The sequence below is a fragment of the Poeciliopsis prolifica genome, unplaced genomic scaffold (assembly GCF_027474105.1).
Source record: "Poeciliopsis prolifica strain line A6 unplaced genomic scaffold, Auburn_PproV2 SCAFFOLD011, whole genome shotgun sequence".
NCBI lineage: Eukaryota > Metazoa > Chordata > Actinopteri > Cyprinodontiformes > Poeciliidae > Poeciliopsis > Poeciliopsis prolifica.
This window is the reverse complement of record NW_026562386.1, coordinates 947,025-1,154,291: the sequence shown is the minus strand read 5'-3', so window position 1 is coordinate 1,154,291 and position 207,267 is coordinate 947,025. Positions and strand designations below refer to the sequence as shown.

The 207,267-nt window shown below is 38.3% G+C and overlaps 8 protein-coding genes and 1 long non-coding RNA gene across 14 annotated transcripts in view; 4 read left to right on the top strand and 5 right to left on the bottom strand.

The window, feature by feature from the left end:
- Window positions 1–32,155: 32,155 nt before the first annotated feature.
- On the bottom strand, window positions 32,156–37,687 carry LOC129364209 (uncharacterized). The gene is made up of 3 exons (XR_008606417.1): window positions 37,446–37,687; window positions 33,421–33,480; window positions 32,156–32,612 (listed from the first exon to the last, which is right to left on the bottom strand). It is a non-coding gene; the product is annotated as an uncharacterized LOC129364209 (long non-coding RNA).
- A 471-nt stretch (window positions 37,688–38,158) lies between these two features.
- On the top strand, window positions 38,159–43,554 carry eif4g2a (eukaryotic translation initiation factor 4, gamma 2a). Its single transcript, XM_055036914.1, has 21 exons — window positions 38,159–38,215; window positions 38,406–38,464; window positions 38,591–38,647; window positions 38,929–39,054; window positions 39,154–39,256; window positions 39,343–39,474; window positions 39,559–39,625; window positions 39,715–39,866; window positions 39,952–40,062; window positions 40,147–40,329; window positions 40,459–40,597; window positions 40,693–40,856; window positions 40,945–41,052; window positions 41,134–41,238; window positions 41,328–41,423; window positions 41,505–41,720; window positions 41,805–42,063; window positions 42,157–42,361; window positions 42,438–42,646; window positions 42,735–42,856; window positions 42,949–43,554. The coding sequence occupies exons 1-21, from the start codon at window positions 38,159–38,161 to the stop codon at window positions 43,012–43,014; spliced, it is 2,736 nt and encodes a 911-aa protein (XP_054892889.1). The 3' UTR covers window positions 43,015–43,554.
- A 305-nt stretch (window positions 43,555–43,859) lies between these two features.
- Window positions 43,860–52,962, bottom strand: ctr9 (CTR9 homolog, Paf1/RNA polymerase II complex component). The gene is made up of 23 exons (XM_055036707.1): window positions 52,813–52,962; window positions 51,432–51,530; window positions 51,057–51,296; window positions 50,856–50,973; window positions 50,683–50,772; window positions 49,789–50,045; window positions 49,603–49,710; window positions 49,276–49,512; window positions 48,968–49,186; window positions 48,685–48,868; window positions 48,506–48,594; window positions 48,233–48,418; window positions 47,492–47,579; window positions 47,263–47,411; window positions 47,068–47,184; window positions 46,824–46,969; window positions 46,650–46,721; window positions 45,668–45,803; window positions 45,436–45,585; window positions 45,212–45,357; window positions 45,035–45,131; window positions 44,753–44,865; window positions 43,860–44,680 (listed from the first exon to the last, which is right to left on the bottom strand). The coding sequence occupies exons 1-23, from the start codon at window positions 52,855–52,857 to the stop codon at window positions 44,305–44,307; spliced, it is 3,462 nt and encodes a 1,153-aa protein (XP_054892682.1). The 5' UTR covers window positions 52,858–52,962; the 3' UTR covers window positions 43,860–44,304.
- Window positions 52,963–59,476: 6,514 nt separating this feature from the next.
- mrvi1 (murine retrovirus integration site 1 homolog) lies at window positions 59,477–80,956 on the top strand. Of its 3 annotated transcripts, XM_055036618.1 has the most exons (23): window positions 59,477–59,687; window positions 59,909–60,059; window positions 62,415–62,443; window positions 68,639–68,836; window positions 70,502–70,608; window positions 70,695–70,756; window positions 71,315–71,488; window positions 71,661–71,738; window positions 72,080–72,129; window positions 72,282–72,338; window positions 72,817–73,263; window positions 73,376–73,454; window positions 73,841–73,961; window positions 74,046–74,076; window positions 76,283–76,423; window positions 76,547–76,678; window positions 77,263–77,416; window positions 77,605–77,654; window positions 77,751–77,885; window positions 78,154–78,215; window positions 78,774–78,884; window positions 79,823–79,951; window positions 80,136–80,956. In XM_055036618.1, the coding sequence occupies exons 1-23, from the start codon at window positions 59,520–59,522 to the stop codon at window positions 80,296–80,298; spliced, it is 2,829 nt and encodes a 942-aa protein (XP_054892593.1). In that variant the 5' UTR covers window positions 59,477–59,519; the 3' UTR covers window positions 80,299–80,956. The 3 variants fall into 3 exon arrangements, with proteins under 3 accessions (XP_054892593.1, XP_054892594.1, XP_054892592.1); XM_055036619.1 differs by lacking the exons at window positions 59,477–59,687; window positions 59,909–60,059 and adding an exon at window positions 62,152–62,173; XM_055036617.1 differs by lacking the exons at window positions 59,477–59,687; window positions 59,909–60,059; window positions 62,415–62,443 and adding an exon at window positions 63,623–64,077.
- Window positions 80,957–83,655: 2,699 nt separating this feature from the next.
- On the top strand, window positions 83,656–85,850 carry lyve1a (lymphatic vessel endothelial hyaluronic receptor 1a). Its single transcript, XM_055036621.1, has 6 exons — window positions 83,656–83,812; window positions 83,890–84,073; window positions 84,156–84,295; window positions 85,061–85,264; window positions 85,356–85,428; window positions 85,520–85,850. The coding sequence occupies exons 1-6, from the start codon at window positions 83,668–83,670 to the stop codon at window positions 85,674–85,676; spliced, it is 903 nt and encodes a 300-aa protein (XP_054892596.1). The 5' UTR covers window positions 83,656–83,667; the 3' UTR covers window positions 85,677–85,850.
- Window positions 85,851–86,202: 352 nt separating this feature from the next.
- Window positions 86,203–92,932, bottom strand: ampd3a (adenosine monophosphate deaminase 3a). Of its 2 annotated transcripts, none has more exons than XM_055036620.1 (15): window positions 92,726–92,884; window positions 91,308–91,530; window positions 91,035–91,215; window positions 90,769–90,934; window positions 90,472–90,691; window positions 90,244–90,373; window positions 89,424–89,618; window positions 89,095–89,226; window positions 88,852–89,015; window positions 88,640–88,766; window positions 88,163–88,326; window positions 87,815–87,935; window positions 87,132–87,305; window positions 86,921–87,031; window positions 86,203–86,827 (listed from the first exon to the last, which is right to left on the bottom strand). In XM_055036620.1, the coding sequence occupies exons 2-15, from the start codon at window positions 91,526–91,528 to the stop codon at window positions 86,657–86,659; spliced, it is 2,277 nt and encodes a 758-aa protein (XP_054892595.1). In that variant the 5' UTR covers window positions 91,529–91,530; window positions 92,726–92,884; the 3' UTR covers window positions 86,203–86,656. The 2 variants fall into 2 exon arrangements, 1 of the variants encoding a protein (XP_054892595.1); XR_008606410.1 differs by having other exon boundaries at window positions 86,721–86,827; window positions 87,185–87,305; window positions 92,726–92,932.
- A 4,776-nt stretch (window positions 92,933–97,708) lies between these two features.
- On the bottom strand, window positions 97,709–100,088 carry adma (adrenomedullin a). The gene is made up of 4 exons (XM_055036495.1): window positions 99,977–100,088; window positions 99,293–99,395; window positions 99,040–99,165; window positions 97,709–98,924 (listed from the first exon to the last, which is right to left on the bottom strand). The coding sequence occupies exons 2-4, from the start codon at window positions 99,385–99,387 to the stop codon at window positions 98,648–98,650; spliced, it is 498 nt and encodes a 165-aa protein (XP_054892470.1). The 5' UTR covers window positions 99,388–99,395; window positions 99,977–100,088; the 3' UTR covers window positions 97,709–98,647.
- sbf2 (SET binding factor 2) lies at window positions 99,336–196,553 on the top strand. 3 transcript variants are annotated; one of them, XM_055036494.1, is made up of 42 exons: window positions 99,336–99,428; window positions 115,707–115,792; window positions 136,934–137,071; window positions 140,713–140,847; window positions 141,209–141,319; window positions 142,946–143,051; window positions 145,889–146,021; window positions 148,147–148,255; window positions 149,331–149,444; window positions 149,575–149,652; window positions 149,942–150,055; window positions 150,871–150,999; window positions 151,365–151,463; window positions 151,765–151,969; window positions 152,404–152,513; window positions 153,340–153,489; window positions 159,723–159,791; window positions 169,192–169,362; window positions 169,527–169,798; window positions 171,313–171,485; window positions 171,700–171,773; window positions 175,630–175,825; window positions 175,998–176,125; window positions 177,900–178,075; window positions 178,171–178,304; window positions 178,412–178,613; window positions 178,703–178,899; window positions 179,081–179,221; window positions 181,429–181,512; window positions 183,413–183,487; window positions 184,532–184,710; window positions 185,298–185,474; window positions 185,808–185,909; window positions 188,748–188,933; window positions 189,998–190,124; window positions 191,488–191,615; window positions 192,379–192,603; window positions 192,685–192,792; window positions 192,892–193,082; window positions 193,625–193,712; window positions 193,789–193,920; window positions 195,343–196,553. In XM_055036494.1, the coding sequence occupies exons 2-42, from the start codon at window positions 115,790–115,792 to the stop codon at window positions 195,439–195,441; spliced, it is 5,568 nt and encodes a 1,855-aa protein (XP_054892469.1). In that variant the 5' UTR covers window positions 99,336–99,428; window positions 115,707–115,789; the 3' UTR covers window positions 195,442–196,553. The 3 variants fall into 3 exon arrangements, with proteins under 3 accessions (XP_054892469.1, XP_054892467.1, XP_054892468.1); XM_055036492.1 differs by lacking the exon at window positions 99,336–99,428 and adding an exon at window positions 103,582–103,717; XM_055036493.1 differs by lacking the exons at window positions 99,336–99,428; window positions 183,413–183,487 and adding an exon at window positions 103,582–103,717.
- A 5,499-nt stretch (window positions 196,554–202,052) lies between these two features.
- swap70a (switching B cell complex subunit SWAP70a) overlaps window positions 202,053–207,267 on the bottom strand; it is an 8,323-nt gene continuing 3,108 nt past the window's right edge. Inside the window, exons 4-12 of the mRNA XM_055036987.1 lie at window positions 207,091–207,267; window positions 206,863–207,009; window positions 206,648–206,756; window positions 206,370–206,551; window positions 205,677–205,784; window positions 204,365–204,531; window positions 203,542–203,740; window positions 202,734–202,830; window positions 202,053–202,598 (exon numbers count right to left, since the gene is read on the bottom strand). The exon at window positions 207,091–207,267 is cut by the window's right edge and continues 48 nt beyond it. Coding sequence (XP_054892962.1) covers window positions 202,480–202,598; window positions 202,734–202,830; window positions 203,542–203,740; window positions 204,365–204,531; window positions 205,677–205,784; window positions 206,370–206,551; window positions 206,648–206,756; window positions 206,863–207,009; window positions 207,091–207,267 — 1,305 coding nt within the window. The 3' untranslated portion in view covers window positions 202,053–202,479. The remainder of the gene's footprint in view (window positions 202,599–202,733; window positions 202,831–203,541; window positions 203,741–204,364; window positions 204,532–205,676; window positions 205,785–206,369; window positions 206,552–206,647; window positions 206,757–206,862; window positions 207,010–207,090) is intronic.

Below are 207,267 nucleotides of genomic sequence, written 5' to 3'. Positions count from 1 at the left end.
TTTGATTTTTTTTTAACATACCCACAAGCTACTTTTTCAGGTAAGTCTTGGTGGTAGCGAGTTGGGTCCATTTTTGCCTTCAGACATGCCTTCATTCCTCACCGTTTTAGATTCAGCAAGCTGTGGTAAACATCCTTCCTCAGAGATTTTGGTTTTTATTGACAGTTGCTGCAGATTTGTCAGCTGCACTTGAGGAGAATCCCCTATTAGATTGAGATCTGGTGATGGCAGAAGCCCCTGGAGTACAATGAACTCATTGCCAGTTTAAGATGTTTTGAGCTTTGTGACACGATGCATTATCTTGCTGGATGCATCCGTCAGTTTCTGGGCATACTGTGGTCCTAAAGGGACAGAGATGTTCAATAACAATCTTCAGGTTGCCTCTGGCTTCTTAACAGTGCTCAATCTTTCTCAGTTTGAACCTCAGCATGTTGTGTTTACCATGCAAATGCAATGAGTTTTATTCGTTATTTGCTGAATTGTGTTTACAGGGTATACCAAAAACACTGACTAGTGAGTGTATGCAAGAAATTATTAATGGTTTTGTGGTACTGGTGGATGTTATTCATTAGTAGATTGACATGAAGAAGGGCAGAGAGAGGAGAAGGCATGCAGCAAATAGATCCTGGGTCGGGAATCGGACTTGTTATTAGTGCTTAATAATATAGTTTCAGCTTATGGTGCACCTGCTCTAGCACTGACTGACATGGCCTCCAATGTTTATTTTTTATTAGATAAACTATTCTGATGAGCATCACTCATCTAACAGGTTAAAATGAGGCATGTTTGCGATCCAATAGTGTCTGAGCGGGACATGCACCTGCTTTCTGTTACGCTATACAGAGCCAAAGGCGAATGGATGGAACAAATGGAAAGTCCATTTAAACTGGGTTTTATTTTTGCCCTCCTCCAAGTTTCCACTTCGTCTAAAACACCAACATATTGTCAGCATAATCTGTTTTTGCAGCCTTGGCGCCGTCATCTTTCAGCACTATTCTTTATGGCTGTCAGCTGAAGGCGAGGTCCTTGTTTCAAATCTCACAAAGCTCTAGCTTTTCTGTGTACTCTGTGTGTTCTTTCTGTCCATGCCCAGGCTTGTTAGAAGTACTTTAATTACCTCCTTCAGCCTAGAAACATACATATTATGTTCAGGAGTAATTGTGAGACTTGAAAATAGTTGCGTTGTCTCATATCTTTGCTTGTCTCACTTGTCGCACACTTCTTTGAAGGATCTCCCTGTGCTTATCCAAGAAACAGAAAACAATTGAAGTTGTCTTAAGAGCTTGACATTTCATGATGAGACTTTCTAATTCTTCAGTTAATTTGAAAAACGTTAATATTTTGTCACTTATAAGTTGTTTCACAGTCATCTCTGCATGTCCTTCAATACTTCTTTTATTCCAATTATGTTGAATTTGAACATTTCTTTAGACTGTAATTTTCTTTTTGCTTAACAAATCAAACATATACAGACTACTAAGTTGTGCACATTCAGAGGCAGCCTTCGGAGGGAGTCATGAAGATGATGTCTCTTTTTAATGACAAACGCAAAGGAGAGAAGCTGAGAACTGGGACAGAGTTCTGCTGTGACTGCTGGTGCACCTGGCGTGGAGATGAGTAGCACAGCATGTTTTCAACATGCCCGTCCTAATTACTTTCCACATTGAAGTAGAGCTTGGCAAACCATAGTATTAAATTTACATGGAAACCCACTTTCATCAAAAGGACCACCCTGCTAATGCGTTCTAATGTATGCAATAAGAGCAGCTCTGCATGTGCAAATTTGTGAGCGACAGAAAAGCGTACGCCCATGCACTTTACTGACATCTTCATGTAGCTGATCGCTCGCCTGCTGGTGTGCTTTCCAAACAGTATTTTTAGCTTTGAACTACACTACACAGGGAATACGTGCAGCTTATATTGTCATTATAAAATGCATATTTTTCACCCTACCTGCTTCAGCACATTATCTTGCACTAAAAATGATAAATGCTGAGGCTGGATCTAAAAACATGTTTTTTCTTTACTGATTGTCTACCACCAAAGAGAATGCAGCACCTAGAAATGTGAAGAAATCGCTGCGCCTGCCTGGCTCATGCTGCTAAGGAGCTGTGGAGATGTCTGTGGATGTCCATGAGTCACATGTAATATCTCAGAAAAGTGCTGGCCCAATTTTGATCAAGACGGGGTTATGATATCTCTCTCTTACCCTAATAACTATTTTTTGCCAAATTTCTGTCTTTGGCCTGTCTCTGTGGAGAAGTACTGACGTTTAGCTTATCTAAATTGGAATTAAAATCTGTTTTGTTTTTTGCAGAAATATACTTTGTTAAAAATATTGCAAAACTAATAGCATGAACCAAAGGAGCACTGAGTGCTCTTAGAATAACATATAAACATTTTAAATTTAAGATAAGGGTTGTCCTGACACTTTTGCTCACTCTGTAACTGAGAAAAAGTAGTAGATGTCACAAAAGAGCAACCGAGAAAGCCGTGAAGCCATTGTCTAAATAAAATTAGAATTAACTAATAGTACAGGATTACATCTGATGCTGTCCCAAATTCAATCTCCCATTAAATTCACAGTGTAACTTCTACACAACATAATGCAGAAGGGATGTGGGAAACTTTTCTTTGGCCTCCAAAATCAATAGATGAATATAAAATCAATAGATGAATATAAAAAAAAAAAACACACATATATTGTGTTCAAGACTTGTGGTGCTTATTACACACCAGTTAAAATGATATTAGCTCTGTGGTAATTTTCAAACTTTTTCCGTAACACTGGCATGACATTTATTTTAGTTTTTTTAAGACAACTTTATTTCCCAATATGTGACACTGTTCCCTTTTCTCTTAAAAATAAAACACAAGTCGTCTCCCATATCTTATTGTGTTCCATTTATAATTCATCTTTAAGCCTCTTTAGGGAGCAGACTCTGAAAGGCGGCCTACCACGACTCGTCATTATTTTCTGCACGAGACGCAGAGACATAAAACATGAAGGAATACGTTGGCAGAAGTCGTGATGTGATCAGGGGAATCATCCGAGTTTTAAATAGTACATGGAACAGGGTAGTGGCCTGTCAGAAATGAGAGTATCTGTTTCCCTCCTAGGATGCAGGAAGGAAATTTCCTCTGCTGTCTCTCATGAAGGAGAGCCACAGACAGCTGAGGGGAAGCTGTCAGTACTGCAGGGCATGTGGGACATCAAAAACAGATGCAGAAACTGGGAATTGTTTTAGCTAGCGCTTTTCTATTGAAAATAAACACAAAGCCTTGAAAAGATGAGATGACTTGTCATTTAAAATCTATAGCAGAGAAAAGCAGATTTCCCAGAACAGTGGGTGTTATATTTGTCCCTGAAAGGAGATATATGGGTATACATATATACTTGTTCATCTTTTTTTGGAAAGACAAATTAAAGTTTTAGTTGTCAGCATGGCTCATATGAGCAAAATATTTTTTGGGGAATACCAGCAGGCCTCAAAGTATGGCTGAACAAATCAGCTGAAAAGATGTGAAAGGAAGTAATTGCTTCACATGCAGTTTAATCTTTGCCCTTTACTTTTAACACTGAAGTGCTTTGAACTGATAAAATGAATGAGTTGACCTATCTGTTTATTTCTATGCATTTCGGTCTGTATTTTAAGTGGAGGAACATTATGGGATTTGCGGCAATGAAAATGAAAATCCCCAAAAATAAGGAAAAAACAACCTCTGTTTCTGTTATTGCAGATATTCCCAGTACTTTTCATGAAAACATATCCATGGACTGGTTACTAACAGTGCACAGTTGGGCTACATCTGGCTTTAATGGTCTAATTTAATCTTCCATTAAATTCACAATGTAACTTACAAGATCCACAAATATTACTAGATTTGTGGAAATATATTCAGTCCTATTACAACAGAGCTTCAAATGCAAGCTCACATATCTTTTATCATAGCTGCACTTGCAGTTCTCGGTCAACTCTTAGCTTGAGGTTGAAAACAGTATTGGATAAAGAACCTTAGTGGTGTTTGTATTTGAATCTTATGACCAAAACAAACATAAACTCCTCCAAGAAGTGCCGACATCCTCATTTTTCTCCAACATTTCAACAAACCCACAATATATGTGATAAATATTTGTAATGTTTAATGACTTTTTATATAATTGATCGATAACAGGTTTTTTTTCGAAGTAGGTAACCTCATGGGGTTCCACTCAAAACAACCTTTTATTCCACCCAACATCTCAAACTATGACGACCATTAAACCTCCTCAGTTGCAATGTTGCTGCTGTCTGAATGTGTGGAACAGATGTCACTAACTCCTTGCATGCGTCTGTAACGTTAGTCATTAAGACTTCAAAACATATTGCTGAGACTCTAAGGATTGTGGAAAAACTCCTTCTTTTTATGTTTTTGCAATTTGCTTGATTGCCCCGAAATATATGATAGCAGCAGAAAATATCAATGAATTCCTCTGGAAATAAATGTTAAAACTGCATGGCTCTCTGATGTTGTTAGAAAATTGTTACAGCTTTATAAGGCCAGTTAACCTCATGTTGGTGCATAAAAGGCTGCTCAGCAGAAATTCCTCTGGGGATAAAATATCAATCACTCTCAAAAAACAAACAATCCAGCAAAGCAAAAAACGTGTAACAGTGATGAACTCAAAGTTTGCAGGTGTTTCAAAAGATTCATATTGTTCTTTTACGAAACAGAAGTATAAAAAAACAGTTTGAGCTAATAGACCCTTATAAAATGCATTCACATGAAAAAAATATATAATTTAATTGTCATATATTTGGATTGTTTCTCTTCTAAACTATTTTACATGTTGCCCTTCTGACCAGATACTCTTTATGTCTTTATAATATGTTTACATTAAAAAAAAAAAACATGGAATTCAGGAAAATAAAAGTGGGGAAAAAATCCACAAACACTTACAAAATGTAGATATAAAAAAAACATTGAGATATACTTATGAATTACCTTTTTGACCCGATTCTGGTGACATTTTAAATAAATTGAGCAAAACAAACTCAGCAGAAAAATTCAGTAATAAACACTAATCTGAAATGAGAACAATTATTTTTCTGATCATAAAGATGACTGTATATAGTCTCCAAAAATAATTATTGAAAGAATTCACACAAAATGAAGAAACACAAAACCAGATGTTAGTTAAACTTTCAGTACTCTCTTCTCCTCATATGTTGCCCAAATAGCAAAGAGTTGTAATAAGAAACTTCTCACCATTTAGTTCTCACTTTAAACAATGCAAAAATAATCTTCACAACCTTGTTTTTCATTTTAAATTATGCAGTTTGGGAGAGATATATATGTGAAGGTCATTCTTCCGTCTCGTTCCAGAGGTAATATCTCCTGTAATTTCCCCAGGTCCGTCAATGTCTCTTTTCTTGTTTGGTGCCAAACTGCAGCCTCACAGCACACAGAGCAGCTCCTTGTTACTGCAGAAAACTAAATACTGGACTCTGCACAGCAGAAGTGTACAACAGATGCAACGGCTTCCTAAGGGTTCAACACATCTTAAGACATGCAGTGTTTTAATTTTCCCTTCAAGTAGACACGTGAAGGCTAAAAAAGTTTTCTTGTACATTTGATGAAGTGAGTTCAATTGAGCATCACCGTACCATTTTCAACTTCGTCTTTCCCTCTCAAAAGAGGGACGAGCACAGATTTTAAAGAAGATTAATTGCCTGTACAGCCTGAATCACTCCCTACATTACTTTTATTACTGCTGTTATATCCAGTCAGTGAGAGGATGTAGGCTGTGACATTTTATCGATTCGATCTTGCATTTGACGGTGATGGATGTCAGATTAAACAGTGAAAATCAGTATTGACTTTGGGATCTGCAGCCTGTTTGCTTTTGCATTTTAGTAGCTTCATCATGACGCTAATCCGACATCTTTGGAAAATCTGAGTTTCGTTCCATATTTGAATCAGCAATCAATAATGTCTTAATTATCTATTTTCTTTCAAATTTATACCTTCATTTGGTTATGCTTTGTCAATGTAAGCTGTCCCAAACCTTTTAAAAGGAAAACTACATTCCTGTACATTTAAAAATCATGTTTGTTAAAGCTGATGTTTTGTAGTAGCAATTTTGAAGTTGTTCTGTGAATGTTTTGGTGAAAGTTGTTTGCAAAAATTTGTCCTAAAAAAGGTTACTCTCAGTCCGTCCATCTGAGAACTGCTGAAGCTGTTTTTGAAAATATGAAGTCTCCATTTCCTCCATTATGATGTTTGCATTGGATCCAAGCCAAGCATGAAATGAAATTTGATCAGCTCTAGTAGATGAGCCATTTTCTCAACTAGTTATCAATATATATTATTATCCAACGATAAAGGTATAATGTTATGAAGCTTTCTTGTTCTAACAATATTTCCATGTTTTATAACATGTCACATAATGTAGGAATCTGAGAAGTTTTGTAATGTGAAAGTGTATTGTGCAAACATGGGAAGCATGTTGCCAGAATGTGAAAAATATCATGCTGTAATGTGAAACAGTTTAATATTTTATTTTCTTTTTTCATTTTTTGCCTGGGTGGAAACTCCTGCTTCAACTCTTAACTATAAAGTGAAGGATATAACTCCATAAACATCACTGCACTATCTGTGAGTGCCAAGCTCTGTAGCTACTTTGCTGCCCGTGAAAAGGATTGATATAACAATGTAGCTCTAACACACATTGTCACTTGTCGTGGAGAAAATAAACCGTTAATCTAAAATATTTTTCCAACGTCCTGACCTTTATCGTCTATTTAATCCATGCATGCATTTTACTAGAAGGCATTTAGCAAACTGCATTGTTTCTGCTGTTTTATACACTAATTTATTATTTCACCATTCAAACAATTTTTAAAAGAGAAACAGACATTTTGAACAAGCAGGACGTAACTACTTCATCATGAACAACTTATTATGGCAAGGCTAGGAATATTTTAACATGTCCATATTATGAATATATGTGTTTTCATATTGTAAGGTTTTATACAGGGATTATTATAAGTGTAAATGTGAAGTAAGGTAATGGTGACGGTTAGTTTTTATACCCACAAAGCATTTAAGAGCATTGAATAAAATGTTTTCCAAATCTATTTAACCATGTCTGCACAGATACTGCACAGATAAAAATTTAACTTTTTTTCACCTTCTAAGAGTCAGATAGCTGTGGTCAAAGCTCCTATTAAATGCCTGGGAGCTATATGCTGATGCATGGAACCCTTTGACCCTGAATTAAATCTTATGAAACCCATGAGTAGTTTAACTGAGCATCAGTAATTCTTGTTTCTTTTGTCAAAGGCTCCCACTGTACAGCCAGTCTTCTGCAGCAAAAGAACAGCAAACAGACAATAATTGAACGGCCTTCAAAAATGCGCAGTTCGAAAATCCGTCAGAGTGAGAAAATGCCTTCTGCAGACAGAGGTTGTGATATTTTGTCTCGGTGAAAGATTGCATGTCAGACCTCACAGAAACAAGGTGAGCCAAAGACAGCATGGGTTAATCAAAATTTAATCACACTTCAAGGACTGACTCAGTCTGTGTCTGTCACACCTTCCACATATCGGGTTCAAGCAGACACATGCAGTATCTGCTGTTTCACCAAACTCACAGAGAATAACTGAACCCTGACACGCCTGGCCTGAGACAACGGCAATAGTTGAAAGGAGAAGACCTTGCTTCCTCCTAACAATGGCCTATCACCTCAATCTGGATTTAAAGTCTGCCCTCATACCGCTGCAGCCGTGTCAAGAAAGACGTCATGTGGGTATTAGAGAAAAACTTTATTTCCATTCTGGTCCTACCTCACTGAGGGCTATGCTCGACACAGGATCCAGCAAACAGAATGACAAAGGTTATGCGGGTGGTGTTCATCCACTGCATTTCAAATACGGTCTGATGCACATTTGAAACGCACGGCATTAAAGGGTCAAAGCGAGATTCAACAGCTCTTCTCTGAATACAGATTATTGAAAAAAAAGAGTTGGTCATTTGTGGAATCTCTTCCTGTTCAAAACATTAAAAATCTTAGTTTTCTTTAAAAAGAAAACCACACCTTTGTAATCTTTTGGGTTGTTCTTCGTGAATGAAGGCCAGTTATTTCTTTTGTGAAAACCTTAGAAACAATAGCAGTGTTCTTTCTGTTCAATCTGAGCTGAAAGAACCAAGGAATGTGCACCACGAGTATTAAAAAGCCAAAGAGAAGGCTTGTGTTTGATCTGTAATATATCAGCATTAGATTAAAAGGAATTCTTTACAGTTCCTTCATCTGAGCCCCTTTTGAATATAATGTTCATGATTAGTGTGTTTGCCTTTCAAAGCACAGAATAAACGTTCTGACCCAGCTGCAAAATTAATCACTGCTGGCAAACAGCATCTGCCAGAGCAGATGGAGAGCACTGATGTGGTCCGAGCTCTAACTGGAGAGAAGATCATTTTTATGGCCACCTGACTCTGGACTTATCAAAGCTGCTCACTGCACAATAACCCATAATCCTCAATAGACTGCTGGACAAAAACCTATCAATAAGCTATTTCTGAAATGTCTTCACAGAACTCAATTACAGCTGCCTCAGCAAACAATCAAAAACAAGTCAGTTTTTCCTGTTTAACTTTTTTTTTTCTCACAAACAAGTCATCACCGCTGTCTGATGAAAAGCAAAATCCACATTGAGTCTCAGAAAGTTACACTACAATGGAAAGCATGTAAACAAAGCAGATTTTTGTTAAATAACCTCTCAGTTATTCAATCAGCAAGGTAGACTCTAATCTCAAACCTTTCTGTTTTCACCCTATCGTAATGGCTTCCTCGTGTTGACTTGAGATTTTCTTATGGAAGTGTGTCTCTGTTTTCTGTTCGGTGGTGTGTCACTGTAAACCAATATTGTTCCTATTTGTCTTCCATCAGTCGCAGCAGATGAGCGCTCACTCTGACACTGGTTCCACTGATTTGTATTACTGTTAAACAAGAGTTGTTCTTCTCCACTGTAGCCCTGTGCTTGCTTAGGATGGGGAATTTCACTGATGTGAAAGTGTGATTCTAAGTGTGTCTCAATTTCATTCAGACAAAATTTTATATTTGGAAATTGATTTCTTTCTAAGCTCTTGTACTATACTGGAATGAACTTAGGCACATCTAAAATATTAAAATATTGCTCAGAATGCTTCTTTGATAGAAATGATCCATCAGCTAATTTAAAAACACAAACCTTATATGCATCAGAATAATTTTTGTGAAGTGACAAAAACATAAAATAACTTTAGAGTTTATAGGAGGGCAAATATCGATAGTATTGGTGAAGAGAATTGGAAAGAAAACTGACTCAGATTAGTGCATGTTTCCTGACCAAAGGTTTAAAAATACATTAGGAGCACAATGTTAGCACAAAGAATGTGTTTCTCATTTCATTTGAGTCCATTAAGTTAGTTAGCAACACATTATTTAATCACACATAATGAAGTAAGCAGTTTTACATTTTCTGACTTTTTCACAAATTTTGCGTATTCAAGCAAACAAGCTGGGTATTCTTTTGAAAACATCATTGAGGTTGACAAAAACTTTACAAGAAAACATGAAAACTGGGTTGTTGGATTAATTGTGAAAGACAGGCATGAAGACATGGTGTTCAGGCATGAAGCCCCATGAAGAAGTGGTGTAACATTCTGTAAATAAACAGCTCAACTCTTGACAGAAAGATGTGTTGTGATATCAAATTTTTTAAAAGATGTAACAACCAAAGTGAAACATGTTAAAAGCTAAATATGGTCTAGTCCTTTTATGGTAATGTATTTATGTTTCATAGTGAAAAAAAATTCTGGATAGTATTTTTTTAACCAGTTTTTACAGAAAAATGCTGACTGCAAGTGTCTTTGTGTTGCAGCTTTCCAGAGGATAAACCCAGGCACTAACTACATAATTAGTCTTTGCTTTGTGGGGCAGATTCAACATAAATGCAAAAGCAGCCAGAAACCTTACAAGAGGCTTTCATGTATCAAAATTCAGCCTTCAGACCTTTTTTTTTTCCCACTAGTTTTTCAGCTACTTTTGCAGCTTTTTAACTCTTAAGGTTTCTGAAGCGGTGCAGCAACAAAAACATGAGTGAATTCATGACTCCAGCTGAAAACTTTATTACTTTGTTTTATTATAAAGGTCCCTATAAATTGTATCACATTATAATCCATGTCTTCATCTACACAAAACTGGGAATTTTCTCAAGAGAGAAGGTTTGCAAAATATGTAAAAGGTGTTTGGTCCAAGAAGCAAATTTGCCTCATGTGAATAACTCTGGAGTCATTTCTAAACAAGGCCAGACTGTTGATGGAGAGATGACTGACCTCCAAAACCGGAGGGCAACATTATAACGCTCACTTCTTTAATATGCTGCTCACAATGTCGACTTCAATAAAAACAAATGACCTGTGGAAATGAAGGCCGGGGTAAGCAACTCTGATCCCGTTTTTCCAAATAAGAAGATGTGTCAGATTTTTAAATGCTTGAAATGCTAATGAACCTAAAAAGTCAAGTGTATCTACAAAGGTTTTTGAGGAAAGTAAACTCTTTTCATAAATAGGCACGATGCTGCCAGGGAAAATGCTCACTCTTGGTTATTGGTCTATGTTGCTTTGATTTGTTCTACAGAACAAATTATAAATTATGCAATTCAGCTCTATTGGTATTGGCTTACTGGTCAGAAGGCTACACTTGTAGCCTTTGGCACAGATAAAAGCGTATATGAGGAGAAATAATAATAACATTGTGATTGACAGGTGTGTGACTGATGAAAGAGTTTTGCATCTCATACCTCCACCACCTCTCTTTCTGACCTTGATGATGAGAAAGACTGAAGCTACAAATCAAAGCTTCTCATTTTAGGGCCTGATTCATCATCTTGGCCATCACCTCGGCAAGGACGTCAAATAAGGCATCCGCGCCTCTGACCTTGTTACACCGTGAGTGGCAGCATGAAGAATGTGGTCTACAAGAGGACTTTGGCATCCAGCCAATGGCCATTCACAACAGCTGATCCCCACTTATGTCTTTGAGTCAGAATGAAAGCTTTGCTAAGTTTGGAACATACCAATCCATCAGGATCTGAACCAGGTAGGTTTCTGTATTATCTATTTTATATAAAATTTGGCTACAAAGGTGACCACTTTGCTAAAATAGCAGACCACCAAAAAATATCCAGTCGTCTTTTTTTTTTTCTTTTGAGTTTCCAACCTCAATGTTCAATTTGTCATAAAATCTATTGAAAAGCTACATCTTTGCAGTTTGAACCCAGGTTAGCCATTCTTATCTTTGTCTTACACTGAAAACACGTAAAGGAAAGTTGTGCTCCCTCTTGCTATTATTTTATCTCAGTGCAAAAGTACAATTCTATTTTACTGCATCGAACCATGCAGACTGATGCAGTGCAATGTCCCTTTGCTCCTAAAATGAATAATAAATAACACCAGGAATGCTCATTAAATTAAACTGCATGATTTCAATAAAATTGATGAAGTACCATTGCAACACATATGACAACATGCAGCATACGCAAACATTAATCCTCTTTAAGCATATACTGTCACCTATATTATGATTTTTGCAACAAAATAACTTTGGTTTCTCTACAGATTTAGACAAAGAAACAAAGTATTATTTTTTCTTCCAGCTGAACAATTTAGACAATTTAGATAAGTAAAATCATCACTTATGACAAGTTGAAGCTTAAATTACATGGTCACTTATGATGATGCTCTGTTTAATGAAGTGATTCTGAACTGAAAGATTATTTCATCTTTTCATGTGTAGATAATTCTTTACCAAGATACTCACTGTTATTGTTGATGGTCAAAGGGATTTATTTCCTGATTCTGTATGAATTTTTTGGTATGAATAGATCCATCACTCCATCCTGTATTTGGTGAATTCTGGCTGCCTTGTTGCTGAACCGTGCCGTACAAATAAACATGATTGATGAATAGTAATTCATAACCAAATCAAACCTGATGCTGCAAGCAAACTCCAGATAGTTTTAGGTAAAACTTTTTTTTTTTATCTTTCATTATGTTTTCAGATGATGAACATGACATGGAGAGTCAAGTGGAAGTGCCATATACATATTTAACAACTCAAACCACTTTAACCTCTGATTCCCATGATCCAACTCAACCGGTGCCATCCAAAGCAGTTGGGTCTTGCATTGTGTTTGCATATCATCCGTCCCGCCAGCCGTCCTGCAGCAGCTGTGCAACACAGAACTGCTGCCTATGTTTAACCCAAATGAAAAATGAAGTTGGAAAACGTGATTTAAATCAATCCTGCACTCAGTGTCATGCTGAGCATATTAGTGCCGCAGTCATTCCTACCAATGGGTAAACATAAATGTATGGTTTGGTTTAACTTTATGATAGAAGAACATTACAATGTAAATTTTAAATTTGAAGCAATAAACATTAAGTTTTATGTTAATGGCTGCTTGTTTAAAACAATGACAAGTTCACAAAATCCATGGTGCAGTTTGTTTCATTACAGACTGTATGAAATCAGCCCAGTTAAACAAGAATTAATTTTATTTTTCATTGCATATTTCTGTGTGATTGAAAAAAGGGAATGAGAAGGATATTTTTCAGCATAACTCTTAACAAAAAGACTGTGTTATGTAGAAAAAAGCTTCTTCATCATATCTGGGAAACCATAAAGGTGGAAGCAGCTTCAGCATTGACTAGATTAAAAGATGTTTTAGTACTAGAATTGAAAGCAAAACCAAAGCTGAGAACAAATCAATAAATTAGAAGAGTAAGTCACAAACTTGTGAATATGTCTTTTTAAAGACAAACATGGTCATTCGTCCTTTAAAGGAACTTAAAAATTTTTTATTACAGTACAGTATTATTTTTTTCTCCACACCTTTGCATTAATGGAAACATTAAATAAAATGATTAATTCGCTTTTTTCCATTGAGTGTAATACAGACAAACATCAGCTTTTGACAGTCGTGTCGGATTCCTAATTCATGCTGAAAAGCTTAATTAAAAATGTAATGGGGCTCAACACACTCAGGGAGCCAACAAGCCTCCTGTCGGGGAAAACCGATTCAGTCAGAGTAAAAAAAAAAAAAATGGGTGGAAAGCACTGGAGAAAATTGAGATGAAATCACACGTTTTGACAAAACTATAGAAAACAAGATTGCTCATTGCAGTGAAGAATTTTATTAAAACTTGGACAAAAAATACTTTTAAGTCTTAAGACATAAGTGGAACAACTCCTCTCAAGGTTTTGTCCAAACGCTTTCGATTTCTCAGCTTTAGTGAATCTTTTTTTTTTTCTCTTTCCCCAAAAGAAGTCCTTGTTGCTCTATTGGATAGTGTTACAAAGACTTTTCCATGTAAAATATGACTTAACTGCATCAAAACAAAAAATTTAAACATTTTTATAGTCAATTCAAGCCAAAGAAACCTTATTTGTATAGTGCATTTCTGCAACAAGATAAAACAAAATGGTTGAAAACAAAAACAAGGAAGAAACATTACAGTACATAAAACCCAGAATGATATAGTTATGGGTGAAAGTGGCCAAAGAACTCAAAAACAAAATAAATAAATTAATTAATTAATTAAAAAGTTGCAGATATAAGGAGCAAGAAGATTTTACTTTTAGAGAAACAACCAAATCAAAAGGCCAAAATAAGAACAACGAAAAAAGAACTGGAAATGTGAAAGTGAAACAAATCGCAGTATTTTTTGAATGGCACAAGTCTTTATCAAATTATTGTGGTCCTGGTCTGATCCCAAATATAGGTTTGAGGTGCAATTCAAAATATGTTTGCATCAGAGAGAGGAATCCTGAAATCTTGAGGATTACTAACCCCTGGTCTATGATTTTACATACAGTTATGATGGAACATGCTAACTTTTGTTCCCTGCAGTTAGTTGCTAATTTGAAACAGAAAATGATGGCCTTACCAACTTTAAGCCACTAAGAGTTACAGAATAAATAGCTAAATGTATCAGTCTGGTTGACAAACTGATGGAGCCACATCTTCACCTCTCAACTCGGCATTACCTGAGCTACATTTAAAAAGCCATTCTTGCCTACAAGGTATTGGATCTGATGTTTATGCCGCTGGCTTTAGCACTTGGAGGAAAGAATTTTCCCTGATGTCACCGTTTAGTTTCACTGCTTAGTGTATAGATTTCTCATTAATCAAAACTGAACTATGCTGCATTTCCAGCATTTTTGTGGAAACAGATGGAAATGTATGCATGGAAAATGTGATAATGCATGAAAAGCAAAAAAAAAAAAAAAAAAAAAAGTGATTGCGGATTTAAGATTGTAAACATTTGTCACTCAGTTTGATTGTGCAAGAGAGTTTCAGCAGCACAGAAACTAATATATTGGGAGGTATTTGGTGATTTTAACAGCTTGGACTGCTACTGAAGGGTTAATCATGTGCAATCAATTTAATTCAAATTGATTGTATTAATCTCAGAGGGAAATTAAATTAACTTAACCCTAATGTACATATACTTCATTATAATAATTTTATTGTTCTGATAGTCCAATTTATAAAGGATTCACTGAGACAAAACTCTTTATTGGCAAATAACACACAGACTGGAATTAATGACAAAAAATTATCCTGATCAGCACATAAAATAACTAAAGACTAAATTCAATATATTTATTGATATTTTTAGATGAGGACAGAATAAATGTGAAATTTACTCACATCCGGTTGGAGAACATAACGTACATCAGACATAATGGTGAACATCGTTTCATACAAGAAAATGTTCGATAATCATCAGCCACGTAATAGTAATGATAAAAGTAAGAGCGCAAAATCATCTATGTGTTTCAGCATTGGGGAAGAGAAAATACTGACATTGATGCAACTATTTGAACATTTAGAGGTCTCAGACTGGAGGAATATCAATGTGTTATTTGGCAATGAATGAATAAAACAGACTGTGCCCGTTTGTAGAGTTATCTTAATAGTTCTTTAAACACATTTAGAAGATGAACTCATTAGCTAAAAATACCTGAAAAGTGATACAAATTCGAACGCGACATGAAGAGAAAATCACATGCAGAGAGTGGTTGAAAGAAACAACTAAATGGAGCAGAGCAGCTTCACACACACAAATTATATTTAGCTGAGACAAAGAGAGGAAAATGTCTTAGCTAAGACAAAGAAGGCATTTGGTCACACGGTCTCTCTCCTGGAGATGTAGGTGTGGCATCCTAGTGCGAGGCATTCATCACACACTGAGCAAATCCAAGCAAATGTTTCTCTCATCATTTTCACTGTGCTTTAAAAAAAAAGGGGGTTTGATTATCCATGAGCCGAAACGTCCTTGTAGATTTACCCCCCTCCTGATAAACAGGCTTCCAATCCAGCAGAGGAAGGCGGATTCAGGCAGACAGGTTTATTTTTGAACTCACGCATAACAAGAACACTTGGTTCCTCAACAGCAACACACATTTATGTCAGTCCTGTGCAAGTTCTCCTAAAAAAACAAAAATCTACTGAACAGATTCAAACTGCTTCTTTTTTCTTCTTTTTTTTTTTTGACAATCCAAGAATTATCATTAAAATGAAACCAATTATAGTAAATTAATTAATTGGACATTCCAAAGCCCCCCGGAGGGCCTTGAATGGGTGTCACTTAGGACCCAGTTACAAATGGACTTTTTTATAGTACCAAACTCAGAGTTTCTTTAAGGCATCTAGAAGAAGGGGGATAGACAATGACTTTAATCACAGCTATGCAAGTTAGGGAAATACTACAGCAATTGTTGGTAGGGTCAAACAAGAACACCATGCAACAGGTAGAAAAAACAGCTTATTATTGTCTAGAAGTCACTGCAACGGTGAGAATGTTAATTTTGGCAAAATAAAAAGGATCCAGAGTCTGTCAATAAAAGTTTAAAGGTGTGTCAATAAATGGTGTTGAGAGTTTTGTTTAATAAATTGCTGCTCAACAGTGACTCTGTAAACAACTGAAACCAAATATCTACATACTGTGTATGAAGACTTGTTTGATCTCTGTCTGATATAAAATCAGAATAGACCTTTTCAGTTTCTGGTCAGTTAGGATAAACAAAATTCTTACTTTTATTTTCTAAATACCAGAATGAGAAGGGAAAGTGTTCAATGATTTTCTTTAAATTTACATAGAACACACTAAAATTAGTGAGCTTGTAAGTCATTTTGGAAAGCCATGATAATGATGTAATGGCTTTGATTCTGTAACATCTGAGATCAAGATTCACCTGTGGATGTACTTTTAGGCAACATCTCACACACACAGCTTCCTCGTGTGGTATCATTGAAATGGCAAAAGAAATGGGTCATATTTGAAATAAATATCATGACAACAATATGACCCATTTTTGTCATCAGGTGTTTTTTTAAAGTAGGACCCAAATGCAAGAGCAGCAGAAGCAGAAAGTGGATGATGAAAGCTTAATATGAAAATTGACAAACAAAGCTTACGTAAATCACAGAGAGCCAGGGTAGAAACAAAAACTAATCCTCAACAAAAAAGACAACAGGAGACACAGGAATACATGGAAAAAGAAGAGCCAGCCAGGAGTGACTGAGAAAGAGGTGCTTTAGTAGTGGGAGGTTGAACGCTGAAACGATGGACCTGGACTGATTAGCTAATGGGTTGCAGGTGTGAGACAGCAGAGGAGAGAGAGGAGAGATAGAAAGAGAGATAGGAAGAAAGAAAGACACAGAGAGAGAGAAAAAGAGAGGGAGAAAGTCAAAAAGGGACACAGGGGTCATGAAAATAAATCTAACACTATTGAACTAGAATCACTGAGAAAGGACTGAACAAAAGAAAAACAGGAACAAGACCGATCTGACGAAAATATGAAACTAACACAAAAATAGTAATGAAACTATAATCAAATCGAACTACAAAAGGCCCAAAGTTCCTAACAATTTTAGGGATTAATGTTTTTTGTCAGACAGTGAGAATATTGCTATGCCTCTTTTTGGAGTGCATAAAGTTGCAGTGACTTCTAGACAATAATAAGCTGTTTTTTCTATTTATTATAGTACTCAGTTCTATAATAAATAAATAGAAATCCTTGTAAACAAAAGTAACAAACTGTAAATGTTATTACTCAAACAAATGTGCAATGTTGCTCATTCTGACATTTAAACGGTAACAAATACAGGGATTCTCAGGGATGTGGGGCAGATCAGGCAGATTGCTTATGTCTGAGCAGCAACATGATGGTTCATTGAGAGCAAGAGGTTGGGATTAAGTTGTCTAATATACTGAATTCTGTAGATTGGGTAATGGTGTGTGCTGATCATTCAACATTAAATTTATTTGGGTCAACACTTCCCATCATATTCTTAAATGCTGCCAGCAAATCTACCCACTCCGACTGTAAGACAAATCATTTGTTTCAGTGCTTTTCTTCAGGATTTTTTTATTTTTTATCTGGAAGTACTGAATATCCACAGATTCAGAACCCAAGTATTGTGACAAGCCAGTGCCACTACACACTAACGCCACAACAGAGCGCCTCAAAATGACCTCACATGCTGTCAAGCTTTGAGCTTAACACAAACAGGCACTTGCTGCAGCTGGAGTGTTTGCTTGATGCCTATTAAAAGAGACATAAAATTTTGCTGCTTTTACAGTGTCATTGTAAATCCAAAGCTCACAAGAAACAGCTCTGATCTAAATGATCCACTGAGATGCTTGGCAGCACCACAGTTTCACTCAATCTCGGATGGAGATGTGAGGTCAAATAACATGCCAGCTGCTTATTATGTGCACAAAGTTTCAGCTGCTCAGAAAATAACATATTTTTCCTGTGCATTAGTAATAAGTCAGCAGCATTAATAACCTGAAAAACAATATTAAATATGTTTTTCTTATTCTTTATTTCCTCATTTGACATTGTGGCTGAGTAGACGTGTTTTCCATGCATTTATATAGTAGAAATATGAATTGTTTTAGCTTGTTATGTTTGATACATCACACTTGTAACTATCACTATTCCAATGCATTTACCTGAGTTGTGGTTTGTGGTTCTCCTTTTTTGTGAATTAACATAATTCAAGTAGATTTTTAAACAAATCTGAGTCTCTTGTTGAAATATGAATGAGGCAATGGCAGCAGGATACTAATATTTTGCTTGAAAATCAATGCACTGCTATTTCTTTCACTCTCCTAGATCCATTTCAGTTGAACAACTTTAATTTTAATTAAAATAACAAAAACAGAATCTAATGTTGTGTTTTTTAGTCATACAAACAAGCTGCAGTAGGGTTTTAATTTTCACCATTAATTACATCGCCTTTTCTCAGATTTTTCTTGACTTAATTATGTTTTCTCTTTGAAGTATTTGTGTAACAACTGAAGCAAGCCGTTTTTAAATTTTGCAGAACTTTGTTGACCCAAGTTTACAGGTTCAATTTACGTTTCAAAAAGCAAAACATCTACCTTCTCCTGAGGATCTCAATAAAATAGTTCTGCTCATCAGATCAAGAATTGATTGGCAGAGTCTGACCGAGTCTCCTTCGTTTTTTCTTTGAATGCCAATCTATCATGCTCGGCCTTGATCATATTTTTAGTGGGGGCAGGAAAATCATTTCATTTGAAGCTGGAAGGTAGAAGTGTTGTAGTTTTACGTGTCATACCCTGATGAATATGCTGAGACTTCTTCCACACTAAGAGCTATGAAACGATCAAACCAAAGAGACAGGAACTTCATAAACAAGCACAATCAATTACTTCTGGAAAGAGATGAACCTCAGTAAATTCAGCTGTATGAAAAGTCACTGCAAGAGTCACAGGTGCATTCTTGCAAGTTAAACAATGATTAGTTTAATTTATATAACATCACAGATGGGGCAGATGAAAGTCTATGTGCAACCTGGCAACCCGGTAGACAAAAAAAAAAGGATAATCATAAATCTTCTAAAACTGCAAAATACTGTATTGTTGGATGCATCCTTGTGTTGTTGATACTATCACAATAAACTGTGATAAATCACTGAGGCAGCAGTTAAATTTCAGGCTTGACCGCAATGACTCTAATCTGTGCTGACAAACTGAAACCTCAGACAAAACTTCTGATAGCAGATATCCAGGAAGACAGGCCTCCCTGCGCTGAAGGGACGCTCTCAGACCCGGTCAAATCACCTCAGTCTGAACGTAGTTTAGCTTCCAGCCAATCAGCTGAAGCATCACCCCATCAATCTTCTCTCCTGGCATCTATCGCTGTCGGAGTCTATGCTGGGAGACATCTGTCAACATGTGTAACAAAAGTACAAAACTAAAGTATGCACCATGTGGGAGAGAGCTATCAGAGCCAATACATCTCAAACTGCATGGAGAAAAAAATAAAGCCTAACAGGGATATAAAGTGAGGGACTATGAATTAAAAAAAAAAAAACATATTCATGGACAAGAACTAAATGCGTTATTATATATATTATATTATAAAAACCATAAAAGTATGTTTTAATGTTATTAAGATTCATCTACCCATATGTATGTTCAATATATCCAGAGTGAGCAAACCTCCTCTGTTTTCTGCTGTTTCTTGAAATTATATTCATCTTATTCTCTTTGTGCCCTGTAGTCAAAACTAGAGAAAAACATATTAGTCATTAATACCACTGCCATCTAACCTTGTTGACAACAGCAAAACACTGAAACAGTCTTGCCTTTTTTTATTTACCAGAGAAAATAGAACTCACTCAAGTTTTTTGAGTTATCTGATTTAATATGCTATTCTTTTTCATCTTAATTATAAAGACAGCTGACTTTTTCTTATTTCTTAATATTTCAATGAAAATATCTGGCAAAGTGAATTGATGGCAAACAGGCTTGCCTTGAACACTGCGCAGCACCGGCACTTCTCTCTTTGGCATGTCAGTGGTGAGAGGTGCAATGCTCTCATCTATTTTACTGTGCTCTGCTTTGCTAGGTAATGTATTTGACTCCAAGCATTATTGTGTGGTTCATAATCCTGTCAACTAATAAAATTAATTTGATTTGTCAGAAAGAAAATTAAAAAATTACCCCCAAATTGTAACTATATAATTCAGATTCTGTGAATTATGAAGCAATTTCTGGACACTATTTCTGTGGTCTGTATGATTTTAATGACTTCAATGTGTAATTGTTAATTAGTGCTCTGAATTCTGCAAAGAGCAGTGAGTAAATTAAAGATGGTCTAAGAATCCCATCAATGAGAGCCCTCTGCACTCACAAAAAATCTATAAAGATTTAAAATGACCTGTGCTGAGTGGTGTCTGATGTCCGAGCAAGGCAGAATAAATACCATTACAGCTAATCGATACTTTGTGATTAAGCAGTTACTGTGGCCAATAACACAGCTCCTCTTTGTGCTGCAGAAAACACACGAAGCAGAAAGCAGCATCTCAGAAGTTTTTTTTTTCTCTTTTGTAAGTTTTTCCAAGTCTCATAGACTTTCTAATGATTCTTTTTATTTGAGATGTATTTCTTAAAAGTTGTAGATAAGCAGAATGAGCAAAGACACCAGTCTCACAAGCAGCAAAAAATGACATTTACTCATAAAAAGAGGCTTGGAGTAATATATAAATTAAGTGTTCTTTGTTAATTATTTGGTCTTGGTATGTATATGGGTTAAAAGATGCAAGCGAGGACGTCAAGACAGCATTTCTTTTTCTTGTCATTCATTTTTACAACATTCGTTTGTTTTCAAGGCCCTGTGGCCTTCACACCTTACAATTAGTATTTTACATGTTTGATGCTGTGCTGCAGCTCCATACTCTGAGTAATATTTTTCTGGCATTTTGTTTATTGTAGAGAGGGTGTAGAAATGTAACATCCAGAACCCCGTGGAAGCGCTCAGTTGAAATGTTTATGAGAAAAACATTGTAAAGTGTTCAGAATAGTAAATAGTAAATGAGGATAAAAAAGAAACTGCACTCGAGAAGATCATTGAACAATTTGTTTTTATATAAAATAAGTGCTGACGAACAGCTGCAACAAAATTCACCCCAAAATTTCACAATATAATTTGGATTCATCATTTAAAATTATTTAAGGTTAGAGCATAAAGACTTGGAGGTTATCTATAGATACTTGCACTAATAGATACCATGTATAGTATGGAAAAGGTATTAAATACAAAACTGACAAATTACTTTTAATGATTGTGACTTTTCTAATGTGTAACTCCCCGTTCTATGAACTTCCACTGCATAAAACTGAATAGTAAAGACAACAAAGTGAGCGTTGTATGAACCATTATTTGTCATTACTTAAAGACACAAACCCCGTTATTTTCTGTGAATTTAAGAAAGAAAGAAGCAGCCAAGTGCTGCTACTTAAATAAACTTGATTAACTGAGAATGACCAACTGTGACCATATCTGTGAAAGAGAAGCTTGAAGGTTTTCTTTTGGTTTGTGTTAATATAATCCCAAATCCAAAATACTTAAGATAGCTAGCCAGTCTCTCAAGGAGTTGCCACCTTGGCATTTTCAACAAACAAGTCAAACAACAAGAAAGCACTTTAGAGTTCATGTGCAGAATTTCAATTGAAATATTTGACAAGCAGAACTTGCTTGTTGCTAGAAAATTCCTCTGAATGATCCACAACATTTCTGATACAACGAAACTTTTAGGCAAGTAAGCACCAAAAGGGGCATTGGCCATAAGGCACCCCTAATCTCCACAAACATCTCTTAACAAATATCAGGCTTGGAGGAGGAAGAACAATGGTATGGGCTGGTTTCACACCTGAAAAATCCAGACATCTTGCACTCATGAAGCATATGTACAGATGTATTCTGAAATCAAATGTGAGAGGAGAATAATTAATACATTATTCTCTGTAGATGCTCTCTGGTTGTAAAGTATTTGCATCTCAGCGATGATCCCAATGTGCATCATTGTGTGACTTTTTCAAGGGATTGAAAGAGAGCAGAAATAAACCTTCATGAATGAAATAATAAAGGGTTATTGGTTCCCTTTTGCTGGGCCTTAGATTAGACCACTGAGTGTGAGCATTGTCATCGCAGTCTGATTTTGATAAATGACTTTATTACTTGCTTAGATGTCGAGGGAAGATGTTTTTCTGCCGTATGTTAGATTTCTTCACATAATAATGCCAACAAACATCACCCAAGGCAGACAGTATATTAAACTGACTAAATTTATACTTGAGATGGAGCAGCTCTTCTACTTTTCTGCGCTCAAGAAAATTGTCTGTCCCTCAGTGATGTCTTGGGGCACTGTATAGTGTATTGTCATCTGGATTTAGTGGGGTATGCTATTTTTGGAAAAGCAATTGGCTTGATTGTGTAGGGACAATGTTGCACACACATTAAACATAAGTGACAGCAGGTGTCCATCCTCCTTTGTATGTCCTGGATGCTGAAGACTTCTCACATAGACTCTGAAGAATTAGTTATGCTGCACAAGAAACTTCCAAGTACAGAGAGTTTTAAGCTGTGATAGAATGGATTTAAGATGCAGCTCATGAATTCACTTTAAGTGCGGTCAGGAACCTTTGTTAAATGTCACATGGATGTTTCTGACATTAATATCTTGTCTACCTCATCCCGTTTCCTCCGCCAAGCACTTAGACTAAATCACTAGTCAACATTAACAGAAAAGAACCTAAAGACATCTTCCTGGGGTCTGACAAGTGGGATTTTTTCTAAAAAAACAAAAATCAAACATTACTTCATGTTCACTTTTGCTTCACCTTAGCAACATTTTGCGTTTTTCAGCCTGATTCACACAGAGTTTCAGAAAAGCAGAGATCTTAGTGATAGGAGATGATAGAGATGTTTATTTCTGCTTATGAATCAAAGTTTGGACAAGGACCATTTCTGTAGGCATTACATAAAAACTTTCTCAGTTTGCTATGACTTTGTGAATATCGTAACTGTAAATGAATTTCCAATCACTTCTTTAGCCACAGGTGTATGAACTCTTGCACCAAGGCATGCAGACTCCTTTTAAAACCATTTGTGAAAGAGTGGAGCTCAGTACATGTCAGCCTGGTACCACATATAAGATGCCGCTTATGCAATAAATTCAATAGTTCTTCCTTACCAAGTCAACTTATTATAAGCAACTTTGGGCTTGTTTTTTCTCTGAAGTCGTTTGCAAAATCAATGGTTTCAGTTTTTGACAGTGAAGTTGCCTGTTTGCGCTTGACTTTCTGTCTGAAAGTCCAATCTCCCCACAATTAAGCAAAACACTGATGGTAAGAAGTTTTCAGTGATGTAGTGACTGAAAACTTCACTAAAGTTTTCAGTCACTAAAGCTTATACAGAGGTATAAGCTTTAAAAATACTTTAAAATCTTGTGAATTTACATGACTGGTTGCTTGTTTATCTCGCAATACCTGGCATAGCTGTTTTTCACCACTAAATTTTCAAAATCGATATCAACATCTTGTTAAATCATTTACCATAAGATGAGATGTCATTCAAGATGTTCATGAATGTAATTGGCCAGTTGACTGTAGTTGCAGTGTGACATTCATTCACTTTTCTGTTAAATAAATAGTCAAAAATAAAATTGGTAAGCAACACTTTGTTGAGATTTGTAGTACTTAAAAAGGGCATCTTGTCAACAAAAGAAATCCCCCGGCTCAAGAATGAAGCAACTTCAATTTAATGTTAAACCAGACAATCACTATCAGCAATCATCCATTTAAAACTTCCACTATGTCATCGGTTTTACACTGTAAATACTACAACTCCAATGACAAAGTCTGGAATAATTGAAACAACCAAAAGTTTGTGTATGAAACTATACTAGGAACCTATAATTATGCAATATGTCATCTCTTCTATTTATACGTCTAACAAACTCCAGTGACAGACTATTATTTTCAAACCAGTTTAAGCTCAAGGCCCACAAGTAGTCCATCCATCATCCAAACTACTAGTAAGACAGGCGATGCAATTAAAGAAAAATTACCAGTGTTACATCATAAAATGTAAAGATTTTATAGAGTGCCTTTGCAGTATACTGACCCCTCAAAGTGCTTTACAGGTCAGACATATTCACCCATTCGCACTCACATACCCTCACACTTTTATAAAAGCACAAACAAATCGGTAAGAAACTCAGGGTGACACCCATGCCCACCGCCAGGCGGTACATTGACATCAAGCTGAAATCAAACTTTCATCCTTCCTATCACAAAACAAATATTCTGCAACTGAGCCGAAGTCTCCACAACTAAATAAGATGGGATAAAAAGCATTTCATTTTAAATTAGTAGTGTAGTGATTAACGAGAAAATTCCTGAAGAAATTTAACCGGGGCCTGCCGAAGTGTGCCTGTCGGTTTGGACCCAGCGTTCTCATGCTAAAAATTAGCATCAATGCTAAGCTTGGCTGAAAAATTACACAGTATCATGTGGAGAATCACAAGAATGTTCACTAACATGGATTTGCACCAGTCTGTAAAATGAGTGTATGAGCTAAAATTAGCCAAAATGCTAATGTTAGCGTGAATACTTGCAGTAGAATGTGGGGCATCGCTAGCATGTTGTCTGTAATTGACTTACTCCATTCAGTATACTAAAAATTGCTAACAAGTAGGAAAAATAGCTAAAAGCTTATTTAAGGTCAAAGGCTAATGCCCTAACCTGAGAGAAAATTATAATGCAGGCTAATCTTATTGCACGGCAGTGCACAAGTGGGGGGCAGTGAAATGCTAATGTTTGGGCTAATGTTAATGCTTATGCATTGCTATGGGCAGGCCCCAATTATATATAGATATTCTAGTGTGTGTAGAACAAAAGGTGCCTGCCATTCTATGCATGGAAGCAGTGACTCACTTGCTTTGCAAGTGCAGTGACTTTGCAAGTCAGTCACTGGTCTCTTTATGCATTGCTACGGGCAGGCCCCAATAAACATCTAAAAAAAGATGAGAGAGGCTGTTCTTTAAACATATTTGTGTGATATCTTATGACAGACAAGTTAGTCAAGTAAATACCTTTGAGTTTTAAAACACAAAGCCTTTTTTTAAAACAAGCTTTTAGAAAGCATGTTTAAAATCAATGCATCAATAGACAGAGGCAGGGATCCAAGCAGATTATGTCACATCAAGGAAAGTCCAGCAAAAAGAGATATACCTGCTGGGTTTGATTTAGTGTCACAGATCATCCCCACCTGATACAGAAACATGTGGGTATAACACAAGAACGATCACTTTCATACCATAATCCTCTTCTTATGAATAACAAGAGACAGAACTCTGCAGAGATAAAGCTAATACTACTTTCTTTTTTATGAGATAATAGTTATGATGATATCTTATGAGCTTCAGTTAATTGTTTTAAAATTAACATTTGCTGATACAGTCTTTATTAGCTCCTGCGCACATCATGGCTGTGAACAAGTGATTGCCCTGGTCATAGTTTTATCATTCTTTGTAGCAACAAGTGTTTGCAATACCTGGCAAAGAGAGTTTTGTTTCACTGTAGAGAAATCCTGGCACAAGCTTTTTTACAGAGTTGTTGTAAAATAGCCACGTTAAAGGACTTGGGGCGGGAAATATCTATTTAGGCTACCTCACAGCATCTTAGTTGGATTTAAGTACGGGCTTTAAGTAAACCAATCCAAAATCTTAATTTTTATTTTTTGGGGAGGTATTTTGAGTCATAAGGTCAAAAGCTTAATGAGGATAAACAGCAGAATTTGTGGTTCAATCAGACATGGTTTTTTTTCATCTTTTCTTCTTCTGATTATCACTTTTTTATTTCAGAGCCATGCCTTTAACTATTGTCCAGTGAATGTTTCCTTCTCGACAAAGCTCCTGATAACACCACTGGCCTGGTGGAATGCAGGCCTGAATGTAATTGGAGCTGGAAACCGACCAGGGGATTGTCACTGATGGCTCACACAGTCCCTTACGACCAGCACATTTTGGCTCCGGAGAGCCACCACAGCTTCACTTCTGCAAAATCTGAGAATACAAAGCACTCATTCGGGTTGAACACGTTCCAGTCGCTGTATGTGTTAGTTTCCATTGCTACACACCGTCTCTGCTCTGTACAGGCCACTCCATTGGTTATAAATAAGAGCCAATTAGATGACAAGCAAGGAGAGCCTAATGTCATAAAATGTGAGACAAGCCAGGATGAATGAAAACAGTGACAAATTAAAAAAAACAGCTTGGGATAGTAGAGATAGAGGTTACTACAATATATGCTGTGCCGTATGGTGGCAGGTGGGGGGGATCATGGGAAAGGGGATTCAATAGGCCAGTACACATGAATAATTCAGACAGGACGTAGTTGTTATTAATGTGATTCATGTTCAGTATGCTGAGAGTTGAGTCAATTAATTTTGCATTCCACAGAGGATTTTTACCCTGCTGTCCTGATTCCTTAATGTATGACTTCTAAACTTGTAGATCCTTTTAGCTTTGTAAGTACAGAGCCGCAATAAGTGTTTCTCTTCAGGATGTGCTCATCTAAATCTGCCCATTATGTGAGGTTAAGAGTGAATATTAAAACAGGTAAAAAATGTAGGAAAATGTGTCCCCTTGCACTTAGATGAGTTTTTTTTTTCTGTCATTCTACCTCACATCTACAGCATCAAAGGCAAAATAAATGAAAATAATCCATTTTGAGAATAACCTAAACTTTAGCTGTTGTGCTACTTGTAATTCAAATAATAAATATTTTAACTTTGTGTAAAAAAGCAACACATACTATACTGTGCACACAGCTTGATTCATTCCTCAATTATTTATAATTTACTTTCAGGGAGCGGACTTTCTTACAATCTTTTAAAGTGATTTGGATCGAGGGTTCTTCAGATTTTTTGAAGGGCTTTTTAATCTTATCTTTGGACTTCAGCTGCTTTTTCAAGTATCTCTGCTTAGTCCTTATATCTGGCCATTACAGCATGTTGTGCAGCTCATCCTTTTTTTAAAAAGCAAAAAGATAAATTTGCTAAGCTGAAGACTAAACAGAACATATCAGAACCTGTAATCAGTAATTCAGTTCAAAGAAAAAAACAGTACAGCCTGTTATAGGACCCGAGAGATGAGTCTTTCTCATCTGGAGAGTTTTCACACAACAGTTTTTTTTTTAAATGACGCGTTTGGTGCTAATATGCCACATTATTCTTTATTGAACTGATCGTGATTCAACCAAACACGCAACAGAAAGTGAGTGTATTTAGCCATCTGGACGTGAAGAAGAAGAGTTGCTGAATTTCAAAGTAACTTCACAGTGGATAAAAAAAAAAGGGATCTTTATGCCGGTGTAAAAAGGCAGATGTCAATATTTCAGAAACTGATGATCAACTTGGATTTTCACACATAAAAACATTATAAGGTGTGCAAAAAGGAGCAAATATGTATTATGCAGCAGTGATGATTGTCGATTGTGAGATTAAAAGAAATTGTACTGATTAGATTGTAGAAACACATAAGTAGCTCAAATATTTACTTGTTGCAACAAGATTTTGTCCAACCCTTTCTCTGAATGCACAATACATCAAGTCATGATACAGATAGTCTACAGCAGTACGAGACCAAACTGGATTCAACTCCATCCAAATAAGAACAGAAAACTGAGGCTATGATTTGCAAAGGTTCAACCAAATTCGACTATAACAGTCAGAAAAAATAAACAGATATGTACTTGTCTGAAAATGGCTGGGAAATGGAGTAAAATTTAATAAGATAGCAGCCAAAGTTAAAGGAAAACGCTGCAAAACTATTTTCAAAGACTAATATAAAAGATTACTAGAACATCTGGCTCCTTGAAAGCAAGACATAAAGAAATGAAGGGTGACTTTTGCAAAGTACGACACCATCTGTTGAATCAATTTATAGTTTGCAGACAAAAATCAATCCTCACTAACACCTTCCGTTTGCAATTAGGTGTTAGGCATGTTCATTAGGCCCTTATGTGAGCGATGGAAGAACCAGTTTGACAAAATTATGAGGCTGATACAAGATTAAGGTCTGAAGTTAGACCAGAATTAAAAGCAGTGCTTTCACATGTTCTCATTTAATCGAACACTATGCTTTACTCAACTTCACCTCTCAAGAAATGTTTGAGCGCTTGGTCTTTAGTTATTTATATGGAATCAATATGAGCTGCAGCACAGAACGCCATACATGCTTCTAAATTGAAAAGAGGTAAGATGACGACCCAACAGCAAACACAAACATAACCGAGCGCATAAAAAAGCCCTGCTGGTGACCTTTTCCAGAGCCAACATTTTGACTTGATGTGGCATGAAAAAGTGCAGCTGAAGTATATTTTGTTAATGACGTCTCAGCTGCAGACCCTCAGAGCATTGACAGTGAGTAAGACTGCATAGTAGGAAAAAAAAGTCTCACTAGCTCACTCACATGGGATGCTGACATTTTTATCATTATTAATTACACCTCTGCTGTGCCTCTACTGCCATGACAAGCTACAAAATGTCAGCTATGAAAAATTGGAGAACAGAAAGCATGAAAGAAATTAATTACACCTCTCTGCGGCTTAGCTGGCTGTATGTAGAATGTTTTTACAGATCTGTATTTGTGAGTTAAATGTAACTGATGTCATGAGAACCACTGTCTCTCAGAAGATGGTTTGAAAAACAAAGGACTAAACAGGAGCTTGTGTATTTGAGCATAATAGACAAAACAATGAGTTCAAGGTGCCTCACATGATCAACAATAGTGTTTTATGATTGTTTTCCGCTGTGCAGTTTGAAGAGATTCTAAAAATACAAAGGGAACAACTTTGTTTCTTTTTATGGACTTGTCATATCAGAGCCACAAAATTCCCTGTGCACAGCTGTCAAAATAAAAGAAGCATTCAGTTTATCGCTCTGTAATTACCTTTTTAATGCAACAGATCAGCAAGGCAAATAAAAGTACCATGATAGGACTCTAGCGCCACCTGCTGGGAAAAACATTATTATTATTATTTAAATTCAATTTCCTTCATGTAGATCAGATTTGTTTTATTTCTCAGCTTAGCTGTAAAAAATTATAAATATTAGCTACTGTGTGAAATCAGGATACCATATGTCTTTATATTTTGCTCCCTGGAAGCAGACTTACTCTGAGGGTTTCTGGAGGTTGAATGTTTTTCTGATATTTTCATTGTCCTTCCTGACCATTATCAGATGAATATGTATTCAGTAAAAAGGCTTCTTAGGTACTGAAAAATGCCTAAAAATACATCACATTATTTCAAAATAACAAATTGGGGCAGAAGAAATAAATTTGTAGATCTGAGTTTTTCTAAACAGAAAACTTTTGAAACCAATACTTACAGTAGCAGTTTTTTTGTTTTGTTTTTTTCAAACGGCTACTCAAATAAATGTAGCATATTAAATATAACTTGTTACGGTCCACCTCTGATTGCAAACAGTTTGTTTCAATTTCTATGACAAATCCCAAAGATAACACAATCAGACACATAAAACAGCATCGCAGCAGCAACAACAAAGAGCTAATGGCTGAAAACTTGGCAAATAGTTGATCATCACCTGATTGATGATTGATCTCCTTGGTCACGTAGTAGATTTTTCCTGGGCTGTTTTCCTATTTCATACATAGCTCATGTGATGTACATTGTTTTTTTAGACCTGACACACAACATATATTGTCCTCTGTTTGTTCACTTCCCTTTATTGTTTAAGAGTAAAAACACACTTTCCTGGTTAGACACAAGCACTCGAGGGGCAATGAGTTGAAGCACACAAAAAAATTGACAGACCTTTGGAAAACCTCAGAAATTATTGAGGAAGATTTTTTCAAGAGGTTGGTTTTAGTTTGACTAACTTTATTTACTTGGCATATTTGACTTTTGTCTGAATAAGCTTAGATTAAATAGACATGCATCACCCTGTATTTGGGTTAGCTGTCTTAAATGTAGCCCAAGGAGAGAAAGCGCAAGACTCCTGCAATGTATGGAAGTAAATCTGGTTGGAGCTCTGACTTGCCCCCAGCTTGTGAATGAAGCACTTTGTCTTTCACAAGAGTTATTTTCATCTTCATTCCATCAAAGCTCATTGCCTTTTTGGAAAAAAACAGCTGACTCGTTCTCCAGCTCTTCCTCCCTCAGGCCGATTTAAAACATGTTTCATCACTTTTTGAAACTACTGGTATCCCTCTAGAAACAAGCATGGCAATTTATATATCTGCCTTAGCTTTTCATTTGTCTCCTGGTTGCCATATCAAACTAAGAATTTGGGGTTGTTTCAAAATCTGTCATTTCTCAGTTTTCCAGCCTGTAGTGCTCATTATGTTCTGCTCTAATGACTCAAATGGATCACCCATTTCTGACATCGGTTTAGCAGTTGTAATGACACAATGGGGACATGTCTGCTTTAAACATGCTCAGAGAAATTACCAAGTTTCCCTAGAGTTAAAAGCATAAATCACTCTAAGGAATTTGGCGACATTCCACACATCACTACAGATTAGCTGCATATTCTGTAGTCTGGATGTTTGGTTTAGGTCCTGCTTCCCTAACAGAAACATCATCAGAAATTGTTGCTAAAAAAGATTTAACAGTCATATCCCATTAAAAGCATTATAGGGAACTGTCTAAATTACTTTAGACAAAGTTCTTAAACTGAACTGTCTTTGAGTGTTCTTGAAGGCTGTATAGACAGATTAGAGTCAACGCTGAAAGTTAGCCTAGAATTGTAAAAAAAAAAAAAAAAAAAGCTTCTTGATTTTTTTAAAGACAATGTAAAAAATTCTTGTGTTTTTATCAGCTGGTTTGGTTTGTCTGGCTCAGACTCACTGGCCCAGAACAAACTGTTCAGAATGCCGCAGCTCAGTTTTGAACTTGCACAAAAGCATAGAGCACATAGAGTCCTGTAAAAACAATTAACCATTACACACCCTCTTCATTTTTGTCACATTTGTATGTTTCATGCCATTACTTATTAGACAATAATAATAGTCTAATAAATAATTTCTTGCCCCAGGTGAAAAAGTATTAGACCCTTAAACCTTATGCAACAACTGACAATGAGGTTTTCTTTTTTGAGGAGTGAGGAGTTTTGGTCAACTCTTCTTTTCAAAAGTATTTGTGGACATATTGGAGGATTTCTCGTGATTATCAGACTGTATCTCAGTAGGATTTCAATGTTGTTGAAATCCTACTGAGATACTCAATAGGAAATGGCCTGATTTTAACCAGGCCGCTTCCGAAACTTGCATTTTGTGTTTATTTAGCCATTCAGAGTTAAAATAGAGTAAACTGCTCCCTGATGTTGAAGAGACGAACATTGTTTGACTCCATGATGTAACAGGATTCACACCTTCTAAAAAAATTCTGCTCTTGTCTTATCAGCCCATAACAACCTTTTCCAACAATCTTGCAGATTTTATTTTAGCAAATATAAGATGGGTCTTCATGTAATTCTTGGTCATTGGTGGTTTTGTCCTTGAATTTTGTTGAACCTCTTTTTTTATTATTGAATCATGAACTTTGACTAAGTGAAGAATCCCGTGCTTCTATTGTGGCACTGATTCACTCTTGAATATTGGTAACACTGGTACACCAGCTATTTCGGTAAAGGTTCTCTAATATTTTCTATATTTGTGTATAATGATACTTACTTGGGTTTGGTGAAGTCCCACAGCTTGAAGAAATGGCCTCTTAACTGATCCCAGTGACTTTATTTCTCAACTATTGTATTTCTTACAATCAGTGCCTGATTTGTTGATGTGTAGAAAGGCAGTAATCAGCCTGGGTATGGCTGGGAAAAATTAGCTCAGAGAGTAATAGTTAATCGATTATTAACCAAGGAGACAATTGCTTTTTACATAATGTGGATTTAAACAGCTTTTTCCTCTTTGAAAAAAATTAAACCATCATTTGAAAACTATTGATTTTATTTACATGTGATATTTGTTGATCGTCATCATCTAAGTCATGTAAAAAGTAATCATAAAATCTGTAAAAATCAAGGCTACATGAAAATAAGACTTTTACTGTAAAACATTGGCACATACAAACAAGTTGCTTGAGGCACATTTCATTTAGAAATTGTGATTTTCACCAATTTGAGAAGGGTTTTTTCATTACAGTAAATTATAATATAATTCATCATACCAGTGCAAGGTATGATAAAAAAATTTGCACAGACCTTTCAGAAAAAAATTGTGTTCTACAATATGATATTAAAATTTTGTACAGTAATTTTACTTAACTGTACATTTGCAGTATTTTGCAGCCAATTATGGGTGTCAAAATTTCAAGACAAAACTATTGTCTAACATAGAAAGCATTAGTTAGCATTGGAATTATAGATATAGTCTGTTTCTTTGATGTTTAATTTAGCAAAACATCAGAACATTATGTTCAAATAAAAACATACATTTCTTAGAAGTACAAATTTAATATTTCCTTGAAGTGAATCCAACATTAATTATGAATGATAGTTCAAGATGTAAAAAATCTGGAACTTGTGTGTTGAGCTAAGAGCAAAAAATGTTGAGTCTAGACTTGTGAGAAGGAAACAAAGAAAACATCCTGCATGGGCTTCAAAGAGCTGGAACAAGTTTCATCTCGTCCTTCAGGGTTTCATCGCACACTGGTAGGATGTTCTTCACAGCCTGACAGCAGAAAAAGGTTAGATTCATATAGTGAATGATGGAAGACGCTGGAAAATGACATTTCACACTGTTACTAACTAATTTTCTTTTTTGGCTTTTGACTGGAGTTGAAGAAAATTATTGTTACTGTTTTGTTTTTGTTTTGTTTTTTTGCTCATATGCTTCTATTTGTTGTATTTTAAGTTTTAAACTTTTACATTATATTTATTTTTACTGTTTTGCAAACCATGAAGAAACTTGAATTTCTTTTTGTATTTTAAATGTGCAGAAGTTAAATTAGTATATAATTGAATCATGTAATGTAATCTTTATTTAAGTTTTATTTTAATTTAGGTTTTCTTGTGCAGTAGGTTTGTATATGCAGAATTAGTTTTAACTTCTCTGGATTTGTCCAAATCAAAAACACAACATGAGATTCATTTGTCATATGATATTCATATGTTTTATGAGGTACATCTCATGTATATCTAATGTAGATGACAATGTAAAAGATAAACATTCAAATTTATAACTTTTTTAAGTAAAGAGATTACTTACTTACTTTTCTAGTTTGTTGCATGTAGATACAATATCAGTTCAGTTAATGATGCACTTCAAATTGTGAATTATAAAGTTTGAATTCAGCCTCTGTTTACATTTGATCAAAAGTTCAAACAAGATTTAACCTACATCAGTACAAAAGTGAAGTTCCGATCAAAGAGAATCAATCTAAACCAGTAATATGTTAGTAAGATGCTCTGACAGGAACAGGAGTTTTTTACAGAAAAACTATGTTGTTATCTTTTACTGGCACATTGGGCTTAATTACCTTGGACTGTTTACTGTGAGACAACTGGCTTCATTTGGCTTTTGATGAATGATTGAAGCTCTGCAGGGGTGAAAAAAATCAAACAGAGAATGTGAAGACAGACGTTGAATGAATTGTTGGCTGTTGGAGGAAAATGATCAAATAAACACGCTGAGACATGCGTCTCTGTGAGTGATGCAGTCCATAATGAGCGAGCGTCACTGTGAATACCTGAAAAAAGACAGGTATTCACAGTGGTACCTTTCTCAGAAAGTACAGCTAGGTACAACACAGATGACTGAATAAATAAATCTCAAACAGGCTTTTTAATCACTCCCTGTCAGCTGGATTTTATTAGTGTGTTAATAACACACTTATAGGCGACTCTATGAAAGCAGAAATACTAAAACCTTTACATAGACGTCCACCCATAAACAGAAATATGAGACAACAGGGAACAAAAAAGACGACTTCAAAGTGTGACAAAGTAAACAGGTTTGAAAGCAATGGTTTAACCATGAAAAAACATAATTCCAGTTCTGTATGTGCTTGAAACATGTGGGTATTATGCATAAAAAACACACTGTTAATGCAAACCTCGCAGACAGACTAGACATCCAGGTCAACCCACATTGTGAGTCAAAGCACCAGCTCACCCAGATGGCTGATTATTGTCTAAAAGTATACAGCCAACAAAAAAATAAATATTATTTAACATTAATATATTAGTTATTTGTTAACTGTGTTTTTTGTCATAGTAGCAGCAAAAATTAACATGCTCTTATAGCAGAGAGTAACCTGAGCCAGTCTAATCTCGCCTCATTGGCAAGAAGTGACTCGTCCTGCCAGATTTATGTGAACAGGAAGACACTATCATTCAACCAATAAAACACGCAATATACTGGAGGTATTATGAATCAGACTACTTGTCCATAGAGAAACATATCTAACAAATAAGACAGATAACTGGCAAGACAGTTTTAACCTGATTGGGTGTGAAGCTTTTATAGAAAGCTCTGCGGAAGGAAAAGGAGTCTCGGATTATATTCTTATCGACCAAATTTATTCTATAGGACACATAAAAATCCTTAACAAATAACCAAGTTTGTATATTCTGTTTCAAACATAGTTTATAAAGCCTGTGACTATAAAGCTTTCAAAGGGATGGTGTGCCAAATTAAAGGAACAGAATTTCAGTGTTTTAATGTGATTGTGGGGAAGATGATCTAAAGTAAGACACTTTAAAAAACATAAACTAAATATAGGTATAATTTTTTTAATTCCATAAAAATAACTTTTGCAACTAGTGAAGCTAATTTTCCTATGTGTTTAGTTCATGTTGTAAAAACAACATTTTACAACAGTTTGTGCAGTCATGCCTCTCCAACCGTAGAACCAAACCCATATGTCTAGTTTTCAATTTTTATCCGGTGCAACTGAATAAAAATATTTATCCAGCTAATAAACTAATAAAAATATTTAGTTCTTAAATGATAAGAACTAATGCATGAAGGAGGCAACAAAACAGTAGTTAATGAGAACTGAAAATGCTGAGGTAAGAACAGACATCTGGAAATCCTTTTAAGTGACGCTACAAATATAACACAGTAAATACCATAAATTATTTTTGGCAAGTAAAATCACATTGTCAGTTCTTTTTTATTAAAGGTATTAAAAACATTTAGAAGAAAATAAATTAGTGCAGAACATATTCCTTGTGATTTGTTTTTAAAGTAAAATGTTAAATCTGCACAAGTAGTGAAATCTTGTGATTGACTTTATTTGGACTGTTAACATTTTTTGAAATAAAATAAGAAACTACTTATGCATTTGACAGAAAATCAGTTATTGTATTTATCTGACTTACATTGTGTGATGTTTAAATATGAGAACCATATACAAAATCCAAAACAGGCCAAAAACATTCAATCAAATTGTTTTCCATTCAATGAAATTCAGTATTGTTCCGTCAAGAACAGATTCAAATACACTTCCAAACCGGTTCCACTCGTCATATTACAATGCAGGACAGTGACATTAGGTCGGATAAAGGAAATTGATTCAAAGAGGCCAGCATATTGCATTCAGTCTTCTCACAGCTGTCTGGCATACTGAACAAGCCTGGGGCAAAAAGAGAGATGAAATAGGAAAAAGGATCAGCAAGAACATAGTCAAGGATGAGCAGCCATGTGATTTGGCTGGGTGTGTGTTGTGAGCATAATAGGGTGTATAGTCTACAAGAAAATAAAGAATGAGAAGAAACTTCGTAAATAGCAAAACTTAAATAATATATAAACAGAGAGCAAAGAAAATGGCAGATAGAGCTATTGAAAGATGTCTGCGCACTTCTGAAGACTAAAAACATCACTATAGAAAAAGTTAAAGCAGTTTTATCTATGAACTTTATCAAAAGGAACATTTACTGCCAGTAAACTGTCTGCCTCAAGAAGAAACAGTAAGCAGCCAAGGTGCCTAAAACCTAAGGCTATCTATTTTTAGAAATTCCAAGAAACACAAGTACTAACATAGCCTATCAGGAAAACACAGAACTATGAGTTTTTTAATTGAATGTCTTTAAAAGTTTCATGTTACAAAAAGTAACAACATTAGTTTTTAGTTGATTATTTCTTTAAAGTAAAAAAAATATATACAGAAGTCTTCTAACAATGGAAAGTTGGTTTAGTTCCCCTTAAATGCTGCCACAGTTGTATAGAAAAGGCACCTATTTGAAGGACAGGAAGCTAAAACTGTAGGTTGTATTCTTAAAAATATTTGCTAAAGTTGACTGAAGATGGGTGGAACAGAGGATGTCATCCCACAGCAGTGTGTGATCAAGCTTGAGACCAGGCTGAGGAGGAGGTAAGTGGTTGTGTATGGTTCTCCTATGCAACACTGAGGCCTGTGTTTGTCATATAAGTAAATTGTTAAATTCGCACAAAGGGTTGTTTCTTCAGCTTCAAACATTAATTACAATAAATAATGATTTATTCACAATTGGCAGGGGATCTGGCAATTTTTTTCATGGGCTAAACTCACATGTTCAGCTCTGCAACCCAACCAACTATGGGCTTTTTCTTGCAATTTTGAAATTGTATAAATTGTTATACACAAACTACGACAATTTGAAAAAGACCTCATCACTGCAGAATGATGTATTAATTGGTTTTATTTTCTAACCAAGTTGCTTATTTTCTAACCTTGGCAGAAGTATTGCAGACTTCTGCCAAGGTCCCTCTTGAAAATTAGATCCAGATGTCAACGGGGTTTACCTGGTTAAATAAAGAAAATTTAAAAAATAAAATACAATAAAATAAAAAATAGTAATGGCCGAAACAAAGATTTTCTTGCTTGTTCTTCTGAGTTTAGATAAATATGATCTTTCCTCGCTTCTGCAGCATTTGGAATCAGCTGAACGCTTCACCTGTGTCGTGCTTATTTTTGTACATCCTGTCACGCCTATGCCCACATATACACACATAGACTATGCACCTATAGAAATTGGAACAGTAAGAACGCCGATATTGTTGCTATTTTTGCATTGTTCACCAGAAATGATTGCTTCATTCCAATATCTGGGGTGGAAATCCGAAGACTGATAAGACAAAACCTGAAGGAGGAACGTGTTGCGAAATGTTCAGGACATTACTGAACGTGACGACGCTCGGGACGATGACGTTTCAGGTAGCGTACAAAAAGCATCCTCCGCGTGACGTACGGGAGCAGTCAGCGGTTCATCCCTTCCCCCGTAGTCTCGTCTGAGCTTGTTGGTTTCCCGATTGTTACACTTACGAAACCGACCGGCCAAACGATCTTTTTTTTTTTTTTTTTGAGTACTTGCTTTTAATTTGTCTTTATTTTCTATCTTTTGGTCAACCAGACAACACTTACGCTGACGTTCCTTTAGTAAAGGTAAGTTCCGTCTCTGTTTTCCTTGCTCGGCTTTACGTTAGCTAACCGACGCCTCCAGAAGGAAGTTAGTCGAGGTTATGTAGTTCACGGAAGAGTGAGAAAACTTCACCGTGTCTTCTTATTTAGTTAGAACTTACATGTATAACGAGATAATGTTCGTTTAATCCGAAATACATAGTTGATACCGGAGGATGGTTGTTGGCCTGTTAGCCGTTAGCTGTGCTGTAGCTTCGAGAATCTCCCCACCTCATCCCTCCTCAAAATGTCGCTGTCTGGACTTCCGGTGTTAGAACAAAGACCTCATAAAACCAGCTGATGGGGAATTTTCCCCTTTCCCTTTTGGGCTAATTCTTGTTCAGAAATATGTTTATGACTTACAACAAAGCAAATAGTTGTGAAATTAAGGGTTTAGGTATGTTGGCAAACTCCCCAAATAGGGTTTGTGAAAAATAAAAACGTTTAATTTTGAAAGCGCTAAAACCCGAGTCGTCCAATGATATCTGGATAATCGCGTGTTGTTTAAAGAACAAAAGGAGGTCAAACTACTCGTTTTCGGAGCGTGTCATTTCCAGCACTCGGCGGTGACACGAGTTACCGTAAATTTTGTTAATCATTCCTCCAGTTATATTAAGATTCTGTGGAAGTTGCTGAAAGCGTTTCCTGCTTTGGTTAAAGTGAACTGGTCTGCGTGGATCGAGTAAAAATGTTTTTTTGTTTTTTTTAATCAACGTATGCCAGTATTGCTAAGTATTTAGGGCTTGGCTAACGATGACGTGATCTTTATGCCGAGAAGAAATAGGATGACATTACGCCATGGTCTTGTTTTGTTCCACTTTCGTGCTAAGTTAGCATGCTAGCCTCCCTACAGCCTCCTACACGTGTTGACGTTCACATGCTCCACTTCTCGGTTAGAATCGGTTTAAATTGCTGGTAAGAAGGAACAGATTTCTGTTGTTGGTTGTAACAAACAAAATGATTCCGTGTGTGATCGCTTATCTTATCTTTCTGGCTCTTTGTTAAGCTGTTTGTGTTTCTTTTCTGTCTGCCTCCAGGTCGTTTTTCCAGCCCTACTCTTTGCTTAATTCTTTACTAAAATTCTTTGCCAAGCCGCCAAAGTGGAGAGTGTCGTCGCACCAGGGGGACCTTCTCGTTTCAGGTACTCGGCATTAATATGACATCACACTTGTTTGTCCTGATTCTCTGCTGCTCAAACCGCCAAGGATGTAAAACCATCCTTTTCTGTGATGTTAAAGTGGATTTTTTTCCCCTTTTGTTTTTACAGTGTAGAGGGAGGAGGTGGGGGTGCACCTCAGCACTATCCCAAGACTGTCTGCAACGGGTAACTTTTCTGCTTACTTAATACTCATGAGTTATTTTGTTTAGATTCAAATAAAAATTAAAAATAGTATTGAAACATGTACATGTTTTTTTTTTCTTTTTCACTTAAGGAGTCTTCCTTTCATATTATGCCAGGAAATGGGAATGTTTCTCTGAAATCTGTTACTAACATTAGATATGTGGACATGAGTTTCAGGCTGTGCATCAAAAGTAAAATAGTTAGACATTGTTGTATTTGCGTTGTTACACTCACTGTTTTTTTTGTTGTTTTTTTTGTAACAGCGAGTTCCTGGGGAAAACCCCAGGTCCTGGCGTTCAGAGATGGATTCCTTCACGAAGCACTAGACGAGATGCCAATTCCTCCAGCGAGAAAGGACAAAATGATGCAATCTTCAGGAAAGTAAGAGGGTAAGTTAACACTTGTACTTTCAATGTTGTTTTAATCTATCTGTCTAAAGTATATCTTCATGTTTTTGCTTTTTTTAATGAATATATTTTGTTCCTCAGCATACTTAATAAGCTGACCCCTGAAAAGTTTGACAAACTGTGCCTGGAGCTCCTCAATGTGGGTTTGGATTCAAAACTTGTCCTAAAAGGAGTCGTCTTGTTGGTGAGGATCCTTTATCCTTGTACATATTTTTATTTGTGGACACACTGAACCAATGATGTGTAATATATTGTATTTATGTTCTTAAGATTGTCGACAAGGCCCTTGAAGAACCCAAGTACAGCCAGCTTTATGCACAACTATGTCTTCGCCTGGCAGAGGATGCACCAAACTTTGAAGGCCCATCAGCAGAAAGTCAAGCAACTCAAAAGCAAAATACTGTAGGTTTTAAGCAATATTCATATTTGTAGTCTCTTAGATGTGTTGGAGTCAGCTTATATTTTTCTTTTCTTGTTTGTTTGCAGACCTTTAGAAGGCTTCTGATCTCTAAACTTCAAGATGAATTCGAAAACCGTGCCAAGAATGTTGATGGTGAGTAAATCATACTGTATTTAAAAAATATATATCTATATTAAAAACTCATTCTTTCCATCTAAATATCTATCCTTTTTTTTATGTAGTCTTTGACAAACATGACAACCCGCTCACCTCTGAAGAGGAGGAACAGCGTGCTATTGCAAAGATCAAGATGCTGGGTAACATCAAATTCATCGGTGAACTTGGCAAACTCAATCTTATCCACGAATCCATTCTTCACAGATGTATTAAAACAGTAAGTTTTAATATGATACATGTTTTTTGTAACAATGAGATTGATGTGTAAGGAATCTAACTTGTGCTCTTCAAAATGTTTTAAGCTTTTGGAGAAGAAGAAGAGAGTCCAACTTAAGGATATGGGTGAAGATTTGGAATGCCTCTGTCAAATAATGAAAACTGTGGGACCTAAAATTGATCATGCAAAAGCTAGGGTGTGTAAACTTAAATGGGTCGAACAATAACTACTGTTGTCTGGTCCGATGTTATATTGAAAACTCTTCAATTTCTCTCTGCAGTCCCTGATTGATCAGTACTTTGGACGCATGCAATCCTTAATGAACAACAAGGAATTGCCAGCCAGGATTCGCTTCCTGTTGCAGAACATGGTGGAGCTGCGAAAAAACAACTGGGTTCCTCGCAAAGCTTATGTGGACAACGCGCCAAAAACCATTCACCAAGTCCGCCAGGACGCCGTAAAGGTTAGACAGTGCTTCAGTGATTAGCTTGGCGCCTTTTTTAAAATTATTTTAGTTTTTTTTTTTTTTTTTTTTTTTTTTTTTTTTTTTTTTTTTTTTTTTTTAACTAACAAGATATTTTTTGCTTTTTAGGATTTGGGTGTATTCATTCCACCATCCAACGATGTGATGAGGAATGACTTCTTCACAGACCATAACTCCTTCCTGCCATCAAGGAGAGTTGAAAGAGAGCCTCTAGGTGGGCTTGCTGACATGTTTGGACAACTGCCTGGTATGTTGGCCGTTTTTACCCTGATAGAAGTTTTACTACTTTCTGGAGTCGTTAAAACATCTGAAGGCAAAATTGAATGTCTGTCTTTTGAACAGGGATTGGCATTGGAACTGGTCCAGGAGTGATTCAAGACCACTACTCCCCCACCATGAGTCGTCATCGTGCAAGCCCACTATTCAATGGCCATATGGGAAATGGCAATGCTTCACACCAGCCTCAGTTTGAACCAGGAAGCAAGCCATTCATAAAGCCAAATCAGGTAAGACTCATAGCTTTCCTTGTTTAATTCTCACTTATAGTGTTTAGTACTTAAACTAAAACTATTTTCTTTTTTTTTTTCTTTAAAGGGGCAGAATTCACCAGTTTTCAGCCATAAACAGAATCACTCGGCACAAGTACAGTCAAAGGATGTGGGTCCAAGGTTCAGCAAGAAAGGAAAACTCAATGCTGATGAGGTAGTAACTCTTTTGATGGCAAGAAAATCTAAACATTTCAGCTCTGAGTTAAGTTTATACCACTTTGTGTTTGTCTTATAGATCAGTCTGAGGCCGGCTCAGTCCTTCATCATGAATAAAAACCAAGTGCCAAAGCTGCAGCCACAAATGACTTTGATGCCTCAAACTGGTTCTCCAATCGGACAGGTAACCTCCCTTTGTTTAAATAAAGCTTCTATGGTGTTTAAAGTGTTGCAAGGTGCACTTTAAATTTACTTATTTATTTATTTTTACAGCTTGGCCTCAAAAATAATCCTCCTCCAATCCAGGAAAAGCCAGCAAAGTCCATCAAAAAGGCTCCACCGACTAAGGAAGAGTTGCACAAAATGACGGTGAGTTTCTCATGGTTTAAGCTCGACTTCCTTCCTGTAAGGTGTTGCATCATTCGATAAAACTTGCCTTTGTCTTTTTAGGATACACTTATGACAAACTATCTGAATGGGAAAGACATCGAGGAGGCTGTAAATGCTGCGAAGGAGATGAAAGCGCCCAATTACTTCTTATCTGAGATGCTGAACAAGATGATCGTGTTCACACTCGAACGGTCCGACGAAGACAAGGAAAACGCGAGCAAACTGATCCATGCCCTCTCCACAGAGGGAGTCGTCAGCCGTGAAAGCCTTCTGCCAGTGAGTGTCCTCTGATAAACGGAAAATTCTCGATCGTTCAGCTGAGTGTCAATTAACCCAAACTTTTTTTGGATATCTTTGCAGGCCTTCTTGCGTGTTCTGGACCAGAGCCCTAAGATCGAGGAAGAAATCCCTCTGGTGAAATCCTACCTGGCCCAGTTTGCTGCTCGAGCTGTAATCGCCGATCTGGTCAGCATTGACGACTTGGCTCATCAGCTGGAGAATGGTACCCACTTCCCCCTCTTCCTGCTGTGCCTGCAGCAGACAGTCAAGCTGAAGGACAAAGACTGGCTGGGCGACCTGTTCCAGCAGAGCAAGGTCAACATGCAAAAGATGCTACCTGGTACGCTTGTTCTGTTTACGCTCATTCTGTTTACATGTACAGTTGAAGTAATTTGGTTCTAGCTGACATTTTATTTAAATTTTTTTTTATCAGAAATTGACCAGAACAAGGATAGGATGTTGGAGATTTTAGAGGGCAAAGGCCTTGGCTTTCTGTTCCCACTGATGAAACTGGAGAAGGAGCTGCTGAAGCAGATTAAAGTGGATCCGTCACCACAGTCCATCTACAAGTGGATCAAAGACAACATCTCGCCCAAACTTCACACCGATAAGGGCTTTGTCAACATCCTTGTGACCAGGTAAGGGACAAAGCTTCTGCAGATAAAATAGCAGTCCTTAAAAGCTCGAGTTGAGGGATTTTGCCGTGTCTGCCAGTCTTCTGCAGTACATTGCTTATGAGATCAACCCAGACGACGACGAGGAGCAGCTCGCAGCCCCCAGCAAGGAGCAGCTGGATGAGGAGAAGCAACTGTTGCTCTCCTTCAAGCCAGTCCTGCAGAAGTTCCTCCATGATCACATTAACCTGCAAGTCAGTGCGCTGTATGCCCTGCAAGTCCACTGTAACACCAAGAGTTTCCCCAAAGGTGTGTGTTTGATTTTGGTTTTCTCCAAAGTGATTTAGTGTTGCTTTTTTTGAGGCTTTTTCTGTAATCCTTTGTCGTCGTGCTTCAGGCATGTTACTGCGCTACTTCGTGAACCTTTACGACATGGAAATAGTGGAAGAAGAAGCCTTCCTCTCATGGAAAGAAGACATCACAGAGGAGTATCCTGGAAAGGGGAAAGCTTTATTTCAGGTAAATTAAACCAGAACTTGTCACCTGATTCATTTAGATCTTTTTTTAAATTCTTTTTAAACTAATGATTGATGTTTTCCTTTTTGACACAGGTGAACCAATGGCTGACCTGGCTGGAGACGGCTGAAGAGGAAGAGTCGGAGGATGAAGATTACTGAGGGAGATCAGCCAAAGCCGTGTTATTAGAAAGCAATGAGTTAATTTTTTTTTTCCTTTTCCTTGTCCTTTTTTTGTTTAGTTGCAATTGTTACAACTCATTCACAAAATGCTTCGCCAAATCCGACTGGCTTCATCTTGCTGTATGTACTTCTTAGAGCTTTCATCTTGTCTCGCAGCAAGTGTTGGTGCATTTCAGTCATCCTGGGATCAGGAGTAGGCAGTGTATTAAGGAAAACGTATCGTTTGACCTGCTATGTTACCGTTTTGTTTCTAGTCAGAGTAACGAGTGCAACTTCCTTAAACTGTTTACAGAGACCAAGATTCTTTTCTTGTTTTATCTGCATTTGTAATTCAGAGTTTTGATGCACTTTGCTTAACATCATGAGTTGTTGCAATGGTAATTCTTGATTATTTGCTTCAGTTTAATAATTAAGGGCCTTATTTAGCTTAAATTTTCTAAAGAAAATCTTAATCTGTAATGAACAGTTGTGGTCAAGCTTACTTGCACATTATGATCTCTTCACATTTAACTGAATAAATCAAGATCTTTTTAATGTATGAAACGTTTCTTTCCTAGAATGAATCGGTGTGGCCTTTTTAATTTATCAGTTTTTAATTTATCAGTTCGTATAGATATACCTCTAAAGTGTCTGACTATACTTGAATGTCCTGATTTGACATTTGTACAGCGAGAGCAGACGTAACTTTGCTGCAGCTGTTAACCACTTGTAAAATTGACATCTGTTTGCAATATTTTTAAAGGGTCTTTTTATCATGAAATTGAGACTGTGCTGTATGTGTACACCTGCGCCTTTAAATGTAATAAGTGCTCGAAGTTCAGTGTACAACTAAAGATCGATCTTGAATAAAGTTGGACTGTTTAATTCTTTGCCTCAATTTTTCACTCTGGTAATCAGAACAAAGAAGCATGCGGTTTCAAGATACTCGTTTTAATGTTTTGTAGGTTTTATTTACAATTTGACCCTAAAGGTCAAATTTTGGAGCAGTTTCTCACTGCACAGCAAGAAAAGGTAAGTGGCAAGTCATCCTACTTTCCGATTAACGCCAAGTTTGGTTTTCAGAGTGGGGAAAAAGTTGACTTTAATTTCATTGGAGCAACTTCCCACTTGGGTTAAAATATCATTTCAACTTCAGTTTTGATCTCAATTTTTAACAAAAAATCTTTAAAGAAAAAGTTTGTAGGAAGCAAGACTTTGAAAACGCACCGAAAGCTAAATAAACTGAATCCATGTTTAACAAAAATGTTCCTCGGCATTTTATAAAATGACCTAATCGCTGTCATCGTTATTTGAGGCCTCCTGTTCTGAACCGTTGTCGGAGCGCCGAGGCGACCCTTCGTTGTCTGATCCTGCCTCGGAGCCCCTGTCCGACCCGGCCGCAGGCGAGGCGGCTCTCGATTCGTCGTCCGATCCCGACTGGCTCCTCTTGCTCTCATTGTCCGATTGCTCAGAGTCGGACTGCCGCTGCACCCTCCTCTTCTTCACTGGTCGGTCGCTGCCAGACTCGTCGTCTGAGCCGACGGAGCGGCGAGGGCTTCCTGCCTCGCTACCGGAGTGATTCCTCCCGCCGTCTGATTCGCTGTCGGATGCTATGCGCTTCCTGTGACCGCCTTCGTCCTCAGACGCCGAGCCGCTGTCCCGGGCTCTGTTGGATCGAGATGCACTTGTGAACATTTAATTGACTCATCTTTCCATTTCTTTCACTGCAGGTCCTCACCTGTCTTCAGCTATTTTCAGTCCATCCTCATCTGATGAGGATTCAGAGGAAGAGATGATGGCCTTGGACTTGATCTTCCCTTTAAGAGATGGTGGCATTCGCTCAGGCTGGGACTGAAATGACAACAATCTCAACATCAAACTCTCTTACAGAGTTCTCAGTAACTTAGGGTATAAAGCATATATGAAATACAATTAAATATGAATTCATGGCTGGTTTTTCTACGTTAACCAGGCTTTCCTTAAAAAAAGCCATTATAACGGCGATGAAAAACAAAAGCACCTTCTCAATCTTCTTGCGTCCTTCTTTGGGTCTGCGCTGCTTTTTGGACCGAGATGCTCCTTCCTCATCATCGCTGCCGTCTCCTCCTTTTGCAGGTCTGAAAGGCAAGAATAAAGTTTATTCCACTTGTCCATTTTAACATGCAACAGTAAATATAGCGACACAAAGCAGATCTACCTTCTCCTTTTCTTTTTCTTTTTCTCTCCATCCTCTCCATCCTCTTGCTCGCTCCCGCTGCTCTTTCTCCTCTTCTTTTTTTTCACTGGAAGGTCCTCATCCGAATCATCATTGACAAAGTCGTCCGCATCGCCTCCTTTCTTACGCTGACGAGTTCAAAACCCCCAGTCACAACAAGTGGCGATATTTTAATATGTTGTTCGTGTGCTGAGAGAAACACTTACACGCCCTCCGCCTCCTCCCTTCTTCTTTTCTTTGGTCACTTCTTTTGGTCCTTCCACAAATGTGAGCAAGTTTCTGGTCTTCTCCACAAACAAAGCTCTCTGCTCCAGGAGCTTCTTCTGCTCCTCTGCCTCTCTTTTTTGCCGTTCTTCCTAAACGTTAGTCAGAGCAAACAAGATAATCAGTCACTGAAATACAAAGAAAATGAAAGCAACATGTGTTTTCAGACTGTACCTGTTCTTTTAACATCTGCTGGCGCAGCAGGTCCCTCTCTTGTTCCTGTTTGGCCCGAAGTTCCTTCTCCTCTTCGTCCTGCTTTCTGGCTCTGGCCACGTGGTACTGAGCCTGACTCAGCAGGTCGGAGCACTGCCTGCAATCCCACAACACAACAGTATTCAGAATGAGACCCAGACATTTAATAAAAGGAAACATAATTATCACAATATGCTGATGTCAGGACTGGAGCTGTAAAATGTAAGCCTTGGGATCACTGACAGAGGAAACAAGTTAGGAAGAAAGTCATCAGGGTCCAGAAATGATTATTTTATTAAAGTATGTGTTTTTACTACTAAACTAATGACACCCTGCTAATAAACTAGCAGGCTGTCTGCTAGTTTACTAAATTTTTTAAAAGGTAATTTAAGTCTTATGTGAAATATTAAATGATTTACCCAAGTGTACTTAACTACCATAATCTGTACTAAGCATATGTAATTACTGTACATAAATTAGTGAAAATGTGGGTGCTAGCTTCTGCATGCAATTGAATTGTTTAGCACCACAGTCACCAAAACCTTGTGCCTTTTACACAAGAGGTACCAATAGTAGCATTGAAATCTGCTTCTTTCCAAATCCTGTCATATAAAAAAGCAATACCTTCAACTTTATATTCAGGTGAAAGTTGGGAATTTTACAGGATAAAAATCCTCATCGTCAGTATCTTGCCGTTACAACAAGCTCTGAAGTAACTAATTATTTTATTTACATATATTGTCCTTCAATGCTAACTATTTGCAAAGTTACACTAGTTTCATAAATACACTTATGTGAATTTGAGCCTAAGGTAATATAGTTTAGGTGTGAAACTTCTGATGGTCTGTTGTTCAGGTGAGAGCCCGCTGTCAGGTGACTTCCAAACAGAGCACATGACTGAGATCCGATAACGCAGGGCGGATGCTAGCTCCAGGTCTGAACTGGGTCGTAGAGTCGGTCTTACCTGGCCTCGGACGCAGCAAGAGCGAGGTCAAACCTCATCTTGTCTCCAGCTTTGCTCAGGTAGCTGAAATATCTGTGTGAGGAGAAGGAGACGGAAGAAGATGAAACTCAATTTCTCTTGCCGAGCCTCCTGAGAAACAGTCTAAGGGATGGAGAAAAGAAATGGCGAAAGTACCTGTGAGCCAGTTCCAGCTCTTTCACAGCACTGAGCACAGCCTTCAAATTGCTCTTCTCGTCTTTCAGCACTAGAGTTGCGAGTCTCTGAAGCACCAGAGCCACGTTGAACATCAGCACCGTGTCACTGGGCGCCACATGCCGAGCCTTTTGGGCCGCAGATCACAGTCAGGTTATGCTTACCCGATGCTTTCAGGTAAAAAAAAAAAAAAAACAAAAAAAAAAGAGCAACTCATCTACGTTACCTTCAGCAGCATCTGCTTACACTCCTGAAGTTTCCCACATTTGAAGAGAGCTCTTGCAAGATATAGCAGCACCTCTGTGTTCTGGTATTTGTAAAATTTCTTCAAGCAGTTTTCATACTGTGAGGCAGAAAGGAGGACAAACTGAGTTATACCTGAATGAAGAAATAAAACGGTAAGGCTCAGGAAGCCTCTTACCATCTGCACGGCACTGATGTACTGCTTCTGCTCCACGTAGATGTGAGCCAGATTCAGCCACACGTCACTGATTTCTGCTGTGGCCTCTCTCACCTGGGCAAACACGTCACGCGCCTCTCGGAAATAACCTTTGTGAGCGAGGACAGCCCCTGTAGAGACAGCTTCGTGGTTAGAAGCACAGGGGAAGAAATGCTAAATCACTACCAAAAGGACAAAAGGATGAAATTACCGATGCCGTTAGCAGCATAGAGATTTTTGGCGTCATTTCGCAGGACTTGTTTGTAGATTGCCAAAGCTCGATCCTGGTGTCTCTTTTCCTGTGAAGATAAAATGTGAATGTCATTTGCTGCAAATAAAAAAAATCAGTGGGATTATATGTTAGTATGGGACCTTCTGGTCACCAGTCACAAAAAATATTATTTGGCTTTGATACCAGAAGAAACAGATTCAAATTTGTAATAATGCAAGTCATTTAAAAAATTACAGCAAATGCTAAACATACGAATGTTTTTGTCCATCACAAGACTTTTTCTCAATTAAAGCACATTTATTTTATTTGCCCTTTTTTATTCAGATTGTCTTAAGATTCAGGATCTCATTTACAAGGGGGACTTATGTTGACAAAAACAAAAAAAAATCACAAACCCAGTAAGAATACAAGTAATTAATACATTTGACTCAATTAAATAAGCAAATTAAATAGGAGCTAAAAGCAAGTTCCATAAGATATGTCTTTTTGTTTTAAGAGAAATTTGAATTTTCTCAAAGGAATATAAGTGTATAGTGGATTAATGGCATATTTTTTCATCTCTGTCCACTTTAAGAAGAGGGGAAAAAACTCCTTAGTCAGAATAATAGTAGGCTGTCAAGAAACAAAGATAAAACCTTCTAGTTAAAGGATAACACTTTGCAACTCCTCTACACCCTTTCATTCATTTGTTTATTAGACAAACATAAACTCTGTTGGCACCTTTTCTCTGTCTCTGGTGGGCTGATGCAGAGTCTGCAGCCACACGTTCCCCAGAGCCAGCATGGAGTACGTGTCATTCTGAGTAGACGGCTGTTTCAGAATACGCTCAAACTTCTTCTGACCCGGCCCCCATTCCTGCTTGGCTAAGTGAAGATTTCCAATGAGTGACCAGGCATCTGGGTGATCCTGCACCAAATAGAAACCTCATCAGATCAGGCCAGGCCAGGGTTTTCACAAAAGAAGGTTTCACAGCCACACACCAACAGTTTGTACCTGATTAATCTGCAGAGCTTCTTTAAACCAGTCGGACGCTTCGTAGAAGTTCCCTTTGTCACGAGCCATCGCTCCGAGACGTAAATAACCTGCAGGTTGATAAATGAACAAAGTGCACTTTTACAGTTCACTGTCCTTGTTTGTATGAAATCCTTTATGACATGAAGTTGAACTCTTACAGTCCACGTAGTTCGGATGCTCCCTGAGGATGTTTTTATAGAGTTTCTCAGCTTCGTGGAACTCACACATGGCCTCGTACAAACGGGCCAGGTTGTAGGAGGTGGTGACAGAAATGGCGTTGTAGTAATGCTCGTCGTGCTCGCCCTCTGCTTTAGCTCGGTCCAGGGATGCTAGAAAATATTTCTGTTTGGGATAGGGGAGAAATACAAGAGGTCTGGATGCCACAGAGGTTTGATATAAATTTGTCTTTTTGCTGGGTTAAGAGCAACAGCAGTCAGCCACCTTAGCTTCCCCGAGGTTGCCAAGCCTGAAGTGCAGAGCCCCCAGGTTGTTGAGGATCTCGGGGGGAACATCGGCCTGCACCTTCTCCTGGAGGATGCGAGTGGCCGTGCCGTAAGCCGACAATGCGCCCTGGATGTCGGTCTGCTCCAAGATCTGCGCCAGCTCTATCCAAGCCTCCACATCATCTGGGTACTGCTCCGTCACTTTCTTCAAGTGGCCCTAACAAACAAAAGCGAACCGCTTTAAATAACTGGCTCCCATCATTTTTAACCAGGGAAGAGAAAAACCAGGTTGTGATGAAGACCTACTTTTGCAATGTCTCTCTTTTCCTGATCGTCAGACGTAGCGTAGAGGGATCCCAGGATTTTCATTGTTTCGTAGTTGTTGGGGTAGGCCTTCAAAACCTTTTCAAAGCACTGAGCAGCATTTTCCTTGTCTCTACGATACACGTACATCTGTCCCAAACCAAAGAAAGGCAGTACGAAGGTGGAAGAGGCGAACTGAGTAGCCTGGTAGTAATACTGAAACGCCTGGTCATAGTCCTCCTAAAGGAAAGTAAAAACAGAGACAGACACTTAAACACTGAAGACTGAGAACAAGTCAAATCTGTAAGATGTTTGAGATGGCAGCCTTACCTGCACATGAAATGAACGCGCCAACTGATAGCAGCTCTCAGCCTGCATGGCCTCGACTTCTGTGTTGTGGAAAGCATGCAGGGCGAGATGCTGGACCTTACTGTAGTCCTGCAGACAGAGAAGCACGACAATCAGCTGAACAATGCAGACTGAGGTTTGTGAAGAAAAGCCCAGCAACAAAAATACCTTTTTGAAAAAGAAGTGGTTGGCGAGGTGGTTGAGCACCATGGGGTTGCTGGGGTCGATGGTGTAAGCTCGCGACAGGAGTTGCACTCCGTTCTTAATAGAATCTGAATCTTTGTTGTTGAGCTCTAAAACGGCCAAACCAACCAGAGCTCCCACACACTTAGAATTCAGCTCCAGGGCTCGACCGAACGCCAAACGGGCCTTTTCCAGTTTATTGAGCTTGACGAAGCAGTGACCCATCCCCAGTCTTACTTCAGCTAAACAGAGAGAGGAAACTCAAAACTCAGGAAACATTTAGAAACATGTAGACTTGATCGAAAGACATAAGCTCAAATTATTAATACTAAAACAATTAGTCCTAATAAAGGGGGTTTTATTAGGACAAATAAATTAAGCCAAATTACATGAGATTTGTTGTTTTGCAGAGATTATGTTTAGAAAAATCAATTTACCTTCGTACAGATTTTGTTCAACTCTCGAGGTTTAATGCATAATGTTTCAAATGTCAGTGCTCAATCAACTAAAAAGATCCAGTGTTTTAGAACAGCCATGTTGATCTTTTATACACATTAGATATGCCTGAATTAATTACAACTGATAATTAATAAGTTATAGTTCTACATCTTAAACACAGATGCTACATAAAACATCTAATACTATATGTTTTTAATTTTATATTTGATTTATAAATTGCCTTATAAAACACAAGATACCAAAGAGAAATTATATTATAGGTAATACATAAGAGCCGACCTTGTTAATGCATTAAAAGACAAAGTTTCCTATTTTAGTACAAACAAATCCAGACTGAGGAAGCTGCAACAACAGCAGCAGACGTTCTATATTCTGAAATGTAATGTTTCTGTGGGAGGAATGATGATGCAACTTGTTTACCTGGGCAGCCAGGGTTTGTTCGTAAAGCCTTTTTATAGTACGCCAGCGCTCCCTTGTAGTCCTTCTTATTGAATGAGATGCAGGCCTTACCTATTGAATAAGTTCAGTGTTCATATTTTTTATTCATTACTCACAGAAGTCGTGATCAATTTCCACATTGCCACATAACTTACCAAGCAAAGCAGGGATGTTATTGGTGGACTGGTTGAGCACAAAGTGGAACTGAGCATCAGCCTGGTCCATCTTGTCTCCTTCCAGCAGGCAGAAACAGGCTCGACCCAACAAATGGTTCTGATTGAGATAACAACGCGTTATATTACCTCCAAACATAAAGGTACCAGCGCTACAGCAGCTCCGTGATTAATCTCTCCTACCTGATCGTACATAATGATCTTATCTGCCATGGTGTACAGCAGAGTAGCCTGCGTGATGAGCTCCTTCTTGGCATCTTTGTTTTTCTCTTTACGAGCCTGCTGGACATAATAAGCTGCTAACGTGTCCAAGCAGGTCATCTGGTCTTTCTCATGGTCTCTATAGTCCAGGTTTCCATCGATACGGGCTGCCTCTAAAAGCTTGACAAAGTCCTCTGTTTTGCCTTGCTTGTAGTACTCCAACTAAAAAAAACACACAAAAACAATATCCAATTTCATGCTGCTTCACCTATCTTATTCTCATCGATGTAAATATTTACATTCCCCACATGATATGTGGAAATAAAGTAATAATTTAAGGTTACAGAAATCACTTACCGCCAAAGCGATCCAGATGTGCAGCTGTGTGTGTTCCTGCTTCAAGATGCTGATGACCTCATCTCCCTCTGGCAGCTGGTCAAAGTCGAGCTCAATAACCTGCACAACACAGTTTAAGTTGTGATGGTGTTCCTCTGAGTTTCGCATTAAAGACAATGATCAATATAATGATTACGAGGTTTCTAATCAACTCTGATTAATTAAGGCAATTTTTGCTACTTAGGTATATTGATTTACTAGCAACTAATTTGACAACTAAATCTTTAACAAGCAACAAACATTACATTTTTCTTTCAAATCAAAACCATAAATGAATCAGTTAATAAGTTTATGTGGGTTTGGTGATGTTAAATGAGCATACATTTTAACTAAAGCTTTTTACAAACTTCCCTAAGTAGCCTGGGACTTATATGTATTTATTAAGTCTTATTTATCATTTTTTGTTGTGTTAAGACACATACACCTAGCACATTGGAAACTCAGTGGTCAAAACAGCCGAGTCTTTCACAGTGCTGTAAGTCTCTACAACTCGACTGAGTCAGGGGTCACTGGTAAGGACTAACTTTATATTAATGCATTCAATTATTGTGTGCCGTAAGGTAATGTAGAATTTGCACAATATTGGTAATATATCACCAATATTGTAATATATATAACACAGACAAAATTGGCTGTTTGACATATTTACAGCCATGGAAAATGGACAAGCATGTTGTGGAACCTAAAGCAATCACTCCAGAAATAGTGCTTCGTTTTGTCTAGCAGAGTCTCCAGGCTTGCTGCAACAGCAGATGCCCCAACATTAATGCAGTATTTGGAAAATATGCATCATGCATAAAAAGAATCTTTAGTGTATTTAGCCTGGTGGTGGGATAGAGGAAATTCCATATTCATAAGTTTCTTCGAGCTGGGTCTTCTGTTTTGGCATTTCAAAAAAACATATCCGTGGTTTTAAATGATTTAATTTCAATATTTAAATTAAATCTACAAATATTTAAGATTTATTTCCATATTAATCGCAGCAGCTATAGACTTAAATATACTAGATAGTAAATCACACACACACAAAAAAATAACTTTTAGCGCATTGACATGCAACACCACAATAATTGAGACATAGGCTGGTAAAACAAACAAAATGGACATCAATTTGTCCATCTGATCATCTTTCCTAATACTAGCTGTACATAACTGTAAATTGTTTAAATTCAGATTATGTCACAAATATCAACATTGAACATAAACACGTCACATTATTTAAAGCCGAGCCTCGGGGAAAGCCGAGTTCAATGTAGCTTCAGTTAGCATCAACTGCTAACATCACAGCAAGGTTCACCTAGAAACATCTGCAACAAAACACACATAAGAAATTTATATTTACCTCATCGGTGTCCCGTAAAGGGATCTCAATGGAACCCCGAGACATTTTGAATTCAGAAGATAACTTTCTCTCAAGTTAGTTTTGATTGATTAAAAAAAAAACAACAACAACGAGCAGAAAACATCCACTCCGTTGTTTGCTAGTAGCTAGTTTGCGGATGGTGTCACCTGAATTATGTCCGACTGGATTAAACGCGAACCAAAATGTAAGGTTCCCCCTCAGAAGCGCTGACACACAAATAATATTAAAACGGGCAACACGCTATAATTAAAGCACTTTTAATTATGTACAATTATGAACAAATTAAGGCGCTTTTTAATTCTTTTGTATTAATGGAACTTGGTGTCATCTGCGCCATGTGTCCACCGGCGAAGCCAAGCGGGGCATCATGAAGGCGGAGTATAAAAACCATTCCTCCGTCATCAGCCGCCACGTAACAGGTGCTACTAATTGTCTCAAAAACCAAAATCTTGAAAACCTTCAGGATGTAAACAGCATGATAGTACGTAGGGCAACTTTCCTAGGCAAAAAATGATCTGGCATGTTATTTATTCCCATAAATGAATATAAAAAATACGCATGAGAGAATAAGTGTCATGAATAACACGTGTAAAACGAACAGGTGTGAAGCACTGGGTTTCACTTCTCAATTAATAAAATAACCTTGGCTCGCCCTTCCCAGTGCGCTCTGGTTTCCCTCTTCTCTCTGACAGGACGCTCATCCCTCTCCTCTCACCTCACGGGTCAAACTCCAGGTTACTTTTGTAAGACGGCACAGAAAATGTCCAAATTTACTATAGTTATTTTTGCACCATATGTTTGATAAAAACGAAAATTTGACTGCATTTGTGTTAAACTCGTACATTTTAATTAAAAAAAAATCAACTTGCCCTGTCTTTTCACAGATTGCAGCCTTTTTTCCAAGAGGAGGGCCCAGGATGTCATCTGTTCATGACATGAAGTAAGAGAAAAGCACGTTTATGGCTTATGGAGCAGCACAGAAAATGAGATAAACATTAGATTGATAAGAAAAAAGAGTTTCAATATAATTTAGTTCCTAATTATTTGTTTAGATGTACATAAAATTGAATTTTTATTATTTCAGCTTGGACTGGACTGGAAAGTAAGAATCTAACTTTTTATTTGTTGTTTGTTCTCTAGATCTCTAGTTTGAATTAATCCAGAGTTGGATTTTTATATAATGAATTTTCTTATTTGTGATTTTTTTGTTGTTCTCATTTTAAACCTTTTATTATGTAACCTGCAGTTGCCCTATTCATACACAAAAGTTTATCTTCAGTATTATAAAATGAAATTGTATCTTGGTATTTAGATATTTCAATATTTATACAATATTTTATTTTTAAAATTTTATATTTATAAGGTGCCGGAAAATCCTTTATCAGAGGGAGAGAAAAATACAAAGTCTGACCGCTGTGACAGTAGGTGCTGCAGTACTGAATTTCATTTTTCTTTATGCAAAACGTACAATAATGTTTCATCATTTTAAGTTCAAGCATCATACTGCTGTGGGACACATACACGAGATGCTTCAAGACAGTAATGACACAAATGAATTTTCTGAAAATGAGCTCCTTGACATCATGTACAACAAATGTGATAAAAGCAACACAGGTAATGGGGCTGCTCATATTTTCATTTGAACCTTGTCATATAAGGATGCGATTGTCTGTGACCTTTGATAATTTATTTTTAATGTTTTCATCTCAGCCTCAGGGGAAGCGTTGGCCTCCAGCATCATGCAGTACCTGCAAACGCTCACAGCTCAGAGCGGAGAAGAGGACAAACTGGCTTCCCTGCGACAGATCCTGGACCCTGACCTTCAGGACCCTCACGTGAGCAGGGAGACGTTCCAATCCGCGATGCAAACATGGATTTCTCTGTGCAGGGAAGACAGGTGAGAGCGAGCTGTGAAGGTGGAATCTATAAAATAAGGTTTCATGTTAAATATTTTTCTTAGGTTTCATACCAAATGAAATTATTTCATTCTTCAGCTCAGATGTCATTTCTTTGTCTCAGTCAGACTACTCTGAAGTGTCTATAAATGGTAAGATCAAATCGATTTCAATATCGTAATGAAATTAATAGGAAAATACTTACATTGACTGGATTTGCCTTTTATAAGCCACCGCAGCTTCCACAGAGGGCCATTATTGTTTCTGGTTAGTAGTTTCCTCCTTCCTTCAGAAACTAAATGTGTTTATCTTGAGCATTCAGTCTTTTTAAGCACTGTTGTTTAATTGGGTTTAGTGAAAAAAAGGACCTGTCTGATGTAGTGGCTGATCTGAAGCAAGCTCGTCACCAGAACAGCAGCCTGCTGAGGATGCTGGCTCAGTGTGAGGACGAAAACCTGCAGCTCAGCCTGGAGATCACAGAGCTGCAGACCAAGCTGCTCAGGTGAGGAAGAACATGCATTACTCTCCTATGTTGCAGAACAAATGTATCTAGTTTCAAACATTATCACTTAAAGTAATTGGATCATGATATTTAACATGTAACATGTTGTAAAAATTGTAGAACGACAAACATGTATATATCAATTATGTATTTCTGTCATATACAGTTCAAACTTACACACAGTGTATAAAAATACCCATGGCTATGGGTATTTTTTATTATTTCATCCTTGGGTATGCTTTTCATACACCTGAAGGTTTCATGTGCTTTGGTCAAAACAATTATATGCAAGTATAAACACCACGAATGTCCCGCCATCATATTTTCTTTGAAAGGAGACCCTGACTTCTGACAGGTCATTCTGAGAGTATTCCCAGTGAAATGAGCCCTTTACTAAGTTGTGCTGAAAGGGATGAAGAATTCATTCACCTAAAAGCACCATGAAAAACCAGAATGCAGCTTGCAGATGCGCACAGAGGCAAATATGTTAAATTTCAGAGACACAGCCTGTAAAAAGCACATTTAATATATTTATCAAAACTGCACATCTGTGGAACTGAACTGAAATGGAGTTTAGAAAAACAACAAAAGGGCATCCATCATCCACATATCCCTGCATACAAACACACACACATAATTACAAATTTAAAAATTTGTAAAAATGTTTTTAGAAGAATGTATTGTAGAAGACTTACCTATAGCATCATTTCTCTTTTTATGTTTTTCTGCCCGCCTCAATGTAAATACAGGAGTTTGCATTGTGAAGCTGCTTTAAACTTCCTGTTTTATTTGTGTTGTTTGTTTTCTGTATACAGTTCTCAAAGATCAGCCATCAAAGCCCAGTCTGTGACAGAAAAGCTGGAAGAGACTCGTCAGATGCTGAAGGAGGTTCAGGAAACAGCCAGTTATACCCAAACAAGCTTCACCCAACTGGTACGTCCAACATAGAGCACTCTGCAATTGTTGCATATACTGGGCATCATTTTTACACTAGCAAATCCTTTTTCAGACCAATGAGACTGACCGTTTGAGGTTTCACATTAGAGTGCTTGAAGACGAGGTAAAGTAGATTTTAACTTTAAGCTTTTGGTGAATTCGGATGAATACGAATGTTGATTTCCTTTACACAGAATGAAAGACTATCCTCTGAAAGGGCATACGCTGAAGAGCATGTCAACAAATTGAAGAGGGCTAACACCGAATTAAATGTAAGATCAGATCTGTGTGTTTTTTTTCTCAAGGATTTGAGTTTTAAATAACTTGATGTGTGTATGATTACAGGTTGAACATGTGGAGACTCTGGCTTTGGTGATGCTGAAACACAAAGAAATAACAAGGGTTAGGCTGTTGCGTAAATTTTAGGGGGATTATAAATTGAGTTTTATTATGTGTGTGTGTGTGTTTTTTTTTTAATTCTATGTTTAAATTTCACTGTTTAGAAAAACATCCTACTGGACAAGATGAGGAACTTTCATGTGGAAAATCACATAATGATTGAGGTTTGTTGCTCAAGACAACGTGAGAAAAGACAAAACTCAGATCGTGGAGTAAGCCGGGTTCTGGCCGTGAGTATTAGGTGTTGCATGTTTACTGGTTTGTGATGTTTCAGGGTCTGGTGTCAGAGCTGCAGAGGTTACAGGAACATTCACATCAGCAACTTCTGAGGTAATAAATGTCACAGCTGGTAATTACTAATAATACTTACCAAAAGTCACAAAGTTGAAAGATGCATTACAGCTACATGATGAAACTGTGGGATGTTTAAAAAGGAAAACCAGAACCAGATCAGAAGAATTTCTGACTGCAGAACCGGATCCTAATAAATATAAACTTCCATTCTGTCTTTTTTTTTCCATCTGCCTGGCTTCATTCTTTGAGGTTTTCATAAATTTTGCTTTATTGTTGTTAAGATCCTGTCTTTTATGTATTTTCTTTTCATTGGATGAATATTACTTTTCTCCTGCTTTCAAAGTAAAACTCTGCTTCTAATGTCTTTTATTTATTAGACTGTATATTTTAAATATTTGCCTTAGTCAGTGTTGTAATCACTATGACTGTGTGCTATCACCATGTTTTGCTTCATTTGTCTTCCTGTTTTCATTAGCTCTGTGGATGCAGCCGTGTCTCTGTTTCTGTGCTTTATTGGCCTGTCTGCTTTCTCTGTCCTGCTGCCAGCTCACCAGAACCAGCCGCTCTGCAAGCCTCTGGTTCTTGGAGCTTCAGTTTTCTGTCCTTGTATTCTAGCCTTGGCCACAGATCAGTATTTAATTACGCCTAACTTTTGCCTTTTTATGAATAGAGGAGTCTGCACTTTGAAGCATTCCCACATTCAGAAACACATTCACTCACAATAACATTTTTCATGCGTCTGATATTTTTGTATTAAAGTTGTATTCAGTTAATCTGAGTTTTTATGTGGAGAAAGATTTAAAAGAAGGAAAAAAAAGTCCTGAGATGCAAGCAAACCTTGACCAAAAAAAGTCTCCCGTCAAATTAAGTGAATTTGTTTCTTATCAGTTGTGCGTGAGCTTGCATGAAGGGAGACGCTTTGAAGCAGGATATCTCTTAAAACGGGGATTATGAAGGATTTGAATATCAATTATCTTTCTGCCAGTTTATTTTAGATGAGTTAATTAAAAAGATATTTTAAAATTCAATTTTGGTTGTGTTTGTCTCTTACGCCGTTGTGATCCAAAAATAAGCTTCAGTTTTTGTGTAATAGATGAATATTTCAGCTGTTAAAATCTGTACAAAAGGAAAACATTTGAATGCATCTTTTGGTTGATTTTTTGAAGAATTGCAATCAACCTATGGTTTTTTTATCCAGCAAAGTGCAGAATGAGGAAATTCTATGTTGACACAGTTGACAACAAAAGATTGGTCATCAATAAAAGTGACACAAAGAAGTAATTGTTAGTGATATGACTGTGTCATTCAATGTCAAGCTCAGACTTAGCTGCATCACAGAGCCTTTTAAAAACACATTATCACATTTGTTGTCCTCAACAGAGACCACATAATGTATAGAAGTTTGTTTACTTGTTTATGAACATCAGAAATACAGAAGGAGCGGAGAGGTTTAATGAAATGTGCTAAATTCTGACAGGTTTGACCGACGTTGCGTCACTCCTCTGAGCTCCCACGGTTTAAGCCGTCCAAACCAGCGCTCTTTGCAGAGTGAGATGCAGGACATGCAGCAGGTTGGCATCACCACAGCAAAGATGCTCTCGTTCATGTAGATCCATCTGTTTCATATCTTTGTCTGCAACAGTTTCACAGAGTTCAAGGTAGCAACAGTGTTCCAGTTGCCAACTCACATAGAGAAGATATTCAGGATGTCCTTCACAAGACCAGAAGTGATGAAATAGCTCATCATTTGCACAGGAAGGTGAGGAAAGGGTTTGGGGGTAGAGAGGTGTCGATCTGATGTTTGGAGCTAAATGCAGCAACAGTTTTACACCTAGTATCCTCTCTTGTGCAGGACAGGCCTTTTCCCTTCCGGCAGCAGCAAGAGGCAGCTTTGAGACAGATGCTTCATAAAGTGTATGTGAGATTTTACCGCTTTCTCCTGTTATGGTAACAGAAAGGAGACAGCACATCTTAGTCTCAAGGCCCAGCTTATAAAAATGGTGTCTGGTTTTGACAGCGTATTTATGAGTATCTCCATTATACAACCCACAAGAGTTACTGTCTAGCATAAGTGCAGTTTTAATGCCACAAGTTAACAAGATAACAGTGTGTAAAATGGATGTTTATAGAGCTGTGGTGGTGGTTTCAGGCACCGAGATCCTGAGCTGCACAGATCTGTGTGGGAGGAGAAAGGGGAGAAAGACCAGAAGAAGCAGAAAGCCTGGGAGAAGGAGCATAAGCACAGCCAGCCTGAAAATCAGAGTCAGGAGGCCAAGAAGGTAGTTCAGGTGAAATTGGAAGAAGAGGTTACGATTTGCAGAGAGCAAGCTACGGTGTCACTGGAACGCCCTGAGACACATACAAAGCTCCTGCTACCGGAGCATGACATTAGTGACATGAAAAAGCAGGTCTGTCACCTGCAGACCTTTCTGAAATCTGGACGGGGCTGTGCTGAACTCACAAGTCAAGTTCCCCACATTCACAAAGGAGATGACACAGAGGGTCAAGAAGAAGGCACAACTGTGGACAAGGTGCTGAGGGACCAGGGGGATTCAGCCGTAGTGCTCAAGCCTGAGGAGATCTCAGCCTCAGAGTCAAAGCAACCTGAGCCACAGGTGGACAGAAGTGGTCTCCTGCTGACCGTCGGGAGGATCGAAGCGATGGTCAGCAGCGCCCTCGGGACGGCCGAGTTGGTGAGGCAGAGCGAGCGGAGGGTGAGCCAAGTGAGAGAAAAGATGGAGAGTATCACTCAGAAGATGGAACAGGCTTTAGACCCATCAGCAGACACTGTTGAGCCAATCCAGGTTATGGAGAAACGTCCATCACAGGTTCGTCATTCTGAGAAATTTGTTTATATTTTATGGATGCTAAGGTAAAAGCAAACATTACAATTCAGCATCAACATTAACCTTGAAAATGTTTTATTCAAACATCTACTTATTTTCTCAGAAAGATTCACTTTGATGATCATCTTTAGATGAGGATGTTTCTGAACCTTTACTGCAATCTTAGTAATACAGTATCACACCTAATATCTGTTCTCCTGAAGTGCTCAGGTCTCACGCTGCCAGCGAATTGTGAAACAGGCACAATAAACTTCATAGACGATGTTGGACCTGAACAGAAAGACATTACACAGATTCTTTCTTCATCTCCTACTTTCCCAGAAGTCCCAGAGCCTCCACAGCTGCCCATGAATGGTATGGTGACTGCAACACAGAAATACGTTGATGGTGTTATCATGGTAATGGGGTACACAGTGAGACAGAGATGTATTAAAGCTACTTCCTTTTCTAGCGGTAATCCCAGGGGATTTCTGAAAATAGACTGTGCCGATATTTACATTTCACTCAACAGCTGGTACAGAGGAAGGGGAGGGTGTGCTTTCTGGGGCCACTGGGAATACTGGGAGGGATCCAAATGAGTTTTCTATGTTGATTTGGAGAGACATTATGGAGGTGCGGGGGGGGTTCCAACTGTGTAAAATGAATACATTTTCAATTCATATGTAGAGTGCAAATATAAAAAGTTCAATGTAAAAAAAATACTTCCAACTATTTAAAAAAATAAAAAGTAAACTTTAAAATGGGTCAGTTTGACCCACAACATACAGTTCATAAGTGTCAACTGGTTTATTAGTGGATAAAAATATAAAGTAGGATTGGACAAAGAACAGGAAATAAAATTAGGCATAATTCAGCCTGCTTTTGAAAGTGAACTGGAATTGTTCAAAACACAAAGAAATGAATCTCAGTGAGAGGAATGTAAAGTGGATAAGACTGATGCTGCTTTATGTTTCTTTATGAAGAGAATCTCCAGCTAGTCTGAAGGAAATGTTTACAGTAAACTTTCACTATTTTACCGTCTCCAAGTTTAGTTATGACAGTTCTCAAAACTCTGAACACAATCTAGATTGTATTTACACAGTTTTTGAGTGATTTTAGCCATCATTATGCCATGTATTGTATAAATATAATCATGTTGACATCTCTTACTGCTTCTCCCCTCAGTAATTAGGAAGCAATAGCTATATCTAAAAATAGTCATTTTCTTTGCATCTCTTCAAAATGTCAAGCTTCATATATCATCTTGTCTAAAACAGTAATAGCTAACATGGCTACGCACCATATTGAAGGTAAACCTGAACTTACTGTAACAGGCTGTATAGTTGCCTCAGTGTCTGGTATTTATAATTATTTTACAACTGCATATCTAAAGGTAACATTGTGTTGTGCCACGATAGTGGTAGCTTGCTTTTGGTTAGCAAATGAATTTGCATTAATAGAAACAGCAGCAGGAGGAGGAACAGTAAAGACTTTGTTCCCTCATTCTGACAATAAGTTAAATTGTAGAGCTTTATGAATTATCTCTTAACAGAGTTAAGAGAGAGTCATTATATTGAAGCAAGTGCTGTACCAACATGTGCTGAAAGGCCACTCAGAAAGGAAGAAGCCATAGTTCCTAAGACACCATAAAAAAAAAACAGGTTTATACTTTGCAAGTGCTCTAGGGGACAAAGACTTCAGTTTTTGTTGGCATGTCTTTTGGTCTGAAACAGTAACTGTTGCTGCATTTATAAGAAAAAAGTGAAACGTTTAGAAGTCTTATCACTTCTTAGGGTTTTGTCTTCATTTGGTATATTTAATAAAGGTATTTTAAAAAAAGGGTCAGACAAACCAGTTAGTAAACTGTCCGAGATTCAAATTTAGGGCTAATTTGCTTTTCACCAGATTTTTCTTTAGGATCTTAAATGATAACCTTAATAATCTAGAAGTATCTCAAATCCAAATGGATCTCAAATATTTGCAAACCTGCCAGTTCTTTGGTGTTTTGGAAATAAGATGGAACTGTTCAAAATTAATTTATTGACCTCAAAGGGAAAATTAATTATGTTTTAACTCATATCAATTCAAAATTCTTCAAAGAGGTATTGTAGATGACTTTTAGATTTAAAAAAATTAAGAACTGTTGTTTTATTAACCTAAACTGTGCTAGTAGAACTCTACAGAGTAACACTAATTGGCTTTAAGGTCACTGTTGTTAAAAATAAGATCAAATTTGATTCATAAAGTTATACAGTAGAACAAATTCTTAACTTTTCACCAATTCCCAATGAAAGAAATGCTTGAAGTGAGAAAACACTCAGCAGCTCTTGGTTCCTCACTTGTTACCGCATCACAAGGCTCCTCCTGAAGCAGACAGCGGGAGCTCTTAGCCCGTGGCTCAAGCACCTGATGCGCTTCAGATGGTTGCCAGGTTATTGTTGCCCTTAGCTATAGAGGTGGGCTGGGTGGCATACTTCTTGAAGCAAGAGGTACAGTAGTTTTGATAACCAGAAAGAACATCATGCTGAGGATCAGTCCCAATTGGAAAACAACTAAATTTATTTCTGCCATCTTTTTTTTTTTTTTTTTTTTTTTTTGCAGTGTCATATCCTTTCTTTCTTCTCCACTCCTTTTTTTTTACTGTTCCCTCTGACATTTGCATTGCACATGCCTGGCTGTTAAATGCAAATCGACTGTTTTCACGGTCTGTCTGTGCTTTGGCTCTAACAGGTGCTGCAGGACGAGGCAGCAGCTGGGAGGTAAGACCCACTCCTCTGAAAAATGCTGTGTTATTTCTTTACGTAGCGTTTGCATGCATACTGTTCTGTGTTACTGTGTTTTCACTGTTGTTTTACGCAAAAATATACATTTGCAGGAAGTATACTGTACACACAATAATATGATTGTGTACAAAGACTTTCATCCACTTTAGGCCAACTTCAGTATCCTTGTTAACCCTCAAGGGACACTTTCTGTCCAAAGGGAAACAGTTTCACAAGTAAACTTTTAAAATATTACAAAGGACATAAAATGTTAAGACTTTATTTAGATGAATAAATACAGAGAAGAGAAACTGTATGTTCAAACACTGTTAAGCTGGGAACTGTTCGTCTTTGTCTTTAAATGTACAAGTTTAGATCTCACAAGTGCATTTTTATGTTTTGATCATGACAAATGGCTTTATTTACGTGTCATAGAGAAAGGCGGCTTCATAAATTTGCATATTTCACTTCATTTTGGTTAATTTTGAACCTTGTATTCTGCTAGAATAATAAGCTCTACGACCCATTTGCTCTTTACTCTGCTGGATGGTGCAAATATTGTATGACATAAAAATCTACTTTAATTCTGCATTTGTTTTTAATCCGTAAATATTTAAAAAGTTCAGACTCAGACAGTAATAATTTGATCATAAGGTAATTTCTATTTTCTGACTAATTATTATGTATTTTTAAACAATGGCTAGATTTTCATCAAATATATGTTTTTTTAGCTTTTAACACAGATATTATGTTCATCAATGGTGTCTTGTTTTGGATAAAATCATCAGGGTGAAATGTCATCATTTACACAAAGGCATGATGACAAACGACGACAAATCTATGTAAATGATGACACAGATACCAGTTATCTATGTTAGAAGTAGAAAATTAGAATAAGACAAAAGGACTGTAAACTTGGCAGCAACTTAAGTTATTGCAATAGTCCACTGAAGTTAGGTGAGTAAGAATAAGTGACTTTCTGGCTCAAACTGCTTCTCTTGCAGTAGCTGAAATGATCATGTGACCTTAAAGCTGTTTTACCCCAATCAGTGTGTTTGCTGTGTTCTTGTTTTCTCTGAGTGGTCAGCAAACTTAAATCATAAACACCAAAGCAGTAAGAAAGAGCAGCAATGATACAAGGTATTGGCAGAGCTGATTAGCAAACAGCTATGGAGCTTAAGAGCTCGGAAGTGGATTCCTCATAGTCAAAAGAGTAAACACAGATCAGCCGGGCGCAGTCTCTCACAGAAAAGCACACAAAAAGTTTCTTACACCTTTATTAAAAAATAAGTGTTTTCAAAAGAGAAATGTTTCATCTTCTCCTGGTCTTATTTAGGGAAAATTGTAGGATCAGATGCCTGAGATCACATAATCACACGTACGCGTACACTTCACAGCAGCTTAAAGAGGCGCACTGAGTCCTTCTCCTTAAATGGTAAAAGCTCCCAGGAGTGAAAGAGAGGCTGTTGCTGCTGAAAAAAGCCAGGGAAGAGAAGGGACGGGAGAAGGAAGAAGAAGCCCTGAGGACTGAGAGTTTTCTGGGGAAAACTGTGACAGTGACAGCTTGATTATCGGAAGTGTCTGAGTTGGGGGGATCAGCTGGAGTCGCAGCAGTGTAGCGGTGGACTCAGGTAACGTGCACACTCTCTGTGGACAGGTTCAGATGTTCAGCTGTTTGTTCCTGTGGAGTTTCAGTGGATTATTGGACACATGCAGCTTCGGCTGTTGTTTTTTTTTTTTATCTCTTCAGCTGCTTGAACCATCTGCATGAAGGTTTGTGGACTGCTCTGTTTGACTGCAGTGACTTTATGTAAAACTGCTTGCATAACTAATGTGTGGCTTGCCACTTTGGAAGTCTGTTCAGTCAACTCTCCTCCCTCTGCCTGACTTTACATCACAGAGACCGTTGCAACTTTTATTTTCTTACACTTCCTCTGCCATGTTATCTCAGATTGTGCCTGTGTCCAAACCACTTCCTCTACTGGCTCTGCACTCTGTGCTTCACACAACCAAATTTTAAACAAATCTGGAATGAAGGAGTTGGATTATGTAACCGATAAAGGAAGGAAGGCGCTGCTCCCTTTACTTCGCTCCCTCTCATTCTTGAACAATTTTGGTAGAAAATCAAGGCATCTGTCTGGTTTGTTTGAAGATGAAGGGCAAGAGTTGGTTACAAGAGGATATCTGAGCTCAGGATTGCATGTTCTGTTCTTTTCTCCCACAGGAAATCACCTGAGTGATTCAATTACTCTGCAATATTTATCTCAGTGTCATGGTCTGTGAGAGCAGCACTCTGCACTGCAGCCTCCTGCAGAGCAGCTTGGCACCTTTGTTTAGGTTCAGTCCTTTTCAAGCTGTGCAACATTTCTTCAGCGTGTTTGACAGTGTTTGGTCGGGGCAGGATTCTTGATTCGAGAACTTTTCCAGAGCGTTTCATTAAGTATTCTCCACTAAACATTAAAAGAAACTAGATTTCTGTATATTTCTCAGAAGCAGAATTTGTTCAGAATCAACTCTACCATTAAAACCTCAACTGAAGATGAAAACAGAGCTAATAATTAGCATATTATTGTCACTGCACAAACAAATATAAAGGCTAAATAATACAAACCACGCTAATTATTTTTTTTAACATTGTTATTTGAAAATATTTGTCTAAGAATTGGTCATTCAAAGTTTCTTCTAAATGGATTGAAACTAGGTTTTCCAATAGCAGTTTCTAAGAAGTAAAAACTAAATGATTCATCCTGCATCCTTACAGAAAAACTAGCTGAACATAACATGGTGTAAAATGTTTACTTCAACCAGATCTCAAAAGGTTGAATAGTCCTCCTTTTGAGGACGAATCATCAGGAGGCGTTGATCAGGAAATCAGAAGCTTACTTATCTCAAAGCTACATGCTGTTTCTTTATTTAAAGAGATACCTTAGACTTCAGAATATCGCTCTGAAAATGTAAACAATCTATATTTCTAGCCAATATAGGAATCTCGTAAGTGATGGTTTTTCCATGTTCAGCCATTTTGAACTTACATTGGATTAACAACCAAAGCTAAAGTGTTATGATTAATGACTGATTATTCCAAAGCTTTCTAAATCGGAAAAAATACATAATTTAAGAATAAATTTGGCATGTATTTATAGGCCTTCAGACAAAACCTTTTGAGTATAATTACTGAGGTCATATGTTTCTCAGATCTGTGAAAATAATATATTGTTTTGTCGAGATTTGGTTCTATTAGTACATTTTGCAGAGACCTGCAGAATATCAGTTCTTGTAATCCAGCGATGGCAACTAGTGCTACTTGAACTAGGTTTCACATGAAGGTTGTTTAGGAAGGTATGTGTTAATCTTTAAAAAATAAAATAAAATTTAATGGGACATGTCATAAATACATAAATAGTTAATAGTTCATTAGTTGTACAAGACAGAGATTTAGATAATCTCTAGTTATATAGTTTAATTTAGTTCGGAAGACAGAATCTAATTAATGTCAATACAAAGCAATCATAAAGACAGGCTTATAAAAAGAAACAATGAGTAATCTAAACCAATTATAATGCAATGACATAAATGACCGTCTTTTAAGGAAACTCAGCCATCGGGCTTTGACACTTTGTTTAGAATATAACAGAAGAATTTTGAAAACATCTCTAATCCTTCATGAACGTAAACAACCTACAAGACTGAATGCTTCTGCAAAGTGAGAATGAAAAGGAATTTGTATTCCTGCCTGAGAGTGTCTTTATGTAGTCAGGAAATATCCCAGCAGCTCACTGGGAAACAGTTAAACAATCCATTTCCTCCCCAGTGACTCACAACCTCGCTGCCGCTTTATGTTCCCAGGAACTTGTCATGTTCGTGATGATATTGAGCAGCGTTGTATAATCTAGACTTCACCGAATCTGAAGATTTATTACACTTTCATGTCTCACCTGTGAAACAGTAATTCATCTCTGACACCTGTTATGCTCATGAATATGGAGCTCTTGCTGTTTGTGATGAATAAAAACTGCCATGAATCCCATTAGCATCAGACCTCATTGACCCCTGACACTGGTTTGTGCCAGTACCCGAGGCGCTGCTTTCCTTCAAAGGGTTAAAATGGTTCTGCATTTGGATTTGCATAAATGTGCTGCTAAAAATAGAACAGTGTGAGTTTAAACAAGGTTAACATAATGGCTGCACACATTTTTTTCACATGAAGGTTTGCTTTCAGTTCAGTGAACCATGCAAAAAGAACAGGAACATCTATTAGTCAGGAAATGTTTATTAGTTTCACTGAATTCTTGAATGTCACAAACTCCATACCCGTTATGAACATGTTTAATGCCTCCAGCACTAATATATTAGCAGATTTATGCTTTCTTTCTGTAATTAGATATTGCATGTTTGTTCTTATTTCACTTTCCACTGTCAATCTTTTGTTAGTTTGTTGTCTTTTAACATTTGACCCCTTAATCACAACTCCAACATTAACAATTTTGACAGTCAGTGTTGATCAGCGTGAGCTCCACAGTGATGACTAACCCTCTCAATAATCTTCCGCATGGCTTGCACTCGTGTTTTTATATAATCTTTCTACAAATCCTTCTGTTTGTTTTACTCCGTCCCGGAGGAGCTCATTGCACCAGTCAGCCTGTGAGAGTCGAGTGCAGCTCAGTGTGTTATAACAACCAAGTGCATCCCTGCGAGTGTTTGTAATCAGCACTGTGACTGCCCGGAGAAAACTGCAGTGTGGGAATAAAAACAGATGAAAATAATGTATTTATTTATTAGAGGTTTCAATCACCTATGCTGCAGTAGTTTCTGGCTTTGCTCAGCTTCAGATGTAAATGATCTAATGGTTTTAGCTGAACTCATGATTTCTTCTTTATAATCACAAAGTGACATTTGTGTTTTTAATCTGTGTTGGTTTGCCTTGTATATTTTAGTCGATTTCTCAGAGGTGGTAGTGATGGAGTTACATGAACACCCTGCACATGGGTAACGTGACACACACTCCCAGAATTTGCTTGCATTCTCCTGCATGTGGACTTTGGAGCACAATTTTAAAGTTACTATATCAAACTTAAGTTTGATTTAGTGCGTCACCTATAGAACTGCTTGCTGTCTTCCTGTTTTGTTGTGAATTGTTATTCAATCAAAAAAAATAAATAAATAAGACTGCCCTATCCAAAATAAAAACTTTTTGACATGGCACCATCACATACCTCATGTGAATATCACTTGAGGTAACTCCACTCAGATGTTTCTTGCTTTTCTGCTTCATTTCTTCAACAGTGTTTACTCATTTTCAGCATGACTGGAGCAAACAATAATTTTGAGTAAAAATTATTGTTTGCTTTTCTTGATAATTTTCAAACCTCAGAATTTGAAATGACGTAGAGTGAGCCCAGTCCTACCAGTTATTCCCCACACAGCCCCCACACAACCAGTTAACAAGTTATGATGGCGGTCAATGTGATCGTCACTGTTTTTGCTTCAGCATCATCGTTCATGTCAGTGTCTGCCAGGAAGCCAAACTCTAAAACTCAATCATGGACATTAAGGTTAAATCAGATGCAACTCACATTTTTCAAACTCCAAACATGCCAAAGCTCCCCTCCCTTATTGCCATCTGATTGGTCATTCTTGTGCCTCTAGTGATGTCATCAGCCTAAATACACACAAACTGTAGTTGGAAGAGTTTCCTTCAGAGTGCCAATAAATAACTGAGATTTGTTAATCCTTGTAATGAAAATCCAGACTTTGTTACCCAGCTGCTTTTATTAAAAGTGCACACTTGTTTAAAGAACTGTTGAGCCCCAGCACTGCACATGCTATAGGATGATATTATTACATCTTCATTAAATAAATAGTATCTAGGTTTCAAGATGTAAATTAAATGTTTCAGGATGGTTTCTGTTTTTAGATTTCAGAGGAAAAATGACTTGCAGAGTTTGTATATTAGTTTATACTCCAGAGTTGGTTTCTGTCTCTTTTTTTTTTTTTCAAGCCTGTGGAGTTATTCTGAGATTTGTTTAGGGCGTGATAGTGTGGTTGACTCTCTTAGCAGTAGTGCTTTTCATCTCTAATGCTGTTATCCTCTAACAAGTATAGAAAAGAAGAGCGCTTCCCCGACTCCACTTGTGTTTCAGCTCAGACTAAAACGACAGACTTTTGTGTCTTTATGTGTTGATGATCTTGCAGCTCCAGCAAGAGAAGAGACTCTTCCTGCCTGAGTTTTCTTTTAAAAAAGGCGACGGTAACTTGAGGGCTTCGTCCAGTCCTTTGACCTTCCCGTTCACGCACTCTCGCCCCTTTCTGCCCCCCGTCATGCCCACCCTGCCTGAAGAAGAAGAGGACTCTCCTGAAGAACTGGACAGTTCATCTAGCTCGCCTAGAACAGTGAGTACAAACTCTGCCCCCGTCTGAAGCGCACACTCACAAATAACTCAAAGGTAGAGTGAGGAAATTCCATCAATGCTTCTGCATTAATCTGACTTTGAAATTAGCAACTTTTCCTCCATCGTGCTGCTTTTAGTTTGCCAGGAAGAGCACATTAATCAAAACATTCCTCTGTTTAATATGCTCCCCGCTGTTCAAACAGAGCTACCAAAGCTACAATATGAATTATTGCTATCTTAATATTAATCTTTAAAAGTCCACTGACATCAAAGTGTTAAACTGAGCCTGGTCTCCCTCTGAAATGGCTCATAAACACCAAAGCTGGTTGGGACATCTCAGAATCTAATGAAGCAAATGTCAACATAATAAAACTACCCATCTTTATTGGATGAGTGCTGCTTTGAATCTGCAATCTGTCTACAGTGTTACATCATGGTTTCCTTATTTTAGTTGTGTCCTGGCACCATTAGCTTTTAGTGAAGTTTATTAGCATCGCTGTTGGTAATCACACAGGAATTTATGGCTGTAAAATTAATGACTTAAAAACTTTGGAGTTCAGTCTTGTCATTTAAACAAGTCAGTTTGGATGGTTATACTGTATGTGACTTAAAAACCAACCATGAAAACTAAAAACAATTTCCAGGGTTATTCAATCTATAGTTAGGATCTAGCTCAACCCAAACCTGAACCGGGTTTAATGAGACCGCAGTACATACAACACAGAGAAAACCATAAAAGAATGCACAATAAAATTCTTCTAATCTAGTCAAAGCTGATTAGTTAGTTCAGATCGGGCTGGGAAACAATGCCTCTGTGGGATCATCAAGATGTTTTTACAAATGTGAGATGGACCTTTCTGCTCTTTCCTTTCTTTTTGAGATATTTCACAGAACGTTTTGTCAGACGGCTTCTGTTTAAAGGTTAGTTTCCTGTTTCATAACAGTGAACAAACTGAGTTGTCAGATGTCATATTTATGAAAATGTGTGTCAGTATACAGTAATTTAACCCTGAATGCAAATATTTTACACTGATCTGTTGGCCATTATGAATCTTTGGACTAATTTTATCTGTGACAGCTTGTTTGTAGCACCACATGCAGTAAAGTATATCTCAATTGAAATCTTTGTCACAAGGCATAGGGCAGTATGAAGATCTGACAGCATGATATATATGAGCAGAAGTCCTTCAGTTGTGTGAAACAGTATAGCGTGATATAATTGTTGCATATATGATTATGATATTGTCCTTTCCACCAATAGGATCACAAGTTTGTGATTCTTTGTGCTGAAGCTTTTCATTGTTTTTGTTGTTTAATTTGTTGTGAATGTTAGGAAAAGTACACACAGCCTGAACACTGACAGCTTTCAACAACAGCTGGAAAAAAAAAAGATTCATGTCTTTGGTCTCTTATTAGAAGGAGTTTATTTTGCTGAACTGCTTGAGTCCAGAAATCAGCCCAGTACACGTTTATCATTATTTACTGCAGATCAGCCTGCCCCTCTCTGTCCTGATTAAAGTCTCCAACACAAAGCAGGAACTGCTTAAACTGGGCGAAGAACTGGGGTGTCATACACCTTCCAGCTCACTTTCCAGCAATGAGTCCAGTGTTTTATTACTGTGTTCCTACTATGACTGGGCTCTTCTTTCATTGTGTTGGACTGCAGTCTACAGCAGGTGAAAGTCAAGCCGTTATTATGACCGCCCCCACCATCGTCTACCCACAGAAGGCCATCATTGTCCAACAAGATGGACGACCCTTCGAGCATGCTAGGTAATTGCCCATCCACTGCATCCAACCCTGAAATAGATTTCCCGCTTCCACTTCACTGTTATTGACTTGTTGCTGTCCTCTCTCAGGCCGCACAGTCCCAGAGCTCGCCAGGCCAGAAACTCCTCTGGAGGACCCATCACCACAGTTGGTGGGTAAACCCCACAAAGGCTCACATGCTGCAGCTGGAATCTAAAAATAAACACTATGAGAATTATTTAGTTTGTGGTTTGGATTCATCAGTTTTATCCTGGAAATATTTTTCCATTAACTAACTGTTTTAGCATGTTTCGTCTTCAGCAGATGTGCTCCAGGTTTGTAGTGTCGTCTCCAGGTTTACAGATAAATCTCCTGACGTGTCCTCCCTAATGTCTGAAAAGCTTTTGAAGCTTTGATTCCTTTTAGTCCTTTATGAGTCAACGGTGAATCATATCAACAGGCAATAACAAACATCATTCTTTTGTCTGGTGATTTGTTTTCTGGCATTTGCAACTGACTTATTCCTGGAAGTTTTTAGACTTATCAGAGAAGAAGTGTAAATTGATACGGCTTACTCCAAATGAAGATAGTTGGGAGTAAAATCATTTAAAATATGCAAAGGTATTTTAAAACCCTGAATTAAATTATGCAGTCATGGAAACAGCATAAAAGAGTATAACTCTTCTACATTATCTAAGTCATGCATCACTTTTTTTATTGTTTCTCTCAGACAGCACCGGTAATGTGATTGACCTGGTAAAAGACCAACTTCCAGAGCTTCAACTTTCTGAAGAGGATCGGCAGAAAAACCTGGAGCTTCTCGAACAGGCCAAGATGGTCAGCGACCGTTTCCTGACCCGCCGGGGACGCCGATCCACCAGCAGCCTCACCGACTCGCCCACAGGTGGTGCACATCCCATGTGCACACTAACATTAAAACAGTGTTTTTCATCAGGCTGAGGTTGACAGAGGAGAGGATGCAGCTTGTCATATTCTGTTAAATACAAAAAAAAAATCCTATTGTATCCTTTATTGCATGCATCATTGTTTTAACGACAGAAATTTTTCTTCCTCAGCTCTCTCTCCGTCTCCAACGCCGTCTTCCTCCCCACGTTCGTCAAGAAGCAGCTCTTTCATTGGTCTGCCTCAGTCTGGTTTGTACTGCACTTTGTCTGTGCTCATCTAAATATCTGCCAGAAATAATTTATAATACTTCACTTCTTCTGTTGTGGTCGGTCTTGCTGTGGTCATTGCAAACTCTTTTGCCCTTTAGAACTCATAGCAAACCAATGTCAATGTTTTAATTTGGAAAGCATGCTGCTCAAATTCAATTTGCCAGAGTTTAAATTTGATTGACCTGACCAGTCTAAATCAGTAATTTAGCAAACTCCATATTTAAGGTTGTTGGCAACATTTAGAACACCCAAAATAAGACGTGTTTTGGTTGTTGACAGAAAATTGAGCCTGTTTTCTTAGTGGCTTTCTTCCCTTCCAGCTGCAGGTGCCTCTGAGGCCACACATGGCTGTCCACAGTCAGTGAGTCAGGTACAGAAACTGCTCTTGCAATGGCACCTAAAATGACCCATATATATCTTTAAGTATACCCAAACCCTTGTTTGTTTGTTTTTTACATCAATATGTCTGGAGTACAAAGTTTTCCTGAATCAGAAGTATCATTTAGTCATTTTCTGTCCTAGCATTTAGAGGTGCCAACAGGGAGAGAGCAGCTGGATTTCAAGAACAAGGATCAGGAGGTGAGAGTTACAGATCCACTAATTCATTTCTTATGTAACCACACATGGGGAAATAAAAATTTCACTTTCATACTTGCTGCAAGTGAGCCTTAGTTAGACCGTCCAAATTGTATATTGTAGTGTCTCTAAACTTAGCTAATGTTACCAGATATAATGAGTTGTATTTTTAAGGATTAAACTGTAATATTAGTACCTTTTCTTTTGAAAATCCTCCATTTCTTCAGATATTTTAAAATTTGTCCCTTTATGCCACCAACTATGTAAAAGATTCCTAAATTATAAAAGAATTTATTTAATTAAATTTTACATTTCGAATATATTGGACATTGGCTCAACTGTTAGCGGGTATTAAAAACTAAAATTTCCATCTTCGTGAATGCTGAAGATGGAAAAATAAAGCACTTTTGAATTTGAATTGATTACACTTAGCTAAACACAACAAAGGTGATAAATGTTTTATTAATCTTGCTAATCCCAGGATGAGCCTTCGGTGGATTATAAGCCGGTTGAGAAGAGAAAAGTGTCGTCTGGGACGCTAACACCTCGCTTTGCCGTTCAGAAGGACAGCCGTGACCTCCCCGGGCCTCGGAGTCCGCAGGCCGGCAGTAAAGCAGATGAGGTTTCAGGTCGAAACCCAAACCTGACCCCAGCCACGGGGGTGGCCAAGCCCGTACCCAGACCCCCTACTCAGCAGGCCCCCTGCACAGCGGAAATCAAAACAATCGGTGCCTTCCCTCCGCTGATGAGGGCGGTCTCCTGGGATTCCGTCGGCAGCATTAACTCAAGAACTGGAGCCTCTGGTTTCCCACCAGCAGTTGACGAGGTTTTCTCAGATAAACCCCGAGACGGTGTGTTCAAGTCCTCATTGTACAAGGACCTGCAAGCCCAACCAGGCAGCATACAGAAATTGTCCAAATTTAGAGAGGTAAAACATCCACTCTGCAGACTGAACTTCACTATCATTATGTAGTTTTTCTACATTTAGCTCCGTCTTCTTTGGATGATTTAAGAAGTGACGTGTGTGGGCCTTTTCCCAGGAGCACAAGCTGATGCGTAACCAGAGTATAGTTAGCTCCAAGTTACCAGAGCTGAGTGAAGCGGCTGAGCAGGAAAAAGGTACCAGCACTTACACACACACTGTCTTATGTAGAACAGAAAGTGCTTTCTCTCAGCCGCGCATTCAGTCCTATCAGTGAGGGTGTAAACTTCCTGAATCAGAGAGAAGTGTTCCTGCTCAAAAATGATGATGACTCGTTTCTTTTTTCTGCACCACCCATTTACATGAAGAACGACATTTTTATTTCTTATCAGCAGATGGCATGATTGCTAAATTATGTGAGGTGAAGAACACTTTTTATGGAACTAGGAAATTATTCTGTGTATTTATGTACTTCAGAGGGAGATTGAGCCATAAACTTTGTACTATAAAAAAGAGTAAACACCAAGCTGCTGTATATATTTTTTAACAGAACATTATTAGAATACTCTTTTCATTTGTGCAGGACCTCCATCGTCTGCAAAGACCACAAGCAGCGAGGAGATGAAGGAAAAATCTGACGCCATGCCAAACATTTCAGATGTAATGCTGAGAAAACTGAAACTTCACCGAGGTCTGCCAGGCTGGTGTGTATCTTCTGACGTTTTCAGACTTTTGCTGAAAAAGTATATTTCTTTATTTGCTAAAAGGTTTCCCTAATTTCTTTTCAGTGCCCCTCCGCTCTCTGAGAAAGAAGTTGAGGTTGGTGTTCATGCTCTCCTCCTTGTAGAGTTTGTTGTATACATTTAGTCACAACCGTAAAAAGGTAGAAACAAATCTCGTTTTCATTGAGTCGCTAAAGTTGCTGAAATATAAGGTCTCAACACAAACAGGGTGAAGTAGCCTGCAGAAAGCAGCACTTTTGAAGCTGCTCAGTGGTAACGTTTAGTAGCCTGCTTGTTTTGAAGGAGAGTCAATAAGATTATCTTTTTTATTTATATTTGCAAACGAAGTAGTTGCAGCCAAATATTTAATCAAATCTACATTTCTTTCACAAGAAAATAAGCTGAAAACAATGCTCCGTATATTTGAGCTTTCGGGTTTATTATTGGTCGTTACATTAATTATTGTCCTTGTTTAACTGAAGCTAATGATGCAGATGGTCACTTGGTTGCAGCTGTTGGAGCGTTTGACATTTTGTGAAAGAAATAAGATGATAGCAGTTTTTCTGCTTCCAGGTAAAATTGAAACATGGAGTTATTTTTCAACAGGAATGTTATTAATTGATTATTAAAGATTAGCATAGATTTGATTTAATCATTCGCATTTGTAATAAGTAAGTAAACACTTCTTTCTGCAAACAAAATCTGCAGAAAGAAGAAATGAAAAAAAATGTTTATGACTCTGTTTTGATACTGGAGTTAATAAGTGATTGAAGAACATAAAGTTGTGCTTTGTCTTGGTTTTTACTATAAAAAAAAACAAGACAGAAGCCTAGACATGTGTTGAACATGTCTAGTGTAAAAAAAAATGAAGTTTTTCAACTGTCTTTGATAACCAGGCAATATTTTCTCATTACAGTATAACTTATTTGTGTGAAGTAGAACATTGTGTAGTTGTTATCGACAGTCAATGTAATATCTGCATTAATTGGTTGTCTGACAATTCTCAGTTTGTAGAAATTCAAATTCCTTCTAACCAGAGCATCAAACTAACAGCTCAAGTCAGTTCCAGGGAAATGTTTTTGCCTACATAAAATCATCTCAAAATGCAAATGAGATAAACTTACCTGGAACTCATTAAATGACAATAATATTCCCGGTGAAAAAAATGCAAAACCAAATCTGGGAGGCATACTCAATGTCTAATGGAGAAACAGGCCAGCGTTTTTGATTGATAGTGTTTGATTTAGCCACAGCTGCCGTGACATGGTTGATATGTCACCTGCCTTTAGAAAGTCATCTGCCACATTTTATGTGGAAGAAACGTTTTTACGTAAAACTTGCTTGTAACCACTAATGATCAGCTTTGTTCTTCACATGAATAGAGTTTGTTTTAAATGTTCATGTCTAAAGTGGACACTGGTTGATCAACATGCTAATGTTGATCAATGAAACTTTCTGTGACTGGAGTTGGAGATGGTAGAGATCTGCTCTGAATAACTGTCTCTCAACATGCCGGTGAGAAACTTAAACAGCTGGTGCAGGTCAAATACTGAAAGCCAAATAACTTATGAGACCATTAAAATTAAACACTTTAAGAAACATAACAATATATAACAATATATTTTGTTTTCATTTCAGAAGAAAGCATAAAAAATTAATTTCAAACTCTGGCCATTGTAAGTCCTAAAGGGACAAGTCATAAAAATGAAATGCCCTCAATGATTTGTGAGCTTGAAACAATATTGTTGTTGTCCAGCGGTGGAAACAGATGGACTCGCTGAACCTTTTCTGTGTATTTGTAGGTAATATCCTGGTCTGCTGCCAACCTGCTTAATTACGCAGTTGACACAAAATTTGTCCGGCGTGGAGCAGGCGCTATTCTGTCAACAGGAAAGTGTTTTTCTTTTCCTGATCAGGCCGAAGAGACTTGCAGCGATTTCCTGTGGAGAAAATGCTAACATTTGTGACGCTGTTGTGCTCCGGCTGTAGCTCCTCTCGCTGCTCCCCGGGGATGTGTCTGGATCAGGACAGTCAGAGGTCATATATTTCCTCTCAACAGTGGCCCCTGTGTAGGAAAATTGGCTTTGATCAACAAAGCAAAACAGCAGGAGGTCAAATGTCAGACTCGCAGCTTGTTCCCCACGCTCAGGGTCGCTGGATTCTGCCTCACATTCTGCATACTACTAATACTTCTCATTTAGCTGAGTATTTGCTTTGGGTCTGAAGCCTTTTAAGCGATTACATCTTCTACAGTTTAAGAAAGTCTTTAATGTGTGATATAAAGTATAAATACCTCCCTGCAGAACGCCTTCGTCCAGCTGTCGCTCGCATTTCGTAATGACAACTATACTCTGGAGACGCGACTGAAACAAGCAGAGAGGGAGAGGAACCTGACAGAGGAAGACACCGAGAAAGAGCTAGAGGAGTTCAAAGGAGCGCTGAAGGTTGGCCCTTAAAAACAAAAGCTTTGTTTCGATGTTTCCCTTCCTACATAGACTGCGAGTGAGAGACGTGCTGGTTAATGGGGACTGATGTAATTTGTGGTGATGTTGTGTTTTTCCTTGCAGATGACTGCGCCACAGTGGCAGAACATGGAGCAACGGGAAGCTTACCAACGCCTTATAGAGACACTGGCAGTGCTGTACCGACTGACCACACGACTCTCCAGCAGGGCAGAAATAGTTGGAGCGGTTCGGCAGGTGCAGAAACACAAACACATACAGAAATGTGAAAAAGTCTCGAGTTGTCGTTTGTGTTTTTGTTCCAGGCTTTACTGTAATCTGATGTTTCTCTTGAAAGGCTCTTCAGTTTCTTTAGATTTGCCTGCTGTTTCTCTCATTTTTAGACCAGTGCCTTAGTTTTTGTTTTTATTTAACGCATGTTTATTGAATGATATTATGAATTGTTCAATTAAGTTTAGCTTATTAACAACACGTGTCCGCTCAAGGCACTTTGCAAGACAGACAAACCAGATTTATATATAGAAATGTAAATCCAGAAGTATTTTCCAGAAAGCCGATTTTGTTACTTTCCATCAGCAAACAATAACTACTAGAAAAACTGCCTGTGACGTTTCATGTTGTTGGTTTTAAAAAAATAAACAAATAAATAAATAAAACTATACCTAATGTTGAATTTAATATATTGGAAAACAAAAGTCTGGCAAGTAACTTTACAGCTTAATGTCAGCACATAGTTCACAGCTTGTTTGACTCTTTGTTGAGAGTGAATGCTCAGCTCTTGTCCCTGAGGCCTGATGGACGGGGCTTTTATTGTCAAACAGGAGAAACGTATGAACAAAGCCACTGAGGTTATGATGCAATATGTGGAAAATCTGAAGAGGACATATGAGAAGGACCATGCAGAGCTGATGGAGTTTAAGAAGCTGGCCAACCAGAACTCAAACCGCTGTTATGGAGCATCCGTAGACACTGGAGGTAAGAAGATGAACATGCAACAAAGCGATAAAAACACGCAACTTTTGCTCTCCTGCTTCACTGTTTAAGCATTTTATAACCAGAAAACATTTCATGTTCAGCGCAAAATAACCTTCATGCAGCTGATGCTGTCGATGCGGAGCTCTGTTTCAATTAATAATTCCTTCAAATGTTTTTTTCAAATCAAGATGATGGGGTTGCACGGCCATCAAGATCAATGTCCCTCACGCTTGGGAAGGTAATCAGTGATGTTTTTCAGTTTCCAAATTAAGTCTTCATGTCAAAACCCAGCAGAAAGGCCCCATCTCGCTTTTTGTCATTGTGTCCCTTGCAGGCTTTACCCAGGCGGAGGGTGAGCGTGGCAGTGGTGCCTAAGTTTAACCTCCTCAACATCCCGGGTCAGAGCCCAGGCGCGTCGGGCCCGGGCCCAAACGTGGGGCTCGCGGCAGGTGCTGCTCTTCCTGTCCTGGTAGGTTTTTCCTGTCCTGTTGGGAAATGATGGGAAATGAGGTATGAAGCATCTCTTGCAGTGACACCCACACAGCCAGACTCGCTTTTGAATGAAAGGTCATGAGCTGGTCAAAAAAAACAATTTAGCTCTTTTACAACTGAGATGAAATCATTTATTTGAAAAACAGCTTTGTATTGCGGTTTCAGAGCCAGTATTTTTGCTTAAAACAGACCTGACTCCTAGTTTTGTTTCTAAAGAATATAAATTGTATCACTTTTCTCTTTAGTGTGAAGCTAATGACGTGAAAAGCAGCTCTCCCACCGAAGCAGTTCAACCAACACCAGAGTGGTATGCTTGCTTAAACACACAACATGCATGTTTGATCTCTCAGGGCCATTCCTGCAGAGTTGGACGCAATGTTCCCGGAGAAATCCTGAACTTCTAATCATTTCTTATCCAAGCTTTTTCTGCTGTGTTAGGAATTTCGGGTTGTTTGCGTGACCTGCAGGATGTGCTTTACAGTGCAGAGAAAAGCCCGAGCGAGCTAAAACTAATACTAGAGGCTTAAGAAAATAATATTTAATCTAAACATTTGGGAAAGACGCTGACAAAGTCCAGGCACATGACTCCAGTCATATTGTGGTCATAAAGTAAGCTTCAGTCCAGCTCTCATATGCCTGAGCCAGATGTTCTCTGTGAGGAGAATAACAAACGTGCCAGCTCCGCTTGTTCTGTTTGTGTTCAGTGCTGTTAACGCACTAATCCAGAGCTGTGGCGCTTACATTAATAAGACATGCCACCTTTGTTTTGATGGAGCCTAACTCTAAAGTGTTTTATAATGTCTGCTGTGATAATGGTGCCGTCCAAGGCTGACAGCTCTGTTCTTTCCTATCTGAAACAATGCAGTGGAAAGAGTGGGATGGAGCCGGAAAGCGAGCCACCCAAACCTCCAGTAAACTTGGAGGAGCTCAGAGCCGAGATCAAGGCAAAGATCGAGGAGGAAGCGTACAATAAAGGGTGAGGCCTTCTCCTCTGTTATGTTGAGACATTTTTATTGACTATAAAACATTGGTTGTGTAATCACGGAGAAAATGAAAGTTTCTAGTTCCAAAAAAGTGGTTTATTGAAACAACTGAAACTCAAACTTTTTATGTGTTTACTGATTTTACTTTCCAAACTTGTAAAAGTCCATTAATGTCTGTGCTACAGAAAATAGCTTCCTAAAAGCTTCTTTAAATCGGGAGTTACTGATACTAAAAGAAAGAAAGGGAAAGGGAGTCCTATGGAAACATAGAAACATCATTTTGACCAACAGAATTGCCCATTTGTATACCACTTAGTTATTCTAAACTGTTTGGCTGGAGGAAAATCCCAGAAAAATATATTAGCTTTGGAGAAACACTTGAATTGAATCTCATGAGGTCTATGTACTTCTAAAATGCCAGATTTCTGTCATGTACAAATCACAGATTCATTTAAACTACATGTAGCACGCTGTGGTTTTTGAAGTATGTAACTACTTTGCTAACTTTGTTGAAGCAGTTTTGAATTCAGTTTCAGTATTTGATATTCCTGATTTTACTTAGTGAATGTGATTCAAATGAAATACAGTTCAGCTGTCAAAGCCACATATCCCCAACATTCATTTTATTTCTGTTAAAGTCTTCAGAGAGGTTGCAAAAAGTCAATAAGTTCTCATTTCACAAAGGTGTCAATGAGATTTGTGCAAAAAAAAAATCCAAAGCTTTCTATGGATTCTGAAGAACAAAGAATACAGTTAATAATTTAAGAAAATACAAGACAACAGGGACAGCTTTTCTAAAAATGTTGGATGTTTATCCAAAACTCATGTCTGTATGACCGTGTGCAGTTTATGGAGAGGAAAACGCCTCACTATTTCAGTAAAGTTGGGTGCAGAATTAGAGTAGCCGAAATATTCTCCCTGTCACCTGCAGCTTCCAAGAGGGACTGAAACACACCAAAGCTCTCCTGGAAGAGAAACATGCAGAGGAAATGGAAGCAGAAAAACTGCTGGAGCTGAAACACAAGGATGAAGAAAGCGGAAAGAGGTATAAAAGCAGCAGGTAAACTAAATCTGCTTCTCTTTTTTTTTCTCAAGAAATAAATATTTAGGATAAATGCCAGTGGAGGTCTGGAGTTTAAGTACTTTGAAATCACATTATCTATTTCTACATCATAGCATGTCATTCAAAGAACATTATAAATTTATTTTCTCAGAATGGAAATGTTTGTCTATTTTCTCCACAGGAGGATGGAGGAGATGCTGGTTGTCCTCAGTCGGTTTTGTCCCTCGATTTCTGTCAGCAGGCGCCTTCTCTGGATCGTCCTTGTGCTGTTTGTGGTGATGTGCGTGCTCGTCAGTATTTTCACTTTCTTCAGTGACTATTACAACCGACGTGAGGACACATAAGAAACGCTTTTGGAGACACAACAGAGATGGCTGGACTGAGCAGAACCAAAGAAGTCTGTACCAGAGGAGTTGGAAGACATGTTTTTACCTTTCTAGCAGATCATTGCAGACGGACACACTTGAATGGACAGACTGATCGAAGCAACTGGTCCAGAACCTGGTTTGAAGGATTTATAGAGGATGTCTTTTTTTTCCTACGCTAATTTGTAATTTTATTTAGAATGGAAAGTTTGCTGTCTGTTTATTGTTGGTAAGATTAGGGACCAAATATACAGTGTGATTAATCTTATTTAATTCATAGGTGCACATGTAATTATACATTCTAGCTTTGGTACTTTGAAATATGGCACCTTCCTTAAAATGCCACAGTGAAAAAATGTGCATCTATCAGAAATTTCAACACAACAGATTTTTTATTTATATTTAAAAAATGTTTTTTTGCAGTTGGTTAATTTTGTGAAGGGCATTTAAGGTTTAGAAATAAGCACATAGAAACAAGGCTTTTAGTGCAATATTTGGAGACTGAGTGATTTGAGATGTGGGTCACTGACAGATTTTCTTTGTTTATGAGAGCACTTTCTGGACTACCATCCCGAGTGCCTGGGTTGAGAACTGTTTTGCTAATTTACCTTTTAAATAAAAGGTGTCTAAGAATGAAGCTATGCTTTAATAACTTTCATTAATCCATCCATGCATCTAGAGTCTCTGTCCATCAATGGGTGATAGCAGGAGGACACGCTGGGCTGGAATATTACAGGTTGTGACAACATCCACACAAAATAATACTAAGTCGAACGGTGTAACAATTTTTTATATCATGACAACTGATTGATGTGACACTACTATAGAGCGAATTGTTGTACATAACCTAAAGAAAGGATCAACAGAACATATTTTGTGAAAACTCATACTACAAAATATTTTATACTTTAGTGTAATTATAATTTGTTTCAACCAGCAACCCACCAGTTGCGGCATAATCGAACCCTTCCCCCTGAGCTACCATCAAAGGCATGCAGAAAATCTATACAAATTCAAATGTCTATCAGTTTCCTCTATGTACACAGACTGATGAGCTGGATGAGCTACAGCTCAACTGAGCAGTTATTAGGGGAGGAGATGAGGTAATCTGTTGACTTCTAACTGATCCATCTCAGGGCTTAGAGAGTTACACCAAAATAAAATTCAAAGAGGACCTCACACACATATTGTTGCACTGTGGGACAAAACCAGATCACATGGAGAAAATCAATATATTTACAGGAAAAACATGCAAACTCCAGACTGAAAGACCCCTACCAACATTAAAGCCAGAACTTATGCCACCATGCAATCCAATAATAATTTGCATAACAAAACATTACAAAAGTTAAAAGTTAAACCATTTTGCTACAAGTTGGATTTTTGATTAATAGCTTTAAAGTGGCTGTAAACAACCCACTCACAGGAGCTCATTACTTATATTACTACTAACCCACAGGTAGCACAGAACATATAAAAAAAAAAAAAACTTTTCTGCGTAATTTATACCATGATTAAGCATAATCTGCAGTAATTTTGTCATTAACCACAAGGTGGAGCAGTGCGTGGCACTGTCACCTTGAAAGAATGAGGTTCTGGGTTCAAATCCCTGGCTGGACTCTTTCTGCATGAAGTGTCCTCCCTGTGCATGTGTGGATTCTCCCTGGGTACTCCACCTTCATCCCACAATCCAAAAACCTAAACACTGTTAGGTTAATTGGTTCCACTAAATCGAGCTTCGGTCAGGGTTTGTGTGTGGTGCAGTTGTGTTTTCTCCTTCTCTGTGTTGCCCAGTGATTGCTTGGGTCCAGTGTGCACCCTGCCTCTTGCCCAGTGACCACTAGAGATAGTCAGCAAATATGCGACCCTGTAGGGACAAACACTCATATGGATGGATGATCTGGATGGATGATCTGGTCATTTCAAAGCTTCTTGCAGCTATTTCTTCAACGCTGTTTCAATCTCACAAAAAGAGGTAGTCTTTGCATTAATGCAAGTTTCTGACTGAAATCCCCTGACTGTGGTATGGCATGAAAGAGCCATCGATAATTGTACGACCACACAATTCGACCCATCCATCCATTTTCGCTCACACTTATCCCTTGTGGGGTTGCCAGGGATGCTGGTGCCTGTCTCCAGTGGTCAACGGGTGAGAGGAGGGGTACACCCTGGATAGGTCGCCCGTCCATCTCAGGATTACCACACAATTGTTTTGATTTGAAATATTTATCAGGAAAAGGATCCATTTTCTTGCTTCTCCAAACTGTAAGAAAGTCTGCTTGTCATTTTAGTGTTTCAGTGTTCGTAAGAAGCCATTTGGTGTGGTAGATCAAGTTTATAAGGTCAGAAAAACCCAAAGTCTTTTCGGACTTCTGTTGCTTCAGGCCGTCATTTATCATCCTCACTCATCTTCCTGACATTTCACCACAAACCCTCCAAGTCTCCCATCAGCATCCTTTGCGTCATTTCCTGGTGCACAGGCCTTGTGCAGATGTTTCGGATGTCGTTGTGTGCCAAAGGCTCAGAGGATACTAGCGATAACAGGAGCATTTGTGGTTGAGTAACACCTCAAGGGAGGAAATCCTGAGCAGAGAGTACAAGCTCAGATGTTGGAAATGATGAAAATTTCAAACACATGGCTGATAAATTCATAAGCCTGCTTTCAATCTTCTCAGTATTTTTTTTACCTTCAATCTAAGAAGACTCACACATAGAAAAAAATATGAAGATGAGAGAAATTGTAGTACTTTGCAGATGAAAATACATTTTTAGGTACTTTTGGTAGTGAAAATTAACATGCATTTTTGCAAAAGTGCTGCATGAAAATTACATATGTACATGTGTTCTAGACATTATAATTATCACCCAAAAATTTGAGCCACATTTTATGTACTTAAAAAAAAACTGGTATAGTGAATCATAAAGATCTTGCTCTTCAAGGATTTCCAAGTTGTGGTATTTTATGATGCTGTGGGATGAACTTATTTGAAAATTGCCAAGCTTGGATAAAAAAAGACTGAAGAAAAATTTACATTTGTAATTTTTTTTTTGTTTGAAATTGGAAATCGAATATTGTAATATTACAACACTGAGTTATACAAGGTTAAATATTGCCATTATAGATAAAATCTTGCTTACTTTCCAGTAAATTTCTCCAAAGTCCCTCTCAATTGAGGTTTTAAGCTACATCTTTTTCTCTCCTGGGTCCTACTCTTGTGGCATAAGATGACTCTTAGTCTGACCTGAACTCTGTACTTCCTTCTTCCCTTTCCTTTACTCTCTGACAATGACAGAGTCAGCACACCCCTGAGAACAGATTCACCTCTATTTAACCGAGTGAGTTGGCTGATGAACACAAACTCTGTGAGACTGCCTTCTCCCCAGCACGTTTCATCTTTTCTCTCACCAGCCATGAATATTATCTGGGTCTGCATCTCTTCACTTCTGGCTTTTTCTTCTGTTTTCTCTGATCAAAACACAAGTAACATAAGAGGTGAGCGATCTATTTTTGTTTCATATATAAAAAAACAGCATCATTTATTAATTGACATGACTTTTTGCTGCTTTCAGTTTTCCCTGCAGCTAATCAGAGTATAGCTGGTGTAGTCCAGGTGAGGTACCAAAACAACCAAAACCAGCTTCAGTACGCCTTCAATGCCTCTGAAGCCCGGAAGATCTGTCAGTCCCTCGGACTCAGCATCGCTTCAAAGGCTCAGGTGAAGGAAGCTCTCAGCAGAGGTCTGGAAACATGCAGGTGAGACCACAGCAGTGTTTTCCATTGACTCCTCAGCATAATTTAAAATAAATCCCTGACATAATACTTTGGAGTAATTCAGGTTTGGGTGGACTGATGAGCAAATTGCAGTCATTCCTCGAATCCATGCATTGGCTAATTGCGGCCAAAATCAAACTGGACTGGTGCTGTGGCGCGCCTCCGTAACAAACCGGTTTGATGTATTCTGCTTTAACAAATCAGGTATGACTTACTTTGTTTTTCCACTCATTTGCAAATGAAGAGGCACATATTATATCTTATAATTGTAATGTCCTTCATATCCATCTACATTCTTTATGGCTTAAGCAACAAAACAAAGCAAAACATATGGTCAGTGGTTCCCAACCCAACTTGTTCAACATAAAAGTTAATTTTAGATACCTTAAAGATGACCCCAAGTTTGAATACTGCCATAATAATTGGTGAGGTTTGTATTTTTATGCTCTAATTTATTCCACAAGTTTGAGATGATGTGATTATAGCCTTGATTTAAACAATCTTGTCAATTTTGTGAAAACACAAAATATGCATTGTTTTCCCAAAATAGGTTGCAAAGTGAGGTATTTGGCAGGAGATTATTACAGCTTTGACTAGGAGTATAATTAAGATGAACATTGATTTTGATAAAAAAAAAAAAAAAATCCCCCAAGAAACTTATACTGTTATTTGCTCTTACTTTCCAATTTGTTTTTAAATGAAAATATCTGGAAAATGCATGTGGAGCCTCAAGGTGCCTCGAAAGATAAGTGGGTTATTGTGAGAGTTATTTTACGGCTCAGAAGCAAAAAAAAAAAAAAGGCTTGGAAATATCTGCGTAGTTAAAGAAAGTCACTGATCAACTAAGCTTTGATTAATGTCATTTGTATGGTTTTATACAAATCTACACAAAATGCTCTTCAGTCCAATAATTGGCCAGTGCCTTTCCTAATCTGATTCCTAATCCTAATCCTTCATGTTCATCCACAGATGCATTAATACAATTGAAGGACACAGTGACTGATAACCCTCTGAGCAGCTCTGAGCATGCAAACTCAGTAGACTCCAACCTCACAACCCAGTCTACGTCCTCATCCTCCACCTATCCTCCGTCCTTTACATCAACTGATGAAACCATGAGCAATGAGGCGGAGCCAGCCCGATTTGTTGGCAGTCCTCAAACCTTTGCTGGATGTAAGCGGTTGAGCAGTGAAGGAAATTTTATACCAGTAGAGGGGGAGTTTTCATACTCATGAGTTGTTTTTTTTCTTTTCCTTTCTTTCAGCAAAAGCTGTGCTCATCTCCTGCATCTGTGGCCTGCTCTTTACCATAATATCTTTTGTTGCATACTTAAAACTGTGAGTGATTTTAATGATAAAACATTTAGTACATTTGAAGAAAAAAAAACTGCTTTATCTAATTTTTTCCTGTTTCAATCTTTGTGAAAAGAGGAAGGCACTGTCATTCACGCTCTGACGAGAAGCAGCAGCAGCAGCAGCAAGATCACACCCTGACAGAAGAGTGGATATCTGTGAAGACTATTGCAGAAACCACTAAAGACATTCAGGAGGATCAGAGGATAGAAGTGGACGATGGGGAAGAATAAACTTTTTTTTAACTATGTTTGGAGGGGAATGCATATGTACATATTTAATATTTTGTTTAATCTGTCAGTCAGTGATGTACAGTAGTTTAGCCACTAGAGGGACATGTTTACAAACATTTTGATTAGGAACTTTTTATTGTTATGATCACGCTTGAATAAAGTACTGAAATCTCAGAGTCAAGTAAAGGTATAGGTACCTCTCCAAAATATGACTTTGGTAAAAGTCCAAGATGCATCCTATTGGTGGTGATGAACAAGCCCAGGCAAGTCGGCTGCCGACTTTGTTGCAGTCAATCAGTAGGTTGGGGTCAAAACACTTGCGTTTCTCTCTCTCGCTTTTTTGTAACGAGTGACTAAACCACACATTGAAAATGTATCGGAGTAAAAGTATGCAATTAAGTTCGGAAATATAGTGAAGTAAAAGTGAAAGTTATCAAAAATGTTCTTACTCGAGGAAAGTATGAAGAACTCCAAAATATACTTAAGTAGTGAAGTGTTTTTACTTCGTTACTATACAACACTGGTTATGATTCTGTTTGTACATTAAACCAAAAAGGGGCAGTTCTCTTGCACATTTTTATTTCATGAGATATTTTTCTAACAAAACAATTCAGAAAACACATTAAAGAAGACAAAGGAAATGTCACTAATCCATATTTGTTTTTAAACATTTTGTCTCACCTCTGGCATTCAATGTATACTGTTGGTAACTGTTTTAAATTTTTTATAGTATACACTTTTCAGAAAATATGTTGTGAAGTATGATAGTTCACACATTTAGGCATTACATAACAGACAACAGCAAGTATAAATCAACTTCACATGTCTGTCCCGGTCTTAGCTGTAATCACTTTTTTTGCACTTGAAGAAGTGATCTTTACATTAACTATCAGAGCCATTAGGTTATTTTAAAACAAAGCAAACCAATGGTAACAGAGAAGAGAGAGAGTTGTTCTTTTGTTTGAAGTTTCCTTTCAGTCCTAAAGGAAATTCATAGCTTCAGTCTTCACTGCATCAGCTATAAAGCTGAGCTCGTTGCACAGCGTCTCGTGTCTGTAGGCCATGCGGATCTGTGCAACGTTTGTCCGACGGATGTCATTCCCTTCATGTCCGTCCTTCAGGTAGTTCGCTCCCAAGAAGTGCTTCTTTTCCTTAAAGGTGTTACATCTAGTTAGTAAACTTTGGACCAAATTTGGTGATGCCTGGATATGGTCAGAAATCTTTTTAAAAGTGTCTCAAATTACCTCGTGACTTAGCCCACTTTGCAGCACACTGTTCCTGGCAATCTCACAGACATCACAGGTGCTGAGCTTCCACAGCTGAGCTGCTATAGCATACTCTTCCATCAGAGGTTCCTATGACAGGTTAAGTTGTGTAACAAGAACTATTTACATAAGTCTAAATTTGTGTCCTTGAGTCTTAAGCAACAGAAGTTGTGTCCCTACATGTTTTTACCTTGGTGTAGTGGAACTGCATGGGATCATCTGTGGACAGTGACACACACAAACCTTTGTGTAGAAACTCTCTGAGAGGGTTTTTGGAGTATTCCAGGAACAGGCTATTGTTGCTGAGCGGAGACATGGCAATAGGTATTTGGGCCAGGTAGTACAGATACTGCAGCACAGGACTCTGTACAAAAATATAAATATTACTCTTGAAATCAATGGTCCACAGAGAGAACTCTTGGTCTGATTCTGTCTTTTGTGCGTCTCTAAATGTTTCAGCTCCCATTTTTAATCTGAAATAGTAAATAATGTTACACTAAAGAAACTCATTTCAGTGTGAGGAATATAAAGTGTTTGTAAGAACATTTTAGATTTCAGAAATGTCCTGCTGCCTCATGGATTGTCACTGATTTAAATAAATTTCTTAGTGCATTACTTCCTTTCTCTTCCCCATACAATTACCCTGTTCTTATTTTCAGAACAGGAACAGGTCTTGAGCCTTTTTTGTTAAGGCTCAAGACCTTAACAAACAATGAAAAACTCTGGTATCCACACACACATTTCTTCATAAAGAAGAAAAACAAATCTCCACTGTGAGCTACTTCCTCCCTGTGCTCTGGTTACTCTTTGGTTTGATAATCTCTATTTTAGAAATGAGAGCTCAGAGTTGAGGCTCTCTAAATATTAAGGTACCTTTTTCAGGTTGAGCCCATGTGAGATGTTGTCCGCAGTTAGAAAAGCAGAGACCAGATGAGTGATCGATCCTGCTTCTCCACAATGGGGCCGAAACTGGAAAGTGTTCAGTCCACGCTCTCTATGGAAATATGACATCCATCAAATTAAACTTATTTATTACCGTACTAAGATAAGTATCCTTTCTTGCTTTCCTATGATTGTTTCTATACAAAATGATCAATCTTCTGATGGCAGAATAAACACTGATAAGCTTTCTAATCAGGTAGAAAATACACTTTCCTCCATGTGATCTCTTCTTTTAAAAGGTAATTGTATGTATGCGAGGAAACCATCATTCAGTCTTACTTCCTCAGGTTGTTGAGCACCATGATGTTGCCATACATGTAGAAGATGTAGTAGCTGTATGGAGGGTTGTCATGTGTGGTCCACTGTTCTGGCTTTGGACTCCTATAAGAGAACATGTGGTTGCTGTGTTTGGTTTCATCATCTACGCTGTCAAAGCCTGAAATCTGAAAATAAACAAACCAGTCAATGCCACATCATCATTTTCGTAACATTTCTGTAACAAACTGGTTTCAATAAGTGGATAAATAATACTTAATAGGTTCAATGAATTTTCTAGTCCTACTTTTAAATTAATGACCATGGATTTTTTTAAGCTCTTTAAAATGCTGTTCTTCTATGTGAGGACCTTTTTTTTTTAATGAACACCTGACTCATATTTATGCTCACACCAAAATGCATTACTGCATCTAAATGACAGCATTTACAGCTTAAACTTCTTTTCAGAATGCATTTCGAAATTATCAACAAATTACATACATATTTGAGGAAAACATGGAGTTCTTTGTAGGTTTGTGGATTCACAGTTGCCTTGAAGAGAGGAAGGAAGATGTTCTCCAGAATCTTGGCAAAATTGGTTACGAGATTCTTTGACTTGAAAATATCACTTAAAAGAATATAAAAACACTGTCAATACTTATTGAAATTATCTGAGCTCAGACGCTGTCATGTTTTAAGCGAAACGTACTCACTATATTCTAGGAACCTGAATCATCCACCTCATGTTTGGTGAGTGAAGTTTTTGCTGAATGAACCACTTTGCTAGACTCTCCCACTCGTCAGTAGAGCGTCCATAGATGGACAAGCGTGGCTCAGCGTACTGATATTTACTCTCTTCCAAATCGCTGGCCACCTCCTGTGGATGCAAGGAAGGGTGCATGAAACCCGTTCTACTCCAGCTCTTATTGAAAACACATGGCTACTGGATGAGGTACCTTTATAATCCGAGCAAAGTACTCTCCATTAATGTAGTTGTCTGTTTTGAGGAAGATCTCCCGGAGTTCACTGGCACCCATGGGGTTATACTTTGAATTGAACTTGTCAAACCGGTGAAAGGTTTGCCTGCCCTGCAAATTTCCATTCGCCAGAAAGAGAGATTATGAAGTTAGCATGATGATCATTTGTCACTTAACTGGTAGTAAAATGAAATTACCTGAATTACAAGCAGAAATAGAAGGAGCTTGTAGGGAATAAGCTTTGTAATTTTTACTAAATTCAGCAGGTAAAAATAAGACACTTTGAAAATGTTTGTTCATTTCCTTACAGCATGTACATCGAGAGAATCCACAGTGAGGTCGTAAGCATCCATGCTGAGACCGTGGAAAACCTCCTGAAGGGTCATCTCTTGGCCATCTTTTTCCAAGACTACACGGTCTTTATCGGTTTTGTATCTTTCCTGAATGAATGTGAGTAGGTGTTTCTGAGGCATGCATGCGGCTGCATGAATGTGTGTATCCACCTGGAAAAAAGAAACAATTCTGTGTGCTGAGAAAAATATACAGTTAAGCTAATATAGGTCTATTCCAACACTTAATAACCTAGTCCTAACCCCCTAATCCTAACATTTCACAGAAAACAATGTTGTTTTCAAACAGCATTGAAAAGAATGAGAAAATGTGATTTAGACAGATGCAGTGTTTTTAATCAAACTGAAAAAGAGGTAATTACAAAATAATCCCAGTTTATGTACCAACATCACTACTCCACAATGGATTAGATTTTTACTAAAGTCGAAACAAAGCTCATTACAGAACATGCTGGCTTATCTGTGCATTTACTCCTAGAAACATTCCAAACATTAAATGCAATCTAGGGAAAAAAATCAACAAATACATTTAAATTTAAATCACAAGTATGATTGAAGGAAAAATTGCCAGTTTTGATCACTGGCAATTTTTCACCAACAATGGTTCTTTGGTGTCACTGACTGAAAGGAATCATATCTATTACTAAATAATATTAGTAAGAGAACTAAATGTTATCTTCTGCTTATACTAAATCAAACACTCAAAAGAAAACTCACACCCCCCAAAAAATCCTTACTAACAATATTTTTTTTTATACCTTGTAGACAAAGTAGTTACCTTCCTAACATTGTAAAAGTCTCTATGAGGAATACTTTTCAGCTCCTTAAGCTCAGCCATCTCGTTGAGTATCTCATGGAGGTAGAACTTTGAACTTAAGAAGTTAAGTCTTCTGTGACAGTAGGTTTTGCTGAAAATTAGATTAGAACTTTGTTTACATGCTATGCAAGTGCTCACAACTGGTTTTTCAACCAGCATGACTGAAGTCTATTTATTTTTGTAACTTACGTCGGTCCATCTGTAATCATTGCCAGTAGATCACTGAGATCTATGGCATAGGTCTCCAAATCTGGGTAAGGTAGATCAGTGGGCTGATCATTTCTTAGTGCCTCTCCACATTCATACACACACACAATCCCATTCTTCATCTTCAGTTCATAGTTGAGATTCTCAGGGATGTTGTCCATGTTGTAGGGATCCTCACCTTCTGCGGGACATGGGGACATGTCTGAAGGGCATAGCATTGTTCAGTTATGGTCACATAAAGAAATATAATCATGGTTTAGAATGTCAGACACTTTATACCAGGCAGAACTTCATCTTCTATGTCCCACATCAAGTTCTCAGCACTGCGCATGAACTGGCTTGTAGTCCTACAGAATCTGTGATAAGCTAGCTTTGAATACTTCTCTCTAAGCATCAGCGCTTTGAACAGACTTCTGACAGCCTGCTCGTAATCTTCCAATGTGATCTGAGTGGGAGAAGGACATTACATGTTTTTTGGTGTTCAAAATATGCAGATGTACAAAATACAAAGCTTCTGAAAACTTCTTGGAGGTTAACACACATACTCCTGCACAGTAATCTCCACTGATAGTGACTCTCTGGAAATCAGGACAGTTTTCTGCTACAGAAGAGAAGCTGGAGGTCGTGGACCCTGTCGGTGTAACTGTGTTGGAATCTGGGTGATCTGAAGCCCCTGGGAGCTGGTGGGACAGTTTCTTGGAGCGGATCAGCAGAAAACTTTGTCTCCTGAAAAAATGTATAACATAATTCTGAATTATTACATTCTAACATGATTTGATCACTCTGCTCTTCAGGTCTATTGAAACGGTAGGGCATACCTCAAGATACTCTCCTCTGACTGTTGCTCTGCCAGCTCCTTCAGCAGCTCATGTTCTTGGGATTGCTGTAGGCCTATTGGGCAGTCCTCAGACACACTGAACATTGACACAGCGTCATTGTTGTCTTCTTCTTTTAGCGCTGAAGCATAAACTTTCTCTACCAGTAGTTGCTTCTTTTCCTCTTCCTCACTAAGGGTTACTTTTGGGAATTGACGAGGCATGTCTACAAGAAGGCAGAGGCTACATTAAATGGCAGGCAATAGTAATCTCTATCACACAAGGTCTTGCTGAGATTAGTTTCTGCTTGGTAAACAAAATGATGTTCCTGTATAACGGTTTTAGTGCAGGGCAATCAAGAACAAACCTCTGCCATGTGACGCCACCTACTGAACTGTTTCTGTACCACTGCTGCTTGCAAATTTTTAGAATTTGCAGGCAGGCCATACTAACAAGAAATTTACGTTTTTCCAGTTTTTTTATGGATTCACCCTGAAGCGAAACATCTTTCACTTGTAGTGTTTGAATAACCTCATTTAAAAATATGTTATTCCAACAAATACAATATAGTAATACAATATTATTTTTTTACTAGAATGACAAAAGTTTCCAAATATTTACCATTACCTTTTCACATAATGCAATGTAAAAACATATCTGTTACATTGTCTTCATAGGTACACACTTAAAAAACTAAATAAATCTTTGACAAAAGTCACAATGGGACGCTTATAAAAATTTCTCCCATTCAAAGTATATGCCCAACGTTCTGGTTCAGAAACATTGTCCTGAAAAACTACAATATTTTGATAACTAGAAGTTGCAGGATTGAAATGGATAGTTTTAGAAGATTAGAAGGAAAATCCCACCCACGGGTTACAAATATACCAAGCAGACAGTAAATGCAAAATCTATAAAAATATAAAGAGCCCATATATTTGAGCCCAGAAAGAAAAAAAAAACTCTTCCTATCAGAATTTAGTTTTTAATTTCCCCGCAAACGTAAAACGTTCAGTGTCTCCTAGCAACAAAGGGTGAGAGAACATTTAACTGATTTACTCTTCTTACATTTCCAGGCAAATTCAATTGTAGAAACACACTTTCTATAAATCAGAGGACGTGTTCGGAAGGTTCTAGATTCAAGGAGGAAAATCTGTGTTTAATGTGACCGAGCAACTGCGCGAAACACTGACACTCAGAAACGAGCCCTAATATGAAAGACACAGCAGACTGAGGTCACGTCGAGAAACAACCAATTGAAACCCATCTGCGTGAGCGAGCGAGTGGATGACGCGTTCGGATACGCTTTAAACCGAGACTTACCTTACGAAACTTTAACATATACGCTTAAAAAAGGAAGGTGGTGGCCGAGAATTTGTTTTTTGTTGTTGTTGTTGCTATCATAGTTTTTATACTTTTACCTTTTCTCTTGCAGTCCTGACAAGTTGGATTCTTCTTCTTGTGCCTTTTGTTCTTCTTCTTCTTCTTCGTCTTCTTCTTCTTCTTCTTCTTTGTCACAATAAACTGGGAGTTCTGCTTATAGTTCTGTTTGCAGACGTTTAGCTGAACAACGTCCGGTTTTCGACCATGGTTACCGACAGCAAACGGCACGTGAACGTTTGAAAGTTTCCAACATCATCAGCAATGGTATATATTTAAGACATCCATCACAAGTTTATTTAAAACATTCGTCTTTATGAGCCTTTTATGGAAACCCGTTTCCGCCACTCTCTATTAAAGAAATAAAATAAATAATCTCATGATCATGAGATATTATCTCATGTATCTCATGATCCATGATCATGATACTATCTCATGATGATCTCATGATCATGAGACTTAAACCAAAACTTATTTTACGAGCTGTAAAATCATGATACTATGATCATAATAGTTATGATCATAGTATCTTATGATCATGAGATAGTATCATGAGATACTCATGAGATACTATCATGAGATAGATTCATATTTACTCTTCAGATCTTCATATGAAATGTGAAATACTGGTGCTGAGTTCTTTGTATGAACTTTTGGTTTGATGTAATTCGTCCTTTTGTCCTGGTGGTGTGACATCATTCCACCTCCAAATATCTTGTTTATGTTACATTCAAAATAGTCCATGATTCTCTTGTTTTATCCCATATATCAGGGACATTAAACTAATTTCCATTTGAGTCCAGATCAAAAATTGTAATGTTCTTGGCACAGTGTACCTAATGCCAAACTGACTCATTCTTTTACACAGCATCTCCTAGAGACTGTTATTTTAAAAACAATAAATAATGGATAGTTTATTATTATTGTATTAAATTTCTGGGATTTTATACAAAACATAAAAGTAAAAAACACTATTGTGGATGGAAATTACTTAGCTGTTTAAACAGATTACTCTGGCACCTTCAGGTACCTGTGAATTGTACCCAGGGATGAATCTGACTTTCAGAGGTCCACAAATCCCTTCCTGACATTGGTTGATTGTTATTATTTATTTTTTCATAATGTCACACAAGGAAGTACGATGCCTTTAAAGTTATGAATTAACCAGTTGGAACCTTACAAAGTCATGGCACCATCAGCTGAATTTTAGGTATTTTCAGATTTTAGTTTATTTTGAGATTCACATCTTCAACTATTATTATTTTGCATTGCTTATTTTTTTTATCATTAGATACATATATTAAGTGTATTATTATTTAACTTTAATGTACAGAATTTCTTAATTTTGCTAGTGTGACTAAGCTATTTTAACTTGGACCTTAGGGTCGATGAGTCTTGCTGAAAGTTTTTTTAAAGTGGAAATATGGAGCTGATCATACATCATATCCATGTTTCCTTTGGAGAATAAAGACCATTGGTCATTATCCTGTTAGAGGCTAGAGGAGGCCATTACTGGCCAACTCAGTCAGATCTCTGACACATATTGCTTTCATCTTGATGTCTTTATCTTGTCTTACAGCATTTATTGTCAAAATCATATCTGATAGAGATCAAAGCTACTGGAGAAAAAGCTTCTTACCACATTACAGAGAAAGTGAGGAGAGAATGGAAGAAGCTCTCTTGATCCCAGAAAGGCACTTGACTCCTTTGTAAGAGGTGTGTCTCCTTGTCTCATATTTTCCTCAGTAGCCAGGTCCTAAGGAAGAAGAAAGACACAAAGTGCTGGAAAATGCTTTCACCAAAGACAATATTTCTGAAAGACACTGAAAAAAATAATTTATAGTTTCTATTTAGTCACCCAAAACATACCCTTCTTTGTTAATTGGCATAAATAAGATACAAATTACTGGACAAAGTTCAAGTCTTGCTATTGTTTTGAGTGGAATGTTTGAGTCCATCAAACACATAAACATGCTTTGGTCTAAACTATTCCATTGTAGCTTTGACTCAAGTCTTGTGCCACCCTCAGTACGTTTTCTTCCAGGAGTCAATTGCTCCATCCATCTTTCCATTACCATTATCCGGCTTGTTCTTGCTGCAGATATGTTTCATCAGGGTCCAGAGAAATGTTGACCAGAGAACCTTCTTCCGCTTTGTTCCCTTCTTGTTCAAACTGGTGACTGGGGTTCTTTTGCTTTCTCTTAATTTTTTCAAGCTAATTTTTTTCAGCCATCTTGGTATCAGCCATCTTTGTTGGGGTAGCTGCTTATTTACAACCCTGTCCTAGGATGTCTCCTTGGCCCAATGCAAATGGTTGGAGACTGAAGGAATCTGATAATAATATCACTTTTAGACCTCATCTACCACCCTATGAAGCTGCTGCTTGAGCGCTCCTTCAGTAAAGGCCTTCTGCGTTCTTGGTGCACATTTATGTGAGATGTTCAAAGCTTGATATATTGTTTTGTGACCTTACTCTGTTTCAACTTCTCCACAACTTTATCCCTGAGCCATCTGCTGTGCTTCTTGGTCTTCAAGATGATAACTAATGCAGTAAGCCTTTAAGGCTTTCAGAGAACAACTTATAAAATTGGGTATTAATACTTATTAGGTGATATCTCAAGATAATTGCTCTAGATTTTTTTAGGAAGAGATTCTGCATACAAATTATAATCTTTTCATTAATTTGTAAAACACTGCAAATAGTGTATTCTTTTACTTCCTTCACTTAAAGGCCTAAGGAAACACATCCAACTTTGCAACAGTAATATATAAAATGTTTAAGAAGAAGTTTTGCAAGACTCTCCATCGTAAGCCTTAGCAGAGAAAATTAGACAGACTTGCTCTGCAGTATGAGTGCAGCGCCACATGTCTCCTCAGTGGACTCACATAATAGTGAGGTCATAAGCAGCTGTCCCTGATTTAGCCTCAGACGTTGTTGAGATTATCAGGCTAATCCTCTCATCTGAGGTTATCACCGCACCTTAAGAGTTAGTCAGGGTCTTAGTCCTTGGCCTGTATACCTTTTATGACAACCTTATTGTCACATTTGTAATTAATCTCCTTTCCTCTGCTGTCCTTTCCTTTTTTATTCTTCATCTTCTCATTAGATTCAACAAACACCCTGCATGGAAGAGCAGATGTGTATTCCAGAGATATTTTAAAGCACTTTTGTTTCTGTATATTTTTTTTTTTTGTTACTTTGGCACATATGTTTTGTTTTCTTATCAAGCCAATATCCAACTAGGAAAATTAGGCAATTGGAAATAGTCCTTTTAATATGCAATGTAGAATGAAAAACCATCAGTTTACCATGTAATAAGAGCTTTAATTAAGGTATTATTTTTTTACCTCTTGACCCAGACTGCTCAGTTTGTTGATGCCATCAGTGCATCAATGGCGTCACAAGCTGATTGGCTTACTGAAGAAGTGACACCTTCACATAGCTGGACAGTACACATAGTACATCCATTCATTCTATTCTTAGAGAGGTTTAATTTTGATGGTAATTTAAATTTTTTTTTTTTTTTTTTTACTTTCTGCTGTGTTTTTGCTCATTAGGGTATTTGTCATTCGAGATAAATAAATTGCAAACAAAGTAGCTGACCACTAGATGGCGCAATTGTTTTATTCCTTTATCTTATTTTGTTCTACTTGGAGCAGTCATTCTCCAAATATGCCGCATTTGATTTGTGTGGCAGATTAAATAATTTTGTCATAAAAAACAATGAGCCTTTAAAACCTTTTATTCATATTTATTTTTTTTTTTTGGTCTTGTGCTTCATGAGTTAAAACTTGAAAGTGGTATTGAGTATTTTTCCTATAATGTCAATAAAAATCATAGCATTTCGACAACCTGAATACCACTTTTTTATTCTATATAAAGAATTTGATGTTTATATACTGCCTTTTCTGTATGACTTAATTTTGTAATGTTTTCAGGGATTGATAGTAGGGATGGGCTTCAATTTGAATTTTTTAGTGTATGGACCAGATTTATCCCTATATGGAACAAAGATGCATGCAGTGAACCCAATGTTGCACACTTTTTACTTTTATTTATAAATTTTTTTAGAAAAAGAATCATATATAATTCTCAAGATGAGAAAACTAGATCTGATTTAAGATGAACTTGCATGATCAATGATGCAATGCATTTAGATATTATTCAATTTATGTTGAATTGCAAACTTCGTGCAAATCAGAAAGAAGACTCAAATATTGATTCTCATCTTTCTGTCCCTCAGTTAAGTTCAATGGAGGTACTTTCTGATCTGGTAACTCTAGAGGGCGACAGGGATTGCATTTACATCATAGAGCAGGACTTATGAGTGAAACTGTCCTCACTGGACATTTCTCTTAACTAATGATCTGTCTCCTGATATTTAAGCTATCTGGGTTTTATAGAGAAAATCTTATTCAGTAATATTGGCATCGTTCTTTTTCTGCATAGAAAGCCATCGAGGTTTAATTTAAGAAGAAAGACTACCTGATGCCTCTTGTCCTGCATGCAGCAGAGTCTGCAAGTTATGTCATACGGTAATTAGTGGTCAGTAAATTTAAACTTTAATATATGATATAGGTTGTACTTTTTTTCGCTTCTACAATAGGGCGAGGTGATCTATGGCAAAAGTGAGTTTCACCATCTCTGTGATGCTCTCGCAGGAATGTTAGACCGGAACCCCCCATGTGAGGCTTCTTGTGTCCAAAACCATGCACCATTGAATGCAGATGGATCTAAATCTTCAGCCTCCCCTTGATGGCTTTAAGGCTGCTCTGTGGTGTGGGGCGAGCCAACAAAATTGAGTGAAACTTATCCGGAATGTGCCCGGCACCCTGTCTGCCCTTCTTTTAGTGCCGATATGAGGAGACTGCGGGGGTCAGAAATGGGGGAATGTTGTGAGAGGAAGAGTTTAAGGGTGGGGGCACGCTAATGAGAACCTGTAAGACCTTAAGAGATACCAGGTGTTCTGTGTTTTCCTCAAGACAATAGAATGCCCTAAAGCATAAAGGATGCCACAACAAGGTTTTAGATTTTGTGTGCAACAGTTTTATTGAATGACACAAATAAAATAAAATACATTTACAAATATAAAATAACATACATATAAAACACATCGATTTAGCACAGTTTGCAAAGGAATAATGACAAATAGCTAAAATGCCCATATATATCTCTCTTTCTGTACAAAAATAGCTTTATATGCATAAGTACTTTAATGTAACTTTTATATAATATTTAAATAAAGAAATTCATATATATACACAAATATCTGCACTAAAAAAATAAGATTGCACATGTTTTTTTTTCTTTGTTTTTTTAACAGACAAAAACATTTTCAAGTATAGTTAAATCCAGTATGGATTGGCACATAGCTCAAAGAATCTAAGGCATTTTCCCTTGTACAGTGTCCAAAACTTGATATAAACGGAGAGCATTAAAGCTCTGTAGGCATATTGATAATGATATCTTTTCTTTATGATTCATTCTGCTTTAGTTCAAAAGGAAAAGTGCAAGCCATTATTAGCAGTCTTATAGAACATGATGTAGTCCTTCGGGAATAGCACTTTTTAAAGTCTAGGCCATGAGGAATACGTGTGTAAAGTTCTAAAATGTTAATAGAGGTTTCCCTCTTTCAGGATGTGCCCACATGTATTTCCACTCATCCTTTTCCTCTGCCAGGCAGAGAACAGCACCTGCAGTTTGCTCCACACTGTGCCATCCAGTTTCTTTAAGCCAGCTGTTTGCAAACTCTAGTCCACTGAGCCGCAAGGCTCAAGTATCCTGGAGCCACGACTGCATCCAGAATCACTCTGACTCAGTCCCTGTCTGGAACAAATGCGCTGGAGTATACTAGGCAAGAGTCTGAGGCATTTGGAGAATTTCAAAGCCAAGCAAAAGGGGACACAAGCTGGAGAGTCCAGCTCCCTTGATTTTGCTCCCAAGTCCTCTTTCAAAGTCCTCCTCATGTCCTTCTGAGTAGAGCTTCAAACTTGTGAACTTGTGAATTGTTCAGACTCCACACGGGTCTCAACCTGCCCTCCTCCATCCTCAGGGAGATTTGCCTCTCTGGAACAGATCTGCGCCTCCGGCCATATCCGTGAGCGCTCATTTTGCTAATAGGGACGCTGATCTTCAGCTTGTTGTCTTTGAACTGTTGTACACGATGTGCCAGGATGTGCACCGAGCAGGTACCCAGGTTACAACCTGCGGATCTCTTGGTTCGAATCTTTATGTCAGTGCTAGAGAAAGAAGGGAGACAGGACATTAATCCATGCTGTTACTTTATAACTTTTGAAGAAGAACCTGATCAGATTAAGTAGTTGAACTTTTAGGATTGGATGATTAATTTTTTACCTGGAATGTGGCAGCAAGGTATCCCTGATGTCCTCTGGCCTGACAAAGTTTTCAGACCCTGCTGTTTTCTGTACTGCGACGGTTTCAAGATCCCGTCTCAATCTGCTCCCAAGCCATATGCTTAGTCTGCAAGAGAAGAGGGGGGGGGGAAACTCCATTAGTCTTGGAATTACTTATTCTAGGACTGCCAAAGACTTAACAGAGTTGAATCATTATTATTATAACTGCATGAATTGATTTTATGTTAACTCACCTTTTTTTCAACTCGGGATTCACCTCAAGTTCCACACAGTGTGCTACTGAAGCCAGCAGGCAGCAATAGAGGAAGGAGTGGAAGATCGTTTTCATTTTGGCTCCTGTGGCAAGAGAGGGAGAGAGAAAAACATTTGGTAAGTTAAACAGTTATGGTTGAATATAATATTTAGATGCTCACAAATTTCCATTCTGTCCCTTTCTGCATGCATAACTACCACATTAAGAATTCCACCAAGAACCACTATTTTGTTTTCTTACACAAGAGTCCAAAAGCCAAGTTATTTGCATATATCATTCATTTATTAAGAAAGTTAAACCAGGGTCAGAATTTGCTGGGTTAAGCAAACTTGTAACCACGTTTTGGGACCCTGGCCAGTAATTTGGAGGACACGGTCTAAAATAGACTCAGCAGGAGTCCAGAAAAACTTGCAAATCATAACAATTTCACTTGTCATGTCAAAAAAAAAAAGAATAAGTAATGTACTAATACTGTTGGATGCTTGACAGCCTGCTGGCAATTCCTACACACACATTAGGAGCTGAACTGCTTATATAACCAGGCAGATAACCTGTTCTTCTCTACACTTGTGCCTTGACCTCAAAAAGGAGCAAGGATAAAGCCATCAGCTGGCAGCTCAACAAACCACAGCAATATGAGTTCTTTTAAGCAAAGTGCACATACCTGTAGTTCAATTCAGATAGGAGAGAAAGTTCTTCTTCCAAAGTCAGCAGTGAAAGAATACTCCACAGGTATTCTCCAGGTTGCTTTTGCTTCTGTAAGGCAGCTGTGTCACTCTGCTATTAGCCTCTATGCACCAGACCAGCAGCATTTATAGCGGTCGGTCTGCAGGTGGGAGGGGCTCGCTGAACCCCCACCCCACTCAAAGCACTTTACTGCTCTGCTGTTGTTCATGTTCAGCAACAAGGGGTGGGGAATAAGTGAAGGAATGACAATTAAAATCGTATGTCTAACAAAACTTTAAAGAAAATATGTGAAGAAATCTCATGCTGCTATTTTACCCTGTTTTCATTATTTTACTTAGTCATAACCCAATTTTCTATCCACGCTTATATAATGATAATAAAAAAAAATGAGTCAAACACAACACTCAGATAAGAATGCAAAATATTTGTCCCAGTTTTTTTTTTCTGTGCATTACAACTAATAATGGGCAAAATATTAAAACTTTTACATTGTTATTTTTGAACTCTAAGGTCAGATATGCCCATTCTCTATGTTTATCCTTTTCTCAGTCTCTCTGGCAACAAAGAAAATAACTTTAAGGAATGTTCCCATCCCCGGCTTTTCAAGGCACTCCCCGACACTGTGAAGTTCCATGTGAGCCTGGAAACCCAGACGACAATGAATCCGAGACTAACATTAAGTTACTGATTAAATATAATAAGCATGTCCAGCTGTAAATACAATAAACTCTATATTTGTTTGGACAAGGCAAACATTGACTTTGGACCCATTTAGAAGGTTTAAAAAAAATTTAATGGAATTTTATCATCATAAATCTGAGATTGAATGACAGCCTGTGACGTTATATATATATATATATATATATATATTATATATATATATATATATATATATATAATATATATATATATATATATATATATATAACACATAATACACATAATATATGTGTGTATATATTCTGTGTATTATGAAGTTAGAACAAATAAAATACACTTTTTCATAAACGGAGAAATAAAGCCTAGATGGTGATGACTGAAAATAAATCCGATCAGTATTTCTGACTTTTGTTTTTTTTTTTTTTTACTCCATTACATGACCAAACTTAAAACATGTGTTTTATACTAAAGATATATATCTGAAAGCACAGAACATAGGAAACTACAAATTGGAGCCCATAAATGTGAATTTACAGTGATTTTTGCTATGAAGAAAACTCTAAACCCACATAGTTTCGGAAATGCTGTAAAAACCAGAGGAAAAAACATTTGGTTTGAACAGTACAGAAATTCCAGTGTAGAAATGTCCTCAAGGCACAGTGCAGATACATCTTTAACTTTTGATTTTGCTTTCACTTTCTTTAACTGTGAACAAATGTACATGAAACAAGGTTTGCTTCACAGTTGACATTCCTCTGTTGCGCATCAAGACCCCTCACTCACTTCCTAGTATGATAATGAAATCCTTATGAGTTTATTTATATTCTCATGCGACCCCATTCCGGTGGTGGTGTCATATTTTTAAACTCCAGAAAAATACATAAATGGCAAACACGTGTTTTCAAAAAAGAAAATGTTTTGTAAGCACTTTGTAATGCTAACTGGTTCCAGCAGATCAGTAATCCCCTTACCAGAGTTTATGACAAGAGATGGTGCAATCATTACAGCAAAATTCTTCTGTTGCCTTTTGGCTCCTTATATAGCAATCTTTCCCCTTCATTGGTGAAGTTTGAGTTTGACAGTTTTTGTATCACCTTTTAGTTTGCAAGAAAAAGAGGCTGATTCATGATTATTGTAAACCTGTCATCTAATTTTTCAAGATAAACCCAATTACATTCTGTGTTTTTCCATGTTTTCCTGTGAATTCAAATTCTATACTGCTCATATTCTTTTTTAGCAAACAAAGTAATGTGCAGGAATTTAGAAAGCCACTAAAACACAGACGGCGAGTGAGGGAAATTGCTTGCTGGGTTCCTGCTATTGTTGCTGGTTTGTCTATTTGTCTCAAACACACGAAGTAGTCCCCACGTGCTATATACCCTGTGACAGGTTGTCCTGTTTTCATTCCTCTCCATTATTTTGTTCTAGCTCTAGAGTTTACTCTCCTTCCTGAATGTTCCACAAAGGAATCATTAGTTTTTGTAGAACTTGCAATAAATTGAAATGATTTGGTTCAGAAAAAAAGTGTTGGAGAACAGTGATGTTTGAACACGTTGCTTCATGATATAGTTAATGTGGATTGATTGCTGTTAGCAATATTTTTTTTAAATGATTTTAATAAAATTAGAGATACTGAAAGATACCTTTAGTTTTTTAAAATCGGTCAGACCTACAAATCAAATATGCTTAAGTAGATGACTAAAACATCATGCAATATTGACCTAAGTAAAAGCTTGTGCATGAGATTACTTCTGTACAGACTGATTTGCTTTGTTTAAGTAAGGTTTGGAATTGCACTTAGCGTTCCAACATAGTTTGAAAAGATGTGACATGTGATTGAAGTATTTTTCTGGTGTGGATAAATAAGGAAATGGCTAATTATTATGGAAAAATATTTGCCTTTGCAAGAAATCTTCCGTCCTTCTGTTCGGCTTTCTCTGTCAGATTTGCAAATTAAATGTACATATTTGAAGTACCCAAAGAAAAGAAATGAGTCATCTGACAATTTCATCAAAAACACATTAATCAACGATGTCTTGGTGATAGTCACGTACTGCCAACAAATAGATAAATATGGCAATGTTACACATTGTGAAAAAATTCTTATCCTTTAGCTGTTGCCAATTCTTCTGTACACTTTAAGCAGAAACCCAGTGATTGGTTTGCCATATCATTGTGGAAGTATTAATCGTGTCAATGGTTCATTGAAATGTGAAGAATCTTAGTTTTGATTTGTACAGTTTCTTGTAGGTTTCATTTACAGCAAAACATAAAAAGCCTATGATAGATGAATATGATTCCTCCCTCCCCACCCCCAACTTAAAAATATGACAGTGCATTTGTTTATGATTTGACCATTTTCTGCTTTCTGTAGACATAAACAAGTCTATTGTGTAAATGTTTTTATTAATAAATAATAAATATTTGAGACAATATGCTGTAAAGGATTGATAACTTATTTATATTGCTCAAATTACAGTCTTAACAAATAGTCTTTTAATACTTATTTGTGTCAAAACTGAATTTTTAATAGATTATTTATACAGAACTTGATTTCTGTATTTCCCCTCTTATTATTAAAACACGGTATCTTGGAACTGGTCCTTCCATTAGCTCTTGAAAATCCCTCAAAGCCACCAGCAAATTCTAGATTGTTTTCAGGCAGGAAATGAAATCCCACTGCTCTCTACCATTAGAATAACAATTCCCGTGTGGCTGCTGCACATTTGGTTCTATTGGACGTTAGTCACGTCGTTTCCTAAAGGATTGTATTTTTATATATACATTATTATTTGAAATAAATAAATAAATAAATAAATAACAAATAAAAACAGTCAGTTTTGGGATAGTGATGTGTTTGTAAACTGAAAGGGCCCACGCCCATGGATGTGTCCCCACTCCCGCACGCAAGCGCAGTGACACTCCTTCTGTCAAACATGGCTGTTCTTTGGAAGGAGGAAAAATGCTGAATTGTGTTGGTATTTCTCTGGAAAAGCGGCAGACATGGCGAGGTTGGCTGACTATTTCACCGTCGTTGGATACGACCAGGAGAAAGCCGGTGAGTTGTGTGCGGTCGCGGACTGAGCGGAGCTCCGCTGGTCCAGGCCTTGTGTCTGTGTGTGTGATGATGTTGATGCTACATAGCGTTAGCCACACGGCTAAGGCGAGACTGGGAAACACTTTCTTTTTCTCCCACGAACAGGCCAGATGTCAGAAACCACACGGAGGGGCGTGGGTTCACACGTCGCGTTAAATCAGTGCGGGCTGCTTTAGCGAAGAACGTGATATGTGACTCGGATCAAGTGAAACTTTTTCTATGGGTTTAAAATCTGTCGCATCCTGTCCTGTTGATTCAGGGATTCCAGCGCCCGTTAACGGGAAAGCTGTCTGTCCGCAGCTCCGATCTGGACATATAAGTTCAAGTCTGGCTCCTCCCTTATCCATTTGTTCAGTGAAGTTAAGCCAGGGGGTGATTATTGATAACCCGTTTGTAGTTTTCTACCGTCTGCTACGCTGGATCTATTTTTATCAGTCATTTATTGTATATCATTTTTCAGTGGCGACACAAATGGGGGTGTAGGAGGGCAATGAACCCTTTAGGTTTTGCTGCCCTCTCTTCTCCTCTCCAAGGCTGCCTTGAAAGGATAATGTGATTTTAATATTAATTTAAGAAACAACAGAACGCATGGAGGCACATTAATAGAACATCCAAAATACTTGTGGCTCATGGCAAATGTCATCAGGCGCATTGATTAAATGTCTGACTTAAATTTCATTGGGACCTGCTGTAAGTTTTGCCCCAACACCACAAAAACATTCAACACTGTTTTGATGTCGTCATGAATTGTTCAGCAGAAAGTAATTGAGTTTACCAAACATTCTCTGCTCTTTGAGAAGTTAAAATAAAAGCCTCATAATTGACTTTTTTAGTAGAAAATGTTATGATAAGGCATACTTATCACAGTAGAATATATGGAGATAACATTTTGCTTTGAAACAAAAATACATTTTGTCATTATTTTTCTTTGAGACACAAAAATTAGGATTTAAATTATTTCCATGTATGGCATCTGGATATTTTGGGAGCTAATAAGCTCATATGCATCAAAAAGGTAATTTTTGTTTTATCGAAATCTTAAATTAATTCACAGGTACTTCAGTTGATCGATCTCTATAGAACATAGTTTTGTTGAACTAAAAGTAATGGAAAAAAATAGGCAACGATTAATATCAGTATTCTTACTTTACGTTAGTGTTGGATTTGCTGATATTAACATTCCCACTGCTAGTCCTAAATTAGTCAGTCTTAAATAAATAAAAAAAAGTTATACATTATTTTTATTTGTAGGCTTCTTCCACCATTTTCTACATCAGTTTGGGGAATTTGTGTATTCCAGGTTTTTTAGCATCTTTTGCATACACACAGAGACTGAGTTCGCTAAATATATTTTCTTGTATACTACTGTTGTTCTTAGGGTCAGACAATGGTTGCTGATATGACAGTAAACAATCTAACCAGGGCCATAACTGGTCAGCCCATTAAAGACTTTTTGGACTCTCCTTTGATTATTGATTTATTTCTGTTTGTGTGAACAGAAATAAATTGACACTGGCTGCAGTGTTGCACTGCTGCAACAAAAAGCAGTTCTAGAACTAAAGTTTTACTCTCTTTGCTGGAGATTGGCAGGGGGACAAGAAGCCCCTCATGCTTACACTTGCATGTTATTTTTCAAATCCACGCTCGCATTCCTTTCATCGAAAGAGAGGAAGCAGCTTTGCTCACATTGAAGCATTCACAGATAAATAGATTAAAACTTTTCTTTTGGCACGGTTCTCAAGTCAGGGTTGCTCATTTAGTAAATTGCCTGTTTGTAAAACATCTTAAAGCTTTGCTATTTATTGCCAAAATGTTGTCTGCAGAAAGTAAAGACATTGGGTTAATTTGCTTAGCTTCTTACAGTGGCACCTGTTCAGCTTCATGTCTGCTCAGCTTTGTTGAAATGCACAGTCACCTCGCTATGCTCCACACGTTAGGTAAACATTACCTTTCATTGGCTGTGTGCATCCCAGCATCCACTTAGATATAAGCATGTGCTCAAGACACAGATTGTTCCCTTTGTTACTAGAAAAATGTAACTAGATTAAAATTTAGACAATTTGAAGAAGAGATGGGGATGTGGATTTCCGTCTTCTCTACACTCTCAACCAAAGATTAACTTAGTGAAGTTTTGTTACCACAGATCGAAGTTGATAAGGGATCTGAATCTCCTCCTGAAGAATAATAGCATTCCCTGGATCTTTACTGGATATGTCTGTTTGCTGTTATGCATTTTCTCAGAGTAGTTGCTGTTTTGGCTCAAAGTTGCAAAGATGCTTTGCCTGTTATGAAAAAAATCAAATAAGTTTAAAAATGTCTCAAATGCAGGCCTCATTGAAGCCATGCACGTTTCAGTGATGCAGAGTTGTTCGTCTAGACAACAGACTTCTCTTTCATCTGTCCCAACTTGCTCGTTAACTTAAAGCAGCAGTGGCTCATAACTGAGCCTGCCCTGCCATCCTGACTTCTGTTCCACTGGCCTGACCTAGTTCTCACATTTGGATTGCTCTGAATAAGGCTTAAGGTTGCAATCTGTTCACAGCCAGAGGAAACGGTTCACACCTTTTGTGGTGATGAAGATTCTTGCCACCTGTCACAAGATGTTGTGGGAGTAAAAATAAAGGCACACACAGAAGAGATGGTGTAAAAGTCTAGAAACAAGTGTGCTTGTAATAGAAAAGAAGTATAGACCCGTTTTGATATTTCTATTATTCTCCTCCTTGTCTCTTTGCAATGAACATAAATCCACAGCGTACATCTCCAGAAATATTTCTGTGGCCCATAAATAAATGATTGAATGAATAATATGTGAAACAAAATGCTGCGTTGATCATAATAAAGAGGAATATGATCAGTGAGGTGGGTTCACTGTGAAATCGGCGTAATGTCCTTCCTACTTGGAATAGTTTCCACAAGAAATGTGGAACCCACACTGTACTCTGTTTTTTCCCCTTTTTTCCCTTTTGCAATGGGGAGCTGTTTTTCTGTTTTGGCGTAACTTTTTATATAATCTGGCAAACTGTTTGCTGAAAATTGCAATTTCCCCAGCAAAAAAAGTCAGACCGGCTTATTTTCTCGCAGTTTATTTGGAGGAAATCAGCTCTGTTTTATTGACTCAAACTGCTCATTAAATGCACTTTACAGATGCTGTGGACAGTGTCAGCTTTGTGGAACTTCAATGTTGGGATCTTTTGGTCTTCTGGATTTACTTATGTAATGCAGCATAATTTTGCAAAAAAAAAGATATTATGAAATTCAAATTTCAAATAAGCAAAAAAACAAACAAACATCCATCAGCAGCAGCTGTCGGATGTGGTGTTGCTTTCCAGTGTGTTTGCATATCAGTAAGTGTCTTTCAGAGCATTATTGTAATAGTCGTACCAACAGTGAGTTCATGCAAGGTCTTGCCCTTCAGAACTGTGAGGAATGAATTGACTGTCTGTTCAAACTTCTCAAAGAGAGTTAGTGTTTTTTTTCTAGCTTGCTAATTTTGCTCACCCACATGGGAAGTGCTTTTGCTTAAAAAGAATCGTTTACATAAACTCAAAGTTCATGTTTTGATCTGCCACTTCTGCTCACTTGTTTCATATTGATGTCATTAATAAATCTTTCGGACACATCATAATTATATTATTGCTTTTGTGGCTTGTTATGATGTCTGGCTCTGCAGACTTGTTTGCAGTACAAGCTCCCGTTGATCTGCTCTGGTGGGGCGTCCATAGTTTTATGACCCGTATCTTTTGTATTAGCTTAAATCATGTATGACTCTCAGTCTGTTGGCTTCATTCTGACATAATAAATAGTCTGTTTAGTTCTGCTGCCTGCTCAGATTATCTGCATCGCATAGACCGGATGAAATAATTAGATATTTATTGCATGATCCTTTGCTGATTGCTTCAAGAAATATTGTTTCGACATCAAGACAAGCTAATACTTTTGGGTTTGAGAAAATATGCATTTTAATCACTATGGCTTAAAGCTATGTTATTGTGCTGAGGGGGCCAAAAATCATACATTAAATAGCAAAGTTTCAAACTCTGTTAAACGAGCTCTTAAAGTAAACATTGCTCGGGTACTGTTAGCTCTTCTAACAGCTGGAGACTTTATTATTCCGACATTGGATCATCAAGTGCTGCCATGTGTTATTGTTGGCTGTCTGAACTATCCTTCCGTCCGTCCGTCCCTTTATATTGTGAACATAAATGAAGTTATGTGTAGTAAAATAAAATGGGAGAGGGAAAGGTATTGAACATGTGAAGTAAAGAAGGTGCAAAAAGTCATGTAAAATTATGACAGCATCTGAAATCATTCAGGAATTAGAATACAATACTGCCACTTTGCGCAAATTAATATCAGCAGGTTCTGTCCAGTGTCAGTGTTTCCCAACTCTGTTCCTCAAGGCACAATGAATGTGTTTTACCAGGCCTGATTCAGATCATTGCACTTAAGCAAAATCTTGTTAATCAGCCATCAATTGAAATCAGGTGGGTTGAAGCAAGGACACACCTAAAGCTTCCTGGGAAGTGTGACTCGAGGACTGGGGTTGAGAAACACTGGTCTGTAAAATGGTGTCTCATTACAAAGGTGTTGCATGAAAAACATCTCATAATTGGCTAATCCAATCAGCATTCTCAAAACTTTCGTAACCTTGTTGTGCAAAACACTGGTTGCATTGGTTACCAAGGAAGGTTTCAGTGAAAACAGTTGGGGGCATAATCTGAAAGTGGAAAGAAAACCATGACACCATATCCTGACCATGACCAACAACTCCCTACACGGTTTCAGACAGAGGATTGAAAATCAGAAGAGTTGCCAAAGACCACTGAAGTAGAGCTTTGGAGAGACTTGGATTTAGCGAGTAAATCCTTCTGACCTCTATACTTAGAGGTCAGAAGGCACTGCATATATGCTCATGAACACCATACCAAAATGTTTGAAAATGTGAACATCATGGAGTTTAACTTTCTTCACAATAAGACACTTGCAAACTTCATAAAATGAAAATAAAGTACACAGGATAAATGTACGGACAATTCTTGATTAAAATCTACTTCTGTTAACCAGTGTAATAAAGATAAATGAAGAGTTTACCTTTCAGCAAGTGATGATCACACACACGAAGCTGGGAAAACTCAAATGGTGACAGAAAAAAAAGGTAGAGAGACGTGACTAAAATGGTTCAGCCAGTCACCTGACCTAAATCCATTGGTCAATTATAGAAAGAACTAAAGCTCAGATTTAAAAGAAAGGGTTGAAAAGACCTTGCAATTTGAAAAGTGTTGATGTGAAAGAAAAGGCCAGATTCACTCATGGACAATGCAGGCCACTAGGTTCTCCATACATGAAGTATCTTGAAGTTGTCATCTCCAAGAAAGGCTCATCTACTAAATAATTCATTTTCAGTTAGTGTGTTCAATACTTTGTCTTTCTCTGTGCATGTGTCGTCACCAGGCTTTGGTGAGAATTTGTCATTTGCCCCTTAAGAAAAATATTTACTTAGTAAATTGGTTATATGTTTAATACATATTACCAATTTATATGTATTAAATACTGATTTTACCTTCTCTATTTCAAGCATTTAAATAGCATTGATGCATCTTAGTTATTGCCTTTATTCGCTGTATTTTGTAGTTTGGATTCAGGCTTTTTGGTGAGAAACAGAGTACAGTGGAGCAGTTTCTTCCTCTTTGTTAAGGCCAAATTTATACAAAGGGGAAGTCCACTGACTCCTTTTACTTTAACCATAGCTGTTGATAAGGTTCAGTACAACCAGAACATGATGGTGTTTGTGGTAATGCAAATTAATCCAAAGTTCATTGCAGGAAACATTTCAGTCCTAATAATTTTAAAAGTGAAATATGACATTTGGGATGCTGAAAGAAGCATTTTGCAAGGTTTTGCATCATTTGTTCAACCAGTCACGCTGACCTTTTTATTGTTCCAATGGGTTTTCTGTGCAACAATATCCAGATCTTGATAAGTATTCCAGAATGAAATCTGAGTAGACTCACCCTGATGTGTTTTGGTTTTCCTCATGCGTTTGACCGTGGCATGACTTCATGGTTCTGTCATGGTTTTTTACATATTTGACCTGCAGTTGTAATTCGAAGCCTTGAAGCTTCCTGATATTTATGATGTCATCACTTAGTTAATCTCCAGTACCATTTTCCATGCAAACTGTGCTCTGTTTCATCCTTTGCATGTCATTTAATGGACAATCAGTTTGGTTTTCTGATTATCATTGCAAGTGAGTCCAGATGGGTTTCCCCACATCGAATCAGATGCTTGTGATTGCTCTTTATAGTAAATTGAAGAATTTACCCACTTCAGTTTTTCTTGCGTTCATGTCAACCCACGTTTTTTTTTCAGAACCAGAAAGTCCAACAGAACAAGTTGCTAAATCAGTATCAGAAATAAATTTACACAGATTCATTTTAGATGGATTTTCTCTCTATGTTCAATCGATCTTAATATTCTGGGATCTAAAAAATGTGGAGAGGCAATAACTGTCAATTTGTTCCAACATAGTCCACCTGTGTGCATAACCGGGCCAAAATCAGGTTAGGGGCTGACGTCTGCATTACGTAAACTGGCAGAGTCCACTGGGGGCCTGACCATATATGGTGAAGAGACGATGTTGGCTGATTTAATCAACCACAGCAGCTGTTAGATAAATCAGGAAGATAAACTGATTTTTTCTTCCTTTTACTGCTAAAATCAAGAAAGATGAAGAACTTTTCCTCTGTGGGCTTTTCACTTGCGCTTGAAAATATGCAACATCACGCAATTCAGAAATAAATTATTAGTTTTATTCAACCTGAGTCAAATATGTGTGTGTTGACTTGTTCTGTCAGAAGAGCTATTCTTCAACTTTGTCCAAGACAAGAAAATAAGAAGGGCAATCGATAGCACCTGTTGAAGATGTCTTCATATAAATGCTAAGACTCTCAAACAAGAATTGGATTGTTATTTAATTTTATGATATTAACTGTAAGGCTAAAAACTTTGTCAGGAACATTTATGTGGTTTTCTTTTCTTCTAATTTGCACTGCTTAACTGTACCAAGCCCTTCTATATCCTATCAAACTGTTTTTTTTTCCTTTTAAACATTTGTCATGGCCTTCAACAAGTTCTGCTCTTATCGTTTCTGTATCTTCTGCCCATTAGAGGAATAAATAAACAGTATTATTTTCTTGCACTTCATTCCCCTTTGTTTCTTGCTGGCGGATGTGCAAATTAGCATGCTTCTTTTTCAAGTCTGGATTCCATTATCCTCACTTATGGGGGTTCTTTATAGTTATCATGGGGGTAGAGTTTGAAAGCGGGGCTTGTTTTAATACACGAGTGCAGGCTTGTGGAATGTGAGGAATTTTGTCATTTAGTTTAAAACTCTGTGGTTGAAAATTAGAACAAGGAGCACACAGTCCATATGTTTTTAATTAGAGGAACTGTAAAGAGCCAAAACAACGCAATGGTAAGACAGAGTGGTGTCCTGCTATCACCGTGTCTTATTTGAGCATGCTTCACCTGACTAATCTGAGGAGCAAAACTAGACCAACAGTGCCATTAATAGCAATTTTCAGATTTCTGCTTTTTTGTTGTTTTTTTTTTGTCATTGTAATAATTTTTCAGATAATTAAACACAATTTAATGCCACACAAAAATGACCAGAGTATATGCAGAATGAGGTTTTCAGTTCAAATAGTTAAAATGATCACAGCACGTACACAAGATTTGCTAATGGAGGAAAAAGTATTTGCTATTACAGGAAATCTATTTATCCGCCGTCATTGGTGGCTATGCTAATTATCTTGAGGATTCACGACAGGCTTCGTTGTGGGAATGGAGTTACAGTGCAGCAGAGCAAATGGCAGGGTGTGAGCAGTGCATACATGAGCTTAATTGACAGCACTAAGATTGGTTATTTCAGACTGGGCGTCGTGTATTTCTGCAGGTCGACAGGGAGAAAGCAGAGGAGCTAGATTTATTTTTCTTCCACAGATTAACTTTTATTTTACTGTCATGACATGATGACAGTTTTAACAAATATGTAAGTAGATAACTTTAACAAATTATGAAGGGTTAAATAATAAAGGTTATGATTAAAATCTTTCTGAATTTTCTAGGAAGGTTTAATTTTTTCATTTAAAAAAATACTTTGAATTGGAATTTTTTGCAAATATTCGGAAACCAGGATTCGGATTAGTAATCCTGGATTAACTACAACTGTTCTTTGCATCCCCGTTGCTGAATTTTCTTCAGTTCATGCCACCCTGTGTTAAGGCGTTCTTGGAGCTTTGTTGTCTAGGTTTTGCCAGTAAGAAGAAGTTGAGCCTCTTACTAAAATTAAATGTTTTTTGTTTGCAGGTTTATGTTTCAGTGTGAATCAAAATATTTGAGTTGACTGACAGCATGAGCGCAGGAATGTATGTTCACTATTAAACCAAGGGGATCACAAACCTTAGGCCTTCACAGTGATTGATGACTCGCCCTCCCATGTGGAGTTCGAGGTTTCAAGGACCTGTTGACAGCAGGCCTGAGGTCTCGGATAGCTGTTGATGTGTAGCTGCTCAATTTCCGGTTGTTGTGGCAACTCTGCCTCCCGACTGTGTTGTATCTAATCTCTGTTCATACTGTAACACGTGGACTTCATAAGGAATCTGCTGGGCGATTGCTGCATCATGACTTGAGTTATGAGAGCTAAAACGTTCTCAGCGGCCAAGCATCCAACGCCAACAGCAGATATGTAACACTTACCATGGTGTCCTGATTTATGTCTAAAAAGCCTTGACCAGTGCTAACGCCTGGCAAGGTTGCACATGGACGTTTACTTAGTAGGCTGATGTTGCAAAAATTACCTGATGGGTAGATTTTTCAAGCAAGAATTTGTACAAAACTTGCCAACACATTAACTTTTTTAATAATAGGCAACCTGCAATTGTTTATCTTGCAATGACATAAATTATTAGATTTTCCAACTGGCCAATGATATTATTGATATTCATAAGCTTAATGCCCATTACTTGATAAATGATATTATCCAAAATAGTCCAAGGACTAAGCAATATCCAACCATTAATCTTGCAATAATGATTATTTGATATATTGTGAGGCTCAAATAGACCAATCTGAATATATATAGATACATTTACATATCTATATATATATATTTACACATCTATATATATATATTTAAATTCCCTCCTCTGGTAGCAGAACAGCAGCTTTCTGTTGTGTCTTTTTGTTGTCATTGCGGTTCCTCCAAACATTTCCAGCAAAACAAAAAAGTAACTGAAATGTATGGATTTTTTTTTATTTCAATCACCATACACAACTGACTGATTAGGAGATGGCTTTCTTTTTTCCCTTTGGGCAATGTGTGTTTTTTCAATTGTTATTTGATCGATGTAATTTTTTTTAAACCTCAGATCAGATCATTGTCAATTGCTTTCAGTGAGCAGAAAGGAACTGCCTGAAGTTGAGACATTCCAGGTGACTGGATGCTTCATCTTCATGTTCTGGGTTGCGCAGCAGTACGAAGGACAGAGACTCCCTTGTACAAACGATAACATTAGCACCCTTTTCCTCACAACACACGGATTGTTCTCTCACTTGTAGTCCTTTAAGGTCTGTCTATAGTTTTTTTGACTGGCACAAGGCCCTGGTGCTGGTTGCAGACGCACATCCCTGGTCATCAGCTCAGTATGATTAAATAATGACCAATACCATTTAACTTTGGTGAATTTTCTGGGAGGAGAACATCTAATACCCAAAGCATCTACAAATAGGAACACAGTATTAACACAAGAGGCTCACTGCAAATAGTTCAGTGCCAGACTGCTCATGTTATTTTTCTTGACAGTTTTTCTCTCTTTTCATGATATAAACTGTTGTTACATCACAGTACAAATCTGGTTGACTTTTTTATTTAGTTCTAATAAAAAGGCTTTAGACTACAAATTTTCATTGAATGTGGTATTCTCCATTTTTATTTGACTGTTTTATATTCTGGGGATTCTGATTTCCTGGGTTGATTAAATGGAATTTATAGTTTGCCTAAGCAACAATGCATTTACAGATCAAGTCATCTGAGTTAAATAAATTATTTTATCGGCCACATGTATGCAGTTTCTGTCTGCAAGTGTCTCTTTGGGAGAACATTTGTTTTGCAGTGAACAAAAATTGCTTCCAAACTGACAAAGTGAGGAGAAGTTTAAGATAACATCAAAATGAAGTCATTGGATTTTTTTTCTCCTAATTAGATTAATATCCTTTCAAATTGGCCTTCAAGATTGCTAAATAAGAATGCTTCGGTAATAAATCAACCTCTAAATAGATATGTTGACATGAATTATGTATTTGTAATTCAGATGTAGGAGTTTGCAAGATGTGCATTGGGAATCGATTACGGAGTTAATTTGGAGGAAAATATTTCAGGGTTCAAACCTCTAAATCTGAGATGCTAAATGTGAAGCTTATTACACAAGCAGAGGATCACTGCCCACGTCTTTGTCTCAGCACTGTTCTTGTGAATAAATTGAAGTACTTTACTTCTTGTACTCTCCAGGGCTAATATAATGCTGTTCATGAAGAAAAAAATAGAAAAACTTATAATGTATCTGTTTTGGTTGCTAGTTTAGTTAGCAACTAAACTTTTTAAAAAAAGTTTTTGTTACCTAGATCTGAGCAGAGATCTAGGTAACTGAGCAGATAAACTCATTATTTCTAATATTTTTTTTTCAATGCTAGCTAACGTAACAAGGTGTAGAAATTGAAATAAAGACCAATGTTCAATTTGTGATTTTAAGGCTTTGGAATGAAGAAGTTGGTTTCTTTTTCCTTTCTGCTTTGGTTTTGCAACTCACGATCTGCTTTGTATTAGTTCCAAGTCTTGGTCTTTTGACCACATTCCTTATGAAACATCTTGATATGCTCAGTCACACCCACAAGTCATGTTCTCAACAACTTGACAAAAATATAATTCAATGTATTCGATTATATTATTACTCTAAGTAATAATATAATTTAGTTATTACACACCAATAGTTTTACATTGGTTGCTAAAGTTATTTTATTGAATTTCACCACCACAACCATATTCCTCTGTTTCAGGTGAGTTTCTTTTCATCGTGAAAACAAATCTGTATCGTATGCATTGTGTTCCATCCCTATAATTAGTCTTTTTGCTTTAAAACACATATCAGTTTCACATTCTCATTTAAATAAAAAAAAAAACATGTTAAAGTTCCTTCCCTTTGTAGCTTTCCATAGTTCCTCTTTACAGCTTAAAATAATTGAAAAGAAACTTCCTTGAAAGTGTGAAGTGAAATAAAATGTATAAGTAACTTAGTTAATCATAGAAAGCAATGAACAACTTCTATAAAAAGAGTTATCTGACAAACTTCTAAGCTTTGCAAAATATAAAGGAATAAATCAAAAGTTCTGCTTACTTTCATTTAAACTGACTCTTATTGTTTGTGTTTTTATTAATGCAAATTATTTATATTGTAGGAATTTGTAGTCTAAATTTATAATTCAATGAGAAATATGATGTGGGGAGACTTTTTAATGGGAGGAAAGAGACTCAAATGACTTTCTACTACCATAGAAATTCTCACCACACCACTTATAAATTACAATTAAATATTAGTCACAATGTTGAATAAAAAATAAAATCATTTGCATTTCTGTTTATTCTGTCATCAGTACTTTTGTTTTTTACATTAACTTCATTTTTAAGTCAAAATCGCTACCTGTGCTCAAGTCTTAAGTACATGAACAAAGACGAGTAAATTTTAAAAATCAAAAGATGAACATCATTAATGTGACAAATGTTTACAAAAGCATCTGTTCAGTGACATCTTTTCTCCCCGTGAATAAAGATGTCTTCTACAGTAACTGGGTAGTTTTAATCTACAGCTGTTTGACAGATATTTGTCCCTTCCTGCAGGATCAGGAGAAGGATGTGGGAAGATCATTCAGCGGTTTCCAAAGAAAGACTGGGAAGGAACTGCTTTTCCTCAGGGGGTGGAGATGGTGAGTGTGAACAACTCTAATAATTACTCAAAATCACTGAAAAAGTGACTAAAAAGTGTGTTTGGCATTAAAAACATCATTAATTGTTCTTTTGGAAAGGTTCAATATTAAATCGTTGGCCATGAAATGCTAAGAATACACCATAGTCCTACATCCTCTGTGTTTCCAAACAAAGTAAAAGAAATTTGGCGGTTGAGCTGTAGACTTTGGCATTTGAATTTCTTCTGTCCTCATGCTCATTAATTAATCAAGGACAGTTTACTCACATTCATGTTTCACTTTATACCCAACTTATCTGGTATTTCTTCGCTATCCTCTTTAGTGACACAGTGAACAGAATTACTTGGCTCTTTTAGTTTGGCCCCTCGTCGTCTAACTGGAGACTCCGTGGGGTCTTTGACAGGAGGTCTGTTAGTCTGTTATCCTTACACGGACAATCCAATAGATATAGAAAATATTTTCTTATTGGGGATGGGAAAAACTGTCAGTCCCAGGAGAAGCATTCTCAGTTGACAGGATCACGCTGCTCAGGACATTAGCGCCTTTCTTATATCTGTTTTTGTTTGTTTAAACATAGCACTCCTGATAAGCTCTTAATGACTAAGCAAGCTGGTTTGGGACTCGGTGAGGAAAATGGTATCTGTGGAAAAAGATATTTTACATTCCAATATTGATCATCCATACAGTTTAAATTTTTGCACACTCTGTACAACTTGGCCAGTGAATGAATATTATTTTTCTTGAGCTTTTTTTGGTTGTTTAAAAGCCTATTATTGCTTTAAAATGATTCAGTATTCAAGTTTCACTTTTTTAAGGTCTGACAGCAATGTGTAACATATGTGTGAATTTGTTTGTAGTGGAATGATCAAATTTAAAGTATGATAAGGACAATGTATGATGGATCATGCTAGCTCGCTACACCAAAAGCTAGTAAACCATAACAGCTAAATTTAAAGACATGAAAGGCATGAAGACTGGCAACGCCTGTCTTTCTGCTCGACAGCAATCTACTCATAAATCTTCATAGTAGCAAGGAAAAACACACAAAATAAGTAGATGTGATGGGAGGTAACCATTGAAGATGTGTTAAGTTTTACCATGTAACTTTAGCTAATTTTTCATATTCTATGGTTGTTCATTGTTATAAACAGCTTTCATCTCAATTTGTCATAATTTTTTTGGGTTTTTTTATATTGTTTTGCTTCAAGTTGAAGAGATGGTGCAGTAATATCAAGTCGTCCTTTCCCAACATTAGAGATTTATGTCATGTTTGGCTCAACCATTTATTCAAATCCCCACTATTCACACTTCCACTATTTCCATAATTTATGGAAACTCTGGTATCCATGGTTTTGCAACAACCGCCTCTTGCCCCCACCCACTTCAGCTTCCCCCCAAAAAAAAACAAAATAGATGTTTGCTAGTATTTTTAGCACATAAAAGGAAAAACACAGCAGGAGGTTCTTATGGCTTTGCAGAATTTCACAGCTGTGTCTGGAAAAAAGGAAACTCTTGTTAGATGTGTGGCTTATTGTCGTGATTTGGAGAGCATACCGTTCATGTTTAGATCATGTTGACACAGTTGTAGCATTAGCTACATTATAGATTGTTTCACTTTAGGCATGGGGGAAAAAAAAGAAAAACCCTAATATATTGTTTATACAGTGGTATTTATGAGACAGTTCAAAACAAATGAGGCTGTTATTCTGCCACAAATATTCACTTAGTGACTTGGGTTTGAGTGTCACGCAGGCATATTCCAGTACAAGCCACTTCAGTCTGTTGGTGGCCATTAGGAATGCGTCTTGTTTTGTGCTGCTGCTTAGAGATGGACTGTAATGTATTGCACCACAATCAAAGCAGATATACATGAAGTGTGACAAGGACGGTTTAAAATTTGGAAGTGAAAAGAATGCTCTCTGCTGTTATATTGGGCACTGGATGTCTTTGCAATGTGGTAGGAACTCATTTGTTTTCTTCAATGAATTTGAGGGATGAATCAGGATGGCGCCACTCACTCAGCATCATCCCTCAAGTATCTTGTCATGGTTTTCCTCTAAATATAGAAACCCTGCAACAAGTTTAACTGAATCTATTAGTCTAGTGTTTCCAGATGTCATCCGGCGCTGTTGCATTCCTTTGGAAATTGGTGTGATGCTAAATTGAGAATAGTTCCCCTCAATGCAGGGCTGATCTTTTTAGATCTTTTTAGATCAACCCTGCATTGAGCAGCATTTTTCATTAAATATCATTTGCTTCTGATATGCATTATGTTTTTAAGAATATTTTAGGTTTTTGCAAAACATGCTAGTGATTGTTTTGTGGGGAAAGTTATAGACTTGGAGAAAATAAAACAAAAAGGACTTGAAGGAGAAGGCTTTTCCAGAAATGTCCTTTCCGGCTACGTGTTTTGTGACAAAATTTGGTTTAAAGCCAAATGACTGAAATTCCTTCTTTGAAGCTTTAATGATGATACACCATGGTGTTTAACAGACCCACTTAGCAATTAGCATTTTGGCTCTGTTTTGAGCTGGTATGTAAGCCATTATTATTTGCAGATTTTCTCCACTCCATGAAAAAGAAAATTACTTTTTTTTTTTTTTTTTACAAACACATCTGTAGACAACAGCGGATCAAGCTGAGCACGAAAAGCATTTTGTGGTCACAACAGGCCCCCAGCAAACTAAATAGCCACAGATGAGGAATGCACCAAGAAAAAGCGTTTACAACTTGTGCTCGGAAAAATGTGTTTCTAATCTATACAGGCAAGTGATGGTGATAGGAACCAGCTCAAATCCTCATCTGTTGTGGATGAGCCAGGTCTGTGGACGGAGGTCAGAGCTATGTGCACCTAGTAAATTTCCATCACTTCACCCTCTAGCGTCGATGCAGGGGTGCTATATTTACTGTAAATGGTCAAGGGTTCACAGGAAGGTACCACTGTGGGGTCTTGGGGTGAGGTTTTTAATGTGTAAATTCCACTGAAATAAATGATAATGGCTTAATGAGATGTATTAGTGGTTGCCAGCTGCTATTTTGCAATTCATTTTTATTTCTAAAACATTTTCATGAGTTTTAGGCATCATTATGTGGCAGAAAAAGCAGCCGAACAAGCTTTTCCGATATAATTAAGACTATTAAAATTAAATATGAATGAGCAATTTTGGCTTACGATATAATTTTTTTCTATTTCTTTGAACTTTGATACTTAGATAATTTCTCTTTTGATCCATTTTAAAAAAATCCAGTTTTAGACCATTAAAGGTCTAAAACCTTTAGTGGTGAAAACAAACGATGTTGATTGAAGATGACTTTGTTGCGCCACTGCAGTCTGACTTTCTTCATGTTTTTAGCTGTAGTTCAACATGTGCCATGCTTCAGGAGTAATTTATTCTTAGTGGTGATAAGTAAGAGCTCTTCCTACCAGAAAACATGGTAGATTTTGATATGGAAGAAATGGCTTGTGAAACCTCTGTTTCTCTTTATAAAAATCTCTGAGTATTTACATTGTTTTTTGTTTAACCTCAAGATAAGCATAAAAACATCAACATGTGTACTTTTCAAACCTATGCAAAATAATTTATCACTGACTCAGTTATTCTTTAAAATTCTCTATGGATTTCTGAAACCTATTTGTGGGGAAAAGAAGACATGCGCTTTAAATATATATTTAGCTAACCACTGTTTTAGTCTCCTCTCATTCTGGAAAACCGAAGGAACAGACATCCCCGTGACACCCACCACTAGAGCCACCATTGAGAAGAAAGACCAGTAGCTTACGTAGGTCTTGTTTTTTTTATTTTATTTCAACCATTATTAATGCCACAGGGTACTGTTACATAACAAAGCAAAGGTCATATTTGTTGGTTTTACATGGAGCAGTTTTCTTGGAAATAAACAATGTGTGCATGCTAAGAAAATCATCCTCATTTAATTATGTGGAAAGTTTTAAATGTCTTGGTTAAAATGTTAAGCATTATATTCTGCTTTTTCATTGGTTCAGTATCTTGCAAATGTTCACACTTGGTCAGACTTGGTGTCTTTAGTTTGCTGTTTGGGTTTACCACCAGATGGCTTTGAGCAAATGAAGCAAATACACAAATTACATTTGCCACATATTCAGCAAAGAATCCCTGGAATTACTTTTAATTACTCTGTTTATGTGCTCTGTTTGCTTGTTTAATTACGGGCACTATTTGTTTAATGGATGACGTATGTGAATGTTTACAACATTGGTTTCCTGTCGACAACATATTTGTATTGTATTTATAACCATGCTAATTTTGTTGTGGTGTTTTGGATCGTTGTCCTGTTGATGACCCAGTTTCAAACAAGATTCAGCTGTGGGACAGCTGGCCACATTTGTCTCACAAATACTTCGGTATGCGGAGAATATTATGAGTTCAGTCAATGACAGCAAGGTACTTTTCTTTCTGTAGCAAGCCAAAATCATCAGTCCTCCACCACCATGCTCGCTCCAAGCATGAGGCTGTGCAGCAAGGCCAAACATCTTCTCCATCCTCTTAAGAAAGTTGAGGCTTACTCCTGGCATCACATCTAAAATCCTTCTTGTTCTAACTGAACTGTCATAAGTTGTTTGGTAGCGAAAATATGACCAGTCGTCTCAAAATCTGAACTGGATTTTTTCTATATTAGCTCAAAAACCAAGTAAAGTTTAAGGAAACAGCCTTTAATGAATCAAGAATAACATTGTAATTCCTTTATTTTTCCTGATGGATTAAAAAGATAATACATTTAACTTTTTCAATGGGCTGTGGCCCTAAGGAGGGAACAAAATAACAGTCTTCAGACCAGCAAACTGCAAACTTGCAGGTGGTCAGATATAACAAGGTTGTAGTTTTTTTCCACAACTTTACAGACAGTCTTGGAAACCTCCTTATTGCTGTGACTTTATGAGTTCCTGTAAGACAGTCAATCTGTAATCTGACAGTCGCTACCTTTGTAGTTACTTCATTTGTGAGGCAAATCCACCAACATCTAGAAATGTTTTTGAGTCACTGAAGTAAAAAGCATCTGATTTGTCAGGTTTGCTTTGGCAAGGCCTTGGCCTGACCTGCAAATTCAGTTGTTACAACTTTCCTGGCAACTTCACCTATATCAAATTTGACTGTGCTTGCAAAATCGTAAAAGCACAAATATAATATCTGATGGAAACTGTGATTTATTTTTTTTCTTTTTCTGTATGTGTGTGTGAGGTTCACTGCCCCACATGTTCTAAGTGTTTTCTTGCTTCATCATTTCAACTGATGGAGGATTAACAGGCTTAATCTGCCTGCAGTCATCTGAATCAGGGATGTTAAAGCAGGGAAGCATCAAAGAGATGCAGGGCAGTGTGCCTTGAAAAACCAGGTTGGAAAAAGCTGAAATAGCACACTGTACACTAAAAGTACAGTGTGCTTTTAATGTATACAGGTTTGAAGATATACTGAAGTCTCATGTCTGAAAGGTGCATTTTCTCAGTTTCTGTGATCATTATGTCAAATTTCTCTGTTGTTTAGTAAAGCTTCTAAGCTTTTTACAGGTTTTCTAGATGAGCTAAATTCTTTTGGTACCTAAACTAAGGATCCTCATCTGCTATTTTTTTCGTTATTCCCAGCTGACAGCTGCATGTTGAGGTCACAGTGAATACTTTGAAGCACAAATTAAGCTGATATACGTTTACCTCCATCTGAGCTGTGCAGTTAGGTAACATGCATGATATGACTGTTTGGATTTTTCAACACAGAATAAACAGTTCCTTACTTTTTTTTAGGTGACTATTGTTAATTAAGTACTACATTTACTGATTTATTGCTAATATAATTTGAACAAAACACAACTATTGAACATTGAAGGTATTACTCCCTAAAATGTATCAGCTTTGTGGAACATATTTAAAACTGAGTGAAATTAGAAAGAATCAAAAGCAATTACGTGCTTCCAGCATGATTATCTAAGACCACATAAGCAGAATGTAATTTTAATGTATTTTCCCAACATCACATTTTTGTATCTTTGATTGAAATCCATAGAGAATGCTTCTGCACACAAATCAGCTGGAAAACCAAGCTTTAATAGAGGAAACCATTTCTCCTTGGATCAGCCTCATGCTGACCGCATGGCATGACCACAGAACGACATTTTAGTTCAGGAAGATCATTAAGGAGAAAGTCTATCTCAAGGCCTGTAATTGAAATGAGCATCGGCATACGTTGAAAATGATAGGTTTGTGTGAAACGTTGGCTTACCATTGGATTGTGGATTTGGGTGAAGACAGATGCCTTGAAAGCTACGCCCGAGAGGTCAGACACATTCCTAAGTGCTGCAGAGTTCAGTGTTAAACATGAAGGTCAGCCAATTACATGTACCCTGCAGACAACGTTCAGTCAACAGACTTATTCCTGCTGTCTCCTCTCAAGTCGTAATTCCCGGCAGAAAAACAAAATGTCTCCAGAGATACATGCTCGTATCGGTCCCGTTTGATCACATGTCAAAGACTGAGGCAGCCTGTCAGGAAATAAGATCCCTGCCTCCACTGGAAGTTCAAGAGGAAAACGTTATTTTTTTCAGCACCTCAAAGACAAGCAGGGAAAGTATTTTAAAAGTACTGGAAGGAGGTGAAGGTGACATCCAGTCAATCTCAATATAGTCTATGCCAAGTTATAAGACGATTAATTCTTACCTTTTAGCAATTTTCTGTTGATTGATGTTGCAGTTTATTCCTTCGCTAAAATTTTGAATATTTGATTTTTCTTTTTTGAAAAAATTGATTTCCTCTTGACCTCTTAGTGGAGTTTTTTAGTATAGCTCTTAATATGCTTAGTGTCTCATGATGGTCTTGTCTGCGTGTGTGCTCACTGCATACAAATGAGGTAAACACAGAGGTCAAATTCCTGTGTGCCTAAAGAGACACTCAAATGAATGATTGCTTTTTTGTGTATCAAGGCAACAATCTGTTATAGTGTGAGCGTCTTGACCTACTTACAGGTTATGTCCACATTTTATGATTACCAAAAATCCCTGGGGGGATCAAATATTTTCTAAAATCACCAAGGTTGACAGTTTTAAACTAAGATGGTCATGGTATTGCGTGTTAACCTTGATTGAAAACCCATATTATAGTGATTATATTGACAAAATGGAGGAACATGGACATCTGTCAAACAGAGGTACCACTCTAAACACTAATTAAAGACAGGCAATAAAACGCAGTACTAAAATAAAACGTAAACTGTTGTACTAACACACCTCTTAATGTTTGGTCTGATGAATGGTGCAGACTAAAAAATAATTTAAAATGATTAATACAATCCACATCCTTTATACCTTTAAAAATGTGGTTCCTTAAAGGAATTACTTCATATTGACAACAAGAGGCCTTTCAGTTTTCAGGCACTAGAAAATTACTTGAAAAAGTAGAAGAAAATCTCTTGGAAATACAAGCTTTTTTCATGTAAGGACATTAATCATAATATAAACCCAGGAGACTGTAATACATATTTGGTTAATATTATGGTTGATTCCTATAAATCTAAAATTAACAGAAGATTGATTGTGATATTATATTCTTCCTTGAAAGAATCTAATGGCATTTGTACTCTACATTAAATAAAAATGAAAAGAAGCAGAAAATATCATTCTTACAAAAGATAAATGGTTTAGTATATTCAGGACAGGATCAAACTTATGGAAATGGAGGGAATTTACATTTAAAAACATTATTTGGTTCTTAAAGGAATTAAGACCATCACCTGGTACCAGCCCATCACCTGATACCAGCCCATCACCTGGTACCAGCCCATCACCTGATACCAGCCCATCACCTGGTACCATCCCATCGCCTGGTACCAGCCCATCGCCTGGTATCAGCCCATCGCCTGGTATCAGCCCATCACCTGGTACCAGCCCATCACCTGGTACCAGCCCATCACCTGGTACCAGCCCATCCCCGGGTATCAGCCCATCACCTGGTACCAGCCCATCACCTGATACCAGCCCATCGCCTGGTACCATCCCATCGCCTGGTATCAGCCCATCGCCTGGTACCAGCCCATCGCCTGGTACCAGCCCATCGCCTGGTACCAGCCCATCGCCTGGTACCAGCCCATCACCTGGTACCAGCCCATCACCTGGTACCAGCCCATCGCCTGGTACCATCCCATCGCCTGGTATCAGCCCATCGCCTGGTACCAGCCCATCGCCTGGTACCAGCCCATCGCCTGGTACCAGCCCATCACCTGGTACCAGCCCATCGCCTGGTACCAGCCCATCACCTGGTACCAGCCCATCACCTGGTACCAGCCCATCACCTGGTACCAGCCCATCCCCTGGTATCAGCCCATCACCTGGTACCAGCCCATCACCTGATACCAGCCCATCACCTGGTACCATCCCATCGCCTGGTATCAGCCCATCGCCTGGTACCAGCCCATCGCCTGGTACCAGCCATCGCCTGGTACCAGCATCGCCTGGTACCAGCCCATCACCTGGTACCAGCCCATCACCTGATACCAGCCCATCGCCTGGTACCATCCCATCGCCTGGTATCAGCCCATCGCCTGGTACCAGCCCATCGCCTGGTACCAGCCCATCGCCTGGTACCAGCCCATCACCTGGTACCAGCCCATCCCCTGGTACCAGCCCATCACCTGGTACCAGCCCATCACCTGGTACCAGCCCATCACCTGGTACCAGCCCATCACCTGGTATCAGCCCATCACCTGGTACCAGCCCATCCCCTGGTACCAGCCCATCACCTGGTACCAGCCCATCACCTGGTACCAGCCCATCCCCTGGTATCAGCCCATCACCTGGTACCAGCCCATCCCCTGGTATCAGCCCATCACCTGGTACCAGCCCATCCCCTGGTACCAGCCCATCACCTGGTACCAGCCCATCACCTGGTATCAGCCCATCACCTGGTACCAGCCCATCACCTGGTACCAGCCCATCGGTCATCTGGTTTTAATATTGTACAATGGCTGCTGGAAAAGACGATTGTGTTATTGCTGACTACTATCCAAAAACCTCTTGGTTGTGGGGGAGTCTCTTCTTCTGCTTTTAAGAGATGTAGAGTTGTATAATTGTACATCTGCAGACAGATGCGCAATAGTTATCTTTTAATATCCTCCCCAACCACTTTCCTGATGTACTCCTGATAGTCATGAGTATTAACGCATGCTTGTGCATTGATTTATAGTAGTTAGTTTGTTATATTTTGATGTTTTGAATATGTCAGAATTAATAAAGGGATAAAAATAAAGGATAGGTATTTTGTAACAAACTATGCGATGACCTTCATGGCGGTGCATTCAATAGGACTGTTGCCTTGCAGCATAAAGCTCCTTCACCCACCCCTGGGGACTTTCTGCAAGGTCTTTGCATATTCTCTTTATACGTGTATGGGTTCTCTTTTCTGACTGCCTCCCACAGACCAAAATGAGCATTAATTAGGAGTCAATATGTGCATGGATAGTTCTTGTCCTGCAATAGGATTGTGGCCTACTAGGAGCATACCGCGCCAGTCTTCCACAGACCTCCTCTGTGGAAGACTAAGTGGGAGTAGATGGTTGTTGAATAGATTCCAATCCTTGTCATAAGATGCAATGAAAATGGGGGGAAAACATGTTTTTCAAGATACTTATCTGTGACTGTGGAGTTATTTTAGCTGTAGAAGTTCAGTTTTTTTCTTTCCTTTTCCAGCTTTCACCTCCTTTTTCCACAAACCCAAAGATTGTTTGTGATAATGAAGAGGAGTGACATTTCTTATGCATTGTGTTCATCAGATTTAATGTTGCTTAAAATGCTAGAGACTTAATAAGCTTCATGCTTACTTTCCAGGCATTCTAAAACAAAATTTTATATTAGTCAAATGATAATAATTTGTCAATTTACTATAACCTCTGCTGCTTGTCTTGAGAACTTCATAAACAAAATAAGACACAATAAAAAGCACAGTTTGAATTGCTGTAAAATCTGTTTACAACACAACAGTTGTAACATTAACGTTAAAAACGCTGTAAACACACCTTGTGTGTTCAGTCGTAAGCTTTTGCAGAGTTGAGTTTGAGCTCCAGGTTGGTCTGGTGTAGGAACGTGACCTGATTTGACCAACTTGTAAATATTTGTGTCGTCTCGCGTTTGTGACATCTCTCCTGCCGAGAATGTTGACTTCTTGAACTTTTTGCTGCTTCCACAAATCCCCGCTGTAATGAGGACTGTTGCTCCCACTTCCAGGAAGGATGGTAGAGCTATTTAGAAAATTTGTGACCTGCTGGTTTATTGTGTAGATAAGTGCTTAAGTAGCAATTTAAGGAATTAATACTGTGAAAAATACTCGAGGATCTTACTCCAGAACTTGGAGTTTTATGTTTGACTCACAGGGACTGAAAGAACACGAGCATTAATGCTGCAAAGAGTCGCTTTTCTGGCTTTGTTCTCGTAGTAATTTAAATTAGCGAATCATGACCAAGCTTTAATGGATCATTCATAATCAGCAGCCGGAGTTAATCAGGCTTTAGGCTCTGTGCCAAGCCACAGGCTGGTGAAAGAATGCAGTTTAATTGTTTCTCTTTATAGACCGGCTCAACTGACCATAAGTCGACATGTCACAGAACACGTCGATCCCACTGTGTTTGCGAAACCGAAGAAAAACCCCTAAATATTACATTCCACAAAGAAGGAAACCATTCCACACAAGGAGAGAATGGGATGATGTGTTTGACAGGAAGATCCACAGATGAGTAATCAAGAGTTTATGTGCCAGCAGAGCTAAATACATCAGGGAACAAAGCGGGAGCTGTCGAACCAGGCAGGAATTTCCAGGCTGAAAAGCGCTGCTCCTGCTCAGGAAATGGGGAATACACAGGATGAGATTTTGCTGGGGAACTTTATACAACGAACACAACCGAATGTCTTTTCAGTCATGGACTGGTTTCCATTAATCAGACAACACTTTGATAAGTCGGTGTGGTGTCCAGAGGGGGTCCTTTTTGGAAAAATATTCTGACTCTGTTTGAGCGAGTAATGATAGATGGCATTCAGTATGACAGATGTAAGCTGAAGCAGCCACAATAATGAAAAAATGTTTAGTTATATTTTAGGGGCGTTAAGCAGATTGCACACAAACGTTTTATTTCATTTATTTATGTTGTTTTATTTCGATTTCAATGAAATATATAAGCACATTTACCATATGCAATCTGCTTCAGCTAGCATTGTGTTTAATCCTGCACTGGAAATGGAGAACTCCTACATAGACTTGTTAACTCCTTTATTTTCATGTCTTATTTTATCACATAAAATGAGTTGGAGACCTGTTTGGCCTAATGTTTTCTGTGTGTCTAGCCTCTCCTCATCTGCTTTACATCCTTCGCTGACTGAAATCTCCAGATCTGCAGGGTATGTCAGAATGCTTTTGATCAGATGAGCAAGTCCAGTTAGCAGAGCATTGGACAAACATCAAAACTCACATCTGTATTGAAGCCTCGTTATGGTCCCATTATATTAAATGCTTGTAGGTGGTGGCCACCTGTTTGTACAGCTCAGATACTGCTGTGTCAGATAGCTTCTCTTTTATTCTTGTTTTTATTCTCCTGCAGAAGCTTCTCTCGATGCCAGAGGGTTTTTTCTGAGCTCTGTGCTTTGATTTTAATTCATAGTTTCTGATTCTGATTTTTAGGGGATGCTGTATAGTTAGAAAACCAACATCAGTCTGGTGCTGTGATTAAAGCTTAAATTCAGCTTACAAAGTGAACAAGTGTTTAGTGAAGTTCTGTCGCAATGAAATGCTTTAATTACAATGCACTTTTTGAAAAATTACATTTCATGGCACTGCTGTGCTGTTCAAAAGTATTACAGTATGGCTAAACATCATTTACAGTGCTTTTGTCTCAAGAATCATTTTAATCACTATTTTACATCATTTAATAAATACACATCAAGACTAAAACATTTTTGCATGCCCTGTGCCCAACTTATAATGTTAGCTGCAACACCTCGTCATTTTTAAATCCTCTGAGGCAAATAATGAAGAGGTTATATAATGTGACCCTAGAACTATTTTTTTCACTGATTGAACTTATTTTAAGCTGGTGTGTGCTGGGTTTGTTATTGGAAATGTCAAATGGAAAAATACTGAGATGTTGGGCATTTGCAGGTGCTAACAGAAAAATCAGTCGCAGTAAAATATTAAGCTGGTGTTATTCATTCATATTTGAGTCCTGCTAGTGAGGACTTTGAAGCACATTTGAAGGGTGCTTCAAAGTCTTCATCACCCTTCATTTGAGTTTTAAGGCAGAATAAAGCATTGCGAATCTTCTTCTTGCTGTATTTTTTACAGTGCTTTAGGAGTACAGCTCATTTACTTTTTAGCTGCTCCTGTTATTCTGTAGTAACTATTAAAACTGAAGCTAGATAGAGATGTCAGATGGTAAACAAAGACATTTAGGCTGATGAAAATGATTTCTCATGAATGTATTTATTACCAAGTCAAAGTAGAGTTTATATATTTCACCATAATCATTTTAAACTCAAACTTCAGGATAGTGGGTGTGTAGCCATCAGCCAATTGTATCTCAAGGGCGTGAAGAAGACGAAAAGTGGTGATTCGTTCCGATTGCCTACTCCTCTCTTGCCCCCTTTCTCCGTGAAATCACACGCACTCACACACATAGAAACTTTGATCCATCTGTCTGAAAAGGGAGTTAAACAAAACCAGTACCTGGGTAGAACTTTAACAAGAATACATTTTAATTAGTAAGCTTATTCTTTTTTTTTTCAGTCAACACCTTTACTTGTATAAAACATATTAATTTGCAAGAAAGCATTGTACCTGGATTTCCATGTACAATTATATATATATATATATATATATATATATATATATATATATATATATATATATATATATATATATATATATATATAATAGTATACATTTCAATCATTTCAATCACATGGTCTTTTAAAGAAATGTCCATTATAAATTGGAATTAGAACTATTATTTGGGGAAAAAAATGTAAAATGTGGCAAACTGTAAATATATTGTCTATAAGACGTGTGAAAGCTCATTTGTGTTTGTTCATATTCTTTTCAGATTCACATTTACTTCTCGCACTCCATTATCGAGTTTCCAGAAAAGGAACAAAACCTGTAGTGGTTTGAGCTGGGTTTATCGAAAGCAGAACTGAGAACAGGAGTCGTAGTGAGCTTTGTAACTTGGCCTGAGTCCCCAGAAGGTGGTGGAGGAAGCACCTGTTCTGCAGCCATTATCTTACCGCGCTCTGAAGGACTCAGCAGCCTGACACATGACAGCCATTGTACTGATATACAAGCTCAGGATAAAGCTGTTTACCCGGCTCTTTCATGCATCACTCCGTGTGCTCGGAAATGTGGTTTGATGTTTTGTGTTTGCTCTTTGTAGACAAAACAAAACAACAGCAACTATTTGGGGATTGGGAAGAATGTCTGTTTATTTATTAGTTATGTTAAATCAGAGAATTAATATGAATGTCAAAAACACTGTCGTCTGGAAAGAAAACAAAATCCTAAACATAACCCGTGTTGATCCTGTCTGGAAAAAACATTAATAAACACCCCCAGCTGGCTGGCCACAGATGTTGACCTGAGGCCATGCTGGGTTTTAAAGCAGAATAAGGCATTGAGGTTCTTCTTCTTGCTGTAATTTTTATGGTGCTTTAGGAGTACAGCTCATTTACTTGTTATGGTATCTTCAGTAAGACCAAGTGCACATCTGTAGGTTGTTGAGGTGTGAAAGCCAGATGTGACCCTGCAGAGGTTTTGTGGGAAGTGTCGCATTTACTGTTAGTGAATGAAATCTAACGGAAACAAACTCTGTGTAAATAAGATGTCTATTTTTTGGTTTCTCCTCTTTGATGGGGAAAAAAGACCAGGTACACATCCTTCTCTTTAAAATATTTGTTGAAACCATGTACCACAGAAATGATATCATCTTTCAGCACAGCTCTCAGAAATGTGAGAGAAGGAAAAAGTTATTATGGTCTGATAATGTTTGCTTGTGTTTACCACTTTCACAGTTGTGCTAAAGTGGAAGTACAATTGTTCAATATTGCAATAACTGCCTCAAAGAATGATGTGGTCATCACTGAGAAGAAAATTTGCAAAAACCGTATTTACTGGTCATTACCTTTAAAATGTTTTAATGATATATTTACATTTTTAGCCAGTATGCTGTTTGATATGTATTAAATCTGAAGTAAGGGGCTTGGAAACATGTGATCTGCAAATGGCTGAAGGTTTTGTAGCAGTAAAGTACAAAACTTTATATTCTACCTGCGACTTCATACAAATGAGACTCGGAAAGCGTCCAGTTCAATATGATAGCTGTTCACAAGAGTACTATCTTCTAACGGTATATTTGAGCAGATTATTAGAAACTTATCAAAGCAGGTATGAAATGTCCTTCTAATGAGTACAAATTGATGCATGATTTCTAAGAAACAACCCATGGAGGATGGCTCATACTGACCATGCTTCCACTTCAGGTAGAAAAAGATAAAAATCCCAAATGCACAATAATGAGCAGCACCCAAAGCAGGATCTATATGATGTTGACAGTGTCTGATTTTAATTAATGTTGTAATAAAAAAGGTCTCTGACTCCACATCTCACCCTGTTACACCTTTTTATTTGAATGGGCGAGCTTACATCTGTTCTGTTGCATTGGTGTTGGAAGTCATCCTAGCATTAGTAGAGTTTATTATACAGTAATAAATGTAATATGTTCAACTGATCTTGATATCAAACCTTCCCTTCATATCCATAAATAATCAATTTGGAAAAAATTCCCGTACTTTTCTTGGATTACTAAAGGGAATTTTCTGCTCTTGTTTGTATTTCACAAAAGTTTTTTTCCCCCAAAAACTATCATTCAACTCATTAAGGTTTGGATGACGTGCTGTTGTGCTAACCTACTTTAAAAAAAAAAAAGTGCTGAAATACTTTGCTGCGTTTAAGGGTTGGGACCCCTGGATGGTTTTTAGATAGAATGGATCGGTTTAACTGTGATTTATTTCAGCAGAGGAATGCCGAATCCCCTGAAGGATTCAGTTTATTTCCCTTTGTCTCGAAGTTTCATGTGGTAAAGTTGCTGCATGTTTTTAATTTATGCTTTTTATTTTGGATAAAGTATTTGCCCTGAAGTGCGCAAACTCTGTTTTAAGATATGTTTGTGAGCAGCAGGGCTAAAGGGAGTTAAAGCAAACTTTTCCAGATGAGTTTATTGGTGGACTGTATCACTAAGAAATTAGCCACTTATGTAGCTGATTCTTTTTCTGGTGTTGCATTTCCTACACATATGGTACTTATGGCACTGAAAATGTTCCATATGGCTTTATAGTGCTGGACTAGATTACTGTATTTTTTACATTGATTGTCCTTGATCGCAGTCATCTAAAAATAACCATAAAATGAACCTTATGTGCTGAGAGTTGCATAACATAGCTACAAAAATCCTCAAACGTATTGGTGACAGTCATGAAGAAGAGCTTTGGAACCAGCAACCCAGAGCTTTATGTAATAAATCCAAAGCTGTGGCCCAGCGGGTGAAACCTCTGCAGCCACTGAATAGTATTTGAATAGCAGTGTTATTATGGTCATGTTGTTGACAGTTTGGTTTCTTGTATTCATTGTGCTGGCCTTGACCGAAGAAGCCAAGTTTGAGGGAAACAAGCGTACTTGCTTGTGCGCCAAGTCGCCCTGCTGAAGTAGAAAGCTTACTTGTTTTGTCCGCTGCTCATCCTGCAGAGCAGATAAAGCCGGAGCACTGGCCAGGCAGCACGCCATTGACCTTTTCACCCCCTCCCCGTCCCTCTCGCACCCGACACCTTGGATCGCACTTTCCGTCATTGTGTTGTCTTCCTGCCATGAGCCTTTTCAATATGAATGAGGAAAGAATGAAGTAGAGGGAGGATGATCATGGAAGGGCATGTTGTTGCATCTGCTACGTTTTCCTCAAGACATTGTCCTGAAAGTCGATCTAAATTTAGGCTCTGTCACAGTGTTATTCTCAAACTTTATCACACTTTATGCTTTGTTGTAAAAACATAAATAAAAACTTGTGATTGCTGTTGTGCTTTTATGTTTGTAATGTTTAAGTGTTTTTTTTGTACTTTATGGATTGGCCATTTGCAGGTATCAACATATATTATGGTTGTAAAAAGATTACACTTTCAAGCACAATTTGCTGTCATTCCGCTTTAAAGTCAATATGACTGGGAGATAAGGAAAAGGTCCAGTGATCAGGATTTCCTCCAGGTGTACGCTCCCCCCTCCTTTACCTGTTTCTTGCTGCTGTTGCTTTTTCTTAGACAAAAAATATATTTATATTTTATGCAATAAAACATATTTACTTCAGAACTGCTAGTGAAATTAGTGGTGGTAAGTCATCTGGGGCGGTGTTGTGTAATTAAACATTTTTCAGTCGTGTAAGTACTGACAACATTGAGTTTGTAGCAAAGATTGCTACAAACTGAAAAGGACTCAAGTTAGCCATTTTAATTCTTAGGTGCTATAGAGAGAGCTATGAATGACAGAGAATGTATTTTCTACATGTCGTGTCAGCGGTTCATTCAGGTTGCAAGAGTGATTTTAGGTCAATAACTTGCTGGGTTTTATCGATCTGAACTTTTACATTTTGTCTATTATGGAACATTATGAGTTAGTAATATTGGCAAATTTCAGAGGTAGAAATTTATATTATCAATAAACAAGAGAGGACATTAGGATTTCAGTATTGGAGTTCTGCTAATCCCTAAAAAATTTTAAACTTTATATTACTATTGTTTTAAAACCTTATTTCTCGGTGGTATTTCTCTGCTCTTTCACATGCAGCATCAGGTCCCCTTTGCTTCTGATATAAATAATTATTGGCCACTCACAGCAGGAAGACTGGGAAATCAGCTGTTCTTATGATATAATGTTTCCTAAAGAGAAATTGCAATTGAATTTTAAACTTTGACTTTAGCCAAACATTTTGGGTTTATTTTTATGAGATTCTCATTATAGTTTGCTAGAATTTTGTCCCATTCCTCCTGACAGAACCAGTTTAACTGGGTAAGGTTTTTAGGTTGCCTTCATCACACTCACCTGTTCAGATATGCCCACAAATTCTCTATATGATTGAGGTTGACTTTAATTTCTCATGTCTTTAGATGTTGCTTCAATATTTCCACATAATGTTTGCTCCTAATGATGCCATCTATTTTTTGAAGTGCTCAAAACATAGTGACTTTTGTTGATTCTCTCCCTCCAATTTGTAACTAAACTGACAATCTTGCTTGAAGGATTTATGAGTTTGAGCTAATTTGTAGTAACAGGAACCCTTGAGAGGGTTTCCGATCCTCCAAAGTCTGTTTGTATTTCCACAATAACACAACGTTGGTTTGTAGACAGATTGCTCATATGTGTCGTAACAAAGTGCAAAGAAGGCGATGCCAAAGATGTGAGAAGCCGTTGCCTCTCTGCCTTTTGTCCTAAGTCATCTTTAGCTGTAGCTCCTGCTCCAGTAACCACCAGTCTACACCGGCTTGAGCAGGCTTTAATGTCCAGTCATAGCATAAGAATGTCATCTTTTCCTGCTCAGGCAACAGCTCCCTGTTGCCTTGTCTATTATTGCTGCTCATTGTTATGTTTAGCAAGTCTATCTCCATATGGAGTGCTTATTGCTTGCTGAGTTGTGTGGTTGCAAATCTTTCAAGTTGAGCTGCAGCACATGATGCAGAGAGTTTAGCTGGAGGGTAGCGGTTAGGTCTGCTTTGACATCAGCAAGTGTGTCCCAGAGTTCCTATGTCATTTGATTAGGGTCTAATTTGGGAACAAGAGATGCCCTTTATCTTCACCATGTGGGGGTTTCTACGTGTGGGCATGCAAAGTTTAAAGGTCAGTTTTCCTATGCATTGACCTTTGCATTCACTCCACTGCAGTGGATGACTTTGCAGTGCTATAGATAAATATACAACATTTATCTATAGTTGTTCCACTGGCTCTGTATAGTGTCCGTGACAGAGTTTTCTCTAACTCTGTCACTTAAAGGGCAAGGCTCGTACAAGTGTTTTTCCAGTTCTCCAGTCTCTCAAATGTCTTTGATTAATTTCCACTTGTAAAATTTCTCAGTTTTGCTCACCTACAAATTAATATATTGTATGTATAAAATGTAAAAGAAAAATAACATTTCTCAAGTCAGATATTTTTTGGGGGGGCTGCAACATATGTTCCTGTGTGTATATCCACTGGTGAGCATTTATTCTTAAAATAACATGACAGAAGTTCAGGTTCATCTAAATGCCAGCATTTCTGCGTATTAGATGGAGCGAGTGTAGCTCAGTGGATATCGTCTTGAAAGCTTGTCAGATGTCAGATTCTTCAAATATATCAAAAGTTGGAAAATATTTTTGCTTACTTTTAATGCTAGTTTTTAACCCTCCCATGGTCTTAAGAGATGGGGTCATTTAGACCTCACGGTGCATTTACTCTGTGCTGGCGGGGCTGTGCTGACCCAACGTGCTCTTTGTTTTTAGTGTGGTTTTGGAAACTGACGTTCAACCCCTTCCACCCCACATTTCCCCGTGACATATGCCACACTCCTCCTGAGTGTCACGCTATCAGTAGGTCAGCACTTTACAAAGAAATTAGAAAACTGATTTAGTCCATTTGCGGTGTAATTCCTGTCACTTCACAGTCTGTCGCATATTTTTAACATTGACTCCAAACGGTAAAGGGATGATACCGTAGCACACTTTTCAGGCATGTAATAGACTTCAGGTCGAATTGTCTACACGTGGACATACACATACACACGCAGGATATTACATCTGCAGTGATCTTCTGCGCTATTCAGTTCCAAATGTGTTTATCTCTTCAATGACAACAATGAATGGCATAGATGGAATACTTCAGGACGAGCTCAGAGTTTTAATCACTTGGATCCTGTCTGGTCACAAGATCACACATGCACACACACATCGTCACAATGCAGTTTTTAGCAGATTTCCTGAGGTCTATTGTATGTGCTGGAAGATGGTGGCATCCTGGTCCAAACCCGCAGCTTGAACAAGCCAAATCCCTCCCGTTCTCCTTCTTTCCTCACTTCCGCTCATAATCTCCCTTTTCCTGTTCTTCTTCTCCACTCTGACTCCTTTGTCCATCTCCTCTGCTCTTGGTTTTTGGCCACACTGGCTTACACATCCATTTATCCAATATTCCATCTGTTTTGCTCTTGCCCACTCTTTCTTTCCGCCTGTCATATCTCCACCTCCCCTTTGTTAGACCAAAGAAGCAGTCTAAACAACATTTTTAGAGCCAAATGAGCCTCCAGCAAAAACAGAGAAAAACCAGACACAAACACATTCAACTCTATGACCTGCCTACCTTTGGTGTTCTGGCCCCCTTCTTTGTTCCACTCCCACTTTCAAAGTTTAGCTATTCAATAGGTATTGCATCAGAGAGAACCATCTATAACTATGCATGTCTACCTAAACACTGTACCACACAAAATATGTTTTTTGTCAAGCTGCAGATGCTGTGTGTCAACTTTCGAAATTACTCATTCTGCCGCTTTGAGACATTAATCCTTTTTATGATGTTTCATTATGGTAACACTGTTTCTGATTTTCTGTGCCCAAACGACTTCTAAAATTTGCTGAGGTCTGGCATGCCTTACAGAATTTGTGCAATCCTTAAATTCTCAGTAAACAATGTGATTGAAAATATAAATAGTGCATTATTTCAGTGTGATTTTAAGGAGAAAAAAAGTATTGTTGGGAAATCATTAGTCAGGCCTGCTTTACTTGGTTGTATGTCGCGCTCTCTGAGGTTCAATCTTTAACATTATTATTTTACTATTATAATGTACATTATGTATAAATTGTACTTTTTTGCTGGAAAAAGTACAATTTCCAACGTGTTTTCCGTTCAAATAATACTAAAATCATTCATGTTCCAGGCATATTAGTGTTATGTGAGGGTCTTGCTTTTATCACAAATTTATTGCACTTTTAATGACCACAGCATTTTCCATAAGTAAGTTAAGTAAGAAAGCTCCGTTTCGAACCATCTCAATTCAAATTCTCTGTAACATGTGGCTTCTCTACTGATTTTCAGGGAAAATAAATCCTAATCATGCTACTTCCTGCTACATGGCGTGCTGAATAGACGTAATTGCTGCACTGGAACAGGATGTCCTGTCTGTGCTTTCCATAGGGCTGTTAGGTTTAACCATGACGTTATGAAGTACCACGCTGATGCCCAGAATTCTTTCAAGAATATTTCTTATTCTTTAAAGATTTCCCTAGAGAGCATTTTCATGGTTGTGGGATGAGCTCGTTTTGTTCTGTATCAAACTATGACAAGACAGAGAGGCCAATTTCTCAATTTCATCTCTCGCCACTAGGGGCCATATTTATCTCGCCACCACACAGTGAGTCCGGATGGTAATGGAGGTAAAATAAATCTCCATACTTACTGTCAGAAAACGGGTCATGCAAATCTCCCTGACAACCCTTAGGCAGATATTTGGGAGGCACGGCAGGAAAAAGTCAACCATCCTATCAGCTCAAATGTAAACATGGGAATTTGTAGATGCTGCTTCTGCTAAACATGGGATTTGGTCAAATGAGATTGAACACTAAAGGTTGGTCTGATGGAGAAGTCAGCCGGCCAGGAAACTTTGTCCGAGTGCAGAGCAAAAACCGAGACATTGTATGTGAAAATTTGGTGACTTCTGAAAGAAATGTAACAAGTTGGTCATCAATGCTTCTTTCAGAGGAATAATTACCATAAACAACATAACCCAAAAAAATCACAAAAATGGTCCAACAGACATAGAATCAACTTTTCTTCACGGTCATCTTAGTCCCAAGACCCACATTGTGTAGAAAACACTGTGGGGTGAGCTGAAGAGAACATTGTGTAATAGAAGCTATAATTTTGATAAATAAAGGGATTCACATAAAAAATAAATGAATAACAGTGTACTACTGCACTTTTATCATTTTTAATTATATTTCCCACATATGCAATGATTGTGGAGGGGACTGTAGCTGAGTATTGTAAATAATCCATTATGGTTGGAAAAATGATCTCCTACCTGAATATGTTTCCAGTTCTGCCAGCCTGGAGGATGGAGGCTGTCGAGAGAAAGGAAAGCACCCACCTTCTTCACCGTTGTGCTGACAGACATCGATTCGGACCGACACTACTGCTCTTGCCTCACCTTCTATGAGGCTGAAGTAAATCTACAGGTGAGACCTACTATCCTTTCTCCCATCCAGCCTGAAAATGCATTGATGTAAAAGAATTTTTTAAATTAATAAAAGAGCCGAAGAAGTGAGTGCAGAGGGAAAATAGTGTAATTTAAATCTCTCATGAGGCTACTAACTGGATTTCATGTTTCTGGAGTAGTGTTGAGCATGAGGCCACCATCGTGCTTTGGTTTGCTTGCATGTCTGTCAGAAACCTTTAAAGCTAATGCAATTGTACTCACTCTGTTAGCAATTTCAATCTTATTTATTTTGTTTTTTTGGAACATTTTTGGACTTTTTCTGACATTTAAAAAGCCAAGTTGTGTTTGTGATGTCTTCCAAGATTTCAGGCATTATTTGAAAACAAAAACCCGTTTAGGTCCTGTTTAATAAATTTTGACTTGGCTGACAGTTTTGCGTGTAAAGAAAGAAGATGGACCAGTGCTCCTTCCAGCACTGTTCGTTTATTCACACGTGCACACAACATTGGGTTTGACTACAAATTAGTGGTCACGGCATAAATGTTCAGAGCTCTCATTAATTATTGATTACAACACATATGTTTAGAGGAGAACATTTTATACTCAAGAATGAACTTGTTAATCTGTGTTTCTACCAAAAGCCCAGAGAATACCGAGATAATTGTTTCACTGTGTTGGCCCTTTGTAGGAGGCCTTAGACGGCGCCTGTCCCCCTGCCCACGGTGACTTCACATCCTTTCACATGTGGACAGCAGTCGTCAATCACATTCCAGTTAGATCAGGGAAACTTTTTCACGTTAAATTTGAAAGGCGGTCGTGCTTGAAAAATGCATCCACTTCGGAGGAGTAATTTTTGTGGAATCTTTAAAATGAGTCCTTCAGTATTTCCACATTATTGTACCTCAGCTTGTGGTAATCAAAAGAATACTTAGCTTTCTTTTTTCTTTCACCAAGGGCATTTTCTGATCTAATCAAAAGCATCAGAGCTTAAAGTGTTTGCTTTAATGTGGCGTTTTGGGGGAAGAAAATGACCAAAATGAGACCAGTTGTTTGGTTTTCTCAGGAATCTTTACAAAGGGGTCAATCTACAGATTGAACTCCCACAGACTGAGCTCCCATTGCTCATCACTACTTTGTGAAGCTTATTTGATGCAGATGAATGCAGCAAATAATGCTAGTACTGCCCATTATTCGGCAGATCATACAATTATTATTGGCATGCAAAGCCTGATCTCATGACACTTGGAACATATTAGTTATAAGGTACTTAGTTTTTAATAGTTTTTTATAATACTGAAGATGTGCACACTGATAATGAAATGACAATACATTCTTAACATAATGTGTTATATTACAGATTACAGTAACATTCATTTATATTTTGTCTTTACTTGTCATTAGCAGCAAATCTGAAATCACATTTCATATTTGATTTTTCAAGACAAATTGAGCTTTAGCGCAACAGCCGACAGGATGTTATTGCAGTTTTTAAATAACTAGGTATAATAGATGGTGATCTACATAATGTATGGGGACAGTATCATTGAAAAGTTAATTTATTTCGATCATTCAGTTCAAAAAATTAATCTCATCCTATATAAATTAATCACACAGAAAATTATATATTTCCAGTGTTTATCTCTTTTACTTTATATAACTACAGCTTATAGCTAATGAAAACCTCAAATTTAATTTATCGGAAAAGTGAATATTAAAAATTTACATTAAATACACCGGTATGTATTAAAGAGAAATTTAATATCTTGTGCAGCTGTGGAGAGGACTGCTGACTCAATTGTCTAGCAGAAATCAGACCATCTACTAATGTTGTGACCCAGAAAAGGACACTGCTAAAGAATCTGAGTGCTGTATTCAAGCATACCAATGGAAAGTTGTGGAGAAGGAAAAAGTGTGGCAGAAAAAGATGCACAAGAAACTAGAATAATGGCCGTTTAAGGAGGACTGTTTGCCATTGCTTCAAGAGCCACCACACACTGGTAAATTCTGCCGCGTATGAATCAGAGAGAATGTCAGCAATATTTTATCCAAGTAATGGAAAAAAGGGACTGGATTTACCATAAAAGAAAAAAAAATCATTAACAGTTTTTTCACTTTCAGTAACAAAAGCAGAAGTACTCACCAAATGAGTCAGTGCGATCTCAGAATGCTAACTCAGAGTTAACACCTCAGTCTCTCTTTTTTCTTTGAAGCTTTTGTGTGTCAACTTTACACCGAGAAGCATGGTTGAGAAGACTTTCTGTTTCTTAAGAATGTGTTCAATGTAGAGTTTCATTGTAAAAGAAAATGGATTTATTACTGGAAGTAGTTCTGTAAGCTAGAACACTTGGTAGCGTTGACTTGTATGAAATTATAACAGAAAACAAGAAAAGGTCAATTCTGTTTTCAAAACACACTTATGTCTTTATTACAGCTCTCAGATTTAATAATATCCACAAAGAGAATAACCAAAATGCAAATGCATCTGAAACTGAAATATGATGAAGACACAAGGATGACAAATATTGTATTTGGAAAAATTTACTTTTAAATTTAGAACCACACCTTTGTTTTTATTCTGTTTTGTCTCTTTGGTGTTACTTATTAGATTATATACATTTTGCGCCCTTGCATTCCTGCAAACAGACACACATTCCAATATTCATCTCAAAGCCCTAAATATCCTCCGGAAAGTTGAGGGTGTTTTGACAACCTTTTCTGTCTGAGCTGACATCCTTATCTGCTCACGTGGATCTCTGAGAACATTCAGGCAGCCTGTGCAGGAATGTGTTTTGATTAATTAATAATTAAACCAAATTTTAAGATTGATGGAGAAATGTGACTGACATCTGACTCGGGTATTTTAAACCCACACTCCCAAGATAATTGCAGACTTTTAATATCTTTTCACAGTCTGGAGAAATACTTCAGATGTTCGCTGGGTTTAATTTTAGGATTTAATTTATTCATGATTTAATTAGGCGACTTGTTGTGTAACAAAAGAGTCAACTCGGTCAAGATTAAACCTGTCAGTTACAGACATAAACCAAACACATTGTGACATACATCATATATTTGTTAGTTCTTGTTTTTGATATTGTTCTGTGTAAAGAAAATAAATAAGTTCTGTTGCATCGATGGTGTTAAGACATTATCCAAAGCAGTCTTTGGATAAGTTTTTATCTTTTATTTCTTTTTTTTTTTTTTAGTTTAGTTCTGATTTTGTTATAAGACATTGATTCAAAACTTTTCTAACACATTTTTTTTTTCTTCTGAGAGAAAAAGTCTCTGATAGTTCTGGTCAAGCTGTTTGTATTTTGTTGAAGTATTGCAACAAATTTTCTTTTACAACTTTTTTCAGGCTTAATACGTAGTAAACTTGTGTGTTTTATAACCCTCTATAAAAGTGAATTATTTGAAACTAAATTATTGCACATTTTGCTTCCAAACATCTTGGTTCAGTGTGTGTTATTTTTCTGAAAGAATGCGCACGTGCTGTGTAATACCTACCAGACTGTGATAAGCTTGAAGCACATTATGTATCCTTAAACTAAACCAGGAGCTTGGTGCTACTTACTGGTGCTGGCTTGCTCTCCGGTCAGGTTCCTGCTCTGACTCTGTTCTCAGATCCTGAAAACGTTTTATTTTTCTTAAATGTTTCAGGGATCAAAAAGCATCGAAGCTGACGGAGATGAAGATGAGGAGGCAGAGGAGGATGGCCTGATCCAGCCGGCTCAAGTGTTTGCACCAAAAAGTCTCATTCTCGTATCCAGACTGGATTATCCTGAAATATTCCGGGTAATAAGGCACTGTTTGATTAAATCTTGATTAAAAATATTTTTGTGCTTGTTCAGAAGAAATTCCTGGAATTTTTTCTCAAATTATTGTTTTATCTTGTTATCCTGAGATATCCCTCATACTGTCTGCAGCACAGGTCAAGTTGGTTTAAGTGTAAGCATGTACGTCACTGGAGCAAATTAGGCGTAGTATCTAGTATCGAGACATGCTTCAGAACCTGGACCCATAGTATCGAGCTTCTTATCTTATTGCACTGCAAAATTTAATTACACAGAAAGTCTAATAGTGACCAAAATGTTACTGCTATCAATTATATTTTTATTTTACTGTAAGCATGAAACTCTGCATATTTTCCCAACAGGGATGCTTGGGGCTGATCTACACTGTGTATATCGACAACCTAAACTTCCCTTTGGAGGGCCTGGTGGCCAACCTATTTATATTCCAGGTTCCTGTTGCAGGTGGATCTCAGGTATGTCTTCTTTCTTTAAGATACAACGCAGCTCTGCTACTTGAGTGCTCATCATAAGTGGGCCTGGATTCCAGACCACGAGTCTTTATAGAAATAGTCCCTGTCAGTCACTGCATGGAAGCGTGATTGGATCGTTGTCGTGCAGCCAGTAGGGAACATCGTGTTCAGACAAAGCCTGAAATTGTTGTCAGACCATAGGATTTTTTCCCAATTATTCTGAGCAGAGCGAATCCCCTCTGGCTACTGGGGACAAGAAGCGTTTTAAAATTTTTAAAGAATTGCTCTTTCAAAATCAAGATCTGTTAAATCTTTCCTCTTTGGGAGATCTCTTTGGGAGATCTCCATAGTTTAGAAGTCAAAAGCTGACTCAATAAACAGTTAAAAAAGCAATAGGTGAGTATGAAACTGGACCCATAGTATCGAGCTTCTTCACTGGAGCAAATTCTTCATTTTGAAGAATTACCGATATTCCTCAGAAGTTTGTGTTGATAATCCTTAGTCGGGTGAAAGTCATTAATAACTGACATGTTTTGAAAGAAAATGTGCAGACTGTCGGCAAGACACTCAAACACGATCGCTATGTATGAAAACTAGGTCTGCTACTCGCTGCTGTTTTTTATAACAGCAGCGAGTACATGTAATTTTTTTTATTAGGGATTTCTTTCAGATGTACTTTTTTTTGCAAACATCTTCAGGAGCTTAGATTTGTTTCATGTATTTTATAAATTTGGCATGCCAAAAATAACATATGAAGTGCTAACTTTAAAGAAACAAAAAATGAATCCTCTATTACATTTGCTCTTAAAAAATAAGACACCTGAAGGTTGAACATTAGGCCCTCACAATAACAATATATCCTTATCACAATCCCAGTGTGCTCAACAAAAAATTATCAACTGGCCTATTTGGAATGCAATAATTGTTGACTGTTATATTAAATGTTAAGAGCTCACTCTTTACCAATATGGTATTTAGCTGGTTGGAGTTTTTGTTTGTTCACACAGCAGCATGGAGAAAAACAGCACATTTTTGTTGTGCATTTAGGAGCTTCAAGTAAATCTAAATCTGATATCAGAGGCATCTGTTACCAATGCATTTTGTTAAAACAAGTAACCTTGCCAAGCATCCAAATTTACATTGAAACACAGCCTTTAAACCCTTCAGGTCTGTGAAAATGTATTCAAATGACTACATAAGTTTCATCACAATACACAAATACTTTGCTGTACTGACCACAGCCTGGATTTTTTTCCTCACACACAGAGTGGAGATGTTGCAGCATTGATCGTTGGGTTACATCAACAAATGGACTTGAAAGTTGCAGTGACATTGTAAACAATTGTTTAAAACATTTCTGAAGTCTTTTTCGAAAATTCATTATTATGTCTGGATCTGTTGACTTTTAGTGAACTTGAATCACTAGTTCTTGTGCGGCCGATGCAGCTGATTTGTTAAGGCATGACAATGCAACTACCAAAGTTATTTTCTTGGGTTAAAACACAACAGTTTACCTGACCATAAATCTGTTCTGTTGATTGTCTGTTATGTTACAGTTTGACACTGGGCGTGATGCTTGTGGAAACTTACCATAACATCCTTCTGACATGTTTTTCCTCTGTACTGCAGAAACTGTTCAGCCTGGGAGCTGGAGATCGGCAGCTCATCCAAACACCTCTGAACGACACATTACCTGTCACATACAAGAGTGTTGCCCTGCTCTTCCAGCAGCTAGGTGGGTCCAGGTTCTGAAATCCTATAATTTAGGACACATTGTGACTAAATGTGGCCTTTTTGTATCCTATGTCTGTACTAAATGCTCAATAAATGCAGTATGCAGAAATTATCAAATTAAATAACCTCTTCTTGTAAATGTTTTAAAAATCAATATAACACGCCTTACTGCATGTAAAATAAACAACATTTATTCCTTTTTAGAAGCTTGATTGTACTTTTAATTACATGATTTGCACTATTGGATAGTTAGGAGACTCGCTGTGAGCCATGAAGAAGTTTATGTTCCTCAAGAAATGTTTTGAGGTTTTCTCTCTTGACCCGTCAGCCAGGCCCTATTTTGCATGATTTGAAAAGAACACATGATCCAGATTTGAAGCAATCTTCGCGTTTTACATTGCATAGGTTTTACAACACGTTTGATTGTGTGGAATTAAAGGATTTGTGCTGGTGATACGTGCTTTGTTAAACGCATTACACGCCTTATCCGCGGTGACTCATATCTGGTGTTACTTTAGCTGCTTTAAGGGGGAAGATCTGTCACTCCACTCTACCCTGTCATGGTTTGGCATGAATCATATTATGAGCTATCAAACATTAATTTGCATTTTAGGTCATTCGTGAAGAACCACACTTATTTCACTTTTACAGCATGCATTTATTAGATCAGGGTGAAATTAAATATAATTCACCTGAAATTTATTTTGTAATGGAAAGTTGGCCCCATTTGATCAGAGGAATGTGATTTGACCCAGGACAGCCTCTATTTCCTTTGTGCATTAACACCATACTTTTTTTGTTTGGACAGAATGAAGAACATGCATAGGGGGATACTTGCACGATAGTTTTGATTGGGGTTATGCTGAGGTTATGCATTTTCAGCCAACCTGGAAACACATAACAATGTTGACATTAAATCCTGCCACAGGCCAGTCAGTCCTCATAAACCTCCTTCCATTAATCAGCAAAGTGGGCTACACAGTTTTGTTTGCTCCATTTACTGGCCATTGGACATGTGTGGAAAAGCTACTCTGGTTTTATTTTGTTTAGCTAACTTTCAGGGTTATAAAGGATAATGCAGCACAGTTAAAGAACATTGGGAGTTTAACTATGCTCCAGCTTTACTTTTGATTCGGTTTTTCTGTACTTTTGAGCTTGAAAGTGACTAATCAAACGTTTATTTTTACATAATCTTACAGAAAAATACATTCCCTACACAGGCAGCAAAGCAGCAGGGCTTCTGTACTGTCTTTATGGAAATCCTTTTATTACACATTTATCTATTCTCAGATAAATGAGAAAAGATAAATCGATAACTTATACATAGATAGAAAAAGGAAGGTTTCATCCCCACTGATTAGGTCATTTTTATGTCCATATTAGGACGGCTGTGTAGACATGCAGGTCGGCATATCGCTCTGTGTGTGCACAGGTCACAGAGTCACTAGAGAGGAATGTGTGTTAAACATGTCACTTTGCACAGGAAGTACATCCCCCCCCGGGGTCGAGACAAAACGGGCCATCAACAGCTCTGCTGTTTGTTGTTTGTTGCCTTTGTTTTTCTTCTTTCTGCGGGGGCTCTGCCTGTCACTTCTTTATTTACAGCTCGGAAATGCGTCGCTGTTTCCATGAGATAAGTGCACACCTGGATCCACCTTGGTTCCCAAACCTGAACTTCAGCTTCTCCAATCTCCTGAATGTGTTAATGATAGATGAAGATGGAAGAAGACCCCATTGAAATTACATAATTTGGTTCCACTGTGTCTAGTTAAACAAGCTGATTTGTTGGAAAGAATCTGTTGGGACTCATGTTTCCTGTTTATCACTGAAGCGCTGCGCTCAGACCCAGCGCCCCCAGCGGTGCGGATATGTCTGCCAGGGTTCCTCTCTTCTTATCACTCCGATGTGTGATGAATTGGCCTGTCAGTTCCTTGATAGGAAACAATAACAGGAACTATAAACTTAGAATTCATCCTGATTGTCACTCTGGTATTTGAAATATTATTTATAAAATATCAGAGTATGTCATTTCCTTTTATCTTTTTTGCAGAAAACTGTTCCGTTGAGTTTTGAATAATTTCAGCTGTCTTTTTGAATAAATTAAAACAGCTGAGGGGGAAATTACAGCAATTCCGACTATTATTTCTGTAGTTTCTGAGGTTAAGCATCTTCAATGTCTTGTTTTAAACTGAGTTCTGCTATGGCTTTTAAGAAAGCAAGTCAGTAGTTAAATGCATATTACATAGAATATTTTTATGTTCCATCTACATTTCATTTTATTAATATTCTAGCTCAATATGATCATTTTTGTGTACATTTGCAGCAGAAAACAAGTTCCAAGTAAATAACTGGTAGTTTCATTTTCAACAGACTTCCAATGAAACATGAAGTAACTTTCACTTTGCTGAAATAAAGGCCCCACCAACTTTCAGGCTTTTTACTCTCTCTCTCTGCCATAAAAATAACAGTCATGAGCCCTTTAATTGCATTGTAGTAAGTTGTTTCAAACATCACATGTCAGTTTCTGCCATCATCATGGTGAATCAGCTTTAGATGTTCCCATTTGTTTCTACGAGGATTCTTCTGCGGTAGATTTGGCTTTCATGAACTGATCCAACAGCATGGTGTTTATTTGAAATCGTAGCAGCATGTCTTGAAGCCGTGATGAACGTTTACGTAACCACCATATGAGTTGTGGGTGTTTTAATCTGTTTTTTTGAGGTTTAAAAGAGTTCTCCACACATAACGAGAAGCATTTGAAGAATGATGGAAGTCAGGAGTTAGTTACAAGTCAGATTCTAACAAATAACTCAGGTTTCTTGTTCTTCTTTTTTTCAGGAATCCAAAACGTTCTGAGCTTGTTTTGTGCAGTTCTGACAGAGCACAAGGTTTTGTTCCACTCCAGCAGCTACCAGAGGCTGGGAGAGGCATGTCGAGCCCTGGAAGCTCTCATGTTTCCTCTAAGATACAGGTGAATGCGCACGTAAATTTTCGGTCCAGACAAATAATCACATGACTTTCCACTAACACTTGAAGACTTTATGACTCACATGTCTTGTGATCTTACTAATAATTAACCTTGCTCCCTATGCCTTTCCAGAAACTTTGTTGCACAACTGCGAAATCTGCAAATTTATTTTCCTTTAGTTCCCCTCTTTCTCGAAAGCCAATCAGAACTTCCTCTATCCTGCTTGATGTATGCATCAGTCTTCCTCTACCACATTTGCCAAATTAACATTTCTTCTAAATAAGTGCATTTGAATACTTGACTTCATATTTTTAATTGATGAGTTGATAAGTATGTAAAGCAGTTTGATAAACAGTGAACAGAAAACATTGATCAGCCAAAGCACTGTGACAAAAATCTACTCAAAATATCCATCATTTTTTGACAACCAGTTGTACCAGTCTGAGGTTATGTTTTACATAGGTGGACTGCAGTTCTCAGAGCTGACGATCACAGCTCCATCCTGGTCTCTCCTGTGTCCTTTGGCAAGACCCTTAATCCAAGTTTCTCGTCATGGCTGGCTAACAGCATGCATGCCAGCTCAGATGCCTCAGCAAGGCTTTACTATTTATACTGCTGAACTTGAGGATGTTAAAACCATATTAGACTTTACTTTTTTATGTGTTTTATTGGGGTTGCACCAGTTCACAAAATCCCTATTTCCACTCTTTTTTTTTGTTACTTTTATGTTTTGTATAAAATCCCAGAAATGTAATACAATAATAATAAATTATCCACTATTTATTGCTTTTGAAATAACAGTCTCTAGGAGATGCTGTGTAAAAGAATGAGTCAGTTTGGCATTAGGTACACCATATGGCAGTCTGAGGTTTAAGTTTAGTGGACTGATTTTTAACTAAGAGGTTGTTTAAAGCCGTCAGGACTTATTTTTTTCTAATTTACTCTCTTATTTGCTCTCAAAATAAGCAACCTTCCTGACCACTGTATATGAACCAACATACTGGAAGTGTTGCTGTTTGCATGAGCAGCACATGTTAGCTAGGTGCTTGAAAATTGTCTGTGATGGCATTGAACATAAACAAACAAGTTGCTGAAACAATGCTGCTGCAAAGTTATTTGTTTAGTTTAGTTTTTTGCACATACTGAGCTTGGCGTTGAGCACACATTCAGAAAATAAGATGGGAGAAGTGAAGAGTTATTGTTTTGTTTTTTTTGCATAAAGTGTTTCTTCCTGAGGTCTCATGTTTAAATAAATTGCAACACACTTCAGTTTGTTTTACGGTTGTGGAATGAAAGCCATTGAAGATGATAGCCTAATACTAGAAATGATATGTCTTTACATATAAAAAAACAAAAGAGGAACACAAACTGGAAAGTAAACATCTAGTTTTTTTTGTAAAACCAGGGCCGTTGCCAGGAGGGACTGTTTGCTGCCTAATAAATTCAAAGAACCTTCAGGACTTTTATTGGTTCTATTTCTAACTTCGCTCGGTGTTTCACTAACACCTCACTCTGTTATCAAAGAACCAGGGATTACGCTACGATCTTGCAAGATTCTTGATGCATCCATAAACCTACAGTTTATGAACTGAACCTTTTAACATCTCAATTCAACTGAAGCTATATTAAATTTTTTGTCCATCCAGTTTCAGAAAGTATGAATTTTAAGTTTGATAAATTCCTGTGAGGATTTGTTTACAGGTAAGTGTTTGCAGCCTAACTCTAGATATACTATGACTCAACATTTCATATTGCAAAACATGCCTTTAAGGTGTAAGACATCTGTGCTGCACAATACAAGTGTTGAGTAATTTTGGCATAGCTTCATTATAAGAAATGTGTTTAGACATGAGAAAATGAACATAATGGCTGTCAAATACGTCTTTTACTCCATGTACTACAGGACAAGTTTCTAGTAAATTACTTAATTAAAAATTTTCCAAAAGCTTGCACAATATTTCATTAACACGTTTGGGAAATGTATTGGATGGACCCTCGGGTGATTTCTTACTTTTTTCATTTGGATTATGCAGCATTTAATTTCAACATTGCCAACAATTGTTTTCTAACAGTAGAATTTCATTTGTAACATGTACTAATTGTCAGTGTCTTTTCTCTACATGTTCAGTTACCCATACATCCCTATTCTACCTTCACGGTTGCTGGAGGTATTGAGCTCACCCACGCCTTTTGTCATTGGAGTCCATTCCATGTTTCAGAATGAAATCCAGGATTTGGTGAGTTCTCATTTTAACTACTTTAAGCATTTTGTTAAAGTATTTATTTTCACAGTTTAGAAAAAGGATTTTTTTTTTATTGTCTGACTTTAAGCAGCATCCTTAGATAGATAGATAGATAGATAGATAGATAGATAGATAGATAGATAGATAGATAGATAGATAGATAGATAGATAGATAGATAGATAGATAGATAGATAGATAGATAGATAGATAGATAGATAGATAGATAGATAGATAGATAGATAGATAGATAGATAGATAGATAGATAGATAGATAGATAGATAGATAGATAGATAGATAGATAGATAGATAGATAGATAGATAGATAGATAGATAGATAGATAGATAGATAGATAGATAGATAGATAGATAGATAGATAGATAGATAGATAGATAGATAGATAGATAGATAGATAGATAGATAGATAGATAGATAGATAGATAGATAGATAGATAGATAGATAGATAGATAGATAGATAGATAGATAGATAGATAGATAGATAGATAGATAGATAGATAGATAGATAGATATATAGATAGATAGATAGATAGATAGATAGATAGATAGATAGATAGATAGATAGATAGATAGATAGATAGATAGATAGATAGATAGATAGATAGATAGATAGATAGATAGATAGATAGATAGATAGATAGATAGATAGATAGATAGATAGATAGATAGATAGATAGATGATAGATAGATAGATAGATAGATAGATAGATAGATAGATAGATAGATAGATAGATAGATAGATAGATAGATAGATAGATAGATAGATAGATAGATAGATAGATAGATAGATAGATAGATAGATAGATAGATAGATAGATAGATATAGATAGATAGATAGATAGATAGATAGATAGATAGATAAATAGATATAGATAGATAGATAGATAGATAGATAGATAGATAGATAGATAGATAGATAGATAGATAGATAGATAGATAGATAGATAGATAGATGGATGGATGTAGCTGCACCTGTGTATATATATATATAATCTTATTGCTTCAGTCAAATCATCTGCTTTGTCTGTGTTTCATTAATATCTTGATCAGCTGGATGTTATTATTGCTGACCTGGATGGAGGAACTATAAAGATTCCAGAGTGCATCCACCTGTCCTTGCTCCCTGAACCTCTTCTGCATCAAACTCAGTCTACTCTGTCCCTGGTAAACACACAGCTTTACTACAGAACTTACAGAATTTTTCTGTTTAGGCACGTCTTTTGAAAGAACGTCAATAAATATGAACCCAAAATTAATAAAGCATGAGGAGATTTTAAAATATTTTCTGTTTCAGGTGTTGCACCCTGATTTGGAGATAGCAGACAATGCATTTCCTCCACCACGCACAGCACCTTCCAACCTCAAACTCCTGGTAAGTGATGCACACCATGACCTGGCAACATTCACGATTCTTAAGATGTCTCATGTTTAAGAGCAGACGGCCTCCTCTTCCCCTCTGAAGGGGGCACTCTGTTCTTCTCAGAAATAGTTTCTTATCAGAAAAAGGTCAGTGCTGGAGTGAGGACACTGACAGTAACCCATTACCTTAAAGACAAACAACATGTCTGTTGCGTAATTAACTTATCAGACTGCATTTGTAGCATAGTTTTTTGATGAGTAATTCTTTCGTGTGTGTTTGCGTGTTTACGTGTGCGTGCCAGGACAAAGAGGTGAGGGCCGTCTTTCTCCGGCTGTTTGCACAACTCTTCCAGGGCTACAGGTCTTGCTTGCAGCTCATCCGCATCCATTCAGAGCCTGTTATTCACTTTCACAAGGTGAGATATTTCTTGTATGGAATTGCCACGGGCAAAATTGAGCAAAAATCAAAATTTCCAACTTGCCCCCTTAAATAAACTTGTTAAGCAATTTCTTCTCATAAAACACATTGTTCCTTTAATCTGCCAAGAATGTTTTAGTGAGCTATGTGGGTGGATTTACACAAAGACCTGACAGATAAACTTGTCAGGGGATGTATAATGTTTGTGTTTATATGTGCATGTGTGAGTATGCATATTGTTTAATATGTGTCCTGTGGGGGGGGGAACCATGACTCTTCGCCAATGCTATCCTTCTGTTTATCAAAATGTCGCATGAAGAACTGTAAACCCGGGCATAGACATACCGGTGGAGTGCCATATGAAACGCATTAGGTTTACCATTTTCTTTTGTGCCGGGACTTTTGTTTGTTCGTGTCTGTGGTGTCTCCGTTGTAACCCATTAGCACATCATCCTTAAAGTACCCCACATGGATCACATTATCAACTAAAGCGCTGCCTGGAATTTCTGACTGGACTGTTTTATCTCCTCTGCCCACAAGCACAAATAATTACACAAGAAAATTAAATTCATTTGCATGCAGTTATTTATAATAACTAGATTTATTTCCCTTTTTGTGTGTGCAGAATAACATGTTTTCAACTATAAAAAAAACCCCTTGCAGAGATTTATTTTATTTATTTTTTTAAAATATTTGATGAAACTGCTGTGATCACAGTGCTTGTTTTTTATCCTGCAGTAAATCTCGCGGAGTAGGATCGCATTGCTGCCATCTGTGTTGAATTGTAACCCCTCTAATGCTGACATTTTCCAGACTGCCTTCTTGGGCCAGCGAGGCCTCATTGAGAACGATTTCCTGACCAAGGTTTTGGATGGCATGGCTTTTGCTGGCTTTGTTTCAGAGAGAGGTCCACCTTACCGAGCCTGCGATCTTTTCGATGAGGTATGGCGCCACCAAACACCGACTACAGATTTATAGAAATGTTTATGCAGCAAGTTGCTTAATGACTATGTCATAGTTATTAAGCTTATTCTACTATTTAGTTATGTCTATAGCGGTTACATTTACATTTTGTATTTTAAATGCCTTCATCAAATATATGCTTAAATTGATCTTTTCTTTTACAAGTTATTTAGATTTGCTAAATAACTTGCACATACAGCTTTGTTCCCAATTATATTTTTATCTATTTAATTATATGAAACATTCAAAGTACAATTTAGATCATGAGAGAGATGTGATTTTTTTTTGTATTTTTTTACATGGCAGTTCAGGTGTGTCTTCTTTCTTTCTGTTGTGCTTTTCAGCTCGTGGCCTTAGATGTGGAAAGCTTTAAGGAAGAGGAAGCTAACCCTGTCATGCTGCAGAAGCGCATCAGGGAGCTCTCAGAGCAGCTCTTCAGAAATGTAAGGCTTCATGCGAAAAAAACCTCCCAAAAAACAGATTCATTCTTTCTGGTAAAACAGTGCTGCAATGTCCAGACACTTTACACCCAGCGTACAAGACTGACTACGATTTTTGTCAATGGCTGAATAATTCCACATATATCATAATTGATGAACTGTGAATAAGATTTTTATCAGTTTCTGTTAACACTAATCATTGCAAGTAAAGAATAAAATGTAACATATCGATGACTCAAACTTTATTTTGAACTCTTCAATAAATTCAATAATTTTTCTGATTTTCTTTGTGTTCGGTGTGTAGGAGAATCCCAACCCCCACATGGCTTTCCAGAAAGTGCCTCGGCCTTCCGAAGGATCCCACCTGCGCGTGCACCAGGTACCGTTTCCTCTGCTCGATGATGGAAAGGTGGAGAAGATGCTGCAGGATGGTGTGGCGAAACACAGCCTTACTCCGGTTTCCACACGACCAGAGAAGAAGTGTGTTGTTCCTGCCGGACCACCCGTTGGTATGATATTATCCTAGTATTTTCAAGATCTGGAGAAATAAAGAAAAAGAATTTAAGAGTATGGAAAATATTTGTATTTACAGTCTATTTTATTCTTTATCCCATTGTCTAAATAGCATGCCCATATTTCCATTCTTATTTCTTAGCATGCTTCCTTTTCTTCTTACTTTTCCTTTCTATTTTTATCCCTTCTTGTATATTTTCTTACTTTATTTCCTTGTCATTTGTTTCATTGCTTCTCTCTTTCTACCCTTTTTCCACCCCTTAAAATTACAGTTAATTTTTGCATTTTACATTCAATGGTTTGCAAAGGACTGGGGAGCTCTGGAAAGTTGAGTCTGGAATTTTATATAAAATATGTTGTAAACCTGATTGTATCAGCTTTTTTTTTTTTTTTAACCACCAGTGGTTTCTCTCCTTGTTTTCTGTTTTAGTGTCCATTATGGGCAAATGCGGCTCAGTGTTTAACAGCGCTCGCAGGCTGGAGGTGGTGAAGAGCTGCATTTCCTTCATCTTTGATAACAAGACCCTGGAGACTGAAAAGGTGATTCTCACTGTCTTTCATCAGAGAAGCTAATCGTCCTTTAAAGAAGCTCATTAGCCAAGAGCATCTTTCCTCTGAGTTACACCACACTGAGCTGCAAACAACTCTGTACTTTTATTACTGCAATATGTCCCAGCTGGGACACAGGCACTAGATTAGGTACTGTGGATCATTAATCAACTCTTTTTGGACATATTCCCAGAAACAGTTTATTTAGTAAATTCATATTTTAGCATAGAAGATAATCAGTTTTTGCATCTTTCTCAGTCTGCATAATGTCACACATGAATTGTTAATGTTACTTTATGTATCTCAGTTGTTTCATATAGTTGTTGTATAATCTCTGCCTGAGTCTTCAGGAGATTTTTTTACTTAAATGGTCAAAAACCACCATAAACAGGTCAGCTTGGAGCTGAAGTCAATGAATACATTTTGAACAGTTAGAACATGATCTGTTCCTCCACCTCCAAAACGTAATAAACTAGTTTCTTGAAACTCCCCAACATCAGATCGCCACGCTGAATCCAACAGGCATTCTTGGCGAGGTGAAGAGCCTGAGAACTGAGTAATGGCAGTGATGACAGGCAGATGTATAGTTTCATGCTATTTGTCCAAAAGGTGTGATTAGAAGTGGTTTCAGCCAGGATATGCAGAGGTGTGATATCCCATATTCACGTGTGGTACTGAGTAAATCGACCGAAAGGGAAACAGACATTTTTTGTTCACAAACTACAGACACATATTTCAGCTTCTCTTATCAGGTTACTTAATTTTCCGACAGTTCTTCACTTTTCATCCGTTCATTTGTGGATCTCTGTGTTGACAGACCCTTCCTGCTGCGCTGCGTGCGCTGAAAGGAAAGGCAGCTTGCCAGTGTCTTACTGACGAGCTGAGTGTCCACGTTCAGCAGAACAGAGCCATACTGGACCACCAGCAGTTCGACTACATTGTTCGGATGATGAACTGCGCCCTTCAGGTGAGTTGCTTCACAGTAGTAAGAGGTTTGTACACAGGAGTAGGTGTAAACCAATACAAAATCCTCACAGTTAGTTGAGTGAAAGTATCACGTTATCAGAGTATTTACCAAAGCAATTTAAATCCAAACTGTATTTCATGATCTAAAGATTTGAATTGGGGTGAAAGACTTGATGCCTGTCTTGGACCTGACAGGAAAGATGTGAGACGTGGCTTAAATTTGTAGCACAAATGCTTGTGACTTGATCTGAACTTGGGGGAGGGGGGAGAAAGTCTTCACTTCTCGATTTAGAGACTTGATTTCTAGGTAGATTCAGACTTGGGAAGAATTGAGAAAATCTGTCACACTGTGGCTTTTTTTGTTTTTTATAACAAAATAATCTTTTTAAGACCTTGAGTGTCCAAAGCTAGACCATACCTACGTAAGTGATTTGTGCAGAAATGCTCATAGGCACATAAATCTCTTCCAGATGTCTGAGAATGCATTTGTGGTGAGAAGATAAACATCCTGTTTAGACATGAAATGCAGCATAATTTAACAAAGCTTAATTATGAAAATCTGATGATGTCCAGACAAAAATTGAAAAAAGAAAAAAATGACATATTCATATTTTTTCCATCTAAATTTATGAAAATTTTATTGTATTTTTTAAAATTATTTTTAAATGCAATTTAAATGAATATCTCTTTAATAGTCTTGTCATCCCAAAAAGAAAAAAATCTCTATAATAAATTAAATGTGTATTTTTGAATATGTTATCCTGTAATACATTTTAGAAACAATAGTTCTCCCTTTTGTTTCCCAGACTGTTTGTCACTTCCTGATGCTGCCATTCTTTAGCATCCTGAGGAAGTGTCAGTGATGTTTCATGCAGCTTGTAATGAGTCATTACTCTCCCCATGCAGCCGGGTCCTTACTGTTAGTTCTTCATGTTTTACTGCCCTGAATCAGCTCATTCCAGAGATTTTATTAATCTATAGCTGTCTTCACTGAGTGCAGTTTTTTAGGAGGGACTTCAGATTCCAAGCATTCCTTTCCCCTAAAAAATAATGGAATATGTAGAGGACACGGATGTCTATCAGATGTGTCATTTAAATATAAATCCATATCAAATTGCTCTTTGTCGGTGTGAAAAAAAATGCAAAAATAGCTTTCAGTTTATCAGTAAATGTATTTATCTCAAGATGGGTAGGTCCTGACTTTAAACATGTCTAAGCAGAGCCTGAAATTTGTTGGTTGTGACTATATAATTATTCAGAAAATAAGTTTCTGAGGGAGTTTCAAAGAATGTTTCCCCTTCATGATTCCTTCTGGCAGCCCCCTGAAAAAAGAAGTGATCTACAGCAATATGTGGAAAAAAGTAATTATTTAACACATGGAGAAGAGATTTGATATAGAGTGCACTTTTGTAAAATGAAGCAAGGGGTAAATGATAGTCTGCCTTTCTGTGAGGTCTGTTTGTGCCTCTAATTTATTGATTTTGAATGTTTTTGTCATCAGGTTTGTTTAGATGCCAAGCAGGCTTGTTTCTGCCCTCAGTTCAGTTTCTTCTGCCATGGGGTGTCAGCCGCAGATGGCCTGTGGAATAAATATAAATAGAAAATGCCGTGGCCGGTAATTAGTTTCAGATTTTGCAGTGACCTCGCCTTCAGCGCCCTGTCACGTAAGAACCCCCCTCAGAAAAAGATGTTCCAGGCGAATCGGTTTGCATGTGTGACGTCCGCTGTTAAAAATGTTTCTTTGTCTATTGTCCTCATTCCAATTTCTGGAAAATGTGTTAATATGACACATTGATCTGCAGTGACCTCATTGTTCTGAGGCCAGTCACAATATTTGTCGTGAGCTCCAAGCTAACAGTCCCCCCCAATGATTGGATTTGGCCAATGATCAAAGTTTCTCTTTGGTTTTCACAGCTTTAGGAAGTGACATAACAGTTTACAGCAGTTAAAAGGTTATAATCAAGCGTTATTCCTTGTTAGTGCTTTTTATGTGTTTTGTCTTTCAGGAAAAAATGTTGACACATGATCAGGAATGAAGCGATGTTACTCATTTTTTCTGTTTAGACTGTTTTAATCAGGTTCTGTGCTGTTTCTCTGCCATTAATCACACACAGCACTGACCTTCGCTTAGGCATTTACTCATTTCATTGCACACTAATTAGTTTGTTTGCATGCGTGCGTGTGTGTGAGTGTGTTTGTACACACAGGTCAGTGCTGCAGCTTTTAAAAATTAACGTTGTGCAAGCCATGTGGGGGAATGAGCCCTGCTGTGGATGTGTCGTGGCATCTCAAACATTTCCTGTCAGATAGGATTATGAGCCCTCTGCGCTCTTATGGCCAAGGGCCTCACCATGGTGCTCAAAAAAACACTGAAATGCAGTTTACTGTGAGGCGGGAAGTCCGTGCGCAGCGGATCCAACAGCACGCAGTCGGTGAGCTCGGCATGGCTGGAGCAGAGCACACGTTAAACACAGATGTTCTTGGAGAAGAAATTTGTACATGTTTTCGTTTATTGCCCTGAAATCTAACTCCTATCAACTGAGTACATAGCCGACATTTGAAGAGACTTCAAATTCTTTCAGCGTTTGCTTTATGAGATTTTTACATGCTTTAGATCAAATATGATTCTCCTGCTGTGAGAGCAGGGCCCCCTTTCTGCCTCGCTGGCCTTGATAGCTATGACCTCTTATGTGCCGGGGTCACTGGGAATCTCTGCCCAGTCTCATTCCCATAACTGTTTTCTTAGGATATTCACAACTAAGTAAAAGTTAAATACCTCTAATTGGTTTTCATGCTTTGTCAATAAAATTTGTTTTTGTGCAATTCATTCTTTGTCCCATTCGTTATAGTACAAACCTTCTCACCATTTGCATGCTAATGTTTTTTAACTTTATATTCCTGAAACCCAACAGGACTATAATTCTTGCAGTTTCTGAGTAATATTGAGTGTAAAGGTTAGAAATTCACCTGGATTATTACAGAAACATCACATAAAATGTTTTATGATTAAAAAAAAACTCAAGTTATTGATTAGCAGTTAACAAGAAGAGGCTAAAACCTCAAATTCAAGGTATATTGGCATTGAACTTGTACCAGTTGAACTCTGCTTTTCCTTCAAAAATGCCTCATGTTCCTTGTTCCCTGGATTCAATAGGTTGCCTGAATTATTCCTCTGAGAGTTTGGTCACCTGCTGGTCAGGCCTTTGATGCAATGTAAATCCTGCAGGATGCAACATCTGTGTCTAGCACCAGCACGTTAGATGGCAGGCAAAGGTGGATGTCTGGGCATGCAGTAGTAATCTTTATTGTAAAGTTATAGTCTGGCGCCTGAATGAATTTCAGTCTCTTATCTTGTATGAACCATTGACACCCCACAGGTCATTTGTCTTGTGTTCTTAGGACCAGAACTAAAAATGGAGGCAGCATCTAGTTCACATGCTCGTCTGATGCAACTTTCTGAAAATCTGAACTGTGCAGAAATCTTCTACTCCTTTCAATTCAAGACTGAAAACACGGCTGTTTCCTTCTGCTTTTTCTTTATTTGTTCACTGACCTCTCTGACAGACGTATTTTCATCGCAGAGGTTTCCTGGAAAGTGCAACTTTTCTCAAACTCACAGGAAGTTACTGTTTCCTCACATCCTGCATGCTTGCAAACACAGCCTCCTTTTTTTTCTTGTTTGTTTGGCTGCATACGTGTCAGAGAGAGAATAGTTGTGTTAGTCATCCTCGGCATTCCTGCTCCAGGAGCTTCAGGAGTTAGGAATGATGGTGAGACATCCACTAAATAATGGAGGGAAATGAAGACAGCAGGGTGTCCTCTGGAACAGACGTGCAGAGTGACAATTACTTCTTACTCTCATTCTTGAAATCCCTAAAAGGTTAACATGCTTTTCTCCGCTGCGGTGCGCTGCATGCCTCTGTTCAACCCAGTGACGACTTCTGAGCCTTCAATATATTACCTTCTCGGCTTTCACTCATCAGTCCACCTAATCTCATGCCATGCCATCATGTCTGGATTTCACTGCTATCTCTAGGCTGTGTTAGTTGACCTTCAAAGCTTCTATTAGCTTCTCTGTTTGTCCATAGAAGATGAAGGTAAAGATTTGACAATGATGAAAGTAAAGCTGAACATGGTCTCTTTGTAGTTATGTGGGGGAAAAGTATTTCTGTCCAAAATGCTTTTTTTCTTCAGTTTTTTCTTTTTTCTTTTTCTTTTTTTTTGTCAGACTTGAATGTTTGAGATATTGTGAAATGCCCAGTCTTTCATTCGTGTTTCAATTTGATGATCTGAACAATTTTAATTGCAGACTTTGACTAGGCCACTCTAAAACTCATTTTGGTTTCTGCCATTCACATGTGAACTTGCTGGTGTGCCCTGAATTATTGTCCTGCTGCATGTCAAGATCTTCAGGTAGAGAGCAACTTTCGTGCTGCCATAAATTGCAATATATATATTCTCTAAGAGTGGATTTTTTTTTTCTCGGGTTGGCTTAGGGAGGTTCATTACTGATGAATGTTTTCTTTCCTTGTAGTTTGCTTGTCACAAAGGATTAAAAATGGAGTTGCAGCCTAATAGAAGTCAATGACGTTAAATTTATTCAAATCAGCGTGTGATGTGTTGCTTTTGAGATCTTATCCCCTACTTCATTGTGCCAGACACAGGCTGTTTTTTTCCTTAATGGATGAAATTATTTAAATACAGCTGAGCTGACTGCCTTACAAATTTATTTGATCTTAAACATTTAAGCATGACAACACATCACAAACAGAATAAACATGTAACTGTGGAATTTTCTTTTTCCAAGTATATCGTATAAGATACGACACTCGATTATTGGGAAGTGTTCTTTATTTTCATCGCAGCGGAAGCCATTTTCATTATAATCACACGTTTTTTTCTGTTAATTTCCACTTGTTGTTCTGTTTGACTGCGGTCCATGAACTCCTGTGACCTGTGGCATTGTTATGGATGCTGGTAAACAAAGCTTTGGTGCCACTCCAACAAGCTGGAACATTTTACCGCAACCCAAATGAGAAAGGAAAAGAAAAAAAGACGCTTGTGACAAGTAAAACAGAAACTATGTTGCTTGGTCGACAGGGGGGCAGGCTTTCATGTGTTTTCCATTTTCTCCCTCGGTACATTCTTGTCATAAGGAACGGCGGTAACAGATCCCCCTCTCACTCCACTACTGACCATGATCTGAAGGAGTAGCATTCCTTTGATCTTATCTCACAGTATTAGGAAACTGCAGCTGTTCAGTTAATATTTCTAGATGTTTGCATTTACAGGCGGTGGATGAAAAATGCAAAAGTTGCGTTTGATGAACTCGTTTTCTGTCTGTGGCCATGCTGGGGGTTAAGAGGTCGGAATCAAGGCTGCTGTTTGCAGGGGGTCTTAAATCAAGCTTCCTCTGGCCATTCTTCTTCAGCAAATAAATCCCAACACAGCTTACCAGAGATAAGAACCAATTTCCTGTGAGTCAAGTAGTTTTTAACCCGACATGCGTATTTTCTACCTATTCTCATCATTCTTATGGGATCTCTGTTTGGAAACTTTAGTTTGGGCCCCTAATCCTTTCTCCTTTAAGCCTCTTAATGCACCCTTCATTTGAATACCTTTGTCTTGAACAAGCAAGTCGTCTTTATAAATAAACGAGGCTTTCTAACTAATTGTGGCTGCTTAATGTCTCTTTTAATATCACAGACAACATATTTGGATTTTATGCAACATTCGGTCATTTATTTGAATTAGATTCGTATGACTGTTTAGTTCAAGAATGCGAACTGTGACATTGTCAATAATCTGAACAAAAGTGACTCTTGACAATTGTGTCAAGGAGGTTGATTATGTAAGTTTATTAAAAACACATGGCCTAATAATGGAGTGAGAGTTTTGGCAAGCCTTTTTTTGAGCTTTGCCTAGTCTTTATGTAACGCTTTTGATTAAGATGAATTGATTGCTCCCCAGGTTTTGGCACAAATCATGTCTCCATGGTTTCTAATTTACAGCAGGTTATCAGTTATACACTTAGATCATGCCAGTTCTGATCCTGGAAAATGGAGTTCATCCTTCTTGCTTAAACAAAACTGAAGGCTCTCTAGCCACCGTCTGTCTATCCTGTGTAAGGGAAATCAGTGCTTCTAGGTTTTCAGGTTGAGTGTTGAAAAGTTGCTCAGAGTTTGTAATATTTCCTGCCGTTTTGTCTCACACTTCTTCTTGTCTGTCCTGCAGGACTGCTCCACCTCCGAGGAGTTTACAGTAGCTGCTGCCCTGCTGCCCCTGTCAACAGCCTATTACAGGGTAAGGAAACTCCTGGAAAACAATCATACATGAGCCTCCAGGCCAGAGATTCATCCTACCTACAGTATTCATGTGGTCTATATCTCTACATTTCTCTGAACTAGAAAGTGTTGTTGGCAAATTATTTTGTCACCTTTTACAACATACAATCAAGACTTTCTAAAACTAAATTATTTTAAAAAACAGCATTTTCTTTGAATCTGTAAAAAGTTGGAAATTCCAACTGTGATGTTAACATTTGGTTTATCCATATTAACATTACTTAGAATGTTATTACTTATAACCAAAATTCTAAATGTTTTACATATGAGTCAGTGTTTTACATATGGTTTCCACACTCTTAAAAATAATGGCGATAGAATGTTTATTTCTCCCTCTGGTGGTTTGTATGTCATTGACACAGACAATAATGTCCAACCTCTGTTAGTAAAAACAAAAATGCATCATTATTAGACTTCTGCACACTGTAACTGTAACACAGGATTCATCATCATCAGCCAGGTATGTATGGTCAGCTTAAAGGTGGATTAAAAGGGATGCACATAAGTGAATGCTTTATGTACAGTTTTTTTTTTGTTGATGTTTTTGTTGTTTTTGGTTTTTTCTGTGCACACTCAAACCAAACTTTAAACAGCGTACAGATCAGATAAGAATATGCATGCTTTGCTTGAATAAATTACTCTAAAGTTGACAAATATCTGGACATGTGCGTCTGGAATTTGAAATTGTTCAAAATGTTCAGGAACCCTGAAGGTACGACTGATGTGAGATTCTCCAGGGGAGGGACAGCTGTTTTAACCTGTAACCTCTGCAGATTTTTCAGCCTGCTCATAATGAGCGCAGCATGTTAAAGCTGCCACAGAGAAGCGTGAGAAGCAGACTGTGGCCTTTGGCTCCTAAATCATAACTTTGGTGAGCTGTAGCTGCAGCTTTCACCACAACAAGGTCCTTTCAGTTTGCCAGTTGCTGTAGCAATAGACACAACTCTCCAAACTGGGCTTTTGTCAGATACCAGTGCTGTATCCTGATTTGCAGTACCGAGACCTGACCCTTTCAACATCACCACATGATTCATCTGCTTTGGATGCCACTGGCTGAGGAAAGTTTTCATAATAAGCCATATGTTTTTTTCCTGTTTGCTGTCTTAGGGCTCCCAGCACTCAAAATTAGTAAATTTTGTAAGTGTTTCCTTGCTTACTTTGGTAAACCATGTAACAATTACACCCTAAGAAAAACCTTAAGAAAATAATTACACCACAGTGGTTCCCCACTGCTTTAATGAGAAGATTAGGGATGATTTTCTGCATTAGACTTGCAGCTTGTTGGAAGGAATGATGTTCAAAAAATGTGTTCTTTGCTTTGTTATTCTCAAATAATTAAAACCTTTGACAGGTTTCAACACAGGCTCAACAGAAAAGGGCGAGAAGTAAAGTAAGGTCAGGAAGGAAACGGGCCAAAGTATATTTATTCTTAGTTGTAATGGCACATGGACTGTGAAGTGATCAGCAAAGATGAGGAAATACATGGCATTCTCACCAGAGCTGTCAGTTTGGGTGGAGAATTAGAGGCATGCGTCATCCTGTCACAGTGCCATCGATTCATCATGCCTCTCTCACATGTTTGTAGGCATTTTTTTTATCAGCTTTTTTTTTAAAATCTTGTCCTTAACATTCTGTTAGATGACTGGAATATGTTTGTCTTTCTCAGAATAATCTGCCCAATGGGGCTAAAACCTTACAAACAGTAACAAACATTGTGTTGCTTCCTAATGCTGCGTGATAGTCATGCTTTAGAAGAGGTTGGGTGAAATAAACACCATTGTGGTTGACCTTTTATTAAAGATTTAAAGATGTGACACCAAGAGTAGCAATAAAAAACTGAAATGAAAGTTTCATTTGGATCTCTAGGTTGTTTCTGCTGTGGTTTAAAGAATTGGGTGCTTTTCATATTTTACAGTTGTTAAAGGAAGTTCCCTTGCTTTGAAAGTCTGAACCACATAACCTGCAGTTTGTAGCTCAGAGAAGCGGGCTTGTTGAGTCTTTTTGTTTGTACCTCGTGTATCTCAGCAGGTGTTTTTCCAGCATGAATTAAACCATCTCTGCCGGATTTGAGGATTGGACGATTTAAGGGGATCTCCCAGCTTTCTTTGAAGTAGGTTTCTGTGAAGTTCCTGTAAGCAGTTTGTGCTTCACCTAAATCGTATGAAAATAAGAAAAGTCAAGTGAATTTGTTTCAGAAAAGCTAACCAAAGCCCAGAAAAGGGTCAGGTCTGTGTCATTCCCCCAATTTTTGGTTGATGTCTCTTTAAAATCGTTGCGACCTGACAAATTCACTGCCTGATCCAGGTGTGACCTGTCTGGAGAATAACTTAATAAAGTCAAACCTGCCAGTTGACTGGTGCATTTTTTATTAATTTTTTTACTAAACAACATTCATGCAATAAAATCGATGCTCACAATGTTAGCTACCGGAAAATGCAGTACCTTGAGTCACAAATAATATGCAAGTATTTGTGCAGAGTTAGAAAAACGTCTAAAATGAATCAACAGGATGTCAAAAAATGTCTATTGGCTTCATTATAAATTCCTTTGCATCACTTGCGCAATGCTTTGCAAGAAAATTATGTCCCAATTTACCAGCGTTACACACAGACCCTACTTATCAAAGGATCACTCTGTCCTTTTGCTGTAATGAAAGACAAACAAAGCACTGGCTGAAATTAACTACTTTGGAGAATAATGACAAAAGTATTGGATTGTCAATGAACAAACTGATTTGCTCAGACCGAGCAAGAGTAGAGTTTCTAGTTATTCTCCCTCTAATGCTGCTTGCAGTTCAAGCTTTCCGATTCTAATAACAATATTATAGCATCATTTTCAAGTGCTCTTTTATACCAGAATCTTGGTAAGAAACTGTCCTCTCCAACTCCTGTCAGCTCAAATGTCAGACACTGAGCCAGTTCTTGTTTGGTATTCTTGGCCAGACTTTTCGCTGCCTCATGCTGTTTTCATGCGTGGTAGCGCTGTCGCCATAGTCCTCAAGTTTGCAGGTCAAAGAACGTGGGAAGCGTCCTGTGAAATTACTGTCCCCTAGGTTATGCCCGTCGGAGACGCTGCTTAGTTTTTTGCTTCCCAGAGGCTGACGCTAAGCTGACGTTGTTGGCCAGATTCTGTGTTTTGATGTTTTACTTTCATATCTCTTGGGTCTTCCCTCAGCTTTTGTGATAGTTTAAATCAGTGGTTGCCAACAATTTCAGCTTTAGCCCCTCAAGATAACAATAGAAGAAATTTGTGACCCCAACTATTAATTGATTATATAAGTATCATCACCAAGTTCATTAGAAAAGGGCATATTGATCAAGTAAGCAACATCAAGAGTTGATATTTCGGTTCAGTATGGTTACTTTTAAGAGTATTTGTTATAACCCTGATGTTATAGCTCTGGGCACAATTTTGAAAACTATTGCAATTACAGTATTTGTAAACTCTTAATAGAGCTGAAAATATTACTCAAATTAATTGCGATGAATCAATCTTTGAAGTAATCGTCAACTAATTTAGTAATTCGATTAACTGAAGAATACAAACTAAAAAAAGACATTTACTGTAAACATTTTGCATTTAACATCTTTGTAAATCTGTTCTACTCAGAGCTCTTCATGTGATTTTGTTTCAGCTTCACCCATTTTAAATTCAGCTAAAAAATATTTTTAAAAAATCCTATTAAGCACATTTGGCTATCAAATTTATTAACCGATTAATCCAAAAAATAACGAACAGATTAGCCCATACTGTATTGATGTTAAGTGAAGGAAGGAGTAAGGGCTGAGGTTTACTTATTTATTCATTAATTTTTTTTTTTAACTTTTTTTTTACCCGCTGATGCATCTTCTGCTACAGATGATCAAGCGTTCACGTAGGAATACTATATTGTTACATTTTAGGCATTAAAATGTTTATTTTCTCATTTTAAAAAGGGATTTATTGTATGTTTGCATATTTTATTGCACTTCTGTATAACAAAGTCCTAAGTGGTTAAATGATTTTTTGAATGTGATTAATCATCAGAATTGTCATCTGTTACCAAAATAATTGTTAGTTGCAGCCCAAAAGTCTAACTTGGCCTAAACGCTGTCAATTAACCTCTGGAGTCAGATTTCATCCAGCCATTGTGCATCTATTAGTCACCTGCCCTTTTTCACAGATCAGGTTTTACATTTTTTAGATAAAAGCCCACTTCCTGTGGGTTTTTATCTAAGGACTAGTGGGTTTATCTGGAGATGAACTGATGACTGGACTCATTGTTATTCATCCCTTGACCGACTGATATCTCTTCTAACATTTAAATGTGCTTAACAGCCTGAATATAGCAGATTGAAATGCGCGTACACATCCATTGCTCAACAAAAACACTTGACTGTTAGCATTCCTGTGGACAGTGTTTATCCATGGGCCGATTTGTCAACCCATTTGTCAAACTGCTCTCCACATTATCCTCACAATAGATTATGACGTACTCCGTAACCTTTGTGTATGTAAAAATGCTGTATCATGAAGAGTATTTGCATTGTGACGAATTTATTTTCTTTACGCTTATTTTTCATAATAAAATGCAACAGGTCATAAAGCAAACACTTGTAGCAGACAGTGATGACTTCAACAGAAAGAAAGAGCAGTTTTTAAATAATGGCGTTTTTAAATAATGGCCGTATTTGTCAAACATCCTCATATAAAAAGGCTTGGTTTGACTCTGGTTAACTCATGGACTAAATGTCATTAGCTGCTTCTTTTGTGTGGTTCTCATTTTATTTGTGCTTAATCCCTGGTTGGGTTTGTAGTTCTTTTCTTAATTTGTTGCATTTTAGGGTGTTTTTATTACATGCTTGTAAAGTGCCTGAAGGGATGACTTGTTTTTAGGTCAAACATTCATTCTCACCAAGAACTTGTACAGAATCAAGTGACTGTTTTGTATCAGCAGTTCAAGAATGCTCTAAATTCTTGCAAAACATGTAAATAATGTCGCTGCCTGAAGGCTTGCGACAGTACAGATATGATGGTCTTCACTTAGCGTCTCTGGTCAAGTATGCACTTGTTTCAGTGACGACACGCATTATGTCTTTTGTCTCTGCAATGCGGCGTAGATGTTCTGAGGCCATAGTCAGTCATGCTGCAATGGTCTTAATCGGGTCCTGGAGTTCAAAACGAGATGCCAGAACCTGATAGCTTAATTCTTCTGACCTGTATACTCCTTTCTGTCCCCCACCCTTAGTGTTTTTCTTCTTGTTTTTCACCCTTTTTCCCTCAACTCCACATTCCTCCTCTTTGCGCGTCACACGGCCAGATGGGTCTGATGGAGCTCTACTCCCTCCTTCCCCTTCATCTTTCTTCCTATACTTTCCTTCCCTCTTCTTTCCTCTGTCCTCCTCCTGGCACATCTGCCTGCAAAACACTTGGTGAGGATTGTGAGCGATCATCCATAAGCGAGGCTGACCTCGGTCAATTTGACCCAAGTATATCCGACAAGTCAGAAAAATACAGGCTTAAGATAGAAAGCCCTGACAAATAACACACCCAATACCCCCCGCACAAACATGGACACACACCCACGTAACATCTGCTGCAAGACGCTGAACACACTCAGCTGACAGAAGAGGTATGAGAGTATAGAGGGCTACATTTCTTCTTAAATTTACGCTCTACCACTTAATTGTGCAAAGTTTGACAGGGTCCACGTACACTTCAGACTCAAAGACTGCAGTATTGCACAATGGCAGGCTTAGCTGCATTATAGCTTGACTTAACATCAATCAGCTCTAGATGTATCCTTGTTATTTATTCCAACAATCCTCTGGACGCCTTCCCATGCTCACTCTAAGACAGCACGCATGGTTCCTCTGACAGTAAAGTGAAATAAATCATCTGTCATTCTCAGAGTTAATCTAAACACGCGGTCATTAATGTCATCTAAATGTTGGCTTATGATCTACAGCGAGTTTGCACTCGGGTTGGGTGCGTCGGTCGTTCAGAGGCCGACTGAGGAGGAGAGTTTCCTACTGAGAAGTGAGGGGAAAGTTTAGAATCTATTGATGGAGAAAATCCTGTGGAAATCAAAGCATTTTTGTTGTATTTATTGGTTATAAGTTAATTTGACATGCTAGTTTTTTACCGTATGTCACACTTTGCAGCTATTATCTGATCAGAGCACCTTTTTTACATATTTGGCGTGTTCAAAACATGAATTCTTATGGCTTTCTTTAACAAAGTTTTTATTTTTAGCACTCTTCCACAAAGGATGGATTTGTGTGTGCTGCACAGATCTTTCCAGCTGAGCTGTGCATCCCTGCAACTATTCCAGATTTTTCATAGGCCACTTAGCTGGTTCTCTCCTTAATGCTGTCCTTCCCCTGTCTTTCACTTTACTTGCACAGGTTTTCTAGTTGAACAGTACTCTGTTATATGGTGAAAATAAGATTTTAAAATCTAACTCTGCTTTAAACATCTTCAGAGCAATAACTGAGTAGTTTTTCCCTGCCATTTTATAATTCTGCTCTATTTGGGTTGACTTTTCTCATAAAATCCTGGGAAAAGACCTTCACAGAAACCTGTGTGCACATTAAAAGCCACTATTTGTAATTTAGTTTCTTACAAATGTTTTATATTTGCAAAATATGTTGGCATTCTCTTCTGTACGACCCTGCCCCATCCCCCCATGGCTCTCCAGCAGGCCCAGGGACTGAGCCAGAAGGGGAAATAGCCTTACCTGCTTTTAAGCATCTCATAAAAAAGGAAACAAATTAAATTAAGAAAAGTTGTTTGCTCTATTAATCAAATAAACAAATGGGTCACTTACAAATGCATTCGGTAATGGAGTCATGTGACATGAGGTGTGTTTTCAAACACTTTGCTATTACTGAGAAATTTGAAAAGCAACCTGCTGACACCTCAGCTGCCTGTGAAATCTGTGACAAATCATCAATACAAAGACACATGTCTGCTGCTTTTTCATTTGTTCACTTCTGATGAGTGAATCTCAGGTGTTTGCAAGCTCAAAGACAGCTACAATGTTTGTTGCTTTTGTCCTGCAATTGGAAAGAGGATCAGAGTCTTGAATCACCTTCAAATCTGAACTATGTTGTGATATTAGTTGCACATCACATTGCCCAGGCCTAAATCCTTTTTACGTAAACAGATTGCAGATGTCTGTGTGGAGTTTTCCCCCCCTCACATTGAAAGTGGTCGTCTAACTTTCTGCCCACGTCAGAATCCAAAGTTCTTTTGCTTGAGCAGCTTATAAAAGTCTCAATAACTCCATAAATTCACCCTCTATTCACGTCACTAACAGATATCTTGAATTTTAAAGTGAAGATGGAAAAGTCTGAGTCAACCGGGACAGGGTTGAAATGGAACATGCCATTCAGGAAGAACTCAAACGAGCAAGTCGCCGGTTTGCTAAACCGTTCAAGAAAAAGAACGCTTTTGGATAGAGGTTCTCATCTAATCTTTTATGACGTGATCAATTGGTGAAACTGTTTACACGATGTCTTAAAATGTCCCTCCCAGCATTATCTTTCACGCCTCAAAAAAATCATGTTGAGATTATGACGAGGTAATGGTAAGGACACATACCACACCAACCATGGTTTGTTTCCAGTTATAATGAATTGGAACAAAACATGTTGTTATGGGGTTGAAAATTAGGTCAAGAGTTGTCCTTTTGACTCGTAGCGTCAAGTGACTCAGACAACCGTTGTAGATTTTTTTCCCCCTTAATTATGAGTAAAATATGTTACTTTTTTAGTTTCTCTTATTTGCCATTAGGATATGAAAGGTTCAATCATTAAACACCTCAAAACCTTTGAAAATGGACTTTAATCAGAGACATGTTGTTTCTCCTGAAAATTGGTTTCATCTTGGTAATTTAACATTTAGGAGACGCAGGTTACACAGCAGTTGTGTAACTGTCTAACAGTGTGACTTTTAAGTTATTCAAGATGTTTTAGCAGCATTTTCTTCTTCTATTTCTCTTTCACTAAATTGCAGCTGAGGTTGTAGTTCATCTTCAGAAATTAGTACTTCTGTCAATCAAATCTGGCAAAAAAGTGGCGGAAAATATATTTATTACCACAGGAAAGAAGAATTAACAAATTAACGACTATGAACTGGGAGGAACACTTAGCTCTAGTATGGAAAGGTGTGTGTGCGTGTGTGTGCTTCTGCTGTATGGGCAATAGCTGCAAGCTCAGCACCCTCCTGGCGTCTGGCCCACCATAGTCGGAGTAAAGCTGTTTTGGTTCTCTCTCTTGTAATTAGAATGACGCCCCCTCCCCTCACCAGCTCTCTTTCTTCAAAAGCAAACTATAAAGTGATAATAGACACCACTGGATTGTGTCAGACTCAGGGGAGAGAAATCAGAAGCTAATCTAATAACAGGCCCGATCCATGCGTGTGGCTCTAAAGCTTCGAGACGGATGGATGGTGAAAATTTGCTTTCTGCTGATGCTCATTAATCTGAACACAGCCTCTGTTGAGGTTGTGTTGTTTTTCCTATGCAAGTTCATTTGTTTGGAATTGCTCAGCGTTTCCTCGCCATACATTTTGCACAGTGCAGCACACAGCTGTGCTAATGCTTTTAGCCAAGTACTCCAGCTTCCTCTGCAAGCCACAGCTGATTCACTTTGCAGACCACTCTAATGAAAAAGAACAGCTCCGTATTTCCAAATACGTCTTGACATGGAGCGCTGGAGGGGTGCTATGTTGCTCCAATAGGGGCTGTTATCTGTTTAAAAAGTTATGACTCACATTGAATGATTGATTTTTGTTTTAAACCTCATGGCTCACTTAATTTAGTTGTTTCTCCCACTTCTTAACACTTTAACAGACTTAATTTACTGAAAATTGTTGCAGTAAATATGCAGCCATTGAAAGGCTTAACCTGCCTCTTTTGACCTCACATATGGACAGTCGGGGATAATTTGCTTTGATGCAGCACCTTTTGAGTTAACACTGTAGTTGCTTGGTTTGTTTTTATTGTCCAATGTTCTGGCGTGGTGATAAAGCCGGGCTTGTCACACAGAGTGAGTTTTAAAAAAATTATAAGATTGCGATGAGAAAACTTTTGGGCAAATACTCGATCGTTACCCTTTTGCTTGTGCGTGAGAGCGCATCATTATTTTGTTCTTTTGCATATCCGTATTTGGTTTTTCTTAGTACTCCATCATCGAATCCTCCGAAATTCCAACAGTGGCAAACATTTTCTGAGGTACAAGTATCTCTCCAAATAACATAATTCACTCCGTGTGTCATTGGAAGTACGCTGCCCCAGTTTAATTGCACCCAGATATGCGTTCTTGACTTGTTTTTTAAGTATCGCATCATGACCTCTGCTCTGTTTTGTCTTGCAGAGGCTGGCTGCTGGAGTGAATCAGTTTGCCTACACTTGCATACAGGACCATCCCATTTGGACCAACCAGCAGTTCTGGGAAGCCACTTTTTACAGTGAAGTCCAGAGTCAGATCCGGTCCCTGTACCTGAACACCCCAGAAGAAAAGAGAGCCATCACCGCCGCCCCTAAGGTAAGGGAAAAAAATGTCCGAGCTGTGCTTTCTAAATCTTTTTCCAATGAAGATGAATTGATTGATCCACAGTGAATTATAGCTGACGGAAAAAAATATTTTTAACAAACTTAGCATGATTGGAGCTTGAAGTGAAGCTTTATCTATTATCCTTGGCTCTGCAGGATGCAGACCCCCAGTCTGCTGCAGGGAGTAGTGATGAACAGACAGCCATGGACCTGGCGGCGCAGCAGCTGCGCCTGTGGCCCTGTCTCAGCAAGGACAAGCAACAGGAACTGGTGAAGAACGAGGAAAACACCGTGTTCAGCCAGGCCATCCACTACGCCAACCTTATGGTCTACCTGCTGGTTCCTCTGGACACCAGCAAGAACAAACTCCTGCGTAACACACCCGTCACTGACTGGGAGAGTGGCAGCAACAGCATTGTGACAAACAGGTCAGGATTTCCTTCTCTGGACCAAGATGATGCTTCGATTTCTTCCTGTTTATTTTCCACTTAAGTTAAGATCTCTGGTAACACTTTATTTGAAGCTTGCGAGAAAAGTCAATTAAAAATGTCAACTTTCATTTTCCTACTTGGAAAATCCTGAAGGAGAATGGATGATTTTCAGTGACTTTATGATTAGGTGTACTTGGGTGATACAGCAGGAAATGATTTAAACCCCACCAGCACGTCCACATCTAAATGGCTGAAAAACAATTAAATTAATGTAATTAATTAAATTTGTAGGAGGTCTAGTCTTGTTCTGGACATAAATCTGATTGAGAAGCTGTGGCATGAGCTTAAGCAGACCATTCATGCTGTATTATGTAATCTTAAGGCATTAAAACAGATCAGGGAAGTAGAGTTGGTCAAAATGTTTCTAAAGTGAATTAAAGATTTGTTCATAGTACAAACACTTGAGAGCGGTCGAAATTAGTTGTTACTCCTATATTTATGATCAGACTTTTATTTTGTTCTATGAAATCATCATTTAAAAACAAGATTTGTATCTTTAAAGACACAAAAACTATTTTGAGGCACAGCTGCTGTGCAGTTTCATAACATTTTTCCTTGACAAAACATAACAAAGTCAGAGCTTGATTTAAGCTTGCTCAGAAGATGTAAGGTAGAACAATCAGTTTCTGCTGGAGGAAATCTCAAGTTATGTTTTCAGGATCTGGGAGGACATGAGTTTCTATTAAACAAGGTGATGATAAGTCTGCGGGTGGATGTGGCATAACTCACAGTCTACATGATACCTTCTTTTCAGGCCAAACAGGTTGCTGTACTTCGTTTGTTTCCAACTTCAATCTGTCATTTGTGCTTATGCTTCTCTGGCATAAAACAGAATATGGCTTGTTTTCATCCAGTTTCGGACTTCCGTGAATGGACCACACTAAATTAGGGTTTTTTCCCTCTGCTTTGTTGTAACTGTGGAGGGAGTTAGACAGGGAAAAACACCCCTTGGGTGTTTATTAAAAGTGGAACGAAGTATAAATTTCACAATTGTGTCCAATGATCCCATATTACGTTTTGTTACGGTTTGTGCAGAATTTAATTTCAATTTCAACAAAATAACATAATGTTAGTATTTTATCCAGTTTTATTTATTTATGGAAGTTGAAATGTTTCAGCCAAAGATTTATTTATGTGGAAAATATTTGAAGTGTTTTGTCTTACATTTTCATCCCAGACTTGTTTGTTTCTCTGAGGGAACATTTCGATTTCATCATGCTGCATTTGTCCCAGGGAGAGTGTTGCATCACTTTCTCATGTGAAACAATGTCCAGTTTTGAGTGATAAATCCAGCCATCAACCCTTTGCTTTGCTGAAAATCACCCGGCCATTCACTGCTCTTTATCAGGGCGCATGTTTGAATGTGCAATTTGTCAGCATGCAGCCCTGTCTCTTGGAAGCGGCCCAGTGACCTTTTCTTAATCTCAGTGCGTCATCATTTATATTTGCAGCATCGCTGGCAGCATGGCCGAGAGCTTCGACACAGAGAGCGGGTTCGAGGACTCGGAGAACAGCGACACGGCAAACTCTGTGGTCAGGTTTGTTGCCCGCTTCATCGACAAGGTGTGCACGGAGAGCGGCGTCACCCAGGAGCACATCAAGAGCCTGCATTGCATGATCCCAGGTGCAACATTCACACTCCATCACAGCCCAGACTCCCTTCGCTTCGTACCTCCAGGATGCATGTGTTATGATTTAATGCCAACACCTACAGAAATGTATAAATGTACAGCTCATTAACTCCTGATATGGCAGACAGCCTCAGAAAGTGAATACACACAGACGTGTGCACTTGAAGTGTGTGTTCTCTGTAACCGATCCCCGTGTCTGACCCATAGGAATCGTAGCGATGCAAATGGAGGCTTTAGAGGCAGTTCATAGGGAAAGCAGGAGGTTGCCCCCTATTCAGAAGGTGAGTGTGTTCCTCTCCACTGAGCCGTGTGAAAGCTTATATCTGTACAGGGCTTTGTACAATTAAAGCTTTGACTCTACTGAGAATAACGTTAAGCCAAAGAGGATCATAAAACAAATTCAATTTTGATGTTCTCTCCTAAAGCTGGAAAATATGATTTAGCCATGCTGCGGAACACTGGTCAGCTGCTCCTCCTTTCACTCTAAAAACCTAATCATCTCCTGCAGTCAGATAAATGTATAACGTCTGTCTCTCTATACTTTTCTTTATGAGAAAATGAGGAATAAGCATTTGTAATAAATATTAGTTAGCTAAATATTAGTCCCACTAATTCAACTCACCTCTTGCAATTTGGAAATAAGTCACTTCCTCCCAGTATAACATAATTTACAGACTATTGCGCACACCTGAATATAAGCCACACCCACTAACTATGGCAAGAAAAAAATGTGTGCATATATAGGCTGCATTCATCTATTAGTCGCTGTTCATATTTTCCCTGGAAGTTTTTTTTATTTTTTTTATATTTTTTACTTTTTAATGCAGTGTGTGCCTGAAACATGGCTACTTAAAAATACATCAGCCTACTAGGAAAAGGTATTGATTGTGGTCTTCATCTTCTTCCTGCGCACTAAAACTAAAGTCATTTTCTTCACTGTCACATAGAGCAGCTTGACTCACACTTCCTAGTATCTTCTGTTACTCTTCAACTCATGCTGTACATGCTGCAATCCAGACTTTAAAAACCCATTGGTAAAAACTCGTACCTTAGCCGCACTGCAGCGTTCTAAGCTTGTGATAAAAGTGGCAGCTGAAAATTTGGAAATCACAGTATTCTCTTCAGGAGGACAGAAATGGAAAAGGAACTGAGCTTTTCGAAGTGTTACTACATTGCTATCTCTTTCTCACTCACTATAAATCATTTAAAAATACAGTAGAAAACCTTGCATGACATTAAACTATTAATGTGAAGGCTGCAGACTCCTCAGAACTAGTGCTCTGTAGTAATGACATCCAAATTCACAAATGTCATGCAGCCAGTCTGTTGCAATAAAGCTCCACAATATATGTAGAAGCAGCTTAAATGAGATTGCTGTCCAACTAAACCTATCTTAGCTGTTTTAATGGGCTTATTAAATCAACATCAAGACAAAAAAAAGAACAGTTGCACAATATAACCTTGTTCAACATATTTGTATCATCTGGATCTCATGTGGGTACTTTGCAGCACAGTTAACGCTATAAAATTACAGCTGAAAGGTGACCAAGTCATGATGTCACACCACCATGCCTGACAAGGGCTGAGGCCTATTAGGGGTTTGTGCTTATGTATTTAGTTTAATTTCAACCAGGCGCTATATTAGAACCCAAAAGGTTTCTTATTTGTCTTGGACTTTTAAGTGGATGTTATTCGCCAGACAAGGCCATGTCATTGTAAATGTTACCAGACATATGAGCAACAGCAGTGATCTAATTTACATTGTTATCTTTAGAAAGGATATTTTACTCGCGTCACAACTCTTTCGTGTTTGGTGCCTCCTCTAAATTTAGTCTGGTTTGCTGAACGGCAGTCATGTCCAGGTTTTTTTTCCAGGCATCAGCGGACTTTATGTTTTGACTTGTGGACCCAGCTGTGCCATATGTCTGCCAGTTCTCTACAAATCACACAATTACACACAAACAAACGTCATGCTATTACTGTCTTGGGAGCAGCTTGGAAACCAACATGCACGTTCTGCCTGCTGCTCACGTGTTAATGTAAGACAGAACTTCCACTCTTAAGAATATGCCAGAATCTGCTAGAAAGCACGCCACAACAACCTCCAGATTCTTGATTTGCCTGGATGGTTAATGTCATAATACTTAGAAGCTGTAATGGATCGTTTAGCTTGAGGAGTAATGAGGTACACGGGGACTCTACTTCTCTGTCCCACTTTTCGTTCAAGGACAGATTCAAGAGGCTATAATTATCTCCGGGCCAGACCTCAGTTCCCTTCGGTCGACTGTGGTCTCGACAGGAAACCCTCTGATTGAGCTGATGTCCCTTTTCTTTCAGATTTTGAACTGTGGAACAATTGAATGTTTCTGTGGCGGCTCTGCAGGTCAGAAGGAGGTGAAATGGCAAAGGTGCAGACATGCAATTGAAAAGATTGACCATTAATAATTTTGGCTAATAATTAGTTCTATGAACAAACCACTAAAGTGCACTGCTGTAGGCCACAATGGATCAAAAAGTGTTCGCAATTTATTTTATTTTACACTTTAGTGTTTCACCTCACCAAATTAAACTTAATATAAGATAAATATAGCCCAAGTACATAAAAAAACACTGAATTTGTTAAACTTGACTCCTTGAGAAATTGTAACTCTCAGATCTTTACAATTAAGAAATCATCTAACAGAACCCATCTGACAACATGAAGTAGGCTAAAATATCTCGAAAGTTGTGAAAGCTATCGACATCTATCAGTGTGGAAAGCCTTACAGAGTCCTTTCAGTGACTCAGGGCCTAGAGTCGAACACAGTTATCCACAAATAAAGAAAACATGAAAGAGTGGTGACTCCTCTTTATCAATATCCTGTGAGCAAGATCATAAAACAAAATTGAACGTCTATAGCACCGCAGGCCTCACTGTCCTCACCTTTGATCAACATGTATTGTTCAAGGATACGAGAGGAGCTGAAACAAAATGGCATTTATGGAAAGAGCTTCAAGGCCAAAACCACTTCTGAGCACGAGCATCTCACATGCGCAACCTTCTACAGCCACCACAGAGAAATTATTCTGCAAAACAGAGCAGGTCCAAACTTGATCAAAAAGTCTAAATCAGTGACAACCAGGTATTAGATAGAGGGAGTGTTTATTTTATCTTTTTTGTTTAACCAATTCGGTTTGGATTACCTTTTTTTCCTCTAATTAATGCAATCACCATTTGGAAACAGATAATTTTATTATTTCATCATGTAATTTTAATTTGTTTAAAAAAAAAAAAGTTTAATCAAAAACCTTTGTAAGAAAAAAGTAATGGCTGCATGTGCCATAAAGGTTTTTCCAGACTATATAAATATGAAGTGCTATTAAATGTTTCTTGGAATCCGGGGACACATTCACTTTCCTTTTGACAGAATAGGCCAGTGGATGCACGATTGTTGATTGTGTCATGTGAAAAGTATTTCAACAAACATTCATATAGTTGCCGACCAAGCTACTTGGACATAATCACTAACACAGTCACATCATATACTGAATTTCAAGAGTTTCTAATCATTTCCATTTTTATTTTTTACAATTTAAAACTGTATCAACAAAAATGAAAGTGTGCATTTTGTCATGCATGTCAATTACATTTGTAAATCCCTAAATAGAATTATTGCTAAATATTTTCTGCATGTCCAAAGTACCTCTTATCAGTTGTTTAGATGTCGAAAACATTATGTGAAAATCAATAGTTTAGTGAACAAGACAACTATTTTTCCTCAGTAAGGCACAATTGAGCAAGTTCTCCTGCACATATTGAAAAGGAAAATTATTCCCCTCATAGGTTTGCAAATTGATTGTTTTTCTTGGATGTTTGTGGTTCATTTTAAAAATGCTGCATGGTGGTTTTTGCACGTAAGGTTTAAGACCTCTCCAAAGAGACCATATGGTGCTCTGATTATGATGATAAATTTGCTTCCTGAATCTGATTCAGTGACTCAAATCTCACTGCTGAGCCGTCCAGTTTTAGTGCTTTCTTGTCAATAAAATAAAAAAAGAAAAGAAAAAAAAGCTGGAGCTTAGACGTGCCTGCAAACAGGTACAGCGTCTGTTTTCTTTTTGCATAATGTGCTGAGTTTTTATGTTTTTTTTCATCAGCCGAAGATTCTGCGTCCAGCTCTGCTTCCTGGAGAGGAGGTGGTGTCAGAAGGGCTGCGGGTGCTGTTGGACCCTGACGGCAGGGAAGAGGCCACCGGGGGCCTCCTCGGGGGCCCTCACATCCTGCCAGCAGAGGGGGCTCTCTTTCTTACCACATACCGCATCATCTTCAAAGGCATTCCTCATGATCCATTAGGTATGCACCAAATCACAGCAGTACTGATGTCACAGTCGTTGAAATAGTATAATTTACGTAATACCATTGCAGGTAGTCATAGAATATCCAGTGCCACGTTGGGAGTTTCTTAATGCTATGAATGACTTAAAAATTCTGGGGGGTTTTTCCTGGTCTTTGTGTGTTTGTGCAGTGGGGGAGCAGGTGGTCATCAGGGCGTTCCCTGTGTCCACACTGACCAAAGAGAAGAAGATCAGCATCCAGAACCAGCTGCAGCAGAACATGCAGGAAGGTCTGCAGCTCCGCTCAGCGTCGTTTCAGGTAAACATTCGAGCACGCTTGCCAGGTGATTCCTAGTCTTGTTAGTTGTCAAACTGTTGGTGTGTAGAGCTCAGCAAGATGCTGCTTAGCTCTTAATTATCAGCAGGAATCATGTAATTAGTGCCCTAACCTAACATTGCAAAAGTTTAATAGTATTCAGTGTTGCACCCTTCCTGGTACCCTCGCTAAGGACGCTTGCCTTAAGATAAATTCATATTATGTTACAAGTTAATTTCTTCATTGGGAAAAAAAACCCCAAACAAAATAGTTTCAACAAATCACAGGTGCCACAATACTTACTGTTGCCAGCAGGATAGTTCATACTGTTCATTCCCCTTTACTTTTTTGGCTTCTTGCTTGCTTTTGTGACCTTGAAATGCCACTCTTTCCTCCTTTACCGTTTTCTTCCTCATCAATGACTTCTAGATAAATTACTTCCCTCTGAAGCCTTGTCTATCGCTGGCCCAGTTTTAAACTGTTTAGTCATTGCTCTGACTGTAGATACTTCCAAGTTTTGAAAAGTAGCAGTCGTATTTAGAGCCTGAACTTTGAATGCATTAATTTAAATTAATTACATTGTTTTTAAAAACAGGAAATAATTGTGTTAAAAATCAAAGGTTCCATTTCCAATTTCCTGTGCATCTGTTTGTCTGACGCACAACAGACATCTGCAAATAACAACAAACGGCAAAACCTTTTTTGTTTGCCCACTGGAAGTTCATAAAAGCTTCAAAGAAGCAATGTACTCTCATAGTTTGGAGTTTAAATAAATACATTTGTTGGAATCCAATAAAAAAGATTGCAACTCTTTGCAGAAACCACTTCTTAACATCACCTTGAGACAGAGTCTTAAACCCAGAAGTGACTGAACTATTTGGATCAAATTCCTCCCAACTCTGTAACAGCCAGTGTGACGCATGGACTACAAATTCCTATTTTATGCTTGCTTGATTGCCAGTATATGTGTTGGAAGTCCACCAGTGTGGACAGTCCTTCATCCTGAGATCACCTCCAGTGCTGGGTTACTCCATCCTACGAAATAACAGGCCCTAACTGTGCCATGCTCTTTGGCGGTGACCTTCGATCCTCCTCCATGCTGTGGCCAAACTGGTATCAGTCATGTTATGGCTGCCAGAGTCATCTGACCTTAACCCTGTTAGGCTTGGTAGGAGTTTCTGGAAATGGCTGGAGCGACGTATTCGTCATATGCAAACCTTTTCTAGGAATGTATGGTGAAGTCACAGCCTAGCAGCTCAGAGTTCAGAGAGTTTGATTCTTGATAAGACCCACTTTTTTTAAGCATCATATTATTTTCCATTGTTTCACTTAAATTTAATGTTTTTTATATCCTCTGATAGCAGTGTCTGTCAACATAAAAGGAACCTGAAATTTATGGGTGTGTTCATACTTTTGGAAGGAGTTCCACTGAGTGTGAAATATCTTTTGAAAATCCCTGTGGTCTTGATATTACAAGCTTCTCAGAAACAAAGACAAAAGCTGTTTATGTGAAGCATGGTTTTGTCCTCTTTACTTGCTCTCCTGTAAAACTGTTTTATGGTTCATTCCTGTCGTTTTACAGATCAAACTAAGCCCAGTTGTTCTGCCTGTACACGATGTTTCTGCACTGGCTGTGCATGCGCTGTTGAACCCACACACAGACTCATAGCGAGAACTTTACATGCTGTGTCTTCTGGAGTAAATTTTAAATTGGTGTCTGACATTTTGTTTAAAAAAAATGGCTTTTTAAGTAATGGTATTTGTTTTTCTGTTTCAGTTAATTAAAGTAGCTTTTGATGAGGAGGTTAGCTCAGAGGTGGTGGAGATCTTCAGGAAGCACCTGCAGAGAATCCGCTACCCACAGTCCATCTTCAGCTCATTTGCATTTGCAGCAGGACAAACGGCTCCTCAGCTGATCCTTCCTAAACCAAAAGAGAAAAACACTGGCTTCAGGTTTGCAACCTCAGGGCAGAATTGCCATGTTTTAAATCAATCATGTGTAATAAAATGAAGCCTTAGATAGAAGCTCTGCTTTGTTCTCCTCACAGAACACTGTCAAAGACCATTGTCAAAAGTGCGAAGAGGGCAGGAAAGATCACCATGGGCCGAGGTAGTCAGAGCTCGCTGAAGAAGGCCGACAGAGGCAGCCGGATGACCTGGCAAGAAGATGATGACATTTCAAGTGAGAAAATAGATGTTTTGCTAGATATTGAATTCTCTGTGAAGAAAAAAGAAATAGACTAGAATAAAGTTTTCTTTATGTAATTCTGTGTTTTGTGTCGGACGTAGTATCCGATGATGGCGAACCACCACCCAGCAGCACTTTGAGAGCGTCCGAGAGGTCCACCATGGAGCAGCTGGTGGAGCAGTCCTGTTTCCGGGACTATCAGCGTCTCGGTTTAGGCACCATCACAGTCAGTTCGTCTCGCTCCAAATCAGGCGATCAGTTCAGGATCACAGCCGTAAACAGACTCTACTCCCTCTGCCGCAGGTACGGCTGCCCTCTGATCACCTGAGTTCCTTCAACTTTGTTTTCCCCCATGAATTACACCACAACTGATTTTCCCACACTCTCTTCAGCTACCCAGGGCTACTGGTTGTACCTCAGACCGTGCAAGACAGCAGTTTACACAAAGTAGCACGATGTTACAGGCACAACCGTCTGCCTGTTGTGTGCTGGAAACATCCACGGACCAAAGCTGTGCTTATGCGCTCAGGAGGCTTCCATGGCAAGAGTGTGGTGGGGCTGTTCAAGTCACAGAATACATCCTCAGCATGTGGGTTTGCTTTCTAAGAGCCACAAAAAATTCTAGAAACTTGAGCTTTTTGGTAATAAATCTGCTAGATTGCTACTTTGGATTACCACTTGCAAAGATTATGGCAAAAACTTTACTATGGTAGGAAAAGAAACACAAGGTTTATGGTTAAAGTGGTTATCTTTTCTGTTTTCATCTTCAGCACCAGCCTCCTCGTCAGATTTATCCAGTAGTCTTGAACAGGAGAAGTACCTTCAAGCCATCCTTGACTCCATCCCATCCATCTTCAAAATTAATGGCACCAATACCCTGTCCAACCGCTCCCTTATCGGCCTTTCACCAGGTAAAATAGTATTTGCACCACTGGTTTCTTGAACTATTCATAGCAAAGCCCACTTGCTATGAATGTCAGGTTTGTCAAGTTGTTGTTTTTTGCTTTGGTATCAAAAAAGAGAAAACATATATGTGAGTATCCACTCGTACTTCATGATCAGATTTAAATATGTGACAAATTTTTCATCATCAATTAAAGTTTTATTCAGGAAAATTCTTTCTTACCAACTTCAACCTCAAAATCCATAATGGTTGCCCTTCATATAAATGTTTCTTCTATCTGCTGTAAATAAGTGTTGGTTGGACATTTTACCATTATGATGACAGACCTTTCCACATCATGCTATACCAACTTCTTCTCTGAACATTTGACTGTAATGTTTGACAGCACAAAATGCTGAGAAATGCGTTGCTAGCAGCTTGTATTGCTAACAACACTGAGAATATCATTTCGCAAATTCTTCTAGTTTTTGAACCTCGACCTAGAAGCTTGGTTTTGTTCGTTTGATGTCATTCCCAGGTCCGAGGTTTGACTTGTGTAGCACAAATATTCACCAGGAGCTGTTTCCAGTTCTCTGTGGCATTTTTCAGTTTATACAGGAAGTTCTTCAAATTTGCTCTTCAAAATTTTTCTTTTGAAAAGTTCCTGAGAAAGAAACAATAAAGGTATTTCTCAGTTTGCTTAGATACTGTATATATAGCTGGTAGCTACCAGCTATATAAGTACCACCAGTGATAGGTACAATACAGTGTGAAAAACATTTATTTAGACTATATATGTTTACGTTTTTATCCTGTGATCGTCTAATTCTTCACATACAAACTTAAAGAAAAGGACACCGTACGCTGATGATAATCAGATGTCTTTATGCCTTGCTGTATATAACATTATCTGCTTTCGATGACAAACTGCTGACAATGTTTGGCCTCTGTTTATCTTGTAGCTCTACAGTCGTGTAAAAAATCTAATTTGTTTTTTATGTTGACGAACTGCTGCAGTCTGATGTTATTTTGGTTTTCCAGGTAGAGCAGTACAGATGGATTTTCATATAGAGCAGTGTATGAAAATACTGTTGACCTGTTTTGCACAGCACCTGAAAAGCAGAGTATGAAAATGGCGGGAGGCCAATAATGTTATCAGTTAACAGTAATGGCTCTCAGTCAAAGTGGGGGGCATGAGAAAGGGCTGCTTAAAGCAAACAGAACAAAAGTCTTTGTTGCCTTTGCTGCCAGTCGGACTGCTCACACACCTTCAAGTTTCCCAACTGAGACACACTCTGACCTGAGCTTGTTTCCATGTCTCTTTAGAAATTAACCCATAAAAGTGAAGCTTGGACAGATTAAGTAAATGTAGGCTGCTCTTGGAAGTGAGTGAGGATATGAAGCTTGTTGGTAAATGGAGCTGAAGTGATATCAGCATGTTCATTCTTGGTTTGTCAGGTCAAAAGAAAAGTTTCACTGTTATAAAACTAAACTATATCCTGAACTGAAAGATGAAGACAACTTTTAATTTTAACTGAAAATAATTGGTAAATATCAACCGGTTAGGCTGTCTTCTCTGCTGCTCGTGCCCCAACCCGACCTGATTTAGCTTCAAGGAGAAGCATTAGGGCTCCCGTGGGAAAAAACTAAGCTTGTTTTCTGAAGGGACAAGAGGCCACATAGAGTTCATTTCTTCCGATAAAAAAGAAAGTGCACAGTAGCATTTGTCGAAGTTATTTCTGTTGTTTTCTTTGTTCTCAGGTAATTGCTTTCTCCCTTTTTGAGTCTGGTCAGCAGGTATTTTTAATGACTTATCTTTATGTATACGTCTGTGTGTGCACATGAGTGTGCAGTAAAAGAGACAGAGAAAGAAAAGGAGACTGTTTGTATTTTAGTGATTTAAAAGGAAATTGGTACAATGAAAGGTTATGTCAGAATTACCACACTGTCTAAGGTCTTTCCTCGGTTCATTCATCTCTGACTTCGCCCAACCCCGCCTGAATCCTGCTAACCCAGACAGTTTCTGCACATTTAGCTCAAGTAATTTTTGTTTTTGGATCAGTAACAGTTTTCAGAGGGGACAAAAACAAACAAGCAGATTTTGCTGTGTTACTATGAGCTTATGTAGATATACTGTGAATGCAGTCTTCATCCAATTCTCATTATGAAACTCTATACATGTAGCGTGCGACTTGTGTTTACATCCTGTTTGCTGTGTCATTCTTTCGCATTCAGGCAGTGAAAGAAGAACATCGCGGTTATCAAAGATGGCACCCGTCCACTTGGACATCCCATTCTCAAACAGCTTCACCAGAGGAGGTGCGTGTTTGACGTTGCTTTTCAAATATTCAGTGTTGTGTGTGGTTCTGCTGCCAGGTGAAACATGAAACACAAGGGTCACGTCAACGCTGTAGCTCTCATCTAACCTCTTAAAGTCACGGTGATGAGATTCTTGTAAATCCAATGGCTCCATAAATTTTAATTCTTTATTTGTGAAAATTAAGTTTCTTTGTGTAGCGAGAAAATTCTAGAAATATTTACATTTCATTCGGGTGAAATTTGCAAATGGCAGCTGTGTTTTCTTGGTGTTCTTTTTGCTTGTTGATTTCTGGACTTATTAGCAATTCTGTAATGCTATCCTCCAGATGAAGACTTAATGTACCATTATGTTATTGTGACTGCTTGTGTTGGAATGTGAACTCTTAGTACAAAACCACAGTACAGTGTTTTTCTCTCAAAGTCAGCATCTCTCACCCTTTACTCACCAATTCAGTATAAAGGTCAAAGGCAAAAATACTGTTCAGATTGACTAAGTGGATTTTGAGCTGGAAGCATGACACATCACCTCCTAAATTTTTGCTCTGGTCTTATGAGTAAAAGGCTCACAGTTTTTTTTTTTTTATCAAGTGAGTTACAAAAACCGCATGTAAGAAAAAACCTTGGGAAGATATTTGGCAACCTAAAGAAAAAGTTTTTCAGTTTTAAAATTGTTTTCTTTGCTTAGTTGCAAAATCAGAAGCATTTGTCACGCTGTCTTTATGAAAATATCTGAAATCTTTTGCAAAACCATTTTTACTTGCGGTAGCAACAGGGAGAGGGGCGCGATGACACCCAAAAATCATATTAGAGTTTTCACTTGCTTAATTACATGTCTAGTTAACAGGCGCCTCCCTGTGGACTGCACAGTATGAAGTGTAATAATCCTAAACACTGGTGCTGGTGCCTGAATTTATATTTGAGTAATGACTTATGATTCAGTAAAAAAAAAAAAAAAAAATGGCAACTTTGTTTTTCGAGTCTGGGCTGCAATTGATCGACCTATTTAGACCTTAATAATTCTTAAGACAAGAATCGTAAAACATTGTTTGTGTTTTTTTTTTTTTTCTATTTCTAAATTTTTTTCAAGATGTTTTCATTCACTGTATAAAAAGATACGCAGGTGTTTTTAACATGAGATTTTCTGTGGCACCAGAACTATGACTGTGATTTTTCCATGTCAATTTGATTTTTTTAAATCTAATTTTAAAGAAAGTTTAAAACTTGTAATCATGCTGTCTTTTATAGTGGCTTAAAGTGATTTTGACCGCAGACAAAATATTTAGCTTGAATTAACATCAAATGCTGCATACAGTGTATGTAGAAGGTCTTTTGATTATTTTTTTTCATGCTAATATTTGTCCATACATTCATCCCATTCAGTTTTTTTTTGCCAAAAGTGATTTTGGCAAACAAAATTAAATACTTCTTTTTTGCTAAAAGATGATTTAGGCACAAAAGAATCACTTTTGGCAAAAATTGTGACAATATTAAAAAAATGCTCTTTTTGCAGAAAGGGCTTTAATGGTGATTAAAGCCCTTAATGGTGATTAAAGCTAATCACACACCCAAGTGTGTGATTAGCTGGGTGTGTGATTAGCTCGCCCAGGATGCCACCATTCACTGCTCTTACGAACCAACACGTCACATCTTCTATGCACAAAATAAACCTAAATCTGGTCTTTTTTTTTTCTTTTGACTCCACCAATCATAACATGGAAAATTTATTCATGCATGTTGCTGTATGACAATCATTCCCCCAGTCATTAAAACAAAGTAATTTTGATTTGTCGCTACATATAGCCCAGTCTATTGTTTGTTTGCGTGTGTGAGGTTGTAGGATTGGTTGGTATGGTGACATTAATTTGCCCCATCCTCTCTCCTGTACCCAACAACCACCCAGTGCTTGAGTACAGAGAAAAACTATTCTCTCACTCAAACCAAAAACCTGCTACTAAGGAAAGAATCGACAATCAAGGTATAGTGAAACTATTGCTGCCCCTCCTGTCTAACACATCTGTAGATCCTCAGCCTTTCTCTAATCTACACAAATGCTCACTAACCAGGTCAAATAACATGGCTCATTCTGCTGCTCAGCTCTTGCTTAGACCTTTGCGTAACAACCTACTAATCATGGCTGACTTCGCGGCTACTCCTCTGGGAGCTGTGGTTTTTCACAAGCAATAGTGGCTGTTTTCATGTGGTCTTTTCTGTTGTTCATGTCTTGGCTCAGCATTGCTGTGGTCAGCTGTGAGCCGGGTCCAAAACGACAAGGAGAGGAAGCCATTTGTCATGAAACAAAACTCAAATGTAATAAAAATCCTGCAGTTCAGAGAAGACACGTCAACTAAGCAAGAAAGGTGCATGCCAGGGAATAAAAACCCTGCAGATATATTTGCTGTATGTGTGACACCAGTGTTTTTCTGTTTATAACCGAGTCATCTTAATCCTGTCATCAGGTCTGGCTTCAAATGTAAATAGTTAACTGATTGTAGCTATGAAAAGTTTCACAGAGAGCTTATAAAATTCGATATGTTTCAAAATAAACTTCAGCATATTTTGAAGGGACTTTAGTTTAAATGACTAAAAACTCCTATAAAACTTGTATGCTTTAAAGCATTTGGAAAAATGAATGAAATTCAAAAGGACTGAAAGTAATTGTTGTGGGGGGGAGGGGAATCACTTCTCTCAATGGTGATTTACGATGTTTGGACGTTATGGCATGCTGGCTATCGTAGAAATTGGTTCGTAGACTTGTTGACTCGCTAAGAATTCCAGCAACTTCTGCTTCTAATATCTCAGATCCACACAAGCAACTGCTTTGCTGGCAGACACAGAACATTAAGGTGTTTATATAATCCAAATTGAACGGCTGTGCATGTGAATGCAGTCTGCATGCCATACGTTATTCATTATTCAGTCGTAGTGTATTTGACAGCATGTGTACATTAGTGTCATTCAGACAAGCCGGCTCCTGCATGTGTGCGAATGTATGTGACTTATTTTTTAATTTTTTTTGCAGGCATGTGGGCCAGTCTGCGTTCAAGCGGCAGACTCTCTCAGCATCCGTCGCAGGGCGACGTGGGCACCAGACTGGCAGGGAAGGACCTGGCGCCCCCTGCAGGAAGCAGCAGCCTGCAAGCTCAACTACGAAAGCATCGAGCCGCCTTTTACATCTTTGGAGAAAAGTCACATCTCAGGGTCAGAAAGAGAAAACCAGAAGCTTCAATAAGTTTTATTTTTCACAAATATTTGTAGCTCATTCTTACTGTTTTGACCTAAAATCTCCTTTTATATGAACCGTGAACACAGGCTCAAATATTTAATCTTGCTGTTTAGGTTGCAGCGGTCACATTGGTGTTGTGATCTATAGGAATCATATTTCTTCCTTGCGATTTGACATGTATGTTTCTGTTAATGTTTGTCTGAAAGATATGGCAGAGTGTTACGTAGCCCAGCATGCAAAACATTTAAAGATGATCTATTGTGCTTCCTTGAACATTTAGTTTAGGTCTGTGGGCTATACAAAACATGTTCATTACATTTTATTGCAAAAATTATTCTTAGAAAGTGAAATTTTAGTCCGCTGAGTTCTGCCTATTTTGATCTTTCAAAACGGGCTGTTTTAGGACCTCTTGTCACTTTAAACCAAATAAGCTGTTGCTGGCCAAATTACCATCAAATGACAAATTCAGATAATGAAACTGAGGTCTCCTTCATACCACAGTGACAAATCCATAGCATTTAAATTGATCATGTTCTTGCCTTTGATTGTGAACACAACACAGGGGCTCAAACTGGACTCCTCTCTGAACTGCGAACTGGTGCCGGTGGAGTTTGCAGACGCACGTCAGGTGAAAGCTGCATTTAAGAAGCTGCTGAGGGCCTGCGCCCCCAGCGCCCCCTTGTCCGACTCGGAAGACTCCTTCCTCAAAGCCCTGGAGGAATCTGAGTGGATGCTGCAGGTGACTAACAGCCGACACATCTACAACAGGATATTCACTTGGGAGTCCGACTGAAAGTTATGTGGGAATGAAAGGGTCATCCTGTATAGCAGATTCACATCATGGATAAATTATGTGAATAAATCCAGTCTGAAGCCATTTTCCCAAAGGAAACACATTCTTAAAGAAGGGCTGAGAGCATGCTAGTTATCTGATTGGCCCCCTGCAGCCTTACGCTTGGCACACAACACAATCTGTGGGAATCTAGCAGCACTGAATAAGTCCCTTTCTCCTAGACCAAACATGGCAGTATGTCCATATTTGCTCACATGCACATATGTCAATGTCTCCCAGCTTCACAAGGTCCTGCAGCTGGCCCTGTCTCTGGTGGAGCTTCTGGACAGCGGCTCGTCCATCCTGCTCAGCCTGGAGGACGGCTGGGACATCACCACACAAGTGAGAGAACTGCATTAATGCCTTCCTGAGCGACACAAATAAACGCATACAGATGAGAGGCAGAGGGTGAGATCAGTTGATCCACAAAGATTTTTGGCAGATCTCTGCTGATTAAGATCTCAAGTGAGACACCCAGTTTCCATGTGCAGTCCACATTACAGTGAGGATTCGTGTGATTTGATTAGTGCTGCAAGTGTGTTGTGCAAAAATGTCTTTGGTTTAAATGCCTCTTTGAATCATTTCGGATCCTACTGATTGTTTTACGTGTGGAGAGTTTAGTTTGTGCAGCCATGCTGAGGAATCCTGTCGTGTCATACTTTGTTTCTGAGTAGTTTATAGAGATTGAAAGCAAAAACAAGTACCTTCACACTGCACCTCAGAGACAGCTATGTGTGATTCATAAATATGCCGTTTCTCCTCTTCCCGCTCATCCTCTGATCGGCTGCGTCTCTGATATCCAGATATGATAATAAACTCTATATTTCAATCTTGCTTCACTGAATCAGTCATAAATCTAATCTTGGTTTCTGGGCTCATGGTTCTGATTTTGTAGGTATGTAAACATGTCTAAGTGCTGATCTGTTGTCAGTATCTTAGCATTTTTTATTTGTTTTCTGAGCTCATGTTTTCCATGGTGACCTGCGCTCATGTAAGTCTCCTGATATGTTTATGAGGCTTGTAAGGCCCCAAGCTGCTGCTCTGAGGTTCCCTCATGTGCGGCACGTGTTCGGCCCTGAGCATTTTTCTCCATGGGCCGCCGACTCCAGCAGGCCAGGTCCAGCTCGGCCCCGGCACTAACAAATGGGATCCATATGCTTTGGCTCTCCCTGCTTCAATTCATAGGCACCCAGCAGACAGGATACAAAACTGTCTTTGCTTCTTTTTTTTCTTTTTTTTTTCTTACACACTGCTCATCACACTTCTTCAGAGGCTTCATTTAGTTGCCAAAGCTCTCGGGATTTTTTTTCCACCACTTAGGGCAGGGTCTTCTTGTAAACCTCACAAAGGAAAACCCAAACTTTTGTTTCTTGCTCATTCGACACGTCAGGGCTCATTAGCTAAGAGGACGCGGGCAGGGTAGCGGGAAAACACAGCATGTACAGACAAGTAGTTCTTAATAGTTGTTTAGTAAAAATTGGGCAAGTGTGCCTCAGTGGTTTTGATAATAAATATTGAGAAATTAGCTTTTGTTTTTCATTTTTTAAGCTGATTGTCAAGAAGAGCCAGAGGTCCCCATATTTAGTCATCAAGAGCTACTTTGCTTTAAACTGCAACCCTTTTCCAACACACCTGAATCAAATGGCTGAATCCCCTCCTCAGCGTGTCATTCAGCTTTGCAGACGCCTGGAAACAAGCTATTAATTTCATTGGTGTTAGTAATGGATGCATCTAAAGATTGCATGATAGTAGCTCTTGAGTGGGTTTAAGCACCTCTGATCACCTCTGATCTGGTGTTAGGTTTGCTGAGAGCTGCGGGTGCGGTTCAGCAAGTTGATACATCACAGATGCTGCTTAAATATTATAAAACAGCTTTCAGTCTATTTGATTATTCCAGCGATGAAGGGTGATTTTTGATAGTTATCAGGACTTTGCCTGTCCATGCAAATTACAAAAATGCACTAATGACCTTTATATATTTCTGAATAGCAATGTTGCATAAAGCATATATCATTTAGAGATTGTTTTTGAAACTATCTCTGGCAACAGGGAGTGAAAATTATTGTGGAAAATTCAGTTACTTCATTGCTATAATATATACATTGTGCATTGCATTTACTGCAACATCAGCATAAAGGAATGCTCTGATTTTCTTGCTCTCAGGATCAGAAGTCAGATCTGCATGTTCTATGGTGGTCAGTTCATTTCATTTGCGTTTGCAGTTTAGGGTTTTAGCGAAACTAGCTGGTAGCTAAAATATACATTTTAAGTTCGACCAAATGTTCTTTTTCTCATGTCTTTAGAAATTGCAAACAAAAAAAAAGAAAAAGAGATTCAAATATTTCTAAGTTGTATTTTTTTCTATTTCAGGGATTTTTTTTTCCACTGCTAGAGAATTTATAAATCAAATTTCTCAGCAGTGATTTAATAACATTAAACGGCTCATGTAAAACTGCAAACTACCCAGTTCTAATGAACTGGCCTCTAAATTAACTGATTTTCACACACTTGTTCCCAATGCTCATGCACTATTCAAACCGGGATCACATCAAAATTGACCCATTCGATTTTAAGACAACGGCTTGATGATCCTTAAAATCTGCTCAACTTCCTCACATTTACTATATTGCAATACACTTTTTTAAATATGTCTGCATAAATGGCAGAGTTAACAACTTGATCCTTGTCTTAATTCCTAGATTTCTAAAAGCCAAAAGCTCCAAATCCAACATGTTGCACGAAATACAGAAGTTGGCAACTCTAACATAAAATTTTGCAACTTGTCTCTGCTTCATTTAGCCTTCCTGTTATCTGCTTATAGTTAAACTCTCTATGCTCTCACACCCTAAATAAACCACATACATGTTCAATTAACGTTTTACAACTCTGTGCTCAATCTGACTTAATGTTTAACTGGTAGCTTTTAAGTTTTCTTTTTTTCATCAGTGATGATGGTGTGGGCCTGATCTGGTAGCAGCCAAAGGCTTTCACTGAAAGGAAAAAGATGAGATTTGTACATTTCCGCTAGTCTTTCCTGACTCAGGGTCGATTTGACTTTGCATTTCTAATGAGAACCAGAAACAGTATTATGCAGGTGTGATGGTATTTACCTTGATAATGCTGGATCTGACGAATGCTCTGGTCTTTGTTGTAATTTTTATCTGTTGTTTCTCTTCTCAGGTTGTTTCGTTGATCCAGCTGCTGAGCGATCCCTTCTATCGAACCCTGGAAGGTTTCCAGGTGCTCCTGGAGAAAGAGTGGCTCTCCTTTGGCCACAAATTCAGCCAGCGGAGCAATCTGAGTCCCAGCAGCCAGGGCAGCGGCTTCACTCCCATCTTCCTGCAGTTCCTGGACTGCGTGCACCAGGTGAGCTTCACGCCTCTCTACCGCAGATGCTGGAATGAGACCTTCCAGCATCTCCTCCTCTGCTACGTGCCTCTCTTCAGCTTTCCCTCCTTGACTCTTAACTTCATTCATGACTTGCTTGTGAGCTCATGAGATTCCTCAAAACTAAGTAGACAAGTTGAGCATTTCAGCTGTTATTAATTAGATGTTTGTGTAGCTGGGCACCTCTCAGAGCTGGATGTGTTAGAGTTTATTGCACCTAAGCGTGCGCAGAGAGGCTGCTACCTAGATGCTTCGCAACCTCGCGGATCAGAGTTGAACTGTCTGTTCTCGCGTGTTTCAGTGTTCGCTTTTTGTTTAAAGCCGCATGTGGAAGATTGCAGTTTTGGGGATTGAAGAAAGGAAGAGGGGAGAACTTGGGTGTTGTTCAAGCATTGTGGGGGCGGATGAGAGGGAGGAGGAGGGAGAGGCGCAGATTTAAGAATGAATCCCCACAGCTGAGGACCAGAAAACTCTGTCCTCTCAGAAATGCAAAATTAGAAGAATGCTGTGGGGGGTTTGTGTGTGTCTCCTGAGGTCTCACAGACCCACTCCCATACACTTACATCAACACATAGTTTCTGCATTTGTCTTTTGAAAGTGTAGGCTTGGCAAACGGGATGGATTGGCGGCGTTTCTGGGGTCTGGAGAGTTATAAACCGGGGAAGGGAGAAGAGATTCGGACAAGAGCTGAAAATAGAAGTGCCTCATCTCCAAAACAGCTGTTGTTTTTGCCAGCAGACCCAGGTGGCCTCAAATATTCAGCGATCTTGTTGGCCACCTCACACTTCTGGATGGGAACAATAGAGCCACAGTCCAGTCTGGGCCGTGTCTGCTGGTGGTGATATCACTGACCTCTGAGGGGACAGGAGATGCTCCTTCCTGTTTCTCGTTTACACGCTGGAGAGACGTGAAGCCGACTCACAAAGAGGCATCTCAGCTGTCCCACACATGGAAAGAGACTCAAGGACTTTCCCTCCCGGCCTCTAGCTGTCTTAATCTTTTCTTCTCTGTTTTTTTTTTTTTTTTGTTCAATGTCCTTGCAGATTCTGGACCAACATCCCATGGAGTTTGAGTTTAATCAATATTATCTAAAGTTTCTGGCCTACCACCACAACTCCAACCGCTTCAAGAACTTCCTGTTGGACTCAGACTATGAGCGCTTGGAGCACGGTCAGTGTCATTAAAGTTTAAACCAGGGATGTGGGAAAATAATTTATTATACTTTGACACCCAGAAACAATCTCAAGGTGCTGTGGTCGCGCGGGAGCAAAGCACAACCCACATATTGAGGCCTCAGTCCTCGTGGCGGGTTCGATTCCCGGCCTGGTGACATTTGCTGCATGTCTTCCCCCTCTCTCATTATCCTGTTTCCTGTTGAACCACTTTCAAACAAAGGCCACTAGAATCAAAAAAGAAACAATCTTAGTGAGTTGAAAACATGAAAATAGTCTGGAGGCCACATGTTTCGTTACTGTCACAGCTTTGCAAAGTATTCACACCCTATTAACCTTTCCCATTATTTTTTCATGGGAAACTTTAATGTATTTTCTTGTGGTCTTATGTGACAGATTAACACAAATCGGTTCATCAATGCAGAGTGGAAGGATAATCTAGAGGTGTTTTATACCGCTTATTTATATCAGCAAATAAACAGGGCAGGCAACGGGAGAAAGGTCGGGGAGATGGCTGTGGAAAAGCTGAATTAAGTTTTAAAACAATAGCACTGGTCACTGTTTTCCTTTGGAAGAATGTGGTAGGATGAGACCATGGTATGTTGTTTTAGTTGACATGCAAATTGGTAAGTGGAGCGGAAATCTAAAACAGCGCATCGGCCTGAAACCAGTGGGCTGCAACATCTACAGCCTAAAGAGCCATTTCCGCTCTCTGGCCAGCCAATAAAACTTGAGCGCCGCAAATGTCACAGGGCTTTTTGAAAAGGACACCTCATAAAATTGTAGATAAATATGTACTCTCAGAAATATGTGGTCATTTTTAAAGAATCACAATTTTATTCCTATTTTTATTACTTCGAATAAAGATAAACATAAAATTTAGCAAAAAAAAAAGAGTTTGGATCACTTTTCTGTGGGATGGAAAATGAAAAGAAAAACAAAACTACAAATAACGTTTCGATTCCTCATCATTTCCAACAACAGATCTATAAACATTGTGTTGGAGTCAAACACATTCCTTCATTTCAACACAAGGGTAATGTATAAAACCAAGGTGCACAAATATTTTGATTAATATAAAAGGTTGATTAGATGCATTGAATTTGAAAACACTATCGACTTTTTATCAGTTCATTCTATGAACTTTAATGGCTTGTTTTGTGTGTTTTTGTGGCATCACTGGTGGTTCTTTTATTTACTCCCACTTGAAAGGGCATCCCCATTTTTGCAAACCAGTGTACTGATTGCTTTTCTCCAGCTTTTATGGCAACCTGTTTGTTGTCTTGCGTCAGCTGAAACGCTCTCCAGCAGACACACGGGTTGGTGCATTCATCTGCTCCACCTGCTTTTGCTTTACACAGGGTTGCTGTTTGAGGACAAAGTGAATAAACAGGGCCGTCGAGGCATCTGCATCTGGGATTGTATCAACAGGATGCACCGGAGGAGTCCCATCTTCTTCAACTACCTGTACAGCCCCTCGGAGAGCGAAGTGAGTCTCTCCGCTTCCTGTCGCTCCTTCGCGGCAGAAACTAGCGATGGTAAAATAAGCGGAAAACATTTCGGCTTCACCAACAATCCCGGTTCCAGTTCAGTTAAATGAACCACGTGCGTCTAATTTAATTGACAGTATTGAGTTAAATCAACAAACGCTCAAATTGCAGCTATTCGAAGTGCAATTAAGCAGTGAATAAAAGTCATTGCCACATTGTAAAATGCTTTATTTTACTTTTTTTCTTCTTTTTTTTTTGTGTAATTCAAAACTAACGTGAGCAAAGTTTTAAAATGTTGCTCAGAACTTCTCAGTAAACCTACCTGCTCATTATTTTCATATTTACTGGTGTAAACCATGTGACTACATCAAAATGATTTATAAATATATAGATATCTGACAGAAGCCAGTACCTGTGTGGGGATTCATTTATCACATTCTCATAACTGGGTATAATCTTTGCAGTTAAGGATTATTTTATGTTCACCCACATAAAATAACCCACATCCTCCTAATGGGTCTGTAATCTCAGCTCTGCTAATTTCATTAAACTTAAACAGGAACTGTAACTTTAAACAAAACCGATTGAGTGTGATGAAACATATCTGCTCCTCTTCAAGCCTGTTGTCAGACTTTTACTGAAGCTTCTGCTTCAAGTGTGATTTAACACCCGGATGCCACTCTAGATGATTCCCTGCTGGGCTTAAACAGACAGCATCAGGTTGGACTCTATAGAGTAACCGACCCGGCTCTTGTTGTGCAGGTGATCCTGAAGCCGTTCGTCAGCATCCCCAGCCTGATTAAATGGGACTTCTTCACAGAGGAGACTCTGTCGACTGGACCGTGCTATGACTGGAGGATGATGGCGGTGAGGTCAGAGAGCACGGAGGAGGCAGACGCCAACGCAAACAGCAAGAGGAGGATAGTTTGGCCGTGTTACAGCAACGTGAGCAGTGCCCAGCCGGACGCCATCACCAAACTTCTCACTGTAAGCGTCTGCAGCCGAAGGTTCAGGTTTCAGCTTATAGGCTGCTTTCTTGACGCTTTGGTAATTTGCTTGGTTCTGCAGGACATCGAGAGGCTGGAGGGAGAGCTGAACCAGGGTCCTGAGAAATGGCAGACGACTCTGGAGAGAGTCCGTCTGAGCATCCTGGAAGATCTCAAGCAGGAAGGAAACGTGCGTCTTTTAGGAAGAGACGCTTCGTCTTATTCGGCAAAACTACAAACCAGACGCCATTTCCTAAAACCTGTAACGTACGCGTGCGTTTCTTTGCAGCTCCGAAAGCAGTCGCTGTCCCTCTCAGGCCTCATTCCCACGTCCAGCCTGCAGGCCTTCCAGCGCCGCTCCATGCTGCACCTGCCAGACAGCGGCCTGAGCGACGACCCCAGCATGGCCACGGCCAACGGGATCAACCGCCGCGCTGCAACACTTTACAACCAGTTCACCCCCAAGAACGAGGAGAACAGGTGGGTCGTGAACTTCCTGAGCTCCGAGACTAACGAGAAGGAACACATCTGATTCAGGGGCCGGTCCAGATTTGGAAGATGATTCAGCCATTTGGTATGCTCCGTGTCATCTCTGTGAGAATTGTGTGTACTTTCGCTTAAAATCTGGGTGTGTGATTTTACAATTACAGAGAGGTTAAAGTACAGTCTCTTGGCTCCGATGTTGGGATATTTTCTTCTGGGCTGAACAAACAGTCATTAAAATCCACTTTATGTCCATTTTTTTTTTTCTGATGGTTTTTGCATCTGCTCCTCATTTTTCAAATTCCAAATGACGTTCTGACAGATGACTTTACAAAGATGAAGTGATTCAGAAACCTAACATCATCACTGCTGAAATTCTGTTCCTTATTTCTTTCTATTAATGGGGCTCAAAAAAGTCTCAGATTTTTCCTCATTGTGCAAATGAAACAGTGCAAAAGTAAAAAAACAGAAAGTTGTTTACTCAGGGTTTGTTGTCCCAGGAAGTAAAGACTGACGGACTGGCTCTCGTCCTTCTCCAGGTCTTATGAGGGGATCCTTTACAAACGCGGGGCTCTGCTGAAAGCCTGGAAACCTCGCTGGTTTGTGCTGGACGTCACCAAACACCAGGTGAGCGAGCGGCTTCCCGTTGCACCGACGCTCCGACCGAACGCGGAGCAGCAGGTTAATTCTGATGCCTTCATAGCTCAGATACTATGACACCGGCGAGGACACGAACTGCAGGGGCCACGTCGAACTGTGCGACGTGGAGTCTGTGACGCCGGCCGCGCCCACCATAGGAGCCCCCAAACACATCAGTGAGAAGGCTTTCTTTGACGTGAGTACATGCTGATGTCTGGAAACGACTCGAAACGCTTTGATTTGACGTTTGGACGTTCAGTCTGGTTTTAAATGATTTGTGATGAAGTTGAAGAATTTTTATGTAGTTTCTTTCCTTTTCATGCAACGCACAAATGCCACTTGTAATGAAACAGCCCACAGCATGATGTAACCACCACCATGCCTGATGATAGTGTCCTTAGCTTCTGAAAGGATCAGCTGTAACATACTTTTTGTCACAGCGGCTAATAAGCTCAGAATTTGTCTCATCTGACAAGAGCTGGTTGAAAAATGATCTCATTATTGTGACAAAAGATGGGATTGTTGTTTTCAAGACCATTTTCAATTAATATATTGATAACGGCATAATAATGAAAATTTGCCTTTTGAACTTCTAGTAAACCTTAATTTTACACAGAACTCTCCACATTAGAAGTGGAAAATATTTTAAATATGCAAAATAAATTGATCACACGACTAATTGATTAATTCATTAAGAGTTTATTGTGACAGGCTTAAATCTGACAGTGACGTGTCAGATATCAAACGATTCCTTGAACTCAAGCGTCGCAGAGCCTAAATACCAATGTCAATTTATTTACATGGCACAGGAAATAAAGCTAGGAGCTCAAATGGCAAAAGTTCAATCACTTCTGAATTTTAGCTTGGATCTGGGAACATCAAAGAGGAACTGGTTGGTTGAACTCAGCATTCTTACTCTTACGCTCTTAGTATATATTCAGAAAATCACAGAGATAATCATATGATAAAGCTAAGTCTTTCAAATTTTTGAAAGTAAGTAAATGAAATCTCAAAATCCACCCTGAAATAAACAGGAAGCCAGAACCAGCTGCTGCATTTTGGATGGTTTGTAGGTGATGAAGAGATGAATCATCAAACCCTTTTCTAAGGTCTTTGGTTGGGAGATTTATAACTTCACATTGGCAATTTGTCTCATCCTAGAATATTTAATATTAATTTTCTGTTCATTAAAAGCAGCAGAAAAGAGAGTTGAATCATTCTGCTCAGCAGAACACCAGCTGAGGAAACATAAGCAGATACGTCACACTTTAGGTTCCTGAAAAGAGGCTTTTTACTATCACTGCTGCACTAATGTGATCAGAAACAAACATGCCTCTTAGGCAAACTCTCTACGTCACAGAACTTTACTTCTTAGAAAACATTTGGATCGCTTAGTAATCATGTAACTTCATCATCTGATCGTCTTGTTTTGGATGTAGATAACAAAGAAGAATCAGGATGTGGAAGTGTTTTTCCATGGATAAACGCTTCAATATTTTATATTTAAACATTTTGAATTAGAAAAGTTTGCACTAGCCTCATCTTCAATACAATACATATATATTTTTGTTTTCATTTTTTTATTTTACTTTTTTTTTCTTACCTGATGGCCCTTTAGCTGAAAACCAACAAGAGGGTCTACAACTTCTGTGCTTCCGACGCGCCCAGCGCTCAGGTGTGGATGGATAAGATCCAGAGCTGCGTATCCGACGCCTGAACGCTGAGCTTTAATGACATATCGCCCTCGTCAGAGGAGGAGTTGCGTGGCTGAGAGCAGCTCGCTTCGGCATGCCAAGTGTCTTTAATTTGGGGACCACAGTGAATAAAGTGCCTGACGGTGGAGGATCAACTTCCTGCTTCTCCCCCTGCAGGCGGAGCGCATCGCCTCGGCTCGCCGCTCCCTCTGATCGGGGAGCAAAGCAAACATAAGCTGCCGTTTTTAAAGACTTGTGCTACAAAGGAAATGTTACATTTTAAAAAAAATATATATATCTATAGCTATATCACTGGCCATTAAAACTGTGGGTTCAATTTTAAATTTAGAAGCATATAGAAAGTAGCTTGTAAAAAAATTTCTATCAGATATTTTACTACAAGGAAAAAGGTTATCGCTGCTTAAAGTATAAACCGCCAAAAACTCTGATTTTAATGCACAACTTTAAAAAAAAAGAAGCAATTTGTTTGCACTTATCTCTAAAGCAATGCACTCTTTACTAAATATTGACTCTCTAACAGATGCAAACAGCCAGGCTTCAGGCATTAATTACATGTGATCATGATGGATTAAATGAAAAGAATTTGCACAGAGGTTTCAAAAGGTGTTTTTTTTTTTTTTATTTAAGTACGTTTTGCTATTCTGTTGAATGTTTTAACTTCTTTCTTAACTTTGACATCTGATGCAGTGTAAATTATTTTTTATTCGATGTCTTACAGTGCAAGTGTCATTTGCTTTTCTGTAAATACTTTTATCGCATTTTATTTTATGTCCTGGCTTCTCTGAGCAGGATTTGCTTTTCTAAATTTAATTCTGACGTGTTTGTTCCTTTCGCGTTTTTACTGATGAAACTCCCTGAATGTTCCCTATTTGTGGTGAAAATGTTGTGAATGAAAATGACCTTATGTTGTTGCTGACGTTCTCCAGGCAGGCTCTGTCTCTCTTAAGGGCTTTTTAATCAATCTTTTGTGCAGTTTTCTGATTATCTGCCCTATGTCTTTACAGGAATAAGCACATGAAGCAATTCAAAGATGTCAGGTGTTTTGTTTTTACTTCTTCTTTGTACCGTGTTGTGACGACACTAAGTTTTTTGCAAATAAAGCGAACATACTTGAGCCTTTTTCGATATTTAGAGTGCTTCTTCCTTCGAACTCTTAGATCGACGGTAGAATTTGGGTCTCGTTTGGGCCTGATCAGCCTGTAGAAGACTTTTCAAGGGTTTTGACGTTTGCCTACAGAATTTTAAGCTTTTGGGTTTTATTTTATTCCATTTTGTAACATTCCTGAGGCTATTTCTAAATTTCTTCAGTAGAGCCGACGGCGTCCACGCTGTCAGTTCGGGGGCTTTCCATGTCTCGGTGCTCCCTGGTCTGTGAGAAATTGAGTTTATGCGTAGAGCACCTTTAGCGGTTGGAATTTATAAGTGTGTCACAAAAACAACTGGAACATTTCTGAAGAAATTTAAACGCGGCCTGCTAAGGTGCGCCCGTCTGTTGGAACCCAGCGCTCCGATCCCAGAAATTTGCACCAATGCTAAGTTTAGCTAAAATAATATCAATAGCATGTGGAGAGTCACAAGCATGTTGACATAAGATGAACTTACTCCATTCAGGAAGTTAAAACAAGTGGATATGCTAAAATTAACCAAAATGCTAATGCTAGCCTTTCTCCATTCATTGTGCTAAACATGGCTAATAAGTAAGAAAAAAATGCTGAAAGCTTATTTCAGAGTTAAGACTAATAATTCAGGCTTATACTTATTTTATTTTTTTGTAAGCTTCATTTTAAAGGGCCATACTAGTCCCATGTGTAACAGTGGTTGGGTTAAACCAGTTACATCAGTCACATTCTGCTCTTGTTTTTCTCTGACCTCTTAGAAACAATTCAAATTTAGTAAAGATATGTAATGAATGCAACCAAGCACCAAGTTGTTCTTTCTATTATGCATACAGGTGCCTCCGCTGGCCGGAGGTGGATGTGGTCAGGGCCCTGAGCTCATGGATGTTTGGCGCCTGGTTGGCGGATCAGAGCAGCTCTCCTTCAAGGTTTCACTCGGAGGAAGCTGAGGTCAGATCGGGTGTTTTTTGTTTTTTTTTTTCTGGAGGGATGTGGTGGGTGTTTAGTCCCACAGTACAATCGAACAGCTGCCCTGCAGCGGCAGCAGGTGCAAAGCTCCATCAGCCTAACATCTGGGCAGACCTTTTGGCAGTTCCCTCCATTTTTTAGATGCTTCCTTAAGGCCCTGAGATTAGGCCCACAAACGGAGGGATGCAAGCGGATGTTATCCTGCAGGACTGCGTGGAATGGCATTATTGGAATTATTTTCTCCTCGAGTTGGAATTGGTGGTTTCCCAAGAGTCATTTGGTCCAATTATTGATTCTCCGTAGCGGCATTAGCCTGACTGGATCAAACCACACTGATTTAGATTAGCTGTATGAAAGTAGGACAAGATGAAAGGAAATGTCTTGGTTACATAACCCATGACGTGAGTGTAGCTACATTACAGCTCCTGCAGCTGATTTCTCTTCTGATGGCAAATCACTGATGAAAGCCTCCATCATCCCAAAGGTCAGCAGTGTTTTAGCATGCATATCTGTAATGGTAATCTTGTGTAACTTGGCCCTATTTTTTTTTTTATTTTATTTTTTATTTTTTTCCCTCAAGGTTGAGTGATTTGGCTGCGTTATCTGGGAGCGTGCCGCTCTCAAATAAAAGAAGACAAATCAAAAGCAGTCTATAAACTCAGGCCTGCACGTATCTGCTTGTTTTGGATCCAGCACTCTTTCAGCGCAGTCACAGCTGTGCAACTGGATGAAACAAGTTGAAAAATAAGCTGACTGGCCTTTCCGTACCCCGCTGACACACAATATTGATTTATTTCACTGGTCCTCTCAGTCCTATTATCCTTGTAACCCTGTGGCTGCAGTGAATACAAGATCTGTTCTCGTTTCCTTTGGGCCTTCGCAATGTGGGCGATAGGATTCAAAGCTGCTGGGGGTTTGCCTCTGTGGGCACCTGCTCCAAAAATCCCACCCTAAAAGCTAATCGCACGTCATTTGTGATGTCAGCTTGCCAGCACATGGGGGTCTCTACTCACTGCACGCTGCGGCCGATGAGCCGCTCATCCGTGCGCAAGAAAAGTTCAATTAACCATTCAATTTGTACTAAAGGGAGTTTTAAAAAAATGAAGATTTCCAAAGCAGCTTGACATTTTTTTTTTCCTCTTCCTCCAAAAGTCCAGCACTGTGAGGAGCCATCTGCAAGACATTTCTTCACACTATCCCATAAAAATTTCCCAGTTTGGACCAGAATGTTTTGGATGGAAACCAGATGAATTGGTCATGGGCATTAGGGCTACTTTTCGTACACATGGGGTAAGGATGAGACAGTTAGAGATATTCTTAAACCTGGAATGTGGAGGGCTTGTGCAATTTAGCTACGGAGATCAGAGACTCTCGATTCTGAGAATAGTTTTTAAAATAAAACAAACAACCCAAAAAAAGGCAATTTCTCAGATTCACAGATATAAATACCTCCTCAAGAAGATACGTGAACAGTAAATCTGTTTAGAAAACACACACACACACACACAGCAAGATAGTTCTTGAAAAACACTGCAATAAAAACAATTTCAACAAAACAGCCGGGGTTTTTTTTGTTGTTGTTTTTTTCTTGCTCTGTAAATCAAGCAAACAAAGAGAACCATAAAATCTTTCCATCATGGTGAATCTCAGCAGCATGAGCTCAGACACTTGGGCAATCTGTCTCTGTATCTGATCTTATCTGTGCGCTGCCGGTGTATAGATGCGTGCATGGTGTCAGGTCAATGGTGTGAATGCAGGTTCTTATCTCGTCTCCTGCTCTGTCAGCTCTGAACTCAAGGTGAACTCTGTTTCACTTCGAAGCTCTCTCTCTCTCTTTCTTGAAGAAGAAGAAGATGAAGCAGAAACAGAAGAACAACAGGCTGACGTTGGTGTTGCACTGACTGAAGAAGCTCATTGTGCAGCCTGGCAGGCACCAGTCAGACCCAGTGCCCGGCTCTGACAGCTTCACCCAGGCACGCTGCTCCTGTAACCGAAGTGCGACGACGTGGAGGACAAAACCTGAGACGTACGTGAGGCGAACAGAGGCCCTTTGTTGCTCCAAGGGATTTGTTTTGACACCATCATCTTACTGCTGCACGTCGCGTGCACTGGGGGTAATTAATCTCGCCCTGCGATTACTGGAACAAGTCAGTTTATGCAGCATCTACCAAACTGCCGTGACACTTTTGTCTTGCTGATCTCACTTTTAACACGAGGTGTTCTCAGGTTCCCCTCTGAAGATTTTGACCCACCTGAGTGAGTGGAAGTGGTTTGAAGTGAGGTAACGCGGCCTCTCCTGCAGCAGGTTGTGTCAGCTCCTTGTCGGTTTGCCTCATGAGATTAGGCCACAACCTACGTAAACGCCTTTTAGGAATCTGAACTCGGTCGATGACAGAAGGAGCTCAAAGCTTTCAGATGTTGATGCATCTTGTTCCAGACTCGAGGTCAACATGCACCTCCCCACCTGCAACTCTGAGATACTTCAGTCGTCTCCAGCAGTAGCGTTTAGCAAGCAACTAAGAAGATCTTTTAGTCCTCCAGGAGGAAAAAACCAAGAGATGCCAGATTCTCTGGGGGATTTTGAACTAGACTTAAGCATGTGTATTAGAGTATGTTCAATATATTAAAGCACTTGAAAATGTCATGTTTAAATCCAAGTTTACCCTTTATTTGCTGAAACTTACATTTGGTGCTTATTGATCACTGTGCACTTTGCATACACTCCAAACATATTTTAAAGGGATAATAAATCTTTTTTTTTTTTTTTTTTTTTTTTTACGTTTTGTCATGTTAGAAACCTTAAACTTTACTATTTTTAAATATCAGTCAATACTTTGTAGAACCAGTGCAGTTAAGGCTGAAAGTATTTTCTTTTCTACCAGCTTTGTCTGACTAGATATTAAGATTTTTTTCCAATCTTCCTGAACAAAGGCTGCAGCCTCAGTCAGATTAGAAGATCATCTGTGAACAACAATATTCGGTGTTTTTAGCTTTGACTGGGCCATTCTAGAACCTGGATGTGCTTTGCTCTAAGCTTTTTCATTGCAGTTTCGGGTCGTGTATCTAGACTTCTGCTGGAACCACTGGCCCAGTTTTAAATCCTCTGAAGCATCTCGCAGGTTTTCTTTCAAGATTGCTTTGGAATGAGCTCAATCCACCTTCTGTCCAGTTTGCCTGTTACCGCTGATGAACAGCATACCCTCAGCATAATACCGCCACCTTCATCACCACATGGATGACATGTTCAATGTAATGTCTGAGAGTCACAGGATTTTCCATGTGGGGCAAACCAAATACATTTTGGTTACCCAATTAGAACATCTTCCTCCATATTCTTTGTGATGCCAATGCGGCTTGTGGCAAACTTTAACAAAAAAAAAAAAACAACTTTTAATGCCTTCTTGTTGCCACTTTTTCATAAAACCCAATGGTCAAAGCATTCTTGGCTGCTTCCTTGACGGACATTTCCTTTGCCCAGACTCTCATTTTAAGTGGACGGCAGTGTCTTTGCTGTTGTGTCATACTCTTTCCATTTTTGGATTAAGCAACAATCTGTGAGACGTTTAGAGTTGGGATGTTGTTTTATAACCAAGACATGCTTTAAGTTTTTCCACAGCTCTTTCCCTGACCTGTCTACTGTGTGTCTCAGTCTTCGTAATTGTGTTTGTTCGTTAAAGTCGTCTAAGGTAAAAACTATTTTATTTCAGACGAATACACCGTGACACGTTCAGTTTCGTTCGCACAAATGGAGCAATTATCCAACTTTCGGAGGGAATTCTTTCCATTTTGTGACTGAGGACTACCATAATAAAAGGGGACTGCATGAAAAGACAAACCACATTTCTTTCCACTTCACATTTGTGCATCTTTTGTTGGCCTGTCACATAAAATCTCATTGAATAACCTGAATTCAGCCTGGGGTGTGAATACTTTTGCAGGGCATGTGATGCATTTAAGAACAATGGGGAAAAAACCGACACAAAAGCTACTCAATAAGTATATTGAAATATTATTAAAGAAATGATTTTATACTTTTTTGTATTCACACATTCCCTTGAGTATTTACTTCTGTTCCTGCACAGGTAATGCAAATCAAAATGCCCTGTTATTGTACTGCCACCTAGTGGATGAAGCAGAAGTTACAAAGGCTTTAATACAAAACTGAAATAAATGTGGTTACATTTGAGACAACTCAGAAATAGTCCAAATAACTTCAATATATTTTTATTTATTTCCTACTTATGGAATGTTTCTGTTTATATCACAGGTTTTTGGTGCCTTTCTATCCTAAAGGAAAAGACTTAAAATGTCAGCTATTTCACGAGGAGATATTAGAATACAGGGAAAAAAGCTCACATCACCTTGTCTTAAGGCAGAAAGTACGGCGGCCACCGCATTTCATCATGCCGCATAACCGATCAGTAGATTATAGCGAGGGAGCGCAAAAGAAAAAAAAATGTCCCATGTCCCCTGGAGGGATTCACAAAATGATTATTTAAAGCAGAAATCAGACACAAATCCACTCCCACTGGCATACAAAACTGAATGGTGTTTATTGCAAAATATATATTTCAATCATACCAGATTAAGGAACTAACAGATCATTTGTTGACTTTTAGACTCTTTCAAATATCAGTTAATGTCACTTATTTTAAAACCAGTTTAGATCGAAGACTCAAACACTAAAACGGATGGAATTAAATACTTTTGAGTTAAATAGAAATCAGTGGGGATCTTAATTTCTTGCATTAAAAGTAGTGAAGTCGGCCGTTTTGAATCGTCTCTAGAAACTTGAGAAACAACTTGAGCTTTTTCCTCTCTGTGGTGTAAGATTTGAGTTTCTTGAAACAAAATCCAGTTTATTCATGCAGCCCAGACAAAGTAATGTGGTGTTTCGCTACTAACAAAAAATACTGATGATGTGTCAAGACGCCGCTGATTTATTCGGACCATCCGTCACTCAGCCGGAGCTCCCTGGTTCTTCTTCTCCTGCCAGGTCTTCTTCCTCAGCTCCAGCTCAATGTCAGTGAACGAAGCCGGGCCCCAGTTAGTGATTCTCTGAGCTCCTTTATGACCTAAACCAAAAAGCAAAACCAGATGTGAGCTGTGCTCAGAACCACTTAGAAACCCTGTTTCCTGACCTCTGACCTACAGAATGCCAGGTCGTTCTGTAGACCCTTACAGCGACAGGATGAATGAATTTATCCTACCTGGCTGGATGAGACGAACCAGCCCTTCATGTTTGGCCACCTTATCTTTCCAAGTCTTTGTCTTGTTTGCCGCTCGCTCCAGTTTTCGTGATACCTCCTTTATAAGAGGAGAAAAGGCAGAGATGGATCATTTAAAAATATATATTGGTAAGGATTTAGTATGACATGCTGTCAGAAATTATCATTTACATTTAGCTTCTGCTAAGTTGTCATTTGTTCCCTTAAAACAAACTAACATTTCTTTTGAAAGCTTTCTACAGTGGCCATGAATGGACAAATTTTATCTTTGCCCTTATGACAAACATTTTCAGAAAACATAGCAGACGTGTTTAGTTTGACTGGAGAAAATCCCGATGTCAGGATGCTTGACTGAAAATATAAAACTGACATAAACTCTGAATCCATCAGCGATGGGCTTTATCAACCTAATTTAGCTACGACATTTTATCTTTCATGTCAATAATCATGTCCAATGGATGTCCCAGAAATATGTGTGTGTGGGAGAGTGAGTAAGCCTGAGTCAAAATGCATTTGGTGCAAAAGTAATTGTTGTAGTTTACAACATTGCCACTAGATGTCAGCAAACGCCACACACTAACGTGTTAATTTCAGCAAGCTGAACAGATTCAATTCATGTTGCATACTTTTTTCTTTTCTTTTTTTTACATTTTCATTTATTGTTTTGAATGTTATTTATTAGGGGATGTAATTATTTAAATTACCTTCTTCTACAATCAAAGGGAAAATATTTAAAAACATAAATATTTGCTTCACCCCGGCTCTGTCTGATCTATGAATGGTTATGAACCTGATACTGCTCCAGCGCCCCCTGCCGTTCCTTCTCCAGTCTGTCCAGCTGCTGAGATGCCGCCTGCAGCTCTCTGTCCTTGGCCAGCTGCTCGGCCATCAGCTCCTCCTTCTCCGCCTCCGTCTGAGTCAGCGTCCTCTGCTGCTTCAGGTAGATCTGCTCCAGCTCCGTCCTCTTTGCCGCCTCTTCCTCCAATAACCTGTTAAAAACCAGACAGCAAGCACTCTTAGTACATCTTTAAATAAGATATATTGTTTATATCTTGTGAATTTTAGAAGAACAGGGAAGCATCACAACGTTGTTGTGTGAACAGGGCAGATTTCTAAGAAAAAGAGTTATAGGTGACCAACGAGGCGGAGATTCAGAGTTTCTAATTGTTAAAAGTGAGTTTTTCCTTTGCACTGTCGCCACATGCTTGATCAGAAGGAGGGTGTTGACATGTTGTTGTGTATTGAAATGAATACAGACCATAAAATGAATACAGACCAACTAGAAAATTATTTGATTTACATGCCATGTTATTAATGGCAACAGTTAAACTTTTACGAAGCCCCCCAAGTCTTTGAAGTTATAAAGTTATTACAGTTGGATACTTGTGCTGCATTTTTTTTTTTTTAATGTTTTTTCCTGTATTGTTTATGACCGTATCACAGCTACAGTTTGCTTAACTCAACACAGAACTGCACAAACACTGCAAATCACTATGACCACAACAAAGAGGTAATCATTAGCTCTCTTGTAGACTTAAAAAGCGAACTATTAACGGCTTGAACTCAGCAGCTGCGACGCTCTGACTTGGTCTTCCTAGGTTTGTTTCTGAGACCTGGCCTGCAGCTTCCTCATGGCCTCCTCATCCTGCTTGGCCTGCCTCTCGTCCTCCAGGGCTTCCTGCAGCCGGTGGTACATGTCTTCGAGCTCTCGGACCCGCTGCAGGTACTGATCCAGCTCGCTGGACTTCTGAGCCATCTGCTCCTCCATCTTCTGCCGCACCTGAAATAGATGAACACGATTGTAGTGAGTCCGCTGAAATGTTAGGACGAGAGTTTGTGCGCCGTTTCCCAAATATGACTTCATGAACTTGGGAGCGAAAAAAAATTGGCGCAGCTCCTGAAATGATGCGACACACATAAATTCCAGAAGAAAAACATAAACCAATGTGGAAGATGATGAATGCATGTGTAGGAACTTGCTTTTCCGTTTTCCCTATGTAGGAAAAATCATTCATATCAAGACAGAGAATAAGAAAAGAAGCCAAATTTCTCCTCAACCAGGAAACAAAATTCCCAGGATTTTCCCAAACTTTCCCACACGGTTAGCTATGAAGCCATGTTTCCTCATTAAAGTTTAATCTCATGTGGAGTATTGGTTTTACTCCCAAAGCTTTGAGATTAGGAGACAATTCAGGTTGTGATAGACACAATGCTATGAAAAAAAACAAAACATTACTTATTTGATTATTTCACTCGTGACATTTTTTGAAACATTATCCGGCCCATTGGTGAATAATCAATTGCATTCCTTGTCAGAACATAACTGTGATTAACCACTACTTGGCCATCTGTGCTCAATTTCATCAACAGCACATTGACCTGTGAAATAAAGACATTACTCAACATGAAAGTGAAACATTTTACCTCCTTTCTTTAGCACTAGTCAAAAGTTTACAGAACTTTGAATAGGGTTCAAAGTACTAGGTTCTATGCTGGTACAGTACCAGGGTACTGGGGCGTAGTATTGCATGTCTGTGTGCATCAAAGTATCAATGCAGGTCAGAACTGGAGCAGAAATAACAACATCTGCCTTAATATTGCAAGAATTTGAGTTTTTCTCATTTTTCTCACAGTGGCAAATAAAGCTCACCAGAGAGCTCCTATTTAAACACTCGTCAGGATTTATTTAAGTCATTTAAGCAGCTGTTGGGTGAGTTCCTCTTGTTTATGCAGATTTTTTTTTTTTCTTCATTTTTTTACTTATTTGTCGACTTCTCGTTTGTCGGCACACCAACATGGAAATAATAACTCAATCACGTCCTTTGTCGTGATCATCATAATTACATTTTTTATTAAGTTTCCTTAAGCGTTTACACCAGTGATGTGATGCCACACTTATAAAGCAGTGAGGTAAAAACCCTTTACCATTTTTTCTCTCTCCAGGTCCAATCTGTACCGATCCTGCAGGTCTGACTGGTTTCTCTTCCTCCGCAGTTCCTCCAGCTCGGCTTTGGCTTTGGCCTCCTCCATTTTCTGTGAAGCACGACAGAGGAAGGAGCCGTCACTGCTCTGCTTGAGCTGAGGCCACAGCCAGCACAGAAAGCGTTTATGTAGTTTCTGAGGTTTGATTAAAGAGGATGTTTTCAAGTGGCCCCTTTTAACATCGGCATTCTGGGCTCCAATATAACTCGGCGCCAAACTACTTTTAGCTCTTGCAAATATGAAACATGGTTTGACATTTAAAAAAGAGCCAAGTGGTCAAAGAAAAAGAGAAGTGAAAGATGAGGAATAATCTGCGTCAGCTTTAAAAGCATTGAGCGTGGACACCATGCTTCAAACAGACAGGTGTCTAAATTATATACTAGGCAGTTTGCATAAAAAAGTTTTACTTCCCTTTTTACTGTGGCTGTTTTGTGAGATAAACCACAATATGTGGGGTAAAAAAAAACACAAAAAACTGCAGCTGTGATCAACAGCTACAGTAAGTTCAACTGAATTAATGCGTTTTGTTTTCCTCATTCCTAGTTTTTAAGATTTTTTTCATATTCGTCCACAGACAGACTGAATGGACCATTGGGATTTCTCTGTGAAAATATTTGGAGGTTGTTAACCACAGACCAGCCTCATGTCTTCCAGTTGTCTCTGTTTGGCCTCATTAGCCGCCTGGAGGTTCTTCATCCTCTCCGTCAGGTCCTGCTCCTCCAGCTGCTGCTTCTGCCGCAGCTCCCGACGCCTCAGCCGCGCCTCGCGGTGCGGAGACAGCAGGCCGAGCCTCAGCAGCTGGACGCACGTCTGAATGGCTGCCGGAAAACGTGTGGAGAGGGAGCTCAGGGACAGGCGTTTTTAAAAAAAATTAAAAAATGACAGGATGATTGGAGAAGCCGTCCAGTCGGTACCTTGAATCCATTCCTGCTTCTTCTTTTTGTCCGAAGCGCTGATCTCAAAGCTTTTATCCAGGCACTTAATGATAAAAAGGCACTTCTTCCCGTCTCTGTCTTGCAGAGGCTGGAGAGGACAAAGAAAAAAAAAAATCACATGAATGTGAAATCAAGTATATGTGCAAAACTCTTTCTTCGCAGTTAAATCTGAAAATAAAAAAACTTCCCTTTACCTCCACACAGCAGCTCTGGTCAAGAACGATGTCTCCCTTCTTCTCCGCGAGGTCTTCGCAGACGTAGTAGGTCAGCGAAGTGGGTCGAAGGATGAACCAGCGCTCCATCCAGTTCTTCCTCTTGTGGCCTTTTTTCGTCATGTAGCCCTTCAAAACACAACACCGAGTTGAACCGAGGCAGGTCTTCTCACCGACCCCCCGCCGCCGCCGGCGTCCGATCGGTCCAACCTGCTTGAGAATGTCCAGAATGAGCTCCGAGAAGACCTCGTTGATGCTCATGGACAGGATCTGCCGGTCCACGTCGTTGCTGAAGTAGATGACTCCCACCAGCTCGATCAGCTCCCACACAGTCAGGCAGGTCTTGGCGCTGTGCCGCATCCTGTAGTCTGTGAACTTTTCCTCACA

Bases quoted from the DNA above. Each gene is read 5' to 3' on its own strand.
- ampd3a (XM_055036620.1), bottom strand. From the start codon at position 91,528: ATGCCTCGTCAATTCCCAAAAGTAACCCTTAGTGAGGAAGAGGAAAAG. The intron at 91,216-91,307 runs GTATGCCCTACC...ACATTTTTTCAG, and splicing joins TCAGAGGAGAGTATCTTGAG to GAGACAAAGTTTTCTGCTGA. The intron at 88,327-88,639 runs GTATGTAATTTG...GTTTATTTTCAG, and splicing joins TCCATGTTTTCCTCAAATAT to ATTTCAGGCTTTGACAGCGT.
- ctr9 (XM_055036707.1), bottom strand. From the start codon at position 52,857: ATGTCTCGGGGTTCCATTGAGATCCCTTTACGGGACACCGATGAG. The intron at 49,513-49,602 runs GTAAGGCTGCCA...ACTTTCCTTTAG, and splicing joins CGCGTTCATTTCATGTGCAG to GAGGACTATGACCAGGCGTT. The intron at 48,869-48,967 runs GTGGCTGACTGC...TATCCCAAACAG, and splicing joins GCAACCTCGGGGAAGCTAAG to AAATATTTTCTAGCATCCCT.
- eif4g2a (XM_055036914.1), top strand. From the start codon at position 38,159: ATGCTAGCCTCCCTACAGCCTCCTACACGTGTTGACGTTCACATGCTC. The intron at 38,465-38,590 runs GTACTCGGCATT...TTGTTTTTACAG, and splicing joins GGGGGACCTTCTCGTTTCAG to TGTAGAGGGAGGAGGTGGGG. The intron at 39,475-39,558 runs GTAGGTTTTAAG...GTTTGTTTGCAG, and splicing joins CAACTCAAAAGCAAAATACT to ACCTTTAGAAGGCTTCTGAT.
- mrvi1 (XM_055036618.1), top strand. From the start codon at position 59,520: ATGGTCAGCAGCGCCCTCGGGACGGCCGAGTTGGTGAGGCAGAGCGAG. The intron at 62,444-68,638 runs GTAAGACCCACT...ATGATCTTGCAG, and splicing joins GACGAGGCAGCAGCTGGGAG to CTCCAGCAAGAGAAGAGACT. The intron at 70,757-71,314 runs GTGGGTAAACCC...TGTTTCTCTCAG, and splicing joins AGGACCCATCACCACAGTTG to ACAGCACCGGTAATGTGATT.
- lyve1a (XM_055036621.1), top strand. From the start codon at position 83,668: ATGAACACAAACTCTGTGAGACTGCCTTCTCCCCAGCACGTTTCATCT. The intron at 83,813-83,889 runs GTGAGCGATCTA...TGCTGCTTTCAG, and splicing joins AAACACAAGTAACATAAGAG to TTTTCCCTGCAGCTAATCAG. The intron at 85,265-85,355 runs GTAAGCGGTTGA...CCTTTCTTTCAG, and splicing joins TCCTCAAACCTTTGCTGGAT to CAAAAGCTGTGCTCATCTCC.
- adma (XM_055036495.1), bottom strand. From the start codon at position 99,387: ATGAAAACGATCTTCCACTCCTTCCTCTATTGCTGCCTGCTGGCTTCA. The intron at 99,166-99,292 runs GTGAGTTAACAT...CTTCTCTTGCAG, and splicing joins AATCCCGAGTTGAAAAAAAG to ACTAAGCATATGGCTTGGGA. The intron at 98,925-99,039 runs GTAAAAAATTAA...TTCTTTCTCTAG, and splicing joins ACCTTGCTGCCACATTCCAG to CACTGACATAAAGATTCGAA.
- sbf2 (XM_055036492.1), top strand. From the start codon at position 103,663: ATGGCGAGGTTGGCTGACTATTTCACCGTCGTTGGATACGACCAGGAG. The intron at 169,799-171,312 runs GTCAGGATTTCC...TTATATTTGCAG, and splicing joins AACAGCATTGTGACAAACAG to CATCGCTGGCAGCATGGCCG. The intron at 193,921-195,342 runs GTGAGTACATGC...ATGGCCCTTTAG, and splicing joins GTGAGAAGGCTTTCTTTGAC to CTGAAAACCAACAAGAGGGT.